Raw genomic sequence first — 238,795 nt, 5'->3', positions numbered from 1 at the left:
TTGGTATGCCTCTACCACGAGGTATATGACTATTTTTAGACTTTAATTGGTAAAAAAAAAACGACTACCTATTAAGTAAAAAATCGTGATCGGACGAGGTCTTGATCATTGTAAAAAGTATGCGAAAGCATTTGTAGGGATAGGTTAGCTTCTAGTTATAGTCTAGTACTTAGACGTAGTTTAGGTGAAACTAAGCTAAGAGTAAAAACGTAGAATAGGATAGCCCGTAAGTTAAGAAAAACGTTTTGGCGAAGATGCGACAGTTAATTTAAAGTTTACATAGATATATTTAAAGGTAACCGGGACAGAGTCATACTTTTGCAAAGAGAATTGCAACGGTATTGCTTTCTGGAGGAAGACGTGCGCGTTGTGTTTTCGCCAAAATTCAGATTAGTTATCTGAAAAGATAGTCTTAAGTAAGTGTTTTTTGTTATAAATTTAAGTATGTTTTGTTTTCTTTTTGTATTTGTAAGTCTTTTTGTGTTGGTAAAATAAAAGCGTATTTGTCCAAGGAGACTTTCGTATTTCCCGATTCCTTATTTCTTATTCCTTCATCTTCCATATCAAAATTATTTTCCGGTTTATGCAAATTGCAAACAAACATGTCGAATTATCATCGTCATCTGCATGAAATAGTAATTTCATCGTTAATTCCAATGACAAGTAATTAATGAAGTTCTTGACCAAGCATACTGGTTTTACACTGGGAACGCGAGCATTTGATATCTCAAAATTTCATTCAGCAAGTCTATCAATAATATTTGGCTGTTTTTGTGGTTTTGCAACTGTGTGTATTGGTAATAGTCCTTAGTTGAAATGTTAAGCCCTCAGTCTGTTCTATAGAGAAATAAAAGGAATGAAACTAGTCAATACGCAATCTATTTTGAAATTCGCTTCAGTCCTCTAAAGCTTATTAGGGATTCATTATATCTAAATCTAAAGAGCTTTATTTAAAACTGCTTTTATTATTTTCATTTATTTATTATTTAATAATTTTATTTATTATTATTATTTATTATTTAAAACTGCTTGATTAAGCACTGTTTAGTAAATAAAGTCCAAGCTATGTGAACTCATTTTATCTGTAACTCGGTACACATTATTATAAAACCCATTATGCTAAAACAATTTGGCTGGATGCGCGCGTTCATTGATGTAAAATAACCTTACTTTTTCATGTATTATATCAATGAATTAATCATGAAGAAGTTATCATAAAACTATTTGTTGAAAATATGCATATAAATTTCACACACTACACTTTTCATCATTTTTAAATCGCGATCTTGACATAACCAATTTTCTTCCGAAAATTTATTGGGATCCTGCCAAATTTTCAAAAAGTCGCACAGCCAAAATGAAAACTGTTTAATTCCATTGATCAGTTGCTTGAAGATATTTTTTTAATTGGCATTAGTAAACTTTTGTTGACATTGTGACAGCTACGTCACAAACCTAATGGTCTTTGTAATACTTGGATAAAAGTTCTTCATTCTCTCGTTTAAATGGTGTTTATCAAACTTGTTGCATTATTTACTATTGGCACCTACATTATACAACTATTGTATATGAAACGAGTGGTGCTCATTTAAATAAATCGTCGGTAAAATTAAAACCTAGCACTTGGCAACATCAACCCATTATAAAAATGAAATCTCACCGTCTACTTGTGTTAAAATATTAGACATTGTACAATCATTGGATACGAATTAAAATTCGGTGTCATTATTGCTTACCTGTTAAACCAATCGAACCACAAAACAATCACAATTTCTTTTAATAACCACATCGTCTAAATTAATACTACGAATGTCAGTTTCTAACCTCACTTGAAATATACGCAGGACATAAATTGAATTGTCGCTTTCATGACACATTTGACAAAAAAGTAACTACTCCTCTGATGTGATTTTATCATAGAGCACATGTGCCCTGCCTATGTTGCAAATACAGAAATTTTTAAGCGACGAAGGCAGACATTATTAAGATATTCCTTTTAATATGCGCATGCGTAGTCATTTAAATTCTCGTTTTTCGATCAGCAACCAACATGGCCGCTGACAGTTCGTCAATTCGACATTGTGCTCTCAAAATATGCCCAGATCTCTTTAAAGGTTCTGCAAAAATGAGTCAAGTGAGCTAACTGCAGGTTAGTTGCGTATAATTTAAAGGTTTGCTGGGAAGATTATTCCCATCTCTACGAAAATATTGGCACCCAAGGCGTTGGGTACCAGGATCAGTACCGTAACAGTCGTCGCGCTACAATCTACGGTCCACTGAGGATGACTGCCGCAGTAGCAGTTGAACGCTTTGGTAGCAAAACCAATAGACAAAACAATCATCAAAATTCTGCAGGAGTAATCCTTAAGCGAGGCGCTCGCGATATTTCCCTGTATTCGAACTTCATGGAAATTAGAATAGTTTCAAAAATTCGTTGACACTTTATTCTAGAAGATATACCTAACAGCCCTTCTCGATATTTGACATCAAAAATTAGTCCCAATGAGCCATGACTTCAGGTTGATGTAATAAGAAATATAAGGTTATAAGGCGTTTTTGAGGTATCCATTAACCAAAAAAAAAAATCAAAATCAAACCGTAATCAAAGAATTTACAACGATGTACAGTCCTAAGCGGGGCGCAAACGATATTTCAAACACCCTGTAATGAAATATTATAAAAATTGTTATAGTTGGGTTCTAAGAATAAGAATTCGTTGCCAATTTTTTTCTTAATAAATTCCTAATAGTACTTCTGTCTTCTCTCTTTTTTGTTAAGTAGTCCCAGTTGGCTATGATTTTAAATTGAAGCAATAATCAAAACAAGATTTTACTGCATTTTTCAGAGGTCTATCCAACAAAAAAATATATCAAAATCGAACCATAAACAAAGATTTTACAAGGGTGCATAAGTGGGACTCACTGGAATAACCCATTATAAATATCAAACCGCCCCGTCTACACTTCCGTTAAACGTTATGCATGCGCAATGCGAGTAAAATTCGTTACAATTATGGCTTACCTAATCCATCGAAGCAGTCACCTCCTTAAGTTTCTGTAAAAACTGTTTAAAGTTTATTTTAATAACCAAGATCTTTAAACTATTACAGTACGGACGTCACTTTCTAAGCACGGAAAATTACGCAGGGACACGACAAATCTGCTTGTCACTTTCATGGCACATCTGATAATTTTAAAACAATGTTTCGGTAGGAGCTAAAGATTGTCGTTTTTTCTGCAGGACTTCCAAATTACATAAACATATTTGATAATAATTTCTTTAATCATGTTCCAAATTGCAATTAATCTTTTATCGTTTTTTAATTACAATATTGAGCCGGCCAACACGGCCAACGTAACAAATGAATATCGAAAGGAAGGAGGGGAAATAAATAAACAAAACGTACATTTAAGACAACCTTTATTACTGAATGCATACTGGTCATTTGGGTTACAAGTACAGAGCATTAACAACACAACGTTGTTCAAAAGCACTTACATAACCTATCCTAAACCTAGGCGCCCATCTGCACTGTATGGCTTATTGTGGGAGACTTGATTGGACTCACATATAATATAGGCATTATCATATCATCAATAAAAATTTAGAATTAATATTTATCGACAACAGTGCAGTCGGGTAGTTTTTGCTTCATTAATAATTCTCAAAATATTTATACAGAAATTTAAACAATTTTCTACAACATACAATTGAGTTCTTAATATTATAATTTATTGAAATGTATTTTTTTATTATATTTATTATTTGAGGGGTGTAATTCATCATCTGATTTGATTTTCTTAATTTTGTCTAACTTGATATCACCGTGACTTTTGGCCTGGTCCCTGAGTTTACCCTCCTAGTGACAATTTTACGTTGTGGCGTTTTATTTATTGCCAACATGTCAAGAGATTCGTATGTCAGATCGGACTGTCCGTACTAGTCCACAGACTCGCTTAGCGCAGGAACTACTACTATTGCGTTCGCGTTTGAAGACTTTTGACGCGACAATAGAGCTGAACAACGCTAAGAACATGTAGTAAGCTCCGTGATTTTTTGTTCTAAAAATTTATCAACACGTCTGGCGCAACACTTTAGTACGTCTAAAATCATCACTATAAATGTCAATTAAGACACTATGTAAGCCTAGATTTAGTTCCGAATACCGCAAACTTGCGTCACTCTAATAAATTTATTAAAGACAGCGATGTTCTTTTGCTAGATAACGGTAGAGAAAATTTATATAAATTTTAAATTGTCAGCGATATCACATACTTGAACAGTGTTAACGGAGGAAAATGATCGTATTGCCTTATTCGATTCGCTACGTAATTTCGAAGCGGGAACGCAAAATTTGACTTTGAACACAACCTACATATGAAATGTGCAAGTATACGACCACTAAGTCGCGGATTTTTTTAAGACAAGGAACTAGTAATAGTAGCAACTGATCAAATTCTATAATGCCATCGAATGATGCAACATATACAAATAAGAATAGTTTATCAGACATCAAATGTATGGACTAGATTTAACAGGAGGGAACTTGTTTTAGGCCATTTCGTTACAAGAATAAATATACGGGTATTAACTAAGTCATGTGATGCTACGAAACAACGATCGCAATTCTGTTTACATTTTACTTCGAACGTTTTGTTTAGAACGGCTTTCTCGTGTGGCGGGGGACGTGGGGGGGGAGGTGTTGGGGCGGTGCAAATCGCCGCCGAGAACAACAATTATTTGATTTTTGTTTTACTTCCTTTTTTGGTGCGAGATTGAGAAGCACGCACGAAACATTCCTTTCAAAAAAAAAATCTCAATTCGCACCGCGTTCCTTTTTTTTGGTTTTATTCGGAATTTCACTACTTAAAGCAACTACGCAAAGTACACTAAATAATTATCCACATATCACAAAACATTGTACTTATATCACAAATCAATGGGAATCACAAATAAGACATCTACAGAGTAAAATGTAAACAGTCGACGAATCAACAAAATTCAATTTCGAAAATTTTCCGTTTTCCATTGTTGGGAACAAGCGTTAATAAGAACAGCCGGTAAAGCCTTTAGAAAAATAAGAGGCTTACTACTTTTCGTTTAGGTAAACCAAACACGCGGGCTATGACGTCACAGTTTTGTTTTGTTTTGTTTTTTTTTTAGTAACGAAGATGTAAAAACTATCCCCTGCTAGTCTCGACGGAGTATCTGCTGATTGCGGTTTTTTTTCTATTTTTTTTTTAAATTAATACTACTAATTTAAATACGTAACATATTCCCTAACCTATGAATTAAGTAATTTTTTACATAATATATACTATGAAATTATAACAATTGTACAAGTTTTCACCAGCCAATATATACACATATATATTGCATTATAAGTTAATATACACAGCAAGTAAGCGTATGCGATCGCAGGGACAACGCCTACCATCGCTATGAGCAAAAGGTTTCTAAGCAAACAAAATTTTGGCACGTTTCATTTTCAATAGTTAGTCGACCGATACTTTTTCCATCTGTACTGAATGATATGACGGGTTTAGAATTCCAAATTTCGAACGAACTAAAACGTTGTAGAAAATACCATGATGGGGACGGGAGGGGTTCAGAGATTCCGTAACTTTTCCCATCGGAGCACCTTTCCAACAATTACTAAGGACCTAGTGTTCTCTCTTACTTCGCCACTGCGGAAGTCTTATATTAAGTTAATTTTAAGATCGGACCCGGATAAGAAACGGATACAGTCATAAAGCTGTTCCTTATCCGGGAACGACCTTAATCACCTGGTATCCCTCTACAGTCTTTCGGGCCATTAGATGGCGCTTGAACTCAATAACCTAACCTACCTTAAACTAGAGAAATAAACTACATAGAGAGAGAGAGAGCACACCTGTTTGTCATTTTAAGGCATTTACTGTTTTGATTCGGTAGAAAAACCAAAAATCGTCAGTTTTGATTTGACTAAACGCGTGTAGGTAACTTTTTGTCTGACAAAAAAAAGAAAGAAATGCTTCTGGAGAACACAGGAAACACAACAACCGATGAAGAATAAACTTAGAAGAATCAATGCTTACTTAAGGAATGTTAAATTCAGTGGTTCACTTAATTTTAAAAGTCTTACGATTCTAGAAAGAGCGATAATAAACTCTTAACCTGAGATTGAGGGCCTAACGTTCAATTTTTTTTTCACTACCCCACGACTACCTAATTGATTTATGCGTACCGGGTCAGAAAAATATCCGTGTTAGTAGCGACAAATAGAGTAACCGTTATGGTACAATTAACCTACAGATAAAACTCTTTTTTTTATTATATTAGGACATACAATATCTTTTTACAATAGTTGGCAGTACCTTGCTAGCTTTTATCTCTGCATCGCGAGAACGACAAAATAACATTTCAACATATCGCTAAAACACAAGCAAGTATATCGGAAAGGGGCGGGGCCCGTTTATTTTGTCGCAGAAGCGATGGAAAATATACTTGCTTCTGTCTTCGTTCAAATAACTCGAATCAAAATCACATCCTTACGTAGTACTACATTTGACTATTTTTCTGTGGATTTATACAACAGTGGGAGCTAACCGTAGCCATTTTTTTTTGTTATGTATTTAAATATACAATCAATTCGCCTAAATATGTTTAAACCCTGTCTAAGAGTCAGGCCCGTGTTTTTTTTTTCATTTGAATTGCACATATATACGTATAGGCACTTGAGTTTGTGCTGTCAAAAAAAAACGCAATCGAAAGTCACCATCACGTGGAAGGTTACAATAAAAAAAATCAGCACGTGAAACAAAAAAAGCACTAAAAACACTACAACTATCACAACCTTTGTTGGAAGAATTTGGCGGAAATTCCAAAGAAATTTGTTAAACGAACAAAACTCGGCGATTAAATATGACACTTCGAGGTCTTTGGTATTAAGTGACAAGTGTTAAAATCTCGGTAATAGGTGATGGCAAGAGAACTCTGTGCAGCGAGTCGAACAAGACTGCAGAAAACTTTAGAGCAAAAAATATGGAACGAACCGGAGACGCCCGTCGTCTGACTGAAACGAAAGGGTCTCGCCTAAACGAAAAAACAATTAAAAATAAAAATAATACTTGAAAAAGGAAAGAAGTATTGCACAGTTATGTGAGTACACAACTTTCGTCATTGATGACATAATACTAGCTTTTATCTGACTAAATGCTGCCTCTAGATTAAGTAACGTTTCATTTCACTGTTAAGTATACTTATTACATTTTACCCACCAACCATTTTTCGACTTAGACGTGACATCAATTTTTTTTGCGTCAGCAGATACGTTCGCGCGAACTAGCAGGGCATAAGTTCCATCGCATTGGCTACAAGGGGGTCGCACTGTTGCACCCCCCATACACGCAACAATCGATGTTTTTAATTTACACCTCTCCACCCTTAAAGCTTAGTAGAGCCTATTAAAGACATTTATAATCGGGATAAGACTGAGACCAAGCAGGTCACGATAAGTAAGTATTGTAAAATTATTTACGATTTTTTTACAATGTTTTATAACAAGTCAAAGAGGCACATCATTTGGTATTATCAAGTGTTTCTGGTGAACATTGCGCTAAACCCTTTAAATTCTATTTAAAGCAAGAGGATTTCTTCGTCGCGACAAGTGCTGTTGCTTGTCCGTTACGCTTATTAAAAATGACACCTGTCGTCGTTTTTTTTCTTCTAAAAATGTCGGGAATTTTTCCGATACGTGTTTAAAAACTAAATTTATTGCCGATCCGTAAAAAATAATCGCACATTAAATCTATGTAAGTCAAGGTTACTTTTTTTGGCAGACTTCAATGTGACCTTGTCAATGTTGCAATAAGACGTGGGTGCGTTAGCTGTCACCGACTGACAACCGTACGTGTTTTAACCATTCATTCGCGCAACGGGAGCAAAGAAAATGAAAAAAATTGCAACGCTCGCTCGGACTTTGGCATTTCGTAGTCTTAATTTTTACAACAGCAGAAGTTCACTCGCACACAAGCAGACATCGATTCAAAATAGAGACGGTAAAGGCGCCGGGCAACAACCGGTATGCTGCACGAATACTAATTTTGATATATTGAGATCAAATGGAGTGTGTACGCCGCTGCCCCAAAAGCATAACGTTTAAAACGGTAAGTCTCGTAAGAGGAACAATGTTCCGTATTCCGGGTGGTTTTTTGTTAAATATACACACACAGCAAGTCCTTACAACTACCGAACACCAAGAATAAACTACTGCGCTATCGGCAACGCTGCGCCGTAATTACCATTAGATAGTTCATATAATATAATTCTTTAAACGATAATATATAAGATATATAATATAGTTTTTAGTGGCGATGATTAAATATTATATACTTGAAAACACAAGTGGCACTTTGATCACAAATACTGTAAAATCTAAAATCAAATACTAACGGTTTTCTTTTTTTGTGTTTTTCGCTAGGTTGGAGTTGCTACGCTTCCTCTGGCGGATTTATCATTAACTTTCACGCTCGTTTTACTCTATCATATATTTGCTACGATGATTGTACGTGAATGGTAAAATTTCGTTGCTGCTAGTTTTAGTATTGCAAGTCGTCAGGTAACGGAAAAACTCGTTCGAGATTTTGGAACGCGTAATTCTGTGAATGTACCGCTGCCGCTACGCGTCGCTAAAAGCCGCGAAGTAAAAAAATTCATTATTCCGGACGATTTAAAACCCACTTCCTCGTTTGTCTAGACAACCTAGCTTAACGCAAAAAACATACAATTAACATTCCTAGAAGGCTGGTTCGGAAAGAAGCAGAACATCCATGCGTCACAAAGAACCTCTAGTGTTCAGAGATTATTGCGCAAGTGTTTGTGTACTACCAAAAAAACAATAAAAGGATTTTTGGGTAGAGTTTGTAGGTACACAAGAAACAGCAGTGCGAGTATATAACTCTCTCTAACTCTCATTACATACTCATATCATCCCAACCCCTCATACCCTTCTCTATCAGCCTTCTAGGAGTATTAGTCCTATGCGAAAATAGTATCTGACATTGTTCTGTTCGTAAACGGTTTTCTGTTTTACCGACCCGAGTTCGCGGACGAAAAATTGCGATTTTTGCACGGCCACAGCGAACTATTAGCTGATTCGAATGGTCACTATTGTACTCTGAGAAAAACCATTAGCGCTTTCGAAATTTACAGAACCGATTTTATTTACCTCGTCAATTTTTAATTACACGGTAGGAGATAAAACTCCCGACGGATCGCCGTCAACGTCAAAGTTATAGAAAATATTAAACAATTTCGGATAGGTAATGCCACGTGCCGATGTTAAGTAACGGTCTTTGGGCGCATTTAATTTTAACACAACAACCGTTCTCACTTAACTTTTCCAACACAATAAAGTAACGGTCTTTGGGCGCATTTAATTTTAACACAACAACCGTTCTCACTTAACTTTTCCAACACAATAAACTACCGTATGGTTTGCATTCCGCTAATGGCGATGATGCCAACATTAATTTATCGCCTGGAACGTTCACGCCATACGGTAGTGATGTAAATGTCACAATTTGACTGTCTTGCTTGAAATAAATTTCCAGTTTTCGGGCAACGCCAATGATTAACACCTAGGCTTCGTACATTATGTAATCGGCTGCTGGGGGAAGGTGAGAAACTTTACATTACTTAATACACCTTAAGTGAATACATGTGTATGTGTAGGTGTGTGGGTGTATGATTCAGAGAATTGTGGTTGTCCGATTATATAAGAACACACATTATAATCCCTACTACCAAGTTTCTTAAATATTAATTAATATCGTAATATCTACTTTCTAATACATATATACTAAAATGTAAATTGGCAATAAGATACTAATATTCTCTATTGGAACTTACAAGGTGGGCCCCTACCTTTAGCGGGAGGTTGAGATAAAGCGTCTTTTTCATGTTTGACTTTTTTAGGTTAAAGCAGTGAGAAACCCTCCCGGAAAGAAAACCCACTGTATTTTTTTTTGTGGTTTCTCGCTTATTTTGCACCATATAATTGTATAATATTGACAAGCGCTCGTTTCTCGAATTTAAACACCCCTTAATATTATAAAAAAATAAAAACCTTAGACGATTACCGCGCTTCTCTCTCTTTAGCTCTGTAAGAATATGTTTAGCTTTGATAAATTCATTACGATTATTGTTCCATTGTTTTTCTACACGATATGACATATTGAACGAGAGATTTTCAAACCGTCAAACGAGCGCCCAATCTCACCGTTAAAAGCTAATCGAAAGCTTTAAGTAAGAAAACAGCTTCCTAAACAAAACATTTTTTTTTTAGTTTTTTTCGTAGTTATTTTTAAAAATTAAAAAGCCACTTAAGAGTCACAGCACAGTTATGTACTTCTTTAAAAAAAAAAACCGTCAATTAATTCAATCTTGCGTTTTGATATCGAACCATCGAAGGCGCCTAACTGATTAGGCTCCTTCGAACAGGTACACACACCACCGTCACACCGGACATGCGCTATGGGGGAGGCGTTCCTGGACCTAAAAACACTTTTAAATGCATCGTAGTCGCAATTGTAAAAATTAAAGATCTGCATCAGTCTTTTTCCACTAGAGTTCCGTTTTGTAGGTGCCACGCGCAAATGGACGTTCGCAAATAAACCAAGACATACGAGACTAGAATGACACACACTCTTCGACGATCGCCGGACGCGCGGATCAAAATAGCTGCCGCGGAATTTGACACACCGATCCGCGCCGGTACGTTTTATTTTTGTAGCCAATGGCTTTAAGTAGTAAAGTTTGTTAAGGCCTTGCTTAAACTTAACCTAAGCGAAACAATCTCTTAGAAGTGGGAGTTACTGCACGCGGACGTGCAGCCGGTGTCTCTAGCCCTTAGAGCGTTAAAATATATCGCGTCCATACTCATCCTAAACGAGGATCAAGATTTGCTCAGTCCCGCTTGTCGCGCCCCCTAGAAATTGTCGGGCGAATTGTTTTCTTATGCGCGAAGGGACCTCGTTCAAAGAGATTGCAACGAAAGCAGCAAAAAAAAAAAGAATTCCATTTGCGATTGACCCGTGGAACGCCCCCGCCGTACCAGCCCGACGAAACGGAGAGGTTAGTCTGACGCACGACACCTGCCAATCACACACTCTGTTAGCTATATAAAGTTGAATCTCAATATCTTATGAACACCACGATAACACATTTTTGTTATTTTTCATTTTAACGTGATTGAAAAAATCACAGTATTTTAGACTAAAATGTAACGATATCCAAAGTCTTCTACTGCTAAACACATCCATTATACACAGAAACACAGTTATATTTTAAGGGTACAATATAATATATATACTTTTTTTTTATTAATTAAGATATATTGGTTTGAATTTTTAAGGGTTCATTTATTACTAAAATTTATTTAAGAATACTTTCCATTTAGCGGGTGCAGTCTAATAAACTGATTGTGTGGTGTCTGTCGTTTTCTGGGGGGGAAGGGGGCGAGGCGCCTACCGACTGCCCCCCAAAAAAATCGGAAAAAATTATTCCGCAACAACGTACATAGAAAACGTTTTCCGTTTTATGAGTGCGTAACTTGATATATCAGGAATTGAAGATCACAGGTTTTTTTTGCTTTCCAAGGGCCGCGTTTTGGGAAACTCTCGCGCACGCCCTCTAGCGCCCGCCATGGAGGGCGGGGAGGGAGGAAAGGGGTCGCGGCCCCCCACGCGTTAACCATACTGGGATACTTGTAACACATACAAACTTAGGTACTCGTTTAGATTACGATTAAACAAACAAAATAACATTAATATAATATGAAAATCGTTAATATATAGGAAAATATCTTAATACGAGAGAAAAGTCTAAGCTACAAATTTGAAATATATAAAAATGTAATGAGTTTGGTCACATATATAATATATATATTCAATTATACAATATATTACTATAAACCTTGCTTTATCGGGACTAGTTTGGGTTACAAATTCATTTCTTTCGATTAAATACGCGACACGCACCGGTGCGTTTCGAAATTGAGCGTGGGACCAAAACGGAAACTTTCTATAATTATTCTCCAAAAATAAGATGAGGAAAAAGAACAAACGGAAAACGACCGGGGTCGTTCTCGTCTCATGTTTCGTCTGTTTTCTTTTTAAGTCGCTAGAAAATAGTGATTCAAAGCTAATACTTATTCGCTCGTCCGAAATGTCTGATCAGCAAAACATACACTAGGCTCCAATAATAATTAATAATATTAATAATAAAGAAAAAAAAAAACGAAAAACTAAATGGCAACGACTCCGTAAATTAAAGAGGGGAAAAAATTAAAAATAACGCAATTCCGGATTTCGCGCACGGTCCGCCTCAAAATCGAAGTAGGTCAAATGTACTGTGGGCAGAAAACGTTAAAGGTTTTCCTTAATGTCTCTTTTTAAAAATATCAATCGTGAGCCGTGCCGCCGCGAAACCTTAAACGAACAGTGTACATTTGGCATCGCCGCATAACCTTAATCTTTAATCCGTAACTTAAGAAAATTAAAAAAAAAATAAACAAAACTTCCTAACGAAAACTACATCACCGTGAAAATTAAAAGTAGCGATATGTCTACACCTACAGCGCTTTAAAAAGTCCAAGTGTCTTAAATCAATTAGTATAATAAATATCATTTCAAAAATTTTATAGTCGAATCTACAATAATAATTATTAATAATCAATAATCAATAATAATAATAATAATAAAAAAAACTTTTAAAACATCAATAAAAATTTTTTCCCATCCACACTTACTTATATCTCAGTTTTAGGAATAACCGTTTTTGTGTAGTCTCTCTCGGATTGTTTGTTCAGTTTTTTTTATTTGCTTTTTGTCGAATGCGTTCCATCTTTTTTACATAGACTCACCGCCCAAGAGGTCGTTCGGCAAAAAAGAATTCAGGCTGGCGGGCGTGGCCCGGGCGGGATCGTTCGAGTCGAGCGACGTGGTCGCCCACAGGCCGACTCCGGACGGGTTGTTTGGCCAACCGGTACTCCACGTGTCTCCGGCCGACACGCCCGGTTTCGTAGAGGAGGCCCGCCATCCGCCCGACGACGCGCCCTGCTGGTTGGCAATGCTCTGCAGCAGGGTGCTCGCGTCCCAGTCGGTCGGATTCTCCGCGAGGATCGTCGTGTTGCCGAGGACGCAATTGTTCAGCGCGGTCTGCGCCTGGGTGTTTAAACAATAATATATAAGTTGTCTCACCCGAAACTGGGTTAAGGGGACTCTATTAATTAATCTATGCGGACGACATACTCCTTTAACTATTCGAAATACTGCTGTATGTAACTACCACTTTTCTGAACACACTTCTCATACACTCTAATTGTATGTCCTGCATTTAGTAACGTTGCCGGATTGTCGCTTAACTGATTGATTGCCTCTGAAATCCTTTGGCGAAGTTTAACGACATTATTACAAGTTCTGTGCGCGTGATTTTTTATGTGTCCCAAAAAGAAAAAATGCATTAATGTTAAGTCGAGGCTGTTGGCTGGTCAGTCCATAGTTCCACCGTTCCCTATGCAACCCCTGGGATAGTCCATGTTAAAAAAATTTTTAACATTGTGAGGGGGGGCACCGTCTTTGTGCCATATAATCAGCGCTGATATGTTGAGAGGTAAATATTCTATATAGTTTTATTTGGTGCTCTAAGAGTTGCAAATAATGATCTTCAGTTAACTTTTAATCTATAAATATGACCCAAAATATGCTCATACATTCAAAAACATTCTTCCAGACAAGCACCAAATATCAAACTAGAGCTAATTAACAGAGCTATCAATCAGCCGGCAATAACTTATGCAGGTCCAAAGTTTTATACGTTCACTTCCTATGTGTATAAGAGAAATTAAAATATTTTTTAGAGAAACACAATTTTTTTTGGGGTCCGCTTTTTTTAATTTTCGAATTTTAATTATGAATTAAATATTTTTGGGTTGACATAGATTTTAATAGAGGTTATGCCTAGCATAATTGCTCATTTAAGGACCCTTGACATAATCCAACAGTTAAAAAAATATATGAATTAATTGCCATTACATAACGACATATTCAATCAAGAAACGAACTTTCTTTGCTTTAACAGCGTTATAATTTAGTAAAGGATATCTGCGTTTAGCACTCCAGTAAAGTCCACTCAGAGCAATTGTGCAGTTACGTCATAGTCATAGTAAGATAGTCAGGGCATATTTCCTGAAGTTATAACAACAATCTTCTATCTCTCTTTCTCTATGTACCCTTCCCCAGCGCCGCTGTACCTGCTTTTGAGAAGAGGTAAACAAGTAAACACATTTTTAAGTAAGCATAGAGCATAAAGATAACCGAGTGATTCTTTCAACAATTGCCTTTAAAACACCAAATCCTAAATACCATGGAGAAAATTATAGGGGAGTGAGGCAATTTATATCTATTGTGTAAAATATGGTACCGACCTTGGTGGCTTCCTCGCGCGACGAATACTTGGCAAGCGCGAAACCCTGATGTAGGTGCAGATGGAAACTTTGCAACGGGCCGTGCTGCATGCACAATGTGCGTAGAGTCGAACCGTCGATCTGCAATGAATTCGGACGTTGCGGCTAGATGTCGACAACGAGGGAAATAACTAGGTGAGTCGTTCGTACTGCGAATCCTGACCGTTTCGTTAGAGTTTAATTTCGGTAAGAGTTTTTTTTTCAATTTCCGCAGATCGACCTTGAAACGACCTCAATAAGCCGAAGGACGAATGTGACCACTGATCAATTTATCATATGGACGACATTAACAATGATTAAATTAATCGGTCAGTTATAAGAAACGACTTTAATGAAATAAATAATAAAAACTAATAAGACAGTGTGTGTAAGTGCTTTTTTTTTCAATTTCCGCAGATCGGCGTTGAAACAAACCTCAATAAGCCGAACGGCGTATGTGACCATAGATCAATTTTTCATATGGCCTACATTAACAACGATTAAATTAGTCGGTCAGTTATAAGAAACGACTTTAATGAAATAATACAAAATAATAAAAAAAAGTGTCTTTTTTTTTTTCAATTTCCGCAGATCGATTTAGAAACGACCTCAGTAATCCGACTCACTAAATAATTCTTCATATGGACTACATTGATTGAAAAAAAAGGTACATTATTACTAAGAAAGGCAAATTTTACGCTATAATTAAAAAGAAAAATGTTGCCTTATACACATTTTCAAAAAAAAAAAAAAAGAAATCGAACGCCACTTTCTTAGAAAATTACCTTATTTGTTCATCCCACGCATCATCCCAACGACAACTACCATAACTAACAGCTTACCTGGGCCGTCAAGTTCCTAAGTAGCAGCCACTGAGACTGGGAAACGCCCCAGTTGCCAGAGTTACGCTGGGCGGCGCTGCCCGAAGCCCCGCCCCAGGGCACGGATCCCGCGATGTTGCTCGACCAGCCGTTGGCGAGGGGGGCGCCGCCGCCGCCGCCCCCCTTGCCGGAAAGACCGGGCGGCGGCCCACGCGACTTGGGCGCGCCCCAGAGCTCAGACGTGATTGCCATTGATGGGTTCAGGTCGGCGAGACCGCCCTTGCTGGTGGGCAGTTTGATTTGGGGGCTGCTGAAAAATGTAAACGACGCGTTTCCGCAGGATTGTTCTCTCGGCAATTAGGAAATTAAAATTCCCCCAGGAATTATCCGGATTTCCCCAGATCGAAATTTGCCGGTCGATAAATAAAATACGAATTGTTTTCATCCGCCTCTAGTAAAACAAGTCGAGTTCTGAAAAATTGAATGTATGCTGAAGGAATGTTATAAGAATCATTTTCATTGGCGGCTTTTTCACTCTTTCAAAAATCGAAACCGAACCTACTTACTGTAAAGCAAAAAAAAAAAGAAAAAATAAAACGTCATATTGTTTTTTTTTTTGCTAATTGGGACTTCAAACATGTCAACTAGAAATATGGCCTATTAAATACTAAACTTAAGAAATTTTGAAATATAATTTTGAAACAATTGTTCTTTCCAAAAAATACTGTGTTAACGTCGTTGCTCGCGAACGCTTTACCTCGTAAACGCGCTAGAGGTAGAGGGGGGGTTGAAACTCCAAGTAGACGAGCTGAGACTCAAGGACTGCATGGCGTCGCTGACCGGCGGACTTTTGCTCGTGTTCATGCTGAACAGTTCGTTATCCTTTATGGTGGCAATTGACAACGGCGAACGCACCACCGAACCGGGCGTAATACTGGGATCGTCTTCTATCTTAATCTGATTGCCCTGAAAAGTAACACAGCGGCTGCGATTTATCAAGTAATGAGTCCTGCGCGTCGAGCGAGATCGCTGATTGAAAAATCATACGCGACTGAATCGTCAATAACATCGTTCGGTAATTGGATCCGTTTTTATAATCATGTAAAGGTTCCCAATAATTTCCTCAACTTTAAATTAAAATTCCAAATGTTTTTTTTTTAATTACTGGCTTGAACCTTGACCTTGACACGAACATTTGCTGTTTCTGATATGTCACATGGAACCTTCTTCAAATACGTAAAAAAATCATTCTCTGGTTGAATATGTGCCAAATATGTAACAAATATGCAAACCATTAAAGACACAAGTTATACAAAGCTATGAATTTCGTACATAATGCACTGAAGCTACCAAAATTAACGATTTCTTTGTCGAATGTCATATATAAATTTCACGGAGGCATTCTGAATTGTGGGTAGAATCGTAAGAATCGATACAGGTTTCATACATGTTGTCATAGAAATTAAAGTGTGAGTGATTCAAATAGTGCCTGTGTGAGAATTAAAATTTTAGGACTGGAATATCAACAAACATGTTCACACCCCTCGGAAATGGAGAAAGATACGTTACCTTCCACGGTTTTCCGGGTTCAAATTCAGGTACGAGATCAGTCAGGGAAGGTTGAGCAGTCGTTGCCCACTGTGCGTCTTTTTCATTCGAAGAATCACCACCGCTAGAATCGGGCCATCCGGTGTCCCCAGTGCGACCCGTCGACCATGGTCTATAAACACAAAGAAAAAAAAACATTAACATAGAAAGAAACTGGCGATGCGCGTGCCACCTTACTGTGGGCCACAAACCTCTTAAAATGTAAAAAAGATATTAAGTTAGGTTTTAAGTTTTTTTTTGTTACTACTTATTGAACTGAAGACAATACACCAAAGTACAAAACAATACCTACAAAAAAAATAAAACAAAAATTTTTGCTTAAAATTAGTATTATAAAGAATGAAAAAGTATGAAACATAAAATGACAAATTTAATCAGAATTAATTTCACTCAAGGAAATTATGTTATATTATGTAATATTGACTTTCTATGTACCATTTTAGAAAGAGGTTCGCAACTAGGTCCCTGTTTAACATTTTTGTTGAAAATTTGCAGGACCATAAAAAACCCCACCCACCTGTCAAAAATAAATTAAATCACTTCAAACGGTATTCTCGATAAAAAAGTGTGGAACTTTAATGTGTACTACATTGCGGGTCCAATGCTAAGCATTTAAATTGTCAATAAATCAACAAGTTGCAAAAAGTTGGAAAGAAATTTTTTTTTATTGAAAAGTTATAAGACCAACTAAAAACTATATACATATACCAAATAAACTAAACATGTTTTTTTTGCACTGATATGTAATTAATTCCAAATATTCTTGCACCATCAAATGAATGACGCTAAAAAGAAGGATTCAACTGACCAGCTTAAACCTTATTCAGCAATAAATATTTTGTAAATCGCGAACAAGTTCTGGCCGGTTATAAAATGCTAACTGTTGAAAATATTAATTAATAACTGCTAACAACAAATGTCAAACCGATTCGAATGTTTTGGGAGGCTTCAGAATAGAAAAAAATTCGGTATGTATTTGAAGTTTTATATTTTTGAGTAATTCACTATTCCAAGAGGTTTCTGGAGCACAATGCAGTTTGAATCGCTTACCCGTCGGGCTGGGTCAATCCGAGGGGAGCCATATTGGGGGAGGTAGCGACGGGCTTGGAAGATGAGCCTGGAGCGCGACTAAACTCGCCGTTCTCCTCCTTATCTTTGTTTATCCACTGGTTAAGTCTCGACTGCTGCTGATTCTAGAGTTTGAAAAAGGGAAAAGAAAAACTGGTTGAAACAGGGAGCTCCACACTTGAAAATCGCGCGATCCTACCACTTGGGATTCTTTTGCGATGCCCAATTCGGCAAAGTTGCCTTGGAGCGCGTGGATCGTGTCATGCATCGTGTTCGCCTTGAACGAATCGTAACCGATGTTGCCGCTGTTTTGCTGCTGCTTGACGTAGAGGGCTTGTTGCGCCTGGATTTGGTTCTGTGAGAAAAAAAAAAGGACGTAAAAACAGGTAAAGTAAGTATTATTTCTTTCATAAAATTTAGAATAATAAATATTTTTACACACAAAGCTGTGAAAAAATATAGACTCAAACATGTTGTTATATTTTCAATATTTTATTACACAAATGTCACTAACATATAAATAGGTGTATAACGCAAAATAGGCGCCATTGCTGTGTGAACTTAGTTTTACTTTATTTCACCTTGGAACTGAGACGTTTTGTCTCGAATGGGACAGTTCCACTCAAGACCTTTTAAATGCAAGACAAGACCTTTTAAATGCAAGACGTGTATCATTATTTTTGGAAGCTAAGATCAAGACGTAAAATTTAATACAATCGGTTTATATGTCCAGTTTTGTTTTACGTGGTAATACATTAAATGCAATTCAAAAACTTAAGAAACTGCGGAAAAACAAAGAGCTATAGCGCACATTATTAGATCCCACAGTGTTGTCAATTTTTAATTTAAGTTTAGAATCGAAAACTAAAAAAAAACGTTCAGAGCATAAACGCGCAGTTTTGTGATCCAAGTTTAGTGAGAAAGTGGGCAGCTGTGTGTCTTAGTGAGCCAGTCTGGAAAACACAACATAAATTGAATCGGCCTAAGTGTGCAGAAAAATATGTAACAAAAGGTGACTTTTGGCAGCATGTCATATTCACCGATGAAAAGTAATTCAATCTTGATGGTCCGGATGGATATAAGTATTTTCGGCATGATTTGAGGTTTGAAAGAAAAATTACGTCTTGAAGAATTAAAGGAAGAGGCTCAGTTGGCATTCATTACTTTGAAGACGAAAACATAATTTTGCAACAGGACAACACACCCTTTCATGTAGCTGCAACTACAAAACAGTGGTTTCAGGAGTTTGGTATCCAGTTATTAGAATGGCCAGCAGTTAGTCCAGGGGCAAATCCGATAGAGTACGTCTGGAGGATATTAACAATTATATAATCAGGACGGCCAAAAATAAATTATGTCAACAAACTCAAACAAAGACACGAGCTAAAATTTCAACTAATGCACTTAAGGAATTAATTGATAGCATGCCTAAAGGACTAATAGAAGGTATAAATACTAAAGATAGCTGGACGAAAAATTAAGGCAATAAAATAATTTTTCACAGTCCAAATGTATAGATGGTACGCTATTTCAGATTTTCAATATTATTAAATAAAAAATACAACTAATTGACATTTTTAAGTACCTAAACTATTTTGAGAAATATTCAATTGGTTTTTAACGAAATCTTTGAATATGTATATTTGTTTATTTGGCAAAACTACCAAACAGGCAATTACCCAATTACAAGGAGTAATACATAAAATATAAATCATACAAAGTTATATAAGCTAAATTTTATAAGGTAGACAAACAAAACAAGAAAAAAATACAATTTTCCTGAAAAGCATTTCAGGTTATCATAAAAAAGGTCAATGTTACTTGAATGATTACACTTTATCACACATTCATACAAAGGTGACAACTTCAGGAAGCTAGTACAAGGAGTGTGTAAGTTGAAAGTTGTATCATCAACTCGAGTAGATAAGGGAAATCAATGCTATTATTAAAAAACAAATAATTAATATTACAAGAAAATTATTGGAAGCAAAAAATAATGTCAGAAGTTTTTCCATGGTAAGTAATACTTCAAATAAAGTGACTAACTAAAATATCATTGAAGTTAAAGAATGATTCTCCAATTGTTTTAAAGTTTATCGTTAATACATATTTTTCCAAGGTAACACAATAGTTTTTTAATTTAATCGGCAATATTTGGTTTTCTAGAATATATTTCTTTCAGTTTAATAAAATAAATTACTAAGATAAGTTCGCCGACGATTAGATTTTTCATAAATATTTACCTATTCAAAGTCAACCTATTCGGATGCACTTCAAAATGTCAAAGTTAAAAGGGCACTATTTGAGTGTTTCAACTAGTTAAAAATTAATAATAAAAAATATGTTGAGGATCAGTAGAACGTGTCTTTCCGATAGTGTTATCGAGTTAAAAGAATGAGCATACACAATTTTATGTAATTTGAAGCCACAGTTATGGTTAGTTACCGGAACCTGTATGTACTTTAGAAACGTTCAACCCATTTACCTCCTCACATTAGATCTCTTCACTTAAAAACAAAATAAAAAAATTCAACGAAGTGTCAGATTTTACCTGAATATTCAAAATTTGCTGCTTGGTTTTCGTTATCATTACGGAATAATTCAAAAGCACGTTGTTGCTCAGGTTTCCTTTGCCCGAGCCGGCCGCCAACTGGTGCTGGTTGTTCAGCTGATGCAATGTCTTGATTTGCTGCAGCAGCTGGTTCAGGAGGACCAACGTTTGAGGAGCCAGAGGCTGGTTTAGGATCTGTAAAGTTCCACCAATGAGAATCGCTAATTTTAAACCCCCGCCCCCAACTGATAGTACAGGCAAGATGACAAAACAGCTAATCAAAAAACGCTTTTGACCGTTTGTGTGCGATAATTTTACACCCTAAAATTCAACAATAATAAATTTATTACCTGATGATTCAAGTATCCCGTTTGAACTGCCATCTGAATCTGCTGCACGAGCATTCTGAGCTGCTGGGTGGAGGGCTGAGACTGAGGTTGCAGGGGACGTCCGCCGGCCGGCGCTCCGCCGAAGCTTTGGGCCGCCCCGCCCACTCCCCCTTGTTGCGTCAACATCTTTTGCATTATCGCGGGGGAAATGTTGTTAATTAGCGAACTGTTCGACTGACCGCCGGCGCCGGCCATATTATTCAATAGATTTGGCGGGTTGTTCGGGGGGAACGCGTTCGACAAAGGATTCGCGGGCCCGACATTTGGGAATCCGCGCTGCGCCCCCATGGCCGGGAACTGCGGATGGTCGTAGTGGTCGTCGTGACGGCTCATCCAGCCAGGATCGGTGCGATTGCGCGGAAGACTCAGCATGTCCAAAGCTTCGTCGAAGTTCATTTCGCGCATGCGTAGGGCGTTCTCTACGTCCTCTTTCTATATCGACGAAAAATATTCAATAGGCTTCTCGCATCAATTCAGGCCGAAACATCACAAACCCATTTTTAATGATTTATTTTTAAAATAATTTCTATTAATGACAAGGAGTTATAGTTCACCCAAATGTGTGACGTCGCGATGTCAGCCTGTAGGAATTGTTAAACACAGCATTTTGTACCTATTCTGCCTTTGTTTTTTTTTTCTTAATATTGATAACGGCTCGAGCGGACTGACCATAATAAATGTTGCTTCTTTGACCTGATTTTGGATGAATTTGAATTTGGATAAAATAGTATTTTGAATCAAGCTTTCATCGCTTCTGGTGTCTCCTATAACATACAGTGCTAGTTTTGAAACAAGGATATGTCTTTGCAAAACCTTTTGAACAAACTCAATTTGAATTCATTGAATTGATTTTAAGTTACACTATGGAAGCATGCAATATTAAATAACAATTTTACAGGTTTACATAATTTCCAGGAATAGCTAAAAAAATACCTTGTGGCCCATATCCACCAGTGTCCTGAATTGCTTTGAATTCCAGACCATTTCCTTGGTCAGTTGGGGTTTGATACTCTGCTTGTGGCCCCAGTCTAAATCTCCCGCGTCCCACAGTCCACCGGCGGCGCCGGGAATTTTTTGCTTAGGCCACGGGCCGACGCTCGGGTCATCCCAACCGCCACCGCCGGCGGTCGGTCCGGCTCCCACGTCGTCCCATCCGTTGCCGCGGCCGACGCCGGCACCGCCCGGGCCGCCGCCCCACACCGACCCGTCGGGTTTTAGGCCGCCTCCGCGGGACGGCGCCATACCAGGCGGGCCGGTGGGCCCACCTCCGCGACCGCCCATACCGCCTGCGCCTGTGGGCAGATCTTTCCAGTGAGAACCTAGAGAAATGGAGGTGCAAAAACGTGTGCGATGAAATGGACGACGCAAATTTTGAAGAGCGTGTCGACGAGTGTGCTTCGATAACTCTCTGCATCTACTACCACAAAATATTTTGTGGTGCTTTCTATTCGATTTTTGTTTTCAAATAAAAACGCAGATCCTTTTACAAGACAACAGAAGTTTGTATACAGAGTGTTACTGATATAGCATCATATAATTAAACAAAAGAATTGCGAGGGACAAATCGCAAGAAATACTCGTTACAACGATTACTACCAGGTTTTCCGCAAAAATTGTCACACCTACAGCGTGATGAAATAATGGCAGCGTTTAACAAACCCAAATATGAAAAAAAATGTTTTAGCGGAATTATTATTTTGTCTGCAAACACTACAAAGGTTATCGATTAATTTTTAACACGAACAATATTTTTTCAGTATAAATGTAAAACAAAATAATTTTAGTTCATTATATTAGTTTATAAGTCCAAATATCATTAAACGGTCTTATGTCCCCAATATCATAAATTCAAACCGCAACTAGTCTAATCACTAATAAGCAAAAATTGAAACACCATTAGTTCGCCATTAGTATAACTCGGTTTAATAAATCCAAATGGCAAATGAAAGTGATTCACCAAGGCAACAGATTTTTGCTTTAATCAAATTTCTACAAAAAATATTTGACAAGTCGTTGTTTCATTATTTAGTCATTTCGCCGTCGAATTACATCTGCAGTTAAATACGTTTTGAAACGTATTTATGGAAATTGACATTAAATATTTTGTTTATATATGTTGGCACCTCATAGTCATTCTTTTGGGCAGGATAAGGTTACGATTACGATCAGAATGGGATCCAGATTTAGATTATATGATATTAATAAAATAACACCCTGTATAAGACGATCTAGTTATCAAAAGGCGCTTAAAATAGAAATGATAAATAGTTCCTGAGCACCTGTGAGCTAACGACGAAAACGATTTTCAAAGCTTTTCGGAATAATTTATTGTTTATGTCACCAATACAGGAACAAAAAAGTTTTAAAAAAATCGACTTTTTTAGAGATCAGCGAAAAATGTTGATGCTACGGCGCATGCTCAACTTAAACAAAACTATATAACAGAATGTGCAAGTGTAAAGCGGGTGATGAAACGATGACATACAATAAATTAAAATACACAAATATAAATGTACCTGGTTGGGGATTGCCCCACAAAGAGGTTCCGTCGTCGTAGTTGGGCATGGTACGCCTTTGCGAGGGTGGCGAGGGTTCGTCCCAAGCGGTTCCGTTACCGGGACCGACGCCGGGCATTTTGTTTTGATGGTGCATAGCCGCGGTTCCGCCCAGGGGCCCGGTTTGACCCCAAAATTCGGCACCCGCGCCGTTCAACCTTCCCGTGATGCCTGGAAAGAAAAATCCAGATCGTTAGTTATAACAGAACCGTTTAGATATAAAAATCTCAATTAAACTTATCCCCTATCTAGTAAAAAATTGTAATGGATCTACTAATTACTTTTAAGTCCCTGTTTCCATTTATTTTTTAAGCCACAGGCCCCTTTTTTAAATTTTAAACTGGGAGGCAGAATATTATAAATCCTTTTTTAATGACCTGCTGAAGTCTACCCGATAAATTTATACTTCGAAAAAAATATTTCTATTATAATTATTGACTTAAAGTACACGCCGCCCTCTTTAAATATGACGTCACAAGAAAACACCTTGCGATTGGCTGTGACGGCAAGATGCATTAAATGTCATCCAGTGGGAATTGTATCTATGGATTCGATGGTATTGTTCCAATTGTTGTTTTAATAATAATTTCAGTTATGAGTTTTCGAAGGACTAGTCCAATTGCGGATGTTTTTAAAGAAGCTGAATTCTTTCCTAAGAATGAGTTGTTTAGATCGTTAGAAGAGTGCAACGTTAAGAGGTAAATTAATTATTGTTGTTGGATTAAATTGTCAACTTTCGTTAAACGTTTATATAAGTAATAGTAATGTTTTAACTTCGTTCCTTCGATAATGTCATGTCTCAGTCGATTTTGACGTTGATTCAAACTTCGTATGCGTATAAAATTATTCTGAGTAAATATATTTCGAAAATACAGATATCTAACAATGTACTGATAAACATGTTTGACAAATAAAAAAAAACTTAGGTGGCTTACTGCAAATCAAATTTTTAATTTGTTAATTTAAAGCATCTACACGCACACACGGAAAACTGAGATCGGTTACTTACAGTTTTGTTGCTGCGCACAGTTCCTCCATGCGTTTTAATTTCTACATGCTTTTCTCGTTTTAACTCACTTAAACTCTTAACATCGGCTTGTCTGAATAGTTTTGTTTTTTCTTTAGAGAGTAATGTACCTAAATGTTAACTAACCCGCAAAAAGTATTTTAAATATTAAAATATTTGCCAAGCCCGCGGACAAGCGAAATTTAAGCAACCCTTTAACCGATCCAACCTCGGAAACCCAGACAAATAAAGAAAATGTCGTACCTCTCGGGTCACCCCGCATGTCGCCGCCGCCCGTCATGTGTCTCATTTGTTCGCGTGGGTCGAGCTGTCTCGGGTCCAGATTTCCTACGGCCGCCGCCGCCGCCGCCACCCTCATGTCCGGCCGCATGTCCATGGCGGACACCGCGGCCACCGCGGCTCTCGGATCGGAAGCGCGCGGGTCGCCCCAACCCGGAGTCGGCGCGGTACCGCCGGAACCAGCGCCCGCTGCTCCTGCACCTGCGCATGCGCAGTTCATTTCTTAGCTCACCGATCGGTTCCGTACGTAAGGCGAGAGCGCGATATCAACAGCGTACCGAAATTTCTTTTCGAAGGCAATTTATTGTGAATTGCCGTGAATTATAAAAAAATGAGTTTTTCATAATAAATACACAGTAACCCTCGAATAAATAATATAATAATATACGATATAATAATTTTTCTAATTTAGGGCACATATCGAGAAAGCACGGAAACCGCGGAATATCTCGGAAATTACCACAACTTATGGAAAATCAAAAAAGTGCATTTAACTATTGAATAAACAACTGTTCAATATCACAAACGATTCCCTATCCCGACATTACTGGCAAACTGAAAATTAAATTTTAAATTTGTCATTTCAAGACAGCTGGCGGTGGTGGAGGGGGCGGGCAACTTTCAAATCTCAAATCTCAAACCCCAACTTTTTTATTATAGATTGGAATTCTATATGCCATTAAAACATCAGGTTTTGTCCGAATATTTCTTGTTATTTTCTATTCAATGTTATGAATGCGATTTTATTGTTAGGACACCTTCGTTTTAACTTAGTGTTTTCTACTCTCTACTGAAAACATACCCAATCCACTGATCACGAGTACACAAAAATCAGCTTCCTTGAACACCGCCAATTCGAGCGTTTCTACCATTTTAGTCACGGATCAATGTTTTCGATAGATTTAAAACACTTACATTTACCATTTCTTGTGATTGCTATCTACCGAGATTTCAAAAGAAAACTTTGGACATACCCTGATGACGTTTTTATGGCACGGAATCCGGGAAAAATGGGGGTTGGTTTTCATTTAAGATTTTAAAGTCGCCACGGGTTGGGTGGGAAGTGAGTCATGTTTGGTGTACAGTTTTTTTTATATTTAAAGATTCATTATTAAATATTTTATCAATTGTGTAATTCTGGATATATTCCACAGTTTCTAAATTTTTGGACATACTAGCCATCGAAAAAGTTAACTAAGGAATCTGGTTCCACAGAAATCTTGAAAAAACTACGTCTTTACTCAGTTTTTCAATAAACAAAAAAAAAAGTTTGACGATCACTATTTTAGACCAAATAGGAGTGGAGGGCAGGGTTGCTTTTCTGTTATTATTTTTCTTGACTTCACAGTCAATGCTAGCCGCGATATTGTAATTATTAATCCCCTCCAAATAAATACGAAAATAGTTCAAATGCTCCAGAGTTTCGTAAAAATTCAATCTCTTATAATGTGCTCTTGAAAAAAAAGATTGATTAGTTAACAGGTTAGCAGAACTGAATGCCATGGAGTCGTTAATATTCGGTTAAACTGTGGAACGAAATAAATGGTCACGCCCAATTCCACTCTAAACCCATGCTCAAAAAAAAAAAAAAACAATATAACGCTTACCGCCCCACATGGCGTTGCCGCCGTTGTTGCCCCACTGCTGTTGGTTGGAAGGCACGCCAGTCCACACGTTGGAACTGTCGGTCGTATCGTCGTCCTCGCCCCAGGTGCCGCCGATATTCGTCGAAGGGGTGTGGCCCCACGGTGTCTTCTGCTGCGGCTGCGGAGGCGGCTGACCGCCGTTGCGCAAGTTCGCCTCCCACAATTCGGTACCGTTGTTCACCGCGGGTTTCCACGGGGGTGGCCCGGCGCCGTCCATCTTGATTTGCGGCTCGGGACTGGGCGGGATGTCCCAGTTAGTGTCCTGGTTGACGTGTTGCTGCGGAATTAGGGAAATCAAAACGTCAATTCAAGTGCGGTCATTTTGTTGTGTTTTGAAAACGCTAACGAGTAAAGTGGTTTTTTCTACAGCTTAAACGCAAAGTGTTACACAAGAATACAATTGTATACAAGTGTTATTGTAAATTTCAAAACACATCGCATTACAGATTTTAAATAAAAAATTTGAAATTTCAAAATTTTGGTTGGAAACAAAGATATTGATAATTTCCATTATCACCTATTTTATTTTATTGTACCTTTCATAGTTGCGACGTATTTGATAAAATAAGAAAAATCTTGACTTTAGACAGAGGTCGAATGGACGAACATTCTTATCGCTGATTGTCGAAAAGTTTCCAGAAAAATATCCAAATATTTCATTATGCAGAAGTTCAGTACATAAATTAGTAAATAAATTCAAATAAATTGAATACTTTAATGATGTATAAAAGGCTAAGAAAATATATGACGAAAATGGTGCATCAACCCAATTAATTTTGCAATTGGTTAATGAAAACCCTATGCCCTCCTTAAGAAAACACACACACAAGTTTACAGGTGACAAACTAACAAAGTTGGAAGACGAGTCAACCTTTAGTATAAATAACACCGCGGCTTCTCAGTCCGTAAGATGGTGGAGTAATACAAAATCCACTTAAAACAAAATAAATGTGTGCACCATTTCCTATTTTGGAATTAAACTGTACTTTTTTGAAAACGCACACGTGCAGGGTTGTAGAATTCATCGTTTTTTTTATGTCAATTGACTGGTCAAAAAGTACAATAAAATTTATATTTATTATAAAATACATAATAAAATTTCGAGATTTTATTTAAAAAGTTGCCAATTGACTAGCCTCAATACTTAAAGAGGTGGAACAGACATTATTATTTGCACATGCTGGAAACATATTTATCAGACAAGTTGGAGATATTGCCTCTTTAATATCGCCACGGATGTCTCGCTCATTATACTGCAGGTGTGAAAAAATGGCTCGATCTTGGAAATCGATAGACAGGCCGCCTATGAGCCCCGATTTGACAATTTGCGATATGCGTCTTTGGGGGCGTCTTAAACAACTCACATATCACAGACTCGTTGCAAATGACCAAATAAGTTTTGAAGCAGAGAATATTGAAACATTAAGTATTTGTTCTTAAGTCAACATTTTTCTTAATTTGACAAGCGCTTCACAATTGTGAAATAGTGAATCGCACTGTACTTTTTGTTGTATATAATTAAAAAAACGCACATATTTTAGATGTATAATAATGGGTGTTTATGTGTACCATTTTTTTATTTGCTAATTACCTTAAAAAAAAAATGCGTTTATAGCATCTACCCATTTAATTTACATATTTTAACCAAAGTTATTGAATATAAGTACACAAATAGTTCAAGAAAATATTCTTTATGCATTTTTTGTTAAACGATGTCAATTAAAGTTAAATTTACAAAAATATTTAAAAACGAAAAGATTTCTTAAACAAACTTTTTTAAATAGTCTTAAGTTGAGTAGGGCGCTTGCCCTTTTGACAAAAACTTTGGCGTCAATTGCAAAAAAATGTCGACTGGATAAATAGGCGACGGCTTACCCCGCCCCAGCCTTCCTGACTGAAGATGGCCTCCCGCATGTTGTTCAGTTGCTCGAGTTGCTGTTTGGTCGATGTTGTCGAACTGTTTTGGTTGTTGTTGTTCGGTGTCGCGTTGTTAGTGGACGCGCTAGACGTGGCGGGACCGTTGTTGGTGCCGGTTGGCGGTTTCGCACCCGCCTGACCCCATCCCGAATTATTCGACTGAGTGGTTGGGGGTTGTTGTTGCTGTTGCTGTTGTCCGTTCGTATTCGATTTGTTGGCTGCAAAAAGGGTCGCGACTAAAATTTCGCGATCGAATTAGACGGCTTAACGTGGGTTGTTACCGTCTTGGCCCTGGTTGGAGGCCGGTGGTCGATTAGCATTGTTGTTCCACTGCTGGGTGCCCCCGTTGTTCTGATTCGAGGGGTTGGCCGCGCCCCACCCGCTTGCATTATTCGCTGCACAAAATAGACAACAATCATACCAAACGTTTGCGCCGGTCGACTGTGCTAATAAACCACCGACACTCCAACTCCAGATGCCGCGAATACCACAAAAAAATGAAAAATCAACAAAACTGCTACATTTTTTAGTATACACGGTAAGAAAGTCTAAGAAAAGTCTACGATAGAAAGGTCACTCGGTTTTGCTTTTATTTAGACACAGATAGAGGCGCTATGAATGCAAATAAATAAAATACTGCGGTAATTTTAAAGAACTTTGTGAGGTTTTTTGTTAAGGGTTGCATGTATGAGAAACTTTCGGCAAAGCATTTAATTAAAAGGCTAATTTTAAAACATAAGCAGCACTTCGATGACTGTCTTCTAGCAAACTTTATTTTTATTCTATTATTTGTATAGGGAAGGACACTCATAAACAGGATAATTAGTGTTTTGCTCTATGTATTACTTATGACATTCTAAAAACATTTTAATAATTAATAAATAGTAAAAAGGGGAACCTAGTACCAAAAGAATAGATGCAATAGGAAAACCGCTCACAAAAGAAGTTTATGTCAATCTTCATCGTGCTGGCTTTTAATAAAACTCGGGTCCGGTAGGTATTAAAGGACAGAACATTAGGGACAGACTCTCAAAAGTTTTGGTAATTTTTTTTTTATTTATTTAGGTGCGTATAATCTTAAATGACACTAACATAAAACCATGACATTAAGTATATACAATAAATTCATAGCCAGGAATATCTATACATAATTACATTTTTATTCTAAATGTGCGAACCTATTTCTGTTTCACAATCAGAGTCGTCACTGAGATTACTAATAATAGGATTTATGTTGTTTTGTATGGAAATCTCCTCAATTTTTTGTAATGTGCTGTTTTGAATTTTTCCAGCGCTCAATTGGGAGGTTAATAATTACATTATCAAATTTATAACACAGGGACTTAAAGTCCACAAATGCTCTATCGGGTTAAAACATACATTGATATTGAGGAAGACGTAAAGCAGTATGCTCAGCCTGTTCAGCCAAATTATCGCATACATACTGCTTTTTGAATTGCATATGAATTTAGGACTTGCAAAAGTTGCGCTCTTTTGTAACTTAATTCAAAATAAATATCATTTTCTAAAAAATATTCCTGGATTTCAGTTTTTGAACTTGATGAGGCTGCTGCTTTGCGTAGCAGACGGCTGTGGGAGCGTTATCCATGACAATAACACTGTTCTTGGGAATATTTTGTAACAGATTGGATACGGTGTCGTGTGTATCGAACCATGTTTCATCAAGGTAAATCAGTTGTCCAATCTATATTTTTTTTATTTCTTGAAGGTAATTAAATCTCCAAGTAGTCTGTATGATTCCATTGCTGCTTGCCTTTTGTCTATTTTGCGGTACCTAAATTCTATTTTACAAACAACTCTATGTTTCTTCTTCTTCTAGCTTCTTTTTCAGTTAATCCAATGTAAGAACAATTTATTTTCTTTCTTATCAGGTCCTGATCGCTATTGTGTATAGGGTGAGTAAGAAAATCACTATGTTTATTCCTTTACTTCAATTCTCCACTATTAATATTGGCGTTTTTGTAAGTTCGCCGGTTTTATTTAAAGATTCTTGTTGAATAAGTCCTCTGCTGATTAAAGTTTCATACACATCTTTCACAACCTGTTTTGCATCAACACACAGCACAAATGATTTCGACGCGACATTGGTATATTTTCGTGAAATAACTTTTTCGACAAGCACAGTAAAAACCACAAATGGTCAACACTCATAGAATATATCTGAAAGAAAGAAATATACCTAGCCCACCCCTGCCTTGTCGCACAAGAAATTTTTTTTTTACCCAATAACAATAGGTAATAACATCGTTAAAGTTTTATTGGGGACCTTCCGCCGAAAGTCAATACGATGTCATAGTCACTTGGATATCGCATAAATCTTGAGAATTTCTGTTAAACACTACTTCTGGCCCGTTTTGTGTGGCGGAAGTGAAATAAATCTCTACCGGCCGTTTTGCATTATAGCTTTGTTTACTTATACTATCCAGCCCACTTATTATGCAAAGATCAAAAAGGCTGCAACTAGCAATCTTTATAAGAAATAAAGTAGATATCATTTGCGCATTTGCAAATAAAAACTGGGGCTAAGAAATCTTTTTAAATAGCACTACAAAACAAACTCAGTTGCCGTAACCTTACTGGTTGCGCAACTTCTGAAATTTAACACTAAAAATAATACGTTTCGAGACATAGAGTGTCAATCGCTGCTAACCATTGTTATTACCGGCCTGCTGCGCCGGGGGCGTGCCCCAGCCGGAAGTGCCCGTGCTAAGTGAGCTCTCGCCGCCGCCCCTGAGCCTGAGGGGAGCGTAACAACCCACAAAGTTTTGGTCGTCGTCTTCGTTAGTTGTGCGCAGTTTCTGCATCCTACAGGGAAAAATCAACATGTGGCACCTTTAAAAATAAATCAGCAAATTTTTTCGCCTCTTTCCGCAACAAAAACCTTTAATCAAGGAACAAGCTGTAGTGTTTAAACCAAGCATTGTTTTACTGCGCACTGGACATTCAAAAGAAATGTTAAGTAAATGAAGAAAACAAACAGCTTTAAAGATTGCCAAAGATCACTTCATATATATTGTTCGCTTAACCGTAAGGCAATTTCTAAAAATAGGAAGTGCAATCTCTCATTCCCAAATAGTTCGAACTTTTATGGATCACGCCATTTTGGCATAAACGATGGACTTCACATTTTATTTGCACTTTAAGTTAAGAATAATGCCCAATCACACAACATATCAGCGAGAAAAGGCGAAAACTTCGATCGTCTATACCGGTTGGCCACTTACTTGTTGCACAAATAATCGGCATCCTGATCGTAGTCGCCGTTGATACGTTCTTTGTCGTGATCGTTGTTATCGCAGTTAAAACCATTTACGTTAAGCATTAACTTCAGTGCACTAAGGTTGTCAAGTACTTCGAGGTCATCAGACTTTTGGTTGGGAATGTCTCGTCCGAGGGGCAAAGCACCAAACTTACTATCATCTAACTTATCGCTATTTATATTATTATTTAAATTATTGTGGGTGGCCGTGTGACGGCCGTTACGTTGTATTTTTGGTACGGTAACAGAGTTCAGAAGACAGTTATCGGTCACAGATTGCATCTTAACATTAGAGTTGCCGCCGCCTGGCGCATGTGTAATCGTCATCGCGTCGGGACGGCAACTTGAGCCAGTTATCACAGACGGGGTGGCGCCACCGGCGTGGGCGGTGCCGAGGGGGCTGGTCGGGGGGTCGGCTCGACCCCCCCAAGCTGCCCGAGCGACTTTGTGTTGTACTGATTGGGGTGCGCTGCCCCTCATGGCTGACTCTTGAGGCACTTGGTAGGTAGGAAATGTATTAGACTTCGGCTCGGAGGGGGTAGGGGCGCGCATCATCACTAGTGCTCCATATCAGTCTGGCCAGCCAGAGATCTAAAACAACAAGAAAAAAAGTTCACAAAAATACCCGATTTGATTTGGATTTTCGAGCTCTGTCCGAGATAACCTCAATTTTTTGTATTTAATTAAGGTCGAGTGACGCGCGTGGTTTTCGAATTTAAGATAACGCGTTTTACATTTATTTATAAACCACAAATGGACCACCCAGGAATCAGAGATAAACTTCATGGTACCTCGTTAACGCAAGCATTTCAAATAATTAAAATAGGACGAAACGGTAAAATAAAGCATTTTTTTATTTTTAGCAAACAAAAAAATTAAAACGGTCATCCGGCCGACAAAAATCGTTGCCAACAATTTGTAAATCAGTGGACTCTCCCGTCTTTACCTGTACCAGATGATGGTTGAAAGTTGAAACAATGCATAGCACGTTGGATATTCATTCATACCGATTTATTTGTTATTGTTTTGTTTTATCCGGTGTGTTTTTATGTTTGCAAAATGGATAAAAATCCTACACAAAAATAAGTGGAAAGTTTTTCTTTTTCAATAATTCAAATTCGATCCAATATTTCCATGGAAATAGTTAACCAGAATACAGAACGCGTTTAAGATATAAGATGTCATACGATGTCAGACGACGTGACCGCATATCTTATAAACTCCGTAAGGCTATCAACGGAAAAACGTCAACAGTTTCATGCAGTACTTCTTTTCCAGAATAAAATGTTAAATGCTTGATCGTCCATATTAAAAAAAAAAAACTGAACCGGCCTCCATACCTTGGATTTTCGATAAACATAGAGGATTCATTTCTATTAAACCGCGTTTCTTTATAACCAGTCTATTATGCAATAATAATACGCCGAAGTATATTTTTGTAAATAAGATATTGTATAATAATGTTTCTTTCTTTTTATGAGTTGATAGATACGGTGTTTCGGGATTTTGCTCTTTTTTAAATCGTTTTCCAGTTTTTTGTGCACTGTAATTTCGGCTTATTGCTAATAGAAGAATGTAAATACAAAGTAGAAATAAATATATTAATATTATTCTTGTGTTCTGTATCTATTTCCTCCCTCCAATGAACGACGTTATATTTAGTTTGTAAAAATAGCTTTCTTATACTTACAATATATAATTGTTCTTTCTTCCTGCACAGGACAGGTATGTTCAATACCTGTGTAATCGTTTTTTTTTATGATCACCGTGTAGTCACTTTTGACGAGCAAGTGTAGCATCATTACTATCGTTTATATATAGTCTCTCAAATAAAAATTTTTTGATTTGATTTGATTATGTAAGGATATAGTTCCTATTCGATATGATTTTTGTTTGAATTTTTATTTTATAACTTGCATTTTTGCGGTCGCAGTAATTGTGAGCGCCCAGTAATTATGTTATAATAAGTGGTGGTTGATTGCGCAAGCCTCGGCATGAGGGCGACAAAATGATCACGAGCCCTTGAAACTTACAGATTCGTCTAGTTTGTTTCCCAAAAACCGAGGGAATTACATAAGTTAACATTCTACATTCAAAAATAACGAACCATTTCATACTTGCTACTGCTCTCCATAATTTAAACGCAATTTAAATTTCTGGTCACCAGAAAATTATTTAGGCCCGTCGCTCACGGCGGCGCTGGGGAGTACGATATTTACTATGGCATCCACAACTCTCCTATTAGTTTTTTCTGTGCGTTCAACTGTTGATTTTAAAAACCCGCCCATCGTTGCCAACAAATTCCATTGATCCACGGGTACCACTATAACGCAGGCGCCGCGAACCCGGCGTGGTCCGGCAGCCGAAGAGTTCGTACACCCAAAGTTGTGATGAAATAGCGAACCGATTGGGAATCCGAATGTTTTGTAAACAAACGTTCTGACGTTGCGAAAGTTTTCTGCGATTCAGCAAACACTTTAAGCGGCGCACAATTCGACTCGCATTCGGTTCCGTCTAAATTGCCGCCGCGCAGTTCGCAAATAGAAAGTTGAAAACCGCACACAAGCCGGGGCAGACTCGGAGGCCCTCCCCCCCGATTCAAAGGAATCGCGTTTCTCAAGAGGCCACGAATCGAATCCAGTGCTGCCCCCGCTTCCCTATGCCGGTTTAACAATGTTTTACGATAGTTTAATAGAAACGAAAAAACCTTTAGTTCATAAGAGGGGAAAGTGAATGGCGCCAAAATTTATAATTTATCCCGCATTTGTCATAAAAAACAAACTATTAAATAAGATAAGATCTTTTGTTTCCAACTATAAAAAAAAACGAAACGAAATGTTATTAATAAAACCTTAAACAAAAAATATACTCAATACAAAAAAATTAGCAAAATTTTAATCCAAGTACGTATTTTTAATTTTTCTAAAAGCGGGAGTTTTTCTACTCCTACGGAAAATTCCGGTGTTTCCTAGTACCAGGCCCCAGTGTCACGTAACTAATCGTAACTGCGGGGCCTTCCTGTCCTTGGTGCTGCTCCTCCACTAGAACCGCTCGAGTGCAAGGAGAGCACCTCATTCAGGAGGAGTTTGGATAGTTCATTGGACTTAACAAATTGAACCTTTAGCGCTTTAATATACTATATTTATGAGAAGAACGCTGCATATAAACAAACCCCTCCATTGTCACAGCAAAGGCAGATTCTTCCGATAAACTTTCTTCCTAGTCATTTGGTCTGTTGGCTCTCAGTATACTGTATGTCAACAGACGTCCCCTTATCTTCTACCAGTTTGTCAACCTTTCATTTTTTCACATGACAACTACCACAAATCCGGCTTTTTTCCTAGTTTTTTGACCTGTGTCTGTATTGTGTGTATCATACACAATGTACGTTTTATGAGCTACGTCCATTTTTGATTAATTGCCAGATTATTTATCAGCTCGCGGTTAGTTGGCAATTAGCTGAACATTTTAGTTTAACTTAGCCATATTCCATAGGCGTAGATTGCTACCACGATTATTGTTAAGAGCCTCGAGAGTAGCAAGTTGACCCACCTGTGCCTTAATGTTTAAAATTAAAATTATAGTTTCTTTCCGGCAGTTGCTGGTCGGATGAGAAAATTATTATTCTCAATGTGTTTAAAACCTTTCACCACCAAAACTCAATACTTGGACTTGCAAAAACAGTTGAAATGTGTTTGTTGAAAAGTGAAGTATGTACAAGAACCTGACAAAGCCTACTATGTATTTTTTTAGTTTTGGTGAATATTAGCGATATCTTTTATATGGCCGCCGAAAGTCACGTATGCTGAGTCAGGACGGACGAGCAGCATGCCGTTCCATCTATGCAAGAACGTACAGTAGTACGACGTACACCGAAGAGCCGAAAGCCAATGTTGTAATAGGTGGACGAATAGATCAGTGCTTTGTTTTTTGGGGAGTACGCCACCTTTACATACATACATATGAAAACAGTGAAAATTTGGCTAAACGCCGTTGGTAAAACATGCCAGGATTAAAATTTAAAAAGCGTGAGGCAACTTTTTATGGAATGATGGCAAACTGGATTGAAAGCAGCCTCGCAAAAATTAAACGGAAACAATGATTGCAATTTATCTGAAATTTAAGATATAACCTTTGCAAATTAACAGTTTATAACTTTCTTGCAGTAAGAAACAGTGCATAGCAATTTTTGTTGAATCCACAAATGAGTCTAGCTCCTTCTGCCAACCAAATCCCGCTAAACATAGGGAACTGGTATAATAAAAAAAAAAAGGCAAGGTCGCAGTTTCCCCGATTACTCGACTATTGACAATACCCACTTACGAAATTTTGTCATAGATAAATATATGTGACCTTGGAAAATATTTAAATATTTAATCTCGTCGATCCTCTTATTTCGCGTTACAAATCTACGAAAACTCGCGTGGAAATATACGGCGCTCCGCCAACCGACGCCAAGATAAACGACGAAAAGAAATAACGTTATCTGAACCACTTAAATGTTAAATTTATACATGTGTGTGTGTGTGTGTGTGTGTGTACACAGATTTATCGCGGAACGCGATTAGATAAATCAAGACTTTTTACAAAATAAACCTGTTAAAACTGTTGCGCCCGATGTTGTTTTGCTCGACGTGCGAGATTTAATAAAGAAAGGTCGTTAATTGTATTACAATTAGGCGACGATGAGACAACACTTGGCAAGGACTTCTGACACCGAAACGACAACACCACACCGAAATAATCCGCCGCCTACGCGCCTTGCATTCCGACGGTACGGTTTAAGAATAGAAATCAAGTCACCCGCAAACACGAAACGACAAAAATGGCAACTCGAAAATCAACGGGCGCAAACAATGTAACGCGAAGAATCGATACAATCAAAACATTGAATCGCGTCGATAGAGGGGAGGGGAACGGTGCGGCGGCACTGCGAGCAAAACGCACCCGGTGACAGATGTCTCGAAAATTGTCAAAAAAAAAGACGACTTGGAAAAACAAACACACACTTACGTGCTAGTATGGCCGCCGCGCGAACAACTAACAACAAAACTTGAACCGCAGTAGGAGGGGGCACACCGAAACTCGGCTCGCGCATTTATTATCGCCGCATTTTTTTTACCGTCTGCTTTTTTTTCTCCTCCCAAAACCTGCTACTTGCCTTTTTGTCACGAAACTGTACAGAGCCGGTGAAAATTTATCACACTGAACTAATGAGAATACTAATTATCACAATTTTTATTAAACGATTTGGCGTTAAAATACTTGCATTCGCGGGGCACCGCACGGATTTTGTTTATCGATCCGCAATTACGTGGCACTGTGGCAGCGTCGCCGCACAATAACCGACTACGCGACTCGGCCGGCGTCGGAGATTTACGCCGTGGCATTGCGTTTGGAAAGCGGCCGACCTGGAAGTAAGTTTCGATCGTTTGGGGCGATGATAGCGTTGCCGCGTTTCCGAACCCCGTTAATAATTTATCGCGCGAGACGTTAGTGCTTTCTTTGTTTCCGAAACCAACACGGTCTACGTCTGCCATTACAAGGTTTAAAATTTAAAACCCTCCGCGAACAGGGATAACGCTACCCTCCGGGCGAACAAATAACATCAGCGCGAGTTTCGCGAGTCGCGGCAACGTGGCCCGTTGTGGGCGCAATCAAGAGAGGCAAGCTTGGAAAAATATGTAAATAAATATTGCGTCTTATTCTAACGTCCACTTTAATGGAGCGGGTGCGGTAGCGTGTTGCTCGATTCGCTCGTCTGTTGCGCTGACCTGAACACGGAAGAGAATTAATTTTTCATTGTTTGCGATTGCCTCTTTAAAAAATAAACCGTTGTCCGTGCGAAACAATTACTATATTCTATTTAGTAATTATATTAGAGCAAACGGGTCTGTGCATTTTATCGGTATAATACTTAGAATGTTGTGTTCGAGTGCTTCATTGTAAGTTTACGTTGTAATATCTACTTTGGCGATGGAGCAAGACAGTGCGACCATAACTGGGACAGAGTTATGGCGGTAAAACAAACAGGTTGTTCATTGATATGATACAGTAGGATCTCGATTATCGGTGTTCCACAGGACCGGGCGATGCAGGGAAACCGCGGATAATCCCCGAGCATTCATTTTCGTATTTTTCTTGTTCTATGTAAAAGTTTACTCATGTAGAATTCTATGTTTTACTCGGTTAACATTTTATGTTAAAGAAAAGTTGGTTTTAACTTGCGAGAACGATTTTTTGTAATGTTTTTAGGAGAGTTATGTTGATACAAATATAGTACTAATAATTACATACTGGATGTCCCAGTAAGAGAGCAACCAGGTACGGTATCGTAGAAATGGGGACTACTACAAATCTGAAAAAAAAAATAGCCACCAGGGGACGTGATCTGTTATTTTCAATTTTCCGTCCGGTTTATTAGTACCGTATCTCGTTGCTCTTATTGAGATATCCGGTATGTACATATTGGTAATATATTTGTATCCCCATAACAGTACTAAAAGACAACAAAAACATAGATAACCGGATAAAACTATGTAGTAATAGGTAAACTTTTACACTGATTTAGAAAAACAAATACTCTACATAACGCCGTCCTTTATCGGCGACTCAACCCCGTATTCCCATATTATAAACACTATTAGTTTTATATTACTTTTAGAGGCCCACGAAAGGATAAAGTTAGGTATTGCAATTATTAAAAAGTTTTAAATGAAACGAGACAACTCTTTTCGCAGTGCATGTAATGGTTAAATCGGACGATTAAATGTATTAAAAACAAATAGTATTTATTTCATAAAGACTACAATAGCTATGACAACTGGCATTTACATAAAGCGGATATGGATTTTAGGTAGCCTATGTTTTCAAGCCGGTTTATTCTTCTTCGATACTTTTTAATCGTCTGACGCAGTGCAAGCAAAAAGTTTGATAAGGTCCGAAGATTGTCGTTGCTCGAAAAGAAATAGTATATTTCTTACCAGCATCGTTAGCCTCTCGGTTAGTTACTGTTTTGATCTTCGGAACGTTTTGTTCGTCTTGGCTCTCATTTTCGGATGAATCGGGATGTAGTGCAACGGATTGATAACCTGGTTCATTTTTATCACTCCGAGTCCACCTTTCAATTTCAGTTTGATCAATTACAGTTATGGATTCTTCATCATCAGATTCCACGATGCTTTCATCTTCCTCTAGCGTCATTACTTTGTAAAATGCTTTTTTGAAAGTCATTTGATTCACTGCGAAAACTGCATATTTGATCCATTGGTTGAAACATGGTTGTAAGATTGGGTGGGAAAAAAATCGTTCGATCTTAAGGCTGCCTCAGACAGATGAGAACGAGCTTACTTCAGGAATGAACTTTTTATAGAACCAATCTTGAAAGATACCACAAGCTATAACGGTGAACAGGGAAGAAGAAACAATTGGAGTCTAGATGCGTCAATTGATCTGTAAAGTGCTAATTTGCAAGGATTATTAAATTCAATGTATTAATGAAATCTGTCGTGTTTTTTTATTAATTAATCCTAATAGTCAAAAAAATCAATGCATTGATTAGACAGCATCTACAAAATTACCTAAATAAAGTTATTATAAAATCTATTTCAAATAAAGTCCACACACAAAATTGGTTAGTTTCTAAGGATCGCTTAAAAAGGTCTACATCGTCTTAGATGTAGACCTTTTTAAGAGACTGTTTGACGTGAAAAGAAGGTCAAAAGAAGGAAGTTTACGAAATCAAATACAAATCTGTATCGGCAAGGGTGAATATAATAATTTAAAAAAAAGACAAGACGATTTTCTTAAAAAAAAATCGCCGACCTTAGACGTCTCGAGGGTAATTAAAATGTAAACGGGGCAGACGTAATTAAAAGCGTGTTTACCAATAATAATTAAACTAACGCGTCAATTAAATATAGCCGGTACGACAACAAGGCTCTCCGGCAAAATGCATTCTGACCGAACTAATTTAATGCGTTCGATGAAAGTGCTGCGACCTTCAAAGGTATGATTTATTCGTCAAATAAACGGGTCACCGAGAAAATTACCATAACCGCCGGCGAAACAGAAAAAAAAACGAACAAAAATAATTGTTTTAGCCGTCACAGGTGGTTGACACTGCCGCCTCAGCTATTTTAGGAATTTTAATGGTCTGTTATTAAGTATCACGAATGTAAACAGCAGCAAAACACCAAAATAGACGCGCGGTACTCAGGGGGCAATTGTCTTTGCCTGAAAGGAGCACCAAGCAAAGTACCTGCATTATAGAATAAATCTACTAAGGTTAGAACCTTTTTTTTTACAAAGGGTATGTGGCTTTTGCAAAGAATATTAAGGGGCACCAAGGTCCTATATAATCGTGATGGCATCATCACGATTATATAGGACGGCAGAACCTCAGATATTCTGAGAAAGATTCACGCAAAGATTTAAAAAAAAGAGAGAGAAAAAGGTGTACAGTACAATCAGCGTGTACGTTTTACCAAAACGTTCTCCATGTACAAAAGAAGGTGACCTTCAATGACCTCAAGTTGAAGAACAATTTTCCAAATAATTTTTTTTATTTAAGATTTATGCAGGAGAGTTCGAAGCTTAAATGCGGAACACTGCATACTCTGAAGAATTTTATACAAAAACTAACTCGATCGTTTTAAAAGCATTTTCTATTAAATAATTTTTTCGGTTACGCTTTGCCTGTAACTAAAAACAGCTGTTGATGACATTTGTTCTGAAAAATTTGGTCCATTATTTGACAATGTACAGAAACACGTAGAACACACGTTTACAATTTTGTGTTCTTGATAATCACCTTTCCTTAGGACATCCGTTCTGGATGTTAAAACTGGTGGCTCATGTTTGGCCGAAAAAAGGAAACGAACTTGCATTGCATTTTGACAGACGTGGTATCCGTTATCAGGTCATTCATAAAATTGCTGTTGTGATGCAAATATCAATTTATACAAGGAACGAGTGGACTGAGGAATGTTGCCTAAATATGAATCAATCAAATCAATATAATGTAACAATATTAAAACTTTCATAATTACATTATAAATAGTTAAATAAAATAAAATTGACACACTTTTAAAGATAATGCAAACCACCCGCTGCCTTCAGAGTCTTTGAAACTGCCTCACAGTTTCACAAAAAATAATCAAAAACAGATGTTGTAGAATAGCCACGTGAAATTGAGGTTTTTTTTTTACTGCTCTTGTTAACGACTGCCAGTATCATTCGGCTAGTGAAATTGAGGTTAAAAACTCAACGCAAGTGTTTATTCGTTGTAAAGTATTCTCACGCTAAAAAAAACCACCACATATCGCAATTGTTAAAAAAAAGAAACATCTGTTGCTTTAGCGGTAATGTTTAATGAAATATTAATAAGACATTTTGTTAATGTATGTTGAGTAAAATCACCTTTTGAATACATAAAAATATTATTCTGTAACTATGTAAAAAAAAACGGCGATGTCCAGCACTGGCAACACTATCTAACACCGTCTAGATATTTATTGGCAGCACGTTAAAATGGTGAAAACGCTATCCCCCTTGCTTATACATATACAAATATTAATCAGAATGGTCGATACCCAATACTCAATGAAATATCTGTTTTTTTATTATTATTATTTAAGTTATTTATTGAATAATAGTGAAATAGCAATATATTTCGACAGTCACTAGGAAGCGCCTAGACCAAAGCGGATGGGTGCCTGTTGTTTCTGCACCTAATTTTTTTACAAGTAACTGTATCCTCATTAACTACATTATTTATATTATTCACGGGCTTGGGAGCCCGACATTTGTTGCATAAACAATCCGCTCGTGTACTGCGCATAATCGCCTACAACGCACAGCCATTCATTTTCTGACCCCGCTCGCACAACAGTCGAACTTGTCTTCCGTTACCACCGACGTATTGTTTTCTGGGAGCACACAAAAACAATTTTTATTTGAATTTATGTACCTAAATACATTGACAACGAAAGTTACTTTTTTATATTGTTACCCACCTAACTAAATATAGGTTGGTTCACGTTTTATTTCCAAACATATTACGTTTTAAACAATAAAAAATTAATTTACTTCGATTTTTTCCTCAAAACACAGCGGCAAAGAATGGAGAGGACGTACAAAAAATATAGAGAATGCAGAATTAACGAGTCCCTAAAAAAGTGACAAAAAAAATGCCCACACCTAATCTATTCCTTATTTAACGACAACACACGTATGAATCTTCATTTTCTTACTAAAATATCTTGCTCTACAAGAACATTCATTCACATTATTTTTAACGAAAAAACGTGTGATATTGAAAATGACGATTTCGATTATACCTATCTATATCGTGAATTGTAAAAACTGCAATTACCTATAACCAACTACATTACCTAGGACCTTATCGCTTTGTTACTATAAATTGGTTGTAATCAGTTGAAGTCGATTTATAAATAAAACAGTCTTAACCATGTACCCGATAAATATACTCAATATGTTTTGCAACTTATTTAGCGATATTAACATGAAATATTCGACGAAAGTACTACAAAACTGGGATATAGTTTGGACCAACTAAAATTTTCACGCTTTAACATTTCTTGTTAAATCTTGTCTTGTTAATCCATTATGCAAAATAACAGTTATTGAATAGAAACACTTACTTTTACTGACTGCAACTAATTAGGAGTGGAATTACGTTTGCCTCTTTGTTCTTCTATAGGGAAAGGAGCCAAAAGTTAAATACAAAAGTTAAGTGGGGTGTTAGAAACATTTAATTTATCTTCATTTCGTATATACAGAGTGTTTCATTTTACTACTTCATTTTTGAATTCTATACAAAATTCTAGACATATTTTGTGTATAACGTCCTATACCTAAGTCTAACCGTTTTTGACATTTTTTATTTTTTTATGGGAAAAATGACGTTTGCAAGACTCAAAATATCTGCCAATTTTGGAAGCATTTATCGTTTCACTTGAGTAAGTTTTATTGTAGACAAGGGACTCGAATAACGGATTTCATAATAAATTTCGATACATAATAATACAGGCTACGCGGAAAATAGGAATAAAAATGAAATTGCTAAAAAAAATTTTTTAATGGAAACTACCCATTTTATCTTGTCATATTTAGCATAAAAATTAAGACAACTTTACATAAAGTTGCATGTCTATTTTTTTTTTGAAACATTTGTCACAAATAATATGCTGTTGCCATATAAGTTCAGTTAGTGTAAGGTGGCTATGACGGCGTTTAAACAAAACAAGTGCTAGAATGCTGCTTGCGTATTATGTTTACCACAGAGGAAAAGATTGATATGTTAGAAAATTACATATCGTACAATAAAAACCGGACCCTGGCTCTTAGAGATTATAGAGAAACTTTCCATTAAGAAGGCGCGTAGAAAAAAAGATCTTCGACAGGATTTACCGACGTTTTAGATTATATGGAACTTTGAAGGAAGAAAAAAATAGACGTCGTCAAATTTTAAACAATAAAGGGAAAATTAATATTTTTTGTTGCAATTTGCAGAGACCCTTGCAGATTTAACCCGGATCTGTTAGGATTGTCATTATGTATTTAAAAACCCTTTAACAACTGTAACAATTATTATTATCCTTTGTAAGCTACTAATTTTTTATTGATCGTTCATTAACAAAACATTTCACCAACGCTATCGTTTATCCATGGGTCTTATTTGGGTATAAATAATGCATACATAATCTTTGGATCTTCATAAGCGCATCGGCAAGATTATGGTCAACTATGAAATGGTAAATCATAGTGACAGCATATTATTTGTGATAGACAAATGTTTAAAAGGAAATATTTCAAAAAGTAAAAATATTGGGCATATACAACCCTATATAAAATTAACTTTTGTATTTAACTTTTGGCTCCATCGCTTATAGTTTAGAGGTTAGAAATAAGGTAACAAACCCAACCTTTGTGGAAAGAAAATCACTAGAAAAAGACGTCGACGATGATTAAGCGTTTATTTCGTCCAGACCATAGTTTGACCTTTATTTCTGAATTTGGCCGACGGAAGGGAGCGATCCGGTTCCACTCGTGGCGATGACACTTCAATAAAGCACAGTATATGTATGGATTCAAATGATGTCAAACTCAGCGGCGAATCCGCCAGTAATTGATCCTTGTACTGGGCATGGCAAAACTAAAAATAAACCGACGAGATAAATGGGGCAGGCGCCCGTGGCGACCTTTACAGCGCCAGAGCCGCCGAAATTGGGTCATAATTACTCGCGCGTAGTAAACATTTCGGACGTGACCGGAGATGGGCACGGAACCTGTGTTCCGGAAAACCGCGTTTTGAATGGCAAAGGAAAATGCGGAAAAATATACTCCAAATTCACTGTTCTGGGTTTAAACAAACGTTAAATCGTCGATATCAAAGGAAACACGAGTATAAGGGAAGCGGGCATAATTAACATCTACACGGCACCTTGAAAAAACAAAAATACATTTTAGGATACAATCTTCGTACTCCAAATTTTTCAATTTCAAGTTCATTCTGCCTTTCCGGGAATAGCGTCTAAACACCACACTGGCAGATTAAATCACATCTGAACCTATCCGCATTCATATACAATACTCCTATTTGAAAAACCGATTTCGTACGTACGCAGCTTCTTGGGGGTCGTCTTCCTCTTTTCTTTCTCTCTAAGGGAACCCAATTCCAGATTTTCTTTGGCCATCCATTTCGTCCAATCCTCTGGAGATGTGTATACGAAGTAATGATTTCAATTTTGATGGTATGCACAATGGGGTTAGTTATATCCATTTGCGTGTTCCATCCAGGTTTCTCATCCATAATGCACATTGATACAAAGATTCACTTTCATGTCATTTGTTTGATCTTTGTCGAAATTCTGTCGCTCCAAAGCAGCGAGTTAAGTTTAAGTTGTCTTTTAACTCTTTCCTTGCCCTATTTTACAAGGATATATCTTCATTGCTTCTCCCACTTTCGTCACACAGAGCGCCAATCCTTAATATCTGATCGTCGCCAGCAATAGCAAGCATAAACTCCAGTTTTTTCTGTATTGATAACTAGGCAAGCTTTTACTCTCCAACTACCAAAACTTGATCGTCAGCAAACAAGAAAGTGTACCGCATCTGGTCTGCTATTAGTAAACACATTCCTTCAAACATTTTCCATTCTTTTAATCCATTCTCAAAGATTTTGAAATGTGCTGAGCACCCTTATAATCCGCGAATCTTCTAATTAATATATGATTCAAAAAAGATCTATTTTAGTACTCCGAGCAAAAATCTAGAAGTGACAAACTGTAGAGTTTTCTTCTCTTTCCGATTCTAAAGCAAAAAATCTTTAAGGAATGTTACGTTGCCAACTTACAGATTGGTGCAGCCAAATAAAGAAAACACCTTCATCGCGTTTTTCATGACGATTTATACCTTTTTCCAGACAACATATCTTTAAGATCCAATAACGAATAATCAACAGTAAATACATAAATACAACAAAACATGATTTTACAGACAAGTTTAAATATTTTCCACGGAAAAAGTTTCTCATGCTTTGACGATATGATGGGAGCAAAGTACAAGCCTGTTTTTCCAATATTCGATTGTAGATGGCGCAAGTAGTTTTAAAAGCGATGTCGGTCTAGGTCTATTTAGTTGCATGAGCGCTGGAGAATGACGTAGCTATTGTCAAAATCCCAACGTCGCGCAGCTGGGTTGGAATCTTTGACCTGGACTAAGTTTCATAATACTTCTAGAGCTTTTATATTTTAGCTCTCCAATTTCGCAATAATTCAACTATCCACAAAATAAAACCTACTTATTGTCCTTGCTAAAGAGAACTCATTCGTGCCTGCGCGTCGGATTAAAGCTACGTCATCATCCCCGGTCTAGACCGAAAGAATCAAGTCTCAAGTTGCCGGGTGAAGCGGCGTGAAACGCTTCTTATATAACGTCCTTTCAACGGTTGCCTAGACTCGACCTTATCCCGTCGTCGACGTTTCCGGTTCCCCTCTGCTCCCCCGTTTGACCCAGTTTCGCGGCGACGAAAATAAGGGTGGCATACCGTCCGACCGATTCGAGCTTAGACCTATCCGCAAATATTGAATTAGACTCGACGATGTTTAACGACATGGAGTTTCCGAAACTCTCTTATAGATTTTCCCATTTTTGCTCTCCGGGACAATCTGACAATGATCTAGTACAGATCAGTGATCTATTTAAAGCGTCCGTTCAGTATGGATAGATTTGAAGGTCTTCAATAGGCATAGGTAGAAAATAAACTCATAAAACCACATAAATTGGGTAAAATGTAATTTTTGAACAAACAAAAATAAAAGGTTTTGGGAACGAACCATTTTGGGTCTACAGAGGCTTTTAACTCTAATGTATTAATTGGTTATCAAATCAAAATGTCCAAACTAACCTATTCTCCGGTATATAACCAAATGGTAATTTGATGAATATTGTGTGCACAGTACGAACTACCTATTTTTCAACCACTTCTGCTTTTTCAAAGGAATCGCCGGCCGCAATCCCAATAAAACAAACGTCGCGCCGAACATCGATCTATTGCAGTAAAAAGCTGAAGACGCGGCAACGTCGTCCGGGTTTCGTTTTGCGCACATCGACTATCGCCGGTTATCAAAATTAATTTCCCCCCGGAGACGGGCCTGGCAACAGACCGGGTGAGTGGCTTGGCTGGAGCTAAGTTCAGAACTTGTACGTGGCGATCGAACCAACCACAACAACGAAGAAAACAACACTGAATCAAGGTCGCATACTTCTCAAGAACGGTCCGAGAGAGACGGGGCGCGACGCAACTTCGCAATTTTCAAATGAGGCCCCGCGACACTTTTTCTGTTCCGTTTGAAAAGAGATAAATTTCTAAACAAATAATCGGGCGCCAAATCCTCACAGTATTGAATTCGGAATAACCTGAGGTCACAAATTGAAGACCATTGCTAGTTAGATTTAAAAAAAAGAAACCAAAAACACGAAAGTTTACAACCTAAATACTTACGAAATATCTCATTAATTTTTTTTGCGACGAAATCAAATCAAACGAACTTTTTAGGCTGGCATCTTTTTTCAATCTGATTAAAATTTACACACTCAATAACTCGTATTTCTGTCCGTTGCCAACTCGTTAAAGGCTCGGACGGATTCTACCATGTCGCAATTTTTAGTTAGATGAAGAAAAAATGAAGTCAAGAAATATGTAAAACAAAAATGTTTTAAGAAATGCTTTTTTTCATACTTGTACAACTTAGTCAATTAGCATGAACTGTTAAAATTCAGTTATAAGAGTCCCGAAGTGTGAACGTTTACCTACCTTAGCTAAATCTAAAAGTATGCAGAAACAACGAAAATTATCAATCAATATGTAAACGGTTAACACACCGTAGATTACAAAAACGTAAGTGGACCTGAATTACATGGCACGACTCCATCAAAAATAGGCATAGCACCCAAGTGAACACAGTCAATAATAAAATAACCTCCGTAAATTTATACCAGCGTTTCACAGGAATTTATTAAACATTTTGTCGGTTATCTGGTCGGTGCAACAACGATAATATAAACGCCGTTTAATAAAAAAAAGGACTCACCTATCCGTTTAAAGTCTCTTAAGAATAAAATTCGCACAAATATCACTTGAAATTACACGGGACCCAATGGAAAACTTGCATCAAACTTGTAAACGTACGCCACAACTATTAAGCGACGCCATTTTATTTCTTCAGCTTCTATTTGACGTGCCAAACTTTACCGCCAGAGGTCACAAAACGCGCTGGCAAAGAATAATAATAATTTTAAGTTCTTTCACTATCTATTGCAGACGAAGAAATTCAAACAGAAAAGAGATGTCGACAGATGACATCAACGAAAATAAAACAACAAAATGTAAGCACCTAAAAATTTACTGTAGAGAAAATATTGAACTTTTTTTTTATATGCCGATATAATTTTTAACCAATCATTTTTTAGCGTCAAATAAATTGAATAAAAAGTGTTAATTGCTGGCATAGGACAGAGAATTAGTCAAATTGGAATGTTTTTATAACTCTGGAAAATCCTTCATGGGCACCCCAATAACCATATCCAGTGATAGTCTAGAGGTTTGCAGAGAATTGCTGGACTTTTCAAGTTCAGAAATGGACCAAGTGCCTATGAGTGGAGACAGTACAAAGAGTTTTCGCCAAAGGGTGTCAAATACTACACCCAATGCAGTTCAAAAGGTACATAATTGGATGAGGGGTATTAAAAAAACCTATCAGAGGAAAGCTGATAGCGATAGCTTCTCAAATAAAAGTAATAGGACTTTAGATGCCATGGATGCAAGCAGGTTCCACACTGAACACAGTTTTATGTTTGTTCGATGTAATTTTGATAAGGATTTGCCTTCAAAGCCAAATTCTCCTTCAGGTAACTTTAAATTGTTATATCTCAAAGTACAGGCTCAACTTCTTATTAGATTATATCACATTTAAAATTCCAATTTAACAAAAAAGGAGTCTCAAAGTTTATGTCATCATGCATTACTGTGTGTTAAATTACATGGCTCTCTTTTGGTTTTAGGAAGCCTTTACAATTATTGTCCACCATTTTATAATTATTTAGAAACATGTAACAGTATACAGGCAGGTGAAAACATCACATTGAAAAACTTGAATAGTACACATAAATGCAATTTTGTCAGAAGTAAAAGTGTAAATGAACGAAATAAATCACTCATACATTTCAAATCCAGTAAGCGGCGATTAGTTGACCATAAACAAGAAGACCACAGTAGATTTATGTATGAAGCCTTGTCACACCCAGGCAGTCCAGATAGCGAAAAAAAGCAAGAGCTGTGTAGTTATTTACAATTGATGAAACCCACAGATAAGAAGCAAGTGGTTATGTTACAGAATCGAAGATCCACAAGAGTGAAAAATTTATGTATAATGCAGGAGAAAAAGGAGTTGGAGAGAAAACTTAAGGAAGAAGGGAAAACTCCAGATGGCCATGTTAGTGATGATGAAGGTTATAGGTTTGAATTTCCAAAGCCTCATTTAATTTTGAAGGAAATAATCGAAGATTTTGATAATTTAAACACCAGTTGGATGAAAAAAGTTGAGCAGAATACTGAGGAAATACAGTCCATGTTAAATGAGCCAACTGAAGAAAAATTTTTGTCTGCTGAAGATCAGGAAGTTGCTAGTTTATTGCCAAATGGTCGCAACGGTGTTTTAGAATTTAAGGTTCCTAAATTAATAGAAGACTGTCTCTATACAATAAGCGATTTTGATTTGGTAGCAGATAGATTTGTAGACATGCCCCTAACTGATAATATAGTCCCACACAGAAAGTTGAGGAGCGAATTTAAGAAAGCGATAAGTCAGCTGAAAACTATTTCCCCAAAAAAATCAAAGTTAATATCAGATATAATAAGTTCTTTGAGGAATAGAAGGTTGAGTAGAAACCTGAGGTCGGGTTCAAAACCTTTCAAGCATAGAACAGTCATAAAGAAAAAAAGATCAAAAGTGTTACATGCCAAACAGAAAACCGCAAAAGTATCACAAGTTTTACATAATAATAACCAGGAAGGTAGTTTCCATTCGCCTTTTGTGGGTGATATTATGTCAAAAACAGAGCATGTACCTTTCAGCAAACCGGTGCTTTCAGTGAACGGGACAATTTTTGGCGAGGTTGAGGACTACATGAACGACATTGAGTTTCAAGGCCTCAGTCGAGAACATCAGAGAAGTTTACTGGAAAGTAGGTTTCCACTGATGGTAAACTGTGATAGGTTTAGTGGATGTTTCACGTGCCCCAAAGTAGCCGCAGGAAAAGTGGAGTGCACAAAAAAATTGGAAATTGATTTGACTGACAAAGCGGAACCCCCTTATTCACTTACAATGGCGCACCAAGTCGACGTCGCCGCCAACGAGTTTGTGGAAAATTCGCACACCGACAGCGACGAGGAAGATATCAGACTTCAGGAAATCAGCGAAAGTGCAAGTGCCCAGCAATTAATAAAAAATACTTTGGTAAAAGCTGCAACGCCGGAAAATGTGATAGAAAAGGCAGATCTCAAGTGTATCCCGTTTAATAAAACAGTAGAAGGGAAATCCTTACATAGAAGCTTGCATACTCCCAAAAAAAAGACCGACTGCACCAGCAGGGAGTTTCAGCATAGTCCTCAGGGTTGGACGCCCGATAGTCCAAGTCAGAGACAAAAAAAGTATCAACATTCGATCGCGTTCGTCCGCGAAAACGGCGTCGTGGTCAAATCTTTCTATGTGGATTACACTTTGATTTTGTGTCAGGAGTTGAGGGTGTCGTTTTGGACGCAAACCGCCCTGGGTAACGTTTTAGGCGCTCAGAATATGTGGATCCCCAAAGGTACGGTTCCCAGACTCCTGATGGGCAACAAATGCACTTTTAAGGAGTCGATGGAGATGGTGATCTCCACCGAAACGAATGTCGCGTACTTGGAACTGTGGATGAAGGAGCACGCTAGCGACGTGAGGCAAAGGCCCGTCGCGGACGTCTTCGCTATCGTTTATTTTTGGAAAAATCGACAGAACGGGCTCGAAAAGAAAGCTCTTCAACTAGAGAATATCAATGGGTAAATTTACTTTGAATTACTGGGTTATTTTTTATCAAATCAACCAAAGAATTAGTAATGTCACCTCACAGATATTATCAGGATTATCAGGAATTTAAGACTTTCCCGACTATTAACTTTTTTACTATTTACAAAACTTCTGGGTTCCTCCTGTGTCAGTTGTTGTTGGCTTCTTCAGAGCTTGACTGAAGCTGGCTCTCACTTTTCTGTGTACCTGCTTATATATTATTTGAGAGGGGCGGAGCTAACTAAGGGGCATAAACATCGTCTCTATATTGGTGAGAGTTAAAGACCTGAGTCGCGGTTAAGATTGTTAAGATGAACCGACGCAATAGGAATCCAGAAGTTTTGTAAATAGTATTATAGTATATGTGGAAGTTTCTTTGAAAAATATATTTTTTTATTAATTAATCCATTTCAAAATTAACCAAAAGTGCACTGAGAACAATTTCAATATTTCCAGAACGCTCACTCATTGTTAACAGATGCTAATTTTGTCAATATTTTAGCAACATATTGGCAAAATTCCAGAATGGCAATATTATGTAACCCAGGTGAGAAAATAATTAGAATGCGTTCAATAATATTGTATTTATTTTAATTTATGAAATAGGAAGAAAACAAGAAAAAATTGAAAAGCTAAATTAGGATTAAACAATTTTTTTTTTAATTTTTAAATGTGATAAACAAATTTCAAAACTCACACATTCACACATAGTAAAATATACTCTAAATTGATAGAGATTGTATCAACCATATAAGCCAGTAAAAACTTTTTTCCGTGACACAATATATAGCTTTTTTCTTCAAGCATATCCGGTTTCTGTACAAAAGTATGTTTTTTCATAGCATGATTATATATTTTAGGCCCAAGACTTTGCTGACAAGTTGTCAACCAGAAAAGAGGAAGCGCTAACAAATTTTTGTTTCGTATGTTATACTGGTGTATTTGTGAATTTAAGACATTTCAAATTGGTTAATTTTTTTTAGTGTAAAAAATTTTTAGTCCAAAACCAAAAATTATCAAAGTCAGTGAGCTGTCATGCTAAACGTATCTATTTTGGTTGATTTGGTATGAAATGTCCTTGCGGTTTTATTTATATAACTATTTCTTTAAGTTTTTCAAAGAAACTTCCACAGGCTACTGGAATACTTTTTCCAAAACTTTTGCATTCCTCCTGCGTCAGTTTTTGTTGAGTCGAACTAGCTAACGTTTCGCCAATAATTCTGTTGGTATCTGCAACTGTCTGAAACTGGCTCGCATTTTACTCTCTACCTGCTTTTATATCGTATAAACACCATCTGGGATGACTGATTCCCATATTGGGGACAGGTAAAGACCTGAGTCGCGGTTAAGATTGTTAGGTTGCTTATATATTTCTATAGACTCTCGGATTTTTTATTGGTAGAAGAATTGATTACATGCAATAATTTTAGGTTTATCGAATAACATTTTGTTTTCGGTTTCGTGATTGTGTTTGGCAACTGCTGATAAGTCTATTTGTCTTAGTATTAAGGCGCTTTCATGTTCTTTGAGCCTAGTTGATATTTTTCGTCTGGTCTCTCCAATCTCAAATGGAATTTTGTCTTTGACTGATCGAAGACGTTAAGAGATTTTTGGACAAATGGTATCTGGTTTTGACGTTATATTTCTTTGGAACTTTTGATATGTGGTCAGTGACGTTTTGAATGTTAGGTAGGACAACAGTGGCAAGTGTGGGATTGCTTTCGGCTTCATTGCTATTGAAAGGTTGTGGTAAAGTGTATTTTGTGATGGAAGGCTTAATATCTTTAATATGGAAATTATTAGAGTGAAGAGCGGAAGTAAGGTGTTTTAATTCTGGGTTGAATGACTTGGGCTGAGATAGTTTTAGGGTTCTGTAAACAAGAGAGTTGATAACCGATGATTTTTGGGCCGGATGTGATAATTCATTAAGGTATCGCTATGCGAGCCAGTTTCAGTCAAACTCTGAAGAAGTCAACACGATGATCGGCGAAACGTTAGCTAGTTTGACTCAAAAAAAGTTTTATAAAAAGTATTTCTTTAAGGTTTGCGGATGACGTACAATATTCGGTACTCAAAAACACACCCAAGATAATAGTGAGCTGGCACAGTGCCGGTACCGACATAGGGAACAAGAAGACATTTGTTCATTGTTATCACCTGGCTACAGATTACCAAACTGTGGCTAACATCAGCGAGTTTGAATCCGTCGAACATTACGTATCGTCATTGCATAATATCGAAGGTAACATGGATTCAAGTTCTACAAATTTAATGGTTTGCATTTACGCATGAAGATGGATTTTTTCCACCAATACCAGCCTAAGTAATTTAGATACTGAATAGCTATTTATTAGATTATTTTTTAACCAGTTTTAATTTTTTGGATGTCACAACAAATCAATCGGCTGACATTAATTAACAGTTTACCATCCGTGACTCCTATTGAATTACAATTTCCTAAGAAAAAAGAATTTTAATTTTATTCGGAGTCTTTTGAATCTGGAGTCAAATTTTATTATAATATTTGTTTATAAAAGCAACTTTCTTTTTATGTTGGTAAACGGAAGAAGAGAGAAACCACAAGATTTAGAGGATTTAGTAGCAAAAAATGGTATATCATGGGACTACAAGAGTTAAAAATAAATTGACGATTTTCGGGTTGAATATGCGTAATTATCGGTACTTTATTAGTACCCATGGCGTCCACACGTTTACAGTGTAGCAGTTTTTCAAAATTCGCATCTGTAAATTGAAATAAATTATATATGTACCAAAAAAAGTTTAACAATGAATTAATCTATAAATAATTAAAAAATTAAATGAATCCTTTATATTGCTTTTCCTTTTGTTCTTTCTTGTTCTATTCTTAATCAATTTAATGTTCCCGTCAAGTTTTTCAAGCAATATGTAAAATAGCTAATTGAATATTAATAATTCCATTATGTTTCCTCATTAAACTTCAACATGTCCGGAGATCAGAATTTATTTATCAAGTAATTTCCAATAAAATAACGTCCAGCATAAATTGTTTCTTTAATTGATGCTTAGGACATCGCGAACGCTGGGTCTGCATTTTATAGCGTCAATATTTTCAATAATGCATATCATTGATTGTCTTGCCGGTACGTTGTGCACCAGGGAATAGGAAACTCCACGTTTGTATGTGTGTGTGTGTGTGTTTTTTGCTTAGATTGCGACGGACTCGTCATGGGTTGCGGCGAAAATAAAATCACACTCTGGAACTTGGAATATGGCTACGTGGTGGCGACGATCGCCATGACCGAGATCAAATCGCCGCTATGCACCTTGTGGGTCAAATCCGACAGGGTGAGGGCGTGCATAAAAAATCCCTCGGTTCGTCGTTGAAATGCCTTGCTTTCGATTTTAGGGTTTCCTATTTACTTTGCAACAGTGCGTAGACAGGGAGCTGAGGCTGGTCGCCATTAACGGCATAAATCACTCGTGGAAAAAGTTGGCGAGCTACGTGCCACCCGAACAATACGACAGGTATGTCGCCTTGTCTATGCTGATAATATAAGAACATCTTTTTTTCACCAAATGACAAATGTAATTTTATAACATATTTAAGTAAAAACAAAATTTTTTTGGCTGAAAGTCGGCACGGCTTCAGGTAGATCAACCCAAACAGCGATTCATTCATTTTTGGAGCAGGCTATCAACTATATTGAGTCTGGAGAGCACCCTGCAGGGATATTTCGTGATCTCTTGAATATAATGGAACAATACGGAATTTGTGGAATAGCTCTGAACTGGTTTAGATTGTTCTTAACAAATCGTAAGCAGTATGTTTAAATAAGGCAGGAAAAGGACAACTTGTTTTATTTATCCTTTTTATCAAGGAATTCTGCGTACCTGCCTAGTTTGGGTTTATCAGAGTTCGCTGACAACTGTTTAAGTTTATTCTCTTCACACTGATAACAAACTCTTGAAGACAGAATAAATTCAGCACTTGTACTGCTAAATAGTAGGTTTAACACCAACGAAGTCTTTTTGAATGTCCAAAAAACAAGTGTACTGACATTCAAATGCCCACAAAACAAAATCTTTCTGTGAATGTTCACTCGGCCGCAAATAACAAAGCACGCAAAATTTTTGGAACTAGAACTCGATGAACCCCTATCTTGGGAAACTTACTTTCTTCAAAGCTGCAGGCTTGTCATTTCCTAATAAAAAATTTAAAAACTGTTTTGGATGGGAAATGCCAGAGAAACTATGCTCACATCCATTCGAGATTACGCTATGGTATTACCTTTTTGGGGAAATTTAAGCCATGCAATATTTGTTTTCAAATCCAAAAACAAAGTCCTACGGTGTATCGTCGGTTCGTGCAGGCCCCTCTTCAGGGAGTTTAAAATACTACATTTACTAAAAGTTAAGGGCGTTCAACAAACATGGCCGCTGACATTTCGTCGATTTGATGGATTGCATTTTAGATGTAGCGTGTTTACGGTAGTTTTTTCTTAAACTATGCCCAGATTTCGTTAAATGTTCTGGAACAGTTAGTTAGGTGTGTGGACATAGTTAAAAGTTATATAAACATTTCCAAAATGGATCATATTGACGTTCCGAATATCGCAGGTTAAAGGGCGTGTGCGTGGAAAACGGCATCATCCTTGGGTTCTACGACCAAGGGATATTGTGCTGGAACGCACAAACGGGAGAGCCGATCGTCGAGGAATCGCAGAGCGAAACGGAATACGTATCAGGCAAATACGTAATCTCCATCGTCAACGATCAAGTAAATGTGCGACATGCTGTTACACACCTGTTGTCGCCGGAGGATTCCTAGTAAAATCCAGTAATCACCGCCGATTGTCTCAATCGAATTTGTACGCCACCTATCCTCCCACGCTATTTATTTTACTATCCACAAAGTGCAATTTTTAATTAATTTGTATATTTTCGGTTGTCAAGTGTCGATTTGTTAAAGCTGCAATTTTTATTGTCATTCTAAGGGCTACAGACAAATAATTTGGTCGCCGAAAACAAAAGTGTTTGATTATATTTATTTTAAAAGTAGAGAGAATCTTGTAAGTCAAGATTAATACATTTTGTTGAATATCAACTTATGTCAATTTTTTGCACATTATTCTGATATAAAAAAAAAACGTTATATTATATCTGTATCCGAAATATTTCCATTTTGGTTGCTATAGAATCTCCTGCCATACATCTCTTTTAAAAGTATATTTCCAAAGCAAAATGTCCCTCAATCTGTACCTTTTCCTGACATATTGCCTTATTCTTTTCATATTTCTAGCCATTTGTTTCAAAACCGACAAAAAAAATTGTCAACATGTTTCAATGAATTTCGATATTTGAAGAAACCCAGCATAAAGGATAGATCAATTGTCAGTTTTATATTGATGAAGAGGGCGATTTGAATATTTTTTATTGCACACGTTTTTCGATAAATAAATTCGTGAATTATAGATATTTAGGAAATATTCAAAGTTTTGTGTCATGCAACTGGCATATCTTTTATGATTATTTTTAAAAATATTTATTACTTCACCAAAAATCCTCTAGATAAAAGAAAAAATGCTTTGTCATGATACAAATACAGAAAAAGGTTAGAGGAAATATGCAAACCCCGTAATTTATAATTTATTAGGAACATTGAATTCTTTTTTTGTTTAAAAGTATTTGTTTTGAATTCTGTAGTTTTAGTATATAATGAAAATTTTGAATCACAACACATTCTTAACACAGGTACGTGTTATTAATGGAAAATACATTTCATAGGAATTATTGTAATTTTCTGCACATGTTCTGTTACTTTAATATTAATGGGTAATATAATTTAAATAACTAGTCAGAATCCAACAAATTCTTATTGGTTGATAAGAGGTGCGCAAATTCAAAAATTATTTGATATAGCAAAAATGGCTCATGCGGGAGTAAGTACAAATTTTTTTTGTAAAATGTGTACATATTATTGTAAATACCAATGAAATCCTGTGATTGATGGATGGAAATTTTTGTTGACTGTATAGAGATCACCCTTGTTTTTCTTTAGTGTCTAAAAAGCTATGTTTAATGCAGTTATTTTTCTAGAGAGAAAACTGCATTTTAAAAAAATTTGTACAGTTTGTGGAGTTGAAGTTAATATATTGTATTTTGTAAAATGATTTAAGAGTTTACCTTTGGTTTTATTAAATTCCCGTTTCATATGGTCCTATGTGCAAAATATAGTGTCATTTTATTTCTATGGTATTTAGAGCTCCTATATTTGTTCCTATAATTGTTATTGACCTACAATAAATATGATGATTTATTTCAATACTAATCATACAGTTCTAAAAAGTGCCTTATAATATATAACTAAAAATATAAAGGACCCATACAGTGGAAATATTTGATTATTTCTCCCCACACACATATATTGTCATTGTTAATACTGATAATATTTGACAATAACAAAACTCCCCTGATTACCCATTTCACACTGAGATATAACTGCAAATGATTAGTTTTATCTTCATTCTCCACTCCCAAAGAAAAAAACTTATTAAAATATAATTAGTCTTCCAGGGTTACATTCCTGAACAGATAGGACATAGATTCTTTGTTGTGGATCCTCCTTATGGCTTCAGAGAGCAAAATCGATATGTCTACCGTTTTGATCTTGTGACACTGCATTTTTTGCAGCTCATGTGGAATCGTGTTGGTAACAACCACCTAGAAAACAATAAAATTACATAACCACGCCGATGGTTCAGCCTGTCTGTTATTTTTACTTCGTCTATAGGGGAATCCTCAATTAATCTCGGAGCATCTGAGGAGAGTAACCCGTGGGTGGCTAAGACATAAATTTTGTATGCTCCACGCTCCTTTAATACTTCAGCGGCGGCGACAAAGGACTGAACGTCATCTATTAAGTCATCGACCATAATTGCGATCCGACCTCCAACATCACCAACAACATTTATTGGAGGTTTCTCTTTGGCGATATGAATGGGTACCCCCACTCCAGCGTCCATTGTTCTCGACCTTGGAACTGTGGGCGGCGAATAACGCCCGTCCACTTCGTCAGATTCGGCTTCTTTTTGTTCACCATGAATTACTGCTATACCCAAACGAAGACGTTCTGCATATGAAGTAGCTTTCTTTGCGGAACCCGGGTTTCTTGCCACAATTACTGAATTCCTATAATCTGGAATCTAAATAAATAATAAAAATAAAAACAAAAAAAAGACTCCAAAGATATCATGCATACACTCTCTTGAATATACTGAAGTAAAAAGGGGCTGGCCCTTAAATTATCGACAGGGCAATCAAAAAATCCTTGAATCTCTTTTTGATGTAAATCCATGGTAATAATGTGTGTCATGCCTGATTTGACCATCATTTGGGCGAGCAATTTGGTCACAATGCTGCCACGTTTACGCATTTTGCACTGTTTACTATAAGGCAAGTATGGAATAACTCCAACTATAGACTTGGCGGAGGAGGTTTTACAAGCATATGCCATTATAAGCATTTCCATTATATTATTGTTTACATCCCTGAAAGATGTCTGCTTTAGCCTGCCATAATAAAAAATGTAAAAATTAATACTTAGTTCCTGTCTGTATAATAAAGATATCTTTTCCACGAACGGAGTCACCAATTTTAAACATGGTTTCCCGGTTGCTCTTGTGATACACAGAACATTCTCCCGTGTTTACTCCCAACCTCCTGGCAATCAAGTTGGATAATTCAGGGTGTGAATTTCCAGCAAGCAAAATAATATCAGAAGTTTTTGGCGCATCCATGGCTTTGCCTTTTGGTGTGTGATTATTTCCGAACCTAAAATATAGCAAAAAAAGGTAAGAAAAAAGAAACAAAAATAACCTAATATTTCATAAAAATTAAAGGATCTGTTACAGATCTGAAACATCTAGATATTTACTAACAATTTTTACCTCTCTGAGAAAGTTTTTAATTGCAATTACTTAGTAGTAAAATATAAATAATATATATATTTTTATTTACCAGCTCTACGTCACTGCCGTTTGGTTGTTCTATCAGCTATCAATTCATTCCACAGAACACAAGGAATACAAATCTACTTCATACAGTAATGGTGAAGACTCACATTTACTACACAACCTTCCTTAATTCATAAACCTCATAAGATCGATAATATAACATTTAACACCTCTGTAAAAAACTAATAATATTCACGTGACAAAGATACATTATTCGACATGTAAAACTTACCACACATTTATCCATGGAGATATACTAACCAAAAGGATCCGTGCACAATTTTTGTTATGAATGACTAGCCTGTGATATATAGAGAATCGGTGGAGCAGTGGTCGAATTTGTTTTGGAAACGTTTGCAAAAAACTTTCGTTAATATTGTGTGTGTGGCAAGCAAGAACTTTTTTTTATCATATATATAATTTATGAATTAGACGTGATGCCAAAAGTCCGCCGAAGTAAAAAATCACCCCCAGAAGGTTGGGAGTTGATCGAGCCAACATTGGACGAATTAGAACAAAAAATGAGAGAGGGTATACTTGGATTGGAGTTTAAACGAAATTCGATAATAATTAGACTCTTTCGTTTTAGCGGAAACAGAGTCACATGAAGGGAAGCGAAAGAACGAATCTTTATGGCCTATTTTCAAAATCCATCACCAAAAGTCAAGATATATATTCGATTTGTTTTACAGACGAAAAGCCATTACTAGAGAATTGTATGAATACTGCTTGACAGAGAATATCGCTGACAAAAACCTAATTGCAAAATGGAAAAAGCAGGGCTATGAAAACTTGTGTTGTTTAAGGTGTATACAGACTAGGGACACAAACTTTGGCACCAACTGCATTTGTAGAGTACCTAAAGGAAAACTTGAAGAAGTAGAGTATTATTAATTTTTAAAATTAAAACAGGATTTACTTTGTAATTTTATTTGTTATTTCAGGGAAGAATTGTGGAATGCGTCCATTGTGGCTGCCGGGGATGCTCTGGTTAATTCTCTCTGATACTAATAACAAATTATTTCAATATATAACTACATTTTTTAGTTTGTTTTTAGTATTTTAAGAACCTGTAAATAAACATCCACATAAGGCGAAAAATTTTTATTGAAATAAATAGGTAACAACTTACAAGCTAAAAATAATGATCACAGAAAAAACAACTCGCAAATGCCCAAATTTTTGATAAGGGTTATTTATTGCTGATCTGTGGTATTTTCCCCAATTTGTACTTTAAATTTTTGGAGCCAAATTTGTCAAAATGAGAAGATTCTATACAATATATTATTACAGAAAATATAATATTCTCTTAAGGCAATTTTTTTTCTGATACAACTTGTTTGCACAGGAATTTCGATTGATAGCTGATCTACTCTTTAACAAAAATCATACTCCTAGCTAAAATTTATATACTCTAAAGAGGAACTATTGCTTATTTAGTAAAAAAAGTTACTCAAGAATTGGATTTAATGCAAAGTCCTAACCCGCTTTTGATACTGTACAGGTTGACTGTCTTGTTTACAGTATAATTTTTGGTCGTCCGCCATTGAGAAAGCACTCAACCTATTTCGTTATAATATCTCTGGAATGTCTAACAATTGTATCGAACCAGCTAACGACCTAATCAAGAATTATAACAAGTAAGAGAAATAAAGCATATTCCAGCTTGCGGTTTACAACCTACGAAAATAGCTATTTGAATAAATTTTACAACCTTGTGGCTATTTATTTGTTACATTTTCACTAGAAGCTTTTTTTGTTAACTAGATGAAACGTTTCAAGACACTTTGAGATGAATTTTAACAATCAATTAAATTTATTTTGTGATTTAGAGTTGCATCCTCAAATAATATTTACACAATTCAAAATATTCCGAAAAGTCGAATAAGTAACAAACATTTTTATTAAAAATAAATTAATTTTCTTGGTAAGAACCATGAGTAAACAAAACCACATACCTAAAATAAGTACCATTTTTTCCATGGAAGATAAACAAAAATGATTGAAGATATGTAAATCCATAGGGTGGTCAAACAGATCCACGGCTCAGAACGGATAGAAAAATAATGAAAGCAGGTTTGAGATACTTTACTTTTTAGTGAGATACTATACCTTACTTATCTGGATTGATTAAATAAAATTAAATTAAACATTAACATTAAAACTCATGTTTCTCACTCATGTCTAACAGTAGAATTATCTGTTAATAAGCTTAACGCCACAGCTCGGACCCCCTTTTAGCGATTTAATACGTTTTTCATTATCTATACTTTTTGTAAATGCGTGCAAAACTTAATTTATGTAAATTCCATCATATAGGGTGTATCGGTTTATTGTAACCCTTAACAGTCGACAGTACTTTTGAAATCAACAAAAAAAAGTTCATATATAAAGATAGGGCAGCAAACCCTTCAAGATACAGGGTCCATAACTTAAATGCAAAAACAATTATAATTATAAGAAATGCAATCTTCAAAATATAATTTCGTTTTAGCTAAAACACTAGCATAGATATAATGGCATAATTCAAACATTGACAAGGGAAACTTTGTTTTTCAATTATTTTAACCATCCAAATGTTAAAAAAGCAGCGGCGTATCACTTTTCTTATTAAACAAACTGAATTACTTTCTGGAAGTCTTAAAAGTAAAATTATTTTTGCTTGATTTTAATTTGACATCCTTTAGCATTTGAAAAATATTAAAAAAAAAAACATGTTTATATGAACTTTTTTTTCTTGATTTTAAAAAATGTGGTTTTCCGCATTGGAGGCTAAATTAATAGGAGTTGCACTGTATTACCCACTTTTAATAAAATATTTTGGGATAAGAGTATTTTTCAGCGATTTAATTTTAAACGTACGCAAGAAAAAGCTGCGATCCACACCACTCGTGTGTAAAAAAATCGAGCGCTCGGTCCCACACTTTTCCGCAGTGGCGTGCGGCGATTAGTGACACAGGGAAGCGCCACAATTAACATAATACTTTGCATTATTTTGATCATCAAACACAGTTACGAACTATATTCCATATTTAGAAACCGTTAAATTCAATAATACATTTTTTTTGCATCACCTGAAGGCTGTCGCTTACGCCGCGCGCCCCTGCTCGAGAAAATCGAAACACGCGTGAATTTAAAATTTTAAATCCTTATAAACCTATTATATCATATTGAACAGCAGAAGGTGGTGAAACGTAATGAAAAATTCATTCGAAAACTTCAAGCGATATTTTTTAAGGGTCGCGTTGGGCGAATCAATAGAGGATTTTTTTTTCGGGCGATGGTGCCATCGAACGGTAATTCTAATACACTTTCGTGAAAAAATCAAAAGCAATATTTTCCGATGTTTTTAACAAAAAACAAAAAGGCAAGTCCGCATGATGACACGGTCGCTCTCGGTACTAAACTACTACATTTCTCAAGGAAACACTTGATTTATACTCCGTTGACCGGCCCAAAAGCGGTTAAAGCTGGGAACTGATCGACCTCACGTTTCCTGCGGGTCGTCCGGGATCCGCGTACCTCGCAGGATTTTACTATTCTGCAATATCACGCAGTACTATAGTCACAGTCCGCGCGGATCGTGGCAAATCTCTGAATCTAGCACCCAAAATTTCTTTGTTTTGATTGTATTCAGATTTATTGAAATATTCTCCAATATAGTGATAATTATGAAGGTATATTTAAATTTAAAATGAAAAATAATGAATTCAAAAGTAACGTGTATGTGATCGACATGAGAGATTTAGTATTCTCCGATTAATAGTAAGCACAACTGAAAATGTAGGATTAGTAGCCAATTTTTTTCCAAGCGACGTATAAAATAAAACGCTATCAATTTTCTGACACATAAGCCTACCTCATATTTTTTTAAATGGAACACCCTGTATATCCTATATGTGTTTAATAGAATATCTTATTCCGATTACAATGATGTAACACACTTTATATTTTATTCCACTCGTTTTTGACAAATCGGCAAAAATAGGACATTTTTATATAATTTCAAAGAGTGCCCTGACCGACAAGTAAAAATATGTTTATCTTTGACATATTAGTAAACAACGTTGATGATTGAATTATTGTCCAGGTCATTATTGTTAACATGGTTTGTCGCGAATTTAGCATCCGTGAAACGAGTGATATGCTTCAAGTGTCCTTTCTGAATAATAAAAGTACAACCGCAGCTTGTCGTCAGTAAATTAGACTTTATCCAGAGCTACGAGCTCCTTCAAAACAGAGAAATTTTCATAAAACGGTAACGTATTAAATGATGAAAAGGTATACAGGAATCATAATGTTTTAAATGAAGAAAATAAGGCAAACATATATGAAGAGACAGGTATTTCTCGGGGATCAATGCACTCAGTTTTGAAAGAATATAAATATAATGCATTTAAACTTCTTAAACCTCAACAACTAAGTGCAGAATAATGTCAAAGGAGCATGCAGTTTTTTCTGTATTTTTTAAATAGACTTAATGAGAATAATAATTTTTTGAAAAACATTTAATGGACTGATGAAAGTTCGTCCACTACAACAAAGGATTGCAATGGACAAAATACACGATATTGGTCTTTAAATAATCCTAAACAAATACACGAAAAAAAAACAGGGGTACCAATCAATTAATGTATGGTGTGGTGTAATAGACGGGCATATTTAGGTCCGATATTTATACATCAAAAGTCAACTGGAGATCATTATTTGCAACTCTTAGAGCACCAAATAGAACAATATATAGAAGAGTTACCCCTAAATATATCAGCGCTGATTATATGGCAGCAAGACATTGCCCCTCCTCACAATGTTGTACAAGTTAAAATTTTTCTTTACATGGAATATCCCAGGGGTTGGATAGGGAACGGCGGAACAATGGATTGGCCAGCCAACAGCCCAGATTTAACCTTAATGGATTTTGTCTTTTGGGGAAATATGAAAAATCAAGTGCACAGAACTCTTTGTAATAATGTGGTGGAACTTCGTCAAAGGATTTTAGAGCCAATCAATCAGTTAAGAGATAATCCGGAAACGTTACTAAATGCAAAACATCATACAATTAGAGTGTATGAGAAATGTGTTCAGGAAAATGTTGGTCACACATTACAGTAGTTAGAATAGTTAAAGGATTTTTTGCTTTAGTATGTTTTGTCATTTTTAGTGTTTATGTTCTACTTTAATTTGTAAATAATTATTGTTGTTGCGAAATAACGAAATTTTAAAATGTAACTAACGCTCTCTAAATATTTTATGAAAAAATAGAACATAATTATATTCATCGTCTCCAAAACCCGTCGAATTGAAGTTTTGTTGAACTGATGCCGCTTGTACTTGATTAAAATCTATTTAACAAGTTAAATGGTAACAAAGGTTATTTTCACAAAGTATTGACGATATAACAATTACAGTCTACCTACGTAAAAAAAAACATATATAAGAAAAAAAATATTGGGCGATTTTATATTTGAATTTAACATTGGACACCAATTCAAATCTGCTTGGTCATTAAGTAATAAATTTGAATATCTCATGCTATTAATCTCCATAGCTTCCAATGAGTTTAGTTTAGTTTAGTTTAATGTATTTGAAAAATTTCAAAATTGTCATCAATGTGGATTTCTGAATTTAAATGTATGGCGCAATTAATTTTGTGTTTGTCACATACAGGTTCTCAAATCTAGGTGTCTAGATCAAATAGATATTGCAATACTGTGCTTCTGAAATTGAAATATTGTAACATTGCAATATATTGCAATAATATTTTTAAGCTATAAAGCCTTAAATTAAAACGTTTAATTTGAAAAAGTCTTATTTTTATAGAAACTTTTCTATTCGTTAATATGTTTCTTAACCTGTAGATTCCAAACTTTGGAAATTTTTATTGTTTATTAAATATTTTCCTATGGTGTTGCCAATTTTAAAAACAATGCTGAAACCACATATTTGGAGGTTTTCGGAAACATTCATGCTAGATCCTTTTATGTATGTAATATTAGGAAAGACTTGGGTTTAGTAGTTAATATGTAGCAAACGGGGTTCAAAGTTATTTGAAGCTGTTATTTAGTTATGATCTTATTTTTTCACACCGGATCGGAACCGTTGTTAAAAGCCGTTTGTTTTATAATATTTAATTTTTTTTCATTTTTTTTTTTTGTAAAAAGTAGTAGATTAAAAAGTCTGCGAATAAACCAGTGAAAGGCAGTCATTTTGTATGTGTGAAAGTGATTTGAACTGTTATGTATTAACTGTATCCCTGAATGAAGGCTTATAGTAAATTAAAAAATCTATTTCGTTACTTGTTTAGTTTTGGTTTGTTAGCGAGTAAATATATACGATAATATATCTTTTAGTTCAAACAAAATGAGCAAAAACATAACTTATATCTCTCAAATGAGTTAATATTTTACTAAGGCACATTATTTTTAGTATAGTTTAATCTAGGATTGCCTTTTGGAACAATTATTACGTAATATCTTCTGTTCCGTAGAAATTAGAAAAATGATCATATGAAATCATACATTTTATAGTTTTGGTTAGTTGGTAGTTTTGGTAAACCTCACATTATCATAAGATATATAATGTACTAAATCTATTGATAAAGTATAGCAAAATTATTATCTTGGCTTTAAATATGCGAAACGATCATCACAAAATTCATTAATACATTTTTTTAACAATCACATACCTCGAGATTAAAAAATATCTCACCGAAAATTGTACCTAGAAACGGTCATGACAGTTTAATTCACAGCACTTTCGAAGGTGATTTTTGAAGAATTATACGGCGATTGTTTATTAGTTCAGTTAAAAAAATATTTTAAAAAGCATTTAGTGCGCCAATTATTATTGACAATACAAATTTCATGAATTTGGAAAATATATGGGTTTTTTAATTTTTGGGTCCTAATTTGAAAGATTTGCCAGCAGTGCGGCCCTTACCTGATACTGTTTCTCGTTGTCGATCGTACCGACGACAGCTACGATCTGATACTGCGTCGCTTTCATCGCGGCCTCACTTTTGCGCAGCAACCGGAGTGCTGCGGCCGCGCAGCTAGTATCGCCCAGCTGCGCCATCTGTTGCGGCGAGTGGCTCGGATCGAGCACCAACAAGATCAGGCCGCCGTTGCGGTGAACCTCCACGCCCATGATCGTCCTGCTGTGGCCCTGGTGTTGCAGGTAGAGCGGAGGCGCGAAATCGCCGCCGTTCTCGAAGTACTTGAGCACCCACCGGAAGAGCTCCGGATGGGAGCCGTCCGGTCCCGTCGCTTTGTGGAAATCGACCAACTGGCAACGGATACGTAAATAGGACAAAAGCGTCATCACTTCGGTCGCCCCTATCCATTTTCTGGTGTTCACCAGCTTGCAGCCGAGCTGCTCGGAACCCTGCAAAACAACACCGTCCGGTTTTGGATGGGTCGCCCGCGTCGTCGTCTTCGACCTACTTGAATGTCGAACCCTTTGGACCAGGCCTCTTCGATGAGGCCCTGCAACCGTGATATGCTAGGTACTGAGCTGCGGGGCGGTTTCTCGCCGCGCCACAATTGATAGAGTCGTTCGTTGTAACCGGTATGAGTGAGCAGGCTCGATATCAACATCTGCGCGTTTCGGTAACCGCAGCCCCACCCCCGGTCGCCGTATGACGACGCGTAGTGGTCCACGCACGTGCACAACAGGGTGCGGGCCACGTTGGCCGCGTTGCTGCTGATCGCCCTCACCCTCGGCACCTACAATGCTTTGTCTTTTTCTCTATTTTGTAACACTTATCTACGTGTCAACGTGGTTGGCGATTTCTAAATATATTTTTCGCCAAAAAGTTATACATTATTTTGAACACGTTCTCATGGGTACAAAGGGTCGTGTTTAAATCGACATAAATTTACTTTTATGCAAGTCTCAATAATTTTATCAATTCTCCTTTTTTCTTGAACTTCTCGAATTGACATTACGATTGTTTACTGTCAAGTTGATTTTTACCATCCTTAAAAATTACACAACTAGGAGCTCCCGTCTCTCACAACACTTACGCGTAAATATTAATTAATTAATATGTTATTAAAAATTTAAATTTAAAGTGCCCATCGAAAACACCGATTACGATATTTATTTCCCAGCGATGAAATGCTTACGTCATCAGTTGTTGTTGTTTGGCGGCTGTCAGTTTACACAAATTGTTGGCAAATGCGCGGAATAAGACCGAGTTTTGAGGTTACATTCTTAGAAATATTTTCGTTACAAAAAATTAAACTACGGTTTGCAAGAATATTAAAAATGAATTACTGAGATAAAAAGGAATATTCAATTTTATCTTAAACTGACGATTAAGATTTGGAAATTCTTTTAGAAGAAAGAATAAGACCAAAGAATTTGGGATTTTTGTGTCCCAGTTTAATAAGATTGAATATATGGAAGGGTCAATAAATTCTTCTTGAACTTTACAAATAAAATTAAACATACAAAATTAAAAACATACTTATGAACATGAAAATTTTTCACAGAAAGTTCCACAGGCTATTCCAATACTATTTACAAAATTTCTCAGTCATCCGAGACGATATTTATGCCCTCTCAACAATATATGAGCAGGTACAGAGTGTAAAAAAAAGCCAGTTTCAGTTAAGCTCTGAAGAAGGTAACAGGATGATTGGCGAAACGTTAGCAAGTTCGACTCAACAATAACCCACACAGGAGGAATCCAGAAGCTTTGTATTTAGTAATAAACATGTAGTCACATATTTATTAAAGCTTAACATAATGGGAATGTGTCCGATTCCTAACTTTTCAATGAAAAAATTGGATTCAAGAACCCAAGTAAGAACCAACAAAGATAACATACAAAGAGTCGGTCGGCTTTAGTTCTTGGTTCATTATTTAGCTGCAAATATCAAGCTTAATCTATGCAACCCTACTGTTTTTGCATAAATCAAACAAGTTTCGAATTTGCAGACATGCGCGCAAGGATGATTTGAAAATTGTAAGAAACAAGTTCCTGGTTTGACCTGGAAACAAACCTACAGAGACCCCGGTAAGTAAATTACCTACAAATATGTCAACATACTATACTTCTCGTGACAGAGCTACCGTCGTCTATGCCGCTGCTCTCCGCAGCTTTTAAGTCGAGCGTCCTCTCATAGTAATCCGCGACGCTCATCTCGCCGGCATAAACCGCCCTTTGCATGTTGGTGACCGACTGTTCGCGGAAATTACCCTGATTGTCCATGCCGTATTGCGCGCGCAGCAGCTCGAACTCGCGTTGCTCTCGTTCCCGTAAAGCGGCTCTGTCTACTGGCTGAGGCGAACTGACAGGGAAATGAGATTCCACGTGACGCTGGGCCACTTCACTCTGAAATTTGCGAAATTGGCGAACAGGTAGACGAGTTCCAAAGAGAAGTCCGTTTCAAAACATTTCCTTTAGGTCTTAAGGGTAATGAAATTTAAATAACACTCCTTTGTTGAACTGATGCGGCTTATACTTGATTAAAATCTATTTAACAAGTTAAATGGGAACAATTGTTCATATTTTCCATTGTTAAGTGCTCTTTGTTTTATAATATTTAATTCATTTTCAAAATGGAACGTTAAAAAATCTATTGTCTATAAAAACTTCGGCAAGTAGTAGACTAATTGAGTTTCCCATATATTTATGGATGCATGTAAACTGTAAAAAATAAATAGCTTGTTAAAATCTGTAGCAAAAAAAATAACCGCAAGCAGAATTTCGATGCGAAACGATCTTTAGGCAGGCGCTAGTTACATTGAGCTGTTTATCCAGGGCTATCCCGCACACAGGACAGGCGTGGATCGCCGGGCTTGCAGGCGACAGCACGTCTCGATGCTCGATGTTGACGTGAAGTTCAAGGTCGGGGGCGGAGTTAAACGATTTCACGCACAGCGGGCAACAGAAGACCTCCGCTTTACTAACTACGCCGACTGAGGGTGATGTCAAGTCGAAATGTCGCCTTCAAAAACATAATTCGATCATTTATTTAACAAGAAAAGCAAGTTCATATTTACTTTTTAATTTATTGTTATGTTATGTACGTGCGAATAATACGGTTTAACTGAATATCGCAAAATCTACGTATTTTTTAGTAGCAACAATACATTTTACTCTTTAAAATGAAAAATTCATCCATTCTCTGAAATACCGAGGTTAAATACCAGAAACATATGAAATCTACATTACCATTTGTCAGAACATAAACTTAATTTTTAAGTTAGTTGTTGATGTCTCTAGTTTGTTTTTAATTTGTATTCGCTTGATAGTACTATTGCAGACGAAACATATTACCCGTTTTTGACAAATTAATGATACTGTAGATTTTGTGTTTTTCTTTTATTAACTGCATTTTACTCTTTTTCCAGTATAGTTTTATATTCCACAGTTCCATTACATAGAAACCTCAATGTGTAACAATTCAAATCGAATGCATTATGATCCCACATTTATTTTAAACTGTTTCTATTTGCAATATGCATGTTAATCAAAATTAACTTTGATGTATGATCATGCAGAATTATCTTCAAGATGAAAAGATGATTTTAAAACATAATGTGTTAGCAAATTGCACAAATACCTGTTAACATGCTCCTCTAAATCATTGGGACTATGACTAGCATAGTTGCATATAGGACATTGCAAGGCAGGGGTTGAGCTTTTTAATTTTAACCCTAAGTTAGATCTTAATGGAGACCCATGGCCGTGGCTCGAATTTTGAGGACTTATCTCACCACCACCATTTATCTTAAAAACAGCAACTTGTTAGTAGTTTGCTGTTTTTATAGTTTCTTGGTGTTGTATACTTACTTTTGCATTGAGATTAATATTTGAGATTCCCGATTTTCCATTGACTTTTTCATCATTGAGATTCTTATTTGAAAAAGTGGCTGGATTGTTCCAATTGACGCTGGTTTCACCATGGAAACCATTAATCTCACTGGAAACAATGCTTAAGTTACATAGTTGACTTATTTTTAGTGACAGTTATTAAGTTGCTAAATTTACACCACATATGTTCAAAAAAAATCTAAATTTTGTTGAAATTTTGTACCGAATCTTACACTAGTTACATTATCTATAATATGAATATGAAAAAACACTCAAATGTACAAAATGATCCAAAAGGAAAGGGAAATTTATAAACTCAATTCTATGACAATCCTCTATGTTGCCAAATTACAATTTTTGCTAGCTTTAAGGTAGGTCCTAGAGGACACCAGATGCAAATAACTCTAACAACATTGCCCATTTTTTCCCATGTAAAATGTAAAGAATATTTGTGTAGGGCCACTTTGGTTACATGCAACAAAATTGATAATTTTGTACATTTTCATTTCATATTGAATCCCTCTGTATATAGTCACTCTGGAAAAAAGATTTGCTACATATTGTAGACCTGGCAATTACCATTAAAAATCCTTTAAAATCAAATTACCTAGGACTAGGATCATCGATGAAACTTATGTTCTGTTCAGATTCGGGAGTCAAAAAATCCAAATGAGCCTGATTAACATGTAAAATGAGTTCGGCGGGCGACACGGAACTAAGTTCGCAGAAAGGGCATACGCCATACCCCTCTACATGTGCCGTATGCGTGTGGGTTCTAAATTCTTCCTCGCTTAGGCCTTCCAAACCGCAAATTTCACAGCAGTAGTAACAATCCAAACCATTACTTGCCATTTTTTGATCAATTTAGGTTAACTGAATATAGGTAGGTATATCGAAAAAGCAGCGATCGCTACCGAATTCTAGTCTGCACTTTGCACATATATACAACCCGATTTGTTTACGTACATTTAAAGTTATTAATTATTTTTGCAAATAATGAACACAAAAGACTGACATTTTTCATTGACCTGTTTAAATTCAGGACATTGTTAACTTTCCTTTACTGGCGACCAATAGTTCGCCAGTGTATAGCGGGTTGCATACGTAACCTAATAGCTTAAATATTTTTTGCAATTCATGAATTTTTTCGGACGTTGCCGTTGATTTTTCGAAGGTTACGAGAGTGAAATATGACCTTCCTCACCTTTGCGATAAGTCCCGACAAATTTTAACTAGTAATTTTCTGTTAAGTAATCAGTGAGAATATAGTTTAAATTTGTGTTGTTAAAAATGGGCGATAAGGAGGTGAAAAGCATCCCAAATTATGTAAAATTTATATTCGGAGGCAGTGCTGGGTAAGCCAATGTATAAATCTGTGAAAATATCAAATTTTTGCTCATTAATTTATACAGAATGCTTGCGACATGTTTTGTTCAGCCTTTGGATTTGGTCAAAAATCGGATGCAGTTAAGCGGTCAGGGTGGGAAAGCCAAAGAACACAAGACTTCATTCCATTTGGTCAAGTCAATTATAAAAAATGAAGGTGTTTTCACCCTTTACACAGGTCTCTCAGCTGGCTTGATGCGTCAAGCCACTTACACCACCACACGATTAGGAATTTACACTTGGCTATTCGAAACATTCTCCAAAGATGGTGTGCCACCCAACTTTGCCATGAAAGCCGCTCTGGGTATGGCTTCAGGGATGTGTGGCGCCTTTGTCGGTAAGTATTTTAGGTACAGATTTGTTCATACATTGTCAAGCCATATAAAACATCATGGCAGCATAAAGCCTTCAATTTCGCAAAATAACTACAAATTGACCAATGTTCAGTAAAAGATAATGCCTATCTAAGAAAAATAATATGTATTACCTATACAATAATCATAATAATACATAACTGGTACTAAATAATAGAGATATAGACTACTAATTTGCTACTAAGTACTACTGACGTACATATATTTAAAAAATAAAAGTTTTATATGAATGCTAATAATACTACTCTTTAAACTGGGAGTTTGTTAACTTTAAATTCGTGCAAATCGACACCTTACATTTTAGTCAATCAGAATTTTATTTTTCTGTGTGGATATTAAAAAAAAAGTACCCCAAGGAACAAAAAAACAAATTGTGTGCATCTTTAAAAATCATTACTTTTCTGTGGTTCATCATGCGAAAGTCTACACTTGGAACTTTAGGAACTCCGGCGGAAGTGGCTCTCATCCGCATGACAGCGGACGGCCGTTTGCCTCTCAATGAGAGGCGTAACTATAAAAATGTGTTCGACGCGCTGTTTCGAATTTACCGAGAAGAGGGCCTCTTCACCCTATGGAGGGGAGCGATACCCACAATGGGCCGTGCGATGGTACGTCGGTTCAAGTTTGCGACTTTGGGCTTGTTCACCAGTGCACAACTGTTGTAAAAAATCATTAAACATAATGACTTGTTGTTTCTGAACATAAGAGCATCAGCTGAATAGCACGTTGAACATCGATTGATCTTTATAATAAAAGTTCAAAGATAGACTTATCTTTTTCAGAAAAAACTGCCATTTTACTTCCCACATTGCATTATTTATAAAGTAAGATTCTAGATTTGTCAAAAAACCGCTGAGTAAAGCCATCATCACAAAAACTAATCAACTACTTTTATAATCTATGATCATGAATTTTTTAGCAGTGATTCAGGTTCAACGGTTGGCCAAAATCACCTAGGCAGCGGATATTACTGAGGCATCACTAAACAGTTGTGCACTGCTGAACAAACCCATTTACAATGTCATTATATCCTAAGGAAATCCGACCAACTTTTGATAAAATGTGGCCAACATGAACAATTATAAATGATCAACCAGTAGTGTTCGCGTGAGGGATAAAATGGTTCTGACTTCCAGCAATTTTATAGGTGCTGTTACTCGAAGTTTAAACTTAATAGCCGTTTTATCCTTCTTGACTTTTTTTTCAGCTACTAACTTCAGATCTAACGCAACGACAAAATTTGTTGTCAGTTGTCATTGTGTTAAAGCGTAACTAACTAACCTATGTGCGTTTTCTTTTTTTTTTTTCATTATTATTATACATTCCATAATAGCAATTGAAGAAACAACTAGATTTAACAATTTTTGTGAAACAAATTCAGATAGCACGCAGAAACAAGTTATTTTCGCTAATCTAAAGATTGAAGTAACTATAAAATTAGTCATTGCATTGATCTTCAATTAAACTAAAGGTATAAAATTTGCCCCTGGCAGTAGTTGGCGTTGACAGCCACTACGGTATATCAAATTTTGAACCTAACTATTGACTGACTGTAAAGGAATCTAGTAGCTCTTTTAACAGGGTTTTGTTTAGGTTGTTTATTAAATATATTCTCTTAACCTTTGAGTACCCGTGCCTCGCCTCAGAAATGTCATCCGCATATATGAATGTCTAGAATCAAAACGGTCTCCTTTGGATATACATATCATTGGATATTTTCTTTCCATTTTACCCACGTTCTCGCAGGTCGTAAACGCGGCCCAATTGGCCAGTTACTCCCAGGCCAAGCAATATTTGGTTAAAACAGGTTACTTTACGGAAGGCATTTTCCTCCATTTCATGGCATCGATGATATCTGGCCTCGTAACGACAACCGCCAGCATGCCTGTCGACATCGCGAAAACGAGGTGATTGATCGGTAATGCTGGTTATTTAGGCGACCTTTTTAAAACGCTGTTTCAGGATCCAAAATATGAAAACGATTGACGGAAAGCCCGAGTTCAAAGGACCGCTGGACGTTCTGGGGAAAATTTTGAAAAACGAAGGTGTTTTCGCTTTGTGGAAAGGCTTCTTCCCATACTACTTCCGTTTGGGACCGCACACGGTTTTGACGTTCATATTCTTGGAACAAATGAACGGCGCGTATAACAAACACATACTTAAGCAGGAAAGTCGTGCCACCTTGTAGATTCGGTTTGGCGAAGATAGGGAAAATATTAAGACCTCGCACCGCGAGGCGGATTATATGTATTGTAAGTTTCAACGAAATTGTAGCGAAAGAAGTTGCCGAAAGTCGACGCGCGCGTCGTTGGTGTGCCGTTTAGCCTTGCGTATTTACTATAAACGCCATATCTATTTTTATCTAGTCAAATTTATACTTGGTTCGTATGGGGCAGGAGGAAAACAAAGGCCTATTATTTCGCGCGACTTTTATATTCATCAACTCAATTCTATATACAACTTTCTATAGTAAATTGTGAAGTATTTTTTTAATTTACCCTCGTATAATTTTGTACAACTATTTACGGCGAACGGAGTTAATAGGTAAACTCATAAATGTTAGTAACTTTATTATACACTCAGTTTTTACGAGTTAGCGGGTACTATCATTGCATTACATTAGCAACTATTTCGATGGACTTTGAATATTATTAATGAATATATTCTTGTTACCACATGGTGTTTTTGTTGAAAATAATCAAAAAGTTTAAAAATCAAATACATACAAATATAATCAAAAACCTATGGCTCAAGATGTGGACAGATTAATAAAACAAACCTGATACCAAAAACCGCAAAACATTCCTCCTCACTAATTTTTTTTAGGGCATCTAATTGAAAAATATCTCCTTTTTAGTAAATAAAGTTTCTGACATGTAAGCATTTGTTTATTTCTTTAAAAATTTGAAATATCAATTGGTTATCAAGGATCATACAGTCAGAATAAGATGGTGCAACAAGATAGCTTTGTTTTCAGATGTTGTTTTAGTTGTACATTGCGTTTTGTATTCTTTTAAAACAAAATTACAGACAAAACAAGATCACTAACAAAGTCTTTTTAAAAAGAGAAAATTAAGGCCCAGTATGTCAGAATTTTTTTAATTCAATTCATTTCTTCAATTTGATAATCAACACGCAAAGAGAAAATTGTGATGTCAAAATATTAGGAGTGAAGAATATAATAAAGGAACTTTAACAGCATAGGGTGTTGAAATATAAAAAAATGGTTATTTCTTATTTAAAAAAATCCTAGATTTTGCTTTCAAACTCAGTAGTTATTATTGCCACTTAAAAAAAATTATAGCATAGGTAAACTAGTTTGTTTAACCAGTGGCGTTCATGAGACCGTTTTAATTAATTTAAACAAAAAAAATTGTTAATAAATTTATAAACATATCAGTTTTTTTTGCAAATTAACTTAACATAAGTCGCGCTATTTAAATTCACGTTTAGTTTATTCAATTCCAGAAATTATAATACTTGCCAAATTTGAAAGCAAAATCTAAAAGGGATTTTTTAAAAATGAAAAAAAAAAACGATTTTTTCGCAATATTTCAACACTGATGTGTCATTTTAGGACATTTTTATGAACTTTTTCTAATTTTTATTTGCTGAATATGCTGTTAAAGTTTCTTAATTATAATTCCAAGACTTTTAAATATGGCTAAAGCTACAGTGAGTATTATTTTTCTCGCCAGCACTAATGATTTACTAGCTCCACCAAAACTTCTGTACAGCTTCACGGAACCTGTCGCTCAATCTGCAACCCCTCGCGTATTCGCAACTAAAATATAAATACTGTGAAGCAGCAGTCTTCCTTTACCCGAATTTCATTAAATTGTAATCGGCGTCCTCGGGGACGAAACTTTTGTCGGTCCCGTCCCTGCGTGCGCACGCGTCCTTGAAATTCGTGACGTTCAACGTGCTGAAATAATCGTCATGCAGGAAGCGGACGATGTCCTCCATTTTGCACACGCTATTCTTCCTATCCACGTTGACGAGATTTCTGCAAAAATTAATTTGTCTCGTGACGTCTTTGCCGTTGGACAATAGCCTGAAATAGATCCCCTTTGCATCATTGCGACTTTGCCTGTTGTCCTGGTACACCTCGACAACGACACGGGCTGCGTAACGCAGAAGAAGCGGGTCGTTCGCCAAGCCTAACGCGGTGGTGAGTTGGGCGAGGGTGTGGTCGTGGCCCGAATATACTACCAGATACGGGCCATTATTCGACACCTAGATAACAAATAATTTGATTTACAACAACAAATAATGGCACCCGTTTACCATATGAAGCATTTGCTGGACGATATGCCGCATCAGTCCGTACGATCGTAACAAACATAACCTTCTCCAGTGAATATTTTTCCATTTGTGATAATTTACCCAGTCCGTGTACGCCATAATACCCGCAATATTATGCCTTCTGAAAACAAAAAAAGTTTGTCTTTGTGTTCAGACTTTTTACAAATTAAATTATAACAAGTAAATCCTTCCAATAATTCTCTTCTTTTTACTTTTTACAAAACTTGTGGGTTCCTCCTGCTTCTTCAGAGCTTGTCAGTTTCAGTCAAGCTCTGAAGAAGCCAACAGGATGATTGGCGAAACGTCAGCGAATTCGACTTAGCAAAAACTGACGCAGGAGGAATCCAGAAGTCTTGTAAAAAGTATTACAGTAGCCGGTGGAAGTTTCTTTGAAAAAAAAATTCTCTAAATTATTAAAACCTAATTTCCCGTTTGTGTTTGTCGGCGAATAATAAAGGCTTTATTGTAACTAAGACCAAGGAATGACAGTTGTCAATGTGTCTGTCGACACCATATAGCTATTAGTCATATATAGGTCTTGCCTATGCAGACAGTGTAAGAATTTTAAGAAAAAGTTCATTCAACATGCGCAAGCGCGAGATTTACAGTTTCGTTTTTAACCAATGACCTTGCGGTATTCGCCAACAAACATGGCCACTGACAGATAATCAATAAGTTTGGATGGGGCACTATTTTGTCAAAATATGCCTAGATCTGGTTAGATATTCTTGGAAAACAAGTTAAGTATGTGGAAATCGCTATTTAGAACGAAACTGGCGCAAAGTGCAGGTGAGTAGGTGGAATGTAGAGGCATGCGCAGAAAATATATCAATGTCCCCTGTGGCGCATCAATTGTTACGGTAGTAGGGCCACTATATTATCTAATAGCTATATAACTCTCTTGTTTTTAATAAATAATTCAGACATGGGCGTATTACATAAAAAAAATAAGGCTTTAAGAGTGATATTAAATTGTGACAGATATACAGGCTCGTTGATATACTAAATTATGCAAATCTGTTAAGGGTAAGACAAATTAAACTAACCAAAACTAACCTGAACACTTTTTTTTAATAAAATATCACCAAAATAATCTGTTCTGTAAAGGTGTAAAACAGTAAAACAGTTTATATTAAGAAATGTGAGCGAAATAATGTCTATTTAAGACTGAGAAAACTAATATTACTGTTTTTATTGATAGTATCTTGAAAATATGTTTTTTAATTAATAATTTATTTTGTGTAATTTAGATATACTGCATTTTTTGTATTTTGACTTACCAAGTGCTATTAATAAAGATTTTTATTATCATTATTAAGAAAACTATGGCTAACGGGTCTTACTTGATGCAATTTTGGGGAGATTCGCAAGGTAGACCACTTCTGTGGCATATAAAGGCTAGTAGCGCGTCCCTTACGGCATAGGGATCATTTGCGAAGGTATTTTTTTCCGCTTCGGATGAAAACAGCAGCTGACCAGTGGCGTCTGAAAGCGTGGCCACTGCCGGATGGGATTGTAACTGAAAAGACGAACTTTTTCTTACGAATCTGAAATTGAAGACCAGGCGTAAGTTACTTAAAAAATCTGTATTTTTGACGTACTTCGTTAAAGAGTCTGTAACCGGACATACACAGTCCTTAAAGCAAAAGCTCATCGACTGGCTTTCCAAGATATTTATTTTGGTCACCGTGTCGTAGTGCACTAGCCCGTATAGAAACGCAAGGACCGATTGGAATGTGCGTTTGTATCGCGTGCTGTGCACCAAAACCTCCTCGGGTTTTAGTTTTGCCAGTTTGGGCCACACTTCGCGGTAACTTTTACCCATAACACGACCCAAATTTAACAGCTGGCTTATTCCTTGCATAGTCAACTGACCCAGAAGACACTGGTTTGGGTTTGTCGGAAGCACAGAAAAACCGTGAAAAGGGCCCGGTCCCGTCCATTGTATTTTGCCTGTTACAGTCAAATTATGCACATAAGACTGAAAATTAAACCCAGAATTAATTAATTTTGAAGTTTATTACTATCAAAGAAGTTGTTGCTATCAGTGGAAAGAAAAACTTTGTTGATTTCATATTTACAAGTAATCACTACAAAAAAGACATAATAGAGGTGTAAAAACTTGGTTGAGAGAAAAGGAATCAGAAATGCAACTGAAAAATTAGGCACTGATCTCACTGATGGCTGTCCAAGATGGAAAAAACTTCCATACCTTATACAAGGACAAGATATGTGTTTCTTCCGTATTACAGTTTAAGTTTGCGATTTTTTTAATATGCTCTAATGGTCCCCTGTCACCATGCCTGATTAAAACTATTAAACCTTTCAAAACCCACTTGTTAGGATTAAGAATACCTAAAAAGAACTAACATAAGGGAAACATATTTTGCAATGAAACTCCAAAGCACCTTCGTCTCCTTGATAAATTTCATCCGGAAAATTGCAAATTTTAAAAATCCTTTTGGTCCTGGCGTCGGCGATTCCCAAATTGTTAAAGAGTTCCGTCGTTACCACAGCAGGTTCCGATTCTTTATAATGCCACTCGAAAAATCTGTAAACGCCCGCCACCAATAATAAGATCCAAATACTCAAAACTACATAACAATAAAAAGCTCTGTTGTGGACGTTTGTTCGAACGGTCATTGATAATTATTTGTTTATTTATGTCCTGCGTTCTTAACCTCACATTTTCATATTAACATGACCGAAACAGCCTCAATTGACGTAATAAACGATTTTATCAGTGGTTAGTTATCTCGTTCTCAAAATAGATCTCCACAAATACTATTTCTGTGCCGAATGCTGGTCTCATCTTTGCACATACGTATACGGTCCGAATATCTCCGATTAATAACTCGTTTCGTTCCTTCTTTTAATTAAAATCACAGAACAATAATTAAAATGAACATTTAACTATAAACTTTGTCTTGGCAAAAAAGTGCAACAGTTCTCCTGCAACCGGTGCATTTTTTGTGTGTTTATTTATGGTTCGTTAGACATTTCGCTCTCATTCAATTTGAAGTGTGCAGTGGTGGGGTGGAGGGTGGGGCGCTTTTTTAAATTTCTTTTTACTAATCGGCTCAGGTTTGCGCAAGTTATTTGCTGATAAACAACATACTTCTGTTTCACTCGAGTTGTTGGTGTTGAATGAGGATTTGATATTTTCGAAGCATGTGTTTTCTCCAATTGTTTGCAAAATGCGCAGTAATATAAGGACCCGTCGTGTGTTGTCGAAGGAACGTTTTTGTGATAAATGAAAACTCAAAGGTGAAACCCAAATCAATACGAATAATTTTGTCATTACTTGTGGGCATTTTGTCAAAAATCTGTTTTAAACGAAAATACCGGTCAATTACCATGTGATTGCGGCATGTTATTTCGAATGGGGAGTCCTGTTAAGGGAAAATGTACCTTAGGAACGTAGACGTTAACGAAGAAACTTGTCAATAGTGTTTCGAAATCGAAGCTGCAGTGAAACTCAAAAGTTAAAATAGGAGTACGAGGATTCTGTCACGTATGCGACGTAACTTCAGACAAACGGAAAATTACACTCGTCATCCCCGATTATCGCCGGGGCGCCTGCGATTGAAATTTTCATGTCCACGTTCATTTGGTTGTAAAAATCTATGTTGACAATGTAGCCGAATCTCCTTTTTTGTGAAGCGAATAGCGAAAGCATTGAAAAAGACTATTGTAATATAAATTTTGTGATATTTTGACGACATGAGCCAAAAAGACACTGTAATCCATCTGGTGGCAGGAGGGTACGTATGCTTACGTAGTGGTTTTATTTATATTTACATTTCTAGTCTAACCTCGAATTTGCGGCGGCTTACATAATTTTGATACGTTTTACGTTCTCGGTCTCATCTACAATTCTGTCGCAAAAAATTAAAACGAATGGCAATATCAATTGTTTTCATAATAACAATCAGCTGTTTGACATTGCATTTACTGCGTTGCATTTTTTTACATTTTAGTTGTCGGTGTTTATATTGATATTGGCGGAATGTGCATTTTTCCTCATTGCACGAGTTGGCTAATTTTAAGTTAACACGAAATATATTATCCTTGAATAGTCATGTGTTAATCCGATTTAATTTATGAGCACGGAATATTTTTTTACTTTTCCAGATAGTTCCATATTTCTTAACCTATTTAAATATAAAATGCAACATCGAAAATCAAAATTAGTGTATTCCTTTATTCGTTTGAAAATTTAAAATGTAGCGAATCACTACCAATAGAACACGGATTGTGGTTTCCCTGAAAAAAAAAAAGTCGAATCTTCTATTTATTTTTCGCCTAAGACTATTTTTATTACACCCATGCCAAAAATATGTTTACAACGGCACAGTTTGTTCTCTTTTAACAAGTACATGCAACAATTCCGGTATTCTCGATAATAGTAAACAATCCGTGGCAGTGATTGTAAGTTGTTTTTATCATAATTATCATAGATTACCACGTAATTCGTAGATCAACTATAATAACTGTTTGCAAATAAAAATGCCATTCAATTATTTATGATGAAAATAAATGTACTATTCAAAAGGGACCGCATATTTTTGCAATTATTTTAGATTAAAAATATTGAAGTAAAGTTTTTTTGGTCGCACAAATTTCGCTTACTTATTGGAAACTTGATTGCTTTTAGAGTGGCTGGCACCCTCGGTGCAATCGTCACCTGCCCCTTAGAAGTAGTCAAAACCCGCCAGCAATCTTCCCGAGGGGGAAGCGTCGTAATGCCCAACGGTTCGCCCAATTTTCCCAAATTAAAATGGCACGGTCAGATACAGAGCGAACACTGCAGCAGGCGTAGGTTGGCAACATCTGCTCCGTATTGCCGACCTCAAGTTGTGGCTCTTTCAGGTTTTACCGCACCGCCGAGCTTGGGTGCGGGTAGGGCAAATGAATTGGGCATTCTGCAGTGTATAAGGCACATTGTTCGGTATGAGGGTCCCTTGGCGCTTTTTAAAGGTTATTTGAGTTTTAATTAGTTCTCGTGTTAATTCAGTGACCTGACCATTATATCCAAAGAATTGACAAATGATGGATTAAATGGCCGGAAACCGGAAGCCCTCATCTTCACAAAAATTATAAATTGAAAACAACTCTTTCGCCGACAAAAATAGTATTGTGTTGTAGAACAAAAAGGTATGCTCAGCAAGTCATCCCTGTTTCAATATCGAAAAAATTCAGAACACCATCAACGTCAGAGTACGATAAAGCCTAAACAGCGACAATGACAATTTGGTCTTGTACTAATAATTTTTTTTAAGTCATCTGTATTAATATGCGTTTAGAACATGTTTTCATGTTGACGGTATAAGTAGTATTTTGTCGGGATCTCCTTTGGATATAGTCACTTCCTGTCACGATATGTCATATTTGCCAAGGTTGTTTGAGGTTATGTGTCAGTCTGTCAATTCGAAATTTTTGTTGACGTTAGGTTGAAAAGTCAGATTAAACTGGAGTTTCTTTCTTTAAATAAAGGAAAACATTGTGTTGGTGGCAATGGGAAATGACGTGAATCTCAATCATAATAGTAAATGATGTATTTTGAAATAAAGTAAAACTATGCGCAAATAAGAGGTGCAAAATATCCGTATTATATTCGCGAGGATGGTGCAAACCATATAGCTATTAGATAATACAGTGGCCCTCATACGGTAAAAGTTGATGCGTCGCAGGTGGCTATATTTTCGTATAGTCGAAACTGATTTTTTGCTCATGTGTAACCTCCAACTGGACATATTTTGAGAAAATACTGCCGTAAAAATGCCGCATCCAAACTTATTGACGATCTTTCAGACTGTCGTGAAAATGCCGCATCCAAACTTATTGACGATCTATCCGCCGCCATGTCGGTTGTCGAATGGCCGAAGGTTTTATTGATCGAAAGTCAAAATTTACAATTACAGGTGCCATTGGTTGAAAACGAGATTTTAAATCTTGCGCATGCGCATGTCAAATCTACCTTCTCAAAGTTGTTTTTACAGTTGCTCATAAATTATCAGCATAGGCAGGGCCTCTCTCTAGCAGTTATGTGGTACAAACGTATATAGTACCTTAGTTCTGATTATTGACTAAGAAATTTAAAAAGCACGTTTTAATTTAATTTAATATCCGTTGATTCCATAATATGGGGTTATTGGGTGGTTTTGATCGGAACCATATAGCTATAGGATAATGTAGTAGCCCTACTACGATAAAAATTGATGCGCCGCAGGTGGCTATGATATTTTCTTAGAGATGGTATGGATCTTTTGCGCATGCGTCACTCCCAACTATCTGAGTTGCTACATTGCCGTAATTTTTCTGGAAAATTGATTAATTTTTATAAGACCGAAACATCAATCTCTGAAATCCGAACATAATAGGCAACGCCGAGATGAGTAATTACTATTGTCACAGAACACATTGAACATTGCCTTGTGCCATTGTTTTCATTTTTGGTGTCAATATCTCCGTACCGTACTCACAAAGTTGTATAATTTGTGCTTTGAATACTTTGTTCTTTTAGGAAATTGCAGCAATTGTGGCAAATGTAGGATAATATTATCTTAAAGAAACAGTGACATTGACATTTAACAAACTGGAAAATAGACTTACATAAATATTTACATGTGAATTTACTAAACAGAATTCCCTACATTTTTGGGTATACCTAAATAGCTACGAAGAATGTTGGGTAATATGTTTTAGTGTACAAGAATTGTGGGAAATATAAGAAAACAATTATGCTACAAGTGGAATTTTTACTAGAACAAGCATAGGAAATACCCTTCGTCAACTACTGTCTGTAGGAGGTGTTTGTTGAACATTTTTTCCGCAGATGTTTTTTGTGCGATATCTAGCATCTCAAAGTAATTTCAGTATGCAAACTAACGCTTTGCGCCGAATAAGAAGCAAAAAAAATCGTAAAAAATAGCTTACATGAAAAAATACATGTAGAAAATGCATGGTATGTACAGGGCTTAAAGCATAAAAACAGAATTATATTGACGCCGGGTACTGCAATTCTGCGCTTCTTTGTTGCCTGAAAATTTAAGACGATTTCGACATTTTTGAGAAAATACTGCTGTAAAAATGCCGCATCCAAACATGGACGATCTATTAGAAGCCATTAGAATTTTCCATTAGAACTGCCAATGGTTAAAAACAAAATTTGAAATCTCGCGCATGCTCACGTTGAGTGGAGCTTCTCAAAAAAAATGTTCCATAGTTGCTTCATGAGTTGCTGTACTGGCAGGGCCTCTATATGTTTAGTAGCTATATGATTAGAACCAACCCATAAGTTATAACCTCATTTTTGGGTGATGAATTTTTGATGAAAAAGTTATTTAGATATTTCTTAGACAAAAAACGTTTGTTTTACTTGTAGGTCTTGGACCAAACTTAGTAGGTGTAGCGCCATCGAGGGCGATTTATTTTTCGACTTATTCTCAGGCGAAACGGTTCTGGAACAGCCTACTGCCTCCCGATTCGCCAATGGTTCATGTGTGTTCGGCTTCGTGCGCCGGATTTATGGCGTGCACCCTAACGAACCCGATATGGTTCGTTAAGACCAGGTTACAGCTTGATCTTAACAAAGAACGTCCCATGACCGCGTTTCAATGCGTGCGGCATATATACAGAAAATCCGTAAGTTTAGCTGCTGGTTTCGTTGAACGTTTAACGCCAGCTTATGGGATTTTAGGGTATATTAGGGTTCTACAAGGGCATAACCGCGTCGTACATGGGCATATCCGAAACGATTATACATTTTGTGATATACGAAGGGATTAAAGCCAGACTGCTAGCGTATCACGCTTACGACGGCGACGAGCGTAGTTCGACGGACTTTTTAGAATTCATGGTGGCCGGCGCGATATCGAAAACCGTGGCCTCTTGTATAGCGTACCCTCACGAGGTGGCGCGGACGCGGCTCCGCGAAGAAGGCAACAAATACACCGGCCTGTTCCAAACGCTACAATTAGTCATAAAAGAAGAGGGCGCCAGGGGCATGTACCGGGGACTGAAGACTCAATTGGTAAGGCAAATTCCTAACACCGCCATAATGATGTCCACTTACGAGGCCGTCGTGTACGTCCTAACCGCCAGACTCAACACAGACTTTTATCACGGAGAAGAGCAGTAGGCGTGGGCGGGGATTAAATGTCAAAGATGCGCGCAATAGTTTTTGTTTCGGTTGTAAATAAGTAAAAGTCCAAGTCCAAGTCGAATGGACACGCTCACAAATTTTCATTTAGTGACGGTCTGGCGACCACGTGGATGAGATTCTGAGAAACTACTTTTTTTTTTAATAAATGAATTTGAAAACTTTAAAACTTTACTTTACTAGCACAAAAACTTGTTCGTTCGTGTTTGTTTTTCAATTAAATGGTGTACTAAATAACGAAAAAAAAATTAAACTACCGGCGAATGCATGTTCAGACTCCGCCTCCTTTAACGCAGTGCCGTCGCCATGTCAATATTATATATATAAAAGTCGTCTTTTAATCTGTGATTTGCCACGTAAATTTAAATTACGGGGTTGGTATTTGCTAATAACACTTAAAAAACAACTTGAAGAATTCCAGAATTTTGATATTCCAGAAAAATGTTTTACGTAACGCAAAACAGAAATTTTCATTTTCCAAATATTTTATCGGATATTTCATATGTTTGTGTTCTTCTTTCATATAAGAATGGCAATATATCTGATTAGTTACGCAAGCGGCAAATAAAAATAAAAAAGTTACCCATTACTTTAGTTTTATAACAGAATTTTATGTAGAAAATAAATAAATAGTTACAGTTGGCAGCAAGCAGTTGAAGGTATACATGGCTTTCACGCATGTGCCAACCCCCGGCTGAGTATTGCAAACCATATAACTGCCAGATAATATCGAGCCTTTTGTTTTTAAACAGTTATTTAAAAAAAAATTAAACCAACCAAAAAATATCAGCTTCAATCTTGAAAAATCGCAGAAGTTATAAGAAAAACGAAAAAAAAAACCGTGGTTTGTTATACACAGGTAAAATTCGGACTTCTGCATCTGCGAAGGCGAAATTTACGGCGGCATCCGGAGGTACTCAACGACCTCACTAAGGCCGGGATTAGCCAACTTCGTATTTTTAATTTGTAATTCGTAATTGTAAATTATTAGCAATTTAACGCGTTTACCCAATTTCTTAGTCTTTAACAATTGAAATTTGAGAATTTTGAGTTTAGATTAACCCCCTTTTTGTTGTTGAAGAGTTTGTATATTTAAATTAAGGAATTGTATAACCTATTGTTTTTGTGATTTTTGTTTACAACTGCCAGACTTCCATGATATACAATAAAAATACAAATACAAATAAGCATATAAGAATAAGTTGGCTAATCCCGGCCTTTGATTCCAACCTGGAACCCATAGAAATAATACTCCTAGAAGGCTGGCATATCAGTAAATATATATAAGCCGATTCACTCACGATGAAAGAGAGACTGAACATCCATGTGTTGGAATGTGTACTATCAAATAATCTGCGCATCATAATATGAAATTATTTTGGATACAATTTATGGTTACAAAAGAAACGGCTTCTAAAAATTGGCGTTGCCAATAGTTACGAAGGTAATAAAGATGAAAAGTCGAAATTGCCGATCAAAAAAATAAAGTAACTAGAAATCTAGCTTTACAAGTAAAAAATATATAAAAATATTGTTTCTGTGAATATATTTAAAATTTACATAAAATGTGACTTGTCCTTTATCTGGCAACAATACTTCCGTACAACTATTTTTTACAGACCTATTATATATATTTCTGCGCAGGCGCATATCATCCCAACTCCCGTTTCCTTCTTCGTGAGGGGTTTCTCTCTACCAGCGTTCTAGCAGTTCTAATTCTATGCTCGTACATTCATTATTGACCAAAAAAAGTACACCTGACCTTATATTGTTACCATGCCATATGCATATGAATTTTTGTGTCTACGTCGTTAGGTCCCGAAATTAAGTCATATGGTGTTTTGCATTGTACCATATAAATACGCCATTATGCGTTAGTCAATTAATCTTTTTTCTTTATTGAAAATTTAGAAGTTGCTGTTAGTTTTTTGTATATTTGTTGTAAATAGTGAATAAAGATAATATTTCTTTAAACCGATTTTTAAATTGATCTACATACCTGCATATCAGTCATCGTCATTCTTTTAAACAATCTTCTGCAGCAACGTCAACACACTCAACTCATTGTTTCACTGGAAATTTAATACGCATGGCCATATATTGTAAGAATACCGTCGAAAAAATCTCAGCTAAAGTAAAAACGGTCATACTCACGAACTGACAGCCAGCGCTATCAGCGGCCATGGTATTATTGGTTCAAATCTCTGCTCCTTATTCATAAAACCTGTCAATATTTTATTCCGACGATTCTGAGCTACAAAATAAGCGGGAACTAATATTTAAGAATGGGAATAACTAGAGTGAGGAGAATTCGTTACAGGATTAATTGTACCAGAGATAAACCAAGGTTTGGAAAATTAGCACTCAGTTTTTTGCACCCCATAATTATAGTAATAACGTAATAAGTATTCCAGAATAATTTCACCGAAAACACACGAAACCCACCGCAAAACACAAAAAAGAATAACATAAGTCACACGGCATTTAAAAATCAGTTTTACTAGAACGCGGCGATAGCGCCTCTAGCGTGTCCATTTTGCTCTCTGAAGCAGCAAATAAAAAATGGCACGAAATAAACTATATCGTTTAATTTGAAACAGTAAAATTTTAAAAGAAAAAAAAGTATTTACCGTATGTTGAAAAAATAAGTTCAAAACGTGATTTGATGTTAGTTAATACACTACCTGGATTTGTCATCAGGTCAGGGTAATAAAGTGCCATTGGTTTAAGTTCCTTTAGGTTCCGAAAATTCATAATATTAAACAAATTAAATCAAACTAAAGTCAGACAGACGAGACAAAAATCCAAATTAAAAACCGACAAAGTAACAAGATGTGACCACACAATAATATTCAAAATACATCAAGTAAGGTTTCTTTTTATAATATATTGTAAATTTTTGGGTAAATGTAAGAAATTGGGAATTTTCGAAAAAGCGGCAATTAAAAGTTTATGCGGGGGCATATGGTTTTTTTAGGTAGATTTGAAGGGGTATTCTTGTGTTAGTTCTAAAGCAGAAAACATCTCTGGGGTCAGGGTGCTGAATGTAATTGAAAGTAACTGTCTCTTCGAAAAATAAAAGTGGTATTACCAGAAAAAAACCGAGTGTCAATTATTCTTCGTAATAATAGAAAAAATAGATATACAAGTATTCCGATGTCATCACTCTATATTCAATTTGTTTAATAATTAATGGTTCGGCGCGTTAACAAAAAAGCCACATGAAAAACACATTTTTTATTAATCCCAGCGTTGGCAAAATTCCTCGTTGGAAACTTCGCTGCCAGGCGGAAATTTTCCCAATTTCATTACGTTGGCGACAAGCTTGCCGAAGTTTTTCGGCCTGTCGCCGATTTCGGGTGGAGCCACTAATTTTTCGCTTTCGCTATTCACGACCTCGCACGGCATGGATTCTTCCCGCTTACAATTATCACTTTGAAAATCTGTTTCGATAATAATTTCCAGTGCTAAAATACAGTGGCGAAGTAACATAATAAGATTCGATCGGACGCCATTGCTTTATCATAAACCCGATTTTTAGAGGTATTAAATGAAGCAACTTGACGCTGCGACTTGTTTCCAAAACTAATGTAAATTTTTTGCACGCCGAGATTCTGCGACTAAAAGAAAACCGTTAGTGTAACTTTGAGTAAATGGAATGTCATCAGCCGAAAGTAAGTTAAACTTACTGTGTATACCGGATGACACAAGAAAGTGGGAACGATTTGAAAATTTCAGGGGTTAATATAGGCCGAATGTCCAATTTTTTAACAATATGTCGTCCGGTTTGAGCGGAAACGATAGTAACTTTCGAATTTTAAATGTTACAACTTATGCATTTTTGGATTCAAATTTAATTTTTGAATAGTGTGTCTAGGAGGCTGTGACCATCATAAATACTATGTACCGGGTCACCTGATCATGGTAAAAATTGTAAAGAAAACTTTTCTTTACTTGTCTAATGGCAAATGGCGTTTAATGTAATGAACTATTAATTTTCTAAGACAACCTAGTTTTTTCAAATAGCACTCTATTGCGAACAAAAACATTTTAAAACCGATACTTTTTTTCCAACATTTTGACACCGAAATTTTCAAAATCAGTTAAAAAATAAGCTCACTGGAAGGAAAAGAAACAGACATCTGGGAGGAGAATTAAAAAAAAACACGGCTGTCATTCTTATATAAGTAGTATAACCTTCATCAACATCTTTATGAAGATGACTGTGTAAGAAGACTTCGATATTGTAATTGGCTGTTAGATAAACATGACGAGAATAATAATTTCGTTAACTCAATTTTGTTCACTGATGAATCACAGACAGAACAAGTAATCAAAAAATTATTCGTCCCGGACAGTTTAAAGAACAGTTCGGAATCAACGTTTGGACAGGAGTGATAGGAAGGCAAATTATTGCGCTTGTTTTTGTTTCATGGTGCCTTAACTGGTACAGATATTTACAATTCTTAAAAATGAAATTCAAGACTCGTTAGATGATTTACCTGTTGTCGTGACATTAAATATGTATTTTCAGCAGGATGGCGCGCCTCCCCATGATTTTAGAGTAGACTAATCTCAACACGCGATCCAGTCAATTGGCCCCCACGGTCACCGGACTTGATACTGTTAAATATTTTTGTTTGTGGATACGTGAAAGACCCTGTTTATGTAACTGCACTGTTCAACCTACAAAAATTACAGCGCATTTGATAGTGTAACTCCAGAAATGTTAGGAAGGGTTCCAGCGAAACTAATTTCTAGAACCAGGCAGTGTCGTATACAAGACATTTTATTATTCATCTTAAAATAAACTGGTTATTAAGTAAATATCTATCGCATTTATTTAATTCAAATAAATACAAAACTCCAGTTCCAAAATAAATGAATGTGTCAATGTAAAACTTGTCCTACAGTAACACGTTGATATACCACTTTCAAATCGATTCTACCGACGTTGTTGAGGTTGGAAGTGACCGATTTGAAAAGAAAACAAAATATTACTATTCTCTTGTTCTTCTGAGTTTCCGATAAAAACTGCTTGTCGCTTATGACATACGTATACATACAATACTTACGTCAGTTTTTGACTGTATCCCAGTATTCCAAAAGCATATCAACTTGTTACCATAATAAAACACTTTCAACAAACAATTCTAATCGTTGAATCTCAGAAGAAACTCTGTTTTTTTCTTTCCACTGCATGAGCTTGTCGAGAGTTTCTTCTGCATTTTTAATCTTACCGACTTGACAATTAACAATGAATAGAAGCAAAGCCACTAAGTAATATTTTGCCTTATCGGGTTTTTTGTGCAACTAAATGTACATTTAGCCTATATTAACCCTTCCAAATTTCAAATCGCTATCTCAAGCCGTTTAATAGTTATAGAGTGTTCCCACTTTCTTGTATCACCCGGTAAATTTGAGTACTGCTGCGATAGTTTCTTAGGCTGGATGGTTTGATTGCAAAAATAGCAATCATTGGCAACCACCAATCATGCTAATCTAGTCTCTGCTACTCCGCTATCAACGTGAGTATCTAGAGTGCAGTGAAATCATGAATCGGTATTCACTGACATCTGTCTTTAGCAGTCACTTCGAAACCAAAACTAACCAAAACTAACAAAAAAAATGGAGTATATAAATTTAGATCATCGACATACCTACGAAATCGCTGTTAATGCAAATATCCAATAGGCAATATAAAAAATTCCACGAAAGTTATTGCAACTCGCATTAAATTCGAGATAAAAATTGTTTACGCCGCTGCGTCAAATTGTGTCGTGAAAATCGAGCTTTAAATTCGTTCGCTACCTCGTTTCAAATCGATGGACTCCATCACTTGATCGTTGATGTGTTTCAGACGCTTCTTAAACTTGTTGGCGACCTTTTTGCGTTGATAATCTGCCTCGATTTCTTGCTTCGTTCTGGGTATTCGAATTCGTACGCAACAACAGATGACGACCACTATATATCGAAACAGCACGTTTTCATCGGCGCATAAGTAACAAAAATAATTTTTTCTACGTCAGGGGCTCACCCAAAAAGCTAAAGGCGCAAAAACTGAAAAACATCAGGTGCCATATGCGAAATTTCGAACCCTCAATTGCCGGCCGTTCGATCCACGGTTCGTTTTCGCTGTCTGGATTAGCCTCGAATGTTGCGGTCGACATGTTGTTTTTCTGAATGATGAAAATCGACTGAATTAGCGGAATTGAGGGTGTTAGTGGCCGCACCCCTTTTCATAATTGGGCCACACACCTACCCCGAGAGTTTTTTATATAATGGATGTATGCGACGACATGCAAGATTATATTTCTAGGAAAAATGTATACAGAGTGTAACACTTCATTATATCTCGATTTTAGCTACTAGTAGTCATTGGTAATTTTTAAATTAGTACAAAAAATTCGTCTATATGAAGTCTATGTATATTTTCGGAACAGTAGAATTTGACGCGGAATGTGAAATGTTCTTTAAAGGTAAGTTTTCCAACAAACTTGACAGAGCGGTGAATCCATATTTCTATTAGATAATTTAGTGGCCCTGTTGATGAAAAATGTACGTACCTCACCAATCTGCTCTTTTCGTTATTTTCTTTCTAAACAGCGATTTTTATATTCTTAACTCGTTTTCCCAAATCATTTAAATAGATCAGAGCATATTATGAGAAAATACTGCTGTAAAAATGATACATCTAAACTGAAACCTGTGCGAATTGACGAACTGTCAACGGCCATGATGGCTGTTGAACACCGTCAAGTCTAATTGGTTGAAAACGAAATTTCAAATGACCACGCATGCTCATATAAAATGGGCCATCTCAATATAATTTTCGTTTCAAAAATTCCTGTACTATCCGCATAGGCTGGGCTGGGTGGATCCAACAGCACCAGAATAATGCACGGAATTAAAAATAAAAATAATCCGAAAAGGTTTAACACACTATCACTTCTGCAAAATTTGAGGGTAAAAATTTTCAACATCCTTTTTTGTTCCCTAAAGCAAAGCCGACGAAGTAAATAAATATATTTAGTAGTGTATTTGGGGACATCCGGTACATTAAATTTTTTAAATCACGCGCGCATTCGGTCCGCGCCCGTCCGACGATTCCCGAGCCGGGACGAACTGTCAGAAACGGACCGCTCGTACTGCGGTTAGGAAAGGAAGGTTGGTGTAACCTTTATAATTTCCACTGGAACTATTATAAAAAAAATCCGTCAATGAATTGCTCATGATAATAATGATCTTGAGGTCTAAAAGTGCTTTAGTGGAATTTGATTGTTTGTGATCGGTGTTATAAATAAACGTTCAAACTGGCGACCGACAGCGGCAGTGGCAAGTCAAACATGGCTTCTTCGGCCAGAATTATTCAGAGTAATTCGGCCTGGTTTCAAAAAAAGATAAACCTGAGGCCGCAACATCGGGGCGTCCATCTGGTGACTGAGGAAATTTTGAGGCAGATACCTGAGCTATCGCAGTTCGCCATCGGTCTCTGTCACGTCCAAAGTGAGTATTTGGTTGCCTCACCGGGATAACTGTCAATGAGTTTCTCCAAATTGTTTTGTTAAATATTATCGTAAATATGGTTCGTCGTTTTTTTTGCAGTACTTCACACTAGTGCCAGCTTAGCCCTAAACGAAAGTTGGGATCCGGATGTCCGAGACGATATGGAAATGATGTTAAATAAAATTGTTCCCGAAGATTTACCTTATAGGCATTCATGTGAAGGACCCGATGATATGGTAATTGCTGTAAATTTTTCCTCGTTAAATAACGCGTCTATGCATTCTTGTATTAAGAAATATCGTAAAAAGTGTGCAAGAACCACATCTAATTTGAAAAGATAACCTTTTTCTTCTGGGATATAAGGTATGGGTTTTACAGTTGGGGTATTATTAAAAATATCTTAAGTTAATCCAACATTTTTGTTTTTTTGTAATGGTAATTTAAAATGTTTGGATTTGGATTGAAGTTTGGCAACAGGGAATACATATTTGAATGTGTCCTCAGACTGTCACAGGGGGTGTCATTTTGACATTAGTACACCCTTAAAATGATACAAAAATAATTAGTTCGACTTCCTTTTCCACAAAATAAAAAATTCACCTTTAGATCTATTGTAAGATTTTAAATTCTTTATTTAACATTTCTAATATTAATTTATCACCACCTTCTAATTTGTACATATTCTATATTATGAACCACTCCTCAGTTGTCTTGGACATAGCTTTTTATACTTTTACAATTATGGTAGCCGTAAACAAATGTGATTTTGACCTTAACCTCATTACAGGTTGGTTGTTTCAAAACAGATGTGAAAAACTTAAGGGCGTGAATGTTTGTTTAAAATAAGTGTCCATTGTTCAAAGTTCCATTTATTAATAACCGACGACGCAAAAGGAATCTAGAAGTTTTGTTAGTATGAAAGGGTAGTTTTTTAAATGTTGGGTCAAATGCCTATTATTAGGGAGATATCGCGCTAAAAATATGGCGGAAAAATAATGTTTTTATTTAGAAAATATTACAGAAGTATTACTATTATAAAAACACACTTTTGCAATATTTTTATTTTTTTTAAATGAGTGAAGGAGATCCAAAAATTTGTTATATTATTATTGAATTGTTCAATAATGAGAGTGTAAATTCAATAATGGTGTATCACATTAATGCAGAAATTGCAGATAAGCATTTTGTGTAGAGATCAAGCTTCAGCAATATTTATTAATAAATTATTTTTAAAATAAAATTGTATAGAAGTTAATTGATAAATATTGGTACAAAATACAGCCGTTCCATAGCACCCAACCAAACCATTTTTCTATTTTTTTTTTTTTACATGCAATACATTTTAGTTTTTTAAACGTTTCTAATAAGCCCGTATATTGAGAAAGTGTGTTTTTATAATGCTAATATTTGCGTAATATTTTGTTGTTCTTTCTATTTTCATTTTTAAGATAAAAACATATTTTTTCCACTTATTCGTAGCGCGATATCTTCCTTATGGAGTTTTGAGCCATCGTTTATATAATATAATATATATTTATTTATTGTAAGCCAAGAAACACCCCCCAAGTTTTTCGCATTCGTTTTGAAATAACCATATCCCATCATAATATATTTGGGTCAAATAAAGTTTTTCGCGTTAACATGAAATGACAGTGGACGTGAAAATCTATAGCTGAAATCGGAATTTTTTTCCTTATTGTACGAAGATAGGCTGTTAAGTGAATGTAGTTGAGAGCGGCGTTTTCATATGCGATGTTTTTAAATGCAGCCAGCTCACGTGAAGGCGTGTTTCCTGGGATCCTCCCTCACCATTCCAATAACAGAGGGTAAGCTGAATCTGGGCACTTGGCAAGGCGTTTGGCTGTGCGAACACAGGGACCACGCGGGTTCGCGTAAACTCCTGGTCACGTTGAACGGTTGCTTACGTGATGCCACCTGTACTCCCTTGTCGCCCGTAAGCCCCATGGCGAGTACGAGCAGTTAGGGAAAGCACTCGGGGCACTCTCTGTCCAAGCACTGAGAGCGACCTCGAGTGAACCATAATAGTAAGCGTGACTGTTTTGCGGGCATAGCCACGCTCCCCAAGCGCAAAATGAACTTTCAACAAAATATACTTAACGACAATATGTACATAGTTGTACATTGTATAAAATATGGTTTCGGTTTGGTTTTTGTGTAGATTAAAGGGGATAGATATATGATATATCTATATTTTGTTCGTAATGACTATTGGCCGTGACGATAGTGATTTCATTTCAACACACAAAGATGATTTGGGCTTTTCTCGTTCCCGGGCGTTATCAATTCTTGGCGATATTTCAATTTTCGTTACTTCGAAGACTGTTTTTTGGTAAATAATTCACTTACTAAGTTAAGTTACCTTGTGTTACTGAGGAAAAAAACATAGGTTTTTGTCTCCATTTTATGGGTCGTGACTAATAACAGGCTCTCGTTTCATTTTATTGAAAAACGCAGGTTAACGAAACCCAAAGGCGAAACTTGAAAATTAAGCGTCAGATAATAGAGCTTGCAGTTGGGCGAATTGATATGGTTATATTATTTATTATTGCAGAACTCTAAACACTGGCATTTTTTATGTATTTTTGGTGTAATGTTTGTTATTACCTTGGTTAAGAATAGTTTTTCGTTACGTTACAATGATCCTCTCGCCTGGTTCAGGAAGTTACTCCCAGATCACACAAACTCTGGTATGTATTGAATTCGCCATTACAAGCGTCATATTTTCGATTGTTTTTATTTTTGACGATAGAAACCATTTCGGCTTGGGGAATTTATGACATAACCTCACATTTCAGTTAAACTTTAAATGGTATGACTAAATTTAACCTTTTAACTTAGGTGCCAAGTGGACATACTAAAAAAAATGCTGTTTAATATGATGTTATGAGCCTGTTACGTCTGATCTTGGGTGCCGCTAGAATTTTGCCCAAATGAATTTAATGTTTTCGTCGCTGATATGTGGCCTATTCCGCATATGTTTTTCAGCACGTTCACATTCCGCCATAAGCACTCTACACCTGTGCCCCTAGCCCAGATCATTTTTGTCAATTCGCACAATATACTTTTATCTCCAAGGGGAGAGCCGGTAGGTACTCAGAATTCGGTTGCTTGGAAAGGTGCTATTGCTCAGTGACCTTGACTAGTCATACGTCTTTATTTTTTGGCGCTCTGTTAATGTGTAGTGAATGCAATATAGGAGGCTGGCTTTGCAGCGACGTTTTATCACACCAAGAGATTTTTTTGTTATAGTGTCGGAATATTCTATTTTAACGCGTGGTCACAGGATATCCGCTAATACCGTAGCGGAGCTTGAAATATTATATTTTTTCCATTGTTGCTTCTATTGGGTCCCAAACATTCTGACTTTGAAACTCTCCTGTATATTTTAATAAAATTTTAGTACGTTTTAGTTTTATGGTACAATCAATTTATTCAAGTCAAAGTAGTGAGCAAGGCGAATCACAATGGAGGAAAGAAACTAGTTTATTGAACACTCGCTCCACGGTGCTGCGCTCGTGCCTAAACAAACTAGTAACGAAAATGAAGGGAGTGATAGCGAACAAGAAACTCATATAGCTATTAGATCACATAGTTGTTGGGAAACTTAACTCGTTTTTTCGTCCAGAACATTTAGCGGGATCTGGGTATATTTTGGGAGAATACTCTTCGAATTAACGCACTGGTTTGAAATGACAGCTGTTGTTTGTTAAAAACGAGATTTCAAATGGTCGCACATGTATATATCGAATGGCCTTTTTGAACATTTTTTTCATCGTCGTTTCAAAATTTCCTGTATTAGCAGCATGGACTCTAATAGCTATATGAAGAAACTAAAGATATTCTTATTCTGCTGTTTCTTCCCTTTGTACCTTAAATGAAATTGGGCTCTGTTTATTTAATCTGATTTTCTCTAACGGCAACGTGGGAAAAATTGTTATAAGGACTAATAGTAATATTTTAACGCTCCCGTGAAATTAGGGGGTAGTAACTGTTTCATCGAGTTGGGGTGCGGATCATCAAACATACAAAATAATGAGTGCAGCGTGTTCACCCTTACGGACTTGGGACTGCTTCTATTTCGTTTTCCCAACTTTTTTTTTGTTGAGAACATCAAGTAGGCGTTCTTCGAGTTAAATGAACCAGCGAGACTAGCTTTTAACCTTGATGCGCCGAAGCTATACTCACACCATTTCAATAAAGAAACCGTGCGTTTATAAAATTAACCTAGCGATCAGAGCGGGCTTGATTTCACTTGATTTGTGGTTGGATTTTTATTCGGCCCCATTTTGTTGATGTTTATATATATTGAATGTTAAAGACATGTAATTGTTACAATAGGGAGCTCTAATTTGTAAACTGTGCTCACTTATTTTTGATTGCGCACACGGAGAAGCTGAACGATCGTACCCGTTCGCCGGTTCTAAGTTCGTGCTAGTCCAATTGTTATTGATTTGAGGTTAACGGACGCCCCATATCGACGTAACCACAAGAACAAAACGTTTTACCAGTTTCGGTAGATCCGTCTTGAATTTTTTAACCGAACTGCCAAAATAGAACTCGCTTTCGCACCTCCCCTATCGATTTTGTAGTTGAATTAAGACAATAAGTGTGAATAGTGTCGATATGGCCGTTCCGCTCCTCGTGTACATAAGTAACATTACGGGTTGTACATAGTTGTGCGTTGTTTTGGACTGATGAGTCTGTCTTCCTTCTGTAGCAATACTCGGACATTTTGTTTCCCCAAATCTTTCCCGGAATTTGGCATGACATCGATATTACGCGAATATTCAAAATTATCAAGGTTTAACGTTCTACGCTACTTTAATAGAGACTTTTTGGGGCGCTTATTTGACACTTCGTTGTGGCGGTGGAAGCGGTCGCGCTTCCACGATGTCACGTCTTGGTTTTTTAGCGCTACCACTGCCGTTGTGGCAGATTTTTGATACGCGTTGTATAAGTAATATCGGATTTGCAGTTTTTGTGGTTTGCGTGTCTCAAAAATTCTGGTACGTTGGTAGGAAACGCTACGGCTGTCAAAATTTCGAATGTTCCAAAATGTCCCTATTTTTAAATGTTCCAAAATGTCCCAAATATCTATGTCACGCTCGGAAAATTTAAATCGTGCAACGACGGTTTATCAAAAAAAAATATATATAAAAAAGACAGGGTACAACAAAAATGTTGGTACACCATTAAAAATATATTCTTTCGCTGGCCGTTTTCGTACTGCTGGGATGACGAGTGAAAGGGAGCGTAGACTAGTAATACTTTCACTTTTTGAGTGTTGCACCTTGTTATTCACACGTTTTTAGTAAATTCTTCGAGACAGTCTTGGCGTTCTGCGTTCCTTTTTTTTTAATTTAGTCGCATGACGGTTATACTTAGGCTGGGTCTAGGTATAAGGTAGACTGTTTGGGGGGAATCGGGTTTCTTTGTTGTTGTTGTTGTTGTAGAATCGAGCAGAATACCGAGATATTTGGCCTTAAAACGTACTCTTAATGTAAACAAAAATAATTTTAACCACCTGAGAGTAACAGCATGCATTTGTCGAATTATCGTTGTTGATTGTTATTGAATTTGTAATATTTTTTTGTATTAGCCACCTTGTATATACCTACATGATGCAACATTGAGATGTTCTAGGCGGATAAGAAGCAAGTTACCCCAGGAAAATATCCGTAATATCTAATGATGATGGTTCTGCATGAAAAAGTTCCTAAAAACATTTGTTTTGATTGTGTTCCATTTTGGAAACGAGCCAGAGTAGATTGATGTCGATTTCAAATTCACCGTTACAGACATTTGTCCTGGTCGTAATTTGTCGAATCTTGTTACTGTTAAGCGAATTAAAATGCATTTTTTGGCAAAAATACGGCTTTTTACAATTTTTTATTCTAGTTTTAAGACGTTCGATATGTCTCGGCCAACGGATGCAAATATAAATTAATACATTTTGCTCGACACTTGTGTGGGAACTTGGGTATTGGGCTAGTTTTTAGAAACCAAAACGAGCTTACACTTTTTAAGCAGTCATTTTTTTTATTTACCCATCCGTCCTTGAAAGTATAACTATTAAAAAGAAAAACCCACGCGATGTAAATTACATTTAGGGAAAAAAGTAACAATTAGAAGGGATACGCGGTTTAAAGCATTTGCCTAATAGTCGTAGCTGTATTTTTGCCTCCACTCTGTAAAAGAGGAAGATTTTCTATTGGTAAGCAATCAAAATATTGCGCAACATTTCATTGAAAGTCGTACCAACGATTTTGATTTAATGATGAACCTTTTGGTGCCTTTTTTTAAAAAATAAAAGTAATATCCATCCTCCTCGTTTATACTGGTTTGTCGTTGGTACGATTTTTCCGAAACTCGGGGCGCAAGGAGTTCGCTATGAAAAATGTGGCACTTTCGTGTTTCGAAAAGTCTAATTGAACTGTACCAAAAGAGATATCGACGGATTCTTTTTTAATGGTGAACCCCCATTTCATATTTATATATTATTAAATAGGTCACTGCCACTATTGCAACAAATCTGTATATATTTTTGTTCGATTGGTTTTTTTTTGCTTTGCTCACAGATTTAGTTGGTACGTGAAAACGGGAAACATTCAAAAGGAATAACTTTTTGTAGAAAAAAAAAGAAAAAAACATGTAAAAAAATAAGGTTTCGTTTAAATATTTAGGCCGCGCTTACGCAAGGATCGCCTAATAATACGAAAATTAAACGTAGTCTAAGCTCGAAATATGTTAATAAATAAATTGCATATCAACGTTGTGTATTTAGGAGGTTATATTGTTGCGTTCACACCGTATATTTTCGTATTGGCGGCTTTCGTACGACCATATACTTTTAAGATTTTAGATTGACGTTACATTCGAAATTCGAAAATCTGTGGGTAAACGGTAAAAAACTGATCCATTGTACGTACTGAGTACCGAAAAGGGGTATGAGAGATTTAAACAAGAAAAAAGTGATCACGCTGTTTTCGTGCGGCGGATCTTGCGTTCTATATTGTACCTAGCGCATAATTTGCATAAATAAAATTAATAAATAATAGAACTGCCCGGTTTTATTTGTAAACTTTTAATTTTATTTAATTTTTCGAATTCGACCTAGTACCTTGACCTTGCAAATAAATGTAGCGAGCGGTATATCTGGTTGCATGGCGTTCATGGTATGAAATATAGGTGAAAGAGGATAAGAAATATACGTTTCAATTGATATTAGTCTGGGCGAGAGTTATGACCAAAAAAGAGCTTCTCAAAAACTTACAGGCATAAGAAAAGATTGAACATAATAGACTGCAGAGAAAGTATGTTTTCGTAACTTTTAAAAACTAATTTACTTCAGTAATCAGATTTATAACAGTTGCTTTGACTGGAAATTCTGGAACTCAAAAACGTGACACTTTAAATGTACTGTATTTAGTTCTTTAATATAAAATAGACAAATGTTTTTTCGACATTTTGTTGTATGCCAGAAATTAGTAAAAGTATTATAAGAGGACTGAGTCTCCAAGGTTCGTCTATTTAAGTTCTATTTTTTGCCTTTACTGAAGGACTTTTTCTGCGACTACAGTCGGTCTTAGATAAATAACTCGGGCAAACAGGTACAACAGAGGATGATAATATTAGCACTGAATAAAAATTAAATAAACAACTACTTTTGATCGTACAAGGTGATTTTAAATCGATTGTTAGTACTTCCCCTGATGATTCAACAATGCAGGTTGTAACTCTTTCAATTTCATAGAGAAGCCATTGGAGAACGTCAACGTGTTGACAAAAAGGATTTTTTTAAACTATTGGAAACCTAAATACTGATTTTAAAGTATGTTGGCATTGATGACTTAAAGTGTCATTTATTTTATAGAGTTTATAGCCATTCCTAAGGAGACTGCAATAGGATGGGTGCAAGTTCGAAGAGTTAAAAGTGTTTGCACGGTTAAGGCTAACGCGACACATGAACATAATGTTAACAAAAAAACTATGGTTTGTATTTTTTGGTAGACGAATAAAATATTTATCTGGCGTTTTACAACTTTTAATCAAATACGGTGGCACGATTTGTAATATTGGTCGACGTAGATTAAATACAAACACATGATACACGAGACAAAAATAAACGTAAATAATTTAATTCTCGGCCTAGAACCTGAGAATAGCACTATAACATCCGTATCGATCGAAAAAACAGCGGTATGACGTCACGATCATTCCCGCGCGTTTAGTGCCGTTTAAGAAGAATGACCGGGTGTCACAAATTGAATTATTTATTGCAACTTAAATATTGAGTTGAGATTTGGTATGCGTTATACATAAACAAATCTATTAAAAAATAAAAAAAAATGTTCGTCGTTTCAATATTTAGGTGTTATCTCACCCATTCAAAAAAATACTCAAATACTCAATCGAAAAGTACAACCATTTATTCTTCATTTTCAAGGTGACGCTCAGACTGTGTCTGTCGTTTTTCATCTCTATTGTAGAGGTAGTGTTGATTGACGTCATAAATTAATGTAAGCTAATGATACAGGCACCCTTGAAACCAATATAAAAACATTTTGATAGGGCGCTTATGCGCGAGTTATTTGGGAACTTGCTTCGACCAATAAGACCTTTCGGCGCTTGAAAACCGACATGGCCGCTGACACTTCGTCAAATTCGACAGTTTTCAGCTTAGACGTTGCGTTTTCAACCATTTATTTTGACAAAGTCTCTGCCCAGATTCCATTAAATTTTCAGGGAAAAATCCAGTTATGTGTGGAAATCGCTGTTTAGCAAGAAAATGGCGCAAAGTGCAGGTTCGTAGGTGAAATTTAGTCGGATTCCCTTGTTACGAAAACGCCATAGCAAAATTTGATGTCTGAAAACGTAAAAAAAATAATACTATATAAAAACAATTGTAGGAGAGAGCATGTGTAAATCTGTTTATGGAATTCGATTGTGAGGTTTATATTAAATTATTCGTAATACTATATTACACACGAAGGAATTGTTTTGTTTATGGTGTGGGTTGGGGAGTATACCTTCCTTCGGAAATCTTTATTTGCAAAAATATTACAAATTACATAGAACCTAATTGAACTAATTGAATCGGTTATCAAAACCGATCGGGTTTGAATTACGAGCGAACGATTAATGTGCGTCATTTACGAAGTTTCGATTATTTCGTTGCTGGATATTTTGTGCGGACCAGGGCCTTTGTTTTTTAACTTGTCCTGCACGGTTTGAAAGCTGGCCCGTATCTCGTCCAGGGCAGATCCCAAGCCGGACTTTATCCGGTTGAATTCTTGGGTTACCAGCGACAGTCGACCCAGCAGGTAGTTTAGATTTTCTTCCACTTCGGACATGTGGCTAGTGATTTGACCAACCTGCAAGCAAGTCTCGGAATCACGAAATGTTCGATTCATAACTGTGGTTAAAGCGTTGGTTTTAACCAAAAACCAACACCTCACCACTGCGCTTTAACGGACGTGAACAAGGTTTAGAATTTTTTCTTGTTATAAGAAATCTGTTGGTCTTTTTGGATCTACGTTCTTTTTGTGATAAATTTTGAGTATTTTTTAAGGTGACAATCTTGTGCATGTAGAATGTCTACCAATAATTTCGTGTTGATGTTAATTAACGTTTTCTCAAATTGATAAATTCTTGTGTTGCATATGGTTGCACCAATGACAAAAGAAAGTTTTTTTTTTGGTTAGTTTTGGGTAAGTAAAAGACGCATGATCTGATTTCGTATAAATAAATGATAATTCAACCGAGTTATTATATAAATATAAATAAATTATAAAAATAAGTAGTTCCGTGTAATAACAAAAGTTGGGTATAAAATGTATTCTTTACCTATTGATTTAAAAATTTCCGTTTTCATAAAATAAAAATATTAGTTAAATGGGAAATGTTGTTTGAAATGATCTTCCCTAAAAAATGCTGCTATTTTCTGACCAGTAAATTTCCCAATAAGTAAGTAAATAAAGTAAAACTAAGCAAAAATATTGAATTTCAAAGTAATCTTATATGACATATATGTATACATGTATATATGTTTTCTTCTGAAACTCACAAATATAAACTAAAACTATGCTTTTTTAAAATGGAACACATGAATTTTAATAATTTGCATTAGGCTTGTTATGAAATTTTAAAAAATATGTAACACATAAGAAGCATTTTAAATACAAAGCATATCTTATATTTTTGTCTTTAATTTTATTTATAAGTAGTCCATGGAAAACGGTGCCCGTTCCCCCTAATATATTTTAGCTGTCAGAGAGTTTATTAAACATTATTTTAATTCCTTTTGGCATGACAATATATGACCGCTATGCGAAATTGGATGTAATAGGGTTGCAATAAATTATATAATTTATTTAAGGCTCTGTCGTCAATCAATTGTGCTATTTCAGTGAAATATATACAACAAAAAAAGAATGATCAAAATTGATCCATAAACAAACTTTACGGAAATTGGTATAGCTAGGTTTTATGTAGTCCTGAATAAAAATTCGTTGACATTTATTCTTAAAGAAATCCCCAATGGCCCTTCTCGATATTTGACATCAAAAATTAGTCCCAGTTAGCCATGACTTCAGGTTGATGTAATAATAAACAAAGGTTTTAGTGCGTTTTTGAGAGATCTATAAAAAAAAATAATAAAATCAAATCTTCATTAAAGATTTTACAACAACTTTAAGCGGGGCGTAAATGATATTTCAAACACCCTGTATTATTAAAAATTGGTATAGTTGGGTTCTAAGTGCTCCTCCATAAGAATTCGTTGCCAATTCATTTTTAAATAAATCTCTAATAGTACTTCTCTCTTCTCTCTCTTTTACTAAACAGTCTCAGTTGGCCATGACTGTTGAAGCAATAAGCAAAACAAATTACCCCTGGACGACGAAAGTCTCAACAAGCTTAATTAATAAGGGAGATACGTCGTAACACAAAAAAATGGAACCCACTATAAATATTTAGCTACATACGTGTATATTTTTTGAAATATCACTCCTGAATAATTTTATTTTTTTTTTAAATCGTTAGATATACTTAAATATTTTGAATTTCCGACTATATCTATTGTAAAATTTGCCTGACTTTTCTATCACGCCATTGTCATTTATCTTGATATTTACATATTTCAATTGACTTACTTTTCCTTTCATACTGTCCATCACGTCTAGGGAACCGTTGACATAGGCGTCGGTCTGATTCTGCAACTTGTTGAGGGTGTCTGTGCTCGCGCTCATCTGTTGATGCATTATTCCGATTTGTCGCCACACCTGGTCTATCTCCTCTCCTATTTTAGACGTTAAATTGTGTAAAGCGCCCGAGTCCTCGTCCAAAATCATTAGTTCGAACGCGTCGAATCTCTCGCTGATACCGTCGTTGATGGCTTTCGAATTTTCCTTCGCTTGTTTCCCGACCTCCGCCAAGATCTGATGTACCGAGTATTCTACTCGACGTTTCGTGTCCAGCACGTCGTCGGCGGTGTGCATCACCACCTGTTCGATTTTCGCCAGGTTTTTAATTTCCGAGCTGAAAAAATAATACGAAATATGCAAACAAAGCGTCGAGCTGTACCATGTATCCAATTTTTGTATTTAGCTGTGCAGGTGCAAAAATCTTTTATGTTCTCACCATTGTCTATTGCTTTGTCTTTCTCTTGTTGTCTCATGTCTCATGGTCTTCCGTGATTTTGATGTTTGAAAGCTGTTTGCTTATTTGTATATTTTTGGGGGCCCTTTTTCCAAAAAACTCTATCACGTCATTTTTTATAGCGTTCTATATCTTTAAAATGTTATTTTATTAATATACAAACTATAACTTCTTTTGCGAAAAATCTATACCACGATTATTTTGTTGTAAAAATTGGCGCCCAAGACAAATCCTGGGCTCCTCATACTGTTTGCTCTCTTTGCGTTGAAGCATTAAGAAACTGGTAAAAAGGTAGGATGAAAGCTTGGATGTTCCTATGGTATGGCGAGAGCCTAAGAATCACAGCCATGATTGTTATTTTTGTTTGTGAAAAAATAAGACACCAAACGTGTCCCAATATTCACTCTGCTATTCGAACGTATGAAAATTTGAATTTGAAGAAAATAAACGCAAGAACATCAGTGGTGACCTTAAAGTGCTCTGCATGCTCCTAGAGTTATACAATATTTCCATGCTTTATTTGTGAGTGGGATAGTCGGACAAGAGATAGACATTAGACTCAAATAGCTCTCTAGCCTTACACTTGGTAGCAGAAATGTATTAAGAGATAGCTTAGTTGAGCCCAAAAAAGTTTTACTGGTTCCTCTTTATATCAAACTTGGCTTGATGAAGCAGCCCTAGACAAAAATGGACAGTGTTTCAAATATTTGAATATAAGAAGGTGTTTTTGTTTATCCGCAGATAAGAACATTATGCATAGACCAAATTTTCAAACAGTGACCAATATTGAGAAAAAAGTTTTCTTTTAATGTTTTTCCTGAAAATCGAACTTAGGTGGCTTTTACTTGATGAAAATCCATTTAACAAAATAAATAAGAACTCATTATATATATTCACCTGCTACGATATATAAAACCTTAATTAATGTTGTGAGAAAAGACACGGTGTTATCGAAATCGAATCTGAACTTTTAGTTCTTATTTATTTTGTTTCCTGAAAATCTTCGAGCAGCTAGCGAAAACGGGGGGAGAGGTTTCACCAAGGCATACCAATACCAATGATGATGGCGGACTACTGCTGAATGTTGAAACGGGATATGCCATTAAAAACATACAGCCGAAAGTCCGGACAGCTTCCTCGCAAAAAGACGAAGATTTCATTCAAAAAAGTCTGAGTAAATGTTTTTTTTTTCACTTTTTTAACTGGGATTCCACTTTTTTATTGAATAAAAAAATGTGTATGTGTGCTCTAATAAAGCCCGCACTATGCCATTCAAAATTTAAGGCTACCAAGAGGGTGACAGTGAAAAGGGCACTATTATCGCATTGTTATTCAGATGTAAATGTATAATGGATGTGCGATTCAAAATGTATTATACCGCTGAGTAAAAAAATGTTTTTTAAGAGAGCTTTTAGAATGAACCAAAAGCAAAAACAATAATTGTTTTTTGCGTTGGGCCGTTTATAACAATAATTATTGTTTTTACTAAAATGGATGTGAATCGTTCATTCCCAGTTGTTGCGGCTACTTTAAAAGACGGTGTTTTTGGTTGTTGTTTTTTACCTTATCTGCTCGTAATTTTTCGAGAAGCTCTCCGTCAAGTGCGAAGTTATTTCGGTCAATTGATTGAAGGACCTCTCTGAAGATTCTCGATTTCTGGCGGCTTCGTCTTTTATCTCACCGATGGACTTCGCTAATGGTTCGAGAGAGTCTGGCGACGGGATTTGCTCCGTAGCGCGCGACCCATCTCCTTTCAATTGTTCCAATTTGTAGAGGGTGCTGTTTTGGACATGTTCGATGTCCGTTTTGGTGGGGATGTCTTTCACTTGGGTTTGGACGGTTTTCAAGTCGTTCAGGATTTCTTTTACGTGCGATTTTTGCGTTTCCAGCGCTAAATTGACGAAAGGAAAAAATAAAATCGAGTGGCGATCCATGTTCAAAGCGTTCGAGACAGAAAGTGTTTAAAAAATTGGTTGCATCCAATATTTTTACGTCAGGAATATTTTTTTATAAAAAAATTAATGTCGGAACTTTCATTATGCACAATATATATATATATATATATATATATATATATATATATATATATATATATATATATATATATATATATATATATATATATATATATATATATATATATATATATATATATATATATATATATATATATATATATAGTAGAATAGTAGAAAAAAGATATTTTTCTACTCCGTCTTTTAAAATGGTCAATTATACACCGGTCTAGCGTGCAGAAAATGTCATTTTTGGAACGTCAGTTTCGTTACTTTTCGTTTTGGCTGTTTTCGGAAATATAACCCACGACTTGAATTTAGATGTTTGTCAATTCTGATGGTTATGGCAGTGAATGTATTCGTGTTATGCAAAAATGTATCTAAAAATTAATGGTCGTAGAAAAAGTATTGTATGCAACACATTTGGTAGACTTTTTAAGTCACTCACTTATTACGCACTTGTTGTAGTATTGATAACAGTTTGGTTTTATTGATTTTTTGGATAATTAACTAAAATTTTGCAAACCTAGACACTGAAATTTCTTTTTTTTTTTTGAAGATATCATATTTCAATGTTCTTTAAAGAAAAACACAACAAAAAATTTTTTAAATAATTACAAAGAATAAGAAAGATTCCTTCCTCTATTTTAATTTGATTTGAATTGGGTGAGGCAATTAGTAGTGGATAGACATTTGATAAAGACACGGTGTTGTCGAAACAATTGTCATGTCAAAATATATAATTTCGTGGAAATCTGAACTTTTAGTTCTTAATTATTTTGATTTTGATAGATTTAGTTTTCTCTATTATTCCGAATTTTGCCCTCTCACCTCTCATTAAACTCTCCTTCCACTCCTCTTGCTCTTTGTAGTTAACCGGTGTCGCTTCCGGAATCTTGTTATTGTACTCTGCCAATTTGGTCTCGTATCTGGCCAATAGTTGTTCGCTGGTGTCGAGTTGCCTCTTCACTTTTTCAAGACTTTCGGTGGAGCGATTGCTCAAATCTTTAATACTGCTCAAGTTGTCGTCGCGCAATTTGGACAACTCGTGTTCCATGTTGTCGATCGTGGTCGATACCTTCGCGATCCTTTGCAGCACTTCGTTCTCCATCTTCTCGAAGTCCTTTTTGGACATGACCGGCTCGCTAATGGCCGCAGGAGGCTGGCTCATAATTATCTGCAATGAATGCGTTCATCAGGTTTATGAAAAGTAAAACGATTTCTCGATACGGGCCCTAGAACTACAAAGTGGTATACAAAAGCAGGTCCATCGGTTAACCAAATATTATTTTCACAAGATAATACATTTAAACGCTTTTTTTTTTTCAATATACAGGGCTGTCAAAGTTAACCTTTTAAAATGGAAACAGTAAAGGTAAATATAATTTTAAAAGACCTATTAAATTTTAAAAAAGACAAAAAAATATTGTAAGTTGTGTGTTGGTGTTGTGGAATTGACCGGTCAATTTTTTTTGTGTCAATCGATCAATCAATTGACCCGTCAATTGATCAGTCAATTGATCCGTCAACTGACCAGTCAATTGACCGAAATAATTTTAAAAATACAAGTAAATTTATACTATGAGAACTGAGAACTGAATGCAGTCGAAATTTTTATTGGGATTTCCCGAACCGCTCAATTGGTAAAATAATAATTGCAACATTTTCTGTAAGAGTGACCATGAAGAATGATTTGGCGAAAATAAAAATGTAATCGATAATTAAATTAAAATTAAATTACCTTAAAATACGAAAACAGAAGAAATATACCAAACGAAGTTCTTAAAGAGATGTAGATGACTTTATGCAAGATGTTTCAAAAATAGAAAAAAAGTTAATATCAACGTAGGTCTTAAAATGCTTACTTTTAAAGTAAGGGTTTTGTAACAGAGTGCGAAAATGTTTTAGGCTAGATACGCTGATGGTCATTTTCTTCAGTGTTAATTTGTTACAACCAAATTTATCAAAGGGTCCAAAAAATAAAGTTCCAATTGTTTTGTCAACTTTTTTATTTTTTCAGGCAAGATACGAAAACAACCCCAGAATCAAATATAATATAATATAGTTAAACCAAAATTAGCCTCTTATCAGTACCATTATCCAACGTTGTCAAATTTCAACGAAATCTGGCATTTTGCCTACACCATGTTAAATAGAAAAACGTTAGATAGAAAATATAAAAACGCCAGATTTAACTTAAAATTCTTTTTAATCCAAAACGGCTGCTTTTAGCGACAAATAATATCAACAGTACCTTCTGCAAGTATAATTGCATGGAGAATAGGTCTGCCTAGTCAAAAATGACACAGAGTGCGTCACAAAACAGAATGGGTTAATTAAATTCAGAAACAACACCGTACGGGGCGCCCTCTGACAGTAAACAAAAAACCTAAGTTAATATTTCAATTTATCGACATCAATATAGAGTGCGCGTTATTTCACAATGGGATAGCACATGGCGATTGCTGTAGTTCGGTGTGTTTCTATTTTGTATTTCCATTTGTTTATTTTATAGGTTTCTGTTGGTTGATTTTTAATATATTGTAGTTGATTATTCTCATATCTCCTATGTGGGTCAAAAAAATATTGGTATAAAAAGGAAAGTGCCAGTGATAGTGTCCCGCTCGGAAATTATGTTCACTCTAGTATCTCAAATTTGTAAAGTGCGCAGTGCTCAAATATACATAATCGACCGATATAAACAAAGACACTTTATGCATCATTGGTCGTGTGTATAGTGAATTGTATTGTGTAAATATGTACTTTTTTATTTTCAACAAAATAAATTTCAAGTTCCGTTAAGTGTTACGCCGAGTGACTTGTTTAATTTTTTAAATTTAATTTAACACACATTTTAACAATTAGTAACGTCTATATGAACTTTTTTTCTGGATGTCGAATCTCCATCCTGACAACATTTTATTTGGCTGTAACTTTTTCGTTCTTAGAGAGGTAAACAAAAAAACAAAATGTAGGGCTAGTAGCCAAGTTTTTTCCAAGTAACGTATAAAACAAAACACTATATATTTTCAGACACAGACCCTGTATATTATATTTGTGTTATATCTTATTCCGATTACAATGATGTAATACACTTTATATTTTACTCCATTTGTTTTTGACAAATCGGCAAAAATAGGAATTTTTTACATAATTTCAAGGAGTGCCGTGACAGACCGCAACAACAATAGTTATTTACAAATTACAAAAAGCAGAACAAAAACATTACATATGACAGTAAAGTAAAAAAATCTTTAACTATTCTAAATACCGCTGTAAATGACCACCATTTTCCTGAATACATTTCTCTAATTGTATGATGTCTAGCATTTATTAACGTTTCCGGATTGTTTCTTAACTGATTGATTGCCTCTGAAATCCTTTGCCGAAGTTCAACGACATTATTACAAGAAGTTCTGTGCACGTGATTTTTTGTGTCCCAAAAAGAAAACATCCATTAAAGTTTAGTCGGAGCTGTTGACTCGCTAGCCCATAGTTCCGCTGTTCCCTATCCAGCCCCTGGGATATTCTATGTTAAGAAAATTTTTAACTTGCACAACATTGTGAGGAGGGGCACCGTCTTGCTGCCATATAATCAGCGCTGATATATTTAGGGGTAAAACTTCTCTATATTGTTCTATTTGGTGCTTTAAGAGTTACAAAAAATGATCTCCAGTTAACTTTTGATCTATAAATATCGGACCCAAAATATGGCTATCTATGACACCACACAATATATTGATTGGTACCCCTGGTACCCCGTGTATTTGTTTAGGATTATTACCAATATCGCCATTTTTTTAATTTTAATCAGTACATAAAATGTTTTTCAAAAAATTATTATTCTTGTTATGTCTATGTAAAAAATTTATATTCTTTCAAAAGTTAATCCCCGAGAAATAGCTGTGTCTTCATATACTCCAGTAATAGAGGAGACTGGATGTGCTAAGTATGCTAAATTCTCGAAAAACTATGTTGGACAATAATTCAACCATCAACGTTGTTTACTAATGTGTCAAACCTAAACATATTTTTATTTGTCCGTCAGCACTCTTTGAAATTATATAAAAATTTTCTATTTTTGCTAAGTTGTCAAAAACGAATGGACTGAAATATAAAGTGTGTTACATCATTGTAATCGGAATAAGATATTCTATTAAACACCTATATACAGGATGTTCCATTAAAAAAATATATGTCAGAAAATTAATAGTTTTTTGTGTCCCTAACCCCACATTTTGTTTTTTTTGTTTACATTGACATCTCTAAAACAAAAAAGGCACAGCCAATTAAAATGTTATCAAGATAAATTGAACGCACTTTTACAAAATGTGGACGGTTACCTTACTGCTCAAATCCGTATTGAGTTGATCGATAATCAACGGCAGGTTCTTTTGTAAATCCAAAATCGCATCGTAAATTTTCTTCTGCTGCATCTGTCGTTCCTTCTCGTCTCGATCCTTTTGCATCAGGATGGTTTCGACCGTCGCCAACCGTTCGTCTATTCTGCTCACGGTGCCTTTCAACGGGTCCAACATTTTGATCCGTTTATCGATGTTGATCATGCCTTTTTTGAGTTGCTCGCCGAGAACGCGTTCCCTGTATTCGTGGCGCTCCAGTTTGTCATCGGTCGCTCTGACTACATTCACTATCTGCAAGATGGCGACCCTGATATCTTCGTTACTATAACAAAAAAGTCGTTAATCAAAAGTTACTTCAATTTTGATTAGTTTTAGATCTCTAATTTAATTCCATTCATTTTTTTTTGTATGGTCGCTTCTGATTTAACCGGAAGTGATGTCAGTTTTAAAATCTAGGATGGAACACGATATATATTTTATTATTTTATGATTTTTTACTTTAAAACAATAAATAATGTCTAGCTCTCTCAGCCGATCTGTCTATAATTTTTTATCCAAATTTCTAGAACCGTGCGTTTCCCTAATACTATACCTCGGTACCCTTACTGAGACACCCGGTATATATACATGAACATAAAAATAGATTTTTAGGTGATGATGGTACCTATACGATGTAGTTTAATATAGTCCGTAAATGTTGAGTCTTTCATGAGTACCATCTTTTATAAGTCTACTCTGTCCCAGCGTAAGTCTTCATTTTCTAGTGTTTTTATTTTCTTTCCACAGAGCATTAAGCTTTTGTCCAGGACTCGACTCAAGCGTCACAAATTCAGGTAAGTACTTTGGACATTTCAGTTTAGTAGGCAACACACAGGCAAAGATTTGCGGGGTGTTGGTTTTGTAGCTGCGATTAAGTGCGGCAAATAAACGTGTAAAAGTGTTACTATTAAAAAGTAACCGCCAGTATACACATTGGTCCCAAATCCTTTCCATTTTGACAGAAGAAACATCCAAGTACTAAAAAATTAACCGATACGGAGTATACGAGTGGCACTCAAGCCGCAAAATGTTGATGACAAATGCGTAATTAGATCGACCGACATCTTGCGAACGCACTTCTGCTCATCGGCGCGAATGTAAAAATAAACGCAAGTTCGTTTACCCCCATCCGTCAGCTGGAGAAGAAAACAGAATATCTAGCGGATATTTTCCCATGCACCAAACGCTAAACAGATTCCATCTTGGTTCGTTGTTTTTCCTTTCAACGGAAGTAAACAAAAATACTAAAAACATTTTATTGCTTTGGTTTTTGAATGCAATGCTTTTAACTAACCAAAACATAAAATGAATTAACGATGAGGTTTAAAAATAATTCTGATAATATTTTTTAGATTTTGAAAATGTTCAAGTCGTTTAGAAACGAAATAACAAGTGTTTAAATGTAAATATTTCTATCATTTATTTTGTTTCCTTTAAGATTATGTTACATATTTGTTTGTTTTTTGTTAATGTGTTATTTGTCAAAGTATTTTTACAAATGTTTACAAAAGTCATAAGTTGCTGTTTATTTATATTTTGAATTTTACAATATTTTTTACAATATACTACTAACTTTTAACGGTCAACAAATATTCTTCTTCTTTTTGTACCACAGAAAAAAATCATTGGGATGAGATACGTTCTCTTCTTCGTAGGCGATAAACACAGCCCGAAAAGAAATCCTTAGGAGGGGATGAAAATTCTTTGGGTATTTCCGCTTAGTCCCTAGTTTGCCAATAACACACCGTATATATTAGTACTTACGTGACAGCCGCTTGTACATTGACAATCCACAGTAGGCCAGCGCAAAACAGGAGTGTTCGCGGTATCATTTTCTCGGTCCGCGACGAAACCTAAAATCGAAATCAGAAATTAATTAAATTTCCTTAATCTTGTTTTGTTAAATAGTGACAATTATATTGAAAACAATCAATCGGGAGATAGTTTACGTGACCTGATCTTTTAACCTTATGCCATTTGCGTATACATCGCAGGCGAATGGTGTGGCGAATTTCACATAAGGCTGTTCATTTTAAAGGAAAATTACAACTTAGGAGACGGGCAGTCTATAAATAAATAACGGATTTAAAGAAGTTCTTCCAAATTGTCAAATTTTTAACATATTTTATGAAAAACAATATATTGGCGCATATACGATTACATAGACTTCACGGTACGCCCCTGAATTTTGATTTGGTTGTCGATAGAAAAGACTTTCAATTTAATAAGCGGTGTACCAAAATTCGAGAAAACTGTATTTAATGCCACATTTCAAAAATTATTTCAAAATTATTTATTGTTCTCTATATTTTTGCTTTCAAAAATGTGTAATGTAAACTTCATGGAATGTTCTTTGAAAGGGTTGGAAAAAGTTTTTAACTAAAATTTTTCAAGTTCAGAGGTTTTTAATTAAAAAAATTATCTGCTGTTAAAAAAGTCAGTTGTCATGAATAAATTTTTGGTTTTATGTTGTTGTGTAAAAGCTGTGTTCCAACGTTTTTTCTCAAATAACATTTTACTCACACGATATATCATTACACAGAATCGAATTGATTTTTTTAGGGAGACTGGACAAAATATTATCATCAGAATCATCATTATTTAATTTTTTCTGAGTTTTCAGTATCATTATTTAGGTATGTTATTTTTTTGTTGACCATGCGGTCGTTTAGAAACTTAATTTCTATATGCATGGGGTTGTAAGCGTATATGCAATTACTGACAGTAATTAATCAAGATAATAGTGCACTTAACGCGGACTGGGAGCTTTCAAAGTATCTCTTTGTGTCGTACCAGTAACATATCGAATGTGGGTACTTAAGATTTTATTAGATCATCAATGATTCGTTGTTGACTAAATAACTTGTCGTTAAGTAAACAAGATTTCATTAAATTAAAATAATTAGCTAATCAAACTAATGAAAGCTTACTTTGTAATATGTTAATTTAAAAATTATAAAAAATGTGGCAACGCATTGTAGAAATTCATTATTATTTTAGAGAATTTAGAAAATGGGAACTCGGAAATATATTGTGTAAAAAAATTAGTTTGCTTAGTCTGTTTATGTTATTTTACCAATATTTATAATTAAACTATATGCTTACCAAGTTACTAAAACTTTTTTACCACACGACACGAAAATGAATATGACCGTTTTAGAGGTTAATCATTGTATAAATAAACCCTCTTTACAGACCCAACGGCTCTATGCAACTGCCACACATCTGTTCGTTTTCTTCACTATTTTCGGAATTGGAGTGCAATTAAGTGCACATCCATTTAAAATTTTCCCGCTTAAATGCTTCAGTTGTAGTATACTCGTGACCTCTAGCTGCGAGTAGTCGAACTTAATTTTGTAACTAAGCCCAAAAAAAGAACACTGTGCGGCTAGGTCAGTGACTTAAAATGGGCCATTGGCTTCAACAAATTTTCCCAACGTTTGACTGGATAAAGTTCGATTCCATGGAATGACATAATGGGCCTTCCGAAAAATGGTGCAAAATACAAACACGACGTCGTGATGAATAACCAGCCTTTTATTAATAAAATAGGCTGCAAATTCGTTATTTTTCGCTATGTATAAAGTGTTAGAGGTTGGGAAAATTTCTCTTCAAAGATATTCATTAGTGTCGCTCCGTAATTTAGCTGAAAACGACCAATTGAGTGCTTCCGAAAAAACGTGCATCTTATGTAAACATTTACATTTACATTCGCGTAGTAAGTAAACGTTTGGGCATGGTGAATATTTTATTTTTTTTATTTCTCTGTTATTTAGTTCAATTCAGGAAGGTTTCATCGATTGCTAATAATTCTAACTTAACCAAAACTCAGAAAATTTTAACGAAGAAGAAGAAGGCAACCAAATATACAGATATTCTCATGGGTATTTATTATTATTTATATTTGCCGTTTGCTTAATTTATTATTATTATTATTTCAGTTGTGAATAACCGGTCAGTTTTAAAGAAAGCAAACATAAAAAAATTGTCATCAAAGGAAGTTAAGCTCTTAAGTAGTTCTCCCATAAACTTAAATGAACTATATAAATTAGAATATTTGACTAGCAGGCGCTTTTTTCAAGTTGAGCACTGCTACAATGACCTCACTATAATTGATGATTTTCCCAACCCTGGCTCCAGTGATGTTTCCAAATTACAACAGAATAATTTTAACACTGATTTTAATAAATATGAAATAGATTTGGGAGACCCTGCTCAAGTAAGGGAAATTTATGCTAATGAAGAAGCTGTTATTGAAGACTGTGATTTAAAATTACAAGAGAAGGAAGTTGATTTAGAAAGGTAATTTTTTTTTCGGAGAGGAGTGTATAAGTGCTTTGCTATGTAATTTTAGTGTTAAGTTAGTAAATGCGTTCCAACCAGAAGAAATTGAAGAAGAGAGTCATGATCATGTTGACTCGGGGGAAACCTCGAGAGGTATTAATAAATTGAATAAAACCATTGTAGAGCATAATGTTCTAGATCAAAAATTTCGTGAAGAAATTACCTCCAAAACTTTAGCAGCGTATATGGAAGTTTGCAACTACCTTCACAAGCCTGGTAGGGGTTTGGCTGCCTTCTATTCCCATAGAGTGAAGAGTAAAAAGTGTAAAAGTATTATCTCACTAAAACACGTAAATGTCTACAGCACCCTGTTGAAGGTAACTACAAAATAAATACATAGTATATTGTTTGAAATTTAAACTTATTTCGTTAGCTCATAATCCATATAGCCCAATACAAATATAGCATTAAAAAAATTCTTTAGTCGTGGATTTTCATCTAAAAGCAACTGTGGTTGTGATGGCAACATAGGCATTGGCATGTGTAACAATGTGGCAATGTAACAATATTAAACTGTTCATAATTACATTAGAAATAGTTAAATTAAATAAATTTAACACATTTTTAGAGATAATACAAATCACAACCCATGCCTTTTAGAATAAAAATAAGAAAATTACCCGGTTATGAAACACTTTACGGAGGTTAAAAACTCGTCTGCATTGGCTAAGCCTTTATTTGTTGTAACGTCACACAAAAAAAATACATTCTTTGCAAACCATATAGCTCTTGTTAAACAAAAAGTATTTGTTCTTTTAGGGGTAATATTTCATTGAAATATTAAAAAGAGATTTTGTTTGCACGAAATGAGTTAAATTTCCTATTTATCTATACTTTTGAATAGATAAAAATATTATTTTTATACCCCAGTGCTGGAAGTCAAGATATTTCTTATTATTATTTCTTATTCTTATATAGGGGTTTGCGAATCGTGCCGATTATATTAAACTCAAGGAAGTCTTAAAAATTATGGAGGAGGATGGTCTGAAGCCCAACTTGCAATGCTACATCGCAATATTTGAATGTCTTGGTCGACTGAATATGCAAAACAATCACCTTAAGGATATCCGAATTTTCACCAAGGAGGCTCATTATGCGGGATATTCATTTGACCAAATGATGAACAATGGGGTATTTTTAAACGACGAAAGGGAGATTGTGTTGGCTGCTATGCGGGCGTACAATCCAAAATATGTTCCCACCTATGAGGATCCCAAAATTTTCTACAACAATCACTTGGTCAATCATTTGAACCATGATGAGCGTCTGAGTTATCAGAGACACGAGTGGATCGAGAATGGCGGGTTGTTTACCCCCACCTCTTTGGAAGAAGCTGTACAAAAGCAGTTCAAACTTGAAGAGAACGGTTATGTAACGGTAAGTTGTGACTTCATTCTTGTAGTTGAACCTAATTAAATTAACCCTCGGTAATGATTTTTAAGGAATTTGTGCATCTTCTTTTACTTATTTTTACCTATTCGCGAATTTATTCCCGCTGTTAAACGTAAACAAATGTGGCCCTTTTATTCAATACCAATTATACCTTTGAACCTCGGAACCTCGGACTAGCTCATTGTAACTGCATAAGCGATAATAAAGCAGCTCTGTTATCATTTTTTTGGTGTATGGTTTGTTGAAAACGACGCAAGAGATCGTATTTGAGAGTTTTGTAAGAGATGAAGAATGCAAAACATGTCATTGTAATTGGGTCTACTAACCGATAACTTTTTTACAGTATGCCTTCAATAACTAACCACTTACCAAAACTAATTGTTTAAGATTTCTTGAGTGACATCCAACGACAGAGCAACTATAACCAAAGAACGTTTTTTTTTTTAAACATCAACATAAAAAATACTACGCAAACATGAATGCTACCATTTTCAATTACTTGCAACGTATAGTTAGAGGCCCGACTGAATCGTAAAATCGCAAATTCTCAAAATATTTATCAAGCGAATTTGAGGCTAGTTTTTCGAATCCTCGTGATTTGATTTGTAGATGGCACCCTGCATAATGAGCGATGAAGGTTTTTTTATAGACAGTGGTTGATTTGTCTCATATAGGTCAAAAGTATTGCATCAAAAGACAAACCCACAGACGAAATTCTTCGTTATCGGAAAATCCTTAATGAGCATTTAACAATGTGGGAAGAAGCAGCTCATGCGGCGTTCAATCGAAGAGTGGCCGCGTTGGCTGCCGAACGGGGACCCTTGAATTTGGAGATCTACTTTAGGAGCGTTCCCACCCACGACATGGTGGCGATTATGCTGGACGAAGCGAAGAAATTAGCTACGGGTTCGGAGACATATAGTCCCACCCTCGGCATGTTGTATAGGTCCTTGGGACGGAAAGTGTATGCAAGGTACAGGGTGTTGTTCAAACAGAAGACGGGCGTATTGGATAAGGTGAGCGTTTCGTCATCTTAATTTAGCAAGCAAAAAAAAGAGGTGCAAATTTTTTTTACGAAAAAAAAACATAACTAATATAGCTGAGTTTTTGATAGGCTGGTTCTCCAGTCATGATGAAATTAATTCAGTAACCATTAGTTACTAATATGTAACATTATTTATATGTACAAATGGTTATCCCCTATGTAATCAACTTAATGTGACTTCGAGGAGTTGTATTTGGTCGCCGAATATTCCGACAAATTTAATTCCAGATGGTTCGACCTAATAGGGAAAATGCCAAAATGTCTAAGAATTTAAACATTGTAGAAATGGGTAGGAATTTAGACCAATTTTCAAAATTTAATGAAAAATTATTGTCAGGCTAGTTTACAAAATAATTACTAAGTTTTCGCAAATGTTACTCAGTTGGGATTCTTTTTTATCAAATCTGTAGCATTCTGATGTAGCTATCATCCGCTATTACCCAGTCATTCAGCTGGATTCACTATATACTAGGTGACTGCTAAGTTGGTAGTGTGAAATTGGTATATTAAAAATAAGTTAATTTCAAAACCTTTATGAAGACATAAAAAGATGGAAGTTTTTTTTTTATTATTATTCCCTAAGGTTTTGACTCTGCACAAAGAATATTCCCATGAGTACGCGATTGCTCACGGGAAATACGACCACATGCCCACAGGCGAAACATATGTAAATCCTAGAGTTCAGTGGCAGTGGCTAGAGCACAATTGTCGAGACAAGGGATCAACAATATCATCCAACCATCAGCCATGGGTACCGCCCGTAGTACTCGATATCGGAAAATTCTTGTATCAGATCCTTTTGCACGACTTCAAAATTAATGTGGACTGGAAACACAACGGCAAACACAAGTAGGAAGCGACATTTTAGTCTACTTATCCTTTTAACGTTATAGTGATCACGTGCACATATTGCATTAGAAGACATTAAAATAAATAATTAATGTAGCGTAAAACTCTTTGTTACATCCAAGAAGAATTAAATGCCCTACTATGTTACAACAATACGTTATATTTATAGCTTGTATGTGCTTTCTACCAGGGCGCTGAGAAAAAGTGAATGAGTAATTCATCGCAGTCGACTTTGCGTAAAGTGTAAATAAATAATTAATGTAACGTAAAACACCTTGCTACATCCAACCACAATTAAATCCGCTACTATGTTACAGCAATACTCTATATATATACAACCTGTATGGGCTTTCGGCCACGGGTGCTGAGAGAAGGTAAACGAGTGATACATCGCAGTCGACTTTGCTTAAATTGGAAATAAATAATTAATGTAGCGTAAAACACCTTGTTACATCTAAGCACAATTAAATCCATTACCATGTTGTTACAGCAATACGCATTATTTATAACTTGTATGTGCTTTCTACCAGGGTGCTGAGAGAAAGTGCTTAATAAATAATTAATGTAGCGTAAAACACCTTGTTACATCCAAAACTAACCAACCACCATTAAATTCACTACTATGTTACAATAATATGTATAACCTGTATGCGCTTTCTGCCGCGGGTGCTGAGAGAAAGTGAAGGAGTAATCCATCGCGGTTGACTTTGTTTAAAGTGTCCCTTTGTTGTCTGGTTTAACGCAAATACTGTTCAAAAGAAATTGTTTAAATTACTGGGATGACTGTGAAATCTGGCAGATATTATTGTGCACGTGATCAGTATAAGGGATAAGGTTTAAAAAACACTAAAAATTCGAAAAAGTGTGTTTTTGATTCGAGGTGTTGGTTGCCCGCGTTCTACACGATATTTCGCAACCAATCGCGTACGGTGACGGAAGAAATCAAGCCCCACCCTGAACTGGCGAAATTGTTTCGGGCCGCTCAGCCCGAAACGTTGACTTTTCCCGCCAACGAGGTGCCCATGCTGTGCCCGCCGGTCCCATGGACTTCCGTGGACCACGGAGGTTATTTGCTTACCCCTTGTGATATCGTGAGGCTACCGGCAGAGGCGCAGGCGCAGAAGCAGAGACTGGAGGAGAGCGATCCGGTCCAGTTGTATCCGAGTTTCGACGCTCTGAACCAGCTCGCCTCGACACCTTGGACGGTCAACCGCAAAGTCTTGGATATTATATTAGAGGTTAGTCCACTGCCCGATACTTATTTGCATTTTTTTTTAGCTTTTTTCCACTAGTGATTGAAGTTTGTAGCGTGTCATAGTACTAAAAACAAGGAGCTAAATTGATAAAGTCGAATGTCAATATTTCAGTTATTATAGTTCAAAGTTTTCGACTTAGGTCAATTCATATCAGATCATATCAAGATTTATTAAATGCGCATATATTTAGTAAGAAAAAACATACATACTAAGTTATGTTAAAACAGAAAGAAGATTGCACAAAACGGACTTAAAATTAGTAAAACTACATTCAGAAGAATATGGCAAGAATATTTGTATTAAATAAATCTATATAAACTTTTTTACTAATCTACACTCTCGCAGTATATTATTTTGTTGTATATTTATAAGCACAATTTTCGGAACATGGAATGAAATTCTATCAATTAAATGGTGGTATTTCAAATATAATATATAAATACATATCATAGCCCTTCTGGTACTCAATCCTTTTATCGTTTTATGTTGAATTAACGTGATCATGTAAAGATATACATCATGTGCCCTAACAAATATATCAATACATTCTTTTTTAACATTTTCAATCATAACATAACATAACTTCTGCCTGCTTAAAGCAAACATATTGATTTCATAACTGAGGCCTATGTTGATTTAGGGATAAATCCAGTTGACGGAGAAAAATTGCCATTATTTTCAATTAATACAAGATTTAGTTTAGTACAGATCGGTTCAATTTTGACCCGTAGGTGTTTCGCAGCGGTGGTTCTTCACGTTTAGACGTGCCCGTCGATCCTGCCACTTTGGCGCCACCACCCGCGGCTACCTCCAATATGAGCAAGGCCGAAAAATTTAAGGCGTTTCAGCAAAAGTTGCAGCACAGGAGGATGAAAAACGAGATGTTTTCGTTGTGGTGCGACTGCCTGTATCGGTTGTCGCTGGCTAATCACGTAAGTCTATTGGGACTTGCGCTTGCGCGTTCAGGATATGATGAAAATTTTATTCTGCGTTAATTCTTTTTTTTTCAGTCACTGCGTTTTCGCGTAATCTACGTGATGGTATCCTAACAGATATTTTTTTTCCATGTGAAAATTTAGTACCCGGAATATTTTTCATGTTGGAAGTCGAATATCTTAGTTATTTTCAATTTTAATTTTATACAAGTTATAAACTATAAAACGACAAATAATATTAGTATTAGTATTTCTGACGACTTGAAAAAAAACTAAAAAATGTTTTTTTCTCTCTAAATGTGGCAATCAATTTTAAGAAAACTAAAAAATTTCTAAATAAAGCCGGGAACTTATTTTGTATTTTAGAATTTATCAGCATCGCAAGTTCAGGGGGCATTTTAACAATCAATCGGCATGCGGGATGATGTGGGCCTTAAAACGCGACCTATTCTTTTTTTTGAAATCTTAACGAGTTGTAGATCAATTTTAAAAATACGTCCCCTACTGAATTTTGATTTTTCTTATGATGGGCCGTTTGTGGTCTCCTGAAGACACTTTTTTTTGTTGTGGTTTCAGTTCCGGGATCATATTTTTTGGCTACCGCACAACATGGATTTCAGGGGTCGCGTGTACCCTGTACCGCCTCACCTGAATCATCTCGGATCGGATTTGGCGCGGTCCATACTCATTTTCGCGGAACCGCGCCCCCTCGGTCCGAAAGGGTTGGACTGGTTAAAAATCCACCTCATCAATTTGACGGGTTTGAAGAAACGGGATTCCGTCGACGACAGATTAAAGTACGCCAATGACAACATGCATTTGATATTAGACTCGGCCGATAGACCCCTCGACGGGGAGCAGTGGTGGGTGCATTCGGACGAACCTTGGCAAACTCTGGCCTGCTGCATGGAAATTGCCGATGCGGTCCGATCCGGCGTAGACCCGGAAGAATATCTCTCGCGTTTTCCTGTACATCAGGTAGGTGGGCACGTTGCGCATACGAAATCACAGGCAAAAATTAATTTAGACAACCTTTATTTTAAAAAAACGTTTTTGTTTTTCTGTCTGGCCGTTCTGCTTCTGGCCTCTATCCGACACCAGCATCCATCGTTCTTTTTGAGATTTTCAGTTCTATTTTTTACAATCGCCATGAAAGAAAGCAAGTATCCGAAATTTGAATCTAGCCACTTGAAATTTGGCAGACGGATAGACTGTGGTCGCCTGGCAAAACGTATTGAAATTGCGGATGCTGTGGAAGTAGTTAAAAAAAAATCAAAAATCATATTTTGCGGCTTTTAAAAAAAATATATTCTCTGGACAACCGTTTGTCCGATAGAAAAAACGCCCGAACCACGAAACGCGTGAGATCCAGGGCTGCAACGTTCACGAAAAGCATGTTTTCGAAATTGTACAGGATATGACAGTTTTTCGGAGAAAATATAAAATCTCTGAAAATTGCCATTTTTGCGGGTAAATTATTAGCGGCAACTAAAAAACTCGTAATAAATAGGGCGATTTGGTTTGAACATATGTATAGTCGGCGTCGACGGCTACAATTTTTATATTTAAAGTTTTCATATACAGTGTGTCCCGCTCAAGGACTGTACACCCTTGGAAAATCTTTGCTTATGGTTCGATTTTCAAAATTTTTGTTTTTGTCGGATAGATCTTTGAAAAATGCACTGAAATTTTGTTTTGCTTATTGCTTAAACTTAAAGTCATAGCCAACTGAGACTATTTAACAAAAGAGAGAGAACAGAGATGTACTATTAGGGATTTAAAAATAAATAAATTGGTAACGAATCTTTATTTAGGAGTAGTTAGAGCCAACCATGCCAATTTTTATAATGTTTCAATACAGGGTGTTTAAAATATTGTTTACTCCCCGCTTAACGCTGTACATCGTTGTAAAATCTTTGATTATTGTTTGATTTTAATTTTTTTTGTTGGATTGCTCTCTCAAAAACGCACTAAAACCTTATCGTTTCTTATTACATCAACCTGAAGTCATGGCTAACTGGGACTAATTCTTGATGTCAAGTATCGAGAAGAGCTATTACTATACTGTACTACTACTATTACTATACTAATTTCCGTGAAGTTCAAATACCGGGTGCACGAAATTTCGTGGGCGTTAAGCATTACTCCTGTAGAATGTTTGTTTCTGGCTCAATTTTGAAAATTCTTTTTTCGTTGAATAGATTCTACTGAAAGACAGATATGAACTAAACAGCAACAACGCTATATTTTTAATTCTCATCTATAATGAAAATAACGAAAATATCAAAGTTGATTGACATTAGCATGCTGTTTCCTTTGAAAAAACTAAGTTTGCCATGGAGAAGCGAATATTCGACTGTCAAATTCACTCGCTAATTTATATTTATTAATGCTGTTGTTACTAAAAAATAAGTATCCCTTAAAAAGTCTTTATCATTGTTTTTGAAATTTTATCATTATAATTAAAATTTCTAATATCTTAAAAACACATAATCGTTATTAAAATCGATCGATAAACAAAGGTTTTACTGGGGTATACAGTTCTTAATATTGTACAGGGTGAGCACGATCTATGGCAAAATAAATGCTACATCAAAAGCTACGTTATGGGTGGGACAGTTTGGTTTAAAGAACCGCATCAAGAGTTACATTTTTTTGTATTTACGATTTTTCTCTGTCATGAAGGATAGACTAGATAGTGAAGGGGAAGGGATAGTTTGGAGAAAGATTTTTTTGGTTACACCTTTTCGTGTAGGACGGGAGCTGCAACGGGCTGCAGCATTACGCGGCACTGGGTCGCGACAGTGCCGGCGCGTATAGCGTGAACCTCGCACCCTCGAAAGGGCCGCAGGACGTTTACAGCGCGGTGGTCGCGTTGGTCGAACGGCGTAGGATCGAGGACGCGGAAAACGGGGTAGCGGTAAGCGCAACGATTTTTCGCCTCCTCCAGCGTTGTTTTGAACGTCCCTGTGTTCGATAGATTGCCAAACTTTTAGAAGGTTTCGTGACGAGGAAGGTGATCAAACAGACGATCATGACGACTGTGTACGGCGTGACCCAGTTCGGGGCTCGACTTCAAATCGCCCGCCAGCTGAAGGACCTCGACGATTTTCCCAAGGATTCCGTGTGGGCGGCGTCGTTGTACCTAACAAGTGAGCGGCGTCCATTTTGGAAAAGTACTGTTGCGGTACATATCGCGTGTTCGCAGAGAGCACCTTCGATTCTTTGAAGACGATGTTTACGTCGACGAAGGAGATTCAAGATTGGTTCACGGAATGCGCGAAACTGATTTCCGGTGTTACCAGTCAGCACATAGAGTGGGTGACGCCGTTGGGACTTCCGGTTGTGCAACCTTACAACAAGCACAGGAAGGTGTCGCCCGGATATAAAGGTTACTCTATAGACAAATACACGTAAGTGTTAGTCCATTTTCTTATATATTTATATATTTAGACTTTAAGTGGGATACCATAAACATTACGACGTTAAATTGGTAAGTAAGCATACTGGGCCGAAAATTTTTGAAATCATGAAATATCGTAATTTCATTTTGATTTTATAAAACTAACCTTAATATCTGTAACGCTAAGGGAGTATCCGATTCTCATTGACATATACGCATCATCCTCCAAGCACAATCAGCATTCGTCGTTATCGGTGAACTCGATTTTGTCCATATGGTGTGTGAGTTAGCAGTGTCGTTATCAGCGTTTTGAAATTAGATCAGCGTCGCTGCCCCCTTGCTGGGAGGTTAATTTTTCCCTTCTAGTCACGGAATAAATAAACACTAGTCATTTCATATCATTCTCGCAGGTTCCTGAGCCAAGCTTATTGGCTCTTCTTATCTCGTTATTTTCCTCCAAATGCTCCGCCATGCTGCTAATCTTCCAGCGCCCTTATGCAGATCTCTGTTGTTTGAAAAAATGCGTTGCGCCATTAACTCGTACATACTTTCTATAGATTATATACATAGCTAGTGTGGAAGTGAGTTAAAAATCCTTAATTTGGTAAAAAATCCTGACGGTTTTGTATTTGCATTGATGTATTGGTATAATTAATACTTTTGTCCGGGCAGTTGGCCGTGGTCCATTGGTTTTGCTACCAAAGCTTTCAACTGCTACTGCGGCAGCCATCCTCGGCGGGCCGAGACGACTGTTGCGGTACCGGTGCCGTTTGTTAAAGTCGTACCTGTGTTGTAACGCTCGGACGGCGGACTGAGCGTGTTAGTACGGCCCGCCTCCTTGCCCAGTTCGCATACGGTTTCTTGTGTGTTTTCTTTAAGATGTTGTATCATGTTCTATTCAGCTGTAACCCTTCCTGCCTCTTAGTAAAATTGTCTTTGTGTTTATATATTTCGATGGTCTCTCGATGTAATCTTGTATAACAGTGCTTCGCCGTTCGAAAAACATGTGCTCCGCAAGCGCCGATTTTTCTACTTGCCTCAAGCGGCAAGATCTTCCGTGCTCCGCTAAACGTGTAGTGACGCTACGTTTGTATCAATATAGAAGTCTCCGTAGGAACATGGGATTCTGTATATCACGGCCGACGACAACGGTTCTCGGGAATCCTTAGACGATCTTAAATGTGCCCTGTGGGTTTAAAAATTGATTTTTATATTATGTTTCGTCATTATTTTACCGAGCCTGGTAGTTACGCCTCCGATGTAAGGGCGTTTCTTCTTTCGTCTCTTGCCTATTTGGTTTTTTCACAAACAAAACGCTCTCTAAATGATTTAATCCCGCCGTCAGGTCTTCTGGAAATTCTAGTCGTTTTGCCTATTAATGTTTTGACAATCTCCATCTTTTGTCTCGGATGGTGGTTTGACTCGTTCTGTAAGTAGCGGTGTAGGCTTTCGATATACCCTATGTCCCAATTTCATGTTTCCGCCTCTATTTATCACTACGTCCAAGAATAGGAGTTTTCCATCATGACCTTCCATTGTAAATTGGATTTTCGGATGTATACTATTCACCTCGACCGTGATTTCATATGACGTGTCATCAACGTACCATAGCCACTGACTGGATCGTTTTTTGGCCTTTCCTCAAATTCCTCCATGTAAAAATTGGCAACAACGAGGCTAATCGGGCTTCCCATCGCGAGTCCGTCTCTTTGTCAAACTCAAAACTGACCTGTATATCTGCGGGCACAACCTCCTTAACAATTTCGATAGGTGTTGGGTTAGGCCTTTTGACCATACGGATATTTTAGCAGTCGTTAAGTTACTGTCAGATTTGTTAATGACAATTCTATGAGTATCTAAGATACGCGTAGTTGATTTGCCGGATTGCGTTTGTTAATTATCGATTTTTTTAAGCTGTGTTTTTCATCGAGTACTCTCCATCAATTGCTGAGTGATCCGATCTATCTTCATCCTGTCTTCTGGCGCTTATGCGGGCACTAATCGTTAAACGTCGGAACAATGATCGATCGTCATTTCGAAGCAATATCTCTTCGAGTTTGGTGAATTCGTTTTCATAGTAAGGCGTTCTCTGTTCTGTCGTAGATCCATTGGGCTTGCGGAGTTTTAACTTATCGTCTGGTTCGTAGAGAGAACCCCGGCATGATTTTTGTCTATATTTTCTTTCAGTAAGCCGAACACGATGAAGCAAAAGAACGCCTTTCCCCCGAACTTTATTCATTCGTTGGATTCGTGTCACATGATGCTGACGTCGTTGCACGCGGAGCGGGCTGGAATAACATTCGTCTCCGTCCACGATTGCTATTGGACGCATCCGTCGACCATACACATTATGAATAGGGTGAGTATCGCGAGTATTCGCTTAAAGGGTGACGTTTCGATGGATTACATTGTAGATTTGCCGTGAACAGTTTGTCGCACTTCATTCGGAACCGATTTTGGAATCTTTATCGCAATTCCTCCATAACAAATACAGTTACGACGAAAGGTACGGGGAAGCCCTCTTTGGCATCCAAAAGCGAAATTACTTAAGATCGATTTTTGTTTGTAGCGAAATAGCTGAGGACGATTCCGGAATTGGCTCTACGAAGAAGCATTTATTAAATTCGACCCTGCGACAGTTACCAAAGACGGGAGATTTCGATATTAGAAAAGTTTTGAAGTCGATTTACTTCTTCAGTTGACCAATTGGTACGCTTTTAAGTATATAACAATTTTTGTGGTAAATAAAACGCAGACACTTCAGACGTTTTATTAGAATTTTGTTTTATCTACAAACTGTTAAAAGGTATAATAATAATAATCGAAATATCAACATAATATTTATTTATTAACATCGTTATATACACAAAAAATTAAGGCACGTTATAAAAATACAATACACTGGCCTATTTATGTCTATCGTATAAATACTAAAAATGTAGAATATGATACATGTGACAGCTTCGCACTGTATAAGTGCGAATGGCGCCGATGATATTGTAATAGATCCAAATTCTTTGCGCGAGATCTACTCACCGTTACCTATTTCTTAACCTAACAAAGATATTTTTATGAATTTATGCAAAATCTATTCGCCTGAATACCAATGCACGAGGAAGAGTGTTTCCATTTTAACCGATATTGAGCCTTACAAAAATGACATAAAATCAAGTAACAAGCCATATTAAAATAAACAACAAAGAATATCACATTTAAAAGTGACTAACGAATAAAGTGATTAATTTTTCGTTCGAAACGAACATTGTTTTTTAAACTTGAGGGATTATTGCTAGGAATTAATAAACAATTACGTTCCATCGATGAAGGCATTACCTGAAAGATTTTTTATTTTTAGTGAACCTTATTTCTGGGCGTACCAAGTGCCAATAGAAAAATTGCCGCATTTAATCACACTGGTAAATTCGACAATAACAGATGTAAATATTCCAACTGTTTATCTATTTTTCAGTTTCAACTTTCAATGAGTCTTAACTAGCGAAAAGAATTTTTTGTTGGAATGTTTATAAATTTTTCGTCATTTCGACAACAGAAATAATTTTAAAATACCTTTTCGGTGTCGCAAAATTCAGTACGCAGATTTTGGGAATATAGTTTTCAAATTGAAATTGGACTTTTTGATTTATTTTCTATTTTATTCCTAAACGAATTAAAACAACTTTCAAATAATAAGAAAACCACTTATGACCATCATTTAATAGTTGAATTAAAATTAGCGAAGCCCGAGAAGAAAGAAAATTTATTTTAATTTTTTCTTTGTAATGGCGGCAGACACTACTAATCAATTACAAGAAATTAAAAAGTATCCAAATAAATCCAAGAAAGTTCAGGTGGAGAGGGCTTTAATTTTGACCTCAAAAGCTGCAAGAGATGTAAAGGAAAAAATATTGACAATGTTAACGTTTTATATATGTGCCACGAAGCATTTGCGGACACATGTTTATCGGAAAAATATGTGCCTGAAATCTTGGTACTGAATTTTGAAACACCCTGTGGCGATTTGTTGCGTCACCAAAGGGCTTGGGTGGGGGGGGGGAGGGGATTTCCGAGAACGTTGAATTGTTCTATAAGCTCGCCATTTAGCTTTGAACAGAATACTTCATTTTATATATATATTTTCAAAAACGTATAATAATATAAAACCAATACTTTTATGGAATGTTTAAAATTTTCAATGGCGTAGTTCTTCGAATAAAACGCTTTGATATGCGAAACGATATGCGAAATAAAGTGGATATGTTCGTTTAACGAATTTGCATCACATCACGGGCCGAAATCGTCAACAAATAGAGCACCACAGAGTAAAAATATCGACAAAGTATCGAAAACTTTTCACGTTAGTGATTAGACGTTCGTCGTCATAACGTTTTACCTACACGCGCGGATTCACTAAAGTTTGCTCGGGTCGAAATTTTCTAAGGACCACCTCTGGTGGGCACTGTCCAGGTTGCAGTGTTCCATGACTAATTTATTTTTCGCCTCGTTGATAGCCAGACACTTATCGCTGCTACCGTGACGTATGAGCTGTTTGTCGGGATCGTAATCCCAATACTGGTTGCCTTTACTTCCGTGGCAGGGGTATAGGATGACTTCTTGTCCACTGTAATCGACACAGGCTTCATCTCGTCGGATTTCACCCGCCTTACTGTACATCCAAAACTGAAAATATTATTTAAGTTAGGTAGATGCTAAATACTTTTTACACAAGTATTCATAAATATATTTTAATAAGAATGGCTTGAGGATTTACAACTGCAGGTATTTACTGAACAGGAGTCATGAGAGAGGAGTTTGTATTTTTTTTGACTGCCTTGTTTTGAGAAATGTATTAATGACCTGCCTGAGCTCTGCTGTGGATGTAATGTCTTTGGCATTTATTAATTATGAGAATTTGTTTACATCTAGACATTGACCTCGAATTCAGCTTGATTTGTGAAACTAGGTGCCAAAATCGACACACTTTGGGGTGAAGTTTATGAGAATTTGTTTACATCTAGACATTGACCTCGAATTCAGCTTGATTTGTGAAACTAGGTGCCAAAATCGACACACTTTGGGGTGAAGTTATTGAACTTATCTTTTATCATTTATTATATTTTATTATTTTTATATATATTTATTGTATATTTCAAAAATGGGTAACAAAATTATCACACCTGTTACTCTGTCAAGGAAGTGTTTAGAGGTTAGTTTATCGACGAAAATAATACTAATAATACAGCTATGTACAGGGCAGGGTGTCCCTAAACTAGACATCAACATTTTCATCGACTATTGTAAGTCCTGCACTTTTTATGCTCTATTGGAGCGTTTGAAATTTTCATTTTCAATTTTCATCTTTATTAAAAATCACGAATAAAAAAATTGTGACGAAATTTATTTATAATAACAACCCATTAAAATGTTATTAGTATTTAGCATATTAGGCAAAAAGTTTAGTAAACGGCATTTTTATAAATAAACTTAAATTTTTACAACCTAAAAACATTTTTTAATCCAGCGGAGCACAGTGGGGACCGCTAGAATGGATTTTTTTTTTATTTTTGTATTTACTACTAGTAAAATGAATTTTAAACAGTAAAAAAATCGGAATATGCCAGTAATGGACAAAGCGGAAAAGCTTTGCATTTAAATAAGCTGCGTAGCGAACCTTTAAAATACTCCGAAATGTTTAAAAAATACTATTGTACCTGGCTCTCGCGTGACCCTGACATTAGATGCATTTGTGGACGCGAACCGCCAAGAACGCTTTTATTATTTTCCAAAACGACATTCTAACCTAAATAAACAAAATCCCGATGCCAACTTTCTCGACACGATCCGCTCGATATTTAGCCACTATATCTATCTGATCATACAGGCTACGTAATAATAACGCGATTAGGCATAATTATGCGTGACTGGCTGTAATTAATGCATCCTCTGAAGCGATTTATCTTCGTAATTACGTCAATTAGCGACAAAAGTGATGCGCCGACCGTTGCGAATGTTTTGATATACGATCGGATGCACAGAGGCGTGGGGCGAGACGTAAGTATAATTTTACTTCTGATTAACAAAATTTGTCGGTTTTCGACACTCACACACACATTTCTGCTACTGTTACTTGACGCTTGGTGTCCTAATTAGAAGTTTTCTTGGTCCAGGCTAGCGGTGTGTCAATACAAAATTATGTTTTTTGAGCTTCACCTGGATTCGGTTCATTGACAAACCTAACCGTTATGGGAATAACAAGCTTCGTCAGCACTGATTTTGCATTTGGTTGAAGATATTAATACCGCTACCAACACTAGGAAAATTAAGATAGAACGGAATTGAGGCAGTTGTATTGATAGATTAGAATTTATCAACGCCGTCCGCCGAACATTTGGCAAAGAACAAAATTGCCATTGTGGTTTTATTTTTTCGCGCTCGTTCCAATTGGCGCGCAAATTCCATGCATTATACATTCAAGGACCATAGTCAAAAGGGGTTTAAAAATGCATCAAAGGAAGCGCCCCTTTGTGTTTTCGATATTTGGAAGCTTCGGTGAGTGTGGGTTTTGCGATCAACGTCTTTGCATCAAAGAGTCCCGAGTCTGTTGATATATGTGATTAGTATACCTTTTTCATTGCGATTTTTAAGTTCTGCGAAAGAAATTACCGTCCAAATACTATTTTGAAACTTGTGCGGCAAATCAACGCACGGTAAAGTGAATTTTAACTGCTCTCATGAAAACCAGTAAGACGAGATTTGAAGAAAAGGGAAAAGTCCGTTTCGTTGGAATTAATCGAAAGTTTAACAAAGTAGAAGACAGAATTTTTGTGAACAAATTCATAAACAATTTTGTTACTTATACTATCAAAAACTCCTCAAACAAATTCACGAAGATCTTTTAATTGTCAAATTTTTGAACCTATTATAACCTCGTTTTAGGTTTTAAGAACCCGCCCGCCTCACTCGCGATATCGCCTTTTTCTGTTTGTTGATCGGTTTTTTCCCATTTAAATAATTAGTTTTGATTGAAACTCGCGACAACATTGTCAAAACGAATGAAAATTGAACAGCCAACGCGCAGACAGGAATTTGTATGGGATACATGAATTATTCAAAACTTTCCATTTATCGTCAGCATTATTCGGTCGACATTATTATTCCGGATTATGTTTTCGCCGCGAGTGACGGGTATAGACTATGTTTTTTTTTGGTGTCCTGTTGACGAATTCGAAGAGCATTTTATTCTTTTTGCAGATAAAATGTTATATGTATCAATAAAATTTTTGCCGACGTGCACTGTATCAGAGTTCAAAGAGTTACGATTCAAAAATCGAAGAAATATCACAAAGCAACGGTACACGAACGAATTTAATTAAAATGGACTCGTCGATAATAGAATTAATCCCGGCCGTTTGATGAACGTTTAATCGTTTATTAAATCTCCCAAAATCAAATCCCGTCCGTAATCATTAAAAGTAGAGAAGAGAAGGTAGTTTTATAATAGCCCCAACTAATTTATTTTGATCCGAATTATACGTTGCCGTTAATAAAACGGTGAACCGGGCAGCATATAATAACCGTAACAGGGTTTCGATTTAATTCAATTACCGGGCGGGGATGAAAATGGCAGCCGATCGCGCGTTCGGCGGAGGTTTCCGATGAACCTGGCTTAAATGTTTTCTCCTTTCTCTCTAATCATTTTTCAATAATCCGATCGGGGCTTCGACGTTTAATCGCTCAGCTAGCTATCCGACAAACGTACGGCAGACACTTAAAAAATAACATTTTTCCACAATCGTTGGCACATCTTGGCAGTTGGGTATAATTGGATACATACCCCGAGTGTAACTTTTGCAAACTGTAAGTATAAAAAGTGAAGCCGCTTGCTTATACTATTTAACTAAAAAGTAATTTGTTTTTGAGAAATATTGTATTTAACGATTGTGGAAAAACTCACGTTTAGCACACGTGTCTGTGTCGAAGTTTTGTTATATATGACCCTCAAACATTTCTTGGTCTAATCTTAATTTTAGTACGTGTTTAATGTTTAATTAATTACTTAACTTCCCAATTTTGTTTCTTATCGATTAAAAGAATATTAGAAGTGATTCATTTTAATCATAATTTCAAAAGTTCCATTCGCACCCAAATTAAAAAACAGGTCGTCAAAAAGACAACTCGAAATTTAGATACAATACGCATGTACAGCGGATTATCAAAGCCAAAAAGGACCAATTGGAAAGCCGAATGATTTCATATCGAGAAGATGGATGATTGCCGTTCAAAATAAGTAAAGAAGAAGAACGCCTCCAACCTTGGCTTACCGGTCGTGGTCAACTGAAATAAAGAAGAAGAAGAACCTTTGCTACCAGATAAGGGTGGGGCGCTCCTATTTACATAAACTAGGAAGAACATAGTGGTAATCAAGACGGAGGAAGGTGGGAGTAACCCAAACCAGTAGCGACGTGAAAAACATTGTTATGGACCATATGTACACTCTTCCTTCCACCGGTTACTGGTTAATATTTATCCCCTTCAACACCTCAAATTGTCGTGAAGACTCGTTACCTGGTTACCGCCCAGACCGTGGCACGGCCACAAACCTAAAGGTTTGTGTATATCGTCGGGATTTGCGGCCGAATCCAGGCAAACGCTCAAGTCGTTCGCGACCTGAAAAGGAACAACGTTCAATGCCGGATTAGTAGAATTACCTGGTTGCCGCCTTGTCGGTGGCAAGGGTATAGTCCGACGGGCTTGTGTAGGTCGCTCTTGCGGGCCGGCGAATCCAAACACGTCTTGCCTCCGTAACCTTTGTTGCGTATCTACATGACAGAATTTAATCGTGAAATATTGGCGATCTAGTTATAATTCCTGGTTCGGTCCTTTCGATCTAATTATGCGGTGGGGGACAGGCATAGATTACGTCACACGAATTTGGAATCGGATTATTTTAGAGGAATGAAGCAAAGATTGATACGTACGTATTCATCAAACTTAAAAGAAAGGATGTTTGTTTTCATTTTTGCAAACAACTGAATAAAATCGAAAAATAAAATTACTTTTTCTTTGTTGCTTCTTTTATAATTATTCTTTATAATCCAACCAAAACGGCATCACCTTAAGCCGCGATTATAACTTCACTGTCAGAACTTCTAGGGCTCTAATTGGCCAGAAAAATGTTGTGAGACGTAATTTGTGGATCGCTCTTGATATCGTAGTTCGTTCTTAAGTTTAAAAATTTAAAAATTGATGCCATCAAACTGGATTGCTAGAAAAATAAAATCTAGTAGTATATATACCTCGCCGCTAGCGACAGCTTCCCCTGGTATGAACAGTTCCGGATACACGTTATCCAGATACCACTTGAAGCTCTTGCACCCCAGCCCTTCTCTCAACGCTTTCCTGCCGCTGATGTCGCCGAAATCGCCTTTGTCGTTACCTGAGATTAAACGAAAAAAATATTCTTAATTAAAAATGCACTTATCTGGTGGAGATGCTACGTGCTAAGGTGGTTGCCCTGCACAAATTCCCCACTTCGATGAACATTCAAACATCAAGTGACGAAAGTTTTATTTAGTACTGGATACAATATCGAGTATAATGTCATTCGACACAACGATTTTGTATACTTAATGCATACTCTAGGCTTACCCCACCACCCACCAAATGTTGGAATCTGTATCCAACTCGGGGAAACGATATTGCCAAAATTAAAAAAAAAAAAAACGACTCTTTTAACTAGCTACTAACGAACAAAGATAATCTCCAATTCTTAATTTCAATGTTTTGCCTTTTAAAAAAATAATTATGAACCACCTTGTATATCGACTTGCTAGAAATCAAAATATAAGGCGTTCAAACATTATAAGAATAGGTCCAATTTTTTATTTGCTAGAAATGTTTTGTTTTGTAGATTTGGAACAAAGCTGCCAAATATTGAAATACACTAACTCAAAGTACATAGAAAACACGATGCACTATTGTCACGCGAACACATTTAATGCCGCGTTGTTCTGCCGATGTAAACAAGTCATTCTTTAAATAAAACTCAGATACTAAAAAGCATCCACAACTAGGTTTATAACGACTGGACCTTCAAAAATCCTTCATCAGTCGTAATTGAAATTATTAATAGAAATGCTCAAAAGTATATTATGCAACAAGTGCGGTAAACGGCATTTGACTCACGAGTATTCAATAAACGAGTGACTTAAAATGTTTCCCGACCTTGTTACATACTATACTTTTTCTACGACCGTTAGTTTTTGGGTACATTTTCGCAAAACACGAATAAATTCACTGACATGACCGTCAGAATTGACAAACGTCAAAATTCAAAGCGTGGGAAATATATCGGAAAACATCCGATTGCTCCCAAAACCCGTGCGGTAAAATCCCGGAAATGTCCGCAATAGCTCGGATTCGTGGGAAACGAAACTGACGTGGTAAAGTGACGCTTCCCGCACGCTAGATCGGTGGGTAATTAATTATGTATTTTACAGACGAGAGTAGGAAAACGGCATTTGATTCACTAGTCTATTTGTCCCGAGCAGAGCGAGTATTTAATAAACGAGAGACTTAAAAAGTTTACCAAACCTGTGGCACACTATACTTTTGATTCGACTAATTTTTGGGCACGTTTTCAAAATTCAAGCCGTGCGGTAATATAATAAACTTGTGACTCAAATGGCGTTTACTAAACAAATATGCTATAAAAAACACTTCATACATCGGCTGACATTTAATGCATCATGACGTCATCAAACGTTTTCTTGTTACGTCGTTTTTAAAACGCTCTGGATGAATTTTAATGGAAATATTTTTTTAAAGAAAAATAATTATCAGGTATCAGCGGGTCATTAAAAAAGGATTTCTGATGTTTTGGCTTAAACTTTACATTGAGAGACTGACCCTTAATAATGCATTTAAGGAACCACCTGAAGTGTAAATATAAAGTGTTGCCTACCAATCCTCTGATAGTAGTATTTGGCGTACTCGTCGAGCCACACCTCGGCCAATCGTACCGAGTTCCTTCTTAACACGTTAACGCCGCTCCTCCACTTATACGGCGACCTCTTCCTGAAGATGTGGCCGACGTGGGAGCAAGGCACTATCTCCAACGTGCCGCCGCACATCCACGTCTTGAACGAGAGCTCGAGGTTCTCGCCGCCCCATATGTCGAAGCCTTCGTCGTAGGTGCCCAGCTTTTCGAAAAATTCCTGTAGAAAAAGGACGAAAAACAAAATAAAGGCGGGGGGATTTTTTTTTTTAAAACGCGGCGTGTGATTTATCAGCCTTTTCGGGCTGCGGCCGTAACACCGAAGTCACGTCTGCATACTGCCCCCGGTATTCGACAGTTTCGATGCGGAAGCTTTAATTTATTGCGGAAAAATAAAAGTGTCCGTGTCGATATTTCGGACCGTGTCGTCTGCGTATCCCGACGGTTTGGTCGAATGCTCAGCGGATGGCAAAAAATATGGGACCCGCGAGATATATACGACGGGAAAAATATTCATAAATTGTCATGCATTAGGGGAGGAAAGTCAACCATATTATTATACGACATCTTATGACAAAAAAGTGGAGGTCATATCGATATTTTTTTTTTGGAAACTAAATGAAAATTTCGAAGGTAACAATGAATTCCATTCACTTTGCAAAAGTAAACTAACCAAAATTAAAGTCGTGCTTAAAATTAAGGCACCCTAATCACCGTAGACACTCGTAGCTACACATAGCTGCAGGTAGGTGTAGTGTACTTTTCTAAACATTGTTCTATGGTATTCTATTTTAAGGTTAGGACCATACAGATTCGCGCCATTTACGTTTTATGTAATGCCGTATGATAGAGGTTTATTTCGAAGTATGTAGTGCAATTATTTAAAAGTATGTTAAATAAATAACAGTAGGTAGCGCCGTATATCAATTCTGCCGTACAGGGACAATTCGTTATTTATTGGGAGACTCACTATATTAAAAATGTGAGTTATATCCGTTTTATAAGCGCACTTTGGACCATTATTCTTTCGCGTCATTTTTTATTTTTATTTACTTGGGCCTCTTCGACGAAGTTATATCGAAAACGTCCCTCCAGGGCCCCGTTTTTCGTTCGTTAATAACGCGTCTCGTTTTGTCTTCTCGCCTCATTAACCAGTCAACTTTTATTTACAAGGCGTTCCTGTAAACGTCTAAACGTCGTAACTTTTGCGAAAAGATTCTTCTGTGCAGTCGGTCGGCGATTTGTATAGCGTAACTTTAAAGGAAAAATGGCGTACGCTGAATTTTTTCCAGGGGAATATTTTTCCTGAATAGTTTTCTTTTTTTTGTCAGATGTACCGTTCTGGATTAAAATAATTACTTAAAAACTGCTACGTTTCGCCAAACTGACTGATAATTTCTATAGATTGACATTTAGTCTCGAATAAATTGTAGTTTATAACCGTCATTCTTTTTCGTCTGTTACAATATTATTGGAACTTAGTCTAATCGCAAATGACATACAACTTTTCTGTGTATTTGAAGCAGAGGATCATGAATAAAAAATGCTAGAAAATTTTGGAGATTGTTTTGAAATGCGTCAAATTTGGGGGTGATCATCGACACAAATTTAAGATTAAAATCTCAGGTATATAATCGCAGATGTATGTTCAGAAGGGCGCGAACAGAATTCAAAGAGTCTAAAAAAACCTATCTTACATATGCTTACAAGATTGGAAAATACGGTCAGGTAACTTATAAACTGTTTGAAAGATCATTTACCTACAATATATATAAATATTATAATCCTGTACCTAATGTCTTAAAACATTCAAGGATTCAAAAACAAGTACAGCCTATTACTAAGCATCTTATAAACTTGACGATTTTGTCTGAGAGATGGCCTAATGTTTATTGATACTAACTTTCTAGTTCTTTCTTTTAATTAACTAATAATTCTTACTTTCCAAGCTCAGATGGAACCTTCATCTTTTTTAAAAACTATATTCCAATCCATTTGCAAAACGTTTCCCACGTTATATTGTCATATTATTTATATATTTTTTTATTTCTACAAAGTACTATCCTATCCTATTTATTTATATTTTGCTATTTATTCTATTATATTATCAAAAATGTATTCTTTTCAGAATCAGTTTTTCCTATTTGAACTTATTAAACAAACGCTTCACGCTGTCACTATTCTCTCTCTTCGAAATATGCAGAGGCACTTCATATCAAATTTTAAAAGCTACTTTTCTCGAATACTACGCTGCAATGTCCTTCGATCTTGAGATTCACTCATTAAATTATATGACCTCAATCCGATAATCCTCCGGTAAACATTGAACTTCTAACATTAAAAACTATTCGGGTTCTTTGACGAGGATGATATTTCATAAACCGTCCAAATTCCTTGTACAAATTCTTACATAATTACCTCCGAATGAGCCAGGGAATTTAAAAAGAAAACTCGGCAGAGCAACCCGCCAAAAGCAACCGGCAAGACAAAAGGAATGAAAACCACGCGGATTCAATATAATATACTCCGACGAGAACAGAACATTTTAATAAAGCTAATGGAGTTCATTATGCCGTTTTATATAGCTTGACTCGTTCCACAGAATAATAAAACAGAAACATCGTTTTCAAAAGAAATATCTTCTGGCTCATTCAAATTTCGTAAATCTCTATAAAAACAAACCTAATTGCCTCTGTGGAGTAATATCACGACAGATACGGTGCTACAGGGTGTTTAGAAAATATACGACAATACTTAAAGGGGTGCTTGATCATTTTGCACTTCTCTATTGTTTGTGAATAAAAAAGAGTATATAATGCAACAGGCTTTATAAACAGCACTTTAGCCACAAATTTCCAAAAAAGCAACAGCACGAATATATTCACTGAGTGATTTGATTATATTTTCGCGTTACACGACTTCTCGTTTCCACTGACTTCAGCGAACGAACGGGCTGCTTGCGGTAGGGAACATTCGAGCCGTCTTCCCGAGAAGAAGCTTGTCTGATGTCGCTCCGGTTCCTGCGTACGCGCGAGTCTTTAGGAAGCAGACGTGGCTGCAATACATTCTTCTTCAGTCAAATTGCGTTTATAAAACTTGCTGCATAATATACTGTTTCATTTTTCTTACCTCGTAAATGAAGCAAGAAATGTGAAAATGTCCAGAGACAGAAAAAATCGTAGTTTTAGTTGCCTTTATCTCAAATTAAAGGTAGTCAATAATATTAATTAAGCTAGAGCCAAAACAACCCCTTATTACTAGAAACAACGTCGAAAAATAAGGAAAACGCAATGTCTCAAATAAAAAAACATTTTGTTGTGAATTTTTTTCTCCTCGCTTCAACTTTTTGTCAGTTCAGTGGCGTCCGTAGCGTTAAAAATAGCGAAGCGCACATTTTGTATATCCCCCGGAAACGCATCAAAAACTATGACCGCCAAGGGGTGCTATAAAATTTAAGTGGTGCATTATGTCGGAGTATATACGTTTACGGCTAAATATAAAATGCGCTGAACGAACGTGTTTTATGTGCTTTTGCATTGGCTGTATTTTAACTTTATTGGTAGACATGGATAACCCAGGCAGCCTTTAGATAACCAATACAAGGACCGTTTTTGTTATGTTAGTCAAGCATATGCAAATCAATTTCGTCTCTATGGGTATACGTCCATTTGTTTCTTAATCTAAAACTTAATATTTATATATAAATGCGAGTTGGCTATTTGGGTGTCATTTACAATAATCTGGACACAATAGTATATTATGCAACAAGTGTGGTAAACGGCATTTGAGTCACGAGTGGCTTAGAGTATATTATCCAACAAGTGCGGTAAACGGCATTTGACTCATGAGTTTATTTGACACGAGCGGAGCGAGTGTTTAATAAGCGAGTGACTTAAAAAGCTTACCGAACGTGTTGCATACTACACTTTTTCTACGACCGTTAGTTTTTCGGGCAAAACAACGTGAATACATTCACTGACATGACTGTCAGAATTGACAAACGTCAAAATTCAAATTGTGGGAAATATCTCCGAAAACATCCGATTGCTGTCAAATCCGTGCGGTAAAATTCCGGAAATGTCCGAAGTGGTTCGGATTCATGTCAAACGAAACTGACGTGGTAAAGTGACCTTTCCCACACGCTAGATCGGTGAGTAATTAGGCATTTTACAGACAGGAGTAGAAAAAAAAATTACCAAACGTGTTACACACTATACTTTTTCTACGATGGTTAGTTTTTGGAAATAGTTTTGCAAAACAACATGAATTGATGTAGCCGTCAGAAATGAGAAACGTCAATGTTCAAGCCGCGCGGTAAAATTGAAGAAAACATCCGATTGCTTCCAAACACGTGCAGTAATATCCCGGAAATGGCCGAAGTCGCTCGGATCCGTGGGAAACGAAACTGACGTGGTAATTTTACAGAAAAATAATGGTTTTGCTTTTATACGTGGCAATAAACAATAACATAAACAGCTAAATTCTACACCAACTTGTTTATTACGTTTTACATTTATTTACTGATTTTTGACATCACCGAAGATATATATCGTACCATGCTTGCTTAGGCACTTATTGTATCGAAAATTACATCAAAACTGATAGAATTTCATCGAAATCGACTAGAAAAAGCTGATCTAAAAAGTGGCGTTTTAAGATGATAGCTGTTAGGATGTTTTTTTTTAATGCCCATTTTTGTTTGATGTTTTTTCAGCAACTTTGGTCCGATTCTCGTTTCATTACTCTTTCTTTGTAACGAATGGACTTCAAATACCTCAATGCTGTAGCTATTATGACGTAGGACAAACAGAAATATTCAGTATACAAAATGCACAAAATAAAGATTTATTAAAAATTTCGAAGCTCATTTTTTATTTCGAACCAAAGTCGCCGGCCGGACTTGCATTATGCGCGGTAACAAAGCACATTTTCCACTAAACCGAAATCAGTTTCATTATAAAGTTCTCCGAGCCGGAGAATTCAAATTTTATTACAAAACGGCCGCTACGTTCATATTTGCCGTAGCCAGTTCCGGCGCTGTCCAAATAAAATTTCCCTGTGTTTAAACATCCTAGGCTTGGGAATTTAAATATTTGAGTTTGGCTTAATCTAACCGAGACATTATTCCGGATGCGGACCGCGTTTTCTTCTCCTACCTCCTCCTCGTCCTCCTCTTCTCTCCTTCGTTGGCCATTTGCATTTGGCCGCCCGCTCCGTTTTGGCCCAAATAAATATTCGAGCCAAAAGTCCAACCACTGTTTGTTTTTGATAAATTATTTTAGCGCTTCGTTTCGGTAGCGGAAAACAATTCGATAAATTTGTTTCTAGATATTGGTAGCTCATTCGTCGATATTGGAAATGGAGGGTATTGGTTATGAAATTAGATTAACCTGCTTGAAATATCGGACAATTATACAATACCGATTCTGTCGATCAAAATGTCGACAGAATCTCGGTTGGCAGTAAGAATGATCAGGGACACATTTGAGGATGAGAAAAATCTGGGTAAAAATGGTTCCAAAAAACATTCGCAAGACCAAAATGACATCAAGAGGGGAAAGATGGCTTGACTTTTTGGATTCGATTGATGAGTTGTTTTATTACTATCCACGGCATAGTCCACAAAGAGTTTTTAACTCAAGGCGAAACGGCCAGCCAAGGTTTTTGAAAAACAGCAATTTCAATAAACCAGTTTTTGTTTGGAAAAATATTCCTGTGGTTCATCCGCCTCCTTAGTCGCTTAACTTGAGTTCTTGTGACTTTTTTCCCTTCAAGCAGCTGAAAGCTATTCCAAGACTGTTAGCAGTCCAGTTCACGAGAAATTTATTTTGAGGATGGCAATATACAATTATTGCAATTCTATTATAATAAATTATTTAATATATAGACTGCGTATATCTCGCCTCCGCGGGCAAGCCCCAAAAATTTCACCAATATCAAAGAAACTTTCCTTTCTCAAACTGTGATCCGTTTATTTGGTCCAATTTAAACGGATTCCCTATATATTATGATATATATGTCGGAGGTCGTAAGAAAATCGTCGAAATAATATAATAAAAATAAAATAGAAACACAAACCCGCTGGGGGTGGTTAGATTTCTCGGGCATATTAAAAGAATGCACAACATAGTGTTTAAAAGAAATGAATAATCTAATCACTTAATTGATTATTAAAGGGAATCCAACGATCCGCGACCCGCTAGATCAACTATAAAATAGCCTATCAAAAACAAAACTACCCGACCTAACCAGTGGTTTCATAAAGTCAGACTATCTTCTCCGGTTCGCGTTCCGTTCATTTCGGAAAAAATACCAAGGTTGGGGTTCCCATGGATCCACAATATTACAAATGACAGAATTATAACTGTTTAGGTTAGACCAATAAATAATAAACATAAATAAACACTCAAAACGAAATATGGGAAAATATCGACCACTTAAAGCTAAGGGCGCCGACATATATATCGGTTTCGCCATATAAACCATACATGCATCTATCGTTTTAACCCGAATCGATACGAAGTTTAAGTCTTGTAAGCCGAAGCGACAGAGTGTCGGATTATCAGCCATATAGCGTATTGGCTTTCTCGTAATACCGGGATCCATACATTAAAATGCCGATAAAATACGAACCAGACCTTCCTAATCGATAACGAATCTAAAGGACAGTAGCTAACGTGAAGGACAGCTTCGTCTCCATAAAAATTGTGTGTACAAACCACACCTACAATCAGTATAAGCAGTACTAAAATCAAGTCGGCGACGCAATTTAAACTACGTATGTTAAAAACAGCAAATATGGGTTTAAAAAACCATTGCTGTTAATAAGTAATATAATTAAAACACAGCCATGGTTTGCTATTCAGTTTCCCTGGAATAAACTATTACGTATGTCCTAACTTCAGTGTTTTTCGGCAGCTGAACCATAGACAATAAATAATCCCTAATTTTCAGCTGATATCTCGTCCGTTTGTTTTTTGGTAATTTGTTTTTTTACTATCTGGTATTCGCCGCTCATTTTTCATGTTTCATATTTCATGTTTGCGTTGGTAGGTTTACCTTGTCGATACTAAAAAGGCCGCCGGCCATGGTGGGGCTCCAGACCGGCTCGGCGGTGTTTTTGTGCCTCTTCTTCTCCCTGTCGGGTACCGCGTGCCAGTTAAACTGCAGGTTCCAGTCGAAACCGCCTACGTTAACGCCGGTACTGTCATGGTACATGTAGGCCAGCGTCGTGTCGTCGATGACGTCTATGACGGGGCACACCACCGTTGTCGGATCACGAGCTATCCGGTCCAGTAGCGGTTCCAACCACCCGGCGGTGCACTCGCAGTGCGAGTCCAGATACGTCAGGACTTTGCCCTTTGCGTGGCGAGCCCCTAGATGACGAGTATTATTAATTTTATTGATTGACAAATAGTCCATAGACTAGGTCTAACATGTAGCTATTAGCAATGCTTTTAAGAAACTGGATTGGGAGAAAAAAGGGAATAAATATCGATGGCGAATACCCGAGTCATTTGCGCTTTGCCGGTGATACTGTCATTAACGCCGAAAGTTTAAATGAAGCCCTCGAAATGACAAAGCAACTCAAACAGGCAATAGAAAAAGTAGGTCTTAACATTAATTTTCAGAAAACAAATTCATGACCAATCTAGTTGCCGGTGAAAATATGAAAATACACACGTACGAGATACATTAGATTTATAGCTACACTGGGACATGAGATTAGAATAGGTAAAGATAATCGAACTTGCGAGATTCAACGCCGTATAAGTTTGGGGCCGCATTTGGTAAATTGCATGCAATGCATTTTGCCAGTGATCACATATGGCTCGGAAACGCTTATGTTGACTAAAAAGTCCTTAGATAAGTTGAAAGTAATTCAAAGAAAAATGGAACGAGCAATGCTGGGAATTACAAAAAGAGACATGGTACCAAACAGGCTAATGAGACAAGGAGTTAAAATAACACACAAAAAATTACTCAGGGCAAATGGAGAGGGGCTGGTCAGATAACGCGCTTGAGTGACAATAGGTGGGCCAAAAGATTGATAGAATGGAGACCAAGAGAAAATAAGAGAAATCGGGGTAAACCCGTAAGAGATGGGAAGACGACCTAAGAAAAAACGGCGGCAAACTGGAAACAGAAGGCACAAAACAGAATACTGTGGAAGGAGATGCAGGAGACCTACGTCCCTTAAACTTGTCGCCGTTAGGTCTTATTGGTTAACGCGTTCAACAGCCAACATGGTCGCTGGCAAATGAATTCGACAGTTTTCAATTTCGACGTGCCTTTTTTCATATAAATAACCAGTGTTGAAAAACTCGCACTGGCACGACTACCACTCTGGATCGTCTCACCTTTGGTATTTTTGTGTTTTCTTGGAAAGACTTAAATCAAATTACACGCAGCTGATGACTAACAGCCACATTTGAACGAAGTTTTTGAAGACATTGAAAAAAATGAACCCGAGTTATTTTGTGCGAAGCATGAAAGGATTAATGCATTTAAAGTATAACTCTGGTATAAACAAAAGCAAAATGTGGTTTTATCTTGTTTGGCTTGTTGTTTTGTGGGTTTTGCAATTTTATGTTAAAATTTGTCTTTCCTTTTTTAATTTTCATCATTATTATCTTAATCTGTTATTTTTTGGGTCAAACAAACATTTTGAACGTATTCTAATAGTAATTTTAATTCTTAAATTTGTATTCGGGCGTAATCAAATTTTGAAATTGGTAACTAAAAGGTTAAAAAATCGATGGCGATAAAAAAAAGGGGTCGTAATATTTATTTTAAGTTGAATCTTAAACGGAACCAAGGCGTCTTACAGAGGAATGACCGGAAACTTCCTATTAACAAACATGGCAATCGTATCCATTGAAAATCGATTCCGTTCGGGTTCGGCACAACATGTTGTGTGTCTATCTTCCGGTTAATTGGTTTTTGAACCAATTTAAGTTAGTCACGTACGATTGTAACTCCCGCGAGTTTACTGTCGCAACTTCCGCGCGCTTATTAAAGTTCGTTTCAAAACAAGAGATGTTTTTTTTGTTTTTTCTTCTTGCATCGAAACGAGGCGAATTTCTTTTAACGGGTGTTTTCTTTTTCGGAAAATACCCTATGGAATATAGAATAGAATACTTCTGTTATAATGTCACTAAGACGTCACGACCAGGTCGCTTACCTAAAGTGAGCTTACCTAACAACCTGGCACGTATAAGTCCTTCCCGTTTCTGCGCTCTTACGATTTTAACTTTGGGCTCCTTGGTCCAGTATTCTTCCAGCTGGCCTTTCAGGTGGTCCATATCCGAGAAATCGTCGACGAGGACGACTTCTTCGATCAGATGTCGCGGAGACCGATCCAGAACCGAATGAACGGTCCTTAGGAGCACTGACCAGGCTTCGTTGTGAAAACAAATGACCACCGATGTCGATGGGAGGTTGTCCAAGTATCGACCCGGCTTTTTGCACCTGCAACAAGAGGTATTCGTTAGTTTGTTGTTTTATGTTCACTAGAAGTTTCAAATTTAGACGTTACATACATATTAAATATTAAATCAGATCCAAATTAACACGAAATATTCGACCTAAGTGTTTCCGATTATTTGGCAACATTGTTTTGAAATCCCTTTTTTACATTTAAGTCCTACTCAACAAAATGTTGATTCCGCGTCAGAATGGAGTTCAAATTAACTCATAACATTGTGAAAGATGCGAAATCCACAACACCCTGTATCTGATCTCCTCTACCATTCCCTACATTGTGAAAATGACATGAAAATTCCTAACTAACCAAATGTATTATTTGATTTCCTTTTGTGGGGCGCCATAATTTTTCAACCTCCGCATCTTTATTCTGAGATCGCCACTAATTTCTATGCAAAAGTAGCACAAGTAGCAGTAACTTTTTGACAAGTTATCAAATAGAAAAGATACTCCCCATATCGTATAATTAATGTATGAGTATTATTAATATAACATCTTTATTATCCCACATATTTATATTCGATTGTGTGTCATGGATTTCGTCAAGTGATACAGTGATAACAAACAAATAAGTAAAATCCTTTAAAATATAAAAACAGTTTTATAGAAGAAAAAATTTTAATTTGGATTTAGCTCTGGGGAAAGTTTATTGTAACTGTACTGTAACACTGGTGTTTGTAAAATATATATTTTTTAAATTTTAGTCTTATTTTTTTTATAGAGAAACAGTCTGTGTTACGTGTAGTCGTGTCGTCGAATTTACTCAAGAGTTTGATAACAGTGTGAAGAGATTAAAGTTTAACAGTCGTCAGCGCACTCTGATAAACACAAACTGGGCAGCTGAGCAAAAAGTTCATTGACCAAAAGGATAAATAAAACGGGGACAGGCACTGTACTTTGCGGTACACCTCCACCGGCCGATTGGACTTGAGATTTTTTAATTTGACTCAAGTTGTCCCTCTCCTGCCTTATTTCAACATACTGCCTACGAAAAGAATTTCGTGGTTCATACAGTCAAACGCCCCTCTAAGATCACAAAATATTCCTGTAGGGTGCTCTCCAAACTCAATATACTTATAGCGTGATCCAAAACTGAATGAATCGCTGTTTGAGTTGACCTACCTGATCTGAAGCCGTGCTTGAAATTTTAGAAAAGGATGACGTGATTGCTATTGGAAGCTTTTTAAGGATGGGAGTAACACGCGAGAATTTCAGGGCTGTAGGAAAATCTCTCTCTGCTAATGATGCATTTATCACGGGAGGTCTATAGACTCGGACACTTTTTGAATATTACAAAAGGCGCACCACCGGAGCCATCAGATTTTTGCTTTTTTAAATTTTTTTAATAAGTTCAATATTTCCCTTTGAGAGACTGGTCTAATGTATATGCTTCCGGAGAAACTTAAAATTACATCTGAAAATGAATGTTAGTGCGTTTTAGATGACTTCTTAATTCTGTCAAGTATTTTATTAGGAGCTTCTATCAAAAAATTGATCATAAAATTGGCTAATGCTATCGGTTTCTTAATAATATTATCATTGTTCTTAATCACACAATTCTTTGGCCCTTTATTCCTTCCACTTATCTCAGACACAATAGACCAAGCAGTTTTATTTTGATTTATTTTTTGCAAAATTTATTAATTTTTTATGTTTACTTTTTTCATATATATTTCTACAGAAATGTAGCCTTTTTGCGCAAACTATTTAATTTTTAGATGTTTGCTAGGACTCTTTGCTGACGCGGAAATCCAAGACTTTTTGTTGAAACCTTGAGAACGGGGTTTTAATGGAAAATTTTGGTTAAAGTACCACATAAATTTTTTATTAGTATCACCGGATGAACTGCAGACGTCTGACCACGTTTTTTTAAATAAATCTAAAATAAAAAACTAATATTGTTTTTGTTAAATTTTCTGCCTAGCTACTAGTGTAATTAAAATGAGGTGATGTTATTTTCCGTCACATAATATTGTCCAAGTAACGAACATCACGTTTCTCTATAATCGACTGATGTCGGTAATGGGTGAGTGACCTTACGCAAATCGCTCAACATTATGTAAAGCGTAAGCAAGAAGTTATCGCACGTGAAAAGTATATAAATTGACGAACCGACGCTACGGTTGCCATGTTAAACGGTTATTTAACGAAAAAAAAAACAAAACCGAGCGATTGAAGGCCAAATTAAAACCGGGGAGGGGGCAATATTCGGCTGCCCGAGGCATCAACAAAAACAAAACGAAAGCGCAAACCGAAACTCGAAAATTAATAACCCAATGGTACACGAGTTATTAACAGCACTTTCGGCAAATCGATGAAAAATCCCGACCGGCATATTTTACGATTCCATTTTGCGCTTTTGATGTGTGCGGCCCACGCCATTTGCCAAAAGGCATTTTAATAAAAACGGGATCGCTGTGGAACCCACTTTGCTGGTAATTAAAACTAAAATTGTATGAGAGGAGGTGGGGAAATCCCGGCAATGGCGGAGAGAGGCCAAGGAAAGGCAAAGGCAAGTCGAGGAATTTCCCAGACCTGTTAAGCTACACTGCATGTTCAAGAGGCAAGAACGAGAGAAGAAAACACTGACTGCAGACTCAGCCAAGAGATCAATAGCCAGTTTTCATTTGTTGGGTGTGTTTAATCCCAAAGATACAGCTCTACAGTTATGGAGAGAGTTATGATAGATCTTTTGGGTCGCAAGCGCATGAATGGTAGCACACTTTTTTATTTTATGATTCCGGCATTATGCCCTAAGTTTGTTAATAATGTGACAACCGAGCCGAACCGGACAGGCGAGGCTCTGTTTGCGTTCCAAGACACGCGAGAATAGAAGCGTGATTACAGAGATCCCGCCTGTCGAGAATACGGCTGGAACAGAGGGCGCTGCGTTCTATAAAAGCGAAGCACCCAACACTCCTGGGCGAGTCAGTTATACCATGCAGCGCGGGAATTTAAATAATTAATTGGGATTAGTAGTGAGTATAGCAAGATGGTAGTGTGTAAATAGTTTAACGTTGTGAATTTACCGATCAACTTTTGTGGCAATTGATCGAAATAATTTTAAAAATACAATGCAAGATCATATCATATAAGGTTTATGAGATAGACGATGCCTGGGGCTGTCAATTCCCACAACTTCACTTTTAATTTATACGTCAGATGTTCATAAAATGAGGAAAAATAACAGTTTCATTCTATGGATGCCGTCGAAATTAATTTTAATAAATTACGTTTTTACTTGTTTTGTTACCATTTCGTTGACTAAGGACTATATAAACGTTTTTAATACTTCCCGTCATGTCGATTTCATCCTTACAACAATTTTATATACAGTTAGCATTAGTGCTAATGATAGTAAAGAGAGGCCTAAACAGATCCGGACCTCTTCATTTCCAATTTCAGGACCGCGCTTAAATTTACTTGCATTTACTTCCGTTGCGGGAGGAGGGCGAGACGTTGATTTTTTAATTAAAGTAAGACGTCGCACTTAACATAAAATTGATTCTTGCTCTCACTCGTTTATTTATATAAAGCGGCCGTAAAAACTTTATCCCATCGCCGAGATCGTATTTCGTCACGGGAGTGTCGTAAAACCACGACAAGCTGACGAAGTTTTAAATATAAAATTCACGGCGGGACAGTTTTGAGCAATAAACCTCCGAGTGCTATAAATTTCCTGGAGAACAAACGAGCTTAAATTCGTGTAAAGTTGTTTAGAAAACGGCCTCGAAAGGTAAGTGCGGCGTATTCCTGTTCTTGGTGGACAGATCTGCCACAGATATTGTGGATCTTTTTCGGAACAACCCTTTTGATGATGTGATTAATTAATATCGTTCTTTAATGTAATGAAAGACAGGTATATCATTAAAAAAAATAAAAATAACATTACAATAATGGCGAGATCACTGCTAGCACTTATTGATAAAGCCATCAAATATGAACAAGATAAAAAAAGAGCACTTTCTAGGATGACCTTGAGTTCTTCTAGCGATTTTTTCTTTATCTCCTCAATCACTCCAAATATGGAGGCTGAGGCATGATTGTAGTTTTGTTTTTGGCCAAAAAGTTTGACACAAGCAACGATGATTAGGTGGATTATCGTAATGCAAAATCCATGAATTATTTTCTCACAATTCCGGACGTTTTCTTCGTATTGCTTCTCGCATACGGCGCATAACTTCAAAGTAATACTCTTTATTGACCGTACGACCTTGTGGTACGAACTCTTGTGTACTACTCCACGATAATCAAAGAAAACATTAAGCAAAATTTGACGTGTTTTTTTCGGTCTTGGCGATTCTAGGTTCTTTTGGTTAAAACGTCATAATCATATACTCATGATTCGTCACCAGTTATGACCTTTTTGAGAATATCAGGATCATAATTGACGTCGTTTAACACTCTTGAGCGACGCTCCATCGACGGTCCTTTTGTACAAAATTAAGCACTTCCGGAACAAATTTTGCTGCTACCTGTTTCAAGCCCAAAACTTCGGAAAAATTGCATTGTACGAGCCAGTAGAAATGCCGACGTCTTCACTCACTTCCGTAATGGTGCTTCGATTTTTCAACACCATTTGTTTGACTTTTTCGACGCTTTCTTGGAACCGCTTGTAGCACTTACAAAGTTTTTTTTGTCACTTTGTCACTGTATTCCATTTTTTACACAAAATTTGATGCATTTTCTTTGTTCCATTTTTTTACAACAAAAAATCGCCGAACACACAAAACTCGTCTAACGCTTCAGTCTCACAAAAAAAAGCAAACGTGCAAACAGATTGAAACTGTGAACCTGTGAACATATGTTAGGAATATGTGTACCGACATAACAAAAAAAAAACGAAGATCGAATGTACGTAGCCCGCCCAAATATAAGTCACCTTACTTTTTGAACACACCTCGTACGCTACAACCGTTTGTCACCAAGTGCCATTTTTTAGGGAGAGAGGGAAAAAGTAGTGAAGAGGGAGAAGCGGTGAGAAATACGGAGCTTGCATGCATTTTTTAAAATGTCATTATTTTTATATTGTATCCCTTTTATTTCTTACAACAACAAAAAATCTTTATTTTATTTCAATTGAAAAGGTAACTGATGAATTACGAAAACGTGAACACTACAGGTTAGAGCGCTTGCAATAAAACCAAATAAAAAACAAACGATTTTCCAAAAAATCGTTTTATCCTCTCCTTTTACATACTATATATAGTATATATAATGTAAAGAAAATCACAAATTGAGCGGCCGATTTTGTTTTTCGAATCTTAATCATTTTCTTATATTTATTTTTATATATTTTCATACAATTTATTATACATTTTTAAATTTACTTTGTATTAAGCAGAAACATATCCAAGTTCCTATTATGCTATGGAAAGTAGCCTCATACAAGAGAGTTAATCTTTGGATCCATATTAGGATTGCATTTGATTTGTTTCAGTTTAAGAACAAATAATTCTTAAGTTTTTTGTAAAACATAAAAATTGCAACACTTGCAACACACATTATTAATTTAACGCAATTACAAATAATAATAAACAAAGCAATTATAATTTAATTATTGACCGATGTGGGGTGGTATTGTTTTCCTACAACAAAAGGTTCTAGATTTTTATTTCCCAGACTGCTGATATAATACAGTCGATACTAAGCCAGGCGTGAATTCGAATAAAAATGGTCGCACACCACTTACCTTTGCCAATCATCAACTACTATAGCTTTAATTGTGTGTTATTTCTCTGGGCAATAGCCATTTTTTTTTATAGTAAATTTAAATTATTTTCAAGAAACAGCTGATTTATCATTGACGTAAGAGGAAATCTCATAGCGAGTTTTCATCAAGATCTTGAGTTTTATAAAGATTAAAAAAGAAAACTATATATAATAGGTGTTCGTCAAAAACCTGAAGGTTTTACATGGTATAAACATAAAATACAACTTTTAACAATGGTGTGTATAATGTGTTGCCGATATGAGAACGAGCTTATTATGTACTTGTGACAAAGTGGTAAATTTTCTCCAGATGACGTCACCTAAAACTTGGTGTAAAGTCAATTCATTCGAAGCTTTGGTTGGGATCAGTGGCTGTATGTCCATGTGTGGTGAATCTTTTTAGTCCTCCGTAATGGTGAAAGAGTTCTTTAAAAAAAATCAACATCCAAAATTCAATCAATACGGCTGTGCGTGCTATGTTCATTTGTTTGCCTATTCTGTGGTGTTTCTGTCGTGTATTGCATGTGGCGGTTTAAGCTCCGCTCGCTCCCAACAGAATCTATAGTCGTACCAAAAAGTTTTGATATTGGTTTCAATTGTTGTGATGGCCGTTTTTTGTTATCGGTCAAAGTCCTTGTTTGTAAGCTGAGAACAAATGTTGGTTATAGTTTTTTTACCTGATGGTCTGCGACCAAAAGAAAAAATTCCTCTACGGATGTCGGTAATGGGCGAACGGCCATAGTATTCTTGCCCAATTGTTTGTGACAAGTATATACTACTACTACGCTTGTGGTTAAAATATTTTTGTGGTAAAACCACTATAGAGATTAGGTTAGTATTGGTATACACATACACGTCGTACTTTTTGGGTAATATGAAGGTCAGCATGATATGATTTCCTACGAGGGGCAATTGATTCAATACGTGCTTTTGAAAATCCCTCTCGTCAAAATTCCCTAAACCGTCGTGATAATTGGATTCGAGATCCGAAAACGGTATATGCGTTATATGTCCGATTCGGCACACGTAACCGTCAATTTAATCAGTTTCACTTTTGAGAGCCGTTTAATTGGGTTAAGAGAATACGATAATGGAGGCAAATAGCCGACGAACACTTCCGGTCGCCATTATTGAAACTGCCGATTACCGAGGGCGATGAAATATGAAGTGGAGCACGTTATTATAGAGCGTCGATAGCACGCAGAAATAGCTTTCCGTCTCTCTCTTTCTCTCTCTCTCTCTGCGTAGATTATAGTTTCAAGATATGTTTGTCGATAGTGTCGGATCGGGGCACGATTGGATTTGGCCCCCCATACGCGGGACAATAGCGGCCAAACTGTATGGCAAGTTGGGTTTAGAATTTCAGGGGCGGAATGACGCGATGCGATTTGAATGCATTTCCATCTTTCATCACTCCAAAATCGAAATTTATATGTCGATTTCGTTTTTTTCATATATCAAAAACATAAAGGGCCTTATGCAATATCCATAAACAGTCCCAGAGTGCACACAATTTGACATCGGCTCAAAAAAAAGCTCGTGTTTATTGGTCGAAGGAAATGCTAAAAAAATCATCATGCATCTATGCACATGAACCTGTGAAGTGAGCAGCAGTCTGTGTGGGTCTATCAGAATGAGACAAAGCCCAGGAAAGCTGTTCGTGCGCGAAGCACCTCGAAACAACAAATATTTGTTTGCCAAAAGTCTTCGAAAAGAACTTTTAGAGCATTAAAAACTTTGATAACACGTAATGGCTTCTTTTTATTCTCATACATTAAGAATGATTTACGTGGGCAACGATTTTTGACACCAGAAGAAGCGATTGATGAGTTTAAAAAGCATGTTTTGGGGGTGCCCGACGTGGGAAAAGTGAATATTTTGATATTTATTGGTAGCTTATATTTTTTATTACAAATCCCGAAATTTAAAAGGTAGCCCTTGTAATACGTGTATCCTTTGGTCTAGTCACTTCTGTATAGACCCCGTCGAATATAAATTTCAAATCTGATACAGAAATTCATACGCTGAAAAACTAAATAATACGAAGGCGAGGACAGGGTGACCGTGCATGGGGGTGGCAGGAAGGATGCCCGCTCTCGTCTCTAAATACGTTGCATCGTCACTTCCGGCGGACGTCGGCGTCGACGTCGTGTGACTTGCACATATCGAAGCGAATATACTTTCCGGGACATTACGTATGCATGAGCTGTAAACGGAATGCGGCATATACGCTCCGGGACTACGTTTCCCGGACTTTTTCTGCACCGGGACGCCCCGGTAATGTAATCCATAAACTTATTTCGTTGCGCGTTCTCGACAACGCGATTTATTCCCGTTTCAAGAGCGACGCGCTGATTTCAAATCCCGAAGATTGCACTTTGTTTCTGAGGGGCCCCAATTTTAAGACTTGTCTTCGGAACCGAAACGTTTTCGAGCAGTTTTCCATTGAGCTCTTGACTGTCGAGAAACCTTGGCAGGTGGTAATGCGCTACGTATTAGGATTGTAGGGACACTAGTATAGGACAGGATGTTGAAAACATCTAAAAAAGCAACACGGGGCTTGTTGACTATGTTTAGAAGAAATTAATCTTCCCGTAACCAGCTGCGCATCACGAGAGAGCAGCTGATTAAGTGCACCACTAGGAGCTTAATCTCAAAAATCCCAAGCGAGACATCAAAGAAAACATTGCAAAATCTATTCCAAAATGATGCCGTGCACAAGGATAGGCGCAATACAATTTGTAGATAGGTATATGTATCAAAAACGAAAAAATGGCTGACTCTCCTTTCGTGCAGTTTGACGTCTAGAAGAATTATCAAAATGAATTTGCTTCAAGGATTCAATGAAAAAAGAAATATGGAGCAAGTGAGTGGGTTTGTCTTTGCCGAAGACATATATCTGAGCGTACCTTCTTCATAACTTCGTAGGACAGAAAAATACGAAGTAAAATATGTAAGTTTACTACTAACGTTTATTATCAGCTTTCAATGAATTTTTCTATTACCTTCTCTAAAATACCTAATCCAGTGAGCGGAAAGTGTCATTTTACCACAGTTTCGTTTTCCACGGACACGAGTTACTTCGTATATTTCCGGTATATTACCACAAAAGGTTTGAACGAGGTTGGATAACGTGGATATATTCGTATTTTTTTGCAAAAATGTTTCGTAGAAAATAGTATATAATGCAGTGTCGTAAATGGCATTTGAGTCACGAGTGTATTTAGCACGAGTCTTTAATAAACGAGTGACTTAAAAAGTTTAGCAAACGTGTTGCATACTATACATTTTCTACGATCGTTGGTTTGTGGGAACTTTTTTGCAAAACAACACGAATACATTCACTGACATGACGGTCAGAAGAATTGATGTCAAAATTCAAGCCCTACGGTAAAATCTCCGAAAACGTCCGATTGCTTTCAAACCCGTGCGGTAATATCCCGGAAATGTCCGAAGTGGCTAGTATAAATACAAGTATAATATACGTTTCATAAACTTTTTAACTCATTTTTTATTAAAACAAAACTCGTGACAAATTCCGTTTATCAAACTTGTTGTAAAATGATTTAGAGGAAAAAATTGTCAATTTTGAGATTTTTGGTAATTTTTTTAAAAGTATTTAACACGTCAAAAATTTGTTCCACTTAAAATAACAAAGCAACTAAACGTGCGTGTATAGAAATCGGACCTTTGTAAACTTTTGACTTCAATTTCTTTTCTTTTTGAGAAAGTACTTATCAGATAAAAAAAAATTGCTGTATAAAAGACCATTTAATATGCTTTAATACGAGTTTAAATGGATTAACATTTATTTCTGCTTTTTAGGTTCCGCATAGGAAAATAACTTAATTAACTTTTTTTAATTACTAAAAACAAATAGAGTTATTAAGAATTAGCAAAACAACACTTATTTTTTAATAATGGGTATAACCCCCTCTTGCTCTAATAACATTTCTTACTCGATTAGGCATAGATCTAATCAAGTTCGCTATTGTTTCTTGTGGAATCTGAAGCCACTCTTCCTCTACTGCAGCAATAAGCTATGGGATCGAGGTTGGGGTACGAAGTCTAGCTCGAATTGTCCGTTTTAGCGAATCCCATAAATGTTCGATCGGATTGAGGTCGGGACTGCATGCTGGCCATTCCATTACTCGAAAACCGACTTCTGTAATGTAATCTTGTACGATCCTTGCGGTGTGCGGCCTAGCATCTTCATGTATAAAAATGAGTTCTTCTCCAATGTAGTCGATATATGGTGATCTGACAAAATATCCTCAACGTATCTAGCACCTGTTAAACCTCCTGCCCCTTGACCACTGCCGCCCCTACGGATGAAAATAGGGTCGGTTCGTCCATCCATAGAAATTGCACCCCATATTACGCAGGAACCTCCTCCATAAGGCTCGTCATTGCAGCATCCTGCAAATCACTCTCGTGGTCTTCGGTACACTTTTTTTCGTCGGTCACTACCAAAAGGCATATTCTGGTCTCACCTGAGACTTTCATTGGTCCAATGGCCAATTTACATGATCCCTTGCAAAGCGTAGGCGTGCTTGTCGATGAGCTGGAGTACGTTTTTGAACCAATTGTAGTTGTTTTTGGGTTCAGGTTATTTTCCATTGGTCTTCTTCTTACTGTCCACTGACTAATAACCACTCTTCGAAATTCATGTAGCTGTTGTTGCACTGGAACCGAATTAAGGTGACGATTTCTTGTTGACACAATAAAGCGGTCATCACGAGCCAGTTCCAGGGCGCCTAACATACTCTTCGAACTGCTGCGCGTGTCATATCCAGTTGTTGAGCAACAGCTCGCTGGCGCAGTCCACTTTCGACTAAAGCGATAACTTGAGCGGATTTTTGCGGTGTAGTAACCATCAAGCTAACACAATTAAACGCTGTCCAAATGGTTAAGAACGAACTACGTGAAAATTTCAGTTGCAAAGTCTATAACAAGTTTGTTACTATCACTATAACTGCAGCATGAACACGTTTCGTTTCTTTAACCGCATTTAAAATATCGGCACCCTTGACAAATTTAAACTCATTCTAAAGCATATTGAATGATAAATAGTTTCTTGAAAAAAATATATACTAAAGTCCAAAATTTACTTTTATTCAATTTAATTTTATATATATAAACAAATTTCTCAGTGTTATCGCACAGTTCGCAGCAACCACTCAATTCAAAATCAAATTTCGACAATGGACGATAGAAAGTTTGGCCCTTTTTTCAATTAAATTCGCATAAAATGAATACTTCTCTTTACCACTCTTTACCATCTTTTGACCGCCGTCTTCTCGTCTCTTCATTTTGTTTACGCGAAGTTCCCTTTACCCAAACAGAGACCTCCCCTTGCTAACTCGCACACAAGCCGTACAAGATCAAACAAACCAGCCGCAAAAGTTTCGAGCATCCTTTAAGTCAACGTTCAAACAACCCTTTATGTGTGCACGTATGAATATGGATATTTGTTTACAGTACGCGTTGGTTAGCGAAATCCGCCTAACGCCTTTGCCAGAAGTTTTGGACCATCCCCTCGGGCTCGCCGGGAATGAAATTCAAGACGATTTGTAAGCGGTTTTGATGCGTTGTTTTGCGTTTTAAAGTTTCCCAGCTCCTCGTTCCACAAAGGCGTTACGCTACAAAGCGGAATGTTGTATTCCCGTTAGAGTTTGCTATAACTTTTGATATATATTATACCACTTGGACACCACATTCATCTGTTTAATATGGATGGGCGGGATTCGAATCGTGGCTTACAGAATGAAGTTGAATGCTGGAGTTAAGTCATTTCATGGTCTATAGGTTAGAAACCGGGTTATTAGAAAAGAGTACAGTGAAGTCATAGGTTCCATTACGAAAACATTATCTATACCTTGACTTGAGTTCCATACAAACTGCAGAAAACAATAACGGTTGGTCCCTTGTTTAATATGTTTGTCTGTGTTAAATAATGAACTTCAGCTGTCATTTGAAAACCTTCAATAAAAAAAAAATAAATCTTCATACGGCCTAAACAGTCATGTGAAAGAAACCATCGAATCAAATGTTACAGTTATGGCCATATTTCCTTAAAATGGAAACCCAATTTCCAGTTTTTATTAAATTAATCTATTAATTAAATTATCAAGAATGAAGTTCAACAACAAACAGTTTTCGAAAAACTGTTTTTTCGTTGTACACTTGCATATGCGAGTTTTAAAATTTTAACAACTCCCCAATTTCAATAGGCCTCAATAGCTATCCAAACTCTATAATAGTGCCAAACTTCAAGGAGAGAGCGTCAAATTTCGGACACTGACTTTGTTTCATAGCTAGGTTCAAAAAACGGCTAAAAATCGAAAGCAAAAAGAAGGGCGTCGGGGTCCGATCACGGCCATTTTTATTGACTTATGTGTTTCGTGGGGTGTTTAAAAGGAGCTAAATAGGAACCTTCGAGCTCGTACCGTTAGAAAGTTATGGCCATTTAATTCAGCGTTTACAGAGGTACGGAGAACGGACGTAATATTTGAAGCATAATTTGGCTAGTATTTGTAGTACACGTTCAGAATGTGGCGAGTGACTCCAGAATAAAATTCTGGCATTGCTAAACAAAAACTATATGCCATAATCCACAGTTCAACAAATTTCTTCGCTTCTTCATCTTTAAAGCCTAAGTTGGCTATTATTTGTAGTACCTACTTTTCTCTGCAGAGCGCAGGCACGTTTCGAACGTGAGGAGTGACTGGCTATATACCATATTTGAGTCAAACAAAAAGCAGAAACTAAATGTAAAAACCAGTCTTTTAAGCGTATTTTTGGAAATTTGGTTAATTTAAAGTTGTTCCCTGGATTTTCAGGATTTGGTAGGGTAATGGTGATTATACTGTTATATAATTTCAATTTACAACTTCCTTTCTTAAAGCGATCTTGCCAGCGAAAATAAAAAAATATATAAAACCTCAAAATAAAATCGACCAGCTCAGTAGATCGTTCTTCTCTTATTTAACCATCGGCCTGCAGATCGCGCACCTCGTCGGAGAGGAGGGTAGACGTCTTTAGCAGTCCATAAAGGTTAAAAGTGGAATACAAAAGCGATCGACGGAGCCGCTCCGGGGTTAATGGAAAGTTTCAGGGTTGCCTTTTTTGACGTAAATTATAAAGTAAGCCCTGTGCTTTTAAAGTCGACGTTTTTTTTTGTTTAAGGCGGCTGCGGCGACGGTGGCGTCTCATGACCTCCTCATTCGGGGGGTTTTACCTAGTGGGGCACAGTTAAGATTTATTACCGGAGAATAAGCTTTAAAATGGGTTAAGATGTGTGTTTTATAGTCTCACGTCCCGTCTAGGGGGATCATTTAATTTCGATTTCGATAAGCGAAATGTTTTTGACGAGGTCTGAACAGGGTTGGAGCAACCATGACAATTTATTACGTCCAGCCGGACAATAAGGCGAACTAGATGGTAGAGGTTTTGATCCCCTGATAATATGCTCGAAGTACTCTCTTGCCTTTATGGTGTTAACGTAAGTCCTGATGGCAAAAACATCCTCATTAGAGGTATGGGTAACCCAGGATATCTTACACATGCTTCTAACGTTTTTATAATTGAAGCTTTTACGGTCACTGCCATAAAGCATAATCGGGTAAACATAGCACATTTGAGGGCTCCTTTTAGAGCGTGCATGGAGAGGTTTCTGCTGCTTAAAATCGGCGTTGTGATGCAAGATGATCCGTTTAAGGATTTCTTCATCAACGCTAACATTTTCGTCCATCGAGCTGTCTGATTAACTTAACTACCATCTAGTAAAGATTGTGCTTCTTTCACATATATTTTTATCGCTAACATCCATTTTTTTCTTGCTAGTAATAATAAGCTTACGCACTTAAAATAATTGACAATGAAAATGTGACTTTTAAAAAATCACCCTGTATATAAGAATCCACAATTGCTATGACATTTCTATTTGATTTCATGAATAATTGGCGTTGGTCCGCGAAAGCCGCAACACGCTAGTTTTATTAACAAGGGCAAGCTGTAAAGCCATAAAAAATGGGACACACTGTACAGGGTGTGCCAGTTATTTTTAAAAAACTTTTGGAATGAAAATCGGCCATAAATGAAATGCTACGTTTTATTTGTCAATTATCGTATCGGCAGTTAGAATTTAATATTTAAAGTTTTTTTCATATTATGCAGGGTGCGCGAGATATTAAAAAAACTATCTGAAAATTATTTGCTGTGCACCTGTTCATATTTTCAAAAGTGTGACATGACGAGTGTTTATTTGAAAGGGACTTTAGGCAGGGTGCCTACGCAGGAAAATTCTATTCTAAAATTAGTGATAGTAAAATTTATCCGCCATTAAATTAATAATTTTAAAAGAGTAATGAACTAGTAGGTCAATGGCGTAATTAGTGTTGGGACTGGTCAATTGGCTGTGCTCAATTTACCGGTCAATTGATCACTTATTATTACTTTCGACACATCATGTCGCTTACTTACAAAACATAGGTTTCCTGAAATACTGGTTATTTATAAGGTACAAATTTGATATTGACAGACACACACTGTTATGATACAGTCTGTTAATCAATTTAAAGCTTTCTCATAAATTATATTTTTTGTTTTGCTGCGTAAATAAAAAAAAAGACGGTTTTCCGACGCGCAAACAGGCGACGTATAATTGTCCCTGTCCGAAAAAGGGAAACTCCAAGTTCTAACTCCAAACTTCTAAAGACTGTCCTTGCGATTTATTTATGGTCATCGCAAAGGTCAGGCGTACTGGAAATTGTAAGCGTTTAAAATCGAATGGTAAATCCGTTGGAATCATTGGAATCCGCGGGATCCAGATACACTATTTTCCTTGTTGCCTCAATGACGTTATACATAGGTTTTTTACAGCCAGTCTTGTTTTATTGCACAGTCGAGGTTGATTATTAATGTTACGCAGCAGGATGACAACTGATCCCCCAGCCAATAGTTGACTACGTCATTCTAGTTCATTACGGTTACGAACGGTTAGTTTTGGTTAGTTTGTCTTGGAAGAAATTTTCCGAATGGTCGCATTGAGGTCCTCGACATCGTTATTTTTCGCCGCTAATGTTGCTCGTTCACCCAGCCAATTATGGTTGTTGAACTTTTACGCTATATCTGAGAAAGCACGCTGAATAAGCTCCTCTTTTGAGTCTGTGATGTGACAGAAATCTGTGGGTAATATGATGAATCCGGTCTAGGTGTCCACTGCAACTTTATTATTTCCAATGTCTAACAACCACTTCGCAAACACATTTGCGGTTTCATCTTGTTGTAAAAATACTTGCATGTTAGTTGTTAGAGTGTCTACATACTGCCACAAATTCTGTTGTTGTGTTTGATGTGCACGAACGCGTTGCATTCTGACATAGCAATACGACTATTTTCTTGATCAGTCTCTCTCTGGTCATCAGTGCGGTTAGCACGTGAGGTAGCTCTTCGCACATTTGATTGACTGCAGGTCGTCTTCTCCTCGGCATCGTAAATTGTAATTAATCAAAGTGAGAAAATTTCTCGCTCACTCAGCAGTAAACTGTCACTATCACAGTAAATAAAAGTAAAGTAAAGAAAGTTCTCGCGCATTCAGAGATATCGTAACACAATATCGTCATACTTTTTTTACGTGTTCCGAAGTGCGACAGGATGGATTGACATATTAGTTGGTTGTGAAATCAAATATTATGGTTGCGTTCTCAGCACACTGAAGTTAAAATTAAGTTTCGCGAAACCGAAATTGTTTATATTGCAATTATTATAATTTTTCTCACCTTTTAAACCTTCCCCAGACCTCCACGAACATTTCAAGACCTATAACCCTTCTTAAGGAATATCCGAATAAGATACTTAGCGATTCAGGGAATCCCAATAATAATATCGACTCCATTTGTTTCCCAAAACGACGCACCCACCGGTTAATTGATACAACAAAATTTGACCGGTCGATTCCATAACCCTAGGTATAATGGACGAAATGGCAACAGACATTTCCTAAGCACCAAAAAACCCCGAAATTTATTCATAATAGGCAGTCGACGGCATGTAGCCGGGCCGCGAAAAATCTCTAGGTGTTCGGGAGTAAAAGCGCGGCCTATTTTCCGGGTAATAACGCGCCCGGGCGCGTATAGCTAACGCGAAACTCCTTTCCGCCACCTCCCCCGTTCCGGCCCTCCGGGGTGCCGCGACTAAATGCGCCTGACAGCTTGACAAGCGCCTAATGCCGTGAAAACGTGGCGGAATCCACGAAAATATGTTAATTATCGGGAAGAGGCAGGTTTCGGTGTGCACGTGTGAGATTAATCCGCTAAATGGCGACGTTTAACCGCCGCCCGGCACAGTTGAATATCAAAATGTCATACTACGTTCGTACGGTTTCGAATATCGGAGGAATTTAAACTACATTAACGAAGATGTAGTTCAATTAAGATAGATTCTAAGATCGAATTGATAAATCTTTTTAGAATTTTGCTTGATTCGAGCAAAGCCTTTGATACCCTTGATTATGCCCTATTGTGTTCAAACTACAGCCAGTTAGAATTACAACAGGCGCGATAAGGTTTGCGGGAGACTCCAAGGAGGTTCCATTTTCTGAATCGCTCATTTTCGAAACGGGTTATGAAGGGTGTTGTTCCACAAGGTTCAACACTTGGACCTTTGCTATTTATAATATATGCAATTAATAATCTGCGTGGGAAATCTTGTAAATAAAATGTTGGTAATCTTTTTGATGATAACTCATATTCATATTACTTCAGTCAATAAAAGGCGCCATTCTTCTTTCACATTTCCTAATTTTGAAACGAAGTCAGCAATATTATGCAATATACTAGCGATCCGTCCTGAGTAAAATATTGATATAACTCTCTATCCCGCTAACAATTCGTATGCATCCTTTTTCTAATTAAATCATTTTATTCGCTCTCGTTAAACACTTCGGCTTCTCTGAAATCTGGTGTGATATCTGAGTCATCTGGGTCGGAATTAGGTTCCTCTGATTCTGACGATATGACGTTTTCTAGTTTTTTTGAGGCGGTAGGTATCTGGTCGATGAGGAACTGGTCAAAATATTTTTTCTGTTGAATCCTTCAAATTTACACAAAGAAAAAAAACAATCATCACTGTGATTCCTAGGTTCTCGTCATACCATGGGAACACCAAAGCTTAAACATTTCTTTCCAATTTTTTGCCAGTTTCTTAATGCTAGAAATACGCAACAATGAAGACAACAGCCGCGAACACGCACGACAAGCAATACAACCAAACTGCACATGATGTTACAACGCAGTATTGACGCTTCTGTGCCAACTCTGTTGTTTTGCAGAGAAATCTAATATTATCCAGTGTTGCCAAGTCAAGAACAAACATATCATGTCATATATTAATAAAATAAAATTTTTAAGATATAGAGCGCTATAAAAAAAAATCACGTGATAGAGCAAAAATATGGCGTTTTTTGGAAAAAACTTACCAAAAATGTACAAATAAGCAAACAGCTTTCAAACATCCAAATTACTGTAAACTTGTGTAATAAATAAACTAAATGTCACAGATGGCACAGTCTAATAGATCTGCTTTGTTGGACCATCATTTTCCGTTGTGTTAATAAAATTACCGATGATCATTGGTGGAGACACTGTTGCAAAGTAAAATTTTTTCTTCCTGTTTCGTTTCCTTTCCTTCGATTCAATAATTGGAGTTTTTTGATTTACCCAGAAATTTTTAGTGAATAGAACTCTTGAAATCCCCATGCATGCCAAATTTTTCTTTTTTTCAAGAAAGCTACACTGTAGGTAGGAAAACGAGACGGTACGGATTATCGTTCAAAAACAAAGCGGCAAAGTAAATACGGTCGCCGTATCTATGACGTGCCCGTAACCCGCTACGCGCTTTGATATCCGTTCGAGAAATTTTTGTTTGCGGTACCGGAAAATGGCAAAAAGCTGCTTTGTCGAGATAAATCCCGTCTGGATATATATACGCAGAAAACTGGTTACCGCAGCGACATTTTCCACTGTTTGCTCGCGGTTATATGATGCGCCCCTTCTGAATTTTCTCCCACGTGCGACAGCGGACGATTGAATCCGCATATCCACCGTCGTTTTTGGGAAAACAAAATAATCCGGCGTGTTTGGCGTCATTTAAAGGCTTACCGGTGCTTACGATTCCGTGTTTTAGCTATACCTAGCTTTGTTTTGATAATGAGAAAATACTTCTCCTTCGTCCCGAAGGTCAATCGTTTGTATTTTAAATAAAACGTCAATTAAATCATTCTCAAAAATGCTTGGACTCTATGATATTCTTCTTAAAACATTTTCTCTACTCCCTTCTGTAAAATACTTAATTATACACCGATCTAACATGCACGAAGCATCACTTTACCACGTGAGTGAGATACTACCGCGGAGGTTTGGGAGCAATCGGATGTTTGACTTGAATAAATCCATAACAACCCGAATTGTGAACGAAATCAACTATCTTATTTTGCAACATAGGTAATAGTGTATTATGCAACAAGTGCGGTAAACGGCATTTGACTCACGAGTTTATTTGGCACGAGCGGAGCGAGTGTTTAATAAACGAGTGACTTAAAAAGATTTTTCGCAAACCAACACGAATACATTCACTGACATGACCGTCAGAATTAACAAACGTCAAAATTCAAAACGGGGGAAATATCTAGAAAAACATCCGATTGCTTCCAAACCCGTACGGCAAAATCTCGGAAATGTCCGAAGCGGCTCTGATTCGTGGGAAACGAAACTGACGTGGTAAAGTGACGCTTCCCGCACGCTAGATCGGTGAGTAATTAGGCATGTTACAGACGGGAGTAGAAAAAATATTATTATTAACCACACGCACACGGGAAACTCATGACAACAAAAAATGCCAGAATAATGTAAAATCATACCTGACGGAAAAGAAACGTACAAATATTTTCATCAAAACTAGAGGATACAATTATTAGTAACAGACCTAATAATTTTTTTGCAGTCAAAAATTGGTTGGTAAAACATGTCTATCATTTTGCTATCATTAACGTATAAATTGACGTTAGCACTTAGTTACATAAATGTAATCCAAATGCAAAGTGGATATAGATACCGATATGGTTGCAAGTCAGAAAAATGCTACTTGGCAAGTTTGTACCTTGTACTGCCTCTCTACTACTATTTTCTTGATTATATATATTTTTTTCTACTCCCGTTTGTACGGGTTTGGGAGCAATCGGATGTTTTCGGAGATATTTTCTACGCTTTGAATTTTGACGTTTGTCAATTCTGACGGTGATGTCGTGTTGTTTTGCGAAAAAAACCAAAAACCAAAAACTAACGATAGTAGAAAAAGCATAGTATGCAACACCTTCGATAAACTTTTTAACTCACTCGTTTATTAAAAACTCGCTCCGCTGCGTTCCGCTCGTGTACGAGTACTTAAATTAGATCCTTTGGCATGTTACCATTAGAATGCATTCCCTTTTGGCAACGGGTATTATAAGGGAGTAATATAAATTAGCTCAATAATGCCTAACGGCTGGTTATTTTTGGTAATGGTTCAAATAAATAGATGCATTTTCGTGAAATTGTATTTTCCGGGAAGTATTTTCTTGCAAACTTAAATGGTCCCGTTTTATCAACATTACCCACCACAGGCATTTTAGAGTTAACTTGTCAATATTTTATTACCCTCCCACCATTCTGAGGTGGCCATACTATCGTGTTTCTGCGCTTTCTCAATTCGTCAAGTCATCGATCAAACGGGGTTCGAAAAGAGACAGTTCAATGGGACTTTATTAACCCCCCAATCAATCGAATCTCTTTACACATCTTGCATAGAAGCGTTTTTCATCGCTGACGATTCCCCATCAGACGCTGGGCATGTTCGAGAACTTGATCCCCTCCTCAAATATAGCCCCGATCGCGCCTTTAAGTCTTTTAATACATTTTTCCCAGTTTCAAAAAGTTCCCGATGATATATTACCGACAGTCGTATATAGAAACGTATGGTAGCGTGGGTAGAGCCTCGTCAATTTGTGATTTATGTGTTTTAGAGCGGTCTCGTTTTGTTCGACGGGGCAAATTCTTTTATGGGAGGGAGGGGAAAAGGGACGAGCCATTGGAATATTTACGAGAAAAAGCAGACCGAAAAGACGCAACTGATGCCGGCGCACAGAAATGATAAAAATGATAAAACGCAAATATTGAGACCGTTCTCCGACAATATATGACGTAATTACAAGAGGGTTTAGTTATTCGTTGTTCGTCAATAGAATATCAAAAAATTGTATCATTAAGATTTGAGATTCATATTTCTGCAACTTCTGTGATCATGAGGTAGAACTTTTGACATTTCGATTTTGCATTTGTACCGATTGTCTGTTAAAAATTAATAAAATTGAACATCTCAATTCGATTTTTGTATTTATTGTAAGAAACTCAGTAATGATCCGTAATAAATAATCCGTGGAAAGTGAACAGAAAGTTTCAATGTATTGCAGTTATATAGATGCTCCGGTTGTAGAAATTTCTGTAGTAGGACAATAGTCAATGGACAAAATCTAGAATTGAATAGTACAATCTACATAACTAGGTCTCTTGGATCTCTTTTAGCAGCAAACGTATTGCTGGTGAACAAAAATATTTTGAAAAATTTTACTAGATAACGAACCAAACCTTTTAGTTTCAAAATGCCAACAGCGCTTTCTTTAATGTTAGCTTATCCCGTCGTTAACGTTAGGTCGATGTTTTCTACTTTTGTTACCTTCATCAATAATGCAACTAACGGGCATAGAAAAATTGGCTATAAATCAAACAACGTCGAAACTTATGCACAAAGAAACAATTACATTTTATGGCTGCAAGATAAATAACTGGAAATAAAAATTGCTAAAATTTAAAGGTTACATACATATTTAAGCTTCTTTAATTAATTAAATAAATTAGATTTTCTTTGGGGAAGTTTATTTTGCAACGGGTTAACTCAAAGTAACGAGTTGTGGTATTATGGTACTCAGACGACAACTTGACATTGTACGGAATTCGGTATTTCTTTTTTAATAACAACGTAAAGGTTGCCCCATCTTTCTCTACTCTCTGGGGTTTTTAATGACACTTCTTAACCCGCGGTGTTGTCAAGCTACATACTCCATGTATTGCACAGGTAAAAGAATCGTGTAGAACTGTTTCATCTAACCTGCAAGCGTTTGCAGACACGTGTGTTGATAAAGAAACAAGTATACTTTGTTTCAAATTCTATCATCTTGTAAGGACAGAGCACCACGGACGAACTTTTAAAATCACTCTTCTGGTCCAGCGTGAATTATGGTGTTGAGTCTCTTTGTTTGATGGTGCTTTTGCCTGATAATTTTTACTGACTACCTATCCTTTGGATACTGTACCGTGTGTTTCGTTCAGGTAAATTTCGTTCGTTGTTTTCGAATCTATACTTTTTAATTTCCTGTAGGTAATTAAATCTTCAAGTGCGCACTCCGTGCGATATCATTACCTTGTTTTTTGTCTATTTTGCGGTATTTAAATCCCATTTTAGAAATAACTCTTTGGAAGGAGGCTCGGCTGGTTTCATTTTCTTCCAGTTTCCTTTTTAATTTATCCACTCTAGGAGCAATCTGGTTTTGAGGGAATAAATTTTCCGAAACAGCTATAACAATACACAAAAAAAACAACAATACAATTAAACAATTTTCCGTCGAAATCAAGAGATTTACAGACAACTTCTTTTAATCAGGGTTTTTTTTTTATCACGGGTGACGTCATTTTTGAAATAATTTGTAAGATATTTTTTATTATCAACCACCCAATGAAGTTGCGGATAGGTTTCTTCTTAATTTAGAAAACAACGAACCGGTTAAATCTTCATTTTCTTTAAGCCCTATGATATGTTGCCGAATTACATCTGCATATTAGGATTTAGAAAATGATTTATACGCCTAAAAATTCTCCTAGCGGCTCTAATTTCCTATTTCATTTCGCACAAAAATTCCAGACGTAAAAGTCATTAATTTTTCTTAACACTTCTTCGACAATCGACAAAGGGTTGGACTCTTTTGTGTCAAACGAATAGAACCGCCGCTCTCCCCAAAACCGCTCGCTTAGATCTCGAAAAAATCTCGCTAAATCTATACAACACGCCGGTGCCAGTGTGCGTGTGTGTGTGTGTGTATTGCAAAAATCTGGTCCGCGTATACCCCATCCATCATTTCTCGACCTTTTTTTTGTTTTGTTGTCTTTCTCGTTTAGTTGAGGATTGCCGGCGTCGCCGTGACTGGCTACAAGTTTCGGCATCCAAATAAAAAGTAATTAATATATAAAAAGGGCGGATTGTTGTGCGCGGAACCTTTTTGTCTTTGCCGTATAAAAAAGAATAATAGCACAATAAGAAATTGTTCGGGGCATCCGGACGGAATGGGGGGGGTAATTGTGGGGCGGGAGGTCGTTGCCGAGACCGATCATTAAAATTATTAAAAGGCGAAACCCTAATTGGTTGACCGAATAAAATCTTTTTGAAACGGGTCTTTTTTCAAATACGGCTTAACCTTTTTTAAGTTTTTTTTTTTAGATTCGTTTCGGAACTCAAGATGAGTGGGCCTGTTTTATCGCCCTACAGAACTTTTTCAAATTGGGTTTAGGGCACAGTAAACCTTACCTGGTATCTGGAACCAGAATTGATCCGGTAATGCAACCAATGGGTAGTGTTAGGACTGGTCAATTGACTACTTAATTGACTTGTCAAAAATGTCTTAAATAATAATTGTAGAGTGATATCTACCATTTTTTAATAATAATATGTATTTTATAATAAATTATTATGCGTTTGTGATGACCAGTTTACCTATAACCCTCTTCAAGGATTACCCGAATACGATACTTAGTAACTCGGGGAATCCCAATAAAAATATTCACTCCAATTAGTTCTGAGAACTACGCGATGGCGACGTAACGTACAATATAAATAAATAAATATAAATTTCAGAGTGTTTGGGTTTTTAGAGGGTAAATCCCTGTATGAACTGTTCAAAGAAATCTTTAATGAATGTGTTTATGCGCAAAATATCTATCTACAAAGAATAGAAAAACAATTTGAAGGACAAAATGGATACCAAACGGAGTGTTTTAATGAAGTTTTTACAATAAAGAACTTAATAGAAAAAGAGTAGAAAAATGTATAGAAGTAGATGTAATATTTGTAGAATTTCAAAACGGGTATGGTACTGGACCATTGAACAGAGTATCGCCAGTAATTAAAGAAAACGGTATCAGTCACAGCTATATAAACACAGTAAGTACAAGTTCGGTTAAACTAAGAAATCATCAATCGGAAGACTTTCCGGTCACTAAAATGCTGACACAAGTGTGATTGTATTAAAGGATTAAAAAGAAGATGAGAAGGAATGGGTTTACTAATAGCAGCTAAGGGTTTGAAAAAAGCAACTAAAATGTACTGTGGCCTAGTTAAAAATGCAAAGAAAACTATTATATGGTTATTGGTGCCAACGATCAGAGTAATCTAGATATTGGAGAACCGTCAAACCCTGCAACCCGTTTGAATATTTCGAAGCGATGCTCTCCAAAAACAGAAAAAGTAATAGAGGTCTTAAAAGTAAAATAGGAATAAAAAAGAGTTTTAAGACAACTTAATTCACTGATTTGGAGTGACAAAATTACGAAAAGAACCAAACAAATTATATACAACAAAATCTTTGAGTCAATATGAACTTATGGATCAGAAACCTGGGAGTTAATACACTGTAACAAGGAACGATTATTGCCTCTAGAAATATAGAGCAAATGGACATTTCCAGAGAATGGAATGGGATAAATGATGAAAAGATGAAGTAGATGAGAAATTTAAACGAAGGAAATTGGTTGAGATGTCGTGAATGGAAATTGACAGGTATTTTGTAAAATATATTTGATATTTCTCTTTCTCTCTTTAGTCGTGACCCCCATTAGGGAGTGCGGTGGTCAGCGTAACATCATGGATGAGTTTTCTCCATGCGCTTCTGTCTTTTGTCATCTCGATGACATCGCGCATTGCCTTGCTACAGATAGTCGTGATCTGGTGTATCCATCGAGTCGGAATCGAGTCTACGTCCCTCTACATTGCCTCGAATTATGAGTCTTTCCGGACTTTTCCTCATTATGTGTCCAAAATATTTTAGTTGTTTTAGTCGGATTTTACAGGAAAGCCTGTTGGTAATATTAAGTTCTTTTATAATAGAGATGTTTATACGGCGTTCAGTCCATCGGGTATGGAGCATATGTCTATAACCATACACGGTTATAGATCTTATTTCTTCTGCCTGAGACTCCACGATTCGCACCCATACGTTTCACTTCTTTTTTCGATGTGCCTGCATTTGTCAATGCCAGGTATACTTATGATTTAACGACTTCAAAGCGGTCAATATGACTTATATTTAGATGGTTGTTATGTTGCCTATCAACTATCATTAACTATCATTTGACATAAAAAACCCAAAATTAAACAAAAGCATGTAACACCATCCCGTACAAAACGTGTCAAATTTTGAAAAAAAAAAAAACAAACGAAAGTGTAGGTAAAAACTAAATGTCGAGATTTTTTTCCAGGCGACCGATAAGTTTCCAAAGCAAAGCGGGGTTAATCCCTAAAGCTTTTTAAATAATTAATTGGTAAACTTGGGGGAAGTTTTTAATTGTTTTCCATCGTCCGGGGCGCCCAAACTGGGCGCAAGAGACCGGATAAAGCCCGAAATTATAAGTGCTTTCATTTGCATTGCGAAACTTTTTCGGGGCAAAATCCTTCGAGCGAGAAAAAAATGTCGTCCTTCGTTTCTAGCGATCTCGAAGAAAAATCGGGTCGTATATGACGCCATCAGTCTGGAATTTACTGTTTTTAAGAGACGTTGAGTTCACCTTTACCCACTTTGCCGCTGAAATAATGGAGCGAGACACTGTATAACCCGTTTAACACTAGGAAAAGAGCAACAATTAGGGAATTCTGTCTAAAATTGCTTTGTTTCACAAAGGCGATTTAAGAAAATCAGATTTTCATCCATATCATACTCATTAAATTACCAATTTGGAGGAATTTTATTCGTTGCATTAATTCGCTAATTAAAACCTGATTCCATAATTGATATTTTTGTATAAAAATTACATAATGTTCTTTTTTTTGCGTAAGTTTTGTTAAAATAGCCAAAATGGTGTTCGGCATACCAATGAAATGATTATTTCTTAAAATTTCAACATGATATGAATGTGATATTTAGGACCACCCTATATTGCAATTTAACAAAGGTTCAAATAATGATTTAAATAATTCTTTCTAAATTTTCGCGTCTTACGAAAGCGTTGAAAGGCTACCAAAAATAAAATACGGTTTTTAGTTTAATTAGGCAAAAGTTTTCGCAGTTTTCCATCTATTTTTTGGGAGACTACCTACACACTCTAGTTGTACATTATAAATACAATTCCCAATCGTTCCGAAACAGTGTGGGCGTCTGGATAAAGCCAATTTGAATTTGAAAAATTTCGACCTTTATCCCTAAATCCGATCGGTCCTCTGCGGGGCTAATCCCCTACGATGGGGTTGGGGCGTTGTCGGGCGGGGCAAAAAAGAATTTATGTTGGCGCGTTAGGCGCAAATTCTTTAACATAGAGGACGCCAAGCCGGATTTTTACGCGACGTTTTTCGCATTCGCATTTGGCAAGCTAGGGGAACCACAGGGCGGGATTTGTCGCTGTCCCGAGTTTTAGGGACGCGAAATTTGGTATAACGAAAATGTTATTTTTTTAACTAAAGATTGACAATGAGTACCACGGAAGTTAAAATATATCAAAAATTTGTTGCACAGGAATAAAGTATTTAGCGTATCGAAACGAGATTTGGCATAAATAATTGGCATGAGAAGCAGAGATATTTAGAATTTTTTTCAGTTTTTCACATATAGATTTTTGGCTACCCACGGCATTCTTAAATATTCAATAAATTATTATCAACTACTTTGTGATATTTAATTAAGGGCTTTTTTAAATGCTGCCTCATACAAATTAGCATCGTTAGATTCGACAAAGGATCCCTTTTGTGGAATAATTTGTCCAAAAACGGTCCACGGTGCTTTTTAAAAACACCATTGGAAGCATCATACATGTCGTAGATTGTTGACTATTTGGTGGGAGCGCCCGATGTTGTAAAATGTAATGACATTGGATCATTTACGCTAAAATACAATTATTCGTTCTCGTATTAGCTGATTGTATTCTTTCTAAAAAATGAAATAATTGTCAGAGTACAACGCTCGGGTTAAGAGGTCTTTACTCAATTTTTTTTTACAAACTATAAATTATTATAAATCGAAAAGTAATTCGGTAAATAAAGGTAGGAGGAGTCCAAAACGCTTTTTAACTTACTAAGTAATATAACCTAACAAGTTTATATTCTTATTTTATTCTATTAATATTTTTTATACTCTGTTTTAATCTAATTTTTCCTGTAAAAACCTCCTGTATTACTGTATTACTCAGAGCCTTTAAATGTGAGTAATCTTAGGCAGCAATATGGTTTAATACACTTTTTATTTGTAAATCCCAGTTCATGTGCCTATTTATGGTAACTTCTGTTGTTTGGCAAAGGGTTTTTATAGATTGCAAAGAGTAAGAATTTTGTTTTTTTTTTGTAATTTAGAGTTAATTTCTTTATTTCAAATCAGGATCTTACGATTTTAAAATTTATTTAGGTGTGATTTTTATTTTTTTTACCAGTATTTTAATTTTTAGTTCAATTTCAACATATTGCCCAGTAACAATATTATAATGAAGGATATAAAATCATGAAATTTGCCAGTACAGTATGTTTATTTATTTAATTATTATTATCAGCATGCTGACGACCAATAACTGATTACAGTCGTAAAAAAAGTTACGATCACTAAAAACGTGCTAAAATTAATTAGTTAACACCTTAAGGTTCCCTTAATTTTAGGGCTAATTTACACATATAAACAAAGAAAAAGAAATTATAGTTTATTAAAAACTGTTTAAATTTAGTTGAAATATATCAGGATGCAGAAACGCATTTTACGGAGTATACTGTTTAAGCCCTGGAATTTTTCATGTCGGGACCTATTTCCACAACACTCTTTATTGACACTTCCTAGTATGTACTAATACTAAATTGTGCCACGTATGTAAAAAATAACTCTAATCTTTATACGCCCTCAAGAAACTCAGATATTCAGTAGAGTTTAAGGCCGAATCTTAACATAAAAATACCTACACATCGACTGTCTCTTACAGCAAATCCCTTTGTTTTGACTGCAAAAATTTATAATAAATTGCCTATCGAATGCACTCTTAAAGACAAATTGCTACGCCTTGCCTATTACAATATTAAGGATTTTCTATCTTGTGATACCTTTTAATAAGTATTCGTTGATTGTTATTGTTTATATATTTGTTATTTATCCATCGGTATTACTTATTATTATTAATTTACTAATTATACTAAGATAATTTTATACTTTTATATTCGTATTATGCTGACAATATCCAACACTTGTTAATCAAGTCTTATGTAAATAAAGCTATCTTTATCTTTATCAAGGTCTGTTCTACATTCATTAAACTAAACTGTTTTGATCTAATATAGATATAATTTTTGGGAGCTCAAAATTGTAAAATAAGTAGATATATTAAATTTCTATTGAAACATTTATATAAAAAGATTACTTCGGGTATTGTGCATCTTTTTCCGAAACAATTTATTTTTTTAAAAGTAAAGATACCTTTTTTGGATTTTTCTATGTAAATTTTTTTATATTGCCTAAATGGAGTGCATATAATTTAACAATACTTTAAAACACTTCTGACATAAGCGTTGTAGAAGATATTTAAAGTCTCCGTTTTGAAATCTGTGAACCCCAACCAAGATCTAGAATATTGGATACGCTTTTGAAGTTATCTGTTCTATATATCTATTAGATTTTCTAGCACTTTTAATTTCACTTCACCTATATATAATAAACCCAAACATCAGTTATAATAGTTTTTATTACGTCCTTTAACTAGTGAACAACTTCTCGGTTATCCCCTCGTATCAACAGAAACAAAACGGGCACGCAACCAAACAAACGGTTATTGTTTGCCACGCATCATTTATTTATTACTAACAGAATAAAAGCCGGGTCGTAATTGAGCTATTTAGCAGCTAACGGTGTTAGCAGGCGAACGATCCGCGATTTGTGACAAAATTGCAACACTATTGTCAGTTTATTCTGTGTGCGTCGGTTAACAAACACGTTATCGCCATCGCGAATATAGTGCCAAATTGAATTAATTCGCGAGCGCGCAACCCACTTCGGGGGTGGGGGGTCGAGATTTAAAGCCGCTCGCTATTATCATAGTCATTGGTATTATATGGCAGGCTTATTATTCCCAAAGGCAAAATTTTCTTTAAACTCATTATAGCGATGGGGAGGGAGGAATTTTCGAGATTGCAAGAATGTGTGTGACACACATGCACAATCACACTTTCTATATTCGAGTATAGGCTAATATTTTGAGATATTCTTAATCAAAGAGAAAACCGATAGCATTTTTCATGTATTTATTTGAATACAATTATATTATATTGAATAGTACTATATATGCAGCAAAAGTATGGCGAAACAAAACAAGTTTGCTTTCGAAAAATCGTCACTGGGCAGGGCAAGTTCTTAGCGCGTAGTGCGAAGCAGCTTTTTATTATAAAAGAAAAGAACTTCGCGGTTTCGTTTGGTAAAGAGACGCATTGTTTTTCTATCGTGCTCCTGCGGACCACTATGGAACTTTCGCAAAATCGATGTAATTTAATTGTGCATGCACCCTGTATAAAATGTCCTTCACATCTCGTCGAACTTCAAAGTTACAGCAAACATCGATAGATACTAAAATTTGCACAAATAGTAGCATTGTCGAATGATATTTTTTCAAATATCTCGCACCCTGTATAATTGACGAAATCTGAAACTCTCTCACGACACGGTGTACCATACTGTTCAAATAAAATTATCCCATCTTTAACGGTTTTTCATTTATCGCCAATAATTTACCTACAAAAACGGAAATTTTTAGGATATTTTAGATTTTTTGCCCATGAACGACACACCCTGCATATGGTACAATCATTCTTCGAAGTAGAAGTTATAGCTCTGGATTTTCCACGAGTCATGGTTCAAGAATTTTTAAAAAATAGTAAATGGTTTTCGAGAAAATAAGTTTTTTCTGAAACCATGCAGTGCGCCGTAATAATCAATGACGTCATCGCGTCTTGACAGCCCCCGAAATAATGGTTTCAATATGGATTCTTTCAAATATCCCGAGCAGCGTATGTTGTAGCTCTTGATGCGGTCTATGACACCGTTTGAACCAATTAGCCATATTTTTTACGATTTTTGATTTGCGGCTCCTAATTTACTCTGTAAAAGAACAATTTTCTAAGTCTTTTAGATTTTTGCCTAAAAAGGAGGCAAATTCCAATTTTGTAGCTCCAACGGTTCGAAAGTTATTCAGAAAAAACCAAAAGACGAGAACGAACAGACAAAAAAAATTTTTTTTTTCGACGGTGATCATTTCTGTACCAACGGCGATCCCACAGGACCTACCGTTACCGAGATATAATTTTTTTTTACGAGCGCAGATACTTTTGAAATATTCAATTTTATCGATTTTCGAACGGCCGAATAGAGAACAAAATTTTAATCTGAAAAATATTGATTATTAAAAGAACCACAGTTCACAAAAAAAATATTTTGTAATTCCATCTAACACGTATAAGCAATTAAAAATTGTAAAACTTAAATCCCCTTTAAAACGCGCTGTCATTGGCAGTAGCCGATTGTGACGTCAATTCGAGTGGAAGATTACGCGCCAGCCGGTAGCATAGAGAAGTCATCTAAATTGTTCAACAAAAAAAAAAAACAAAAAGGAAACCTAAATACAGATTTTAAAGTATATTGGCATTGATAACTTAAAAACAATAGGATGAGTGCAACTTCGAAGAGTTAAAAATGTTTGCATGATTAAGGCTAAAGTGACACCTGAGCATAATGTTAACAAAAAACGACGGCTTTTATTTTCTAGTAGACAAATAAAAAGTTTATCTGGCGCTTTACGGGTTGTTAAGATGGCACGATTTGTAATATTGTTTTTGTGTGTTCCATTATTGTCCTGTAAAGCACATTAAGCACAAATACAAACTAACGTAGATTAAATACAAACACACGAGCCAAAAATAAACGTAAATAATATAATTCTCGGCCTATAACCTGAGAAAAGCACGATAACATGACTCCGTATCGATCGAAAATCAGCGGTACAACGTTACGATCATTGCCGCGCGTTTAGTGTCGTTTAAAAGGAACAGCCAGATATCACAACTTCAATTATTTATTGCAACTTAGATATTGGGTTTTGAGTATTGATATTTGGTATGCGTTATTTCGATACATAAACAAACGTATTAAAGAAATAAAAAAGTGTTGAAGTTCTCTATTGGAATATATGGGTCAAGTCATCAGAACCGAGAGAAATACAAAAATATGGCAACGAATGTGAGTAGAATGCTCAGTAACAAGAAAACTAGAAAGCTGAGCACGGTAGTAGTATGGTCACGTCTAAAGAATGTCAGAACTCCAGGAAGAAGGGGTGGATAACGACGAGCACTAAAATAGGAAAGGGAAAATGATACCGAAGAAAAAGAAAAAGAAATACACTCCAAATTAAGAACGGCAAAGCATAGAAAATAGAAAGTCTGGTTAGCACATGCGAATGTTGGATGGATCTTCACAAAATTTTTTCATAGTTTCTTTATAAATTCCAGTTTTTACCAACAGTAGGCAGGATCTATATTTCTTTAGTAGCTATTTGATTGCAAACGATATTTCAGTGGTATTTGCGAAAAGCAAACTTCTTCTTTTAGTTTTCCATTCTTGGTTGCAAACCATTTTGTCTTAGAAAATGTCAAATATCTGCTCCAGTAGTTAAATTTGTACAAGTTTTTAAATGATGGGACCTTTAGTTTATTATTTATCCACATTTTGACTCAATTTTGACAAAATAATGGAACCTAATTGTTCGTGTGAGTTAATATCATATTTATTTATGCTTCGCAGGTGTATCAATATCAATTTCATAATGACTCTTAGTTTCGAAAACATTTGTTTTCAGCCATTAACATTATGAGAGTCTTCAGTCCATTCTTTTTCGAATAAACAATGAGAGATAATGGATAAATATATGGTATGAAAATACCTGAGATTCAGACGGCAGTCTGAGGAACCTAATGTCATTAAAAAGTTTAGCGACTTCAACCAAACTCCCAGTAACCGTGACCATTAGAAGCAAGGCAAAAAGTTTTATTTAGAAACGTCTATACATCCTAATGAGTATGGCGAGACCTCGTATCTATGTCATAATTAAAATAGTAGTCTTGCCATGCAAATGTACCGAGATAGGAGAGGCATAACGCATGCAGTCCCATTTTCTAAACGAAGGGAGGCCAAGATAGCGTATACCCTCAACAGGCTATAAAATTAATTACCCGGGGCACTTTGCGGGCTCGAATAGAACACCGGGGCAACATCCAAGTTGGCCCCCTTAATCAAAACAAACAGCTAATGAACTAAACAAACCCGGCTGTCGCTGTAAATTGCGAGACTCTTGCTTGCGCAGAAAGTTACGCTGCCAAAAGTAATGCTAATCTCGTTTGGTCTTATGTCATATTTTGTTTCATCAAAACCCTTTAGAAGCTATCCGCAGTAATTTATAAAATCAGTGTAATGACAAGTGACAATCGCGACCAGTAGTGTCTTTTGATTACTTCTAGGACCTCCGTTCCCCGGACAGATCTTGAGGTTATAAAATTACTTTGAAGGTGACTTGTACAAGATGAATGACCGAAAACTTTACTTTCACTTTGAACGAAATCAAATATAATTGATTTTCGTGATCTGATAAGATCCGTATTAAATTATAGTTAACAGATGATGAACATTTAAGGCAAGCAGTGTTGTTATTTGCCATTTTTACGTTATTGCTCAATACAATTTTACACTTTCTTAGAACTAAAAGCATAGATTTTCTGGTAAATCAAGCATTTTATCATATAATGATATTTATCAGATAACGATTAATACGCTGCTATCAAGTTAGCTGTGTTGTGTTGAATAGTTGATTGATATGGACAATATGTTTCTACATTTCATCCACTAACCTGCACTTTGCGCCATGTGGCCATATTCTGACAAAACATACCCGAAAAAATGCTACATCCAAACTAAAAACCGAATTGACGAACAGTCAGCTGTTATGTTAATTGGTGCAAAGTGATATTTAAATTGATAGGTCTTATTATTTGGTTAGTTATTTAATTAGTGTGATTAAAATCGGTGATCTTTTAGGATTTAAAGGAAAATAATTATACAAAGGGTAAAGCAAGAATTTAGACAGGGATTAATGCATAGCGGGTAACAGATTGACAAAGTTAGGGAGAATGAAATTTATATTAGCCAAGAATCACCCTTAAAATTCGATACTCCCAATTTCTAGACCCTCTTTTTATTTTGCTAATAGTAAAAAAAAAACGTGTTTGTTTTGAACATGCTTCGTGATCGAGTGACGTTGCTGGTGAAGTGTTGGGGGTGGGATGGGGGCTCCGATCGAATCGGATCCGCAAATTCGTCCCACGATAGCGTTCGCGTGTCCTAAGAAGATTACTCAAAGCGGCCGGCCGTGTCAAATTTGGATAAATTTCTATAAAGACGGCTTTACGGGATTTCGGGCGCCCCCTCCCGGGACGAACAATGTTTGTCAAGTCCTCCGCCACGTTGCCGGACTCTTTTCCCCATGTTATGGAATTTGATCCTCTGGTTTAATTTAAATGCAAATGCTCCCCACCCCCCTCTCGACGTCTTTTATTCTTGCGAAAGTCCCGGGGGTGGCGACTTCCGCCCTCTGTGGCCGCAGCGTTTTCTCAGATTAGATAACACTCGAACAATGTGATCATTGTTTGGCCCAAGGGGAGCAGGGGAGCGGGACCGTAAACGGGGATGCCGCCTGACGAAACTTAATATCAGGGAGTGGGCAAAGTCTTAGTACATGGTTTGTATCTATGGTAAGGGTAGTCGAGCTATGTTTCCCTTAAAAAACAAAGCGCGTATAGAAAATATTACTTCCTCTATACACTGCGTTTGAGTCCCGAAGCTTGGAATTGAGGAGAAATTACAGGAAATATATAAATTACACACTATACATACACAGGGGTCGTAAAAACTAATCTTAAATCTACTAATCTTATAACTAAACAAAGGAAAGAAAAGGATAAAACTTGGCGGTACATATAACCCGACGCCAATCGAAATTGGCTAAGTATCGCCTGGAGACTCTCATAATATAAATCACAGTACGATGATAGTAACTCATATTGTAAACAGGGTTTTGAAAATGGATATTGGACCTGGGTAACTGGAGTAAGAAAGTTAATTGATATCTCCCTTCCAGCCATGGCACATGAAAACGTAATTGTACTAGAAGAAACGGATAATCGACTTGTAGAGAAATGAAACAGATTGCAAATTTCTGCGCAAGCTCAGAGGCTCAGAGGCACTACAGCGAACATTCCCAGCAGAACATTAACAACTATCCTCTCTCAATGGACTGAGCGTGTCAGTTTTATATTGGTGACCATACCAGCGAGCCATAGTCTAGCTTGAGCTATATGAGGTATATTGACTAGATCGGTTGAAGACGAACATGGATCTGGCTGGGATATGGTGCAAACGCTACCAAAGTAGCAAAAGCTGCGACAACTATACTTGGCCCATGGTATGGCTGATTAGAATAGTACATCGCGGCTGGGATTCGCGAATCTGCCTTCTTACGCTGTGTATGTATGCTTAACTCAGCACGACGAACAAAATCAGTATGGGCAAAGCCCGACTGGAACTTAATTGACTTGCGCAGCGCGGTATATCTGCCAAAATAATAAGATTTGTGTCGCTTGAAATTGCGGAAAGCTCCCTCCTTCTCAAATATATTTGGGATCATTTCTTTGGCGGACCATGATGGAAATCACCTTTGTCTCGGTGTTTTAGTGTGTCGACATCCGACCACTCCATAACACTATTACAGTCTGCATGCTGCGTTAGCATATGAGGACAGTTGGCCTTTTAACGAGGGATGATGTGGAACCTCGTTGATAAGTGGGACTGCGTTTCTCACTATCACAACGTCGAAATTGGCAAAGACGAGATCTAAGCAACGGTTATTTATTTTAGTTACAGAGTCATGGTGCTTAAGATTTAATATGGAGCTGAGGTTGAGTAGGGATCGATGTCTAACATTAATAGGAGCTGAAACAGGAAAAGAAGGAATATTGAAGTAACCCAACAGCGAGACAGATCCGCCAAACAACAAGTCCAGCGACAACAAAGATTCAAAAGTTCTGAACTTCAAAGCTGGCAGCATAATAATAATAATAATCCGCATAGACAAACTTGTTGTAGATGTTCAAATATATGAGATCAAGTTTAGGACCCTGAGGCACACCAGAAGTTGGAATAAAAGGAACTCATCCAAACCCCTCAATCTCAACGAACCGTCGACGGTTCGCCAGATAGGAACTGAACACTGAAATCAGCGAATCGGAGAAACCAAATTTTTGAGACGCTTTTTCAAGTCAGTGTATATAGCGTCAACTTAACCTTGCTTGTTCAGGGAGTCACAGACATAAGAAGACAGGGAGCATAAGTTGGTGATACATAATTTTTTCGCTTAAAAACCATAGAGAGTTTAATTCTAATTTGAGAAAGAAATAATTTATGGAATATACTTTCCAATATTTCCCAAAAATTGCACAAGATAGAAATAGGTCGGTAATTTTCAAATGCGGAAGGATCACCTTTTTTGAGAATAGAATAAACTTTGGCAATTATCCAAGGTTCTGTTAATTGTCGAAAGCCGCAAGATCTTCTTATTGGTGCAAAGTGACATTTAAATTGCAAAAATGCATATACCTGTATCTGTAAATTAACAACTATTTGATAGAATGTCCAAATATTAAACCTGAGTGCCTCATGACCCTGTCGTCGGGTCAATCTGCTTCTAGTGCATATTATTAACATGATGGTAATATAATACATAACCTATATCGTAATATAATGTTTGTACTTTTCCACTCCTCCAGTCTTCAGCTTCTGAGCAACATTTTGTCTACACAGAAGAGCGCTCTTTTAGTGTATATTAGAAAAAAAATTATCTGCTACGGAATTCACTAATGGTATGTATTTATAACAAATAACCATAATACTGTTGGTCCTTTGTAATAGCGTTACTAAATTAAAAAAGGGCACGTATTTCTAAAGCAATGGGAAGTCGCAAAAGAAGATGTTATTCCAAGGTTTGTTTTATAGTTTACAGAGTCGAGACCGCAGAATCGTGTGACATCTACTAGCTCACCAAAAGTATATAAAAAAAACACATTTGTTCCAACTACACTTGTTTTCGGTTCTTTGTTAAACAATCCTTTTTCCATAATGGAAAAAATCACAGACATTCTTAGGTTTGCAAACGTCTTGTTTGACAGAAAATGTTATTACACAAGGATTATCACATTGTCGTATTAAATGGAAACATTTTTTTATTAAATAATTAATTTTGATTAGTTTTTTAATTTTATTATTGTATGTGTTAAGTCAGTTTGCTCCCTAAATTGTAATAAAATCAACAAAACTGTATTGGGTGTTAAAATATTAAAACCATATTAACTTTGCATCAACTTTGACCATTTCTATGGGTGCATTTCACAACTACGTCAAAAATAACATAATTTTCTTTTATTTTTTTATAAAATGCCGAATTTCACGTTGAGGCATCCTGTACAGGATGGGCCAAATTAGACCACTTTAAAAGGAAAGTCCCTTTTTTGACGAAGGTCCCTTTAAACTCAATTAAAACTAATGCTTGTGGAGTTGATAACATTACCCTAAAAATGATAAGCTTTGCTGAAAAATATATAGTAGCTTTAGGAATACTTTTAGCCAAAAATAATAATCTCAAACAATTTTCTGAGTTACGGGTTATTTATCTCTTTACCTCTTCTGTCTACAATTTGCGTTGGCAACTATTCTGAGTGATATAATAGAGATATATAATTCAGGATTGGCAGGTGTTTTACTCGACTATTCTAAGACATTTGACACGATTAATCATAAGCTATAATGTGCAAAATTAAAATATTAAGGATTCGATGAAAACGTTTTCTCTTCAAGTGTTGATATTTTGTCTGGAGTGCCTCAGGGTTCAATTTTGGGTCCTCTGTTTTTCATTATCTATACATCTGAAGTCTCAAAACCTTTAAAGTATTGTAAAATTCAGGCGTATGCAGCTGATACTCAAATATACTCTAGTAGACATGTTTGATCATGCATGCCTGCATATTAATGATGACCTTGAAATAATTAAACAGCTTTCTTTAGAGCACAATTTGCTATTAAACTCAAATGAGTCAAAACTTTTATGTTTTAGTAACAAATACAAGAAAGTGTTTCTTAAGGATAATTCAATTATAAAAATAAACAATACTAAACTAATATTTACTGATTATACGAAAAATATAGGGGTAACAATTGATACTAATTTGCGCTTTAGAGGACATTTTAAATATTTACTACTCCAATTTAAGGCCAATTTATTGCAACCGGTAAATTTTGGATCAAAAAACTAGAAAATTATTATGTGAATCTCTTTTGCTCTCGCAGTTTAACTCTTGCGACTTCCTATAGAGATCTTGCTTGACACAAATCGACAAAAATAGAATTCAAAAAACACAAAAGTCATGTTATCGTTTAATTCATGGTATTAGAAAATTCGAAACTATAGCTTATAAAATAAAAGAGGACAAATGTTTATTCATGAAGTCTGGAATGTTGCTCATAAAATTATTTCTGATCTGAAATTTAGGCGTCACTCTAATATTTATTTAAGGCCAACTAGGTTTAGTTTGTACTACCGCAACATAAGACTGCAATGTTCTCTAGATGCTTTGTGTTTCAGGCGATTACCCTGTACACAAAATTTTAAAATGGTAAATACAAATAAATTTATATACAAATTAAAAGAGTTTCTATTGAGAAAGCAATAATAGTGGCAATGGATTTTTATGCAAATGTTACTGTTATGGTTTGGGGGATTGCCTGAGTGTTATCTAACATACTTTCTGATTTAACTGATTGTTGAATCTATTTAAACCCTTTTTTTTGAAATAGTGATAAATCTGTGTTGAAATAAAGAATTTAATTAGTTAAAATTTGAACGCTATAAATGTGTTAATGCTTTTTTTTCTTTCTCTTTCTCTTTAATAAAAACTTATTTATTTATTTATTTAGAAGACATGTTCCTGTAGAATTTATTGGTTTAATTGTAATATTTTAATAAATAATAGTTTAACAGTTATGTTTTGAATCCTTTAACAGGACTTAAAATTACGGCTTAAAAAAATACTTCAATACTTTAAAATATATATTTGTGTATTTTTATATACACGGCGACCGCCTACATCCTTTAGAAAGGAGACCCTATACATATTAATTTCAAAGTGTATTATAGCAGCAGAGATTTTAATATTAAAATATTTATATTATAAAATAATTTTCGATCCCTCCCCCTTCACACAGTTGCTCAATTTGCTTTTCACGATTGAGATAAAAGAATCGCCCACGCGGGGGAGACACGGTTAACCGCAGACCCAAAAAATTAAACATAACGAAAAAAAGCGGAGGACGAAAAAGAGATCCGGAGGCATGTACGTACACGATTATCGTCCTGCTGCGTTCGCTCGTTCGGGCCACGGGATGAAAATTTATGTTTATAAATGAAAATAAAAAACGGATTTTAACTTTCCGTTCGCGCGCGGATTAGTCGAAAAGTTTTCTCCGACGGTGCCGTAAATTATTTTCGCAGATTAAAACGAACACCTGGTCGCTGTAAATAACCCGGACACGTCTGTCTCTTCGTCTCGTGACTGTACCGTACGTTCCGGGAATAATGCTAAATTATTATTCAAAAATCGTTCGCGTCGTATCTGGCGCTTGTGCCGTTTTAAAAATTATTAAACTTAAATCGAAACCAAAAGCAGATTAATTCAACCCCAGGTTGGTAAAATTTTTCGATTTTTTGGTATATTCAGGTTCTACGGCACAATTGTAAGATAAATGGGGGGATAAAATTTGGTTTAAGCTTTAATAAATAATTCTAATTTGTTCAAAATATAACTTAATTTAAATTTATTTAATACTTAAGAAGTAATATTGTGGAATTGACTGGTCAATTTTTTTTTGGAAGTGAAAACATAAAATATATATAATCATTAAATAATGATAGATAACATTTTTTGACTAGTCAATTCAAAAGCGGTCAATTGACCGGTCAATTAAAAAGTGGTCAACACTATAAAGAAGTATTAAAATTTTAATGTAAGTCAAATTTTCAGGAAAGTACACTAATAAACCATATTATGCAGATTGTACAAAACATTATTTACATCTAACAAGAACAGATTATCGGATTCGATGTTTTGGAAAACACTCCCATTGCTTATTTAATATATTAAAGAATTTGTTCAGGACATTAGTTTTCTCTCATTTTACTGCAGTGGAATTGTTTTTTGTGATTTTTGAAATTTGGCTCGTTATCGGTGTGGTCGAGCACGTCCGCATTTCTAAGAGCATAGCGCGGCCCAAACAAGAGCTAACACGACAAAAACAGGTTTACGAAATAACAAAAATAATGATGGACAAAATTAAGAATAAAGATATCAAGGATAAGTGCAAGAATCAGAGAGTTACTTTATGGGTTCAAAGGAGGGGAGCAGAGTAGAGTGCGCAAGTATTAAGAATGAATAGAGACCGGTTGATGAGGAATATTCACGACAACGTCCATTTAAGAACAGAAGTCGAAAGAGGTGGAAGGACGCTCTGAATTAAACAGGTTCTAGACCTATTAATAATAATAAGAAGATCGTTGTGGTATTGTTTGGTCCAAATGAACATTTGCCCAACGTTATGATTTAATCCATATCCATCAAAATACATATTGGAACTTATATTGTTATGTTTTATGTTATCTTTAGGTATATTGTATAGTTATCGTTGTAATTAATTTTCAACATTATTGGAATTGAAACTCATATTTCTTTTGCTATAATATGAAGGGGGGTTTAATTTAAAAAAAAAAGTCTCCAATACTTTTGAAGTTTGAAACTCTTTGAAAACCTAGTATTCCGTGAAACTTAGAATGAATATAAATCTGTATATTTAGCAGGAGATTGTGAACTAGTACCTTACTTAAAAAGAATAATTCTTTTAAAAAGTTTTTGTATTTGCGGGACCTTAGTTCGTAGAGTCGTTCGATAAAAATGAACTGTGATCAGTTTTTTTCTTTATTTTATTCTTTCTTTATTCTTGTTTAAACAAAAAATCGCAGAGGAATATACCATTATCCCGAGAGGAAATGAAAAAAAAAAGAACGATGGAAACAATGATAAGCAAAAATAAATTATACCTAAATCGTATTTAAGCGCTTAAACGTAAATAGACACTCCATCTGAAGTCGAAAGACGATTCCCTCAGGAATCGGAATTTGTTTGCCTGGTTACGGGCGGGCGGTGAACTTGATTTGGGCGATAAGTGGTGCAACAACAACGACAATCAAAACAATTATAAGCATTTTTATTAATGACAGATAGGCTATTTTAGAAAAGTTCAGAGCACTAAAACGGGAAATTTAGTATAGTTCCGCTCAAATTTACCATCGGCGTAAGTAAACTTTGCGCAATAAAATTATAAAAATTTTGAAAAATCAAAAATATAATAACATTCTATTTGACTTTATAATAAAATAAATAAAATTGAATATCGTATAGCGTATTATCTTGAATGTAAGTGAAATTATTTGAAAATGTTGTCGACTTTGCAAGAGAACTAACAAAATAGGAATGGTAAGGAGAAATATTTGGCTGCACATAAAAAATACTATCTTGCAAGTCATTTTTTATTATTTCTTATTTTTTATTATTTATTTTTATTATTTTTAGTATTTCCATTTTTTATTACTTTCCACTATGAATAATATTACGAAATTTATATGAAATTATTGGGAAATTTTTCTGATGGAGTAAGATAAATTTTCAAATTGTGGGTCTATCTTCCTCTCCTGAAGGATTTTGTCCAAACTCGTATTTCCATGAGATCCGCTAAGAATTTGTTTAAATTTATGGAAAATATGGAAGAAATTGTAGCCTTTTTCAAATTAAGAACAAAAATACTTGACATGCCATATATAAACTTGACTATTTTTGGAAGACGTTTCTCTGCGTGATTTTAAGACAGAAAAAAATGTGTTTGCTTAATAGGAAAATACATTCAAAAATCCGGGATTAAAAAAAATATTGTTCGGTATCTTGAAAACAAAGTATTTCCGGACGTACTTTTGTAACGACTTCATCTTTATATCGAAAGTAGAAGTCAATTCCGAACGTCTTTGGTCGCCCCGGATACGCCTTGTCGTCCCGGAGTCCCGTTACGGGCTCAAAAAAATCGGCTACGGGACGGCCGAGAAAAACAAAGAAAATCGTAAAAATGAAAATATAAGGAAGGATGCGAGCGTCGCGAGACAATTTCCTTAATTAAAGAATACTTCGTTTGTCGTTAATTTTTCTACCCCGTGGGCGAGACGCGCCTGAGTCCTCACCGTACCCGGAAGACGCGGCTCGTCGTAAATTCGGTTTTTATTCGCTCCGGATTTTATTGGGTGAGCGGTGGAAGGGGGTTGAGGGCGGGGGGAGGGGAGCGATGACTCAATTGTGAAGTCGTTTTAGGGCTTTTCCGACCGGGAAATAAAACGAATTTGGACTTATTTGGATGTCGGCGGTATAGAGATTTTGCACCCCATACCCCCAATACACATCCCTATAATATAATATATCCAAAAATTGGAAATACAAAATGTATGATCCTGAACTATCGTATATTCCTGTCCAATTAAATTACGTTTGCTTTTTTTAAACCAATTTCTTACAATAAAAAAAAGCCTATTCATCACTGTACAGATTCCTACTTACTAGATGTTGGGGTTAATTATCATTGTCAAATATAAGTATATTGTCATTTTTTAAAAATATTTAATAGAAATGATCATTTTGTTTTTTTTTTGACCACCAGAAAATTATAAATTTACAAAAATATGACAGTCAATTGAGATTTAAAATTTCCCGATATGCATTTATTTAATCTGACTGGTGCCAATTCAACTTTTCGTCATTTACAATCCTATAGCGTAACTTAAACGAAAAGCACGTATATCCGGACCATTCTGTACTGAAAAAGAGGAATAAAGCTTACCATTCGTCTCTCGGATCGGGTAAACTCCTATGTACGCTAATCATGTCGCTGGCATATTGATTGAAAGCGTTTTTCATCCACCCATCGTCCACCATTTTTTTTACGTCGCCTATAACGTAAAAGACAACAATTACAGTTATGCAGACCTATCGTAACAAAAACAATTCTTAATTCTGCGGAGAATTGGCGTGAAATATGATTAATATTATTATTGTTTATAAGGAATTACATTTCTAACACAAGAAATCCCTATCAGACATTACACAAGCCTTAAAAAAACAAAATAGTAATGTAATAGGGAGATATCAGCATGTGGTTTTAAACAGACAGATACAAATTATAGTTTTATTTTTACTCATTTCTTAGAAACGCGTGAGTCTTTACTATATTATAATAAGATAAGCAAGACGTTTTGACGCACCTAAGTCCAAATTTTTAAGGCTGTAATAAAGGTATTATATTATAATAATAACTATTTAATTAATAAAAATAAAAATTAAAATTAATAATGTTAGATAAGGCAATTTATTATCAATTTTTGCAGTCAAAATAAATAGACTATTTAATGTAAGAGACAGTCGATGTACCTCTTTATGTTAAGGTTAGGTCTTAAATTGTACTGAATATCTGAGTTTCTTGAGAGCATATAAACATTAGAGTCGTTTTTTACATAAGTGGTACAATTTTTCTGATAGGAGTGCTATAGCTCTATAATTTGAAATAATTGTTGCACCGCAAGTTATAATTAATGAGATATATCCTCGGTTCTACAATAGTGTCGACCAACACCTGAAAAAAACTGAAACAGTTTTTTTTTCAGTCAAGCTCTGAAGAAGCCAACAGGATGATTGGCGAAACGTCAGCAATTTCGACTAAGCAAAAACCGACGCAGGAGGAATCGAGAAGTTTTGTAAAAATCAATAAAAAAATAATAATAATTAATAATCAATAATCGAAAAACAAAAATAACAATTCAACTTTAACAGGCTGATGCAAGTTTTCCTCTTGCTTTGACGTCATCAACCTGCACGTCTTTTTGAGAAACAGTCTGTATATGAAGTCGGTCCTAGATGCAAATCCAATTTATTGTTAATATGAATGATCAATCATTCACAGTATGCATATGAAAAATTACCACTGCTCTGTGACCATGCATGTTTGACAAAGGTTATGAGACATATGTAATGTAATACGAGTTGAATTTGGTGTGGTACCTATGTCAATGATGGTAATGGCAGCCAATTAGAGAACGTGAGAACTGTTTCGAACTTTTGCAAAATAGTAAAAGTATGGCGTCGGTTTTCGGGGATATGGAAATTAAGTTCCCCAAACTGACACAGGATAACTATTTCGCGTGGTCGACAAGAGTGAAGACTCATCCAGAAGGGATGTTGGGAAGCTATCGAGCCTGGTTTTTTTGCAAAAGCCGTCCTTACGGAAACGCAGAAATCACAAAATTCGAGGGCTTTCGCATTTTTTGGTCAATGATAGTTACTTAAATGACAATGGAGACTGTACCCGAGTGAAGGATGCATGGAAGATATTGAGTTGTTCAACACAACGAAGGATGAAGAGTGCAATGTACAGGATTACATCGGTAGGTAATTATCGCAAAATTTCACAAGTTGGTATTGAGCTGTCAGACCAAACCCTTGTTTTAATTGTTCTCATTGGTCTTCCTATGGCAAAATAAGGGGTCTGGAGAGAATTGTGAACTGTAAACTGAAAACTGTGAAAGCAAAAGGACTGTTGGAAGAAAAACCAATGAAAGATGATTCTAATGTAGCTGGCACTGCCCTAAGTAGCAAGTTGGAGACGCAGAAGAAAAATTGTTCCAGGTAGGTTTCACAAATGATGAAAAGTACTGCGTCATCATTAATGCAGAAAAACGAAAAGAAAGCAGCAGTTTTAACAAACATGTTCATGCTCGGGGGCGACAGATCACATGATGTTCGATGAGAGTCTATTTGAAACCTTGAGAAGAGAGCCTGGAAATATGAGGTAAGGTGATGGAAACCCAATAAATACAGAAGGTATTGGAACTGTGCGCATGAAAATCTCAAATGAATGTGGTGACGGTACTGTGCTGTTGACCGGGGTACTCTACCTCGCTGAAGGATAACATCATTTCTATGATTTATAAGACTTGAAAATAAGAACTGTGAAATCGTCATCAATGATGGGAAGGCAGTTGTCACTCGTGAAGGTAACTTCAACAGAAAACTTTGATGGTACACTTCAAAAAATGCAAAAGAAGTTAGATGGAGTCTCTCTTACAACATGGCATGAGAGGTTAGATCATATACACCTTGAGGCAATGAAAGATATTCCTGTGGACTATGGTAGCACGGAGATTGAAAGTAACATGGTCAAAAACTGTGAGACGTACATAAAGTCGAAAATGAAGAAATTACCATTTCCCAAGTCAGCAGAAAAGATGGCGAGTCCATTCAGACCTCATGAGAAAAATAAAACCACAGTCTCGACATATCAGTCATGTCATTCGAACTTCTGTGTTTAACCGGTCATGGGATACAGAAGTCCCAAATGATATTTATTTCTAATTTGACTGCCATGTTCAAATTAAATCGTGCGACCCACGACGTTCTGGTCGAACACACGGCAATTTCATCCGGACATTGTTTATTAATGCACCTTCAACCCCCTAGCGTGCAGAGGGAGACGGGTGGGCGTCAATTCCCGTAGGTATCGGATCTCGACTTCTAGAGAGCGCATCCAGGGCAACGTTCTGAAAATTTTACATAGTGCCCGCACACACACACACACACACACACACATACACATACGTCGGCCCCTTTCCACTACGCGCGTTGCGGATCCATTTCTCACGCGGGGCTTCCCAGAGGAATACTACGACTAACTTTACCCCACACACACGCGGAACGCCGCAGAGGGAAAATGGCGGGAGAACGGAACAAACGATTCTTTTCCCACCGAAAACGTATTTGGTTTCGTCGAGGAAGTTTTCACGAGCTCCAGTAGCGTGCATCAACCTCCGGATATAGTGTTTTCCAATATATTATTCGCTTCTGATTGAACTGAAATAAAAGTAACCGCGGTTTCGGCTAATAAGAAATAATAAGAAATAACGATAGAGGAAATAAAGTAGGTGCTGAGAAAAATGGGAAATTGAAGATTCTCAGATCCGGAAGGTAATACAGTAGACCTGCCTTAAATATACTAATAGATATTTTAATATTAACACATAAGAAGGAGTCAAAAAATGATAGAACTATAGAAGTATCAGTGCAACAGTGACCATTGGTTGGCAGGTATGGAAGCATTATTACGGTGCCCTTGGAAAGGTACTTGCACACAGTAGAAGAGCAAAGCGGTTTCACAGAATGACGATCCAATGTCGATAGCACCATTACCAAGACTATAAAAAAAGATGACTACAAGAAGCATCTTATTTTTATCGAAACGAGAATCAAGGTGAGCAGAAGGTAATTAAAATTGAGTGACGAGTGGCCGATGGTACATCGACTATATAATACGGAAAAAATATTAGATATACAGCGAATTGAATATCAATAATTAAAAGAGCAATTTTGAGGCCCATTTTAAAAAGAAAATATATGTCCTAAATGTAACTTTTGAGATACAAGATAGTAAAGTTTTTGAATTTTTTTTTATAGCTTTATATATTTTTATGAAATTTGGCACGCAAGTACTATATATCGAGAGGCATTGTTTAGTGTAATACAATTATTTTTAAATACACCAGTGGCGGGCGTACAAAATTTCACATTTGGCAGACATTGATACTAGGCCACCGATTTCTCTTAAAATAAAAATTATTCTTACAATCTCCAATAATTTCTAAAGAATTTTAATTTCTAGATTTCCTTCAATCCGATGTACGGTTTACGTTTAAAAAAATAAATACATAAATAAATAAAAACAGTTGCAAAATGTATACATCAACAACAATTTTCGGTAAATGGACATAATTATCGCCGGTTTTTAGAAGAGGATTTGGCAATATTGCTAGAAAAAGTACCATATTTAATTATGAATGCGGTTAGTGTTGCAGTAAGAGAATATTTAAATCACACATTTAATAACAGATGAGTTGGTCGCCGCGGACCTCAACCATGGTCCCTAGGTCCCAGATTTAAATAGTTATCGCACCCCAGTTGACACTATAGAATAGCTGAAGGTACTGGAGGTACACTTCAAAGAGTGCGCGGCCTTATGAGAAAGAACTAAAGCGCGTGTAGGTGAAGGACACTTTCAACAACTTATCTGGTTTCTATGTTCGACATTTTTTCAAAAAGTTTGTTATTAATTTATTATCAGACTATTTTGCTAAAAATAGGTGTGGGTAGTGAATTTTTTTAATTAGAACCGTTTATTATTTATCTGTTGTTACGATATTATGTTATTTCGTTAACACTGTAAAAGTAAAGAGAACAGTATCATGTTTTTTTTTCTGAGGAAGACTTCTTGGTAATTATAACTAGAGATTTTGTTTTAGATAGATATTTTATTTTTCACAACAAAAGTTCTCGATTTAACCAGCGCAGTGGAGACCTAATTAATTAAATTTTCACTTAAAAATAAACTAATTTTATTAACGATATTGTTATGACCATGCAGAGAAGTTTCTATTTTTTTTAAGCGAAAACCGTATATCGGATTGAAAAAAAAAGAAATTAAATTTCTTTAGAAATGACTGGAAGTTGTAAGAATTATTTTCAGTTTAAGAAAAATCAGTGGCGTACCATCAAGGTCTGCCAAAATAGACAGGTGAAATAATGCCTCTTCATACATAGTACATGTGTACCAAATTTAATTAAAATATCTGAAATGGTATTACAGATATTAAAAAAATATATTTTTTTTTTTGAAAACTTTACCACCCGGTATCGCAAAAGTTAAGACGTTTAGGACATATGTTCATATGAAGTTTTCTTTTAAAATGAACCCAAAAATCGCCCCCTTAATATTCAATTAGAAAACACCCTGTATAGTGAGGTTGGTGAATATAAAAATATCCTATCGCATTAATCAAGCAAAGCAAATAAATTCAACTCGTTATAATAGTCAAATAATATACATAAACAAAATGTACAAAAGGATTATTTACAAATCTTCTGGATTCCTTCTGTGTCCGTCACTGGTAACTGACGACACGGCGCATTAATTCAACCTCAGTAGCTTTTGCAGAATCCTATCTAAAATGAACTTCAGAGATGACCTCATAAATCTGCGATAAAGTCACTTTTCGACACGAATCAATTTTTCGTCTAAAATTTTTTTCGTCTTTTACCAATAACTTGCTTTTCCCCTCCCACGCCACTGGACGACTTGCCGCTTTCGCACCTTCAACTTTGCTCTCCTGTTCGGGGTGCAATTTCCCCAAATGACTTTAACGAGAAACGATTGAATGTTTCAGAGGGGGATGCCGAAGACACAAAACTCGCGACAACGACAACTAAGTATTCGAATAAAACGCAAAAACTGATCTAATCAGAAATGGGATTGCAATTGAATAAATTTACGTCCAGTGGTCTTTCTTGTTCGATTCCCGAAGTTATTCAAGTTACCTTGAACTTCGAACCAAATCCACTTCAAGGAACCAGAAGTAATATTACCGACCACTAAACAGGAGAGGGGCTGAATATTCTACGATCCATATTAAGCAATTACAGATCACACTAGCACTGAAATCACCACCATTGTGTTTGGAGAAAGAAAAAAAAACAAAGGAAGTAATTAGAAGCATCAAGTTTTGAAAACTGGTATTGGACACTATTTTTCTGTCAGGATTTGAGGAGCACATCTATCATAGCACATCTATCATTCCCCATCCTTTATTCGAAGACGAATATTTTGATAGGGGAGTTGAAATCCTAAATGCTAGTTTTATATTACCTGTCAAATTAGTCGGTAGTTGAACGGCTTTGCCCATCTCTCCAGGCAACTCTTGCGGTGGTGCTAACACTAGATTTTCTTCGTCTTTTTTCTGAGGAACTTCAGGGAGTGCCGTTTGGAACGGCATGATTCTGGCAGCGGGTGCAGGTAAATCAGCATGGTCGCGAGCCTATGACAAAAATATACTCTTACATATCTAATTTTATTCATATCGTTTTAAATTAAAGCAAAAGTATTTAAATAACAGAATTAAAAATAAATAAAGCTCAATGATAGTAGGAGAAAAAGAAAACTATGAGCAGTTTTGGTGACAGGATGGTTTGGCATCGAAGTGACAGGTTATTTTAGAAGGTTCTTGTCAGTTATCGATGAATAAAACGATTTTGAGGGAGCTGCGCACTTCGAGATTTTTTATATATACGTATCTATAAGCACATTGAAATTGAACTGAGGTGGCTTTTACTTGATGAAAAGCCATTTATCACAATAAATAAGAACTAATATATAATTTCGTGAAAATCTGAACTTTTAGTTCTTATTTATTTTCACATTGAAATTGTATTAGGTAGTTGATATTTGAAAATAATAATTATGCATTTAAAAAAGTCTAGGATATTTTTCAAATCTTAATCTTCAATAGGCAGTTTTGATTATCGTAACAACCTTTTCCCAGCAATAAAACATAGATAAGCAAACAAAACATGCAAAATATTACCGTCTAAGGATAGCTTATAGGGTGGTTCGTATTAGTTGCTTTAAAAAACAACCGCGACTTATAAGATTTCGCAAAATAAAGGTAAATTCTGCTTGCCTAAGTGACGCGCTAACCATTTTTTTTGTTAAAATATTTGCTACTGATTAAGTTTTTTTTGCTGTCTCCATACTTAAAATTCAGTAATAAATAATCTCGAGGAAGAAAACTTTTATGGAAAAATATCAAATACCAGAAATTTCAAGTTAATCCGATAAGGGGAATGTTATCTCACACGAGGGAAACTAATTTAAGCGTTAATCGTTACATAAATACCTGGTGATATTTTAAGATTTAAGCCGTGTTTAAGCTAGATGACGAAAATTTGATATTCGTTTAAAAGGAGTCGGAGTAAAGAAAAACAGTATTAAACTTTCTGCAAAATAAATGACAATGGGACTTCAAAGTGGTTTTTAATTTGAACAAGCGTATCTGAATTTGATGATGATAATTTTGTAAGAAATATTGATTTTTAATTTTGTTGTTCTACTTTTATACCGAGTATTCAAAAATTAAAGGCAAAATTATGAAAAAATTATGATAATTATAACAATATCATTAATTTTAGGTCGATTATTTTTAATTATATTAATATTTATAATCCCATTGTTACTACTTAAAGAGCAAAAATATATATTTGCTACTATTTATACAAGGTGCTAACAAAATGGATTTTATTCAAATTTGATCATATGCGAAACTAGTAAACCATTAAAGGTGCAATGTCGGTCAAATGAAATAAAAGTTTTATCAATAATTATTTATAATTATCAGGGGTAGACGAGGAAAATGCAATTGTTTGATTTTTTTACAAAAGAAATATACAAAAGTTGTAGTTGTAGTACCAATTTTGAAGTAGTAGTACCAACCAACATTGACATGTTAAATTAAACAAAAAAACTAATCTACTTTTAAAAGTATTCCTTTTTATCTCTTGCCACTCGATTTTAAGAAAATAACAATGGAAAATTGGAATTTTAGTCAATCAAAATTGGGACAACCCGCAGACAAAATAAGTGGATTTCTAAGTAATTTTTTGCATGTTTCTAAAATATCTCTTAGTTAACCTCTGATAATTTAATCTTAATCTTAATTAACCAACTTTTATCTCAATTAACCTCACCTCCAAAAGTAGCAATGCTGCAACCATACCAACTGCATTGCTTATTTTGCAGCGCCATTTGGTGTATGCATATAGCTACTAGATATATGTGTAGAGGCCCTGCATATGCTGGGATTTTTGAAGCCATGATGAAAAAATATATACCGAAGCAAAGTGATATGTGTTAGGTACTAGAGACTTGATAGGCCAAATACAGTTACGCATTCTACGTCACACGATTTTTTCCTGCATGATAAGCTATAGAATATCATATTTTGCATGAAGCATGATGTGACCAAGAATTCCAGTTTGGTCTATTTAATAGTTCCTTCTATCTATCCAGGAAATTTTGAGCACGCGTCTGTATACCCACGATTCAAACGTCTTCAATCTCCTAGATGTTTCCTTGTGTGGAGTGTCCACCTCTCAAGATCAATCAGCAACACCGAAAAGATACAAGCGCCATTCTCACCCTCAAGGCTAGTGAGAGATCTTGGCAGTCAGATATTTCTTCGGTTTCATAAAAGTCGCCCTGGTATTTGAAGTGGTGATCTTTGTCAATTGTCTCGTTGTCTATAGTTAGTTGACCTGTATTGATGTTATTTCTTTTCTATTAACGTTTTAGTTTTACCGATTTTTCCCTGCATGATAATCCATAGAATATCATATTTTGCATGAAGCATGAGGTGACCAAGAATTCCAGTTTGGTCTATTTAATAGTTTCTTCTATCTTTTTTGTTTACTTGTTGTTGCCACTTTATCAATCAGTGTCTGAAGGTCTTCCAGGCAGTCTAGCTATCAGAGCGGTGTCGTCTGCATTTTCCAGTTCTTCTTGATATTAAAGCTCCGAATAAATATTAGGAAGAATCCCTGCCTGATTAACTTTCAGATATTGATTTCTTGTGTCGCCATAGACTCTATGGACCCTATTATAGCTATACGAGTGGACATTATATTAGGAAATTAATTTTAGGCCAAAAAAATGCCGTATAGGAGGACTTAACGTTACCAAAATAGTAAAGCCGATAAAAGGATCTTATCGCCACGCGACAGTTGAATTTAATCGTTCGTTAATCGCCGGATTAAGAAAACCACGCGTCACCAAATACTAACCCCAAACTGTTGCTGTTCTAGCGGCACCGCAATTCTCCTCCTCACCTCCTGGGTGGAATCCCTAAACAGCAACACCGCTATCGTGAACCATGCCGTTCCGATCACCACCACCAGCTTCAATAGTAGAGACCTTTTCCGCCACAGCACGCCCATTATCGTTCGAAGAATGTTTACACACTTTTCTCTTCTCTAGCGCATACTGAAAACGCGATCACACCGTCTACGCGCCACAATCGACTAACTACCGCGAGATTTCGGAATTAGCGTTATCGCTGACGTCGAGATATCAGCGTTTTCTAATCAACATTTTGTAGATATGGTTCGTTTCCTGATATGCAGATGCGTTCGTTACCGCGGACGATGGGACATCTTCGCGTCTGATATGGTCGGTGCGATATGTTCCACCAAGTCGTTATCTGAAACAAGTTTTGGGAAAATTTATTATGCGTCAAAAAGTCGTTGTCAAAGTTCAATTTTTTTTGCTATTATTGCCATAGATAAAAATTGCTCCTACTGTGCTGGCAACGTGATTTGAGTGTCAACTACATTTTACCGCCAAAATATGAATTTCTGTTTATCCATTTTTTTTTTCAAAGAAATTTCCACAGACTACTGTAATACTATTAACATAATTTCCGGATTCCTCCTGTGTCGGTTATTGTTAAATCGAACTTGCTAACGTTTCGCCAATCATCCTGTTGGCCTCTCCAGAGTTTAACTGAAACTGCCTCGCATTTTACGCTGTACCTGCTGATTTATTGTTTGAGGGGGGTGGAGCTAAACGAGGGGCGGGCATAAACACCGTCTCGGGTGACTGATTTCCATATTGGTGACAGGTAGAGACCTGAGTCGCGGTTGGTTGGAGAAGAATTAATTACATGCAAATTTTTTTTTTAGATTTATCGAATAATATTTCTTAGTCTTAGTCTTAAGGCTCTTTCGTGTTCTTTGTGCCTAGTGGATATTTTTCGTCCGGTCTTTCCAATGTATTCTTTGCCGCATATGCATGGAATACTGTAAACTCCCGGCATTTCAAATGAAATTTTGTCTTTGTTTGTTTTGTTGGTATTGGAAGGTTGTGGTAAAGTGTATTTTGTGATGGAACGCTTAATATCTTTAATGTGGAAATTATTAGAGAGAAGAGCAGAGGCAAGGTGTTTTAATTCAGAGTTCAGTGACTCGGGTTGAGATAGGTTTACGGCTTTGTAAGCAAGAGAGTTGATAACCGACGATTTAAGGGGGGGTCGGATGGTGATGTGACGATGCATTAAGGTATCGGTCTGTGTGAGTAGGTTTTCTGTATACAAAATGACTCAATGTTATGTCTGATTTTCTATTTAAAGGAATATCGGAAAATGGAAGGTTGTTATTAGTTTCTAATTCAATTTTAGTGCGTATAGAGCTTAGATGTCTAAGAAAATCTAGTAGGCATTCTTAACCATGAGGCCTAATAACAAAAGAGTCATCGACGTAGCGTTTCTATAATTTTGGTTTTAAATGGAAGGTGCCGAGCGCTTTCTGCTCAAAGGTTCAAAATTTTATTCGATAAAACTAAAATCCTTGCATGTAATCAATTCTTCTACCAACGAAGTCTATAAGCAACTATACAATCTTAACCCGGACTCAGGTCTTTACCTTTCACCAATATGGGAATCAGTCATCCGAGACGATGTTTATGACGCTCATTTAGCTCCGCCCCCTTCAAACTGAAGAAGCCACCATAACAATAACTTATTTATTTATTTATTCAAGATAAAACATTAAAGTGTACAGCGTACACATAAGTTTTCTAATGCTCTCCCTAGATAATCATTAGACAAAGATTTACATGTAAATGTAATAAACTAATTAACCAAACAAGAAAATAAAAAGAACAGGAAATCAAAGTATGATTAATTATTATGTGATTGATTAAACTAACTAAAACTATAGATGGAGTCATAAAACAACAACAATAGCTAGTTTTTTAGTAAAATTAAGATCTATATCTATTTCACTAATTAGTTATTGCATTTGAGTTATTGGAGGGTAATTGCGTAATTGGTATAAAAAAACTCGAAACATAATAAATTTGAGTTTCTTCAATTATTTGAAAACGTGCAATTTTATTAGAGAATGGTCTGTGTATAAATAGAATGTGTGGGTCGAACACAAAATAACGTTAAAAAATGTTTAGGATGTTTTCTATACTGTTTATGTGGTTGAAATACATTAGGTTCCATACCAAACACGGGTATTCTAAGTTTGAGCTGACATTTGTGGTTATATAATGAAATCATAGATTTAGAATTATTGAAATTTCAGAAACTCGCATTGTTACGTTAAGAGTTGTTGACTATTGTTTTAATGTGTTTCTCAAACAATAATTTGGAGTCAAACATTACCACGAGATCCTCGACAAAAGACGTGTTCAAGAAATACATTATTTAAGAAGCAACAATAATTAATTTGTTTCTTTCATAGTATTTCGTAAAACTAATCAAATCTGATTGTAGTTTCCACCAATTAAAAATAGTTTTAATCATCTTAGCTGTAACATCATCAGCAAACCATGAGAACTTGTATCGGAAACAGTGCTTCATATCGTATACTACGAGTGCAAAGAGGAGGGGGCCAAGGTGGTATAGTTGAAGGCTTCCTGTTTTGATTCTACAAGTGTTATGTTACATGTTATATAAGTTAAGCAATTTCATATTATGATGTAGTGGTTATCTTCTGTATAAGGACCAATAAAAAATATTGTTTAGATTGATTTATTTAAATATTAAAATAACATTAATAATAATATTAATTTTCAGGAAACATTATTATAATATTATTATTATTACTATATTCACGAAATACGAATTAAAAAAAATCTCTATTTTGAGAAAGTGAAGTATGTTACATATCTTTTATTTATTTATTTTTTTTTTGGTCAAATAGAACGACTTTTGCTACAGGGTTGTTTCTTATTACAGATTTCAGTACAATCAATACACCATTTAAGAAATGGAAGCCAAATGTTACATATTGCTGATGATACAATTCAAAAACTTCTAGAGATCTTTTTTGTAAAATTTTTTAATTGGATATAAGCCATTTAGTAAAAATGAAATAGAAACGATCAAACCAAATTTCTTATGTCAGCACTCGTCAATAGCTTCTGATCAAATGTTCTGGAAAAACACCCGACTATGATTTTTCTTCAAACACTGTTTCTGAGAAATATTACAAGCCCACTGACTACTAACTAAACTAATTTTTCTAATTCTTCATATCCCACTACTGTAAAACATATTTTACCGCCAAACCAGTGGTGTAATTTTAATGTAGCGGGAGCGCTGCAGATTTACTTTGTTACTTTGTTACTTTGCTAAAACCAATTCAAAACTCGTAAGAGGCTTGAAACTGTCAAAATACAATAAAGTAGAATATTATTTATTAAATTTAATAAATTTGAAAGATCGACTTATACAGAAATTCTTAATTTGCCTAATCGAACATTATTAATTCATCATTTCGCCATTAGCGTTAATGGTGTTTACGTAAAAATCTACTTTCTGTTAATAGAAGTTAGTCAATTTTAATAACGGCCTAGTTAAGGCGAAAAATTGATCGATTTGTGGCGATTTCTGGTTTTATTTCGATGCATGGCGATTACGTCCTACAGCCGGACATTACCGCAATTATCGCCACCCTTAATTCGAACAGCCACGGAAAATATGTTTATTGAAAGTTCGAAAGTAGTTAAACTTATCTATCAACTCGAACGTATGTACTTAAAGGCCATTGTGACAGAGTCTATTAGTTTTCCATTACCGACGGCAAACTTCTGCATTTAGAAATAAACATTTTAAGGTTACCGTAGAAGAAAAAACTTTTAATACTTTGTAATGAGCTGATTGCTCCGTATTTATTTACAGGAAAACGAGTCGATGGAATTATAATTTCAAAAAATATAGACCAGGCGAAGCAACAAAATTAAGTAAGTATGTTTTCACTATGTGAAATTAAACTAAACAGTGAGCATCGCCACGCTAGAGTCCACGAAGGGAGACATTACAATCAACTACCGATTGATGAGTGCAAGGTGCTATTTACAAAAGATAATGGACAAATTTTGGCACCCATAGGATATCAAGAGATAGAAATGGACCAATAGATGGCGGCTAAAGTTAAATGAATATAAGTTTGACATCTAAAATGACTCGCAGGGCGACCATGCCAGTGCAGAGCTGTTGGTAGTGCTATCTGGACAATGAGATCTGAAATGAGTAGTTGATATAGCTGCAGTGGTCAAAAATGGTAGAACAAAAAAGATTTAAAGAAGAGTAACAAAAACCAACCAAAACTAAGCAAATCTTGCCACATTTACTCAAAGATAGAGAAACAATATATGATAGAGAATACAAGATTTTTAAGTGGACGTTAAATAGACGTCAATCTTCTTTTCACTGTCGATAGCAGTACCAGATTGGACACATTCTTCAAGATTAAAGGAGAAGGTAAGGTAAGGAAAACAATTGTTGACCGATTAACGCTTATTAAATTAATAACAATAAGCAATTGAAAAGGCAACATTTTAAGATTTGCAACTGATTAAACTAGTAATTTACTGTGTCCATAGCTCCACCTCGGCGAGCCTAGGTTGGCGCTATATTATCGGACCATCATCCATCACACGACCAGATGGGGTTGCGTACAAATCGCTTCATTTTTTCATCGTCAATCCTCGTTACAAATGCGGCCGCTCGTTGCGACTATTATTTATTGCACGGGAATAAATTCGAAAAGACAAAAAAAAGCAAAACAGGGCGGATATGCGTACGCAAATGATAAATTGAATCATTGTGCTGCGAATGTGAAATATGGCCTACCGGGGCTATACGATGTGCTCCTCCCACCGACGCCGTCAAAGTAATATGTGAAACGCGGCTGTGTGTGACTGTGTGCAAATCTGACGGGTTTGAAAGGATGACCAAGAAAGCAAAACATTTTGGTGGCCACAGGATAATGAATTTAACGCAATATCAGTCAAGAGTTCTATGAAACGAGTTTACAATGGCAACTTGAAACTAAATGAACTTGGAACATTTATCGTCTTTATTTGACTTAATACCACAAAGTTTGCGACAGATTTAGCCATGGCTGTTATCAAGTGTATACCAAACTGAACTAATTCCGAAGACTGGCGGGTGTATATACTAGTTTAAGTTGTTCATCAGCGATCCAGCACGGCTGCCATATCATGAGTATTTCTATGCTAGGGTTGCTAAAATAGTATATTATGCAACAAGTGCGGTAAACGGCATTTGATTCACGAGTTTTTAATAAACGAGTGAGTTAAAAAGTTTACCGAACGTGTTGCATACTATACCTTTTCTAGGACCGTCAGTTTTTGGGCACATTTTCTCAAAACACGAATACATTCACTGACATGACTGTCAGAATTGGCAAACATCAAAATTCAAAGCGTGAGAAATATCTCCGAAAACATTCGATTGCTCCCGAACTTGTGCGGTAAAATTCCGGAAATGTTCGAATTGGCTCAGATTCGTGGGAAACGAAACTGACCTGGTACAGCGACGCTTCCCGCACGCTAGATCGATGCGTAATTAGGTATTTTACAGAAGGGAGTAGAAAAACATTATTATTATATTCTTTGCAGAACGTTTCTTTCTAAATATTCAGCGTGTGAACAATACGGACCATGGTATGGCTTCAACCGAATATACTCGCAGCCACATAAGGATGTGATGGAGCTCTTGAGATGTTTGTGACAGTGACAGCGAATATAGACCAGGATTGGTTTGAAACCGCTAACCAGCTGGGACTCGTTGTTGTCAATAATTGTATTTTTAATTGTTTAGGAAAATATATAGAGTTTGTCATGTTACTTCTAGAATGTTCGGGATACGATAATCTGATTGATGAAACTGGCAAGAGGTCTAGTCTCTTTTAGTTTGACTCAAAACTGTATGAGGAAATTCTCGAAAACTTTATTTCTTGGAAAGTATTATAGATCCACTTATTCATTTGTTATAGCCTTAGGTCAAGAAATTCGTAAAATATTCGATTTATAAACATCTTTTGTTTGTGTTCAGCTGCATTAATCCGAATCCACGATTAGAGGAATCCGCTACTTGCTTCACTTATTCTTTTTCCGATATCTTTAAGGCACGATCTGGTTTTCGTTATCTAAATACAATAGAAATTCTAAGATAAGGCTTCAAGAATAAAACTAAGACTAACAATAAAACAGCTAGAGACGTCAAGTCTTTCCATTGACCTGAATAACGCAATAACCGCTAGACAGACATCCCTAATGCCCTCTCATAATTAATTTAAATAATTTAAATAATTAATTTAAAACATTATGATTCCGGCATACCTTTTTATCAACGTTACCGTGTTCTGCAAATTTCTTTGGCAGACATGGAAATGTCTGTTTTGAAGGAACTCGGCGCTCTGGATAAAGTCTAATATACTGACGAGGAGCTGCAGTTGCACTTTCAGAAAGTCTACTTGTATATATCACTCCTTTCGTGGATGCTAAAAAACCATTTTAACAATAATGACTTGGACAATAATTCGACCATCAATATTGTTTACTAATTTGTCAAACATAAACGTATTTTTATTTGTCAGTCAGGGCACTCTTTGAAATTATATATAAATTTTCTATTTTTGCCGATTTTTCAAAAACGAGTGGACTACAATATAAAGTGTGTTACATCATTGTAATCGGAATAAGATGTTCTGTTAAACACATATATGATATAAAGGGTGTTGCATTCAAAAAATTATTATATGTCAGAAAATTGATAGTGTTTTGTTTTATACGTAACTTGAAAAAAAACTTTGCTTCTAACCCTACATTTTGTTTTTTTCTTTGTCTTGATATCTCTAAAAATAAAAATGTTACAGCCAATTAAAATGTTATCAAGATAAACATAATGGGTACATAGAGTAAATAAAATGATATTTTTGAAAACCCGACCACTTCTGCTTTAATGCAACGCGTGAATTATTGAATAAAGACCCGGCTAGACAACCGTCTCTGACAGTCACCGCGTGCATTCAGCCTCGTTCCGTGCGAGATCAAAGTTTTAAGTGCTGATGTAAATTGGCTGTGTGTGAATGTGAAACGTAAGCCAGTAACCAAAAGAATTGTTAAGTGCCGGGCGAGCTCAGATCGTATGCTCGGTAAAGTTATCGTGCAATAATAAGTGAGCGTAGATATAATTTAGAAGGGAGTAAGACTAAAAAAGAAAAGCTCGAAGCATCGTAAATCAGCCGGACGGTCGCTAATTAAACGCGGACACAACTTAATCCTTAATCAAAACTGAGTAGCGTCGTATATTTCTCGCCGCTTTTATAAATATCTTGGTTATTCAAATTCCATCCGGAATCTTCATATTTTATGCATTGGCAGCATTAAACCGTGCGGTATTAATAGCCTCGTTCTCAAATTGGTGCCAATTTGTGGTTTTAAGACTCGCTGATTTTTCGTGATATACAGCGTTTGCACCTTAATGACTTACCACCCTAGTAAAAATCTTAATTTTTTTTGAATCGATTATTGGGTAAAGTTTAAAAAGCGCAATCCGCGATCACTTAGACCTACCCGTACCTAGTTTCAATGTTCCAAAAGTACAGTGGTTACTAGAAAAAAAAATTGATTGCTTGAGAAAAAATAGATAATCATGCACAAGTGAGACTCCATGATAATTTAATAGCAATAATAATATTAAACTTTCTGGGTTGATTCAAGTAGTTCAGCTATACAAAATACACCCACTCCTTGTAACACTTCTCCATCAGCTAATGAACCAATGGCGCACTGCCATTCAATTATTTTACGACAGGGGTACAGTCAACACTGAAGACATCCGTATAAGTGGGAAAATATTTCAGGGAGACTCATTGTTTAGCACCGAACCCCCTCGCTAATCTTCCCAGAAGAACAGAAATAGGATATCGTGTAGAAAATCAAAACCCTTTTATATATGGATGATCTAAAACTATATGCCCCGTCACCATCTAAGCTGCTACAACTGTTCCAACTAGTAGAAAAATTCTCGATAGATATTGACATGAAGTTGGGACAAATATAAAACGATTAATATAAAGAGGGGATCCACATTAGAAATGATTGGGTTCACCACTGCAGAGGAACAAGAAATTGAAGCAATGAAAGTATAGGGCATGTAGGGAACGCAACAATCCAGGAGAATGGAACAAGCAGCTATAAAGGAAACTAATGAAAGAATATGGGTTATGATTGCAACCTACGCACTACGGTCAGAAAGCACAGGAAACACCATCCGTGTAGTAATATAGTGCGCCTTACGTTAGCTCGCCCAGATGGACGGATTAAGGACATATTTTCATCTAAGAAAACATGACTTCAACCTCCATGTAAGCATATATCTTTGCGATAAATCTTACACACCTCTTAAGTGCCGAACATCAGAAATATAACAAATGGAAAAAAAAATTCAGCATTGGAAAAGTATGGTATCTATCTATGGACAGTATCTTCACCGCATTGGGATCGACAAAGTGGCGTCGTTGAGATACGGTAATCTATTTTCAGAGACGGAGGCGATCCAGGACGAGGTAATTGATATCAGAAAGTACCAGAGGCACATTATTGGAAATACAAAATTAACAGATGATAGTTGTAGCACATGCCATGATAAACCTGAACTATTACAGATTGACCATCTTCACCATCACAAGCAAGTAGCAAACATAATCCACCAAAAATTGACAAACAGCAACAATCTTCTAGCAGAAAGATGCAGAAATACACAGAGCTTAAATTTGAATTGGGACGGATCTGGAAACTAACCGAAGTTCACCTCCTACCAATGGTAAAAGAATCGTACCTTTAGGCCTACAAGAAAACATCAAAGCTGTAGGATTGAATTCAAATATATTCAAAATAATGCAGTGTCAATCTAAACACCACATGAATCACCGACAAATTTCTAGACGAGTGAAGATGTTTTGGCTTAGGCCCGCACTTCCTGCCATTACACCAGTTTGCAGAAGTTCAGAAAGAAGCAATAATAATAATAATACTAATAATAATAATAATAATAATAATAATAATAATAATAATAATAATAATAATAATAATAATAATAATAAAAGCCCTTATTTTCCAGCAATTGTAAAAAAAACTCTATCTTAAAACATTATACTTACAATTCTACAATATGCCAGAAAAATCCATATTGGTTTTTAGAAAACTAGGACACATATTTGCGAAAGCGTGACATGTTTCGTTGTCAGCGAAACTTTCTCAAACTAAGGTTAGTTTTGGTTAGGTTTGATTAGTTTGAAAATGTTAGTGTTAACGAAATATGTCACTCTGCTTGTAGATATAAGTGGAAGTTCTAGGAAACATTATGAATTTTAGCTTTCACCACGGATCGGCTGAAAACATTCAATTATTAGAAAAATATGGCAAATTACTTGACCAGCTAAACTAAAATCAATCACAAGGGAAGGTACGTTCAACTCAAGATTGTTAACTAATCAAAACTGTAATTTCCTGTAAACAAGGTGGTACGTCTTTATAACGTGGACACATTGTAAATTGATAGAATTTAACGAAACATTGAACTTGGTTTCAGTCTCAGTTTAGTGTACACAGTCGTTCTAATTAGCGCATTTTTGGGGAAGTATGGTGATTAGTTTTCATTAGTGGAATTATAGCTGAAATGTTAAGTAACATTTTGAATGTAATTTCAGGACATTTTGAATATAATTAGGCATAGTGTCCTCCGACTGTCATACTCTTGACCAATCTTCTATTAAAAATTACAAGTAATATTTACATACATTTACATTTGAGGTATATTTAGATAGATGTTTTTCAACTAAATATTTTATGTCCAGAATAGGTTCTAGAATTTATATATTTTTATTTTATTAAAGAAAATACTATAGATAAACATGAACACTATAAACTAACACACATTTAGACATTTATTATTTATTTATTATATATTTGTTATTTATTTATAGAATGATTGTTGCTCTCGAAATACTTTAAATACAGTACTATGTTCAAGAAGTGTTTTCCAAACTTACAAACTTATTCAACAGTCAGTAGTAAATAATTTAAAAATACTCATCAATTTCTGTTGGTATTTCGGGTTTGTTGGATTTTAATTTTATTAGCTTGCATTAAAATACTAACGAAGGAAAAAAAACATGGGACAAAAACAGTTTCAACACTTTCGGAAAAAAAAAGCCGCTTCCCCAATTGCGGGTTGAGTTTCCATTAAAACCGGGTATTTTAGCGTAACGTTTTTTTTTGTGCCGCGGGCTGTTGATTTTCAGTTAAAACCTTTTTGATTGCGGCCGAGTCCGAAATTCAAACGTTATTTGTTTAGTCACTTGTTTATTTCATTGTTTGAAGTTTCCACGTTTGACCGAATAATATATAATAACCGCAAATTAAATAAACACACGCACGATGAACGGCGAACGAATATGGCAACAACGTAATGAAATTGATTTAACAAAAAGGGGGATTTTCGAATTAACCGGGCGGCCATTTGACCGATTAATATACGCGTTATTGGTGAATTGGTCGTGCGTGGTGGATTCAAAAAATATTCTAAATTGAAATTAAATCAATGGTAAACTAAATGCGTTAATAGAAATACCAAAACATATGTTGCTTTTTTAATGTGTTTTTTATTTAATTTTAGTGAAAAATTTAAGAAAAAGAGTTTGAAGATGTTTAATATCGATTCTGAAAAACATTTTTTGAAAACTTATAAAAATAAAAGAAATACGACGAAATAATTTCAAACTGATTAATACTGACCCCAAAAAGTATACAGGGTGCAATTAACTTTTGAAAAAATTTGGTTAAAGTAGAAGTGTTAAACAATTGTTTTTCTACTCCCGAACCCACTTTATTCAATAAAATGGCGATTATCAAATTTGGTGCATACTATACTAATATGATAACACTGTATATTAACGAAATTTAGAAGTTTCATTTAAAATACTGCTGAAAAAAATAACTGCGATCAAACATTGGCGATTATATGAAATATTTTTAATTGAGAACGAATTGTACTAAAACCTATACAAAAAAAAGACGTTACTTCGTGGAACGCTGTTTCCGTGTAAAAGACGAGAACGTTCGCGCATCCTAGCGATTTTAGCGCGTCCTTCATAACAGGTTCGACGTTATTTACTTATAACAATGAAGAAATCGGTAACCAGTTACCTAGAAAATGACGATTAACTTTAATAAAAGCCTTTTAAGAAAACTTAACGCGTATCATTTTGACTCGGAACGGTTGAATAGTAATATTCATTATTTTGCAAAAATTGACGTCACTTTTTCTATTTCCGAAATCTGGTATATCTTCCTAACGAATTCCTTCACGCATCATTACTTTTTGTTTCGGTTATCACACCATTGTGGGAGCGTCGCACAATCAACAAATTTGGTAATATTGAAATAGGGGAATAAGGAACTTGAACATTTTTATAAATTTATTTAATACATTTGTTTATGTATAGAAATAACGCATACAAAATATCAAAACTCAAAACCCGATATTTAAGTTGCAATAAATTAATATTCCTTTTAAACGGCACTAAACACGCGAGAATTATCGTGACGTTATACCGCTGCTTTTTCATCGATACGGCGACATATTATATTGTTATTCTCAGGTTATAGGCCGAAACTCATATTATTTACGTTTATTTTTGGCTCGTGTGTTTGTATTTAATCTACGCCAGTTTATACTTGTGCTAAGTATGCTTTACAGGATAATAATGGAAGCAACACAAAAACAATCGTGCCATCGTGTTTAAGTACAATCCGTAAAACGCCAGATAAACTTTTTATTTTTCTACCAGAAAATAAAAGCCTTTGTTTTTTGTCAGCATTATGTTCAGGTGTCACTTTAGCCGCCTTAATTGTGCAAAAATTTTTATCTCTTCAATGATCTATATAGAATAAGGAACACTAAAGTTTTCAATGCCAATATACTTTAAAATCAGTATTTAGGTTTCCTTTTTTTTTTCGTTGAACAATTTACATTTTAATTTTACATTTTTAAATATTTACACTTGAATTTTAAAAACTAAGAAACTTTAAGCTAATTACAATATTATATCGGTTTAAAACTAGTGACAAAATTTTCTATGAATATACCTTTCACCTTTAACACCGCGAACCTCAGCAAAAGAAAAAACTTTCGATGTTTTGTATGTAAGATATCACCATAAGCATATCCCCTAAAGTCAAATTATCAGATTGACCTTTAAAAAAAACGACTTCGGTCATTATCAATAATTTCTTTTTGAAACTAAACACAAGGTAATAAAAGCAAACGACACGATCAGGACTAAAATTAAAATGAAAACCAACAAGACGAACGCTTTGTCGTTCTCTAATGGCTTCTCTATGCTAGCGTCCGGCTAGCACGTAGTCTAACGAGCGAATTGACGTCACAACCGGTAACAGCCAATGGCAGCGCTTTTCAAAGGAGATTTAAATTTTACAATTTTTAATTGCTTATATTTGTTACACAGAACAACGAAATTATTTTTTTGTGAACTGTGGTTATTTTCATAGTGTAAACCGACTTATAAGTAATATTTGTCAAATTAAAATTTTGTTCATGTTCCCTATTACAAGAAAGATAATGAAAACCTAGTAGTGGTGGGAAAGATAATAAAACTCTTGTGGGTTAAGCAATTGACAGTCAGCACAAAACAGCTTTAAGTGTTAATTGGAGCTACGAAACAGAAGAAACTCTAGAAATCAGAGGAACTCGTGAGAAACAGAGACCAATGCAAGTATGGTTAAGTCAGTCATAATTCTTAACTGGGTTCTAAAGCTGCGCCACGGCGGAGAAAAAGAAAAACACTGACGCTTTTCAGAAAATCTGATTATAGAACGAAATCTTAAACAGAATCCTATATAACAAAGAACATTAAGATTCCTCCAGCCCCGATGTTTGACTCGTGGGTTCGACTAACAAAATCCGCGCCAAGTCTACCATTATAATATCGTTGGATCGTTAAGTTTTTGCCGCCGCGGGTGGCGACGGTGCCGAAAGGAAAATTATGTAAGTGCCGGATCGTTTTAAGTGGAGTTTTCGTTAATGGTTGCGTTGGAGCTTCCGCGTGCGATTTAGACACTGTCGGCAATAAAAAACGCTGAATCTTCTAATTTCGTTTTGCATTTTGTGCAACGGCTCAACCGGTCGAATTTGCGTAATACGTTATGTATATGCGAGGGTTTAACGTTTGGAACTAATTGGGGCAAATTTGAGATAATAAAGTTACCCGAACGGTGTCCGCCAATAAATGCGTATATGGGAAACGAGTAGAAGTGAGAGAAAAATTCAAATATCTGGGAACCTGGACCAGCAATAACCTAGATCCACAAATAGAAATCAGGACCAGAATCGAGCAGGCAGGGCAGACCTTTAACGTGATGGAGTCTAAAGGTTAACACCATTAACAACAAGCCTTTGTAGACTTCTCAAAATATCTTGGACGGCGCATGTCACGAATGAGGAGGTATTGAGGCGAGCTTACTGCGAAAGAGAGTTGGTGCACATAGTTAAAAAACGAAAGACAGCCTATCTGTCCTGAAGTTGATAATGGAAGGGAAAAATGAGGCTAAGAGCGGCCTAGCTAGAAAAAAGCATTCATGGCTAAAGAACATCATATATTGGACAGGTATGGATGCACACTCACTATTTCGAACTACCCAGGATCCTCAGAGGTTCAATGATGAAGACGGCACTCTAAGAAAAAGCGAATCGAGCGGCTACAAGCTCATTACAAGAAAACATATATATATATATATATATATATATATATATATATATATATATATATATATATATATATATATATATATATATATATATATATATATATATATATATATATATATATATATATATATATATATATATATATATATATATATATATATATATATATATATATATATATATATATATATATATATATATATGTCGGTCTAGAACGTTCTACGCCGTTTTCCGACACCTAACCTCCACTCTTCTCTATTTAACCATAGCTGGTCTGGTAATTCTCTTTCTATTAGTTCCTTTTCTATTCCCTCCTTCCAACTTTTTCTAGGCCTTCCCCTTTTATTTTTCCCTTGCGGTGTCCACAATAGTATTTGTTTCGGGATTCGGTTTTCGGGCATGCGCTGTACGTGTCCAAACCATATAAGTTGTTTTGTTTTTATGTCGTCTACTATTGTATGTTTTATTCCCATAATCTCTCTTATCTTTTTATTTGTTAATTTTTCTTTTTTTGATCTTCCAGCCGATCTCCTCCAGAAGTCCATCTCGGTTGCTAGTAACATATTTTCTGTTTTGTTCTTTAGCTGCCATACCTCACTTCCGTATGTGATGATACTTTTAATTATTGTATTATATATGGTTTTTTTATTAGTTTTGGATATACTTTGGTCCCACAAGATCCCATTCAGCATGGCTATTGCTTTTCTTCCTTGTATTATTCTTTCTTTTATTCCCTCATCTAATCTTCCGTCCTGCGTTATTTTTAGTCCTAGATATTTATACTCCTGGCAGTCTTTTATTAGGCGTCCGTCTTCCAATGTTATATTTCCAGATGTTCCTCCTACAGTCATACTTTCAGTTTTTGTGATGTTAACTTCTAATCCCCATTTTCCATACTCTTCTACTAACTTTCGTGCCATATATTCTAGATCATCATGATCTTGTGCTAAGAGTATTTGATCATCCGCAAAGAAAAGGGTATATAATGTTGTTTCATTTAATAGTGGGATTCCCATTCCTCTGCATTAGTTCATCCATTTTTGTAAGGCTTGTTGTAGGTATATTTTGAATAATACAGGAGACAGGCAGCATCCTTGTTTGAGGCCCTTTGTAATTGGTATGGGCTCAGAAAAAGTGTCCTGTATTTTGACTTTAGCTGTTATATCTTTATATAGATTTTTGACCGCTTTTATCGCATTTGAATTAATGTTCGTTTTTTCTAAAGCCTCCCATAGTTTCTCTAGAGGTATGCTGTCATAAGCCTTTTGAAGGTCTATGTAGAGGAGATGTACCTCCTGATCTTTGGCTGTTTTTTTCTCTAAAACCTGTGTTACTGTATACAAATGGTCTACTGTTGATCTCCCAGCTCTAAATCCCGCTTGTTCCTCTATTTCTATCTCCTTATATTCAGCTTCAATTCTCTTTTTCAATATTTTACCATATACTCTACTTAGTGTGCTCGTTACTGCTAGTCCTCTATAGTTTGAGCAACTGTCCCTACTTCCTTTCTTAAAAATAGTTGTGATATAAGAGCCTTTCCAGTGACTTGGTATATCAGCCCCGTCTATGCACATCTGAAACAATTTTGTTAGATGGCGATATAAATTCTCCGTCCCGTATTTTATTAGTTCTCCTGGTATTTCTCCTGGACCAGCGGACTTTCGGTTTTTTAGGTTTTTACATATTTCTTTAACTTCTTTCGTCGTTATTCTTAACGGAGATGCTATTATTGTTACTTGTGATATTTCATTATTTGTTTTAAATTCTGTTCGGTTTTCTGTAAGTAATGTTTTGAAATGTGTTTCCCATTTGCCCATTGTTATTGTTGATATTATGTCCTTCCTTTGGTTTTGCCTTAATTGATTTATTAATCGCCAGCTCTCCGTACTTTTTGTGCCACCTAGATATGTATTTATTTTGGAGCAGTTTCTTTCCCAGCATTTATTTTTCTTCTCAGTTATCTTTCTTCGAACGCGAGCTTGAGCTTTCTTATATTCCGTTTTGTCGTCGTCATTTTTTTTGTTTAGATATTTCTGATATTTCTCTCTTTTCTCTTTTATGTCGTTTTCTATATCTGGGTCCCACCAATACGGTTTTTTAGTTTTTGTAGTCTCATATGTTCCTAATGCTTCATATGCAGCCGAGTGGATGCACGTTTTGATATATTCATGATATTCTTCAGGAATTTGGAATCTTGTTATACATTACTACTATACATACTATTACATTACTATTATAAAAATATTTAAAGAAAACATTGTTTGATCGCAAAATAATGTATAAATAATTTCAGTAAGAATATTTCGCAAAGTAAAGTAACCGAATTTTATATCTAAATAAGCAAGAGATAGACAACTACAGTTCTCCAGACCATATACCCTTTTTACAACCTTTTATGGTTTTGACTTCAGAATGAGGTTAAGACCCGCCTGTTTAAGACGTTAGCCCGCAAGAATTGTGCCGTGCGAACTGTTGTATTTTAAGAGTAGGGAAATTTTATTTAATGAAACTATTATATTAATTCATATAAGTGTGCTTTTTATAAATCTTCCTAAAACGGTCCCTACTTGAGGTAGCTCGAGTTGAATTTGCCCATTAGATAGGTTGATCTCCTATATTTAAAACTAGCACATGCCACAGTATGTGACAGTTCGGGATATGGGGGCCAGCTGAAACCCAGTTTAAGAAGGAACAACACAAAAGTTCTGGGGCAATAGAATTAATTATAGGTGAAGTAGAAAAAATATCTCCCTCTAGTTGGAAAAAATGTGTAGAATATGTCATCGATGAAGAGAATGTTTACAGAATTCGACTAGTACCAGAATTAATTATTAATATGGGGGACGAGTCCAGTGACGATAGTGATTATTTCGATGTAGAATAACTTTTTTTATAAATAGTCTTTCATTTCATTAATTTATATTTATAATTCACATTTCAAAGTAAGAATGCATTTTTTACTGCATGGACTAATCATAATCGAGGAATCTCACCGATGAAACTCTACACAAATCCGTGAGCTTTCAGTATGAACGAAGTACCGAAGTACGGTTCTGAAATATCATTGTGGAATTGCGAATCTATTTATCGAGAGTTACAAAGAGAAACCCAAATGAAGTAGGCCTGAGGTTAGACCATCTTCGTAAAAATTTACCAAAGTTCAATACTGGATTACGTCGTAAAAACGGTAATTCGTTAGTAGAACTCTACTAGTAGCATTTTTCTATTCTAAATTTGCCTTATCTTTCTATCACATCGTCCCAACGTTAGGTTGATTTTTGACTGTCTAAACGTCTTGGTATTGTGGTTATTAAGAAAAGAGCCTGATATATTTTGGTTCTGTTTAAACAAAAGTAAACAGCTGATTTAAACCGTTGATGAATTACTATAACAATCACCATATTTCCTTCAAACCCTATTCCATAAATTAACAGATAACAATCCCCCGCAATTTTAAAATACGTTCAATGACTTTCTTTTTTGTAGAAATAGGCATTTGACATTTGGGATAACAATTTTCCACGCACATAACGATGAGACTAGTAAAAAGTCAACACAATTAGAAATTATTAAAAAATAACTATAACAGTGGCGAAACAATTTCGCACTTTTCGTATTTATAAACAAAGATAACCTACCAACTAACTTCCCGGTCCAATTTTCCCTCGTCGGCAATGGTAATAAGATCAGTGAGTACAATATTTTCGATTGATATTACATAACATGTTCTTTATAGGCATTCGTCGGTTAATAACTTTTGTAGTAAGTGACACTTATCTTAAAAATAGTTGCCATTTGGAGTACCCCAAGCTTCGCTCGTATTGAATGTAATTTTAGTGCAACATGGGGATTAGGTTTTTTCTAAAAAGTGTTTTTGCCGTATTTTTAATATAACTTTATAAAGATTTCTTGCAACACATTTCTTAAGTACAACTTTTTGGAGTAACAAATTTTTTTCTTGATTTTTAGCTAATTTTGGTCGGTTCTGTTTTTTTTTAAAAATAATGTATTCCTGTTACCTACTATAGTTTATCACTATAATAAAAATCCAATACACCTTGCGTATCTTTCGAATTGCACGCTTTGCATATTTTAAATCGCAAAATACCTTTGCAACGAATCCAGCGTATTAAAAAAAAAAAAAACAAAATTCAAAACTTACCGACACTGCCGTTCGAAATGGCGGCTGCCCGGTCAAACCCGTTCCGATAAATATGTTCACCTCAAAATTCGTTCTGGAATTTTCGGTCCCTCATTAACTTTTACAATGAACGCTGCATTAAATAAATTATAACGCGAATTCGAGAGTTGAACGCTCGTTGAACAATAAATTGTTGTGGAGTATAATCGGCCGGAATGTATGTTGAATTCGTATCGATATTTTTAATATTTATGGTTGAAATATGCATATCGGATTTTTTCAAAAATTTACGTTGCCAATATTTAATTTTTACCTATTTGTTGTTGTTTGTTTGTGTCAAATATTGCTACCTCACTGATTTTGAAATAAAAATTTCAAAATTTACTAAATTGCTTGTAGAATGTCATTTTTTAAAACCGAAATTACACTTGGACTACTGAAATCTCCAGCAGTAGTAGGCCATTATTCAATTTCTCCCCCTGTTCTTCAACACCATCACCTCCATAATAACCGAAGTTTTCTGGGTGGCTGTAAAGGAAGTGAACTTTTATACTCATATTAAAACCAGGAATATTGCAGATGTAAGGGTAGAGATGAGATTCTTAGTAAAAATCGATCCTTCCTAATCAATATACCTCACAAACCCTATTTGGCACAAATCGATAAGACATATGCAAAGAAAAGAAATATTATTTACAAACCCTTTTTTTAACAAAAACTTATACCGGTTTACAAAAAATAATTTTTCACTTGTCAAATATTTCTTTTATACTCTAGGTGTTTATAGTATAAGTACGCTGGCCTGGACCCGCTCAGTAGACCTAGGATACCCAGACTAAAAACAAATCGGGACACCAAGAACATACTTAAATCAATGAACAACATATCAATAACTGTCATGACCTCACTGTTGTTCATGATCTGGTGTACTCCGCCGCTGTGGCAACCATCCTGCTCCATAGACAGAAATTCTCTCCCTCTAGCACTAACTCACCAAAAAAAACGCTTAAACTCCCCCCATGGCAGAGAAGACTGGAAGACAAAATTGCGACTTTGAGAAGAGAGATCGGTATACTCACTGAGACCCTTGAACCCAGAAAACCAAGTAAACGGGTCAAAAAGCATGCCGATAACGTGCAAAAAAAATACGGAGACTCTGGAAACCATACTGTGGTCGACATGTTGGATCTGCTAAAGCAGAAACTGCGGGTATATGCAAATAGACTGCGCAGATACCAGCAATCATGGCATAGAAGAGTGGATAATAACCTCTTTAACCGGAGCCCTGGTGCTTTTTACAAAAACTTGGCGCCATCAATCACCGACGACAATACAATACCAATACAATACCCGGAACCAGAAAGTATCAGGGAATTTTGGAGTGGCATCTGGCAGGTCCCTCTCAATCACAAAGTTTCGGCTGAGTGGATAAAGTGCGAACAAAAGAAGACCGAAAGAATAAAACTCATGCTGCCTCAAGTGATCGTCGTAGAGGACCTAAATGAAGTCCTGGCGAAAGCTAAAAACTGGAGAGCCCCCGGACCGGATGGGATACAGAACTTTTGGTACAAGAAATTCACCGCTGTTAAGTCCAAACTTGCTGACATCTTGAGCCTGATACTGAACAACCCTCAGTCTGCGCCACCCTTTCTGACGAAAGGGATGACCTACCTTCTCCCAAAGACAGATTACCCAATTAAAGATCCCTCAAAATACAGACCCATAACAACATATACAAAATTCTCAATGGAATAATAGCTAACAAACTATACCAACACATGGATGATAACAATCTTTTGGCTGAAGAGCAGAAGGGGTGCAGGCGGCATGCACAGAGGTGTAAGGAACAACTTGCAATTGACAACGTTGTCACCCGCAACGCAATAGTTTCCAAGAAGAATCTCTTTACTGCATATATTGATTATCAGAAGGCAATTGATAGTGTTCCGCACACTTGGCTGCTACAGTGCCTCTCTGTCTATAAAGTGACAGGTCTAGATAGATCACTTACACCCCTCATGTTGCAGGTCACACACTATCAGTGCGACCCTAAGAATTCAATTTTCGAGCTCGAGAACCAGTGGCGGGGAAAGGAGGTGAGGAGAGGTGAGTTTGTACTAATGACATATATAGGTTTTCCAATTGATTTCGGCTTAAAAAATCTCATAGGTAATTCAATTTTGATAGAAGTGGTCTGATTTTTTCTACTATAGATTTAATTTGCAGATTCCACTTGAGCTGACAGTCAATAGTGTTACCAAGACCATTAAACGATGTTACTTGCGGAATTTCTGTCATTTCAACTGTTAGGTTTCCGATGTTTGGGAGCTGATTTTTGTAGGATGAGAAAGTTAGGTATTTGGTCTTCTGTAAATTCAATGTAAGTTTATTGTACTGATACCACTTTTTGAGAGTCTTTAAGTCCTGCAAAATTTGTAACTTTAACAATTGCCATGTTTTTGCCCGTTCAAAAATGATAGTGCCATCGGTAAAACTATGCTATTGGTGTCTAAATTTAACATATCATTTACGTATATCGTAAACAGTAGCGGTCCGAGAACTGTACCCTGTGGTACGCCACATGTTACTGTTACTGTACAACTAAACTCCATTTTGTGGTCAAAAAACATCACAAAGACAACAAAAATCAATACTTACAAAGCTATTATTCAACCCATCACCAGATATGGATCAGAAAATTGGCAAATAACATCTAGAACGACTCAAAGCTATAGAATTGGAATTTTTGAGACGAGCATCCAGAATATTCCGATTGGAACATATCCGAAACGAAGCGATTAGAGAAAGAGCAGGGACAAAAGAGGATATTTTAGAGACACTAGAGCGCTGACAGCTAATATGCTATGGCCAAGAAGCCTTCTAGAATATACACCGACAAATAGAAGGAAATCTTGGCAAAAGAAATTCAAGATGGCATGAGAAAGAGAGAAATGAACGAAGAGGAGTGCCACAATAGAGAAATCTGAGAAATCTGGAGATTGAAGTGCGGGAAACGGCTAAGACTGTAGGATCCCCGCTTATATATGTAAATATTTCTTTTCCTTACACTGTTGTTGGCTTTTTGATGATGGTGCTGCAATGCATTATTTTTTTGTATTTGAGCACTGGCTATAAATTTAAATAAATCCTAAAGTTGATCAAGTGATTACATTTATTGGTTTGTCTCGATTTCGTCTTGCTTGAACACTTTTTTTTATTTCAACCGTTTTAATGCATTTTCTTTTTATGTTTGTAGCCCTGATGATGAATTTAAATAAATGCACTTGACTCTATTGATTGACTTTATTGTTAACATAATATAATAACTGAACAGTTTCCTACAAAACATTTGATTTTGAGCCTTCTTTAATTTTTGTTCTACGTATAATCTTAACAGACGCCAAATATCATTTTCAAATGCGGACAAGCTCTCGTTGCGTAAAATGAAACTTTTACCGCAACGCAAATATAAACTGAATAACGAATAAAGTGCAAGCGGCGAACGAAAAGCCTTTCGATTATATATAAACGAACGGATTGCAGTATTTAAAATGTCTTTTGTGCCGTTTCCATTCCGAAACTATGAACGAGTTAAAAGTTCGACGGAAATAAATTGAAAGGTATCGAATTTTGTTCGCGGGTAGCAGCGAATAAAGGGTTTTTCTATTTTAATAACGCGAAACGCTTTTGCCAAACACAAAACAACAAGAACATTTTCAAAGCGTATCGATTTATCAAAGAGGATAATTGGAGAGGCCGGCAGATTCCTTCGCTTGAAAAAGAAATGCGTACTTCCCAAACGAGATATTCGATAATGGATATATATCTGTTTTATTTTTATATTTAAATATTTAACAAATCATCTTCTTTTATGGCAATATGGCAGTTATATTCTTCGTCACTTCATGATCTACAGCCTAATTCGTTTTCCGCTCCTCTCAGTTGACGTTTTGTTTTTTGTTTTGATATTGTTTCTCCTTTAGTTGTCGTCTGTTGTTAATGTTTAAGTTCGGTGATGAGAACTGGACTTCTTATTTAATGCCTTTGTTTTCCTCAGAAATTTCATTTCAGCTGACTGTATTATTCGTTCAATCTTCTAGCCAATGTATTTTTTTTTAGTTTTCCATGAAATTATTATTTTTTTTGTATTAAAATGTAAACCTTATATTTGTTTGAGGTAATCCCTAAAAGTTTTAAAAAAGAACACAAAAATAATACTAGAGCTACTAATGCCAGAATCAAGAATATACCACAGCGGTATATTATGCAACGAGTTTGCTTTAGTCACGGGTGCCTCAAGAAGTTTATCAATGTGTTGGATACAGTACTATTTCTACGATCATGGAGGTTTTTTAGAAATAACGACAAACTTATTATCAAAGAAAGTCCACTTATGTTTTCTGAAACCACATACACTGGCGAGCATGCTCCACGAAAAATCACGGTGAAGCTCTAAATCGGTCGCTCTCATCGTGTGGTTCAAAAAGTGCCGTTGAACGCATCAGGTCATACGCGTGGTGATCAACAAATTTCCTCACCACTAGAGGCACAGAGGACGCAGCACGGGCCGGCCCCTACGGAAGGAAGACCAAAAGCGAGGTAGGGTCAGTTAAGTAATCAAAAATCTTGTGATCCTGTCTTGAGTAATTTTTGCGACTTCTGGCTGTGCCAGCTGCGGCCAAAGTCCGTTTCCGCGCGGACAAAACAGAGAGTATGAAGGAGAGTCGGAGAAAGATATTGCCCCAGGTTGTATTGAAGAAACACTTCCACGTGGTTCGGTTATAATTTGGGCGGGAATCAGTTCGCAAGCGTACACAGAGTTGATCTTTATACAGAATGGCTGTCTGACAGCGCACAGGTACATTACAAGAAATCCTGGGTGATCATGCTATGGCTTTAATGATCATTATGGGCGAAGATGGCATTTTTACTCACCATAATGCTAGACTCCACACCACTAGAATTTTCAGTCAATATCTGGATGAGGTCAGCACTCAGTTCAGGCATGAATCCCATCAAACATATGTGGGATGAGATTGGACGACGTATTCGAAAACATACACCAGCTCCAAGAAGTGCCCAAGAGCTGAAAGAGTTGCTAATGCAGGAATGGAACAACATCGATCAGAACGTAATCCATGCACGAATCATTGATTGCAGGCAGTCATAATTAAAAGAGGAAGGAATACGCGTTATTAATTGCGAGGTTCTCTCAATATTGTTAATTGCTACTCGTTACAAATAATTACAAACAAAAAATAATTTGGTTTTGTGTATAATAGGTATTTTCTGAACAAAATCATGAAGACCAACATAAGATTTTCCGAATAAATGTTAAATTTAGTTAACTAAAGGATAGCTAGGATAACTAGGATAGACAATTTACCACCCACTAGATCGACGATTCGAAACTTTTTTTCCAAAAAAATTTGTAATTTTTTGAGTGGCCAAAATTTTTTGCTCGCCAGTGTATATATGTTAAAGATATGCTATGCGTTATAAGGAGTAAATAAAGTAGGTGGCAAAAATAGGTGTCTGATTTTCCTTCATATGTAAAATTGTGGTTTGCGGTGGTGCGATTTAAAGTAATATCAGATCGCTTTCACGTAAACCTACCTACCATCGTTCCTTAAGTGTATAATAATTGTTGGCATAATTGCGATAATTATCCCGCGTCCATGAGAATGGTCGTACCTCGTCGTCCGGCATCGACTTTACCGGTACTTTCTTCGAACGATGATGCGTTAACGACGACGGTACCACAATCATTACTATTATTATTACCTTTTCGTACTATTCTATAGTTTTCACATCCGGTTGCGTATACCGCTTAAGGCGGCACCGAATGCGTTGATTAGTTCGCAGATATAATGAGACTAACTGTCCACACTGTATTTTAGCACGTCCGTTATTCCGTTGTCTGGTGCAATGCCGGTCAGTGCGAGTTTATCCGTTGGATGTGATGTTCGACGTATTTTACAGTTAATTATATATCGCAGAAGGCAAGATGCTCGGGGCTTTGGACACAAATTAAATATTTTCAATAAATTTCACGAAAACTAATAGAGAATATTCTTTAAGAAATATAATCTTTTCCTAAAAATAAAATTCATGTCGTCGCAAACCAAAAAAAAATTATAATTAAGATGATGACGTCATTAAATTACGAACAAAATTATTAGTACATATTTAATAATATAATAATAATAACAATGGCTACGACGAAAGCCAAGTTGAAGCTTATCCTAATCTAGTTTCTAGTAGACCCTGCTAGTTCGTTTAGTTTATTAATTTACTTTTTCCACAAACGTCAAAAAATGGCAAGATGCGATTCTTAATTGATAACAATGTGCGAATTCATCCTTGTCTCCATTTTCCTACTTTAGTAACCCAAAAAAACAAGAAATCATTTCTTTCTAAATGTTCGTCAATAATTAACTAATAATTAATAATAATTAATTATTAACTGTCATTTTATTTGGACATTTACAGCGGTTACTTAGTTTAATAAAACATTTTATGCCAGTTCCACACCATTTTTTATATGATTTATATTTTGATAATCACGATTATTTTTTAACGATGCGCAGCCAGTTCTCGACATCCAAAGTGGCCATTTCGGCGTACTAAATACAAAAATAAATATGTCAGATTATTATTTAAAAAAAAATCTGTCACGGGCACTGTTTTGATGGGTCTGATGGTCTATGAACTCTATAATTTTTTACCCGATTATAATAACGACATTTTTGTTTATTTTTGGTTAAGGTGATAGATGGTTCTTCATATTTTAGATACATGTTTTAAATAATGCAGAGAAAACAATATTTGTCTAAACGTGTAAAAATGAATTAAAATCTTTACGCGCGAAAAGTTGCCTTAATATTGTGAAGGTAACATGATATTTTTGTCCACCACCCTATATTAAAAATATCACTGTCGATTAGCAACCTGTAATTTGTATTAATTAGCAAGCATACGTTTTTGGCACTTTCATTTAAACTTTTTTTTATATGTGAAGTAGAAAAGAGTAAATAAAGTGTGTTTAGATTTCTTTGTAGAATGTATAGAATTTTTACACATTTCCCTTTAGAAGTTCCAAGTTTAGCAATTATTATTACCTACCCACTTGAAGACAAAAAAGCAGAAAAGGTCTCCAGTAAGCACGATAATTTAATTTAACATTTTAATATTGCGCTATAAATATGAATAAGTATAGGCAAGTTTCAAATTTTATAAAATGTCGACGACGTCGGTTTATGTGACGTAATGCGATAATAGTGTTTGGGATTAAAGATCTGTCTGCAATCTGCATAAATCCTCTGACCTTGCCATGCATGCGTTTCAACTAAATGGTCAAACCACACATAGCAACGTACCTTCCCACTTATAGGCTAATTATTAACGAAGATATTTATGGTCCCTCTCTGGTTTAAAGCCTCTAATTAGATGTAAGAATTGAATTTGTTGCGCGTGAACACTAGAACCAGAGAACAAAGAAAGATCAGCTAAAAGCAATAAACTACACAGACTGATGTGCGTTTTAATAACCAGGTTAGTTTTGCTTAGTTTGTTCATCTATGACGTCGACGTTGAAATTTTGTTTTTGAGAACTTTTGTTTCCGATCCGGTTCATTTTCTCTTATTTTGTGCTCATAGGTATATTAATCGTCAGCCCACTATGTCACACGTCTGCATCCAATTTATTTTATTTTAACTCCAATTCTATGCAATTTTATAAATCTAAATGCAAATCTGACGCTCATGCGGGCAAGTAGGACGTTTCAGACAGCCTATTCATAGTATAAAACAAGGATTTATTTTAAACTCTATATAAACTGTTGCATAATGGGATACCAATTTTTTTACCCTGGTATCGTGATACCAAAGGAAAATACTGGTATCCACAAAGAATTTAAACATTTTGCTTAGTTCGTTTTTTTTTGGAAAGTACAATGGCCCCACGCTGTTGAAACATTTGGTTAGTGTTCAAACAACCGTTCGCTAATCTTTAAAACATTAATAGAATATTAATTTAGAAGATACGACTAAGGAAGTCCGTTCCTGTATAAAATATTTCAATTCTGTAGTAACTTGTACTACCCAATTACAGATATTTGTGTAAACCGATGTTGTGGGGTACCTTTACACAGTTTATTAACCAAATTAAAACTATAATTTTTTTATATTCTATTTAATTACTTAAATTAGCGGAACATTTTTCGAAATACCCAGTATGTTCGACGCTTATAAATTTGGCACTTAAATGTCATAACACCTGGAATAATTACTTATAACTGCCTTCTTGGCTCTCTTGACTAATTATATACCCGGAGTGTCTAATTTAGATTTGTAAATATTTGGATATCGGTTAGAACTACTTCTATTATTTAAACAACGAATATCATAATTAAACAACAAACAAAAAAACAGAGTAGATATAGAAATAAATGCATATTTTTCAAACATTAAAAACATTTGTAACAAGTGTCGTTCACCTGAATTAGCTGTTCCAATTGGAGTTTTAATAAATAAATAAAAAGAAATTTTATATACGAATTAAATTAGAACAAAAAATGTAAAGATTTTCACAATTTTTAATACTTTATAACAGCTGTTTCGGCAACACCGTCCCTTTATCAAATTTGATAAAGACACGGTGCTGCCGAAACAGCAGTCATAAGGTATTAAAAACTGTGAAAATCTGAACATTTTTTGTTCTAATTTAATTTGTGCTAAATTGATTTTCATCAATTAACACCCACCTCAGTCCGAAATTTTATATTGTGCCTTTCTTTTGCGCCCGATGAAAACGCATAGGCATCGTTTTAGATGGAGTGGATTAATTTTTGTAATCAAGTTATTCCAATCACTTTCTAGAACTGCATCAGAGTTATTTTAAATTAAACACACAACATCATCTACCACCAAGACTCTATGCCCTGGGGAATTAAAGTTGAGGTAGGTAATTTTTTTTTATATTATTTGTAAAGTCAATATTTTGAAGATACATTTTTTGATACCTACTTTTTCAAAAAGATGTCGCCCAATCAAAACACACACCAATGAAGCCATATTTTTTTATAATAATTAAAAACTTAGAGCTCTCCCCCATATTGATTTAGTTTATCAGCCTTTCATAAAAAGAGTGTACTACACGTTGTACTAGTCCATTCAAAAAATGCATATATGACAATCGTTTCGTAAACATTAACGAAGTATCAGAGACGAAAAGAAAAACAAACTAATTATTGGAATACAATTTGGTTCCGACAACAAACATTTCGCATGGGACAGAACGGACCCTCCCCAGAGAACGACGGCGCTGTGTTTCGTGGGAGGACCCGACTATATAGAAGAGCGGAAACGACATACATGATAAATGATAAAAGCGTTTTTAATAAATTATTTATGTGGTGTCGTGCTGGCCGTATATCAAACGAAATGGAAACATTGGCGCGTTCTTTATGGTGTCGTATTTAATGCTATTAACTTTTTCTGAGCCCGATACGTCTTTATTTTGGAAGAAAAGATTATATATTTAACGGGGCGTAGGGGATATTTTGATTCCTAGAGCGTATTATTTATTTGGTGGGTCGCGGTATTTTATTTCGAAAAAAGGCTAAAACACTTTGTTCATGTATGGGTGTTTATCTTACTAACGACATAAATTATTAAACTCCTAAAAATAGAGAGTGGGGGGAACAAGGGGTAGCGAACGAATAAAAATTAACTAAAACTTAACTAAAGAAGCTGAAAAATAGTAGTGCACGACGGATTTCAATTACAGATTTTTGTTTAATAACAGCAGGCGAACGGTGTATTCTGTTGATACCAAGGCCGTCTCTGCGGCTCGGAACATCGATATTGTAAACAAATAAATAGAAAAAATTGTGCAATATTATCTAACGATATTGCCAAATAAGTTAATTATTACATTGGTCACGTTTGTAAAAAACATTGGACTACATTCGAATAGATAAATCCTTTTTCACGTGAAGCTCGATATTTAGCAAACCTTTCGTTACACGACAAAATAAACATAGTAGGCATTTTATTAGGTAAATATGTTTTTCTTCTTGATAAAAATTTTATTTTATGTTAATGATTATTTGCTTTGGCCATCTATACAACAAATATAACCTGCAGTTATTTTTGTTATTTTTTCAGCGATTGCCCGTATCACAAGTGGACATGTTTATTCCTGCTCTAGTGACTTAGTCTCCAATATTCAAACAGTTAAGAGAGTTTGAAATCTTGAGATTCCAAAAAATTGAGCAAGTTTTTTAGTTAATACAAATTTATGAGGAATAGGAGTTTTCATGAAAAGTCGTGCATATCATATATATCATAGCACTTACAAAGACACCTAAGTTTATTTGATATCGCGTAATTTTAAAAATTAGTTATCTCTAACCAAATACCGCAAATACTAGGTGAGAAATATGAAAATCTATTACTTACTCGTTTGGTACAAAATATTACAGGGTATCCCATAAGTAATGGCAAAATAGGAGATTCTTTAGGTAAAAATATTAGGATTTAAGGAAACCCACTTTAGCCCAAAAGTTGATATTAACCCAGATACAGGCCGGGGAAGGTTGCAAATTAATTTTTGATTTTTTTAAAAAAATCCTGAAAGAGCTTTTTGCACAAAATTTGGTAGATCCGGGATTTTTGATATGAGGAATCCATTTTGGTGAATAATTTTCAAATTGTAGAGGGCGCTACATGTATTTGATACTTTCGCTTTAGTGTACGCAGATTAATAATCACTTTTTACACCTTTTTTACGCAAAAGAGGTATGTCAAGTCGCTAATTGAACAGTTTCATGTAAACATGAAAAATAGTTCAGAGTAGATTTTAATTAACATAATCACAATAAAAGACAGTAGAATATTGCGAAAACAGACACGATAAAATACATCCAAAATTTTTCAAAGTAGGCTCTGATTGCAGCAAATGCAATAAAGACAAGTGCCTCTAAAAGATTTTGCACAGGTTCTGGCGAATTTCATTACTCTTTGCCAGTATCTTGGGTGTTTTTAAAAAGTTTTGGTTAGTTTCCCGATAATGGCAAGACATAACTTGTTTTCGAACGTGGAGATTCGCACAAGAGAATTACAATAGGCTTCCAGCTCATGGACCTAATTTAGAGATGTTTCCAAACCGCCCAGATTTTAAAATTTTTAAGAATATTTATAACAGACTCGGCAAAACTGGTTCGTTCCGTCCCAAGAGGGATTCTGTGGAACGACGAAAAATGGGTACACAGGGGCAGGAAGAGGAAAATTTATTCCAAGTAGCACTTACATGTTAGCACCCATTGAACTACCACCTAATTTAAACGGCGAGCTGTACCTCAATTTTTTGGCAAGCTCAATTCGCCGATTGTCTGGATGATCTATCCTCAGAGTGAAGAAAAACAAAGATTTTCATGCATGCTTGTTGTAAAAATCTCAAAATAAATAATATTAAAAACGCTGTTATTGTCTGTTATTATTATATGTTATTTTAAAATTGGTGGCATTAAAAATTAAATTTTAAATATTACGTAATGATGTACTGAAAAAAGGTATAAACGAAATAAGATAGGTAGTATCAAATGCACGAAAAATACAATACGTAGCGCCCTCTACAATTTGCCCTAAAATTATTAACGAAAATAACGAACCGGACACTTTTTGTGGGAAGTTTGGCAAATACAAAGAACTAGATAAGACGCGTTTTTGTTGCTTTTTGTTACCTGGAAAGTTTGACCGAATTGTAGAGGGTATTATAGAGGCATAAATGATTCTTCCTGAAAGACTTCGAATTTGGCCAAAAAAAATTTTTCAGAATATAACGTGACTTTGTCCGTGGGATACAAACTTGGCTAGTTGTATGCTAGGATGGTGCTAGTTCATTTGGCTTTGTTGAGTTTTTGAGCATTTTGGAAAAGGTATAGTTAGCGACAACATCGCAATGTCTAGGCGTATGTGCTTTGTTTTCTACCGCATGTACCGTTTTATATTTCCTGTTAAGTTCCAAGTCTAAGTAAACAAGCTTTTAAAATAGTTTAAAAAAATAGTGAGCGAAATAATTATTTGTTTTTCGAGAAAACATAGGTTATATACATGCTATTGTGGAAACAATCATTTTAAGCAGATGTAAGTAATATCCTTGTTTCATTTGTTGTGTTAGCACAAGTAAGCAAAATATTGCCGACTTGCTTTCCACAATAGCAGACTTAATAGACTTAATTTTTGTTTGTTAAATAGTTTAAGAAAAGAGCTCTGCTTAATATATTTATAATTTGGATTGACAAAAATTTCATTCTAATAGAACAACATTGCAATAAAAACAAGTGTGAAAACGAATTGTGAAAACAACCACACGAAAAAACAGACAAGGCGTTAGTTAAGGTTTGGCTGTAGTCCATTGTTGCCAAGTTGTACTCTCTTTCCGATATACGTGTATTTAAATAACAGTCCTCTCTTTGCTCGTCTCTATCAACTCAAAAATAGAATAACAGGACCCAACCAAATACTTGCTTATTTCTACACAATCAAAATGCAGATGCTAACGGCAACATTGGACCATCATCAAACATTTAACGCCTTCTAAAAAGGCGGCCACTGCTAAATAAACCAAGTGAGCATTCTGGTGTGAATTTTACGACGTTCTCAGCCACTTGTGACGTTATTACGTGACTGTTGAATGGCGTTCGGACGACACAGTCTATGTGTGTCAAACAACAAACAACGAATCATACATGTACGTGCTTAAGTTGCTCACTTTTATTAGTTTGCCGGCGTATTCGGAAAAGTAAATGGCAAACAAAGCGACGCATTAAGAAATAAACGCATCTCTGTATATGGTGTAGAATATTATATTAAAAGAATATTATATTAATCGATATTTGTTGGCAATGGAAATAAGGTGACACAAAATTTTAAAATCCAATTTGTTTAAGCATAGCAAAAAATCTGGTTAGTTTACTACAATGAATGTGTTTTAGATGTGTATCGGGCTTGTGATGCTGTTTGCAATGCTGGGTTTGGGATATGGGGCGAATCATTACCACAATATAATTTTTTATTTTATAAGTGGTTGTTTATATACACTTGGACCTTAACACGAGGTATAATTCTGCTAAAAAATGCAAAATCCAACCAAAGAGTATATGCAATAGGGAACTTGAACAAAATTTTAATATTGCTTATAAGAACAAGTTAAATTTATACTATTAAAATAACCACAGCCCACAGAAAAAATCGTAGTTTTATGTAAGAAATATAAGCAATTCAAAGTTGCAAAATTTAAATCCTCTTTGAAACGCGCTGTCATTGGCTGTGACCGGTTGCGACGTAAATTCGCTGGTTAGACTACGCGCCGGCCGGACGGTTGCATAGAGAAGCCATTAGAGACCTACAACGCGTTCGTTTTGGTGGTTTTACTTTTAATTTTAGTCTTGATTTTGTTTTAAATATCAAAAAGAAAGTTTTAAAAATGACCGAAGCCGATTTTTAAAAAGGTCCATCTGATAATTTACCTTTATGGAGACATTTTAAATACAAAACATCGAAAATTTTTCATTTGCTGATGTTCGCGGTGTTAAGGCTAAAAGGTATGGTCGTAGAAAATTTAGAAACTAGTTTTAAACCAATACAATATTGTAAATTACTTAACAAAAAAAAGACAAAAAAGTTTTTTTTTAAACTAGTGAAAATCCAAATTCTAATTTTAAAGTATATTGGAATTGATAACTTCAAAAGCATTCTTTATTTTATGTAGATTAAGAAGCCAGTCCTATGGAGACTGCAATAGGATGGGTGCAAGTTCGAAGAGTTAAAAATATTTGCACGATTAACCCTGAAGTGACACCTGAATATAATGTTAATAAAAACGACGGCTTTTATTTTCCGGTAGATGAATAAATAAAAAATTTATCTGGAGTTTTACGGTTTGTACTCAAACACGATGGCATGATTTGTAGTCTTGTTTTTGTGTTGCTTCTATTATTATCATGTAAAGCACATTAAGCACAAATACAAACCGGCGTAGATCAAATACAAACACACTTTACATGAAGCAAAAATAAACGTAAATAATATAATTCTCCGCCTAAAATCTGAGAATGACACTATAGCAAGTTGCCGTATCGATCGAAAAGCAGCGGTATGACGTCACGATCATTCCCGCGCGTTTAGTGTCATTTAAAAGAAATAGCCAGGTGTCACGAATTGAATTATTTATTGCAACTGTAATATAATAATAATAATAAAAATAATAATTGACAATTGAGAAGTTAGATACATAATATGCATAACACAAAATCTAGTTGAGTTTTGATATTTGGTATGCGTTATTTCTATACATAAGCAAATGTATTAAACAAATTAAAACAAATATTCCAGTTTCCTATTGGGAGTAGAAACCACATATACCTAGACATTTTGGACAAATTGACAGATATCCTCGTGATAATTTTTCGTATGGCTCTACTGAAAAATCAGCATTTTTTTTAAATCTCTTTTTGCCTCCAGTATGGACAATTATTAGCCTCCCCCTTCTCCCTGAAGGCACCTTCATACTCGTTGAGTTATGCATATCCCAGGCAAAAGTGTTGTTCTGCATGAACTGCGGTCTACGAGGCTGATATCAGCTCAAAGGACGAAGGATTTTGCTTTTACTCAGGTATATTGTATATTTAATTAGTTCTTACGTATACCAGAGATCAAAATTGGTGGTATTATCTATCAGATGGTATAAAAGTGGCAGTCAAGGGTTTGTTTCGTCCGTCGCTTCAGTTTGCAAAAAGTTTCGGTTCCCGTAATAAACTTTTCGACATTCGCATTTGACAAAACTCTATTACCGATAGTTGGGACACACGTAAATTCCGCCCTTAAAAAGAAAAAAAAACAACGGCGCTTGGCTGCATAAACCGGGACCACGTTAACCAGAAAACTTTTTACGATACAACGTTATTAAATCGAACAACTGCGGAAACGTGTAAAGTTTCGAATAGTTTCCGGGCAGTTCGCTTCATTTTGTTTGGTCTACGACGGAAAGGTCCGTGCAGCGATGTCGAGCTGGGGCGGTGTATATGAACATGGCGACGAGGAATGGACGGGAAATTGTTGGCGCTGCACCATGGTTTTGTAAACCGAACGACCCGAGCGACATCTTCCAAAGTAGTTTCGAAGTAGATCGAAACTAACCAACCACCGGGTGACATAGAAATTGCAACATTCAGTAATGTAAATAAATGTATACTTTACTATCGAGTTTGTTACCGCTCTGAAGGCCGTCTCTCGTATCGCCCTATCCATTCCTCTTCTCTCTAGGTACTTCCGAACTTATTACATTCATTCCTTTGGAGGTCTTCTGTTTCTTCTTTTATCTGGCAGTTGCCAATTTAAAATCTTTTTTGGCCAATTGTTATGCTGCATTCGTTGTATCTCATCTCATCACTCTTATTATTCATTCTTCAATTTTTCGTTGTTTGTTATTATTTGCATCTGTGATACTTTTCGAAGAAAAGCAATCTCTGTCCCTTCCAATCTTTGTCTCGTTTTGTCAGTTCCCATGTCTCCGATCCTTAAAATAAGTTTCTAAAATACTTTTATATAATTGACCACAATAAGGACTTTATGGATGGTTTGCTTTGCTTAATTACAGCGGTAGCATATTTATCTATTATTGAGCCTTAATTCGATATTTTTACACCTAAATGGGTGTATTTTCTGACATTTTTGGAGTACTTATCTATCAACATTTAAATGGTACTGGAGAGACTCCAACGGTAAGTATTTGGTTTTGCTAAAGTTTATTTTTAAGCCGGGGAATAGAAGGGCATACAGAAAACTCGTCTATATCCAGGAGTATAGAGGAAGCATTTATTCTACAAATATTTTAATATCTCATTGATATAAAAAGTGTAACGGAGTCCTTTCGTCGCTCCAATTATTCTGGATAACTTTGGTTCTGGCTTCGAAGCCTCCATAGCGCGAAGCTGCGACGGCAACGTACTTTCCGTACATTTGACTACTGTCAAAAATATCAAATAACTTCTGGAGAGGATAGTGTCATACGATTTTTTCAAGTCAATAAATATAAGATATGTTTCTCCGTTCTTATTGACACAGAATCGCACAGCTTGGAAACCGTTTCTCGTATCTACAAGTCACATTCCAAGAGCGCCTGTCTTATTCTTCTGGATAGTCTTGATTATTGCTTCTAAACTGTTGAAATTCTAAATATTTGGGTTTTCGGTGGCAAAAGTGAAACGTGTTTTTGAACGGGGTAGAGTCTAATTACCTAAACATGAGAAGTGAGAAGAAGTTCCTCAAGACTCGATTTTAGATCCTGTTTATTATACGCTGACGACAAGCAGCTCCACCGTGTTTTTGACTCCAGTCGCTTACAGCTTGAATGCCAAAATATCAACAGTGACCTTGAATGGATTCACAGAATTTCTAAATATCACGGTTTGTTCTCAAACGCAAAACATCTACTCTAATATTAAGCGTCTTTCTTCTGCCATTAGAAAATGAAGCAAAAAAATTGAGGTAACTTTTCGACACAAGACTTCGGTTTCAAAAACACATTTCGGCTTGTACACAAATGGCTATTGGTCGTCAAAAAAGGTTTGTATAGCTCGAGGCATTTTCTAACTAGAAATATTTAAAAAAAGGTTATGCTAATTCTTCGCACCGTATTGAGAAAATTCAAAAATGCTTCCTGAGATTCATTTAAGGCATCCCTGGTGAAAAACCCGTCAGCCATATATATATATATATATATATATATATATATATATATATATATATATATATATATATATATATATATATATATATATATAAGGTACGTATAAGGTAGGTAACGAATATGAGATTTTAGTTTAAACCATTTTTGTGATGCGTCTTCTGTCTTTGTAAAGTAAAGTGTCAAAATCAGCAAACAGATAGGGCTGGGCGCTGCACTCTTGCCATTTCTTGTAATTTTTCTTGTCGAAATTACCTGAATAAAGTAGGGGCAAGGCGGCCCACTCATGCTTTTAATTATTTTTTGTGTCTTTTAACTATCAAGTCGATTTATTTTTGACTACCTTTAACTAAATTTACTCATTTTGGCGAAGCTTCTGGTCGTCGTGCCCCACTCTCCTATATATAATTATAATTATTTATTAAATAGTGTTTAATGGAGAAACACGTTACGGATTAGTAACTATTTTGCTGTCAATTAAAAAATTTGTTATTTGTATTTATTAGATTTTCGAAAGCTCTGGCTTTAGGCTAAATCCATAGAATTAACCAAAAAATAACACTTTCAATAAATTAATTATGATCAGTTATAATAATATGGAATAGCTTTTTTAGATTTTTAAGCGGCCCATTTTACGACTGGTATTACACAAAGGACTAAAAATGTACAAATAGCCAGAATTTATAATTGTCAGAAGAAAAAACGATAAAACAAAATTTTGTTAATCTTTGAGATGGGCCTCCTTCCCCAGGGGGGCGAATATTTTATAACAGCAACCTACTATTCATACATTTCACTACTGTTTAAAATATCAAATAAGTTCTAGAGGGGATCGTCCAAGTCCAAGCTTCTATACAGCCTTCCAATGGTCGCTGTTACACTGATACCAAATGATACCAGCGACTAGATTTTTGGTATCCAATAATATAATTCCAACTTTAGCATTTGCCTTTACCAGTAGAAGCAATGGCGTATTTCACTCATTGCCAATTTTTAGTATCAACAACTTTGATAATATTGCTATTCCACACCCTAATATCATTCATATAGGAAAAGTACCAAGCTTGTAGCTGAAAGCGCTTAATTTTCTTAACATTTTAGTCGCTTTTATTGAACCACGCAAACAAGAAACTACATGGAGCAGAATTGCAAAAGTCAAGTTCACTTACTTTTTACAAAACTTCTGGATTCCTCCTGCGACGGTTTTTGCTGAGACGAACTTGCTGACGTTTCGCCAACCATCCTGTTGGCTTCTTCACAAACTGAAAGAAAATTTCAGTGAAGCTTTGAAGAAGCCACCAGGATGATTAACGGAATGTTAGCAAATTCGACTTAGCATAAACCGACGCAGGAGGAATCCAGAAGTTTTGTAAAAAGTATTACACCAGCCTGTGGAAGTTTCTTTGAAAAATTGTCAAGTCCACTTATTTCCATTCTTATTGCGGCATTTCTATGACCTAATATTATTTAAAACCATGAAATCTGCTAAAATATGTCCTATATTTTCATCACCGTGGATGACCATTACTCGGAAAAGTCAACAAATCAATTTTGCACTAATTCCACAGGGGGTGGTTACGCAACCCGCACGGATACTGGTTCGAGTTACGTAAGCCGTTTTTATTTCGCCACTTGGAATTAATTGTAATTCAACGGAAACGGTGAGCGCACGGATTCGCCTTGAATTACCGGCGCGGCGCGTCGGCAGATCATCCTCCGCGATAATTACCGCATCCGAACCGTAATTTCTCCATCTACTTAACAAAAAAAAAACGTACCCCGACGCGTCCCAGTTAGGTAACTCTTTCCGCGGAGGTCCATTTCCTGGCTGGATGTCCCGCGCCGAACGGCCTCGTACCAATTAGCATTGTTTTCTCTAATTAAGGCCGTTATTACTTTAATTATCATAACAAAGAGGAGGCGCGGGGGATCGGTTACCGCACACCTCCGCGTTAATATCCGTCGAACGAGGAAGCGGTCGTATTATCGAGAAGCTTTGCGGCTTCCAGCCTCGCGTGGATTAGCTTCTAATGTGCAGATTGCGATATAGAAGACAATATCTGGGGTATTTTCGGCACGGTAGTTACGCCATTCTACTCCGTTTAAAGGCAAAATTTTCAACGAGGACGTTTAGCGTAAATTGTATTGAAACCGGGTGAGGTATTCTGGTCGATAAAACCAGTTGCGGAGAGATGTTTAGGCCGTTAAATAGGCCCATTAATTAGACAGATACCATCCACTAGTGAGAGAAGAGACTGAGAGTTCTTCACATATTTACTAAATTCGATATAACTTCACAAATTTTAGCCAGCGAGTATTGCAGCCAGGATGAGGGTTTACGATTTCTGTCAGAAATATTATGGTTTTCTAGGACTTAGGACTCAGGACGGATAATCAGCTGCGACCACCTGGTTATCTATTGCGCCACACTCCCAAGTATTCACTGCCCCATTCATCAGCTCTCGTATATTATTTCATAAGGGTTTCGGTCCCAAATTTAAGAATCAGATTCTTCCTACCGCGAGGCATCTGCACAGTATGCGCTTTGCTGTTTATTCATCTACCAGCATCAGTATCAACAATTTTCAGCATTTTCAGATTTCGTCTGATCATTGCTAATTGAGCGTCGGTAGTGCGATTTTTTTGTAGGACAATCACTGTCTTCGTATGGGCCAACCTTAGTATACACTAGATTGATTGCGTTCCTTGCCGATTGACGTGATATAAGTAACATCAGCTGTGTGTGGCTTCTGTGCCATTATCATCGCTAGAAGGTTGATCTTTTCGTTACCGTAGGGTCAGTATTAAGTTTATATCTATAGTGCTCCATTAGACTCTTTACTTCCTCTTCCAGTGATGGAGGAGCAATAATGGGGTTTTACTGTTTTTAGTGCAGCTCAACATCTTTGCGCACTATCCGCTTCATATATACTGGAGTATGTACCAAGATTCATATGGATATTTTATTTTTTTAGCGGTACTCAGAGCTATCTTAGAATACTTTATTTGACGATCAATAAACATTACGAGTTACTACTGCCTACTAGGGTCACTAAATCCGGCAACAATATTTTAGGTACCCTCCAATAAAACCAGAACTATCAAAGCCACAGTCTCAAATAATTATGAAAGGCCTTTGACTTTTTGAAAATCAAAAGGTGCTTTTGGTAATCGCTGTCACAAAGCTGTCGCAATACTGTGCGGACCGCAGTGAACATGGCAGTTTGAACTCCGAAGTATCATTTCATGTGTAAATACGAAGAAGTAATCAGTAACGCTATCCGATCATGGTCCTCTGTTTTCTTAAAACATGCATATTTTTAAACTACAATTTCACCTCAAAGTGTACACGACGAAGAAGCGTTTTTGATAGTTTGGTAAATTGTAAAAGATGTCAGGAAACTAATAATTGGAAAAAAATCGTCATGGTTTTATTTGAAAATGTTTTCTGGTTTGTCTTATTTCACACTAAATAATGTTGTAAAGACCATAACGTTATCTCCAATTTTCTTAAAATATCCTATGATGTCAAAACCTCATTCCCTTATAAAATTCTTCGAAAATCTAGTTTCGCTTTACTTCTAGAAAGAATTCACCATAGCCATAAGAAAATAGACGAACACCAAAAGACTCTTCTGTCTCTACATCTTGAAATTGCTTCCATCTTGTCCGAGTTGGATACCCATTCAAACATGATTCAGACAAAGCTTTAAATCTTCATTTATCTTCTACCCAAAATCACATTCAGATATTTGAAAAATAACTCCAATACCATGGAAACTATCAAACACTTCTCAACTACCAAACACTGTGATAAATATATCATCGTACCAACTTTCGGAAATGGAAAAATCGGTTCTTTCAATAGGTTCCAATTTCGTCCTTACCCCACGTATTTATTATCCCAAAAGAGGAAATCGTTTCAAATGTCGAGTCTATCCTAACCAAACTGCAATTTCAAACAGCTGATGAAATTCGATTTGAAACAGCAAAAATCCTTAAAAAATCAAGATCTCCTAAATCTAATATTGCCAAATTCCTAAAATCTTTAAAATCTAATCAGATCTAAACAGGTAAAGGAAATGGTGGTCATGAAGACAAATGAATATCAGGAAAAGATTCAAGATATTCTTACAGGCGGATCTATGAAACACAACCTTAAATCTGTTATTAAGGCTTCTTCTCTATCAGATTTCGTGAAAAAATTTGTCATCTCTCATGAATCTAGAATTCCTAATCCCTACGGACTCCCAAAGATTCGTAAACCAGGATTACCCCTTCGACCGTATTATCAGCACCATTATTGACTTCATTGAGCAATTGAAAATCCTTACATTAGATACCTTTACTAAAGTTTCTATTCCTGAAACTCTCAACATCAGTTCAGATATATTAAAATCATAGGATCTGGAACCAAACCTTCCCGCCTTAATTGAAAAATGTTTGTTTGGAACATATTTTTCTTATAACCAATAGCAATTACATTCAAAAAAGTTCTAAAGAAATATAACGTCAAAACCAGATTTACCACTTGTCCAAAAATCTCTCATCTTCGATTCGTCAAAGACAAAATTCCATTTGAGATGCCAGGAGTTTACAGCATTCCATAGGCGGTAAAGAGTACATTGGAGAGACCGGACGAAAAATATCAACTAGGCTCAAAGAACATGAAAGAGCCTTAAGACTAAGACAAATAAACTTATCAACAGTTGCCAAACGCAATCAAGAAACCGTAAACAAAATTTTATGCATGTAAAAAATTCTTGCATCTAATCAATTCTTCTACAAACGAAAAATCCGAGAGTCTACAGAAATCTATAAGCAACCCAACAATCTTAACCGCGGCTCAGATCTTTGTCCGTCACCAATATGGGAATCAGTTGCCCGAGACGGTGTTTATGCCCCTCATTTAACTCGGCCCTCCTCAAACAATATAAAAGCAGGTACAGAGTAAAATGCTAACTAGTTTCAGTCAAGCTCTGAAGAAGCCAACAGGGTGATTAACGAAACGTTAGCAAGTTCTACTCAGCAAAAACCAACGCAGGAGGAATCCAGAAGTTCTGTAAAAAGCATTATTTTTATATATATAACGGTTTGCAAAGTAAATTGACAGAGTACTGGACGACGGGTCGCCTAACAATCAGAGAGTAAAATGATGCTTCGGTTTGATAAAAAAAAACAAGAGAATATTAAACACGAGAATTTCTGACACTTCTTACGCGTAAAAGATTACGAATCGAAACCTGTATTTAAATTAAATAACGAGTGAGCGAGAAAGTACTGTTAGGCGATTCGCGTGTGAACGATCGCTCCAATATTTAAGTCGCTTCCATTATTAGAATATTAGGAATATCACGCAGGCTGCTGTGATCCTTTCACACCCTATTACCGTTCAATTTTATGCACCAGAAGTTGCAAATTACTTTAGTTACGAACGTGTCACCGTCGGTGGAGTACGGTACTTTATGATCGTGATATTTCCGCTACCCGAAGATATTGTGCGGGTTGTTAATCGTTTTCGAACGGAATCCGACGGTTTGCTGACATCGTATAGTTGTAGTAAACAAGTATCAAACACTGTCATACAATCATAGATTGCAGTTTCTCTTTTATATCAATCTGTCATAGGTGCCACATAAATGCCTTTTACAATTATAATTTCAATTACCAAAGATAATCATTATTGAAGTTATTGGGTATAATCTGTTCTAGATTAAATGAAATAAATCCGTATAGTATGACCGCCGATCTATAGAAAAATACGGACAATAATAGAAGTAGTAAATATTAATAAAAAATGTAAATATTTTATTACGCCGCTACTATATTTAGTTAACCTGGTATTCTCCAAGGGAGTCTTCCCGGACATTTTTATGGAACATATATAAATCAGGTTCGAGAGATCTGATGTCGAATTATAGGCCAATTGCACTAGTGTGGCTAAAGACTTAAGTGTATTGCAATTAGATTAAAACAATTTTTAGAAAAAATTCCTTATTCAACAATTTGGTTTTAGGAAAAAAGTAGACACTTTATATGTTGATCAAAGTAGCTGGAGGCATAGTCCGATCTTTTAATGACAGAGTAAAGTGTATTACTGTTTTTCTCGATTTGACTTTGTGTGTGTTTGATTTTGAGAGACTTGAAGACTAAGACTAGGTATTAGAGGGATGGTAAAAAAACTAATCAAATCATACCTACAAGATAGAGTGCAAACGCTTAAACTAAGTGCTGCTCTCTTTCGGTGGGGTATGGTGTGCCACAGGGCACGGTTGTGGGGCCAATCTTGTTTACATTATATATAAATGGAATATTTTCTGTTTTACCGAAAGAAGGTACTGTCTGCTATGCGGATGACGAGGCAGTGATTATCGTTGAAAACACTTGGAAGGAAAATGTCGCAAAGGCTGAGAAATTAATGTCTGGTAAAAAATGGCTAAATTATAACCTGCTGTCTCTTAATTTAATTATTCCATGACGAAAGCTGGTGCTGTAGACTTGCAAAGAACAAAAATTCATTATTTTGACTGTGGCTATGACACGAATTGTAAATGCGATCTTTACATAAATTCCACCAAGAAATTAAAATATTTAGGGATGGTTCTTGATTAGAACCTTAAATGGATTCGTAAGTTATTCCATATTTTTTTTATATTTTATATATTTTTATATTTATATATTTTTTATATTTTTTTATATGTTATTAGGATATATATGTGCTTGGGGTGCTGCAGCAGATAAGGCTCTTTAACCGCTAGAAATTAGAAAAAAGCGTGTTTTGAAAATAATATTATTCAAAAACAAACTATATCCTTCTAAAGAATTGTTTACTGAAGCGAAACTACTAAGTGTCAACAAAATCTACATTAAAACAGTCATCAGACGATTAAGTCTTAACAAAATTCGTAAGGAAACAATCAACCATTCAGTTAAAACCAGATTTGTACGATGGTAAAATTTACTTCAGTGCAGAGGAGCCTTCTGTTTGCAGTCTCTAGAATATATAACGCCCTTCCAACGTATTTGCAAAATAGGGAGTATAACAAAAATTAAGAGGCTTGTTGACTCCTGGTTGTTTAGTGTTCACTATGACATTTTGGAAGTGAATAAATTTAAATTTAATTAACAATGTGATTTAATTTACTTTAATAATTATTAATAATTAGCCATAATTAGTAAGGTATGCGCATTTTTTATCTAATTGCTGAAATAAATATTATTATTATTATTTTCCTTGATTATAAGCTCGCGTCTGCTTTTTTTTAGACTGCCGCCCAAGCACGTTCGTATTTTTCGTTAAAATCGGACAAATACAAAAACTATATATATATATATATATATATATATATATATATATATATATATATATATATATATATATATATATATATATATATATATATATATATATATATATATATATATTCTCACGTATTGTTTCACGGATGGAAAAATGTGATGACACTATATTCCGACTGGAATCCTGCATCCAACTGGAATCCTGCAGACGTTTCGCCAAAATCTCACTTGGCATCTTCAATGCTCGCGCTCCGAAAGTGTTCGAAGTGTTTTCGGAGCGCGAGCATTGAAGATGCCAAGTGAGATTTTGGCGAAACGTCTGCAGGATTCCAGTCGGATGCAGGATTCCAGTCGGAGTTCAACGAGCGAACGGATGATATCCCGGAATATAGTGTCATCACATTTTTCCATCCGTGAATCAATACGTGAGAATATCATACACCTTTACGGGAAGGAGACCTTTACAGCCAGTGTTCGAAGTGTTTTCGGAGCGCGAGCATTGAAGATGCCAAGTGAGATTTTGGCGAAACGTCTGCAGGATTCCAGTCGGATGCAGGATTTGCAGGATTCCAGTCGGATGCAGGATTCCAGTCGGAGTTCAACGAGCGAACGGATGATATCCCGGAATATAGTGTCAATATATATATATATATATATATATATATATATATATATATATATATATATATATATATATATATATATATATATATATATATATATATATATATATATATATATATATATATATATATATATATATATATATATATATATATATATATATATATATATATATATATATATATATATATATATCTGGACAATCGACTTTATTTGCTAATTACCTCCGTAATTTTCCTAAAGTAATTTGGATATTGTATTAAAATTATATACGTGCTATCTATAAGAGTTATGGGTCGTGATAATCTCGTCAGCGAAATAATTGATAAAACTAGTTCAAACGCGGCTCTACATTAACTGACAGTAAAAAGTAATATTTGACATGTATACCGTCCTACTTGAAAGTGGCTTATCGAGCTAAGCAGTAGCCTTCACATGTAGGCCAGTAAGTAGAGAATACGATCTCCATTGTAGAGTCCTTCTTGTATAAATTGAAGGAAAATTATATAAAAATAAACTGTGGGTGGTAAGACTCTATTTCTTTTGACATGAATCGACTCGTTTAAGAGGTGGACGATGAAATACCTGATTTCCCTTTACAGATATAGGCAAGATCGGCGGGAAATTGTTTGCCTAGATGAGACATAGTATGTTCCAAACAAAGGTTGGATAGTGCACAACAATAGTTAGTTATCAATAATTTATACTAACCGTTTTGGCCCATTTGGCAAAATATAACACCAAAAAGCGTGATAGTGATGCACAATCTGAGCTATCCGGTGGCACAAGAAGTACCATTTAGAATTATATGATGTCAGTTCCTGCCTTCATTTGATAACAGACTGGGTTCTATCGGAAGTTAATAATAATGAGTTTGATAGATCTCCGGTTCTACTATACGCGTCGCTTTCTCTGTCGTTTGGGGTATAACAACCAAACACAACTTTTCAAACACCGCTGGAAGATCTGCGTTAGTCGAGCGCCACGTGGCATGTGTACATTATTATATATTTCTAGCGGGCATGTGGACAAAACCTTTAGACCTCCACGCGTGTTGCGATTATCGCAAGCACGTAATCAATCAGCCGGCGGACTTACGATCGACAACGGGGATCCAGGCGTCGGAAAACAATCTCCGCGTGTGTCAACAACAATCGAATTAAAACAGAACCAAAAACGAAACGTTTCGAGCGAACTTATCGGCGACACCCGAGCGTAGCAACACGTACGCACGGGACGATAATGTTTCTTCGACCGCGCGCACGCGACCCACCAAGCGCACCGCGATGAACTGAAGACGAGTTTGGGAAGTCGGGTCGGCGAGTCGAGCCGCTGTTCCCGCCGCCGCCGACGATGTCCGCACGCCGAAGCCGCGAAAAAGTTATCGCGCCAAGGTCGTTTATTGACAAATTCCCAATTTTAACGTGCACACACACATACACACACACAGGGAACCGAAATGTCACGGGAGCGAACCTTTCACTTTCGAAGATTATCGCGGCGTCCGCCGTCATCGTTGTGGTTTGTTTGTTTGCCCCCTTCCCTTCTTGTCCGACGTTCGGAAAAATTGAGGGCAACATTCGCCACCGTAGGTTCGTTCCAAATGGATCGGTTCGGAGGGTGCGCAATCTTAGCCGGTCCAACTAATACAGAAGTGTAGCGACTTCTTCTTCCTCTGCTTATCCATTAATAGATGTTTGCCACCACATTTTCCATGGCTTGTCTATCTCTAGCCAATATCTGAATGTCACGTATGCCAGTCCACTGTCTCATGTTCCTCAATCATGACATTCTCTTTCGTCCTGGTCCTCTTCTACCCGCGATCTTGTCCTTAATAATCAGGTGCAGAAATTGATATTTATGATTGGACATTATGTGACCCCGGTGTGCAGTATTTCTTTTTTGTTACAACGTTAAATTCGTTTTTCTACTTCCATCTGCAAAATATCTAATTACCCATCGATCTAGCGTGCGGGAATCGTCACTTTACCACGTCAGTTTCGTTCCCATGAATCCGAGCCACTTCGGACATTTCCGGGATTTTACCGCACGAGTTTGGCAGCAATCGGATGTTTTCGGAGATATTTCCCACGCTTTGAATTTTGACGTTTGTCAATTCTGACGGTCATGTCAGTAAATGCATTTATGTTGTTTTGCGAAAATGTACCCAAAAACCAATAATATACTATTCTCGTTCTAGCTGTCCATGGTATCTTAAAAATTCTGCGGTATATCCACCTCTCAAACACCTTACAGAAGCACCGACCAAACCCAGCAGCCCACAAATCTCAACTGAAAACTACAAGTGAACACTTTTTTGAATTTTAGAAATGTGCCTCGAGCTTCTTCAATTCTACTTTCAATTTCCTTTTCTGAAGACCATTGTTCATAAAGCCAAGTTCCACACGTTCTATGAATTTTCCATTATCAGTTTTTAAATGTATCTATCCCTCTCGTGATAACCATGATTTTAGTTTTGTTTGTCTTCACGTTCAATCCGATATCCTGGTTAGTCTCCCACAATATTAAGAATCTGTTCCAGATCATCCATGTTGTCCGTAATCAGAACAGTGTCGTCGTATATTATTTATCCAAAACTCCATTGACTTTCATCTTAATTTCCTTGTCCTCGAGCGACTCCTGAAGACTTGATCGCAGTTTTTTTGTGAATTCACACTTTTTTCCACGAAATTGTGAATTCACCAATTTTTGACGAGATTTACAGTTTTTTTACAATTTTTTTACTGTGAATTTACAATTTATATCAAGAACCTAAAATTTCGTAACAGATTAAATTCGAATGCTTTGTAAATCTGTAAAAAATTTGAGAATTCCCAAGTTAATAAAATAAATAAAAATAACATACACGCATTCATAAACTTTTTACGAAATTGTATACAAAATGTGTGAATTTCGAAAAAAGTTCGTAAATTCGTAGTTTTCTTTTATTTTCAGGTCATCTATGTCTTTAAAGAATGAAGAATAAGTAAAATCACTTTTTACTTTTGACAAATTTTTTTACAAGAGTGTAAATTTAGTAAAAACAAAGTTTATGAATTTATACTTTCTTTACATAAAAGAAAAGATATGCCAACTTAAATGGGTAGCAAAATTCCTCTTGCGGGTTAATTTATTGCTAGAAAATGCTGAAGTAATATCAAAAGAATATGCAGCTAATTATAGTATAACAAATGCTGTGCCTTTCAACTCTCTCTCTCTCCCTCCCTCCAATACCGCAAACTTCATTTAGCACAAACCTATCAACACATCAACCTGTATCAACTATCAAATTTTTTGGTGAGTATCGAACGTGTTTTGTCCCAGGCAATAATTCGTTGTTTGTGTCTGTGTGTTCAAAGAAAGTTTTCGCTCCGATGCCGAATTCAAACAAACGGAGGGTAAATATTTGATCTGTCAGCCAACATAATCATATTCCTGTTGCTCAGTTTACACGGCAAACGTAAATATTTGGATTAAATTTTATTCGTTTAAGAGCCACTCTGGCAGAGGCATTGACGGCGGCAACA

The 238,795-nt window shown here is 36.0% G+C and overlaps 13 protein-coding genes across 25 annotated transcripts; 6 read left to right on the top strand and 7 right to left on the bottom strand.

Moving 5' to 3' along the window:
• Positions 1–3,403: 3,403 nt before the first annotated feature.
• LOC132699715 (protein Gawky) lies at positions 3,404–47,384 on the bottom strand. 10 transcript variants are annotated; one of them, XM_060666569.1, is made up of 18 exons: positions 47,244–47,384; positions 31,592–32,217; positions 31,018–31,172; positions 28,628–28,741; positions 28,305–28,564; positions 26,391–26,706; positions 24,748–24,984; positions 23,439–23,648; positions 21,856–22,241; positions 20,884–21,354; positions 20,534–20,728; positions 18,182–18,337; positions 17,965–18,107; positions 16,876–17,026; positions 16,064–16,272; positions 15,328–15,616; positions 14,468–14,587; positions 3,404–13,205 (listed from the first exon to the last, which is right to left on the bottom strand). In XM_060666569.1, the coding sequence occupies exons 2-18, from the start codon at positions 32,179–32,181 to the stop codon at positions 12,891–12,893; spliced, it is 4,317 nt and encodes a 1,438-aa protein (XP_060522552.1). In that variant the 5' UTR covers positions 32,182–32,217; positions 47,244–47,384; the 3' UTR covers positions 3,404–12,890. The 10 variants fall into 10 exon arrangements, with proteins under 10 accessions (XP_060522552.1, XP_060522554.1, XP_060522555.1 ...); XM_060666571.1 differs by lacking the exon at positions 47,244–47,384 and adding an exon at positions 38,610–39,232; XM_060666572.1 differs by lacking the exon at positions 47,244–47,384 and adding an exon at positions 36,788–37,060 and having other exon boundaries at positions 15,328–15,613.
• A 7-nt stretch (positions 47,385–47,391) lies between these two features.
• LOC132699717 (uncharacterized) lies at positions 47,392–56,191 on the top strand. Its single transcript, XM_060666579.1, has 7 exons — positions 47,392–47,538; positions 47,623–48,060; positions 48,214–50,248; positions 52,298–52,497; positions 53,446–53,582; positions 53,644–53,762; positions 54,855–56,191. Exons 2-7 carry the CDS (start codon positions 47,715–47,717, stop codon positions 55,063–55,065), a joined length of 3,048 nt encoding a protein of 1,015 aa, XP_060522562.1. The 5' UTR covers positions 47,392–47,538; positions 47,623–47,714; the 3' UTR covers positions 55,066–56,191.
• Positions 56,192–56,339: 148 nt separating this feature from the next.
• On the bottom strand, positions 56,340–58,406 carry LOC132699720 (phosphoribosyl pyrophosphate synthase-associated protein 2). 2 transcript variants are annotated; one of them, XM_060666582.1, is made up of 5 exons: positions 58,254–58,406; positions 57,837–58,067; positions 57,496–57,784; positions 57,017–57,439; positions 56,340–56,957 (listed from the first exon to the last, which is right to left on the bottom strand). In XM_060666582.1, exons 2-5 carry the CDS (start codon positions 58,031–58,033, stop codon positions 56,799–56,801), a joined length of 1,068 nt encoding a protein of 355 aa, XP_060522565.1. In that variant the 5' UTR covers positions 58,034–58,067; positions 58,254–58,406; the 3' UTR covers positions 56,340–56,798. The 2 variants fall into 2 exon arrangements, with proteins under 2 accessions (XP_060522565.1, XP_060522566.1); XM_060666583.1 differs by having other exon boundaries at positions 58,184–58,380.
• Positions 58,407–58,517: 111 nt separating this feature from the next.
• Positions 58,518–61,135, top strand: LOC132699723 (protein BUD31 homolog). Its single transcript, XM_060666588.1, has 3 exons — positions 58,518–58,780; positions 58,839–59,128; positions 59,194–61,135. Exons 1-3 carry the CDS (start codon positions 58,687–58,689, stop codon positions 59,242–59,244), a joined length of 435 nt encoding a protein of 144 aa, XP_060522571.1. The 5' UTR covers positions 58,518–58,686; the 3' UTR covers positions 59,245–61,135.
• Positions 61,136–61,145: 10 nt separating this feature from the next.
• On the bottom strand, positions 61,146–70,128 carry LOC132699718 (zinc finger-containing ubiquitin peptidase 1-like). Its single transcript, XM_060666580.1, has 8 exons — positions 69,682–70,128; positions 69,054–69,183; positions 68,824–68,990; positions 68,001–68,205; positions 67,305–67,589; positions 65,692–65,973; positions 65,189–65,632; positions 61,146–61,790 (listed from the first exon to the last, which is right to left on the bottom strand). The coding sequence occupies exons 1-8, from the start codon at positions 69,924–69,926 to the stop codon at positions 61,737–61,739; spliced, it is 1,812 nt and encodes a 603-aa protein (XP_060522563.1). The 5' UTR covers positions 69,927–70,128; the 3' UTR covers positions 61,146–61,736.
• A 58-nt stretch (positions 70,129–70,186) lies between these two features.
• Positions 70,187–74,218, top strand: LOC132699722 (mitochondrial 2-oxoglutarate/malate carrier protein-like). The gene is made up of 5 exons (XM_060666587.1): positions 70,187–70,429; positions 70,487–70,797; positions 71,276–71,442; positions 72,581–72,741; positions 72,797–74,218. Exons 1-5 carry the CDS (start codon positions 70,365–70,367, stop codon positions 73,020–73,022), a joined length of 930 nt encoding a protein of 309 aa, XP_060522570.1. The 5' UTR covers positions 70,187–70,364; the 3' UTR covers positions 73,023–74,218.
• A 192-nt stretch (positions 74,219–74,410) lies between these two features.
• LOC132699719 (2-phosphoxylose phosphatase 1) lies at positions 74,411–78,124 on the bottom strand. The gene is made up of 6 exons (XM_060666581.1): positions 77,548–78,124; positions 77,352–77,494; positions 76,741–77,120; positions 76,483–76,686; positions 75,122–75,260; positions 74,411–75,070 (listed from the first exon to the last, which is right to left on the bottom strand). The coding sequence occupies exons 1-6, from the start codon at positions 77,780–77,782 to the stop codon at positions 74,654–74,656; spliced, it is 1,518 nt and encodes a 505-aa protein (XP_060522564.1). The 5' UTR covers positions 77,783–78,124; the 3' UTR covers positions 74,411–74,653.
• Positions 78,125–78,201: 77 nt separating this feature from the next.
• Positions 78,202–85,264, top strand: LOC132699721 (mitochondrial carrier protein Rim2). Of its 2 annotated transcripts, XM_060666585.1 has the most exons (5): positions 78,202–78,903; positions 79,797–79,957; positions 80,012–80,119; positions 82,527–82,786; positions 82,842–85,264. In XM_060666585.1, the coding sequence occupies exons 1-5, from the start codon at positions 78,863–78,865 to the stop codon at positions 83,280–83,282; spliced, it is 1,011 nt and encodes a 336-aa protein (XP_060522568.1). In that variant the 5' UTR covers positions 78,202–78,862; the 3' UTR covers positions 83,283–85,264. The 2 variants fall into 2 exon arrangements, with proteins under 2 accessions (XP_060522568.1, XP_060522567.1); XM_060666584.1 differs by having other exon boundaries at positions 78,203–78,903; positions 79,797–80,119.
• Positions 85,265–86,509: 1,245 nt separating this feature from the next.
• LOC132699796 (uncharacterized) lies at positions 86,510–89,478 on the bottom strand. Its single transcript, XM_060666691.1, has 3 exons — positions 89,341–89,478; positions 89,115–89,267; positions 86,510–86,770 (listed from the first exon to the last, which is right to left on the bottom strand). The coding sequence occupies exons 1-3, from the start codon at positions 89,471–89,473 to the stop codon at positions 86,544–86,546; spliced, it is 513 nt and encodes a 170-aa protein (XP_060522674.1). The 5' UTR covers positions 89,474–89,478; the 3' UTR covers positions 86,510–86,543.
• A 972-nt stretch (positions 89,479–90,450) lies between these two features.
• On the top strand, positions 90,451–97,890 carry LOC132699552 (UPF0047 protein YjbQ). The gene is made up of 3 exons (XM_060666341.1): positions 90,451–90,809; positions 90,909–91,045; positions 92,578–97,890. Exons 1-3 carry the CDS (start codon positions 90,650–90,652, stop codon positions 92,791–92,793), a joined length of 513 nt encoding a protein of 170 aa, XP_060522324.1. The 5' UTR covers positions 90,451–90,649; the 3' UTR covers positions 92,794–97,890.
• A 1,883-nt stretch (positions 97,891–99,773) lies between these two features.
• LOC132699269 (uncharacterized) lies at positions 99,774–112,146 on the bottom strand. Its single transcript, XM_060665902.1, has 7 exons — positions 112,009–112,146; positions 110,668–110,756; positions 108,847–109,186; positions 105,335–105,680; positions 104,052–104,379; positions 101,984–102,368; positions 99,774–100,204 (listed from the first exon to the last, which is right to left on the bottom strand). The coding sequence occupies exons 2-7, from the start codon at positions 110,733–110,735 to the stop codon at positions 99,983–99,985; spliced, it is 1,689 nt and encodes a 562-aa protein (XP_060521885.1). The 5' UTR covers positions 110,736–110,756; positions 112,009–112,146; the 3' UTR covers positions 99,774–99,982.
• A 235-nt stretch (positions 112,147–112,381) lies between these two features.
• On the top strand, positions 112,382–124,956 carry LOC132698941 (DNA-directed RNA polymerase, mitochondrial). Its single transcript, XM_060665281.1, has 16 exons — positions 112,382–112,621; positions 112,680–112,787; positions 112,845–113,205; positions 113,258–113,564; positions 114,166–114,624; positions 115,314–115,655; positions 116,268–116,533; positions 117,414–117,771; positions 118,521–118,721; positions 119,301–119,702; positions 121,480–121,644; positions 121,705–121,876; positions 121,933–122,137; positions 124,315–124,486; positions 124,542–124,633; positions 124,697–124,956. The coding sequence occupies exons 1-16, from the start codon at positions 112,480–112,482 to the stop codon at positions 124,827–124,829; spliced, it is 3,885 nt and encodes a 1,294-aa protein (XP_060521264.1). The 5' UTR covers positions 112,382–112,479; the 3' UTR covers positions 124,830–124,956.
• A 20-nt stretch (positions 124,957–124,976) lies between these two features.
• Positions 124,977–236,542, bottom strand: LOC132698942 (putative polypeptide N-acetylgalactosaminyltransferase 9). Of its 2 annotated transcripts, none has more exons than XM_060665283.1 (10): positions 236,367–236,542; positions 192,626–193,041; positions 189,660–189,828; positions 183,759–183,867; positions 142,320–142,591; positions 140,180–140,496; positions 133,088–133,340; positions 131,421–131,560; positions 130,690–130,791; positions 124,977–126,804 (listed from the first exon to the last, which is right to left on the bottom strand). In XM_060665283.1, the coding sequence occupies exons 2-10, from the start codon at positions 192,776–192,778 to the stop codon at positions 126,535–126,537; spliced, it is 1,785 nt and encodes a 594-aa protein (XP_060521266.1). In that variant the 5' UTR covers positions 192,779–193,041; positions 236,367–236,542; the 3' UTR covers positions 124,977–126,534. The 2 variants fall into 2 exon arrangements, with proteins under 2 accessions (XP_060521266.1, XP_060521265.1); XM_060665282.1 differs by lacking the exon at positions 130,690–130,791 and adding an exon at positions 130,833–130,943 and having other exon boundaries at positions 124,980–126,804.
• Between the last annotated feature and the right edge of the window lie 2,253 nt (positions 236,543–238,795).

Source organism: Cylas formicarius, unplaced genomic scaffold, assembly GCF_029955315.1.
Source record: "Cylas formicarius isolate icCylForm1 unplaced genomic scaffold, icCylForm1.1 PGA_scaffold_3__17_contigs__length_32017465, whole genome shotgun sequence".
NCBI classification, from domain to species: domain Eukaryota; kingdom Metazoa; phylum Arthropoda; class Insecta; order Coleoptera; family Brentidae; genus Cylas; species Cylas formicarius.
The sequence above is the reverse complement of the archived record's forward strand: the minus strand, read 5'-3'. Positions and strand labels throughout refer to the sequence as shown.

Excerpts from the sequence above, each read along its gene's own strand:
- LOC132699715 (XM_060666569.1), bottom strand. The coding sequence starts at position 32,181 with ATGATGCGCGCCCCTACCCCCTCCGAGCCGAAGTCTAATACATTTCCT. Across the intron at positions 28,565-28,627 it reads CTCCAACCAGGGCCAAGACG|CCAACAAATCGAATACGAAC; the intron begins GTAACAACCCAC and ends CCCTTTTTGCAG. Across the intron at positions 13,206-14,467 it reads CGCGCGAGGAAGCCACCAAG|GCGCAGACCGCGCTGAACAA; the intron begins GTCGGTACCATA and ends TTAAACACCCAG.
- LOC132699717 (XM_060666579.1), top strand. The coding sequence starts at position 47,715 with ATGGGCACCCCAATAACCATATCCAGTGATAGTCTAGAGGTTTGCAGA. Across the intron at positions 50,249-52,297 it reads CAACTAGAGAATATCAATGG|GTTTGCGGATGACGTACAAT; the intron begins GTAAATTTACTT and ends TATTTCTTTAAG. Across the intron at positions 53,763-54,854 it reads CCACCCGAACAATACGACAG|GTTAAAGGGCGTGTGCGTGG; the intron begins GTATGTCGCCTT and ends CGAATATCGCAG.
- LOC132699720 (XM_060666582.1), bottom strand. The coding sequence starts at position 58,033 with ATGGATGCGCCAAAAACTTCTGATATTATTTTGCTTGCTGGAAATTCA. Across the intron at positions 57,785-57,836 it reads ATTATACAGACAGGAACTAA|GGATGTAAACAATAATATAA; the intron begins GTATTAATTTTT and ends GACATCTTTCAG. Across the intron at positions 56,958-57,016 it reads AGGATTCCCCTATAGACGAA|GTGGTTGTTACCAACACGAT; the intron begins GTAAAAATAACA and ends ATTGTTTTCTAG.
- LOC132699723 (XM_060666588.1), top strand. The coding sequence starts at position 58,687 with ATGCCAAAAGTCCGCCGAAGTAAAAAATCACCCCCAGAAGGTTGGGAG. Across the intron at positions 58,781-58,838 it reads AGAACAAAAAATGAGAGAGG|CGGAAACAGAGTCACATGAA; the intron begins GTATACTTGGAT and ends CTTTCGTTTTAG. Across the intron at positions 59,129-59,193 it reads CTAAAGGAAAACTTGAAGAA|GGAAGAATTGTGGAATGCGT; the intron begins GTAGAGTATTAT and ends TTGTTATTTCAG.
- LOC132699718 (XM_060666580.1), bottom strand. The coding sequence starts at position 69,926 with ATGGCAAGTAATGGTTTGGATTGTTACTACTGCTGTGAAATTTGCGGT. Across the intron at positions 68,206-68,823 it reads TTAGAGGAGCATGTTAACAG|GCGACATTTCGACTTGACAT; the intron begins GTATTTGTGCAA and ends ATGTTTTTGAAG. Across the intron at positions 61,791-65,188 it reads ACAACGAGAAACAGTATCAG|AATAGTAAAATCCTGCGAGG; the intron begins GTAAGGGCCGCA and ends GTGATATTGCAG.
- LOC132699722 (XM_060666587.1), top strand. The coding sequence starts at position 70,365 with ATGGGCGATAAGGAGGTGAAAAGCATCCCAAATTATGTAAAATTTATA. Across the intron at positions 70,430-70,486 it reads ATATTCGGAGGCAGTGCTGG|AATGCTTGCGACATGTTTTG; the intron begins GTAAGCCAATGT and ends TAATTTATACAG. Across the intron at positions 70,798-71,275 it reads GATGTGTGGCGCCTTTGTCG|GAACTCCGGCGGAAGTGGCT; the intron begins GTAAGTATTTTA and ends TTGGAACTTTAG.
- LOC132699719 (XM_060666581.1), bottom strand. The coding sequence starts at position 77,782 with ATGACCGTTCGAACAAACGTCCACAACAGAGCTTTTTATTGTTATGTA. Across the intron at positions 77,121-77,351 it reads ATATCTTGTCCTTGTATAAG|TCTTATGTGCATAATTTGAC; the intron begins GTATGGAAGTTT and ends TTTAATTTTCAG. Across the intron at positions 75,261-76,482 it reads TCTCCCCAAAATTGCATCAA|AAGGCATAATATTGCGGGTA; the intron begins GTAAGACCCGTT and ends TTTTGTTTTCAG.
- LOC132699721 (XM_060666584.1), top strand. The coding sequence starts at position 78,863 with ATGAGCCAAAAAGACACTGTAATCCATCTGGTGGCAGGAGG. Across the intron at positions 80,120-82,526 it reads TCCCTTGGCGCTTTTTAAAG|GTCTTGGACCAAACTTAGTA; the intron begins GTTATTTGAGTT and ends TTTTACTTGTAG. Across the intron at positions 82,787-82,841 it reads GGCATATATACAGAAAATCC|GGTATATTAGGGTTCTACAA; the intron begins GTAAGTTTAGCT and ends ATGGGATTTTAG.
- LOC132699796 (XM_060666691.1), bottom strand. The coding sequence starts at position 89,473 with ATGTCGACCGCAACATTCGAGGCTAATCCAGACAGCGAAAACGAACCG. Across the intron at positions 89,268-89,340 it reads TTGCGCCTTTAGCTTTTTGG|TGGTCGTCATCTGTTGTTGC; the intron begins GTGAGCCCCTGA and ends TTCGATATATAG. Across the intron at positions 86,771-89,114 it reads GTCCATCGATTTGAAACGAG|CACTGGAAATTATTATCGAA; the intron begins GTAGCGAACGAA and ends ACTGTATTTTAG.
- LOC132699552 (XM_060666341.1), top strand. The coding sequence starts at position 90,650 with ATGGCTTCTTCGGCCAGAATTATTCAGAGTAATTCGGCCTGGTTTCAA. Across the intron at positions 90,810-90,908 it reads CGGTCTCTGTCACGTCCAAA|TACTTCACACTAGTGCCAGC; the intron begins GTGAGTATTTGG and ends TTTTTTTTGCAG. Across the intron at positions 91,046-92,577 it reads GTGAAGGACCCGATGATATG|CCAGCTCACGTGAAGGCGTG; the intron begins GTAATTGCTGTA and ends TTTTAAATGCAG.
- LOC132699269 (XM_060665902.1), bottom strand. The coding sequence starts at position 110,735 with ATGATACCGCGAACACTCCTGTTTTGCGCTGGCCTACTGTGGATTGTC. Across the intron at positions 105,681-108,846 it reads ATACGGATTTGAGCAGTAAG|ATAATTATGAGCCAGCCTCC; the intron begins GTAACCGTCCAC and ends CATTCATTGCAG. Across the intron at positions 104,380-105,334 it reads GAAGGAGAGTTTAATGAGAG|CGCTGGAAACGCAAAAATCG; the intron begins GTGAGAGGGCAA and ends TCGTCAATTTAG.
- LOC132698941 (XM_060665281.1), top strand. The coding sequence starts at position 112,480 with ATGTATAAAGTGTTAGAGGTTGGGAAAATTTCTCTTCAAAGATATTCA. Across the intron at positions 112,622-112,679 it reads TTTACATTTACATTCGCGTA|TTCAATTCAGGAAGGTTTCA; the intron begins GTAAGTAAACGT and ends TCTGTTATTTAG. Across the intron at positions 113,565-114,165 it reads TCTACAGCACCCTGTTGAAG|GGGTTTGCGAATCGTGCCGA; the intron begins GTAACTACAAAA and ends ATTCTTATATAG.
- LOC132698942 (XM_060665282.1), bottom strand. The coding sequence starts at position 192,778 with ATGGGCGTGCTGTGGCGGAAAAGGTCTCTACTATTGAAGCTGGTGGTG. Across the intron at positions 189,829-192,625 it reads TAGAACAGCAACAGTTTGGG|GCTCGCGACCATGCTGATTT; the intron begins GTTAGTATTTGG and ends TTTTTGTCATAG. Across the intron at positions 140,497-142,319 it reads TATACGTGCCAGGTTGTTAG|GGGCTCGCCACGCAAAGGGC; the intron begins GTAAGCTCACTT and ends CTCGTCATCTAG.